This window comes from Heterodontus francisci, chromosome 9 (assembly GCF_036365525.1).
Source record: "Heterodontus francisci isolate sHetFra1 chromosome 9, sHetFra1.hap1, whole genome shotgun sequence".
NCBI classification, from domain to species: Eukaryota; Metazoa; Chordata; class Chondrichthyes; order Heterodontiformes; family Heterodontidae; genus Heterodontus; species Heterodontus francisci.
Genome location: NC_090379.1, coordinates 45,068,432 through 45,356,789, shown reverse-complemented (window position 1 = coordinate 45,356,789; position 288,358 = coordinate 45,068,432). Strand labels below are relative to the sequence as shown.

The 288,358-nt window shown below is 44.2% G+C and overlaps 1 protein-coding gene and 1 long non-coding RNA gene across 2 annotated transcripts; one reads left to right on the top strand and one right to left on the bottom strand.

Moving 5' to 3' along the window:
• The first annotated feature begins 139,153 nt into the window (after positions 1–139,153).
• LOC137373322 (protein delta homolog 1) lies at positions 139,154–274,292 on the top strand. Its single transcript, XM_068038146.1, has 9 exons — positions 139,154–139,264; positions 139,594–139,626; positions 139,797–139,944; positions 143,878–143,969; positions 251,008–251,056; positions 253,566–253,629; positions 264,550–264,569; positions 271,096–271,240; positions 273,042–274,292. The coding sequence occupies exons 1-9, from the start codon at positions 139,154–139,156 to the stop codon at positions 273,808–273,810; spliced, it is 1,431 nt and encodes a 476-aa protein (XP_067894247.1). The 3' UTR covers positions 273,811–274,292.
• LOC137373464 (uncharacterized) lies at positions 219,858–237,662 on the bottom strand. Its single transcript, XR_010975633.1, has 4 exons — positions 237,575–237,662; positions 233,617–233,822; positions 233,162–233,258; positions 219,858–220,507 (listed from the first exon to the last, which is right to left on the bottom strand). It is a non-coding gene; the product is annotated as an uncharacterized lncRNA (long non-coding RNA).
• Positions 274,293–288,358: the final 14,066 nt, after the last annotated feature.

Below are 288,358 nucleotides of genomic sequence, written 5' to 3'. Positions count from 1 at the left end.
AGCACTAATGGAAGCCCCATCACTTGATCTGACACTTGCAGAAACCAGGCTCAGATACTGGCATTGCACGTACCTTGGAGGCTAGTATAGAGTTGTGATCAGGTGAGTCAGACCAGGGGGAAAGGATGGTTTCTTTGCCAGCACACCAGAGTGTGAGGTCGCAGATGGGTTCTGCTGCAGTGGACTCAGATGAGGACCTTGATGGGGCAGCATACAAGACAGTGCTGATGGGCTTATTTATCTGGCCTGTCAGTCTTCTGTCACTGACAAGGAGCGTGGAGGAGTCAGGCTCCAAGTAGGCAGAGGGCATCGCACAGAGCCTGCACTCTTCACAGCCTATGTTCCATCTCCCTGTCGTGATGCAGACCCTGGGGCACTGCTACTGCTGCCTCCATGCCAGTTGCGGTCTTTATGTGGATAGGTCATCTACTCCTCTGCCCTCCCTGTGAAGTTGCAGCAATGCTCCCTGCCAAATCCTGGAACTCACCACAACACCTCAAAAACACTCGAGTCCTTCCAGGCACTTTGCAACAGCAAATGTTCTTAAAAATTACCTTACTGCCTTTTATGGAACACTAATGCAAGGCTGCTCTTGCAACTTAGTGCTTGCTGTTTGAAGAGTGACATGTAAGTTCATAACCTAGACCTCCATGATCCAAATCAGGTATCCTGGCAACGCATCAGCCAATTGGGGTGTGTAGTGCTCTTTCATAGGCTTCCGGCGCACGCTGGGGATGCCCGCTAGGGCATCCTTCTCAAGAGGACACGCTGCACTGGAATCAGCTGGTAGCACTACGCACCCACCAAAAGGATGCTGGAAATTATTGAATTTCTTTTCCTGGTAGCTATAAGTCGCTCATATTTCACAGCCATACGGTAAGGCGCTGAGTACACAGGCCTTATAAACAATCAGCTTGGTCCTAAGGGTCAAATGGTGTTATCCCATGCATGTTTCACGAATCAGCCAAAGGTCTACAATCTATCAAGGCTGCAAGCGAAGACAAATACAGATTGCATCCTGATCAGAGAACTCCTCTATGCTGACAATGTTGTGCTAGTCGCTCACACAGAAACTCAGCTATAAAGACTCATGGATTGTCTCTCCCATGCCTGTAACCTTTTCCTTGACTATAAGCGTTAAGATATTCGTGGTCATGGGACAAGGTGTTGCATCTCTGCCCCAGATCACCCTAAATAACACCCCACTGGAAGTGGTTTGCAAATTCTACTACTTTGGGTCCACGGTGACAGACAATCTATCCCTTGATAGGAAGAACATAGGAAGATAGGAACAGGAGTAGGCCATTCAGCCCCTCGAGCCTGTCCCGCCATTCAATGAGATCATGGCTGATCCGCGGCCTAACTCCATCTACCTGCCTTTGGCCCATATCCCTTAATATCTTTGCTTAACAAAAAGCTACCTCAGATTTAGCTTCTAGCTTCAACTGCTGTTTGTAGGAGAGAGTTCCAAACCTCTACCACCCTTTGCCTGAAGAAGTGCTTCCAAACATCTCTCCTGAACGGTCTGGCCCTAATTTTTAGACTATGCCCCCTAATTTTAAAATCTCCAACCAGTGGAAATAGTCTACTTTATCTAGCCTGTCTTTTCCTGTTAATATCTTGAAGACTTCGATCAAAACACCCCTTAACCTTCTAAATTCGAGCGAAAACAGACCTAATTTGTGTAATCTGTCATCGTAACTTAACCCCTGTAGTCCAGAAATCATTCTTGTAAACCGACGTTGCACTCCCTCCAAGGCCAGTATATCCTTCCTAAGGTGTGTTGCCCAGAACTGCTCACAGTACTCCAAGTGGGATCTAACCAGGGTTTTGTACAGCTGCAGCATAACCTCTGTGTCTTTGTACTCCAATCCTCTAGATATAAAGGCTAGCATTCCATTAGCCTTTTTGATTATTTTCTGCACTCGCTCGTGGCATTTTAAAGATCTATGCACCTGAACCCCCAAGTCTCTTTGGACATTCACTGTACTTAACCTCTTCCCATTTAAAAAGTACCCTGATGCAGAGCTCATTACTGGTTCTCTCTCATCTTTTAATCTAGTTATTTTATTGAAAGATTCTGGTAGATTCATAAGACGCATTTAATGACCAGTTAATTCCGATTTATGGGCCTTTACCATTTCATCGACATTCAAATGGAATAATTAGATACCACTGCACTTTTGGATCAACATTTTATATTTATATGTGAGTTAATTCCGAGAAAAAACATCTTGCAAAACACTTTGCATATAAATAAAGGTAGCGAATGGAATACAACAATGTACAAGGAAAGAAATGAAGAAAAATCATTTGAAATCAGATTGTGCTATGATCAATATGTGGTTATTGCTCTTTTCAGCAGCTTAAAGGATGCATTTTTTTTTGACTAGGACTCGTACTTCTTGTACTTCAGCAGCATTTATATAGCACTCATCACCTGAAGGAACTACAAGGGAGAAAGAGATAGGACAACAGGCAGGAGAAAGAATGGAAGAGCTGGGAAGTGAGAGATCAGTAGAATAGTTGAAATGTTTGGTTTTTAGGAGACCTTTAAAGGCAGGGAGCTATAAAGTTTAAACTTTTTTCAGAGAGATTTCTTGAGAGAAAGGATAAGCTAAATTTTCAAACCTCCCACCTGATAGAAATGGGGTGGTACTGTCCTGAAAATGGTAGAAAAATATCTACCACTCCCTCGCCACTGTATCTTGGCAATGTTTCCCAGGTCGTACAGCTAGACAGTTGAAGCGAGCCTTAGTCAGGTGGTAGGTCCATTTAAAATGCTTGTGGGGTCCTATGATGTACGTCGGATCCTGTTTTGCCACTTTTAGTCGTGCATGCACCGACCGGTATGAGCTGGTAGCTTGGCCGAAGAGGATTCCAAAAGTAAGTTACTCTTTTTATTGTGGAGCCCGGAGGAGTAGGAGTGCTCCTTCAGGTTCCGCAGCTCACGCAACACCTCTCACCCCAACATTGAGGACCATCTTGCAGTTTGGAAATACACATGGAATGATATAGAACAATAGACAATGCATGGTGGGAGGAGGAGGTAAGTGCGAAAAGGAAGGGGACTCAGAAATGTATTAGATAAGGAAAGTAAAAGCCAGGCAAAAGAGTGATAGGGAAGCAGGAGAGCTCAGATCTGGACCTGCTGACATTATGCACCATGAATTACAAGGAGCAATCAGTAGTTACGTTAACAGCTATATTAACTTTTTATTTGACCTTAGCACTTCTTTTAATTAAGCACTTTCAAAACAAACTCTGTAATTTATTCAGTAGTGGAGAGAATGCTGCAGGTACAAAATGTCGACAACGTTGTCATTCATTATGTATGAGTGAAAAATCCACAAAAAAATCCACCAATTTTTGTTTTGACCCAGTCATTTAAGAAGCCAACTTGTTAGGTCTGGTGGAATAAAAATCCATAGGAATTGCTTCTTAACCTCTACATAAGAATCAATATTCCAATTAAATACTTTAAGGATGCTTTCAACCTCAATCAGGTAAGTTTCACTAATATGGAACACATTACTGAAATTTTACATTCAAGCATACAAATCATTATTTTCATCATCATTGCATTATTATTTTAACAGGTTTCATAAAGCTGAGCCTTTGTGAGGCTGTCCTTCCTGTAAAGGCTACTTATCTTTGAGGATTTTTCTTGTTTGCTATTTGAAATAACATCATCCGAGGAATCATTACGGTTCACTAATAATTTAATGGGATACTGACACGAGGACTTTACTGAAGTGTTTGGAGCAACATGAATATATATTTTTCAATGTTAGCAACATTATTTGTATTTTTGATGTATGTTTGATTTGTGTTCTTTTCACTCTGAAAATTTTTTGGGGTCATCTTCAGTATCTTTGTGCTAAGGTGTGGAGAGGGTCTCTTGTTTCTGATCATTATTGTAATCCATTTCAGAACAAGGTTGGCAGTTCATGGTTCCAAAGTCAGCCTCTGAAAAGTTACTTTGGTTGGTATCCTCTCCATCAGAGAAATTATGTTCTCTGGTTTACTTGGGTGGTTATTTTCTTCATTAGACTACTACTTAGTTGCTTCTCGGTATGGCTATTCGATGGAATCTTTCCAGAAACCCTGTATGAAGAAGTATTTGTATAATACATGTTGACATTCCTACATTGCCCCATTATATTTTTTTCTGGATCATGCATATTCCTTTGATCATTGTATAGTCTGGGACCCTTACATGCTGAGTACTCATCCTGGACAAATGCAGTGAATCACTAAAGTCTACTGGAAGAGTTGCAAAGCAGTGCTGAGTGCCATCCTGATAACCATGTGCCACATCTGTGAGTTGTTGCAGTGGCCTTGCCTGAAAAAAATAGACTCCTTGTTTCCTTGCTCTTGTGAAATGCTGTACTTTCTTTCATAAATATCATCTCTCAAACCAATAAATGCAACGTGTTGGGTAGGATTCAAGGTGCTTTTGGCTTGTGTGGTCCCTTTCTTCTCAGCTGTCATGGTGCAGCTTGGATAGCTAAAGGAACTTGGTACCAAAGCACCATAATTGGGAAGGGTCTCACTTGTGAGAATTGTACTAAAGCCATCTGTTTCTGTGGAACTATCTGTAAAGCTCTGTATTTGAAAAAACGCATTTCTACTTTGTGTATCTCTAACTTGCCTTCTGCCTCTCCTTTGTTCTGCAGGGCAGTAAAGAGTTGTGTCACGATAATATATATTAGCCTTACATGGAGACCATTGATCAGGTTTGTCAGTATTCTTCAAATGACCATATATAACCTGTCTGACACTGAGACAGGAATCGGGGAGCCTGATAAACTGGTTGATTTTCTAAAACCTTAGCTCATGTGTTGAAGAAAGATGAATGACATGCAGTCCCAGGAAGACCACATCCAAATTTCTCCATGTAGACTCTGACCCTTTCTTGAATTTTTGCTGATAGTTGTGGTTAATAAACAAATGGTCAGGCAATGCCACAATGTGGTTACATAAAAATAATGAATATATTACAGACTCATCAATGGAATTTGTTGAGTTCTACTTGGCACTACAGTATATGCAAAAAAAATCAATTTTCTATCAATTTAAGGATACTTTTGAAAGTGTGCAGAGATGTGGCAAGATGGAGGAGTTTGACAGAATTTCAAAATTCCGCAGCCTGAAATATCTGAAGACTCTCATCAACAGTGAATCTTGTGAGGTTTGGCAGTGGTATGCATGAAATGGTGCAAGAGCAGCTGACTTGCACTCCTTTCTGCAGCAGCTCAGTGCTATAAAATAGCACTGCATAAGTACTCACCTTTGCTAAATGGTAGCACTCATCTCTGAGTAATAAGCCTTGCCAGCATTACCCACATCCTGGGAACAAAAGTTTTATAACTGATGGATATGACTCTGGAGTGTACTCATTGCAGTAACATCATGGAAGCTTTTTCCTCATTGCTGGCATTAGTGGAGTGTGGCAACTTTATTAGAATCTGTACAGTCACCTATCTTAAAAGTGGCGCAGGACCAATGATTGCCTCATCCTCCATAGCGGTACAGACTCCAGAGCTGGAGGCAGTAAGTGACAGATTAGGCAGAGCCCTATGTTCTGGCTTTCAAGCTCTGAGGACCAGGATCCAGGACTTACAGGATCTGATAGAAGCCATTAAACCAGCCAATCCACTGAGTGGTAGGTACAAAGATCTTGGGTCAATAGAATGACAATGACTTTGCTTGACCTGCATGATGTTCGAGTAATGCCAAGTGTCATGCCTCTGTCTCAGAGTTCTATGAAAGTAGCACATAAGAAACAAGAACAGGCTGCCCAGACTGACACTGAAGAGAGGCAGCCTGCAGCAGGTCCTTCCCATCACAAAGCTGACATGAGAGACCTCAGTTCCTTGTGCCTTTTGTACCATAGGAGCTGCCAACTTCCTCTCAGCTATACTGGTTCTCAAGTTGGACCTAGGAGAAGTACAAAAAGTAGTGGAAAAAAGCATGTTAAACCCATGGGAGTGTGGTATGAAGGAGTAGTATGATGTCTAAAATTCACAAATAAGGTTGTAATAAAAGAAAAAGCACATTTAGTTTGTGTTCAGTTATTCATGACACTTATACTGTTTTGAATTATCTAGCAGGTGCAAAGAGGTCTAATGTCAATAAGGTTCTAAGCTGTGTTCTATGTTGAAGAGTTAGCCTTGATCTGAAGATAGTAGTGGTAACAAATAGAGAGAACTAAACAGATGAAAATAATTCATTAATTGTTTGTATTCAGATTCCCCCTGTAACTGGTGCTGAAAATCCTGTGTGATGGTTTTCTTGAGGCTCTGTTCCATTATTGTCTGCTTCCAAGACATTTAGGACCACTTCCTCAGGATCTCTGCATCCAGGCCTTTCTGGATATCAAAGCTGTGCAGGGCACAGCAAGCTACCACAATGCAGGAGACACACTCAGGCACACAGTACAGTGTCCTTCCTAAGCTCTCAAGGCCTTGAAAATCTCTGTAGTTCTCTCTACAATCACTCTAGTAGAGGTATGCACCTTCTCATAATGCCCCTCAGCTTCTGTTCTTGCCACTCACAGAAGGATCATTATCCATAAAAGCATGGGCTAAGCCTTATTGCCTAAAAGCAATCTGCAAACTTCACTCTCTTCCTTGAACAGATCAGAGAGGTTAGTATTCCTGAATATGAAGGCACCTTGGCAACAGGCTATTTTATTGACTGTAGAATTCTTGGGAACTGGTCACACACTATCTGAACATTGAATGGATAGCCTTTCTATTCACGAACTTAAAAGAGTTAACTGTAAAAACTCACAGTGCTATGTGTGTGCCATCTATTGCATCCTGAACATTGTGAAACCAGCAACTTGCTAAAGCTGTATAGCTCTATCACACTGCTTCTTTGCTGTCATCCTACATTGCATGAATTCCCCAGATTCAGGAAAATCGTATTAGTAGCCTGACGAATGTATGATTAAATAGCACCCTGGGTGCTGTAACAATGGTACAACTGTGGCTGTTTGAAAGGAGCTAGTGGCATAGAAATTGAGTGCAGTGGTTACATTCACAGCCATGGACAAAACTGTTTGGCAGACGATCTTGGCTGCAGGTCTTAATGAAGAAGCTGACATAACATTCATACAATCTTTTCTGTGAACCATATTCTTCTCATGCAAAGATTATTACGGAGATCATCATAAGATCGGTGTGAGGGTGATTATCCTGTGGTCACATCCTCCTCAGATGCTGCATTCTTGCCTCCTTCCTGTCTTCTTCCACCTTTGTAAAAATGGTAAACAAAGGAATGCCCATTGAGAAACTCATGTAACTGAATCAAAACGCCCTACTTTAGATGAATTCCCCAGACCCGGGCTATCAGAAGAGAGTCCACCTTGGTACAGGTGCATTGCAAAAAGGAAAACTGCTCCAAAAAATTACTTCAAACTTCAGAAATCACCTTATAAAGCTTCTCTATGCTACAAACTAGAAGCATTTCTATCAGTATCAGCTGATAGTGGCTACAGATTTGACTAATTTATTTGGGTCTCGCTTACCCCTAGTGCTTTAGATCATATTAATTTAGTGAAATAACGAATCACCAGGCAGATCATGGAGAGTTCCCAGGCGTAACTGAAAATTATGCCTCTGCTGTTATGGGATGGAAACCTGGTGTAAACAGGCCCCATCCAAATTTGGAGGCCTCAAAATTTCATAACGTCATTTCAGCACAAAGCATGTGCTGAAAATGGTGACTAAATTTAGTGTTGCTTTGCTTTATCTTTCTGGTAAATGTGAAGCCTTGGGAATGTGTTCGTTTCTAGGTACTTACATTGTTTTCTGTTAATTTATCTATGGTTAGCTTGGCTTCTATTAGATGATTACTTAGTGATTACTTCATGGCTGAGATTTCTCTTTTCCTCTTCATGTACTTGTGCCTGTGTGAATCGAATCAAATGTTGCATAAATTGGATTAGCAAGTATTTTTGAACTTCCATATATACTTTACAAGGAGTATTTCATAATATCAAATTAAACAACAAAATAACAGTGTTTTGTAAAATAATAATGCACAGTTTCCACTGTGATGAAATATTAAGCCTTGTCAAGAGATTAATTTTCAAATGAATTTATTTAAAATTTATCCAGATTGTGTTGTATTTTTTGCAGTGAATTAAATCACTACAGCAAATTCAAATACATTTAGTTGGCATTGTGTTTATATTTAATTGGAAAACATAGCAAGCTAGGAACACTTCTGATGAGAAGTCATCAACCTGAAACGGTAACTCTGTTTCTCTCTCCACTGATGCTGCCTGACCTGCAGAGTATTTTCAGCACTTTGTTTATCTTTCAGATTTCCAGCATCTGCAATATTTTGCTTTTCTAACATTTAAAAGAATATTTCAGTTTGTGAAATGCTTAAGTAATGTTAACCTGACGAAACAATATTCAGTCTAAGCATCTAAATAGTTTTTCTGAATATGCTATTGTTAAAGTTTCCCTGAGAAATAGCTACTGCATCTCAAAAGCAAACAGATTTCAGCTTAATCCCGTCACACCTAGATAGTCTCCTCTTAATCTTGACTCTATTTTTCCCTCCCATCTGATGCTTGCTGCTACATTGAGGCCAGAGATTGAGATCAGAAATTGTCATTTGTTTCCTTTTCATTATGATGTAAAGTCCCTCTCCACCTCCATCCTTTAACAGGCTAGTCACCAAGCCCTCTGCTTCTTCCTTAAATAGTAACTCAGCTAGTCTTCATTCGGTTCTGCTTGGTTGAAAGTCTCACACTGAGCAACACTTAACTTCATACACTACATTCAGATACAAGGTGCCACCATGGGAACCCAGTTGTGTCTGATTTTTTGTAGGATATCTGAAACATTCTTTGTTCTGATTCTACTTAGACCATCTCTGGCCTGTTCCTCCATTATGTTTATGCCATTTCCTGCTGATCCTTTTGAGCTGGAGAATTTAATCAACTTCATTTCCAATTTTCATTCACCCCTCATCTTTGCATGGTCAATTGCTAATACTTTCTTGCCTGGACTTTCCACTAGTACCAAGTTTTTCACAGACACCTACAAGAAGTCTGTTGACTTGATTATAAACATCACTGTACTATGCTCTTTCCTCACAGATTGTGAGCTATGAAATAGGGAAGGAAACATGAGCAGAGGCTAGATCCATTTTTAACAAAACACAGTGAACATATTGCTGTTCTGTTTTCAACAGCAATGGGCACCTTTTAGTACTATTCCCTTCCCTTTCAATGCCATGGGGCTACCTGAGCATTTATATACCTGTTGGTCATGCACCAAAAAAGACAGCACAGCAATCTGAGCTTTAAATGTTTGAAAAGGTGTGCTTCTTTTTGCCCTGTTACATGTAAAATTTCCACCTCTTTATCCCAGCTTCTGTCATAGCCACTTTGATGACTGCATTATCCATCCAGAGCTTCTGAATTTTTTTTCTCCTGAGGTTGACAGCAACCTTTTACCATGTTTGTCCCATTTCCAATGTTTGCACTTTCATTCCCTTTTCCAGTGACAGGGCCTCTCTTTCCTTGCCTTCTGTTCTACTAACTTCAACATTCAGCAGATCACCTGCCATTTCTACCACCCAAAACATCCACTATGAAGGACAACACCTTCTCCATTTCTGTTTCTGCTTTAAAAGGGGATCATTCCTTCTTTGATATCCTTGTTCATTTTTCCATAACACTGACTTCCAGCTGCCCTTCTCTGGTACTTTCCTGAACAACCAGAACAGATACAATATTTGCTGATTCACATCTTTCCATACCAGGGCACCACATGTGATATAGTAATTCATTTGTAATCCTTTCGATCCAGTTTAATGTTCACAATATTGTCTTCTCTACAATGCAGAGGCTACTTTGCCAAACTTCTCTGTTTTGTCTGCAAGTGTGATCCTAACCTCCCTGTGAATTGCCAGTTCAAATTCCCTCTCAAATCTCACTCTAAGCTTTCCTTCTTTGACTTCATCCACTATCCCAACCAAATGCAATGTAAGCTTCAGCAGTGATATCTCAACTTTCTTCTGGCTGTTATGCGGCCCTCAGCTCTGAATCGTGATTTTACCAACTTAATATCTTAACTACCTTCCCCATTTCCTCATGTCTTAATTCCATTTTACGTTATTTAGAGGGTTTTTTGTATCTTTCCCTGGCTTAGCTATTTTCTTGCCCTTTTGATCTTAGAATGTCTTTCATTGCCTCACTGAGATGATCTTTGTACATTATCCACCTGTTTTCAAATAAACTGTTTTGCGGGCAGTTAAATCTATTAACTTCCTTTCTCTGACAGGAGTCATTAACTTTAACTTCTGCTATGCTTTTTCTCAATTTGTTCATTTGTCTTAAGGGACTGACTTATTTTCAAGTTCTAAACTAGGGTCTATACCCAAAATACTAATGTGTTTTTTTCTCTTTTCAGATGCTGATAGGCCTGCTCTATATTTCCAACGTATTCTGTTTTGAATAAAAATGGTTATTCTATGCAACAATTGCTTTCCAAATGCAATGATGCATCGGAGAATTTGTGATTCTTCATGGAGACCATTATGAATAAATATATCTGTGTTCAGTTGCTTTTCTATACAGTCTCAGTTATATTGGAGGACTTTATAAGACACCCAAATGAGTCGAGTCTAAATGCAATTTTTAACTGAAGATCCCAAGCACGTTAGCCATAGTGATGGAGATTAGCTATGTTAATACTTAAAGCCATTGTGTTTTTAATTAAGGTATAGCATTGGCAATGCAGCCTGGTGTTATGAGCTGTAATGTTTTCTTTACCAATAGAAAAAGTCCCCTGATGTCCGTGAACAACACTTAAGATATAAAGATATCTTGCCAACCATTTTTTTAAAAAGGTTTTTTTTGTGTGTTTATCAGGATGGGGATGTCATTGTTGAAATAAATATTTTTCTAATTTAGGTACTCAACATCCATCTGAGGGATTCCGAGCATAGGTACAGTATGATCAACTGTAGAATAAAATACAATTTCTACTCTGTTCAACCCAAACATTAGAAAAGCACCTCCTAATGCATTAATGTAAATTATATAGTACCATACCAGATATCCTTGCGACCTTTCCGTGATAGCTAATGTGCCAATTACAACCAGTTTTCTGCCTTGGACATAAGAACATAGGGATTGCTAAAAAAAAAAGACCAGGGTGTATCTTGTTTGCCTTATATCATCCTGTGGTCGCATGATACATTGATAATGGAGTTGTTGACTAATCCTAGCAATCAGTCTACAACTGACACAGACATGACTTGAGGAAAACCCCAGTAGTGGAGTGCTTTGGAAACCATAGGTCCAAGGTCACCTATTCCTCCCAAGCATGCTGCACTGACCACATGTCATGTCTCAAATTACTCATATACTATATCCCAAAATGTTATTTTCTTAAAGAAATTTCCACCTCTGTAATATTGACTCTGCCCCTGCCTCAGCTCATCTGCTGTTGGACCCCTCATCCATGCCATTATAACCTCTAGACCAGACTGTTCTAATGTACAACTGGCTGGCCACCAACGTTCTACCTTCTGTAAACTTGACATCATTCAAAACTCTGCTGCTGGCATCCTAACTTGCACCAGGTCCTGATCACCCAGCGCCCTTCTGCTCGCTGATCTACATTGGCTCTCAATTAAGCATCGCCTTGATTTTAAAATGATCATCCTTGTTTACAAAACCTCCATGGCCTCACCCCTCCCGATTTCTGTAATCTTATCGAGCCCCACAAGCCTCTGAGATATCTGTGCGCCTATAATTCTGGTCTCTTGAGCATCCCTGATTTTAATCGCTCCACCGTTAGTGCGGTGCCTTCAGCTGCCAAGGCCTTAAGCTCTGGAAATTTCTCCCTGAACCTCTCTGCCTCTACCTCTCTCTCCTCCTTTAAGACACTCCTTAAAATCTACCTCTTTGACCAAGCTTTTGGTCACCTGCCCGAATATCATCTTGTGTGGCTTGGTGTCAAATCTTGTTTCATAATGCTCCTGTGAAGCGCCTTGGGACTTTTTATTATGTGAAAGTCTCTATATAAGTTGTTGTTGATATCAATTTAATTTGCATTTGAATGAACAAATAATAACTACTTCCACTGTCTCCTAGGGAGCATGTTCCATAGATTGACCTCACTGAAATACTGGCCCCAATATTTGCAGGAAAGGAAGCAGGTTTGCCTGGTGGGCCCGGGCTAGAGTGGTGGTGGTCGGAGGCGGCAGGGGGAGCACTCATGCTTCTTTTGATTCGCAAGCAGTGCTGTAAAGGCACTTATGATTGATCCTGCCCTTCTTGCCTCCCTTAAGCTACTGGGTTTCCTGAGCCATAGGAAAGTGGCCCACAGACATTAAAAGTAAAACTGGTTAAAATTGAGGCATGCAGCCTCATTAAAATATTTAAATGATGGACTCGCCTCTGGAGAGAAGGTTAGTCCCCGCCCCCCCCCGCCCCCCAATGTGCCTCCATCAGTCCGTTTCGGAGGACTAAAATTCCCCCTATTATATCCGTAGATTCATTTGAATTTACTTCGCTTCATGCAGAGACTGTGCCCTCTGGTTCCACAGTTCTGGACTAGATGAAATAGCTTCTCATGATCTACTGTATCTACGTTGCACATAGTAGGAACTGGGCTGAGAGATTCCAAACTCATTTTCTACTCTTTTAGGCTTAAAGAGGGGGAGCACTAAATGTTGTTTATACTCTTTCCCAATAACGTACCAGACCCCAGCCTCAGCACTACTTACTGTTTCAGAGTAAATTCCTCCTTTTCCTATATTAATTATGCTTATGGTATCTTAGATGAAGTTGCAAATGTAATACCTGCTTCTTAGTAGGTTTGTGCTGTGCTTATACACTTAGGGAAATGAGTTTAGCTGGCAAAGTGAATAGATTTTCATCTAGCCAGTCTAGGCTTAGATTTAAATGCAGGCCCCATAGATGAAAGGGCAGTGTTCCAATGTACCATGGACTCCGCGTTAGAATTTATGTAGGATTTGAAAAATGTGGAACAAATACAAAATTAATTTGTACTATAATATATGTATGATACCAATATGAATAAACAAATGAATTTTACCATGAAAGCAGACGAGCTGAATTTCCATTTCATTTTGAAATCAGACATCGCTAATCTGCCTATAATTGTTATTACACTTGAATTAGTCAACTGATTGCCTGGATATTCCCAAAAGGAGGCAGTCATTCTTCTAACCAGATTAATAAATGAAAATGGACACTTTTTTATTGAAACTGTTCCCAGGCTCTTACACCACATGTATATGCTGTGCCATATTCAATACAAACATATTGTTGTTCAATTTTCTCAATCCATTGGTCCCTATCAATCAACCTGCAGGAGATACCTTCCATAATCAAAGTAATAGAGTTCAGCTGCATTTTAAAATCTGAAAGCACCATCAATGAGAAAAACCAGCAAACTCAGATTTGAAAAGGAAGCATGATGTGTTCTTCAAGACTAATTTTGATGCTGTACAGGCAATGTTTAACAGGGTTTATTAAGATGAGCAGCATTTGAAAAAAGAACAAAAAGCAAAAAAAAAAAACTGCATGTGATAGAAATCGGAAACAAAACGAGAAAATACTGGAAACAGTAGATGCTGTCTGACTTGCTGAGTGTTTCCAACATGCTGCATTCTAGAAATGAATATGAAAGCAGATGTCTTAAGTCCATAAAATTAATGGGCTGCATAGCCAGTAGTTACTTCAGCTAGAAAGGGTTTTTAGTTACAATTTGATCAGGTCACTTTCTCTTTCAGTTTTGTATTTAGTTTGAGATTAACTCATACGAATCATGAGAAACCAAGCACTTACAAGAATAATGATTATCACTTAGTTTGTTACCACTCAAGCAAATCCAACATTTGAAAGCTACCATTTCACACATGAATCAGCACCTGCACTCACACAAATATGAGATTGAACACAATGTGCTTCAATTTCTCAATTATGACATTTAATCTTTTGTATGGATCATGTTAAAATTACCTGTTTTTACCAGTAAGGGTTTTCAATGAAAAGAGACATCCATGAAACCATAGCAACCAGACTTTAAGAAGACACTGTCCTCATTTTTTTTTTACCAAGAGCCAGATGATGTGTATTCCAATTCAAGCTTTTCACCAATATATTTTACTTGTGCTCAATGCAAAACATTAGCTTCTGTTGGCTAGTCTGTGCTTCATATGAACTGACACTTGACCTTACACTTAAAGAATGTGAGATTGCATGAGGCAAAGAGATTGCCTAGCATTGGGATATGCACTGAAAATATTATTGCCTGCCCACTGATGAAAGCCACTGTACTGACAAACCATATAACTCAGGTATACAATTACTAAAACAGTTCATTCTTCGAAGTAACAGATGAAAATAATAGGAAAATTAATTTCTCACCAGTAACTTTTAAACCACTTTTTGATAACAATAGTGCTTCAATAAGTTATTTTAATGATGCAATGCACATCATTACACAGAATCGTTCCTTATTGCAGCGACTTGTAAATATGACAGAACTGCATGAATTAAACTAATTTGCCAGGTTCAGGCAGTCTCTGACAGGCCCAGCTGTGAATGTTTCTTCCATAGCTGTAACCATCTTTATTTCAGCCGATAGGTTCCTATATGGACAAAAGGCTTTTATGGGCTCCAACAACCCATACAGTGAAGTTGGGGAAGGGTGAAGGGGCACCCACACGCACACACCGGACACAAATACGCCAGTTGATTTCACCTCAGAATTGAGAGCCAGAGCTTTCGTCTCCACTTTCCTGGACTGTCTGAAGCGGGGTTCGAACCCTGCGCTTTCTGACGCTAAGCTGAATGTTCACTCCACTCTTTGGTAAAGAATTGTTAATTAAGATATATTTCAAAGATATAAAGGTGACTTCATGGATACTTGACTTGAGAAATTCAGCACATTCAGGACAAAGCAAAATTGCAAAATTCTTTCTAGCTGGATCCCCTGGTGGGATAGCCATTATAGCTTGAGCAATGATGTGAGGTGTACCTTGTAAAGGCCTGGAGCAATTACAAATGCAACAGTACTGTCATGCAGGCCCCCACCTGCCAAGCATGAGGCATATTAATTTCATCACATAGATGTTAAATTTCAAACTTCTTGAAGTGAAGAAAGGACTTGCTTTTAAACATTGCCAGATCTTGGATGGAAAGACATATTAACAGACAGTGTTTGGAAGGACAAAGCAGCCATTCCCTGACACATTCAACCTACAATGGACTTTTGATCACCAGACGTTGAAGGTGGGGGAGCTCGCATTCCAGGTTAACTGCTAAGATGGCCGAATAGACAAACCGACATGGTCAAACCAGCTTGTCACATGACCAACCTGCTGGGCAACGTGAGTTTTTTGAAATAAAAACAAAAAATGCTGGAAATACTCAGCAGGTCTGGCAGTATCTGTGGAGAGAGAAGCAGAGTTAACATTTCAGATCAGTGACCCTTCATCAGAACTGACAAATATTAGAAATGTAAAAGATTTTAAGCAAGTAAAGAGGGGGTGGGGCAAGAGATAACAAAAGAGAAGGTGTTGATAGGACAAGGTCACAGAGAATAACTGACCAGAAGGTCATGGAACAAAGGCAAACAGTATGTTTGTTAATGGTGTTCTGAAAGACAAAGCGTTAGTACAGGGATGGTGTGAATTGACTGTAAAATGAACAACCCTGGCTCTAAGCACAAACATTTAAAAAAAAGTTGGTAGGCACAGTAGAAACAAACTAAACAAACTAAAGGAAAATAAACAAACAAAAAAGAAAAAATAACTAAAAATAAAAAGGGGGGACTGCTTTCTCAACTGGTCGTAACAGTACATTGTCAGCCAGGTGATTTATTCCAACTAGTAGTGTTTTGAGCTTCTAAAACTTTATAGACAATATAATGTGATATCATCTGATGTAATGTTCTTGAAAACTAAAGTGAAATTTTATGGAGGCAAGAGATAAACCAGTATCTAAAAGCAATTATCAAACAGTGTTTGTGCTCTGTCTTATCAAGGCACATCGCTGAAAGCTTACTTAATTCTTCAGGGAAGTATAAGTACTCTTGATAGTATGGGGAGTTGGGACTCACTCATAGCGGACTGATTTTTCAAGAACTGAAAATAATCTCAGGTAAGCAGTTTAGAAAGATCAAAAAAGGTAACAGTGCACAGAAACTAAGGGATGTGCTGAAGGAATCATTAGAATATTTTCCATGGCATTTTCCACTAGCCAGATCCATTATTCTGAATGTTGTACTTACAGCCAGTGATAGTCAATAACAAACAGTTGTCCCGCAAAAAGTTGTTATTGTAAGTAGCTGTGCTCTTCACTCACCATCCTAAGCAGCTTATTTTCAAGATCCTGGTTAACTCTTTGCAATGCTGTATGATTGTTTTGAATTCTAAAACAAATCAATGATAGACTGTTGAAGTAATGATAATGAAAAGGCTTGCTTTATTTCTCTCTTGAATTTAATGATCTTTCCAAGGGACAGATACAGATTGTGAGGATTGACATTACAGCTTCAGCTTTGTTGGGAAGCAGTTTCGCTTTGTGTCGGTGCTGCAGTTACAGTGTTAATGCAGTCTGAATCCAGCATTAGGGCCTGGCCTGAGATAGCTGAATGAAACTTCCCAGAGGAGACCGTCTTAGTCCATTTCATTTAGGAGCTACTGGTCATGATACGTGATTTATATGTGAAGTTTAGAGTAGATGTGAAGCAGCAAATTCTTCATACTGATACAAAACTTGTGGAGTGTGAATGCACCCTGAGAAGGAACATGGAACATTGGAGATTGCTGGAAGTGATGACACCTCAAAGGAGTGCAGTCTAGACCATGGCACCAATGGTCAAGGGACTGCATTAGGACGGAACAGCAAAGAGTAGCAATGCATTTGATATACGAGATTCCATAGTTAGGGGGACAGACAGGCATTTCTAGAACTGTCATCGTGAGTCCCACATGGTGTGTTGCCTCCCTGGTGCCAGGGTAAAGGAGATCACAGAGAGGGTGCATAATATTCTGCAGGAGGAAGGGAGTGAGCCAGAAGTTGTGGTACACGTCGGTACCAATGACATAGAGAGAGCAGGTATTGACGTCCTAGGGTCAGATTTTCAGGAGCTAGGGAGGAACTTAAAAATAGGACCTCAAAGGTTGTAATCTCTGGTTTACTCCCAGTGCCATCGCTAGCGAGATTAGAAATAGGAAGATAGGGAGGATCAATGCTTGGCTTGAAGCATGGTGCAGGAGGGAGGGCTTCAGATTCTTAGGTCATGGGGACCAGTTCTGGGGCAGGAGGCACCTACTTAAAAGGAACGGATTGTACCTCAACAGGACTGGGACCAATGTCCTCATGGGGAGGTTCACTAGTGTGGTTGGGGAGTGTTTAAACTAAATTGGCAGGGGGATGGGCACCAGCATAAAGAAGTAAAAAAGATGAATATGTGCATAAAGGAGTGAGAGTGTTGGATAGTACTAGAGAATGAAGTAGTACCATATTCGATAGGAGCAGTCTAAGAAGAAGTACGAGGGATACAAAGACAGGATTACAATATGTGTATGGTAACACACAATGTGTGATGAATAAAACTGGTGAGCTACAAGCAAAAATAGCTGTGTGGGAATATGATGTAGTGGCAGTAACAGATATGTGGCTTAAACATGGTGAGGACTGGATGCTTAATCTTCAAGGAAACAAAATGTTCAGAAAAGATAGGGAAGGAAAAAGGGAGGTGGGATGGCAGTATTGATTAAGGAAGACATTCCTTAATGGAACAGTGGCGCAGTGGTTAGCACCGCAGCCTCACAGCTCCAGCGACCCGGGTTCAATTCTGGGTACTGCCTGTGTGGAGTTTGCAAGTTCTCCCTGTGTCTGCGTGGGTTTCCTCCGGGTGCTCCGGTTTCCTCCCACAGCCAAAAGACTTGCAGGTTGATAGGTAAATTGGCCATTATAAAATTGCCCCTAGTATAGGTAGGTGGTAGGGGAATATAGGAACAGGTGGGGATGTGGTAGGAATATGGGATTAGTGTAGGATTAGTATAAATGGGTGGTTAATGGTCGGCACAAACTCGGTGGGCCGAAGGGCCTGTTTCAGTGCTGTATCTCTAAAAACATTGTATAGTTGGAAAGAGAGAATGCCCTTGAGGGGGCAAAGACCAAATCCATTTGGTTAGAGTTGAGAAGCAAAAAGGGGATGATCATGCTACTGGGGGTATTCTATAATTCTATAGGCCTCCAAATAGTGAGAGAGAGAGAGATGGAGGAGAAATCTGCAGGGAAATAATAGAGATGTGCAAGAACTGTAGCATATTGGGGGACTTTAATTACCCAAATATCGATTGGGATAATGTTAGAGTAAAGGGAAAGGAGGGGGAGGAATTTCTAAAAAGGGTTCAGGAGAACTTCCTTGACCAGTATGTTCTTGGTCCAATTAAGAAGAAGGCTTTACTGGAATCTGGTGCTGTGGAATGAGGTGGACCAAGTGTCTGTGGGGGAACACTTGGGTAAGAGTTATCATTGTATCATACAGTTTAGATTAGCAATGGAGAAGAGCAAGGAACAATATAAAGTAGAACATCTAAATTGGAAGAGGGCTAACTTCAATGGGTGAGAGCGGATCTAGCTAGGGTAAAATGGAACCAAAGATTGACAGGAAAAAGTGTAACGGAGCAATGGTGATCTTTAAGCAGGAGATGTTTCAGGTACATTCCAACAAGGGCAAAAGAAAAGGGAACCAAAGCCAGTGCTCCTTGGATGATGAGGGAGATAAAGAATATGATGAAACAAAAAAAGATGGTGTATGATGCATGCCAGGTTTTTTCAAGGGAGAACCAGGCCAAATACAATAAGTTGAGAGGTGAAGAGGAAAACATGACTGATGAAGAGAGAATATGAGAATAGAATGGCAGTCACATAGAAGGGAACCCAAAAATCTTCTACAGGCATGTAAATAGTAAGTGGGTAGTAAGAGGTGGAGCGGTGCCTATTAGGGACAAAGAGGGTAATGTATGCTTAGAGGCACAGGGTCAGGCTAGGATACTTAACGAGTACTTTGTATCAGTGTTTACAAAGGAAGAGGAGGCTGACAAAATATTGGTAGAAGGAGAGATGGTGGAGGTAGTGGATGAGGTGAAAATTGATAGGCAGGAAATACTGGAAAGGCTGGCTATCTATAGAGTTGATAAGTCGCCTGGTCCATAGGAACATACAAATTAGGAGCAGTAGTAGGCCATTCGGCCCCTTGAGCCTGCTGTGCCATTTGATAAGATCATGGCTGATCTGATTGTGGTCTCAACTCTACTTTCCTGTCTACCCCCTATATTCTTTGACTCCCTTATCAGTCAAGAACCTATTTAACTCAGCCTTAAAATTATTTAATGACCCTGCCTCCACTGCTCTCTGGGAAAGAGAATTCCCCAGACTAATTACCCTCTGAGAAAAAAGTTCCTCCTCATCTCTGTCTTAAATGGGAGACTCTTAATTTTTAAACTCTGTCCCCGCGTTCTAGTCTCACCCACAGGGGAAACATCCTCTCAGCATTCACCCTGTCAAGTTTCCTTAGGATCTGACATGTTTCAATATGATCACCTCTCATTCTTCTAAACACTAATGGATACAAGCCCAACCTCCTAAGATAACCCCTTTAGTCCAGGTGGCTTGCATCCCAAATTTCTAAAGGAAGTGGGAATGGAACTAGCAGAGGGGCTTGGCATAATCTTCCAATCTTCCCTAGATATGGGGGAGGTGCCAAAGGATTGGAGAGTGGCAGCTGTGACACCCTTATTCAAGAAAGGGTGTAAGGACATTCCTAATAAGTACAGGCCGGTCAGTTTAACATTTGTGTTGGGTAAAGTTTTAGAAACAACAATCAGGGAAAAAAATCAACAAGTTGTTGAAGAGGTTTGAGTTAATTAAGGAGAGCCAGCACGGATTTGTAAAAGGCAGATTGTGCTTGACTAATCTAATTGATTTGTTGATGAAGTAACAGAAGGTTGATGAAGGAAAAGCAATGTATGTTGTCCATATGGAGTTTAAGAAAGCCTTTGGCAAAGTACCACATAAAAGGCTAAAATTGAGGCTCATGGACTATGATGATCAGTGTCAGCTTGAATAAAAAATTGGCTTAAGGACAGAAAACAGTGAATCATGGTAAATGGTTGTTTTTCAGACTAGAGGATGGTAGACACTGGTGATCCCCGAGGTCCATTGTTAGGACCACTGCTTTTTTTGATATACATAAAAGACGTGGATATTGGAATACAGAGTAAAATTTTAAAATTTGCCGATAATACCAAACTTGGAGGTATGGCATTCAGTGAAGATGATACCAATTAACTGCAGCAAAACATAGATAGGCAAGCAGAATGGGCAGACAAGTGGCAGATGGAATTTAATACAGAGAAATGTGAGATGATTCACAAATGTGAGGCAAAAGGGATAGGGAGAGGCAATATTGACTAAATGGAACAGATCTAAAGAGTGTGCAGGGATAGAGTGACCTGTGGGTCCAGGTGCATAGATCTTTAAAGGCAGCAGGACATATTGAGAGTAGTTAGCAAAGCATATGAGATCTTGAACTTCATAGATAGAGTTATTGAGTACAGAAGAAGGGAGGTTATGCTAACATTTCTAAAGCTCTGGTTCAGCAACAACTAGAGTATTGTGTCTAGTTCTGGTCATCACACTTTAGGAAGGATGTGAAGGTCCTTGAGACAGTGCAGAGGAGATTTACCAGAATGGTTCCAGGGATGAGGGATTTTAGCTACAAGGCTAGATTGGATAAGCTGTGGTTGTTCTCCTTGGAGCAAAGGAGATTGAAAGGAGATTTGATAGAGGTGTACAAGATTCTGACAGGTTTTGATAGGGTAGGTGTCATGCAGGCCCCCACCTGCCAAGAATAGGGCACAGATATTTCACCACATGGACATTAAATTTTAAAATTGTTGCTGGGAAGAAAAGAAGGCCTATTACATGGGGTTGCCAAGCCCCTGACTGGAAAGACATTTGCATAGTAACAGACAGTGCTTGGAAAGGACAAAGGGGCCACTCCCTGCTCCAATTTAATCCACAATGGAATTTTGATTACCAGACGTTGAAGCTGGAGAGGCTAGCATTCCAGGTTAACTACTAAGATGGCCGAATACACAAGCAGACGTGGTCAGACCAATTTAGCCACATGACTAACTGGCTGTAGGTTGTTTTTTATTTTGAACTTGCCACAGAGAATTTGAACTCAGAAAGCTGTTTTCTCCTGGACTGAGAACATCTCTCTCCTGTCTGCTCATCTCTTTCTCACAGAACTGAAGACACATGAACCCCAAGAGAGAAAAGTCTCCTAGAGTGAACAAGGTTTAAGAAGAATACTGGGCCCCAACGAAAAGCAAGACTACCTACAAAAGGACTACAGTGAGCGCGAAGCACAGTAACAAGAAACTCTTCCGATATTGCCTCAAACCTCTCTATTTTTTTCTTCTGTTCTTTTTTGTCTCTATTTGCATGCGCATATCGCGAATGCATGCTAGCGTGGGGCGGGCGCAGCGTGCATCCGTAGGCAGTAACCGAATTAGAATTTAAGTTTAAGTTTTAATAAATTTCACTTTTCTTCTTTAAACCTAAGAAAGCCTGTTTATGCTCATTTCTTTGCTTTATAATTGGAAAGTGGTGAACAAGGATTCACCAAGGGGGAGCTCAAAACACAGTGTGTTTAAAATTAAACCCTGTTACAATAAGACCAGGTGAAGGCTGAAAGAGACCCCTAGACACCTTTCTCTCCTGGCCGTAACAGTAGACAAAAAATAGCTATTCCCATTAGCTGATGGTACAAGAACAAGGGGACATGGATTTCAGGTTTTGGGCAAGAGATGCAAAGGGGATGTGAGGAAGAATGTTTTTACGCAGCGAGTGGTAATGACCTGGAACTCGCTGCCTACAAGGTGGTGGAGGTGGAGACAATGAATTATTTCAAAAGGAAATTGGATGGGCTCTTGAGGGAAATAAACTTACAGGGTTGTGGGGATAGAGCTGGGGAATAAGACTGATTGGATTGCTGTACAGAAAATAGGCATGGGCTTGATGGGCCAAATAGCCTCATTCTGTGCCGTTATGACTTTAAGTCTACATTTAACTTTAAGTGCTGAAGAATGTGGAATATATAAAATATACATAGCAGACTGAAATTTATAAACCCATTGAATGGCACCAGCTGCATAAAATCATGAGTATTAGGTGAATTGCTCATTTGGAGAGCCGGTGCAGACACGATGGGCCAAATGGCCTCCTTCTGCGCTGTAACAATTCTGTGATTCTGTGATATTTAGCACTGTTACAAAATGCTTCTGTTTTTGTTAAAAATATTTTTTTAAGGATTCATAGTCAAACTGAAGAAATGTTGGACCAGTTTTTTTTTCAAGATGGTCATCAAGAGAACACTGAAAGAACTGGTTTGACAACATTCACTGGTTGTCACATGACTTAAGTTAAAAATAGAACAGAAACCGTGGTAACTACAGAGAAGTGACAGGTTCAGAAGGTGGACTTTCTGTTTCCGGTTGCACTTTTGAATTGTTTTGAGTTGGGAATGAACTGTTTGAAAAGGGGTTGGAGTTTTTAAAATTTAGCCTGAAGGACAGAACCCCAGCTCAGCTCAGCCTGCAGGAGAAGAGGAGAAGAAGAAAAAAGGGAGAGAACTTCCAAGGAGAGAAGATAGTTCTCAAGGAGAAAGACCACAACCCAGCTCAGCTTTCCAGCACCTCGCTAAAAGACACTGAGAAGTCCACTGTGTCAACTCATCTCATCTCCTGTCTTTGAAGAAAAGCCTGCTAAATTAATTCTCAATGCTGCCTGAAAAGAACTGTTCTAAAAGATCCCAGTCATCTGTCTATGTGCACTTGGAGTTTAATGCGGAAAAGTGTGAGGTGATTCACTTTGGAAGGAGTAACAGGAATGCAGAGTACTGGGCTAATGGGAAGATTCTTGGTAGTGTAGATGAACAGAGAGATCTTGGTGTCCAGGTACATAAATCCCTGAAAGTTGCTACCCAGGTTAATAGGGCCATTAAGAAGGCATATGGTGTGTTAGCTTTTATTAGTAGGGGGATCGAGTTTCGGAGCCACGAGGTCATGCTGCAGCTGTACAAAACTCTGGTGAGACCTCACCTGGAGTATTGCGTGCAGTTCTGGTCACCGCATTATAGGAAGGATGTGGAAGCTTTGGAAAGGGTGCAGAGGAGATTTACTAGGATGTTGCCTGGTATGGAGGGAAGGTCTTACGAGGAAAGGCTGAGGGACTTGAGGTTGTTTTCGTTGGAGAGAAGGAGGAGGGGAGGTGACTTAATAGAGACATATAAGATAATCAGTGGGTTAGATAGGGTGGATAGTGAGAGTCTTTTTCCTCGGATGGTGATGGCAAACACAAGGGGACATAGCTTTAAGTTGAGGGGAGATAGATATAGGACAGATGTTAGAGGTAGTTTCTTTACTCAGAGAGTAGTAGGGGCGTGGAACGCCCTGCCTGCAACAGTAGTAGACTCGCCACCTTTAAGGGCATTTAAGTGGTCATTGGATAGACATATGGATGAAAATGGAATAGTGTAGGTCAGATGGTTTCACAGGTCGGCGCAACATCGAGGGCCGAAGGGCCTGTACTGCGCTGTAATGTTCTAATGTTCTAACTTGGAAGCTAGACTGTAAGCCAATTTTGGAACACAACATATCTCATCTGTTTTTCCTTCAAGAATGAGCAAGTATTCAGTCTAATATTTTTTTGTCTTTTTTTGTAACAGAGCTTGAAACAGCAATCCCTTTTATTATTCTAGTTAACTGGTGTATGTGTGTGAGTGTGAGGGGCCATGGTAAAAAGAGAACTTTTATATTTCAATCTGTGTGTTTATGCTTTGCTTCATTACTGGTTAAGACTTGTTTTATAATAAACTGATAATTTTGTTGTTTATTAAAGAAACCTGGTTGGTGTGTTTTATTCTGGGATAAAAATAGAGTCTATGATTGACCGTATCAGTAAATGAGAAAATCTAAATTTATGTTGTGACCCGTGGAGAAGTGGAACTAGAATAAATAGTGCACTCCTCACGCCTTAATCGTAACAAGCACAAATGAGCTATTTTAGCCATAGTGCAAATTATTTACTTCAGTAAGTTGTTATGACCAGGTGAGAAAGAGGTCTAGGGTAACAGGGTACTGTCTAGGGTACTGTAACAGGGTTTAATTTTAAGCACACCATGTTTTTAGCTCCCCCTTGGTGAATCCTTGTTCACCGCTTTCCAATTATAAGGCAAAGAAACCAACACACATAAGCTTTCTTAGGTTTAAAGAAGAAAGATTGAAATTTATTAAACTTAAACTTAAACTCTAATTTGGTTAACGCCTACGGATACACAACATGTCCAGGCTAGCATGCATACGTGATGCACACATGCAGAAAGGGACAGAAAGAGCAGAAGAAAAATAAAGTGGAAAAGTTTGAGGCAATCTCTAAAGAGGGTTTTTTGTTACTGTGCTTCAAGTTCGCTGTAGAGTCCTTGATTGTACGTAGATCTTGCTTTTCGTTGGGGCCCAGTATTTGTCTTAAACCTTGTTCACTGTAGGAAACTTTTCTCTCTTGGGGTTCATGTGTCTTCAGTGGGTTTTGGAGTTCCATGCGAAAGAGATGGGAGCAAACAGGAGAGGCTGTGGCGAGCCAGCCACGAGAGGTCTTTTCAATCCAGGAGCAAAACAACGTTCTGCAGCCTCTCAGTTCAAAACTGTACAATTCAGAAAAAACCTAGACTGCCAAGCAGGTTAGTTATGTGTCTAACTGGTTTGACCACGTCTGTTTGTGGATTGTATTGGAGCGGGGGATAGCTCCTTTGTTCCAAGCATTGTCTGTTAATATGCAAAAATGTCTTTCCAGCCAAGGGCCTGGCAACCCCTTGTCACAGGCTTTCTTCCCAGCAACAATTTGAAATTTAATGTCCATGTGGTGAAATTAATGTGCCTCATTCTTGGCAGGTGGGGGCCTGCATGACAAAGTGATATTACCTATTGCATAATCAAGTTTTATAACGTGAACCTTGCATTATATAGTATTTAATTATTTAATGTTCTGATTACAAAATAATATGGATCACAATGTCACGTGATGTGATCCTGCATGTCCTTTCAGGGATATTTGCAGCTGGAGCTTGCAGAAGTTATAGAATGTCTATAATTGATTCAGTACCTTATCATGTATATGCTTTCGCACAGTACAACTTATATTCTGGCCAATATAATTCATTTTCACCGGCGATATTCATTAGCTATGCAGCGAGTGCCATTTTATGATTAATTTTCTAGAAAATGCAAGTTTGCTATGTATATCCCCGACATCGACCACATTCTGACCCACTTAAACTTGCGTGCTGAGTTATTGTTTCTGTGACCAATTTCAAACAACATTTCAGGGAAGAAAACCATGACAGAATTATATTAGCACACTTATTTAAAAAATGCTGGGGCTAAGGGAAGAGAGGCATCATGCTTTGGCAGAAATCCAGCATGTGCTGTGAATAACTTTGATGAGAGGAAAGGCTGAGAAATTGAAAGTGCAATCAAGAGGAATGGGAGTTACAGGTGCATCATGAAGCCATTTGCCTTAATAGAAAGAAGTTCCACCAGTGGAAGTACAAATCACTGATATGTGCACAATACATGTATAAGTAAAACCTGCCGGTCATTTAATAGCATAAGTTGGAAAGAGTACCAAATGGGGAATCATATTTTGTAGTCACTGACATCTTTGCTAAAATTATTAGCAGAAGGTATTCTACAGTCCCAATCTCCACAGAAGAGCAAAACTGGCGTAGTTTCTCTAACCCCAAGAGTTATGTTGCATCTTATTACTCAATTCCAATTTTAAAAAGGTACTGGCTTAGAAATTTGTCCATACTGGTAGATAGCACATGGGTGCACATTCCGCACTGGAAGTGTGCCACTCTCCATATTGGTAAAGCTGGGAAAAGAGGTGTCCGGGGCCCGCACCTGAAACAAGCTTTAGGTCCCTCTGCATAAGAGGCCTAATGCCTTTTTGAGACCCCCTTTGCAAAATTGTTACCCGGCCAGCTCCATTTAGCAAATGTGGTCTACATGCGGCCTAATCTCCTTAGAAAGACCGTTGGAGACCAAAACCAAAAGGGTAAGTCCTCTTGGCTCCACTGCAGTGCCGAAGACCATTACTAACTCCAGCTTGACCCCTCCTGATCATTTCCTCTAACTCCCGAACACTCCCACCTCTCCTCATCTCTAATCACCACTCTCCCTTCTCTTCCAATCATTTCCTCAATGTTGGGTGTCACTTGGGTCTATCCAATGCAGTGCAGGAATCATTCCCTGTACCCAGTTTCTGTTGGCAGGCCAGCATGAACAAATTTCTATGCCAATGTTTACTATTGTGGTCCAAATGAAACAAAATTAATGCCAATGGAAGTTGCAAATTGGGGCCAAATTATATCAATTTAAGACTTATGACTGTCATTACCTGAAAATAAAACAGTCACAGTGACACCCAGTCAACTCCAGATCCATAACAATCCTTTCTTTAAAAAAATTGAAATGATATGCAACAAATTGTAACAAAATTAGTTAAAATTAAGTTGTGGTCATTGCTGTTTTGGGGAAGGATAACCATTTTGTTTTACTCTGAGTGGTAAAATGGCAAACCTTTCATTGGTGAATTTTACATGTATTAAAGAATAGAATTGAATATGTTTCAAAGTCTAATTAAATTATTAATTTTGTTTCTCAAACCAGTTCCTCTGAAAGTGAACCTTTGTAATTTTCCTGTCAGTTTTTCCAGTTCCTCCTGTGCTATACAGTTCTGCCTCCAGATACAGGTGGTAACAATATAACTATGATATACCTCAGAATCCAGGAACATACTTAAGATTAAATCGCACCTGCAACAATGCATATTTTGTACTGCAGCATCAGTGTTAATTCCACATTTTAATGTGTTTTTTTCTGAATCTGATGTGCTTTTCATAATTGTAAAGATCTTGACAGAAATTTGGGGGAAAACATTGGATGAGGCTCAATATTGGGCACAGGGATCGCGATGTACAATTACCTCGTGCCTGGTCCCGTTGAGGCAGGCAGCACTTGCAATGAATTCTTTTTATGTTGTCTGATGCAACATAAGCGTAACTCTGAGGTTGAGCATAGCAACATGAAAATCTTGTTTCATTGTCCTGCACTTTAGGATAAATGCTTTGACTGTGCAAACCATTTGCTTGGTGAGGCCATTAGACCTAGGGTAATGTGGTGAGGAAGTCAGTTGGTTTACGCCCCATTTGCCGCACATGCTCCTGAAATGTTTGCCCACATACTGTGGCCATTGTCAGAAATGATTTCATCAGGTGCACTGAATAGGCTGAATAAAGCACTCAATGTGTCTGTGAAGACCGACTTGAAGTGTCTTTTACTTATCTGACAATTGGAAATTTGGAGAAATACTCAGTGACTAAGATAAAGTCTTCTCCATTAATGGAAAATAGGTCAGTGGCGATTTTGGACCAAGGGACTGACGGAATCTTGTGAAGGTGTAGAAGTTCTTTGTTGTGGCTGCTGGCTCTGGCATGTCACACACATCCTCACTAACCTTTTGATGTCATTATTGATTCCTGGCCAATAAACAGTGTCTCGTGCCAGTCATCTTGTTCGCTCTTGTTCACTGGCTGTTTCTGATTGTAGTTGGTCACATTTGTGCTGACCAAAATGCAATAAATCGATTTTGAGCACATCTTCCACCTCGATGTCCATGCTGTCCACTTGTAGATCTAGTGGAATTCTTCATTCTTGCTCGAGTGTGGCAATCTGCTCAGCGTATCTGAGGTGACCGTTTTGGTTCGTAGCAGACATCGAAGTTGTACCCCTGTGCTTTCCCTAAGAGCTGCTGTAGTCGAGGTGGTGCACTTGTCAATGGTTTGTGCCAGATCAGCTCCAATGCTTTGTGGTCAGTTTCCACAGTGAACTACTTACTGAACATGTAGCTCTGGAACCTTGTGATCCCAAACACCAGAGCAAGTGTTTCATGCTCTGTGTTTGAGTAATTGGACTGTGCTGAAGATAAACATTTGTACCCGAATGCAATTGGTTTGCCATCCTGTAGGTTGTATGCCTTTTCTGTGAGGCATCGACTTCCAGGGTTGTTTTCTTCCTTGGATTGTAATACTACAGGGTACAGGTTTCTGCTCACAATGCTTGTTTGAGAAACTCAAACATATGTTGATGGTCCCCCTGCCATACAAACAGTATGTCTTTCATTAAGAGCTCTCTCAGCGATGATGCTTTGTCAGAGAAATTTGGGGACTGTATGGTGCCAAGAAGTTGAAAAATCCAAGACATCTCTGGAGGTCTTCCTTGTCTTGTGGGATAGGCATATGCCTGGAATTAAAAGCTAGTGTAATGTTGGCCATGAAACAATTGTTGTAAAAACCCATCTGGTTCACTAATGTCCTTTAGGGAAGGAAATCTGCTGTCCTTACCTGGTCTGGCCTCCATGTGACTCCAGACCCACAGCAATGTGGTTGACTCTTACATGCCCTCTGAAATGGCCTAGCAAGCCACTCAGTTGTATCTAACCACTACGAAGTCAATAAAAAAGAATGAAACCGGATGGACCACCCGGCATTGACCTAGGCACCGGGAACGACAACGGCAAACCCAAACCTATTGACCCTGCAAAGTCCTCCAGATATCTGGGGGCTTGTGCCAAAGTTCAGAGAGCTGTCCCAAGCAACAGTCTGACATAGTCATACTCACGGAATCATACCTGACAGACAATGACCCAGACTCCGCCATCACCATCCCCGGGTATGTCCTGTCCCACCGACAGGACAGACCCACCAGAGGTGGTGGCACAGTGGTATACAGTCGGGAGGGAGTTGCCCTGGGAGTCCTCAACATCGACTCCGGATCCCATGAAGTCTTATGACATCAGGTCAAACATAGACAAGGAAACCTCCTGCTGATTACCACCTACCGCCCTCCCTCAGCTGATGAATCAGTACTCCTCCATGTTGATCATCACTTGGAGGAAACACTGAAGGTGGCAAGAGCACAGAGTGCACTCTAGGTGGGGGACTTCAATGTCCATCACCAAGAGTGGCTTGGTAGTACCACTACTGACCGAGCTGGCAGAGTCCCAAAGGACAGAGCTGCTAGACTGGGTATGCGGCAGGTTCTGAAGGAACCAACAAGAGGGAAAAACATACTTGACCTCATCCTCGCCAATCTGCCTGCCGCTGATGCATCTATCCATGACAGTATTGGTAGGAGTGACCACCGCACAGTCCTTGTGGACTTTAAGTCCCGCCTTCACATTGAGGATACCATTTATCATGTTGTGTGGCACTACCACCGTGCTAAATAGGATAAATTGTGAACAGATCTAGCAATGCAAAACTGGGCATCCATGAGGTGCTGTGGGCCATCAGCAGCAGCAGAATTGTACTCAACCATAATCTGTAACCTCATGGCCCGGCATATCTCCCACTCTACCATTACCATCAAGCCAGGAGACGAGCCCTGGTTCAATGAAGAGTGCAGGAGGGCATGCCAGGAGCAGCACCAGGCATACCTCAAAATGAGGTGTCAACCTGGTGAAGATAAAACACAGGACTACCTGCGTGCTAAACTGCATAAGCAGCAATAGAGCTCAGCGATCCCATAACCAATGGATCAGATCTAAGCTCTGCAGTCCTGCCACATCCAGCCGTGAATGATGGTGGACAATTAAACAACTAACTGGAAGAGGTGGCTCCACAAATATCCCCTTCCTCAATGATAGGGGAGCCCAGCACATCAGTGCGAAAGACAAGGCTGAAGTATTTGCAACAATCTTCAGCCAGAAGTGCCGAGTTGATGATCCATCGCGGACTCCTCCTGAAGTCCCCAGCATCACAGATGCCTGACTTCAGCCAATTCGATTCACTCCACGTGATGTCAAGAAACGACTGAAGGCACTAGATACTGCATAGGCTATGGGCCCTGACAACATTCCAGCAATAGTACTGAAGACCTATGCTCCAGAACTTTCCATGCCCCTAACCAAGCTGTTCCAGTACAGCTAGAACACTGGCATTTACCCTGCAATGTGGAAAATCGCCCAGGTATGCCCTGTACACAAAAAGCAGGACGAGTCCAACCCGGCCAATTACTGCCCCATCGGCCTACTCTCAATCATCAGTAAACTGATGGAAGGTGTCATCAACAGTGCCATCAAGCGGCACTTGCTTAGCAATAACCGGCTCAGTGACGCTCAGTTTGGGTTCTGTCAGGGCCACTCAGCTCCTGACCTTGGTTCAAACATGGACAAAAGAGCTGAACTCAAGAGGTGAGGTGAGAGTAACTGCCCATGACATCAAGGCAGCATTTGACTAAGTATGGCATCAAGGAGCCCTAGCAAAACTGAAATCTATGGGAATCAGGAGGAAAACTCTCTGCTGGTTGGAGTCATACCTAGCGCAAAGGAAGATGGTTGTGGTTGTTGGAGGGCAATCATCTGAGCTCCAGGCCATCAGTGTTGGAGTTCCTCAGGGTAGTGTTCTAGGCCCAACCATCTACAGCTGCTTCATCAATGACCTTCCTTCAATCATAAGGTCAGAAGTGTGGATGTTCAGCACCATTCGCGACTCCTCAGATACTGAAGCAGTCCGTGTAGAAATGCAGTAAGACCTGGACAATATCCAGGCTCGGGCTGATGTGTGGTGCGAATGTTACTTGCCACTTAAGTGCCAGGCAATGACCATCTCCGACAAGAGGGAATCTAACCATCTCCCCTTGACATTCAATGGCATTACCATCGCTGAATCCCCCACTATCAAAATCCTCGGGGCTACCATTGACCAGAAACTGAACTGGGAATAGCCATACAAATACCGTGGCTACAAGAGCAGGTCAGAGGCTAGGAATCCTGCGGCGAGTAACTCACCTTCTGACTCCCCAAAGCCTGTCCACCATCTACAAGGCACAAGTCAGGAGTGTGATGGAATACTCTCCACTTGCCTGGATGGGTGCAGCTCCAACAACACTCAAGAAGCTCAACACCATCCAGGACAAAGCAGCCCACTTGATTGGCACCCCATCCACAAACATTCACTCCCACCACCACCAACGCATGGTGGCACAGTGTGTACCATCTACAAGATGCACTGCAGCAACGCACTAAGGCTCCTTAGACAGCACCTTCCAAACCCGCGACCTCTACCAACTAGAAGGACAAGGGCAGCAAATACATGGGAACACCACCACCTGCAAGTTCCCCTCCAAGTCACACACCATCCTGACTTGGAACTATATCGCTATTCCTTCACTGTCGCTGGGTCAGAATCCTGGCACTACCTTCCTAACAGCACTGTGGGTGTACCTACCCCACATGGACTGCAGCGGTTCAAGAAGGCGGCTCACCACCACCTTCTCAAGGGCAATTAGGGATGGGCAATAAATGCTGGCCTGGTCAGCGATGCTCACATCCCGTGAATGAACTTTTGCCTGGGTCAGGACGGATTCGGCGACCTGAATAGATTGATCCAAAGAAATTGATCTGATTCACATTCACCTGGCACTTCTTGCTGTTAAAAATGAGCCCTTCGCGACGAGCTACTGCCATCAGTGAATGAAGATTTCGATCACGCTCTTCTTTGGTTTTGCCCTTTACCGCAATCTCATCGGCAATGCATATGCAGCCAAGCCACGTTTTCTATTATCTGTCCGTATGCTGCCGAAACAGATCTTGACTCACAGATATGCCAAAGTGTAGTCTCTGGAAACAGCATCTTCCAAATAATGTTCTGAAGCTGCTGACTTGTTGATATTCCTTAGCTAGGTTGACTGACCAATATCCATGTTTAGCATCGAACTTGAAGTAGAATTTGCCTCCTGTAAACTTGGGATTCAGTTCCTCTAATGTCGGAATCTTATGGAGGCATCTCTTTAGGGAGAGGTTTAGTTGCCTTGGATCTAGACACACCCTGATTGCTCCATCCTTCTTCAGTACGCATGTGATTGAGCTGCACCAGTCTTTGTGATGATGCACACGATGGATGATGCCATTGCATTCCATGTCATCTCACTCGCGTTTACGCTTTTCCTGTATGTGCACAAATACTTTCTGGGAGGATCGATTGACGGAATTGCATCCTCTCTGAGCTGCAGTGTGACGTCTCATTTGAAATTTCCTATGACGTCGAACTGGTCCGGGTACATTTGTTGTAGGTTGTGGACCAACTGAATGCGTGTACCCTTGGTCTCTTCTACTGTTGCGAGTACCTTGGTAACCTCCTGGATGGTCACAGTGTTGAGGTCCTTACACGCTAGTAGTCCTGCCACTGCTGGTCTGCTCGAGTCTACTAGGTAGAATATTTGCGGTTTCCATGCTGACTTGCCACAGCTGCATTGCATTGTCAGTGTGCCACTGCAAGGGATGGGTGACCTGTTCTATGCAGATCACTTGGCAGTTGTCGGTTGTATCATTGAATTCCAAAGACTCCAGTACACATCCTTCAGGATTCGGACTGATGGGATAGTTGCATTAGCACCAGTGTTAATCTTGACCCTGAGTGTATGTTTGCCAGCTTTCTTTGGGCACATGATATTAATAGTGGCAAAAGCTTCCAGTCGTTTGACTTTGCAGCATGGTGTGTCAGGTTCACAATGTGGAATGCCTGTTCGTCTTCTGACTGAGAATTGCTTCTGAGTCTTGTCTCAGGTCTGTTTCACTTTGGACTTTGTGTATCGGCTTGCATTTACACAGGTCTCTGGCGCTCTCCTTGCTGCTGTTGCCCTGTTGCTGGGCCTGTCTTCTGTTTGCTTGCATCCTACTGTGACTTCTGGCTGCATCTTCGGAGGCATATTTCTTGCATAGATGGGCCCAGTGTCCTTTTGCACTACCGCCTGGCACAGGTCTCGAAATGTAGGACAATTTCACGGTGAGTGGGACCAACCACACTTATCACACAGCTTGCTTGCCCTTTTCAACCTGGTTATAGTGCTGATACTGTTGGCTCCATCTAGTGCTTGCAGGTGCTGTTGTCCAGCTACAATGGCTTTGTATTTCCTGCAATCTTCCAGCAGTGCATCAATGCTGTGACCTTTTTCCCAAAAAGGTCCTTCTGAAATGCTTCGATGGGTGTTGATACAATCACCAACTCCATTATTCGGTCCGACAGCTCAGCTTCAGAAATATTGCATTCATTGCCCTTACTACGGCATTTACTGATGAACTGATCTATTGATTCCTGTGGCTGTTGCATTCCATGTGGTGAATTCTAAAATTCACTCGTAATCAGAGCTGATCTTCTAGCACTTTGCATATCTTTGCGGGATCTTTCTGGTCCTCTTCCGATATGCTTGAGGTATTGATTCTGCGTAATCCCTCATTTCCAACTGTTACTAGAATTTTTACAGCTTGCTTTTCTGGTTCTACAGTCGCTTGGTCAGAAAAGCATAACTCTATTCTTTGTTTGAAAAGTTGGAACTCGAATAGGATATCCATGGCCTTCCAGTTCATGCTGGGAAATTTAGTATCCATCTTCCTGCTGTTCATTTGCTTAAAACTTGCTTTAAGACTTATTCTGTGAGTCTGTACTGTTTCCCCTTTATAAACAAAACTCTCTTGGCTGCTTTGATTGACAGGAGCAAGTGTCTAGTAGTACTTGTCTGTTTATCTAGCTTCCAGCACTGTAGTCTGTCTGTTTACACAGTTGTGCAATAGGCATTTCAAGGGCTTTGTTCTCTGCTGGAGTTTGTTTATACAGCCTTTCAATAGGCAATTCTTCACGCTCGAGTGGTTTTCTATTTTTTTTGAAACTTTGAGTGAATTGAAGCTTTTCACACTTGAGTGATTTAATGTTTTTTAAACTTCAGCTGAGTGAGTGAAGGTTCTGCAGCATTTGAGTAGTTTGATGGTTTCTTTTTATAGCTTTAGCTGCAGGCTGCTTGAATGGAAGATTCCCGCGCTTTTTGATGTCAGGCGCCTTCTGTAATGGCACTGCCTCGATCAGCCTGGGGAGTCTTTGAAAACAATCGATCAGTCTGAAAGGCAATTATACAAACAGCACACAAACTTTGTGCTGCCTGTTCATCTATATGATTGCAGAGTGCAGCCCAGTGTGAAATACATTGATGAGAGGCTGCCTCTTCAGCTAGCCTGCACCTATTAAAAGGGAGCTACAGGAGCTGCTTGAACAATCTCAGGAAGGCTTTGGTGGAAGGTAAAGGGTGGCAAATGGAGTAACAGGCCAGAGGGCTCCCAGGTTTTCAAATGCAGTGCTGGAGGACTTAGTGATGGAGGTCAAAGGGAGGAGAGATGTTTCTACAGGGAGCCAGGAAGCCCTCAAGGTATACCATGTGAACGGAATGACAGCAGGTGGTCAGGGAGGTGGATTCCTGGAGTCTGGCCCTGAAGACCTGGTTGCAATGTCAGAAAAAGTTTAATCCCCTCACGTGGGTGGTCAAGGTCAGTGAATGCATCTGCACATGACATCTCCTATCCACCTCACCACCAACTTCTCATGCTGCTCAATGCACCACAGCCCTGTCAGCATTTAGGACTCATGCCTAACATTCAGATACTCTACCTCAGGCTCACACACTTAACCAATGCTGCCAGCTTCACACCCACCTTTCACAGCTTCCACGTACATCCAGCTATTCAGCTATGGCAGGCACATCACCCAAAAACATTGTAACACACTCACTGACATTCTTCCCTTTTTCTTGGAGGATGAGGTCATGCATAACCGCAGGGGGCAGCAGAGAACCGGTGGGGAACAGATGTACCTGTAACTCCTGAGCCCTTTGGAGGAAGTGGTGCTCTGCATCATGAGGCTGACTGTGACAGACCGTTGCATCCGGCATCGCTGAGAACATTCAGGATGATGGTATGTTTGTTCCTTATGGCTCTTAAATTCCACTTCACCCTTATCCTGCTATCTGGCATGAAGTGCAAGCTACAGATGGCGTGACCATGGACCTCTTGCTCTCCATCCCACGCCCCTTCCCTCACCCCATCTCTCAGATATCCAAGATTTTCCACCTGGCAAGCCAGAGTAACCTCATCATGAAGGGCGAGAGCAATGCCAGACCTCTGATGAAAGAACACTGTCACTTGATCTGACGCAGCCACCAGCTCAGCTACTGGCACTGTGCGTACCTTAGTTTTGAGTTAGGATCAGCGGATGGTGAATCACCAGCGTGAATGGGTTGCAACAAGGCCAGGCGGAAACGATAGTTTGTGTGCCAGCTCACTGGAGGGCAAGGTCGCAGATGAATTCTGCTGTAGGGAACTCATATGAGGACTTCTATGATTCAGGAGAATATTAATGAACATGCACACTGAGATAAAAGCAAAATACTGCAGATGCTGGAAATCTGAAATAAAAACAAGAAATGCTGGAAATACTCAGCAGGTCTGGCAGCATCTGTGGAGAGAGAAGCAGAGTTAACATTTTAGGTCAGTGACCCTTCATCAGAACTGGCAGATATTAGAAATGTAATAGGTTTTAAGCAAGTAAAGCGGGGGTGGGGCAAGAGATAACTAAAGAGAAGGTGTTGATAGGACAAGGTCACAGAGAATAACTGACCAGAAGGTCATGGAGCAAAGGCAAACAGCATGTTAATGGTGTGGTGAAAGACAAAGTGTTAGCCCCCCTTTTTATTATTATTTTTATTTTATTTTATTTAGGTACTTTTTCTTTTTTCTTTTTCTTTTTTATTTGTTTATTTTATTTTAGTTTGTTTAGTTTCTTTCTACTCTACCTATCCACTGTTTTTTTTTCATATATATGCTTTGGGCCAGGGCTATTCATTTTTCTGGCAATTAACACCCTCTCCGCACTAACGCTTTGTCTTTCAGCACGCCATTAACATACCAATGGTTTGCTCCACGATGCTCCTGGTGGTTGCATGGCTCTCCTTGTAGGTGTGCTGACCATGTGTGGTAAGGTGGCAGAGAGGAGCCAGGTGTACAGTGGGTATCCCTTGCCACCCAGCTTCTGGTTCTTCATGGTGGGCCTAAGGTGGTTGGCACGGCTGACTGGGAGAGGATGAATGCACCGTGGCTGCTGCCAGAATAGTGGACATTTACCAACAGAATCTTCTGAGCAAGATTGCACACCAAGTACATGTTAATGGAAGGGCAGCCCTTGTGGTTGCACTACATCTCCCTGCTAACATGTGGGGCCCGCAGAGCCACATGCATGCAGTCGATTGCACCCTGCACCATTGGGAATCCAGCCAGCCTGGCAAAGTCATATGCCTGCTCCTCTTTGATAAGAGAGAAGACTATGAAGTCCCTTCTCATGTACAAGGCCTCTTTCACCACCCCCACCCCCCCACTGCAGCGATGCACAGCAAACTGTGAAATGATGCGAGTGTCATTAGCTCCCACAAGGAAGGATCTTGAGGCATAGAAACTGAGGACAATAGTCATCTTGACAGCCACTGGTAGCCCAGTCCTTGCCCTGCTGTGTGGCTGCAGGTCCAGTTGTAAAAGTAGGCAACGTTCAGTCACTACTGCCTTGGTGAAATGTAGGCATCTCAGACACTGTTCCTGGTTGAAGTGGAGGAAGGAGAAGAGCTTTCTAAAGACTCTTATTGAGAACACTCCTCCTCATTCCATTGGGCACAGCTTCCTCTCTCTGCTGCCTGTGCTCCATCTCCAAGTCATATTGCAGGCATGAGGTACTGCAGCTGTAGCCCCCATTACTGAAGCAGACTTTCTCCTGACAGGTCTTCCAATTCCTCTGACCTCCTGGTCAAATCCAACACCTTTTAGATCTAAAAGTTTTCAAAACACGTCCAATAATACTCAATGCGCTACATCCACTGACTCTACTTAAGCAAAAGAAAGTCAAAAGCACTTCATCTGTATGTTGCATGGTTATCCCTTTAAATAGTACTTGCTGAGGAGAGGGCGGGAAGGGGGGAGTTCCTCGTGTAGCTGAACCCAGGTTCAGCTGGAAGTGATTGGGACTGGCAATTAACTGTCAATCAAACGTAACTGATTGAATTACTGTGAACAGGAAGCTGAGTCATCAGTTCTTGTAGTATAATGTAATATAGGATTGTTACTGGCAGAATATGTAAATAATCTGTTAGTGTCATCACAGGAAGTGATGTAGTCATAGAGTCATAGAGTTATACAGCACAGAAACAGGTCTTTCGGTCCATCATGTCTGTGCCGGCCATCAACAGAACTTGCTTCAGATGGTTCTGAAGAAGGGTCACTGACCTGAAACATTAACTCTGCTTCTCTCTCCACAGATGCTGCCAGACCTACTGAGTATTTCCAGCGTTTCTTGTTTTTATTTCAGATTTCCAGCATCTGCAGTATTTTGCTTTTATTTGCTTCAAATGGTACTGCATATATAATACTTAAAGTCGTTATGGCATTAGAAATCACAGAGACTATCCTGCACATCACTTTTAACATTCCAAAATGTAGAAGCACGACACTTCCTTCTACTATATAGACAACCAGTAATTACTACAAGAAAAACATGCAAATAAAAGAAATGCGGCTAAATGGCATGCCATTAGCAGGAATTCTTTCAGGTTGCAGACAATGGTGCCTAATTTTAAAAGAGAGGCAATTTATTGAAATGTAAAAACTCTGCAAAAAAACTTTCACTTTTCATATCTTCAGGATTGTAAGACTTAGGCTACGCAATTTGGTTTTGTAGCACTGCTGGTGCCACCGCCACGAAAGCACAAAATGAAGAAATGTCGGCCAGAATATTTCTGGCCACTTCCAGCACAGTCTGTGCAGCTGGCCCTGACTGTACAGGCGCTAGTGCGGGCATGCGGAGACAAGTGTAGTAGACAGGTCATGGCGTTGAAGAGCCTCCAATGCCGATTTGGCATGCAATCTGCCATTTTGGACTGCGCAGGTCCTGTTACCACCCTGTAGGAACACGAGTAGGCCATTTAGCCCCCCAAGCCTGTTCCGCCATTCAATGAGATTGTGGCTGACCTATGACTGAACTCCTGCCTTTTTCCCAAATCCCTTAATACCCTTGGATAACAAAATTCCATCAAACACAGATTTAAAATTTACTATTCATCTCGCATCAATTCTTGTTTATGGAAGAGAGTCCAATTTTCTAACATCCTTTGTGTGCAGAAATGTTTCCTAATTTCACTCCTGAAAGGCCTTGCTTTAATTTTTAGACTATGCCTTCTAGTCCCAGATTCCCCAACCAGCAGAAATAGTTTCTCTCTATCTACCCTATCTGTTCCCCTGAGTATATTGAAAACTTTGATCAAATCACCCCTTGTCGATGGAGGAGAAAAACAGCAGAAGGTAAGGGTAGCCCAACAGCAATAATATAGAAATGTGGTGGCATGAGAGGGATAACATGGGATGGTATGGGAGGGAAGGCATGGCATCAGAAAGTTAGCATGGGATGGGCGGCACAGTGGCGCAGTGGTTAGCACTGCAACCTCACAGCTCCAGCGACCTGGGTTCAATTTTGGGTACTGTCTGTGTGGAGTTTGCAACTTCTCCCTGTGTCTGCGTGGGTTTCCTCCGGGTGCTCCGGTTTCCTCCCACATGCCAAAGGACTTGCAGGTTGATAGGTAAATTGGCCATTATAAATTGCCCCTAGTATAGGTAGGTGGTAGGGAAATATAGGGACAGGTGGGGATGTGGTAGGAATATGGGATTAGTGTAGGATTAGTATAAATGGGTGGTTGATGGTCAACACAGACTCAGTGGGCTGAAGGGCCTGTTTCAGTGCTGTATCTCTAAACTAAACTAAACATGGGAGTGAGGGGATGGCATTGGAAAGTTGGCATGGGATAGGAATGACACAGGAGCAGTGGCAAGGGAAGGATGGAATGGCATGGGAGGGAGGGAATAGCATGGAAGGGAGGGTGGCACGGGAGGGTTGGAATAGCATGGGATGGGGATGGCATGGGAGCGAGAATATGACAATGGAGGGTGGCATGGGAAGGATGGAATGGCATGGGAGGGGTGATGAGATGATGGAATTGGTTAAGTATACTAATTTGACCATAAATGTTTTGAAGATGTCTGCTAGTTTATATATAATTTTTGGTTTATTGTAAGTTATTGTTATTTTCCTAAACACTAACTTGTACTAAGCATTGTACAAAACTTTAAAATATTTACTGTCACGCGCTTACATAAACCACCCATATTGGAAGCAAAAAGCAGCACCTCCTTCCCCCCTACACCAAATTCTCAACTTTGCACTCTGTTCTGCAATCACTCTATACATTAGCAAATACTGCCTACTTTTGTATACCTTTTTAAGCCACATCCAAGTTATAACACTAATATGCTGATTAGTTTAATAACAGAATATCTGAGAGATTGACAGTTACAGGAACAGGAGTTTATTTACATTCATCCGATATCTACGGCTTTCACTCGACACGAGGTTCGATACAATCTCTGGTACATGACTTCCTGTGATGACACTAACAGATTATTTACATATTCTGCCCCGTAACAACCCGATATTACATTATACTACAATAACTGATGACTCAGCTTCCTGTTCACAGTAATTAGCACGTATTCAGCTCTTTCCATCTGGACAGACAATTACTTGTCAATTTATTCTCAGCTGTAAGCATATCTTTAGGGATTCTGTGCTTCATCTGTACTGAGAGGGTGGTTTCTTGTGTGGCTGGAATCATGCACCATTGATACAGCTCTCAGTGAAAAGCAACTTGGAGATAATTCTCAACATCATGCATTTATCCCAACTCTGTGAACCATTTTTAGTGCATCTTATTCCAAAATATGATAAAAGGTGATTTGAGAACATCTTTTATTTGGGAGGGAGATGAATCTTGTTCAATATTTTCATAATATCACAAGCAAATGGTGCGATGATAATACATTTTGACTTGACCTGTAAGACCTTGCTTTGTGCAAGATGGCTATCTTGTTTCACTGCACTACAGCAGTGACTACACTTTAGAAGTACTTTGTTGGCTGTATAGCACTTTGCGATGTCCTGAAGTCACGAAAGGTACTATATAAAATGCACAATCTTTCCTCCTCAACCAATATTTGTAGTAGAACAGTAAAGGGTCTGAAAATCCGCAGGGGTGGGGAAAGAGGACATATCCTGCCATAAATTTTGGGATGTATCCATCTGGGACATTTGCCACTGATGCTGTCAAAGTTTGTGGAGTCAGGGGGAGGGCAAATGGCATAGAGTGGCTTTCCGAAAAGAGGTTGTCGAGAACCCTGGGAAGAATGGTAAAGTTCTCCCAGTGGACTTTTTTTTTCTTTGGGACCATGCATTTAAATATTTTTGAAAACTCAACGTCTTTCCTCAGGGATCCTAAACAGGATCCCCGAGGAAAGACGTTGAGTTTTCAAAGATATTTTCAAAAAAAAGATCCTAAACAGGATCCCTGATGTGTGGAAACTCTCCGTGGGCCCAATCCCAATCATGACCAACCCCCTCATCTTTCATCAGCGTTGGAAGGAGCAGGTGAAGACTTCAATTCTTCCAAGGCACACAGAATCCCCTAAATAAGGCTGTGACCTGGTATATCTGATTTCTGGCCTAATGTTCCAGCAGAGCACCAGAATGGCCAGGATGTTCGACCCCTAATACATTCAATGGTACTAATGATAACGTTATGAATATAGATTACATTTTCAATTAAAAAGAAGATAATTCTGATGTAATGAAACTAAACTTTATACTGCTGTGTTTTCTTGAATCTGGAGGTATTCCTACACATTTTCACAATGTTGTTGTTATCGTACGTACATCTCCCAGAAGGAACATAATCATTCATAAAATCCTAAAGTAGTTATGAAGAATTGGATTTCACAAATTTATAATGAGCCTAGGTTAAAAAACAGGACCTCTAGGGTTGTAATCTCTGGATTACTCCCTGTGCCATGAGGCTAGAAATAGGAAGATAGTGCAGCTAAACACGTAGCTGAGCAGCTGGTGTAGAAGGGAGGGTTTCAGATATTTGGACCATTGGGCTCTCTTCAGGGACAGATGGGACCTGTACAAGAAGGACGGGTTGCATCTAAACTGGAAGGGCACTAATATCCTGGCTGCAAGGTTTGCTAGCGTCACTCGGGAGGGTTTAAACTAGTGTGGCAGGGGGGTGGGAACCAGAGCAGTAGGACTCTAGTGAAGTAAATGAGGAGGACATAGTAAATAAGGCCAGTAGGACTAAGAGGAAGAGCAGGCAGGGAGATGTTGCTGAGCACAGCGGGACTGGTGGTCTGAAGTGCATTTGTTTCAATGCAAGAAGTATGACAGGTAAGGCAAATGAACTTAGAGCTTGGATTGGTACTTGGAAATATGATGATGTTGCTATTACAGAGACTTGGTTGAGGGAAGGGCAGGATTGGCAGCTAAATGTTCCAGGCTTTAGAAGCTTCAGGCGGGATAGAGGGGGATGTAAAAGGGGTGGGGGAGTTGCATTACTAGTTAAGGAGAATATCACAGCTGTACTGCGGGAGGACACCTCAGAGAGGTCATGCAGCGAGGCAATATGGGGGGAGCTCAGGAATAGGAAGGGTGCAGTCACGATGTTGGGGGTTTACTACAGGCCTCCCAACAGCCAGCGGGAGGTAGAGGAGCAGATATGTAGACAGATTTTGGAAAGATGTAAAGGTAACAGGGTTGTAGTGATTTTAACTTCCCCAATATTGACTGGGACTCACTTAGTGCTAGGGGCTTGGATGGGGCAGAATTTGTGAGGAGCATCCAGGAGGGCTTCTTGAAACAGTATGTAGATAGTCCAACTAGGGATGGGGCCATTCTGGACCTTGTATTGGGGAATGAGCCCGGCCAGGTGGTCGAAGTTTCAGTGGGGGAGCATTTTGGGAGCAGTGACCATAATTCCATAAGTTTTAAGGTACTTGTTGATAAGGATAAGAGTAGTCCTCGGGTGAAGGTGCTAAATTGGGGGAAGGCTAATTATAACAATATTAGGCAGGAACTGAAGAATTTAGATTGTGGGCGGCTGTTTGAGTGTAAATCAACATCTGACATGTGGGAGTCTTTCAAACGTCAGCTGATTAGAATCCAGGACCAGCATGTTCCTGTGAGGAAGAAAGACAAGTTTGGCAAGTTTCGGGAAGCTTGGATAACACGGGATATTGTGAGCCATCAAAAAGGAAGCATTTGTAAGGGCTGGAAGGCTAGGAACAGATGAAGCACTTGAGGAATATAAAGCTAGTAGGAAGGAACTTAAGCAAGGAGTTAGGAGGGCTAAAAGGGGTCATGAAAAGTCATTGGCAAACAGGATTAAGGAAAATCCCACAGCTTTTTATACATATATAAAGAGCAAGAGGGTAACCAGGGAAAGGGTTGGCCCACTCAAGGACAGAGTTGGGAATCTATGCGTGGAGCCAGAGGAAATGGGTGAGGTGCTAAATGAATACTTTGCATCAGTATTCACCAAGGAGAAGGACTTGGTGGATGATGAGCCTAGGGAAGGGAGTGCAGATAGTGTCAGTCATCTCATTATCAAAAAGGAGGAGGTGTTGGGTGTCTTGCAAAGCATTAAGGTAGATAAGTCCCCAGGGCCTGATGGGATCTACCCTAGAATACTGAGGGAGGCAAGGGAAGAAATTGCTGGGGCCTTGACAGAAATCTTTGCATCCTCATTGGCTACAGGTGAGGTCCCAGAGGACTGGAGAATAGCCAATGTTGTTCCTTTGTTTAAGAAGGGTGGCAAGGATAACCCAGGAAATTATAGGCCGGTGAGCCTTACGTCAGTGGTAGGGAAATTATTAGAGAGGATTCTTCGGGACAGGATTTACTCCCATTTGGAAACAAACGAACTTATTAGCGAGAGACAGCATGGTTTTGTGAAGGGGAGGTAGTGTCTTACTAATTTGATTGAGTTTTTTGAGGAAGTGATGAAGATGATTGATGAAGGAAGGGCAGTGGATGTTGTCTATATGGACTTTAGTAAAGCCTTTGACAAGGTCCCGCATGGCAGACTGGTGCAAAAGGTGAAGTCACACGGGATCAGAGGTGAGCTGGCAAGATGGATACAGAACTGGCTCAGTCACAGAAGACAGAGGGTAACAGTGGATGGGTGTTTTTCTGAATGGAGGGATGTGACTAGTGGTGTTCCGCAGGGATCAGTGCTGGGACCTTTGCTGTTTGTAGTATACATAAATGATTTGGAGGAAAATGTAGCTGGTCTGATTAGTAAGTTTGCGGACGACACAAAGGTTGGTGGAGTTGCGGATAATGATGAGGACTGTCAGAGGATACAGCAGGATATAGATCGGTTGGAGACTTGGGCGGAGAAATGGCAGATGGAGTTTAATCCGGACAAATGTGAGGTAATGCATTTTGGAAGGTCTATTGCAGGTGGGAGGTATACAGTAAATGGCAGAACCCTTAGGAGTATTGACAGGCAGAGAGATCTGGGCGTACAAGTCCACAGGTCACTGAAAGTGGCAACGCAGATGGATAAGGTAGTCAAGAAGGCATACGGCATGCTTGCCTTCATCGGTCGGGGCATAGAGTATAAAAATTGGCAAGTCATGTTGCAGCTGTATAGAACCTTAGTTAGGCCACACTTAGAATATTGCGTGCAATTCTGGTCGCCACACTACCAGAAGGACGTGGAGGCTTTGGAGAGCGTACAGAAGAGGTTTACCAGGATGTTGCCTGGTCTGGAGGGCATTAGCTATGAGGAGAGGTTGGAAAAACTCGGATTGTTTTCACTGGAACGACGGAGGTGGAGGGGCGACATGATAGAGGTTTACAAAGTTATGAGCGGCATGGACAGAGTGGATAGTCAGAAGCTTTTTCCCAGGGTGGAAGAGTCAGTTACTAGGGGACATAGGTTTAAGGTGCGAGGGGCAAAGTTTAGAGGGGATGTGCGAGGCAAGTTTTTTACACAGAGGGTGGTGAGTGCCTGGAACTTGCTGCCAGGGGAGGTGTTGGAAGCAGATACGATAGCGACGTTTAAGAGACATCTTGACAAATATATGAATAGGAAGGGAATAGAGGGATACGGACCCCGGAAGTGCAGAAGGTGTTAGTTTCGGCAGGCATCAAGATCGGCGCAGGCTTGGAGGGCCGAATGGCCTGCTCCTGTGCTGTACTGTTCTTTGTTCTTTTGTTATATTGTTCTTTATCTGTAGTGAAATTTCTTCCATCTTACAATTGTTATTTGGTTGTAATGTGCACTCTTTTGAGTAAGTGATGCTCTCAAGAGGGATTATTGCCTTCTATAGTGTGATAGTAGCAGCAGTGACTATAATGAAGGAGTAAGATTAACCAGAGATGAGTGGAATAAAATAATCATCCCCTGAAAGCAGTAATATGCTGTAAGGGTAATATTACATAAAATGGAACTAGATGAGGCTAATGATATTTGTACTCAATCACAGAGAGTCTAGTACATCTTAAAGAAGTAAGGGAGGGTTATGTGATTGTAAATCAAAATAATTATTTTGATTCTGTATAACTTTTATAGATGATGTCACGTTTAGAATAGTTTATGCATTTTTGGGTATCGTATGCTTAAAAGACATTGATGAAAGAAGATAGTCAGAGGAGACTGACAAAGGTAGTTCTAGGTCCAAAGACCCCTTTATCTTACAAAGTTGTAACATATAGCCTAGAATGCCAATACATGCTTCAGGACAAAAAGGCAGCTGAGAGATAAATCCAACAAGTCGGAAAACACTCATGGTATGTAGGCCAGCATCCATGGTACCACTTGTTATTTGAATCTTTAATTGTTACTCAGATGGTTGTACTAGGGGTTTTGTTCTTTTTAGTCTAATGACTTAGAGGTGTCATAAAGTGCTTGAATAAGAAATTAGATAGAGATGAAACGGAAGCTTTATTAAGAAACGATAATGGTGATGTTGTAGAACAAAGAAGTTCTTTCCCATCAATCTGGGGAGTGTTGAAGTGTGATGAAGGGACCATTTTTATACCAACAACAGCAGCAACTATTTATAAAGTGCCTTTAACGTAATGAATGTCCTAAGGTTCTTCAAAGGAGCAACAACATTTGACACCGAGTCATAAGGAGATATTGAGGCAGATGACCAAAAGCTTGGTCAAAGAGATAGGTTTTAAGGAGTGTTTTAAAGGAGGAGAGAGAGGTGGAGACGTTCAGGAAGGGAATTCCAGAGCTTTAGGGCTTTGGCAGCTGAAGGCATGGTCCCCGATGGTGCAGCAATTAATATTCGGGATGCTCAAGATGTCAGAATTAGAGGAGAGCAGATATCAAGCTTGTGGGGCTGGAGTAGATTACAGAGATAGGGAGGGATTTGAAAACAAGGGCAAAAATTTTAAAATTAAGGTGTTTCTTAACCAGGAGCCAATGTAGCTGTGCAAGCACAGGGGTGATGGGCAAATGGGACTTGGTGCGAGTAAGGGCATGGGCAGAAAAGTTTTGGATGACTTCCAGTTTACAGAATATAATGAATTAATTCATTTAAATTGTTACGAGATTGCTTCTGTTTCTTTTGTAAAATATGTTTTAAGAACTTATACTTGAATTATGGACATTGATTCATCTGGAATCTTGAAGAAGCTGAACCTTGTGTTTTTTAAAAAAAGGAAGGTCGCCAGAAGGTTTGGACTGAGAGTGGAACTGTAAACAGTTACTGGAAGGCATCTGTTTTCAAATAAAAACCCAGCAGGGGTTGTTTTGGTTTGGAGAGATGTTTGAAGAGAGGTGGCAGGCTAAGATTTATTGAGATCATGAGACTGGACTTCTGGAAAAGTTTTAGTTTCATTTTGAACTGTTAAAAAAAGCCAGTTGGCGTTTGGCCTGAAACAGAAGAAGTTTGCTTATTGACCTGCCAGGAGACTACCGGCCCATCTTTCTCTTGAAAAGAAATTCTCCATCAAGAGATTCCTATTTCCTCCTGTATTTGAAGAAAGCCTGCCCGATTAAAGAACTTGCATGTCAAATATGTAGAAACAAAACCTTTATTGCTGCATTTCTGCTTGAAGCCCTGACTGAAGGCTTCTGCAGCTGCATCTCTTGGAAATCCTACCCAAAAGTGATCATCAACATCGCCTGGAAAGAACAGGAAGGAAGATCCCATTGACAGCCATCGATACCTTTGGGACACATCACCGAAACAAAGGACATCTTTCCATACCTTCTTTTCAGCCTAAGTGGTTTTTTTAATCCTTCTATTTCTTTGTAACAGCTGTAAACAAAAATCCCTTTTTTCTCCCGGTTAACCAGTTGTGTATGTGTGTGCGTGTGAGGACTAAGATAAATAAGGGGCTTTAATATTTCAATTTGTGTGTATGTTTTACTTTATTATTGGTTAAGACTTGGTTTATAATAAACTGATAATGTTGTTGTTTATTAAAGAAACCTGGTTGCTGTGCTTTATTCTGGGGGAAAAATAGAGTATATGATTGACTATTTCGCTAAGTGGGAAAATTTAAATATATGTTGTGACCTGTGGAGAAGTGGGACTGAATTAACAGTGCATTCCTCCTGTACTCTTTCACTATTGAATGATGTTGTTAACTGTTAGATGATTGAAGCCAAACAGAGTGGAGTCAATTAGTTCTTCGATGACCCTAACTTAGCTAACTGTTAACAAGTTATCAAGTGAGTGCTTTGGCAATTGACTAGAGGGAATGCACACCTAATTCCAGGCAAATAAGGGCACTGCAGTCTGTAAAATAATGGCTGGTTTGCTCTGCAGTATCTAGTTTCAATGAGGTCTAGACCTTTGCAAGAATATACATGCACCATAAAGCCTTAAGGAAAGGAGAATAAATGAAAATGCGTGGAATTAAAAGCTAGTCTAATGGTGACCATGAAACCATTGTCGATTGTTGTAAAAACCCATCTGGTTCACGAACATAGAAACATAGAAAATGGGAGCAGGAGTAGGCCATTCGGCCCTTCAAGCCTGCTCCGCCATTCATTATGATCATGGCTGATCATCCAACTCAGTAGCCTGTTCCCGCTTTCGCCCCATACCCTTTGATCCCTTTAGACCCAAGAGCTATCTCTATAGAAACATAGAAAATAGGAGCAGCAGTAATGTCCTTTAGGGAAGGAAATCTGCCATCCTTACCTGATCTGGCCTACTTGTGACTCCAGACCCATAGCAATGTGGTTGACTCTTAAAATGCCCTCTGAAATGGCCTAGCAAGCTTCTCAGTTCAAGGACAATTAGGGATGGGCAATAAATGCTGGTTTAGCCAGCAATGCCCATATTCCACAAACAAATAAAAAAAACAAAACAGAGCAGATTTGAATAAGACCGACCATGCTGGATGGCTGACTGGAGAATCAGACGCGGTAATACTGACCTACATTCTGTTAATTTTGCTTGTAAACTATGATTGATTCTGCTAATATCACATTAAAACCTTGTTTAATCCAATTGGGATTGCGGGGCCGAATCATTGACTGGGTAACCTAGGGCCGGATATTACTGACATGAAGGGACCCAGTAACAGAGTTGCCTTTGACCGTATGTGCTACATCAGACTCCCTGTAGCATAAACAAACCAGTGTGAGTATTGTCAAAGGGACTAATCCCTCTTCTGCACAGTTTTCCTGTTCATAGTTCTTTGACTCATTGGCTTGTTAGTAAATTATTAGAAGGACAAATGAAATGTAATCTTAGATTTGAAATGGTTTCAAAATATGGTTTGTAATGGTTTTGTATAAGCAGAATTTGATTAAATAGTATTGTCATTAGTCCTGATATTTTACATTGGAGTAGAAAAACATTTTTGTACAGAAAATTGCTGATCCCAAGTAGGATTTAATTTTAATTGAAGTTGATTCAAGTGGGCTTCTATAACTAGCCCAGGTGAGCTACCAATCATAATTTGATTCTCCAGATATAAAATAAATGAAGAATTCATTCCACCCAGCCATTACAACAATGAACTTGACAATCATAATGTGTCCTTGAGGGTTTGTGGGATTCAATATTTTACACTGAAAAAAATTTAAAGTGTCAATATCTTTTTTTATATATAAAACTTCATCAGGACCAGCACAGTTTCAAAATTTGCAGATTAAATAAAACTTTTAAGTATCATAAACAGTGAGGAATATAATAATAGACTTCAAGAGCACATAGACAAACTGGTGGAATGACACATGCCAAATGAAATGCAGTGCAGAAAAGTGTGGGGTGATATATTTTGGTAGGAAGAAGGAGGAGAGACAATACAAGCTAAATTGTACAATTTTAAAGGGGATGCAAGAACAGACAGACCTGGGAGTGTTTGCACACTAATCTTTTAATGTGGAAGGAGAGGTTAATAAAGTAGTTAATAAAGCATATGGGATGCTGGGCTTCATAAATAGAGGCATAGAGTACAAAAGCCAGGATGTTTTGCTAAACCTTTGTAAAACAGTAGTTCGGGCCCAGCTGCTGTATTGTGTCCAATTGTGGCACTTTAGGAAGGACATGAAGGCTTTGAAGAGGGTACAAAGAGACTTACAATGGTTCCAGGGATGAGAGATTGCAGTTATGTAGATAGGCTGGAGGAGTTGGGGTTGTTTTCCTTGGAGGGGAGAATGCTAAGGGGAGATTTGATAGAGGTATTTAAAATCATGAAGGATTTCGATATTTAGTAAATAAAGAGAAACTGTTTTCGATGAGTCAACACCGGGGGCACAGATTTAAGGTGGGTGGGTGGCAAAAGTATTGGAGACAATGTGAGGATAACATTTTTATGCAATGAGTGGTTAGTATTTGGAATGCAGTGTCTGCTAAGTGTGGTGGAAACAGATTCAATAGTAGCTGTCAAAAGGGAATTGGATAAATACTTGAAAGAGAAAAAAGTTCAGATATATGGAGTGGGACTAACTAGATTGTTCTTCATAAGACCCGGAGCAGACTCAATGGGTTAAGTGGCCTCCTTCTGTCCTGTAGTATTCTGTGAAAATATATCTTCATCGGTTTGAGCCAATCCCAAAGATCAAACACATCTTCCCCCACTTTATTTCTGATATCTTTTAATAGCCCTGCCTGCCAAAAATGTATCTATCGTGCTTTTGGAAGTTATTGCCTCACTAGGGAAGCTCAACTGTCTATTTACCTTTTCTTAAACTGAGATTGAGTTCATATTCCCTTCTCCTAGAGCTTGCGTTGACTGTGAATTAATTTCCTTTCCAGTGATTCCATTGCCATCAATTTTACGCTTCTGACAAGTTGAAAATTGCCCCACAGTTTTTACTTATACAATAGGTGTCCAATCCCATTTATCAAATTAGTTGTTCTTTCCACTCACATTCCACCCCTGAAATACAGTACTTATAGACAATACCTGAGGTGGATGTGGAACAGTACGCTGTACATACTAATTATTGCCTTCTAGCAATTGTGCTCTTTTTCTGAAGCTATACATACTCTTTGCCTTTTATTTACAACTGCTGCACATTAGGCTGATCATTTAAGGATGTGTTCTAATAAAACCACCAGTTCCCTCTCCTGTTTATTATTATTTAAACTCCCACTGTTTGTTCCACTTTTCCAGCTGCTTGACTTTGAATCTTTTTGCATTGAACATTATCAGCCCATGTTACGGCCCAATCTCCCAACCCAGTTCTCTCTATATCTCATTGAATGGTCTGTTCCCTACTATTTATAATCCTTCCAACTTTTTTATTCATTCACAGGATGATGGTGGTGAGCCCCCATAGTCCGTTGTAGTAGTTTTAATACAATTTAGTGGCTTGCTCAGCCATTTCAGAGAGCAGTTAAGAGTCAACACCATTGCTGTGGGTCCAGAGTCACATGTAGGCCAGAACGGATAAGAGCATGAGTGAATCAGATGGGTTTTGACAACACTCTGGCAGTTTCATGTTCACCAGCTTTTGATTCCTGATTTATTTAATTAACTAAATTTAAATTCCTCGACTGCCATGGTAGGATTTGAACTCGAGTCTCCAGATTATGAGCCTAGGCTGCTGAAGTGTTGGTCTAGTGACATAACCACTGTGCTACCGTACCTGGTAATTTGGAGATGTTTGCTACAATTCCTTCCTCCAAACTGTCAATATATATTAAAATTACACAGTGCCGGATTTTCTTTTCCGTTGAGGAAAAGTTCATTTAAGATAAATGTCAGACATAGGGACACAATCTTTGTCTTGCTACCACCCTGTTTCAGTCTATAGCCAGGGCTGTAATGGGACCAAACGCACATGGATGGTTGACCCACTGGCTTACCACTGATTGTCTTCCCATTCCAATTTTTGGGCAGTCCATGATTCAAGTGGTCAGAACACCTATTAGAAATCGGCAGTTGTCTCACTAATATATGCAAATCGGGGTGAAATGATGTTAAAACCGCAACGCCATTTTCATCTTTACCTGCACTGCTATTGTCAGTTTCTCAATCTGCCGACAAATTATGGGTAGTAAAAGTAACAAGCGGCCTTTTTCAGTGGTTTTATAAAGGATCCTTAATGCAGTCAGGGAAAGCTGGAAGCCTGTCTGGCATTACTTTTTACTGCCGTTTGTAAGTTTTCAACTTAAAGGCTTCAGTCTTTGGTTTCCTTGCACTAGGCACCAAAATATCTTCTCTGGCACTGTAAGTTGCTGCTCCCTTTCACCCTCAATGCTTCCACCCTGCCCCTTTAAGATGCTGCTCCAGGCCTGTCAGTATTGGCTGACCCACCAGATGTCATGGTTCCCCCACCTCCACCCACCCCCACTTAACAAACTGTCTATAAGGAGCTTAATTAGCAGATCTTCGAGTCAATCTTAATGAGGCCTCAGCACAAACAAATTATCAACTGCATCACGCGACTCTGCCCAATACACCTGAAATGAAAATTGTGCCTATTCTGTTCTTCAAGAACTAAAAATATGGTTGATCCCATGGATCATATGACTCTGCAATGACAGATTAGTGAAAAGGTAAAGCTCCTAGATTGTTAGACAATTTCCACTTACAGAGTCTACCAGAGAGGTTCTTAGACTGTTGTATTTAAACATTAATATTTATTTCATAACAACTATATACACTCCACACGAGCCTGTGTGCCTCCTTCAAAAGCCATGCTGTAACTGTTCTCAAGTCTCTCCCACATGATCTCTTACATCATCATGGTGGACGGTAAGCTTTACCGTCTCAAGATTTACTCTTTCATACCCTTACACTACAGGAAACACTCAAATTGTTTTAATCCTCTGAGATCAAAAATTTATTGACCTCAGTCTTGGATATACTCAACAATGCAGCATTCACAATCCTTGGGGGTAGATAAGTCCAAAGATTAACAACCCTCTGACTGAAGAGATTTCTCCTCAGCTCGGTTGTAAATGATACTAACCCCTTATCATGAGGCTGTTGTCACCATATTCTAAATTCCCAAGTCAGGAGAAACAACCTCTCAGTGTCTACCCTGTCAAGTCCCTTCAGAATCTGGTATGTATCTTGCTGCATACAAACGTTTCTCCTCATGTTGCCTTTAGTTCTTTTGCTAATTCTTAAATTAGTGTCCTCTGGTTCTTGACGCTTCTGCCAATAGGAACAGTTTCTTCTTATTTACTCTGTTCAGACCACTCATGATTTTGAACACCTCTAACAAACCTCCTCTCAACCTTCTCTTCTCTAAGGAGAACAGTCCCAGCTTCTCCAATCAATCCATGTGGCTGAAGACCCTCAACCCTGGAACCATTCTTGCAAATTTTTTCTGCATCCTTTTCAATGCTTTCACATTCTTCCTAAAGTGCACTGCCCAGAATTGGACACAATACTCTAGTTGAGGCCAAACCAGTATTTTATAAAGGTTCACCATAACTTCCTTGCTTTTGTACTCTATGCCTTTATAAAGCCCAGGATCCCATATGCCTTATTAACCCTTTTCTCAACCTGTCCTGCCTCTTCAGTGGGTTGTGCACATATATCCCCAGGTCCCTCTGCTTCTGCACTCCCTTTAAAATTGTATCCTTTGTTTTGTATTGCCTCTCCTCATTCTTCCTATCAAGATGTATCACTTCACACTTCTCTGCATTAAATTTTATCTGCCACATGTCCTCCCATTCCACCAGCCTGTCTGTGTCCTCTTGAACTCTATTACTATCCTACTATCCTCCTTACAGTTCACAATATGTCCAAGTTGTGTGTCATCCACAAATTTTGAAATTGTGCCCTGCACACCCCAAATTAATAATCAAATCATTAATACAAAGCGAAAAAAGCAGTGGCTCTAATGCCAACCTCTGGGGAATCCCACTATATACCTTCCTCCAGTCTGAAAAAGAAGTGTTCACCAGTACTTTCTGTTTCCTGTCGCTCACCCAACTTCCTATCCATGCTGCCACTGTCCCTTTTCTTCCATAGGTTTTGGCTTTGCTGACAAGTCTGTTATGTGACACTTTATCAAACACCTTTTTGATGTTCATGTACACCATATGAACTGCATTACCCTCATCAACCATCTCTGTTACCTCATTAAAAAAACTCAATCAATTTAGTTTATTATGATTTGCCTTTAACAAATCCACGCTGGCTTTCCTTAATTAATCCACACATGTCCAAGTGACTGCTAATTTTGGCCCAAATTATCATTTCTAAAAGCTTTCCCACCACCGAGGTTAAACTGGCTGGCCTACAGTTGCAGGGCTTATCCTTACATTCTTTTTGAACAAGGGTGTAACATTTGTAATTCTGCAGTCCTCTGACACTACAGCTGTACCTATGGGGGATTGGAAGATTATGGGCAGTCCGTCCACTATTTCCACCTTTACTTCACTCAGTATCCTCGGGTGCATCTGATCCAGTCCTGGTGATTTATTAACTTTAAGCATAACCAGCCTTTCTAATACCTACTCTTTATCAATTTTAGCCCATCCTGTGTCTCAAGTACCTCCTCTTTTATTATGACTTGGCAGCATCTTGTTCCTTAGTAAAGACAGATACAAAATAGTCATTTAGTACCTCAGCCATGCCTTCTGCCTCCATGCATAAATCCCCTTTTTGGTCTCTAATTGACCCCACTCCTCCTTTTACTACTGCTTTACTGTTCATATGCCTATAGAAGACTTTGGATTCCCTTTTATGTTAGCTGCCAGTTTCTTCTCATACTCTCTTAGCTTCTCATTTCTTTTTTAACTTCCCCTCTGAACGTTTTATATTCAGCCTAGTTCTCTTGTATTATCAACCTGCAATCTGTCATGCGCACCCTATTTCTGCTTTATCTTACTCTCTATCTCTTCTGTCATCCACTCACTTTGTCTGTCTTGCCTTTCCCCCTTGATTGTACCCGAACCATCTCTTCTTTAAAGGCAACCGTTTGTTCCATTACAGTTTTGCCTGCCAATCTTTGACTCCAATTTAATTGGGCTGGATGAGTGCAGCTCCAACAACACTCAAGAAGCTTGACACCATCCGTAACAAAGCAGCCCTCTTGATTGGCACCCCATCCACCACCTTCAACATTCAGTCCCTTCACTACCGACGCACAGTGGCAGCAGTGTGTACCATCTACAAGATGTACTGCAGCAATTCACCAAGGCTCCTTCAAGAGCACCTTCCAAATCCATGACCTCTACCACCTAGAAGGACAAGGGCAGCAAATGCAATGGGAGCACCACCACCTGCAATTTCCCCTCTAAGCCACACACCATTCTGACTTGGAACTATATTGCCGTTCCTTCACTGTCGCTGGATCAATATCCTGGAACTCCCTTCTCACAGCAGCATGGGTGTACCTACAGCACATGGCTCACCACCACCTTCTCCAGGGCAATTAGGGTTGGGCAATAAATGCTGGCCTAGCCAGTGACACCCACATCCCTTGAAAAAAATTTAAAAAAAGAATTTTGTCCTGACCCCTCGAGAACATCCTCTCTCACCAATACTATAATATTCTCCTTAATTAATACTGCCACCCTTCCTCCTTTCTTTCCTGAACACCTTCTATCCAGGAATATTTGGTATCCATTCCTGGCCTTTTATGAGCCAGGTTTCCATTATCGTCAAAACATCGTAATTCCACTTGGCTATCTGCGCCTCCTGCTCACCAACATTATTTACCACACTCTGTGTGTTCACATGCATTCACTATAAACCTAATTTAGATTTTTTTGCATTCTCTCTTACTCTGACCCCACCTAGTAACTTACTATTTCTTACTCCAGTGCCTCCTGTCTCACCAATTCTTTGTGTACCTTATTTTTCCTCTTAAATGTTACATCCTAGTCCCCATTCTCTTGCCAACTTAGTTTAAACCCTCTCCCCCAGTGCCTCTTATGTCTCTACCAAAGTGATTATATAATTTGGAATAATTTTAAAGAACTTGTTTTTGTTTCCAATGAATAAATATGTTTAGTGCTACATTTCATTAAATTAGATGCTTGTGTCTAGTAACTATGTAAGTCAGAGACAAAGGTTTCCAGGGTGATAGATGCAGTACTGGAGGCATACATGGTGGAGGTGGTAGAAGGAGAGATGCTGTGCTTCCTCGTGGGTTGGGGGCCAGGAGGCCTCAAGGATCACCCTCAGACAGAAGTAGGATCTGGAGCTGAGGACCTGCCAGCAATGCCATAAGAAATCTAATGATTTCACGCAGGTAGTCACTGTCAGTGAATGCATCTTCACATGACCACCAACCTCTCACTCTGCTCAATGTACCACGCCCCCATCAATCACCCAGCAGCAGTCTTTGGCACTTAGGACTCTTGCCTAACATCCAGATACTCCACTTCATCCTCACACATCTACCAATGCTGCCAGCCTCACACCAACCTCTGGCAGCCTCCACATACTTCCAGCCATTCAGCTATGGCATGCACATCACCCAAATGCAGTGCTACACAATCACTGACATTCTGCCCTCTCTCCTGCAGGACAAGGTGGCACACAGTAGAAGGGAGCGGAGCAGAACCCGCAGGGGTAAAGGGTGCCCGCAACTCCTGAGCCGTATGGAGGAAATGATTGTCAGCATAATGGGGCTGGCTGTGACAGAGCCTATAGCATCTGGTGTCATTTGAGGATGAGGGTGTGTTTCTGCCTTATGCCCCTTCTCAACTCCCAGCATACCCTCATCCTGTTATCTGGCATATGATAAGCTGGCTGCTGATGGTGTGACCATGGACTTCTTGCTTCACGTCCTATCCCCATACCCATCTTTCCTCACACCAATATTCTCCTTCTGAATTTGCTGCCTGGACCTGCGGAATCCAAATTAGGTATCCTGGCGTTTCATTGGGATAGTGCTCCTTCACAGCCTTCCGGCACATGGTAGGGACACCAACATGGGTGCCCTTCTCAAGAGAGTGTGCTGCATGGGCCATGCCAGATGTGGCTGGTGGCACAGCCCACCCCAGCAAAACAGTGCTAAGCCTCCACGCTACAGAGATGAAATTCTCACCCATAATAATCCTTGTTATTTAAATTTCTGAAAATCATCCACCATACATACTTATTTGCAATTCAGTTATGAATTCTGTTCAAAAATGTTTACAGCAAATAAATGATAGCATATAGCAGACTGCTCAGTTACCAGGGATCTTTGAGTTATGTTTTTCAAACCTTAGGAGACATTTGTTCACCTCTCTTAAATACTCAGACACTAAATATGATTGATGTTACCATTGAAGGACCATCTTGTAGCAAAGTTGAGGAACTTCAATACGCTCAATGTTAGTATTACTAAAGCTGATATTAAAAATAACTTTCTGCATTATGAATTGTGACTGTGGGCATCCATGATATTCTATGTTAGAAACTCCAATTGCAGGTTAGTGAAACTGGAGCTGGAGAGTCACAGTGCATGACAGTGCAGTCTGGGGACTTAATGTTAAAAACAGCAGGAAAGGAAACCCAAACTTTCCGTTATACTTTTAGCCTATCACCTTCCTTAAATATTAATGCAACAATGACATTATTCCATCAAGATATTTTCAATTAGAATTGACTGTTTTTCCCTGCTTAGGAAAAATCCACGAACGGCCCCCCGGCCGCAACTTCAAAGCGCCCGCGGGAGATGGCTCGGAGAGCATCTGCAGCGCACTGTCGGCAATGCTGCATGCCTTTATTTAAACCACTGGAAAAAAAACCCTTAGTGAATGTAATCACCTCTGTAAGTCTGCCAAAAGATGCTTCACCTCCTGAAGGACGTGGATGAACTTTCCGGACGTCGATGGTGGGCACTAGGGACCTTATTACCTGCACCCGCTTTCCCACCCCCCCCCCCCCACCTTTTCCCCCCTTCCCCTTCCCTGCTCCACCCTCTCAGCTCACCCCCCAACAACCCCATCCCAGCCCGCACCCCCCCTCGCACCATCTTCCCCCCACGCCCCCTTCCCCTGCACCCCCCCCACCCCCTTACAGCCCCCTTCCCAGCTCCCCCTCGCACCACCCCTCCCTCCACCCCTCCCCCTCGCATCCCCTCCTCCCACAGGCACCATCCTACACCTGTGTAGGGGCCCTAACAACCCCATTGCCTTGTGGGCGTCTCGGGAGAGACCAAGGCTAAGGGAGTAAACCCTAACAGATAATCCGGAGCGGAACCCCGTAGGCGGTCATGTGTCACCTTTGGCATGTTTCCGGCAGTTCCTGCAGCCATACCGGTGCCAAACGTCGTGCTCTGCACTCCTTTGGACCCCACCAGAAAGGCCGAGAGGGGGGTTTTGACGACTGGGCAACTCTCAACCTCCATAAATTCGCCCAGGCATGCGCCATGGAGAGGTCACTCCATAGTTGCCTCACAGCGACTGAAACAACACGGAAGGCAGCAGTTACGGGTTATAAGTCCAGATAAATTGGCGTAGAAACTGGGCGCCACGGGTTGCCTTTGTCGGTGGGAGAGGTCATTGCACCTCACTGGACAGCTACCGCCCGCCTCAAACCGGGCAGCCCCCGGTCAATAAGGTTCTGTCCCGCCACAGTCTACCTGCTTCAATGGGTGCTTGGAGCTCAGGGTCATTGCCCGAAAGGTGGACTGCAACACCGCACCAAACAACATGAAAAAAGGAAAGAAGGTACCAGCCCTTCGCTTTGCAAGCTGGAACGTCAGAACTATGTGTCCTGGCCTGTCGGAAGACCTTACACAAATCAACGATTCTCGGAAGACCGCCATCATTAACAACGAGCTCAGTAGACTCAATGTAGACATTGCAGCACTTCAGGAGACACGCCTCCCCGCGAGTGGATCTCTAGCAGAGCAAGACTACACCTTCTTCTGGCAGGGCAGGGATCCTGAAGAACCAAAACAGCATGGAGTGGGCTTCACCATCAGAATCTCCTTGCTCAGCATGATAGAGCCTCCCTCAAATGGCTCGGAACACATACTGTCCATCCGACTGCTCACCACCTCTGGTCCAGTACACCTACTCAGCATCTATGCTCCAACACTCTGCTCCCCTCCTGAAGCTAAAGACCAGTTCTACGAGCAACTCCATAACATCATTAGCAGCATCCCCAACACCGAACACCTATTCCTGCTGGGGGACTTCAATGCCAGGGTTGGGGCCGACCATGACTCATGGCCCTCCTGCCTTGGGCGCTATGGCGTTGGAAGGATGAATGAGAACGGGCAGAGACTGCTTGAGTTGTGTACCTATCATAACCTCTGCATCACCAACTCATTCTTTCACACTAAACCCTGTCACCAGGTTTCATGGAGGCACCCAAGATCGCGTCGTTGGCACCAGCTAGACCTCATTGTCACAAGGCAAGCCGCCTTAAACAGTGTTCAAATCACATGCAGCTTCCACAGTGCAGACTGCGACACCGACCACTCCCTGGTGTGCAGCAAGGTTAGACTCAGACCAAAAAAGTTGCATCATTCCAAGCAGAAGGGCCACCCGCGCATCAACACTAGCAGAATTTCTCATCCACAGCTGTTACAAAAATTTCTAAATTCACTTGTAACAGCCCTTCAAAACACTCCCACAGGGGATGCTGAGACCAAGTGGGCCCACATCAGAGACGCCATCTATGAGTCAGCTTTGACCACCTACGGCAAAAGTGCGAAGAGAAATGCAGACTGGTTTCAATCTCATAATGAAGAGCTGGAACCTGTCAGAGCCGCTAAGCACATTGCACTGTTGAACTACAAGAAAGCCCCCAGCGATTTAACATCCGCAGCACTTAAAGCAGCCAGAAGCACTGCACAAAGAACAGCCAGGCGCTGCGCAAACGACTACTGGCAACACCTATGCAGTCTGGCCTCAGACACCGGAAACATCAGAGGAATGTATGATGGCATGAAGAGAGCTCTTGGGCCAACCATCAAGAAGATCACCCCCCTCAAATCTAAATCAGGGGACATAATCACTGACCAACACAAACAAATGGACCGCTGGGTTGAGCACTACCTAGAACTGTACTCCAGGGAGAATGCTGTCACTGAGACTGCCCTCAATGCAGCCCAGCCTCTACTAGTCATGGATGAGCTGGACATACAGCCAACCAAATCAGAACTCAGTGATGCCATTGATTCTCTAGCCAGTGAAAAAGCCCCTGGGAAGGACAGCATTACCCCTGAAATAATCAAGAGTGCCAAGCCTGCTATACTCTCAGCACTACATGAACTGCTATGCCTGTGCTGGGACGAGGGAGCAGTACCCCAGGACATGCGCGATGCCAATATCATCACCCTCTATAAAAACAAAGGTGACCGCGGTGACTGCAACAACTACCGTGGAATCTCCCTGCTCAGCATAGTGGGGAAAGTCTTTGCTCGAGTCGCTCTGAACAGGCTCCAGAAGCTGGCCGAGCGCGTCTACCCTGAGGCACAGTGTGGCTTTCGTGCAGAGAGATCGACCGTTGACATGCTATTCTCCCTTCGTCAGATACAGGAGAAATGCCGTGAACAACAGATGCCCCTCTACATTGCTTTCATTGATCTCACCAAAGCCTTTGACCTCGTCAGCAGACGTGGTCTCTTCAGACTACTAGAAAAGATTGGATGCCCACCAAAGCTACTAAATATCATCACCTCATTCCATGACAATATGAAAGGCACAATTCAACATGGTGGCTCCACCTCAGAGCCCTTTCCTATCCTGAGTGGCGTGAAACAGGGCTGTGTTCTCGCACCCACACTTTTTGGGATTTTCTTCTCCCTGCTGCTTTCACATGCGTTCAATTCCTCTGAAGAAGGAATTTTCCTCCACACAAGATCAGGGGGCAGGTTGTTCAACCTTGCCCGTCTAAGAGCGAAGTCCAAAGTTCGGAAAGTCCTCATCAGGGAACTCCTGTTTGCTGACGATGCTGCTTTAACATCTCACACTGAAGAGTGCCTGCAGAGTCTCATCGACAGGTTTGCGGCTGCCTGCAATGAATTTGGCCTAACCATCAGCCTCAACAAAACAAACATCATGGGGCAGGATGTCAGAAATGCTCCATCCATCAATATTGGCGACCACGCTCTGGAAGTGGTTCAAGAGTTCACCTACCTAGGCTCAACTATCACCAGTAACCTGTCTCTAGATGCAGAAATCAACAAGCGCATGGGAAAGGCTTCCACTGCTACGTCCAGACTGACCAAGAGAGTGTGGGAAAATGGCGCACTGACACGGAACACAAAAGTCCGAGTGTATCAGGCCTGTGTCCTCAATACCTTGCTCTATGGCAGCGAGGCCTGAACAACGTATGTCAGCCAAGAGCGACGTCTCAATTCATTCCATCTTCGCTGCCTCCGGAGAATACTTGGCATCAGGTGGCAGGACCGTATCTCCAACACAGAAGTCCTCGAGGCGACCAACATCCCCAGCTTGTACACACTACTGAGTCAGCGGCACTTGAGATGGCTTGGCCATGTGAGCCGCATGGAAGATGGCAGGATCCCCAAAGACACATTGTACAGCGAGCTCGCCACTGGTATCAGACCCACCGGCCGTCCATGTCTCCGCTATAAAGACGTCTGCAAACGCGACACGAAATCCTGTGACATTGATCACAAGTCGTGGGAGTCAGTTGCCAGCGTTCGCCAGAGCTGGCGGGCAGCCATAAAGACGGGGCTAAAATGTGGCGCGTCGAAGAGACTTAGTAGTTGGCAGGAAAAAAGACAGAGGCGCAAGGGGAGAGCCAACTGTGCAACAGCCCCGACAAACAAATTTCTCTGCAGCACCTGTGGAAGAGCCTGTCACTCTAGAATTGGCCTTTATAGACACTCCAGGCGCTGCTTCACAAACCACTGACCACCTCCAATGCGTATCCATTGTCTCTCGAGATAAGGAGGCCCAAAAGAAAGAAAGGTTGAAACTGTTAAAATTAGTAACAGATTAACCTACTTTATTTTCTCCATTTTGGCAGCTGGAACCTACAGGAAAATTAAATTAAGAAATATTCAAGGCTTAGTTAAGATACTTTTACACTCAGAAAAGATTTGAAATGATATATGTTTCTAAAACCACAATAAATCCATCCACATCAGTAAACATTATTAATATAGTAAAATACATTGTAGAACAGAGTTTGCTCATTGGGTCTACAGCTGTAAAAGAACTGAAAAAGTCACAGCATTGAATTACAAAATAGCTTTATAGACATTAAGCATAACACACTGCCTCTAGAAATTTATACATTGCCATATATCAGGATTGAGTAAATTCGGAAAACTTTTTTGGGGCAGTGAGAAAGGAGAAAGCATGGAATGCTAAAGTTAGCACTGGGACAAATAGAAATTTTCCATCTTTTTTTCTTTTCAAACAAAAATCTTCAATCCTTTGTAATCTACTATAAATATATTTATCTGCCATTTTAAATGTTGACATGTATTATTTCAATGGAATTCCTTCAACATTCTGACAGTGGAAAGGAAAATAGGGCAGGGGTGTGTACCCGATCCACTACTGCTTGTTTTGTGCTTTTGCAAATGATGTATTTCACCTCTGAGTTAATTTTTATTCCTGGTGCAGCATGCGGACAGCCTGCTCATTTGGGTCTCATTGAAAAAGACCCAGCAACCGGCCTGCCCCCAGTGGATGGGAACAAGGTAAGTCTGGGTGCAGTGAAGGAAGTCACAATCACAGACAGGGATGCACAGCACATGCTTCAACTAGTTCTATCCTAAGATAGCAATTGGGGTCCTATGTATGTCAGAGGACCCTGCTTTGCATATTAAAAGGGGCCTACCCCCGAAATAGGCAGGTGGTTTGGCTTCCCACGTATGCCCCTATAAAATTGGTAGTGGGCATGGCATTGACGTTAATAAAGCGGTGAGTCTACTGGACCTATTTTCAGGGCATTATCAGCCCATTAACGCTGACTTTGACAAGCTAAAATTAACCCATTAGTGCAAGAATATGTAGTATCTTTGGGAATTTCTAAACTTGAATTTTAAACTTACCATGTTAATATTTCTGGGTAAAGATGAAGACCTGTATTTTAAGGAAGTTGTTCTTGAAGATGACATCAGTAGTATGGAAATCAGTGGCCTTGAGCTATCTGAGTTTGCTAAGGTTTTCTGCTCCATGTTAGTGCGGCTCTCTTGTAGAACAGTTTCTTCTGATGCACCGAACTCTCCTACAGTGTCTTCACTTTTGATGCTGTCTACGTCTATTTCTAGATCGGTTTTTCCCACACACTCTGGCTGATTATTGGTCTTTTGGACCTGCTACATATTTCGAATGAACCTTTTTGGGGTTTAGTACTCCAAATGGCCTTAGGTTCATTGGATCCAAAAGTTGGACGATGCACTCATCAGGAAGCTGGAAGGATTTCAGCTTGGTTTCTATTTTCTGGCTCTAACAAGAGCTTTGATTCACGACAATCAGGTCTGATTGTGCTGAACTTGCAACCTTGCAAAGTTGCATCTTTTTGTATGTTACTGCTTTGCTTTTGGCTCTTCCTAGATGTAAACAACATCATTCTCTATCACCTTTTTCACCTTTTTAAAACTGTATTTTAATCAATTTGTCTAAAATTTATCTTCTGATCCATCACTATTGAGATCAAAGCAGTCTTCACTTGAGCTGTGATATTTTGGATGCAAGTCCTTTTCTGATGTGGAAAACAGCCTTCCAGGGAAACATGGGAAGCAATCTCTGTCACTGCCTTCATCAGAGAATGGAGAGCAACCAATGGTTGATCTTTTCCACTGTCTGTTGCTTGTTGCTTTGAATGGCTATGAGGTAGGTCACTTTGTATCCTCGGGAGAGTATCTGAGCTTCGGAGTATTTGGAAGCAGAAACAACTGATCAGTCATCACTTGAATTGATTCTTGTTTAAAGTGGTTCCACAATAATTAATCCAGCTGTTTGAGGTGCTGAAGCTGAATGATTTGATGCCTTGGTTTTCTGGGGCATGCAAGAAAATAAAATAATAGAGAAAATTTTTGTTTTAATCTGAGACCTAAATTCAGGCTAAATGCCCGGTTCCAAAAAATAAGCAATCATTAGTAACATCAAATTACTTTTGCAGTTAGACATATGAATCAACTAAATCAATGTTTGATGCATTAAAACATGACACATTTTCGAGGACACTAAGCATTCTGTGTAGATACTTCACACTAAATTGATTAAAAAGGTCACATGATATTCTGGTGTGCCTGAAGTTGAAAGAGGATGATCGAGGTCAATTTGTAAATTTATAGTTATAGATTAAAATGCCCTACTTTGTGAGTTTTCATTGGATATGTCAGCAGGTCTCTGGGGATGTACTATACTCTTGCTTCACAGTTCAATTAAAAAGCCATTTCGAAGCCTTGTTTTTAAGAGCAGGAGACTTAATCCCATCCACCAAGATATTCTGAGAGCACAAATGAGATGAGCGATCAATTCAGAAATCTCCATGTCAGTTTTCTCTGGCAGTAATTGTGAACTGACAAGTCAAAGAATGTGTCTAGAATTATAATCAGCTATGCGCTTCATGATAAATGAGCTGAAATTGTTTCTGAAGCAGCCCCATACAGAGTACTTAATACAATGAGTGCTGAGGCTCTTCCCCCAAGCAAGGGTCCTGATTTCCACTTTGGACAAGTTTTAAGTAGTGGTGGGGTGGCGGTGGGGGAGGGGGGGGGGTGGTGGGTGGGTGTTGCGGTTGGTGCTGGGGGTGGCAAGGTGAGTTGGAAACTCAGCTGCTGCTACTGGAGTCAGGCCTGGGTTACTTTAACTCTCGGGCCTCATTTAAATCCCGCTAGCCAAATTTTCACACTTTGGGAAGCAATGAATAATTGCGTAGCCTGGAGGCTGCCCACTAATACAAGGGGTCATCTTGCAGGGGTCTCATATCCAGAAAAGAGTAGGGAATCTGCAAAGTGAGATCTAAGCTTTCCTTTTGGGAACTGGAGGAGTACTCCTGCTGCTCCTGGCCACACAAAAGAGAAAGCACTTTCCTTTTCAGTCTCCTTTGGCCGATACTCTTCTGTGCCAGGTTGGTCTGGCCAGCAACAGCAGCTTTCCCGCTTGGGCTCATGTTAAAATTGTTGTCAGGTGCCCAATGACATATTTATTGTAAAGAACGACATAGGTTAGGATCGGAATGCCTGTATCCTGCCAGGTAAGTATAGTTGTACTGTTTCTGCCAGGTTGGTAGGATTGTAGTTACCTCAAAGGTCATTGGTAGCTCTGATTTTAGATCAGCATCTAGCATATCTGAGGCCCATCCACCATACTTCCGGAGGAGTTACACTGCCAGTACACTGGGAAGAACTGAAGGCTTTTGACCCAAATGTCCAAACCATAGGTAGTTTTTAACAAAATGTTTAAATCATTATTGGCTTTAAAATCACACAATGCCATTGCAATATTTGGCCTCTTGAATTAAAAAGAGGAAATTAAATCTTACAAAAGCATCTCCAAGCTGAGCTACAACTATATTGCCAGGTTTTGGTAATTCTAATGCTCATTAAATGAAAGTCTACAATATACAAAATTAGTTTATTTTCCAGAGAAATGGAAATTTTGACATTTTGGAGCTTCTTCAATGGATAACTGGCGAAATGCAAAGTCCAGTGCTGAACTGAACCACACAGACCAGGATCATTCAAGGTGCAATCTCTGGTTTATGTTCAGTCAGCTAATCCCAGTTGGGGTGTTACAGTTTGGTACGACCTCAGTGAGGTTGTTAAAGTGAAAAAATACGAGATATGAACCCCCAGACCAATTTAACAAATTGCACAACAAGATTTCACATTTTAAGACTTTTATAATAACAGCTAAACTAAAAGAATTCCCCAATTAACTAAATAATACTTTGTAATAGCTGATACCCTAAATTACAAATAAAGGTATTTACTTACTCGGACATTTGTAAACCTCACACCAACCTTACACATTTCACAGTCCTTTTTGATGAAATCTTTTGTGGTTAAAAGTCCCAAACTCCTCCCAATTGCAATGGGTTGGATCTCCCAGGCTGTTCAAGAATCAATATTCTCTTTGCTCACTTCTCTGAGCACTTCTGACCTGGCCATCCATGAATAATCTGATTTCTGGTGATCCCATGGGCCCTTTACTCCTCCACAAGCTTCGAATCTCAAAACAAGTTCAAGTCTTCCCAGCCTTTTTTTATTCATTCGTGGGATGTGGGCGTCGCTGGCCAGGACAGCATTTATTGCCCATCCCTAATTGCCCTGGGGAAGGTGGTGGTGAGATGGCTTCTTGAACCGCTGCAGTCCATGTGGGGTAGGTACACCCACAGTGCTATTAGGAAGGGAATTCCAGGATTTTGATCCAGCCACAGTGAAGGAACGGTGATATAGTTCCAAGTCAGGATGGTGTGTGACTTGGAGGGGAACTTGCAGGTGGTGGTGTTCCCATGCAATTGCTTCCCTTGTCCTTCTAGTTGGTAGAGGTTGCGGGTTTGTAACGTGCTGTCTAAGGAGCCTTAGTGCGTTGCTGCAGTGCATCTAGTAGATGGTACACACTGCTGCCACTGTGCATCGGTGGTAGAGGGAGTGAATGTTTCTGGATGGGGTGCCAATCAAGCGGGATGCTTTGTCCTGGATTGTGTTGAACTTCTTGAGTGTTGTTGGAGCTGCACCCATCCAGGCAAGTGGAGAGTATTCCATCACACTCCTGACTTGTGCCTTGTAGATGGTGGACAGGGTTTGGGGAGTCATGAGGTGAGTTACTCGCCTCAGGACTCCTAGCCTCTGACCTGCACTTGTAGCCACAGTATTTATATATTTGCTGTATATCTTCAGAGAGTAGATGTTCTCTCTCTCTCCAGCTGCCACCGTCTTCTCTTATAGCTTGCCTTGAGGCTGCACGCTGATGCGTATTTGCCTTCAAAAAGTCTGTTAAATTTATCTGAACTCAGAAGTCAATTGCTTATTGTTCTGCTCCAAAATGCAGGGATCATAAGTCTGCGTTCACAAAGCCACTTGGGCCTTTCCCTTGTCCCCAGGTGTTAACACCTGCCTGGTTCATTTGCATTTTCCCAATTACAGACTCCTTGTTTTATGATCCAAAAGACTGGGAGGGCGAAACCCATTGTTCTTCATGTGTTAGTGGCTGTAGTCTCCGTTTTTCAGAAGACTGTCTTTGACCTGTATTCTCTGTTGTCCTGGTAACCTTTTGCAGAATGGAGGTGAGGTCACCTGACCCGCTGGATTCTATCTTGAACTTTTAAAAATCACAATTTTTAAGACATAATCATGTTACAAGCTCCAGCATTCATAACACAGTTAACCTTAGCACCTGCCACTCAGGCATAGGATGTATAAAATCAATCAGGTCCTGCTCTGACCACCTCTCCTTGATGAAAAATGCAATGTATGGATATTGGATAAGGATAGAATTGGTTTGCCTATGATTTCTGTTGGACACTCGGGGAGTTAAGCATTAATAATCGATCTTCTTTGTATTGTGGAGCAATGGACTTTCTAAAATGAACTGGTTTTGAAGTATTGTGAGAGGAATGCATAACTTAATTTTTAGATTCTAAGGCCATGAAATTGGTCTTTGTAGCATCTGGTTTCTTGGTGCTACAAGTGCTATATAGCCTCCAAAATGGTGTTGCTGAGTTGTGCGCATATTTCTGGTGCCAGCCGCTTGGATGCCATTTTGGTGACAACATTAGCATGCACGCAGAGAGCGTTTGTTGGAAGTATGCAGAATAGACAGATTGTAATGTCAATCTGCTTGTAACACTGATTTGATGCGAGAGCTGTCATTTTGGAGCTCAACACTCCAGCCAATGCCATCTCTTAAATATGTACAGCTGAAAATGTATTCATCTGCAGGACACCTATCAGTGCTACTTAATGGGATTATCTACTACTTTCAGGTAGTTTCTGATTAACTTCTACTAGCTCTTGCTGCGATTGTAGAAGTGTTTGTTTTATTCAGTTGTTTAAAGTTGCTGAAAGCTATAGGGAGTGGTGTGGCAGGTGCTGAAAGACTTGGTCCTGACTTCAATGTTTTGCATGAACTGCTTGCTCTCAAACATGGATGAAGTATTAGTCACCCCCCTTGGACAACAAAATGAGCAGAGATGGCAAAGAGCAGGACAAGCTGCTGGAAGAGGGAGGAGGAGGAGGATGGAGACAAGGGTTCTCAGCAGGAGACCATATCTGCCTGGGGTGTTCAGGGAGAAATTCTCCTAACTGAACCTTAGTGAAGTACAGTATGCCAGAAGTCTGCACTTCAATAAGGCCATCCTTGCTGAAATCTGCCACCTGCGGCAGTCACAACTGCAGCTTCAGAGCAGGGCGAGGACGCCATTGCCAGTGGCTGTGAAGGTGACCGTGACCAGGAACTTTTATACATCTGGCTCCTTCCAGGCTGAAACTAAAGATATTTGCAACATTTCTTGCAGTCAACTGTTGCCAAAGGGAGGTCACTGAGGCTCTGTATTCCAAGAGAGCGGAATACATTACATTCTTTCTTGTCAGAGAGAAGTATGCGCAGCAAGTGCGTGGATCAGTGGACATTGCAGGCTTCCCCATGGTGCAGGATGCCATTGACTGCATCTGTGTCTCTTTGTGGGCACTGTATGTCAACTCAGATGTACAGCAATCAAAAGGAATTAGATTCCTTCAATGTCCAGCTCGTGTGAGACTACGCACAGCATAGCATGCAGGTCAATGTCCAGTATACTGGCAGCAGTTATGATGCCTTCTGCAGCAGTTTGCTGTGTCATCTAAATTTTAGCAACCATGACAAAGCAGTGGGTGGCTTTTGGGCGATAATGGCCATCTTTTCACAATATGGCTCATTACTCTGGTGCACAACACTTCCATATGTGGCCAGCATGCATTTAATGAAAGTCATGCTGCCACACAAAATGTGATGGAGCAGATCATTTGAAGTACTTAAGCAATGCTTCTGCTGCCTGCACTGGTTTGGAAGAGCTCAAGAGTACTTGGCAGAGTACATTTCAAGATGTGTGGTGGCTTGCTGCATGCTGCACAACCTTGCCATCATGAGGGCACAGCCTTTCCACCAGCTATTTGGCAAGCAGCTGAGGAAGAGGAGGAGGATGGGAGTAAGAAACCAACACATCCCCTTTCTGGCCAGGCTGCCTGTGAATCAACACATATGACTGTAATACGAGTAAATGCGACCCCAATTTCCCATTCTTCAAGAATCCCACACCTTACTTTGTTACTGACCATTATCATGCCTGCTTGGCCATAATGCAAAAATAAAAACCATCAACAAAATAAACATTGCAAATGGAATTAATTCAATAATTTTAATTCCTAACAAATGCAGGTATCTAAGTATCTTGCATGATTTACAAAGTTATAAATGAGTAAGCCTTTATCAGTGCAATATTTCAATACATTTATTGCAGATGAAGCCAGTATTTACACAGCATTAAAGTATAATTTTATAGAGGTTATTTCTTTTAGCCAAAAAAGATGCCATATGAGCATCCATATGGGATATGATATCAAGCACATTACTGGGCTAATCTGATATCTCACAAGTGAGTTATATCATAAATTTTAGGCCACTTTCCTGATTCCATCTGTCCACGCCCTGGGTTGGAGTAGTGCACTTGCACTGTTCCTGTACAGGCCCAAGAGTGCCAGGATTTTCTGCTCTAGGCCATTAGCAGGCCTAGGGACATCACATCACAGGCTCACTCCCCAGCAGTGTTTAGTGCTGGCAGAAGGGTGGGAAACTTAAGTGCAGCTGCAGGCACCTTAGGCATAGCTGTTGGGCCTTTGCGATCCGCACCTACTGTCTATTTGTAGTGATCAGCCATCAAAATGTTCTGATCACCTGTAAAATTCCAGGGGGATGGAGGGGTTCAAATTAAAAATTCTTACTGACCTCTCTGTCTTTGGCTTGCTTACAGGACTCCTGTGGACTCTCCAGTAGGTGCCAATCCAGGGGCAGGCCACAGTACCATATTGTACTAGACTTTATAGAGTACCAATTTGTAGCATTGATAATCATTTCCCCTGGTGCTACCAGATTTACTGAATTAAATTTCAGAACTTGGCATGGTGGAATTTAAGCTAATGTCCTCAGTGTTGCTGGTCTGGCACCATAACCATTACACTACATTACCAATACTACAGAAATAAAGATTAATTTCAGTAGACATGAGAAGACTGAGAGGGTGTGTTATTGAAACAATGAAGATCCTTAAGCATTTCAATGTGTTAAACCCTGAAAAACAGTTTATCATCGTCCTGAGACAATAATGAGGGGGCATGGGATGAAGCTTTAGACTAGGAAAGGTGAAAAGATAAATCAGATATAAATATTTCACACAGAGGGTAGTTGGAAAGATCTCAGGGAGGCAATTGAAGTTTAATCATTAACATTTTTAAGAGGGAGTAAGATACACATTTGATGTTAGTTTATAGCATATAATTAATTTATACAGAAAGTGAGTGAGCTGCATATTGTGTTTTTAAACATTGGGGTTAAACCAGTATAAAAGAAATGTGCAGCACTGGAATAACCAATGTTTTTAACCTACAGGAAGAGTGTCTGAAAGTTTCATGACTACTTGCCTGCCACACTGATGTAACATTAACAATTTCAAAATTGGAATTTCAGCTTAGCTGCAATTTTATGAAAGATGGAAGCAAAATGCTATGAAAGATTGAAGATTTTGTCAACAACACTAAGAATTTGGAACCAGCCATAAAAATTGAACTCACTGACTTGCTTGATATTATCTTCAAAATGGCTGTCAGTGAAGCAAAGTTAATGTTCAGCATTATTTCACAGAATACATTTTATTGCACATTATACAATAGGTTCCCTGAAATTCAAAGCAAGATAAAGCAGTAACATTTAATTTATTTTGTAGACTTGAAAGCTTATGCAATAAGAATAACTCAGACTCATTTATTAAAAACAATGGTGCAATGTGGGCTATGAGGCATGGGCATTGTGATCTTTCCTTTAGTCACTTCTGTATCTTTGCTGATGTCAACTGTTTTATTGATTTACAAAAACAAATTAACGGTGTCAAGCGAAGGTATAGGTCATTTATTTTAAATGTAAGGAATATGGGAATGCATGTCCTATTCAATTACACAACTCTACAATTTTAAATAAGCTCTGCCTATCAATCCAATTCAACTCTGGATAGGTCATTTATACAATTTATGCTGTTTTTTCCCTTATAGTATAAAATTAAATTGAAAAGCAAGAGAGTGGGATGTTGCTGGTGTTGTAGATGGAAATTTACATTTTAAAATCAGTTGTAGCCTCCTGACTAGCATTCACATGATTGAACCCAGTTCCAGTGTTTTAACAAGAACAAATGCAATCTAATTTAGCTCACTGATAACACCACTCAATCTTTGAGATGAAAAAAAAATCACTAAAAGTAATCTGGTGGTGTAGCCAATGAATAGTAGAATGTGAGTTTTGGGAGACAATTCCACGCATCTCATAGTACAGGAGAACCTAATGATAGGAACAAAAACAATTTAAAATGAGAAGGGGATCTAATAACAATGCAAAGGTTGTAGCTAGCAACTTTTACAAAAAAGGATTTCATTGCCCTGAAGGAATAATGGAAGTAAAAAATGAGCAAATTATCAGTCATGAGAACCTGATATGCATGTGATAAAAATGATCCCCACTGACTTTGCTGCCTGCTCAGTGGAGCAGGTTAAAATAGTAGCAGGTTAGTTTACGGCAGCAGTGGGGCAGATAAGTGTCCTGCGTGGCTTTAACTGCCCATCAGTCCGATTTCTGCTGTGGGCATAGAGTTAAACTGATCTCCCTAGACTTTACAGCATTAATAGACATTTAGGGCTGAATTTTTATGGGCCCCCCTAGGGATAGGAAAGGAGGCGGGGAGCCCATAAAATTGTGTTAGGCAATGGACAGTCCAGCCCCCGCCTTCCAAAGCCATGTGGGGTCCCCCCCCTCCTTCTGGCCTGCTGTCAGGACCCCCGTCACCAGAATAAAATTCAGCCCGTGGTTACATTCTGGACAATAATGGAAAATAAACAGATCAGGACATAATAGATTGGATCTTGATGGAAAAATAATGGTGTGTAAATGAGGCATTCCATTATTGATGTGCAAATTGTCCAGAAAATTCAAGGGTTTAAGAGATAAGGTGTGAGAATCTCCAAAATTTGCTGGTCAGTTTACACACACAAATGGCAACACACCCTTTGCATCCCCATTATTGTTAAGAACATGCTGGATTTGCTCATTTAATTGTCCTCTGAATTCGCCACAGAAAGTTAGGACTGGAGCTTAACAATGGAAGCACATTTTTAATTATGTGATCATTGTTAATGCAATGTCAATCAACCCCTTTGGCCCAAACAGGAACAATTTAAACTGCTCAATTTCATTCCTGCAGGTCGTTAGTTGTTTTTCAAGCTTTTAAAAAAAGTCAAATTTTAATTTTTTACTTCTTTCTCTCCCTCTTAATCCAGTCTTTCATTCCCTCTCTTTATTTCTCTTTCTGTACCTGATTTGACTCTAATTCACCTTCCTATTCCATCATTCCATTGTTTATTTCTCAATCCTCAAATCTCATTGGCTAAGGATTTAAACTGCTGGCCCCATTGTTCATTTAAGGCTGAGGTGTCCCTTGTCATTTATCAGCTTGCATGTCAAGTGCAAAAAAATTTTGAGCTGAAGGGTGTGGAAAACTAACCACAAGATGTCCCGCTCCAGCAAGATCCAGCCTGTTATATTTAGGAGAAGTAGAAAAGATAAGAAAGGAGGTGGAGTAACAATATTGGTTACAGAGGAAATACATGCTGTAGAGAGGGTTGATGTAGGCAAGGAAGGGGTACAAACAGAGGGGTGGAAATTCGTTTGAACCCTTTTCAGGCCCCAAATTGGCATTGTGCAGGCAATGTACATCCCAACCGGGAGCCCCAAGGCTGACCTGAAATTGGGCCTCGACCCTCATCAGAGCATTTTGTGAGTTACCGGTGGACCCTCATCAGAGCATTTTGTGAGTTACCGGTGCTTCCACCTAGAAACAATATTGGGCCACTTGCCTTGCTGGCAACAAATGGAAATTTGTTCACACCTGCTCAGTAAAATCAGTTGCTCATCCAACTGAGGCCTGGGTCCCATTGCCTCCAGAATGCAAAGCCATTTTTAAAGGAAACAGCAACCCCATACACCTTCAATCAGTTCCTGTTGAGCTCATTGAGGAGCTCATTTACAGGCTTGTCAGCAGCAATTTGAGATTTTTAAAGGAAGGGAACATGGAGAACGTCATGTCTGGAACACAGCAGGGTGTACAAGTTGTGAACACTGCGGGGGTCATGAGGGCTATGGGCTGATTAAGACAACGCAGAGACACAAAATAAAGCTCAGCTGCTCCAAACGTGCCACAAAGTAGCCATTGCTGGAGCTGAAAGACTTGCTTTTCTCAGTGGTGAGTGGCAGAAATCCGGAGAGGGACGTGAGGCTGGCACACTTGGGCAAATAGGGTTGGCAGGGGAAGGCCTGGTGAACGCACAAAGCCCAGCTGAGGAAGTTCAGATGGGAACAGGCAGTCAGAGCAGCCAGGATGAACTGCAGCAGATGCAACCTCCTGGACAGCAGGGGGCTGCAATGGGAAGAAGGCACTACCCAAGACGTTGGGGCTACTGCCCAAGAGTCAGCTACCCGCAAATGACAGTGTGTCACCGCCATCGAAGGCTACGCCTATCCAGACAGATGGTCGAATCTTTGTGCTCTGATTGACAATGACCTGAGGCCTCATAGCCTTACCTGCAACCGTCAAGGTCTCCGTCGCCCTGAATTTCTATGCAACCAGGTTGTTCCAGGGGTCAGCTGCGGAACTAGGTCGCATTGCGCAATCGGCAGTGCATCTCGCTATAAGAGAGGTCACAGAAGCCATATTCAGGAGGGCGGGGGATTACATCCACTTTGACACAGATGGGCCAGTGCAAGCACAGAGGGCTTTGACTTTGGTGCCATCGATGGATTCTCTCAGATCCAGGGCATCATCGGTTGCACCCATGTAGCAATCAAGGCACCAATGGACCAGCCAATCAGATTCCTGAACAGAAAGGGCTACCCCTCATTGAATGCCCAGCTGGTCTGTGACTGTTATGTTTCATACCCCAAGCATGAAGAAACTAGACTCGGCTTTATTCAGGATAGCTGCCTGGATCTATCTTTGTTTTACTTTTGGAACCATGCCCTGTTAGGGTTGACTGACAGCATAGTGAGCAATCTTACAATCACAGCACAGAGCAATCAATCACTGAGCAATAAAATGTTGAACACCACTTGGAGGAAGCACTGAGGGTGACAAGGGCACAAAATGAACTCTGGGTGGGGAACTTCAATGTCCATCACCAAGAGTGGCTCGGTAGCACCACTATTGACCAAGATGGCTGAGTCCTAAAGGACATAGCTGCTAGACTGGGTCTGCGGCAGGTGGTGGGGGAACCAACATGAGGGAAAAACACACTTGACCTCGTCCTCACCAATCTGCCTGCTGCAGATGCTTCTGTCCATGACAGTATTGGTAGGAGTGACCACCACACAGTACTTGTGGAGACGAAGTCCCGCCTTCACATTGAGGATACCGTCCATCGTGTTGTGTGGCACTATCACCAAGCTAAATGGGATAGATTTTGAACAGATCTAGCAATGCAAAACTGGGCATCCATGAGGCGCTGTGGGCCATCAGCAGCAGCAGAATTGTACTCATCCACAATCTGTAACCTCATGGCCCGGCATATCCCTCACTCTACCATTACCATCAAGCCAGGAAACCAACCCTGGTTCAATGAAGAGTGCAGGAGGGCATGCCAGGAGCAGCACCAGGCATACCTCAAAACGAGGTGTCAACCTGATGAAGCTACAACCCAGGACTACTTGCATGCCAAACTGCGTAAGCAGCATGCGATAGACAGAGCTAAGCGATCCCATAACCAACGGATCAGATCTAAGCTCTGCAGTCCTGCCACATCCAGCCATGAATGGTGGTGGACAATTAAACAACTAACTGGAGGAGGTGGCTCCACAAATATCCCCATCCTCAATGATGGGTTAGCCAAGCACATCAGTGCGAAAGATAAGGCTGAAGCATTTTCAACAATCTTCAGCCAGAAGTGCCGAGTTGATGATCCATCACAGCATCACAGATGCCAGACTGCAGCCAATTCGATTCACTCTACGTGATATTAAGAAACGACTGAAGGCACTGGATACTGCAAAAGCTATGGGCCTTGACAATATTCCGGCAATAGTACTGAAGACCTGTGCTCCGGAACTTGCCGCGCTCCGAGCCAAGGCGTTCCAGTCCAGCTACAACACTGGCATCTACCCTGCAATGTGGAAAGTTACCCAGGTATGTCCTGTACACAAAAAGCAGGACAAGTCCAACCCGGCCAATTACCGTCCCATCAGCCTACTCTCAATCATCAGTAAACTGATGGAAGGTGTCATCAACAGTGCCATCAAGCGGCACTTGCTTAGCAATAACCTGCTCAGTGACGCTCAGTTTGGGTTCCGCCAGGGCCACTCAGCTCCTGACCTCATTACAGCCTTGGTTCAAACATGGACAAAAGAGCTGAACTCAAGAGGTGAGGTGAGAGTGACTGCCCTTGACATCAAGGCAGCATTTGACCGAGTATGGCATCAAGGAACCCAAGGAAAACTGAGGTCAATGGGAATCAGGGGGGAAACCCTCCGCTGGCTGGAGTCATACCTAGCGCAAAGGAAGATGGTTGTGGTTGTTGGAGGTCACTCATCTGAGCTCCAGGACATCACTGCAGGAGTTCCTCAAGGTAGTGTCCTAGGCCCAACCATCTTCAGCTGCTTCATCAATGACCTTCCTTCAATCATAAGGTCAGAAGTGGGGATGTTCGCTGATGATTGCACAATGTTCAGCACCATTCGCGACTCCTCAGATACTGAAGCAGTCCGTGTAGAAATGCAGCAAGACCTGGACAATATCCAGGCTTGGGCTGATAAGTGGCAAGTAACATTCGCGCCACACAAGTGCCAGGCAATGACCATCTCCAACAAGAGAGAATCTAACCATCTCCCCTTGACATTCAACGACATTACCATATAAATACCGTGGCTACAAGAGCAGGTCAGAGGCTAGGAATCCTGAGGCGAGTAACTCACCTCCTGACTCCCCAAAGCCTGTCCACCATCTACAAGGCACAAGTCAGGAGTGTGATGGAATACTCTCCACTTGCCTGGATGGGTGCAGCTCCAACAACACTCAAGAAGCTCGACACCATCTAGGACAAAGCAGCCCGCTTGATTGGCACACCATCTACAAACATTCACTCCCTCCACCACCGACGCACAGTGGCAGCAGTGTGTACCATCTACAAGATGCACTGCAGCAATGCACCAAGGCTCCTTAGACAGCACCTTCCAAACCCGCGACCTCTACCAACTAGAAGGACAAGGGCAGCAAATACATGGGAACACCACCACCTGCAAGTTCCCCTCCAAGTCACACACCATCCTGACTTGGATCTATATCGCCGTTCCTTCACTGTCGCTGGGCCAAAATCCTGGAACTCCCTTCCTAACAGCACTGTGGGTCTACCTACCCCAAATGGACTGCAGCGGTTCAAGAAGGCAGCTCACCATCATCTTCTCAAGGGCAATTAGGGATGGGCAATAAATGCTGGCATAGCCAGTGACACCCAAATCCCATGAATGAATAAAAAAAAAACACAACATATTTTCCCCCTTATAGACAAAGGAGCTTATTTTAAATTAAACCTGCATAAGTATCAAACAGGTATACATTGAGTCATTTCTTTGAGTCCATTTGTTCCTCTAAGTACACAAATAATCTCCGAGAAATGGAGGTCTTCTACAATCGCATTGTGATCGATGAAGACATGGTTGTGGTTCAGCGCAATCATCTTCGTGAGGTAGATGATCAACATCACGATCTATAATCAGAAAAGGAAATGTATCCTCCATGAGTAGGCGTTCCCTACTTCGTGGGATTGAGGTTTTTTCAATTTGTTGGTCACGAATTAGTTCATTAGTTAGTGTGCCAAATTTGCATGGAGAAGCCAACTGACACAATGTTGCCACATATTGTTTTTGGTTGGCATCCTTCCATCTATGAAAGATGATGGACATGCAGCAAACAATCCATTTAAGTGGGGTGTCCTCTCTTGATGCACCTTTGCTGATGGCTGTGAAGGCCAATCCTTGAGAGGCAGGTTCTACCAAAAATTCTGAATGTGAAGCTGCCAAGTGATGCTGTGAGCTGTTGTTTTTGACATTGGCGCTTGTTGCCAAGCTGCTGTAGCAATTGGTTGTTGTGGTAGTGCACACCTGTCCACAGGATGTGTCGCCATTTCCCTGTTTTGCCAGCTAGTGACTCCCAGGTGTAATAGTCAACATTTAGAGCCTTCATGTCATGCTTGCAAGCATTCGTGAAGCTGGGCTTTGGGTGCTCCAGTGGTTGTTTGGCCCCGGCTACCTCACCATATAGAAGGTCTTTGGGTCTCCATCCCGCAGACGTGTCCAGTCCACCAAAGCTGCCAACACACTTGGGATCTCTGCCTTTGACACATTTGTGATTTTGTCCTCCCAGGATATATCCATAATGCACTGCAGACAGTGAAGGTGGAAACTATTGAGCTTCTTTTCCTGGTAGTTGTAAGTCGTCCATGTTTCACAGCCATACAGCAAGGTGCTGAGAACACAGACCTCATAAACCATTAGCTTGGTCCTAAGGGTCAGTTTGTTTTATGGGCTCACCATTTCCCTGACATCTCTGGTGGAACGTGTATCATTCAAACATCATACTTTTCTTCAGGCAAAAGTATTCCTCAAGAGCACTTACCACCTTATTGAACGTTGACATATCATCCGTTAGCTGCTCGAATGTATGCTGGCCCTCTGCTCCGAGGCATTGCATTGACTTTTTGTGGATTGCTGCTACATCCATATCATCCATACCTGTAGCGAGCAAATAGGTTTCAAACCCAGAAATCCATCTGTCCTACAGAATAGGAGGATCTCCTGGTGATGACAGGAAAGGTGCAGGGGCTGGTAAATTTAAAGTATGTGCCATCTTCTTCACTAGGTGTTATGTTTTGTAACTGAAGCATGAAGAAACTAGACTCACGGGGCTGAATTTTATGGGACTATTTGAGATGGCAACGGAGGCGGGCGGGGGGGAGCAGAAAATTGGGATGGAGGATCTCGGACTGGAAAATGTCATGATGTTTCTTCCGGATTTTCTAGTCAGAGGCCGACATGGAGGGTGGGCTTCGCACATTCATGAGATGGGAGGACAATTAAGGTATTTAAGATCCCAATTGACAGCAATTTTATTCTCAGTTTTGAATTTTCTTGATGGCATATAGGAACCATGTGTCTTCAGGGCCTCGCCTGGTGAAAAGAGGTGATGAGGAGGCACAAGCTCAGTGTTGGCTTCACTGGGAAACCATCGAGTGAGGAAGTGTTGCTTGGCAGGAAGGGTGGAGGAAGGGTCATTGGTAAAGACTGTCAGGAGTTGGGGCCAAGATGCCAGCACCAGGGAAGGCACACCAGGGTGGCATGGGGGCAGTGCAAGCTCATTGAAGGTCTTGAGTAAATGGTTGGGGGAAAGGGGTGGGTGCGGGAGAAGGTCTGTTTGGCCTGAAGGCCTTGTGCTCAGAGAAATGCAACCTTGCATGAACCACATTCACCCTTGCTTTGGGGCCCCATGGAGGAGGAGGTACAGCATAGAGGGAGGGAGGTTCAGGCACGGGAAGGGCAATGCCAGCAACTTGGGGGCCCACAGGAGAGCCAGCCTCAGGCACAGGAGGCTGGAGAAGGTTGTAGAGGGACATGCCAACAACCTCCAGTGCGCAGAAGTAGCTACCCATGGCTCAGCTACCTGCAGATGACTGAGTGGTACTGTCTCCGAAGACTGCGCCTGTCCAGGGAGGCTGTTAATGATCTATGTGCCATGATGCAGGATGAGCTGAGGCCCATGGTACTTGGTGGGCACCTGATGTCAGTGGCACTGAAGGTCACCGTGGCACTAAACTTCCATGCCACCAGATCATTCCAAGGATCCACTGGAGACAAGTGGAATCTGCCAGCCTGTGGCACATCGCTGCATCAAAGAGGTCATCAATGCCATGTTCAGGAGGGCCGGTGACTATGTGTGCTTCCTCACAGAAGCAAATAGTCAATCTGAGAAGGCTATAGGATTTGGGACAATCGCAGGATTTCCCCAGGTTCAGCGGATCATTGACTATATGCATTTGACCAACAGAGCTCATATGGATCAGCCTGCGGCCTTCATTAACTGGAAGGGCTTTCACTCCCACAAGGTTCAATGTTCGCAAACGGATGTTACAGATGTGTGCATGATTCCCAGAAAGCAGCCATGATGCCTACATACTAAGGCAATCACAGGTTTTTTTAGATTTAGATTTAGATATACAGCACTGAAACAGGCCCTTCGGCCCACCGAGTCTGTGCCGACCATTAACCACCCATTTATACTAATCCTACACTAATCCCATATTCCTACCACATCCTCACCTGTCCCTATATTCCCCTACCACCTACCTATACTAGTGACAATTTATAATGGCCAATTCACCTATCAAGCTGAAAGTCTTTTGGCTGTGGGAGGAAACCGGAGCACCCGGAGGAAACCCACGCAGACACAGCGAGAACTTGCAAACTCCACACAGGCAGTACCCAGAATTGAACCCGGGTCGCTGGAGCTGTGAGGCTGCAGTGCTAACCACTGCGCCACTGTGCCGCCATGCTCCCACATGCCTTAAGGTCTGGATCCTTGGAGAACATGAGAACATGGCTACTGACATCTGTGAGGAACCCACGCAGAGGAAAAGTACAACATTTGCCACAGGTCAACCCGAGCAACCCTCAAGCAGGCCATTGGTCTGCTGAAGGTGAGATTTAGGTGCCTAGATTGATCCAGTGAAGGCCTTCAGTGTGGAGGAGACAGTTAGAAGGAAGTTTTAATCAAAGTGAGCCCTGGTGAGGGTCTCGCGTATCGTGATGGTCTGCTGTGCACTACACAACCTGACGCTACAGAGGGGCAAGGCTTTGACCAGTGAGGATGTTGTGGAGCAAGATGCCTCCTCTATGATGAGGATGTGGAAGAGGATGCTGTCCAAGCAATGAAGGGTTCCAGGCACAGCTGGAAAGGCGCCATGAGATACACGCAAGGGAAGCACGAGATGCCTTTATACATTCAATTTTCCTTTCAGCCTTACCACCTTCTGAAACCGCAACAATAAAACCTTACCTTTAAGCAGCCCTGTTGTCGTCTCCTTTCTTCTGTACTGTGGAACCCAGGTACACTTTGCACAGCGGCAAGGCTGAAGCATGGAGCACTCGGGGCTTGATCTCTCACTTCCAGCCAATTGGGAGGAAGGGTTAAAATAAATTATCAAAGGGCATCAACAACAGAAAGGAGACATGGTGAGTTAACATCATTATTCTGTGCTACAACCAATGCATAACTACCGATTTCTGTAGCATTTTCACCCGTGATCCTTTAAATGCCTCTAGGTGCTCTTCTTACATCTTTTCCAAGTGCTCCCCCTGTGTTGTCAGCTGAGGCAGAGGCAGGCTGCTGGCCTTGCTGCCCCCTGGCTTGGGATGACCTTGGCTGCCTGAGGCATGGAGGGCGCCTGCACACTGAGGGCCTCCTGCAATGCCGCAGGGATAACCTCAGTCAGCGGGAATGGTGGAGGCGCTGGCATCATTAGCAGAGGAGCTTTGGAGCAACTGTCTGCAGCAGGAGCATCCTGAGAGGAACCCCCAGATGCAGCAGGCAGCTACTTCTCCCCCCTTATAAAGCACACTTCCCTGATGACCTGAGAGCAACGTGGACCTAGTGGAAACTCCAGGTGCCTCGTCCCTGTAATATTACTTGTTCCTTTGATAGGTGAACTATTGTAAGACTTACAGGACTACAAGTAATATCCAAAGATAAGATGGATTTTTATTATAACCTAACTAGAACATATATATATATATATACAAACAGTTACTGCATGAGCACACCTACACACATCTTATCCTGTCCGGCTCCACCCAAAACTAACTGGGCATGTGTGACGTGACATCACTTCCTCTGGTGATCTTCACTTACAGCTCTTAAGGTGGTCCGCTCTTAAGGCAGTCCCTTCTTAAGGTTGTCCCACAACATCCCCCTTTTTACCAAAGATAAAAACATATACGCAATATTCAGTGATGTTGCATTATTTACAAGTTAGTAAGTTTAACATCCTAAAACGTAGATAAGGTTTGCTTATTTGTCCCGATCTTGTTATTGTGAACCTCTTCCCAGAGCTGAGCTCATCTTGACGACCACTCTGAGACTCCGGTGACTCAGAACTCTGGTTAACATCTTTTTCCACACATTGAAGTAAATAAATATGATTTGATAGCTATTATGGAGACATGGCTGCAGGATGATGAGGATTGGGTCCTGAATATTGAGAGGTATATAACATTCAAGAAGAATAGGAACCTAGGTAAAGGTGGAGAGGTAGCACTGTTAATCAAGGATGGCATCGGTGCAATAGTTAGAGATGACCTTGGTTCAGGAGATCAGGATGTAGACTCGGTTTGGGTGGAGATGAGAAATAGTAGGGGAAAGAAGTCATTAGTGGGAGTGGTCTACAGGTCCCCTAACAGTAACCACAATGTAGGACAAAGTATACAAGAAAAAATATTGGGTGCTTGTGATAAAGGGACGGCAATAATCATGGGTGATTTTAATCTACATATAAACTGGAAAAATCAGATTGGTGATAGTAGCCTGGATAACGAGTTCATAGAATGCTTTCGAGATAGTTTCTGAGAGCAGCATGTTCCGGAACCAACCAGAGAGCAGGTTATATTAGACTTGGTATTGTGTAATGTGACAGCATTAATTAATGACCGCAGAGTAAAGACACCTATAGGTAGCAGCGACCACAATACGATTGAACTATACATGAAGTTTAAGGGCAACTATATGAGCGTGAAAGCTGAGCTAGCTGAAGTGAACTGGGTTACTAGGTTAGGAGATAGATCAATAGAGAAGCAGTGGCAGTCATTTAAGGAGATATTTCAGAACACAAATAAATAAATAAGTATATTCCTACTATAAAGAAAAATTCTAAGGGGAGGTCCCACCATCCATGGTTAACAAAAGAAGTTAAGGAAAGCATCAAACTTAAGGAAAAAGCATATAATTACGCAAAGATGAGTGGCAGGTCAGATGATTGGTCAGAATAAAAAGAGCGGCAGAGAAGGACTAAAAGGTTAATCAGGAGAAAGAAATTAGATTATGAGAGGAAGCTAGTTAGAAATGTAAAAACAGATAGCAAGAGTTTCTACAGGTATTTAAAAAGGAAAAGAGTAAGTAAAGTGAGTGTTGGTCCTCTAGAGAGTGAGAATGGGGAGTTAATATTAGATAATAAGGAAGTGGCAGATGAAATTAACAAATATTTTGCTTCTTTCTTCACTATCGAGGATACAAAAAACATTCCAGTAATAGCTCTAAATCAGGAGGTGGAAGGAAGAGAGGAACTTGGTGAAATTACAATCACCAGGGAAGCTGTGCTGAGCAAACTGATGGAGCTGTGGGCTGACAAGTCCCCGAGTTCTAATGGGTTTCATCATAGGGTCTTAAAAGAGGTGGCTAATGAGGTAGTGGATGTGTTGGTGTTAATTTTTCAAAATTCGCCAGATTCTGGAAAAGTTCCATCAGACTGGAAAGATGCAAATATAACCCCTCTATTCAAGAAGGTGGGAGGAGGCAGAAAACAGGTAACTATAGGCCAGTTAGCTTGACGTCTGTCGTGGGGAAGGTGTTAGAATCGATCATTAAAGAGGCTATAGCTGGGCACTTAGAAAAACTCAAGGTAATCGGGAATAGTCAGCATGGTTTTGTGAAAAGGAAATCACATTTAACCAATTTATTGGAATTCTTTGAAGGAGTAACAAGCGCTATGAATAATGGGGAGCCTGTTGACATACGGCACTTGGATTTCTAGAGGGCATTTGACAAGGTGCACGTAAAAAGTTATTGCACAAAGTAGGAGCTCATGGTGTAGAGGGTAACATATTAGCATGGATAGAAGATTGGCTGGTAGAAAACAGAGAGTATGCATAAGTGGGTCCTTTTCTGATGGCAGGATGTAACGAGTGGAGTCCGCAGGGGTCTGTGCTGGGACCTTAACTTTTTACAATTTATATCAATGGCTTAAATGAGGGGAGCGATGGCATGGTAGCTAAATTTGCAGATGACACAAAGATAGGTAGGAAAGTATGTTGTGAAGAGGACATAGGGAGGTTGCAGACCAATATAGATAGGTTGAGTGACTGGGCAAAAATCTGGCAGATAGACTATAATGTGAGAAAATGTGAAGTTGTTAACTTTGGCAGGAAGAATAAAAAAGCAGAGTATTACTTAAACGGAGAATGACTACAGAATACTGAGGTGCAGAGGGATCTAGGTATTCTAGCGCATGAGTCACAAAAAGTTAGTGTGCAGGTACAGCAAGTAATAAAGAAAGCTAATGGAATGCCATCCATTATTATGAGAGGAATTGAAAATAAAAGTAAGGGTGTTATGCTTCAGTTATACAGGGCACTGATGAGACCACATCTTGAATACTTTGTGCAGTTTTGGTCTCCTTATTTGAGGAAGATGTAAATGCTTGGAAGCGGTTCAGAGGAGGTTTATGAGATTGATACCTGGAATGAACGGGTTGTCTTATGAGGAAAGGCTGGACAGACTGGGCTTGTTTTCACTGGAGTTTAGAAGAGTGAGGGGAGACTTGATTGAAGTTTATAAGATCCTGAATGGTCTTGACAAGGTGGATGTGGAAAGAATGTTTCCTCTTGTGGGTGAGTCCAGAACTAGGGGGCACTGTTTTAAAATTGGAGGTCGCCTTTTTAGGACAGAGATGAGGAGAAATTTTTTTCTTTCAGAGGGTTGTGCGACTTTGGAACTCTCTGTCTCAGAAGGTGGTGGAGGTGCGGTCATTGAATATTTTTTAGGTGGAGGTAGATAGATCCTTGTTAGGCAAGGGAATCAAAGGTTATCAGGGGTAGATAGGAGTGTGGATTTCAAGACACAAACAGATCAGCCATGATCTTATTGAATGGCGGAGCAGGCTAGAGGGGCCAAATGGCCGACTTCTGCTCCTAATTCGTGTGTCCGTATGTATGTTCGTATGTTCCTCTGTGATCATAGCCTCTGTACGTTCAACTTCAGACTTTTTCTTTGAACGCATCTGCAAAACCACAGGGTTGTCACATGTAGTGTTGTTGTGCAGTTCTCTTAGTTGACTTCGGTTCCATCTGAGAATCGCATCATTGGGTGTCTGCACCTTGTACGATCTGGGTTGGTGGCATATCCTCTCAACCTCTGCTGGATACCAAGTTCCCGATGCATGATTGATGACTCTGACCTTCTTTCCTACTTGCAATCAAGCTAATTCTGGTCCTGCTTGCCTGTCATATGATGCCTTCATCTTCCCTTGTTTAGAAAGCTTAGAAAAATCATGACTAGTGTTATGAAAGTGTTTTATTTTTAATATTTTTTGAGGACTCGTGTTTTAGAATTGTGGAGATGGATTCATTGGAGGCCTGAAGTGATTCCATAGATGCTGGACTTTTTTTTAAAAGGGTCACTGGAAGGACTCTGTTTAAAAACAACATTTACTGGATGTCACATGTCTTCAGCTAGGTAAACAACAGGTGCCTTCTCACTATGGGAGTTGTTTACAAGGGAAGTGACATTTCAAGATTTATGGTATTCAAGAGCTTCATTTTTAAATACTGTTTTGAGTCACTTGGGTCTGTAACCTGCTGAAAGAAACACCCAGCTCATCTTTACTCCACCTCTGAGAAACCCTGAAAAAATCCAGTGTGTAGTAGCTGTAACACCTGATGCCACATTTCTCCTGAGAAGCTTTTGGAAGACTTCCTCTCGGCATCTCCTGAACAAACTGTTTCTGAAAAGATCCCAATGAGCCATCTATAAGTACTCTGACACCAGACTGTATGTCATCTGGAACATAATATATCTTATCCTTTTTCCTAAAGAATTAACAAGAATTTTGGCAAAGCATTTTTATTTTTCCTTTAACTGATGTGTATGTGTGTTGGATATTTAGAAGGGAATATATATATTTACTGTGTCATGCAGGCCCCCACCTGCCAAGAATGAAGCACATTAATTTCACCACATGGACATTAAATTTCAAATTGTTTCTGAGAAGAAGAGGAGGCCTGTTACAAGGGGTTGCCAGGCTGGAACTACATTTTTGCATATTAACAGACAGTGTTTGTAGACAAAGGACAATTCCCTGACACACACAATACACTGAGCCAAAACATGGTCAGACCAGTTAGTCGCATAACTAATCTGCTTGGCAACCTGGGAGTTTCTGAATTGTACAGTTTGAACTGAGAGCCTGCAGAAAGCAGAATGCTCCTGGATTGAAAAGACCTCTCCTGGCTGGCTCGCCACCGCCTCTACTGTCTGCCTGCTCCCATCTCTTTCTCATGAAACTCCACTGAAGACACATGAACCCCAAGTGAGAGAAGTCTCCCACAGAAAACAAGATTTAAGAAGAATACTGGGCCCCAATGAAAAGCAAGATCTACCTACAATCAAGGACTCTACAGTGAGCTCAAAGACCCATAACAAAAACTCTTCAGATATTGCCTCAAACTTTTCCACTTTATTTCTTCTGCTCTTTTCTGTCTCTATTTGCATGTGTGTATCGCGTATGTATGTTAGTGTGGGCATATTGTGTATCCGTAGGCGTCAACTGAATTAGAGTTTAAGTTTAATAAATTTCAATCTTTCTTCTTTAAACCTAAGAAAATCTGTGTATGTGTATGTTGGTTTCTTTGCCTTATAATTACAAAGCGGTGACAAGGATTCACCAAGGGGGAGCTAAAAACACGGTGTGTTTAAAATTAAACCCTGTTACAGTAAGACCAGGAGAAGGCTGAAAGGGAACCTCTTTCTCACCTGGTTGTAACAACTGTCATATTTCAAACTGTATGTTAAAGCTTTGCATCTTTATTGACTAAGTCATGTTTTATAATAAATTAACACTTGTTATTTATTTAAAAAAACCTGGTTGGTGGATTTTATTGTGAAATTGAAAAATTGTTATGTAAGTATTTGTTTTTGTTAAATGTATTTTTTGAGGATTTATTTTTGAAAGATTGAATAAATGTTAAACTTTGGAGTTTTCAAGAGAGTCATCAAGAGTACTTGTTTGACAACAACATATACTGGTTGTCACATGACTCGAATTAAAAATAGAACAGAAACCAGAAACCTTGGTAACTGGAGAAGATGTGTGCGGAGAAGTGACAGGTCAGAAGGTGCACCTTCTGTTTCCGGTTTCACTTTTGAATTGTTTGGAATTGGGAACGAGCTGTTTAAAAGGGGTTGGAGTTTCAAAAAAATAAAACTGAAGGACAGAACCCCAGCTCAGCTCAGCCTGCTCCATCTCTTTAAACAGCTTTCAAAAGAAGAAGAGAACTTCCAAGGAGAGAAGAAAATTCTCATGGGAGGAGACCACAACCCAGCTCAGCTTTCCAGCACTTCTCTAAAAGACCTTGAGAAGTCCACTGTGTCAACTCATCTCATCTCTTGTCTTTGAAGAAAAGCCTGCTAAATGAATTCTCAATGCCTCCTGAAAAGAACTGTTCTAAAAGATCCCAGTGACCCGTCTACGTGTACTTGGAGGACAGACTGTATGCCAGTTTTGGAATACAACATATCTCATTTGCTGTTTCTTCAAGAATGAGCAAGTATACAGCCCAAGTGTTTTTTGTCTGTAACAGAGCTCTAAAATCCCATTTATTTTTCCGGTTAACCGGTGAGGTGTGAGGGGCTAAGGTGAAAAGGGAACTTTAATATTTCAATCTGTGTGTTTTTACTTTACTTCATTACTGGTTAAGACTTGTTTGATAATAAACTGATAATTTTGTTGTTTATTAAAGAAACCTGCATGGTGTGTTCTACTCTGGGATAAAAATAGAGTCTATGATTGACTGTATCAGTAATTTGGAAAAAAATGTGATATATGTTGTGACCGGTGGAGAAGTGGGACCTCCCGCCTCGTTCATAACAAAATAGAGTATATAATTGGCCATATTGACAACTGGGTACACATTTAAATATATGTTGTCACCTGTGAAGAAGTGGAACTAGAGAAAGACAGCGCACTCCTCCTGGCTCGGTCGTAACACGGGCAACATCACCAATCACTGGCAACCCCTCTGGCCTCTGGGCTAGAACAAACTGAAGCCCAAGGAGAGACTCCCAGTCATTTCACCTCTTCGTGTCAAGACTCCCAGCCTTTGTGTCGTCCTTTACATGGACTGACCCGATACACTTGACCTGGATATTTTCTACCAGCTGCGGTGCGTTACTGACTTCATATATTGTGACAATTCGTAAGTCTTGGCATACTGAAAGTCCTGTGACAGCTGGTCCAGTTAGGTCTACAATGTAAAACATTTGTGGTAGCCATTCAGAGCTCCCATAGCTGCACTGCAAGGTTATCATTCCAATTAAGTTGATTGGAAAACCATTGTCGGCAGTCAGCCTAGCTGTGGTGGGTCGTACCATAGATTCCCATTTTTTTTAAACACATGCCAGTCAGTATACGGATGGGAAGAATATTAGCACTTGCTCTGGTTTCACTTTCTGAGCTTATGCCTGCCACTCTTCTGTGGACATATAATCCCGATCATGTCAAATGCCTCAGATTGCGTTATAGTATTGACATTTTGATCCAAATTAATTACGTGAAATTCTTGCTCACTCTTCACATGCATGCATTCTTCATCCTTGTCCTCCTGGCAATCTGTCTCTCTGTTGACTTGATGTACCTGCTTGGGCTTTTGTTGTGTGTTGGCATACCTTTTGTTCCATTTGCCATCCTGTCTTGCGGACATTCTCTCTGCATGTGATCTGCCACCACTCCTGTGTGCAGTATCTGAGCTTGGCCTTCTGCACTGCCGTGCCCAATGTCCTCACATGCCACAAGCTTTGTACTTATCTCGGTTACCCGGACAACTGTGAATTGGGTGTGTCAAACCACATTTGTCATAAGACTAAGCAGACTTCTGAGCCTTGGTTACCATACCAATTGTCATAGCCACCCACAACGCTTGTAATTGTTGGCACCCAGCCATCATGGCTTCAAACTTCCTTCCATCATTGAGAAGTGCATCTATGGTGTACCCTTTTTTCTTTTCTAACAGGTCTTTTTGAAAGGCGTCTGGTGGGATAGATGTGATTACTACCTCTAAAATCCATTTTGACAATTCGATAGCTGTGAAGGCACAATATTGAGCTTCCTCTCGGCAACTTGCAACAAACTGGTCAATGGACTCATCTTGCCTTTGCCAGTAGGTCATAAGTGCAAGACTATAGACTCAGAAATTTACCTTCACCTTCAGTTGCTACTCCAGGAATGTCCATAGCTTGCTAGGATCTTGCTGATCCTCAGGTGACAATCCTGATATATTGATCCATTGCAAGCCCTCGTTGTCCGATGCGATTTTAATTTTGGTGGCTTATTTCTCTGGTTCTCTCACTTCTTGATCCAGGAAACACAGTCGAAGCAGTTTAAATTCAGACACTATGTGCAACATCTTCTAATATATAACTGGATATCTGAAAGCCATTGTCTTAATGATACAGCTTTTTATAAATATAGAACATTTTACAGGCTTTCTTTTTCAGAGGCACAGTTTTTTTTGTTTCCTTTTTAAAACAGGTTCTTTTTTTTAAGGCCTATCCTTTTTAAGCTTTCGTTGTTTACACAGCTTGTTTTTTTAAAAAACGAGAGATCAGGGCACTGTTTACACAGCTGTTCGATTTTTTTTTAAACCTCAGAAAGCTGGATGTTTTTAAACTGAGATTTTTTTTAGTGAGCTGCAACTTGCAGTACCAACAGCTGCCACAACGAGGCTTTTACTTTGTGCTGGACCTCTAGTTCACCTCTCTCCTTTTGGCTTAGGCCCTGCCCATGAAGCAAAAAAAAAACGGGGAAACTAAAACATTAATGGCTTCAACTACTGCTTTTCAAATTTTTGACCCACTGCCAGACTAGGTAAAAGCTCTGATTTCCTGGCAAATTGTGTGCTGTACTCACTGAGTTTCAACACCTCCCAGGGTCCTGTCTGTGGTACTAGCTCACTGCACTATTGTGGGATCTCCTGCCAGCTGCTCTCCAGGATCTTCACCCACTCCACGTAAACAACCTGTTCTTTGTTCTCCCTAATGTGTTCGTCTGAAAAAAATCATATGTTGCCACAAAGTAATATTTGGTGGTCTTTATAAAAAATATATCCCAAACATTGCTACCATGGAACATTACTTGTTCCTTCACTATGCAAACTATTATAAGATTCACAGGACTACAAGTAACATCCAAAGGAAATTTGGGTTTTTATTATAACCTAACTAGAACATATATATACAAACAGTTACTGCACGAGCACACCTACACACGTCTTACTCTGACCGGTTCCAAACACAACTAACTGGTCATGTGTGACATGACATCGCTTCCTCTGGTGATCTTCAATTACAGCTCTGAAGGTCATCCCTTCTTAAGGCCGTCCCACAACAATCACCCTTTCGCCTTGCCATTGCTGCATAGAGCTCATGGACAAAGTGATGATTTGCAGGTCTGTGCGCATCTCCGGCAGCCGCTGATTGGTCTACTTGATATGGTCTCCATGAGAGTCACCAATCTCTCAATGGAGGAAGCCAGATACACAATCAGCAGAGACAGTGCAGCACCCAAGGTCTAGATAGACTCCTCCATCGTCTGTGCTTGGGTACGCATAGCCTCTGGCATCTCTACCAGATGTTGCCTCACCTCTTGCTGCAGCTGCAGTATTTCCTGTATTGCTGCCACCACCAGAGGCATGTCATCAGCCTGGGAGTCAGCATGAGCCTGACCTCCCACAGTCCTCTGACTGCCATTGGCCTGGGCTGTCACAGCCTCTGTTAGCTGCTCTGGCACATCTGTGCTGTGTTCACCAGGTTGTGCGCCCAAATCTAAATGCTTGCGACTGGCCACTGATGTGAGAGTATCTATGCTGGTGGAGGGTGCGGGGGAATGATGCGACCCTCTGAGGCTGCCTCCTCCTCCTCAGAGGTAGCCAATTGTCCCCCAGTCTCTTGGGATCGTTTCTCTTCTTGGTCATCTTGATCTGCATGAGAAATCATAGACATAGATACAATTATAGCCCATTGTGACATTCCTACCACCCCAAATGTGCCCCTCCATTGATGCAATGGCGACCACATGCGCGACATGGATCTTTGCGACCAGTTACACCCTTGTGCTCCAGGATTCGCTCACTTACACTCCTGGGTTGGCAACCCTATCTCGCTATCAGCTATGGCACAGCTGCCTTATTGCCCTGCCAGTTCCATAGCCTCCTCCTCCATCGGTGTTAGGGCATGGATAAGGCATTCCGCCACTGCTCTTGGCATGCTCCTTCCTATTGTGGGCAGTCTTCTCTAGCAGACACAATGATGACCAAGGTTAGTCTTCCAGTGGATAAAAGCCCCAGACCTCTGATAATAGTCCAGCAAGCCATGATGGGGCACACATATGCCTTCTGCATACGGCCACTTTCAAAGGACTCTGCAGGGGAATGCATTTACAGAAGGGCACCTCTGATTGAGGTGCAGCCATGCCTCAGGCCCCAATGCTGACTCCAGAATCCCATTGCCCTCGCTCTTCACCAAAAGCATTCTCTCACTCTGACACCAGCTAGGCCCAAAGGGTGGAAGTGAATGGAGCACTCATCTTGGCTGACCGGATCAGGTCATTGACCCTTTTCCATCACCGGATACAGCTCCTTGGGGTGACCCCAGCGCTGCTGACCTCCTCCGCTATCACTGTCCAGGCTTGCTTGGTGGGCAGGTCTCCTCCTCCCATCCCTGGGAAAGATCACCACCCGCCTTTCTCTTGCAGCCCAGAGCAGAGTCTGGAGGAAGGCATCACTGAACCATGGGGCCACCCGGGGTCTTCCTTCTGATTTTGTGCCTGCAGACCCAAGCCGATCCTTATCATTCCAAAATGCAGGGTCTGCGTGAATGCAAGCAACAGTCAGGCAAGGGCTGTACTAATGCAAGCAGCAGTCAAGGCAGGTTCTGAATTAATGTAAGCTGCAGTCAGGCAGCGTCTGAATTAATGTAAGCTGCAGTCAGGCAGGAGCAGAATTAATGTAAGCTGCAGTCAGGCAGGGTCTGAATTAATGCAAGCAGCTGTCAGGCAGGGTTTGAATTAATGGAAGCAGAAGTCAGGCAGGGTCTGAATTAATGCAAGCTGCAGTCAGGCAGGGTCTGAACTAATGTAAGCTGCAGTCAGGCAGGGTCTGAATTAATGGAAGCTGCAGTCAGGCAGGAGCTGAATTAATGTAAGCTGCAGTCAGGCAGGAGCTGAATTAATGCAAGCAGCAGTCAGGCAGGGTCTGAACTAATGTAAGCTGCAGTCAAGCAGGGTCTGAATTAATGTAAGCTGCAGTCAGGCAGGAGCTGAATTAATGCAAGCAGCAGTCAGGCAGGAGCTGAATTAATGTAAGCTGCAGTCAGGCAGGAGCTGAATTAATGTAAGCTGCAGTCAGGCAGGGTCAGAATTAATGCAAGCAGCAGTCAGGCAGGAGCTGAATTAATGTAAGCTGCAGTCAGGCAGGAGCTGAATTAATGTAAGCTGCAGTCAGGCAGGGTCTGAATTAATGCAAGCAGCAGTCAGGCAGGGTCTGAATTAATGCAAGCAGCAGTCAGGCAGGGTCTGAATTAATGCAAGCAGCTGTCAGGCAGGGTCTGAATTAATGTAAGCTGCAGTCAGGCAGGGTCTGAATTAATGCAAGCAGCTGTCAGGCAGGGTCTGAATTAACGCAAGCTGCAGTCAGGCAGGGTCTGAATTAATGTAAGCTGCAGTCAGGCAGGGTCTGAATTAATGCAAGCTGCAGTCAGGCAGGGTCTGAACTAATGTAAGCTGCAGTCAGGCAGGGTCTGAATTAATGTAAGCTGCAGTCAGGCAGGGTCTGAATTAATGGAAGCTGCAGTCAGGCAGGAGCTGAATTAATGCAAGCTGCAGTCAGGCAGGGTCTGAATTAATGTAAGCAGCAGTCAGGCAGGAGCTGAATTAATGTAAGCTGCAGTCAGGCAGAAGCTGAATTAATGTAAGCTGCAGTCAGGCAGGGTCTGAATTAATGTAAGCTGCAGTCAGGCAGGGTCTGAATTAATGTAAGCAGCAGTCAGGCAGGAGCTGAATTAATGTAAGCTGCAGTCAGGCAGGAGCTGAATTAATGTAAGCAGCAGTCAGGCAGGGTCTGAATTAATGTCAGCTGCAGTCAGGCAGGGTCTGAATTAATGAAAGCTGCAGTCAGGCGGCAGGAGCTGAATTAATGTAAGCTGCAGTCAGGAAGGGTATGAATTAATGCAAGCAGCAGTCAGGCAGGGTCTGAATTAATGTAAGCTGCAGTCAGGCAGGTTCTGAACTAATGTAAGCTGCAGTCAGGCAGGGTCTGAATTAATGTAAGCTGCAGTCAGGCAGGAGCGGAATTAATGCAAGCAGCAGTCAGGCAGGGTCTGAATTAATGTAAGCTGCAGTCAGGCAGGGTCTGAATTAATGTAAGCAGCAGTCAGGCAGGAGCTGAATTAATGTAAGCTGCAGTCAGGCAGGAGCTGAATTAATGTAAGCAGCAGTCAGGCAGTGTCTGAATTAATGCAAGCAGCAGTCAGGCAGGAGATGAATTAATGTAAGCTGCAGTCAGGCAGGGTCTGAATTAATGTAAGCAGCAGTCAGGCAGGGTCTGAATTAATGCAAGCAGCAGTCAGGCAGGGTCTGAACTAATGTAAGCTGCAGTCAGGCAGGGTCTGAACTAATGTAAGCTGCAGTCAGGCAGGGTCTGAATTAATGTAAGCTGCAGTCAGGCATGGTCTGAATTAATGTAAGCTGCAGTCAGGCAGGAGCTGAATTAATGTAAGCTGCATTCAGGCAGGGTCTGAACTAATGTAAGCTGCAGTCAGGCAGGGTCTGAATTAATGTAAGCTGCAGTCAGGCAGGGTCTGAATTAATGGAAGCTGCAGTCAGGCAGGAGCTGAATTAATGGAAGCTGCAGTCAGGCAGGGTCTGAATTAATGTAAGCAGCAGTCAGGCAGGAGCTGAATTAATGTAAGCTGCAGTCAGGCAGAAGCTGAATTAATGTAAGCTGCAGTCAGGCAGGGTCTGAATTAATGTAAGCTGCAGTCAGGCAGGGTCTGAATTAATGTAAGCAGCAGTCAGGCAGGAGCTGAATTAATGTAAGCTGCAGTCAGGCAGGAGCTGAATTAATGTAAGCAGCAGTCAGGCAGGGTCTGAATTAATGTCAGCTGCAGTCAGGCAGGGTCTGAATTAATGAAAGCTGCAGTCAGGCGGCAGGAGCTGAATTAATGTAAGCTGCAGTCAGGAAGGGTATGAATTAATGCAAGCAGCAGTCAGGCAGGGTCTGAATTAATGTAAGCTGCAGTCAGGCAGGAGCTGAATTAATGCAAGCAGCAGTCAGGCAGGGTCTGAATTAATGTAAGCTGCAGTCAGGCAGGGTCTGAATTAATGTAAGCTGCAGTCAGGCAGGTTCTGAACTAATGTAAGCTGCAGTCAGGCAGGGTCTGAATTAATGTAAGCTGCAGTCAGGCAGGAGCGGAATTAATGCAAGCAGCAGTCAGGCAGGGTCTGAATTAATGTAAGCTGCAGTCAGGCAGGTTCTGAACTAATGTAAGCTGCAGTCAGGCAGGGTCTGAATTAATGTAAGCTGCAGTCAGGCAGGAGCGGAATTAATGCAAGCAGCAGTCAGGCAGGGTCTGAATTAATGTAAGCTGCAGTCAGGCAGGGTCTGAATTAATGTAAGCAGCAGTCAGGCAGGAGCTGAATTAATGTAAGCTGCAGTCAGGCAGGAGCTGAATTAATGTAAGCAGCAGTCAGGCAGTGTCTGAATTAATGCAAGCAGCAGTCAGGCAGGAGATGAATTAATGTAAGCTGCAGTCAGGCAGGGTCTGAATTAATGTAAGCAGCAGTCAGGCAGGGTCTGAATTAATGCAAGCAGCAGTCAGGCAGGGTCTGAATTAATGTAAGCTGCAGTCAGGCAGGAGCTGAATTAATGTAAGCTGCAGTCAGGCAGGAGCTGAATTAATGTAAGCAGCAGTCAGGCAGTGTCTGAATTAATGCAAGCAGCAGTCAGGCAGGGTCTGAATTAATGCAAGCAGCAGTCAGGCAGGGTCTGAATTAATGTAGGCAGCAGTCAGGCAGGGTCTGAATTAATGTAAGCTGCAGTCAGGCAGGAGCTGAATTAATGTAAGCTGCAGTCAGGCAGGAGCTGAATTAATGTAAGCAGCAGTCAGGCAGTGTCTGAATTAATGCAAGCAGCAGTCAGGCAGGAGCTGAATTAATGTAAGCTGCAGTCAGGCAGGGTCTGAATTAATGTAAGCAGCAGTCAGGCAGGGTCTGAATTAATGCAAGCAGCAGTCAGGCAGGGTCTGAATTAATGTCAGCTGCAGTCAGGCAGGAGCTGAATTAATGTAAGCTGCAGTCAGGCAGGAGCTGAATTAATGTAAGCAGCAGTCAGGCAGTGTCTGAATTAATGCAAGCAGCAGTCAGGCAGGGTCTGAATTAATGCAAGCAGCAGTCAGGCAGGGTCTGAATTAATGCAAGCAGCAGTCAGGCAGGGTCTGAATTAATGTAAGCTGCAGTCAGGCAGGAGCTGAATTAATGTAAGCTGCAGTCAGGCAGGAGCTGAATTAATGTAAGCTGCAGTCAGGCAGGAGCTGAATTAATGTAAGCTGCAGTCAGGCAGGGTCTGAATTAATGCAAGCTGCAGTCAGGCAGGGTCTGAATTAATGCAAGCTGCAGTCAGGCAGGGTCTGAATTAATGCAAGCTGCAGTCAGGCAGGAGCTGAATTAATGTAAGCAGCAGTCAGGCAGGAGCTGAATTAATGTAAGCTGCAGTCAGGCAGGGTCTGAATTAATGTAAGCAGCAGTCAGGCAGTGTCTGAATTAATGCAAGCTGCAGTCAGGCAGGAGCTGAATTAATGTAAGCAGCAGTCAGGCAGGAGCTGAATTAATGCAAGCTGCAGTCAGGCAGGAGCTGAATTAATGCAAGCTGCAGTCAGGCAGGGTCTGAATTAATGCAAGCAGCAGTCAGGGAGGGTCTGAATTAATGTAAGCAGCAGTCAGGCCGTGTCTGAATTAATGCAAGCTGCAGTAAGGCAGGAGCTGAATTAATGTAAGCAGCAGTCAGGCAGGAGCTGAATTAATGTAAGCTGCAGTCAGGCAGGAGCTGAATTAATGTAAGCTGCAGTCAGGCAGGGGCTGAATTAATGTAAGCTGCAGTCAGGCAGGAGCTGAATTAATGTAAGCTGCAGTCAGGCAGTGTCTGAATTAATGCAAGCAGCAGTCAGGCAGGGTCTGAATTAATGTTAGCTGCAGTCAGGCAGGGTCTGAATTAATGTAAGCAGCAGTCAGGCAGTGTCTGAATTAATGCAAGCAGCAGTCAGGCAGGGTCTGAATTAATGTAAGCAGCAGTCAGGCAGTGTCTGAATTAATGCAAGCAGCAGTCAGGCAGGGTCTGAATTAATGTAAGCTGCAGTCAGGCAGGAGCTGAATTAATGTAAGCAGCAGTCAGGCAGTGTCTGAATTAATGCAAGCAGCAGTCAGGCAGGGTCTGAATTAATGCAAGCAGCAGTCAGGCAGTGTCTGAATTAATGCAAGCAGCAGTCAGGCAGGGTCTGAATTAATGGAAGCAGCAGTCAGGCAGGAGCTGAATTAATGTAAGCTGCAGTCAGGCAGGAGCTGAATTAATGTAAGCTGCAGTCAGGCAGGGTCTGAATTAATGTAAGCAGCAGTCAGGCAGTGTCTGAATTAATGCAAGCTGCAGTCAGGCAGGAGCTGAATTAATGTAAGCAGCAGTCAGGCAGGAGCTGAATTAATGCAAGCTGCAGTCAGGCAGGAGCTGAATTAATGCAAGCTGCAGTCAGGCAGGGTCTGAATTAATGCAAGCAGCAGTCAGGGAGGGTCTGAATTAATGTAAGCAGCAGTCAGGCCGTGTCTGAATTAATGCAAGCTGCAGTAAGGCAGGAGCTGAATTAATGTAAGCAGCAGTCAGGCAGGAGCTGAATTAATGTAAGCTGCAGTCAGGCAGGAGCTGAATTAATGTAAGCTGCAGTCAGGCAGGGTCTGAATTAATGTAAGCTGCAGTCAGGCAGGAGCTGAATTAATGTAAGCTGCAGTCAGGCAGTGTCTGAATTAATGCAAGCAGCAGTCAGGCAGGGTCTGAATTAATGTAAGCTGCAGTCAGGCAGGGTCTGAATTAATGTAAGCAGCAGTCAGGCAGGGTCTGAATTAATGCAAGCAGCAGTCAGGCAGGGTCTGAATTAATGTAAGCTGCAGTCAGGCAGGAGCTGAATTAATGTAAGCTGCAGTCAGGCAGGAGCTGAATTAATGTAAGCAGCAGTCAGGCAGTGTCTGAATTAATGCAAGCAGCAGTCAGGCAGGGTCTGAATTAATGCAAGCAGCAGTCAGGCAGGGTGTGAATTAATGTAAGCTGCAGTCAGGCAGGAGCTGAATTAATGTAAGCTGCAGTCAGGCAGGAGCTGAATTAATGTAAGCAGCAGTCAGGCAGTGTCTGAATTAATGCAAGCAGCAGTCAGGCAGGAGCTGAATTAATGTAAGCTGCAGTCAGGCAGGGTCTGAATTAATGTAAGCAGCAGTCAGGCAGGGTCTGAATTAATGCAAGCAGCAGTCAGGCAGGGTCTGAATTAATGTCAGCTGCAGTCAGGCAGGAGCTGAATTAATGTAAGCTGCAGTCAGGCAGGAGCTGAATTAATGTAAGCAGCAGTCAGGCAGTGTCTGAATTAATGCAAGCAGCAGTCAGGCAGGGTCTGAATTAATGCAAGCAGCAGTCAGGCAGGGTCTGAATTAATGCAAGCAGCAGTCAGGCAGGGTCTGAATTAATGTAAGCTGCAGTCAGGCAGGAGCTGAATTAATGTAAGCTGCAGTCAGGCAGGAGCTGAATTAATGTAAGCTGCAGTCAGGCAGGGTCTGAATTAATGCAAGCTGAAGTCAGGCAGGGTCTGAATTAATGCAAGCTGCAGTCAGGCAGGGTCTGAATTAATGCAAGCTGCAGTCAGGCAGGAGCTGAATTAATGTAAGCAGCAGTCAGGCAGGAGCTGAATTAATGTAAGCTGCAGTCAGGCAGGGTCTGAATTAATGTAAGCAGCAGTCAGGCAGTGTCTGAATTAATGCAAGCTGCAGTCGCAGGAGCTGAATTAATGTAAGCAGCAGTCAGGCAGGGTCTGAATTAATGTAAGCTGCAGTCAGGCAGGAGCGGAATTAATGTAAGCTGCAGTCAGGCAGGAGCGGAATTAATGCAAGCAGCAGTCAGGCAGGGTCTGAATTAATGTAAGCTGCAGTCAGGCAGGGTCTGAATTAATGTAAGCAGCAGTCAGGCAGGAGCTGAATTAATGTAAGCTGCAGTCAGGCAGGAGCTGAATTAATGTAAGCAGCAGTCAGGCAGTGTCTGAATTAATGCAAGCAGCAGTCAGGCAGGAGATGAATTAATGTAAGCTGCAGTCAGGCAGGGTCTGAATTAATGTAAGCAGCAGTCAGGCAGGGTCTGAATTAATGCAAGCAGCAGTCAGGCAGGGTCTGAATTAATGTAAGCTGCAGTCAGGCAGGAGCTGAATTAATGTAAGCTGCAGTCAGGCAGGAGCTGAATTAATGTAAGCAGCAGTCAGGCAGTGTCTGAATTAATGCAAGCAGCAGTCAGGCAGGGTCTGAATTAATGCAAGCAGCAGTCAGGCAGGGTCTGAATTAATGTAGGCAGCAGTCAGGCAGGGTCTGAATTAATGTAAGCTGCAGTCAGGCAGGAGCTGAATTAATGTAAGCTGCAGTCAGGCAGGAGCTGAATTAATGTAAGCAGCAGTCAGGCAGTGTCTGAATTAATGCAAGCAGCAGTCAGGCAGGAGCTGAATTAATGTAAGCTGCAGTCAGGCAGGGTCTGAATTAATGTAAGCAGCAGTCAGGCAGGGTCTGAATTAATGCAAGCAGCAGTCAGGCAGGGTCTGAATTAATGTCAGCTGCAGTCAGGCAGGAGCTGAATTAATGTAAGCTGCAGTCAGGCAGGAGCTGAATTAATGTAAGCAGCAGTCAGGCAGTGTCTGAATTAATGCAAGCAGCAGTCAGGCAGGGTCTGAATTAATGCAAGCAGCAGTCAGGCAGGGTCTGAATTAATGCAAGCAGCAGTCAGGCAGGGTCTGAATTAATGTAAGCTGCAGTCAGGCAGGAGCTGAATTAATGTAAGCTGCAGTCAGGCAGGAGCTGAATTAATGTAAGCTGCAGTCAGGCAGGAGCTGAATTAATGTAAGCTGCAGTCAGGCAGGGTCTGAATTAATGCAAGCTGCAGTCAGGCAGGGTCTGAATTAATGCAAGCTGCAGTCAGGCAGGGTCTGAATTAATGCAAGCTGCAGTCAGGCAGGAGCTGAATTAATGTAAGCAGCAGTCAGGCAGGAGCTGAATTAATGTAAGCTGCAGTCAGGCAGGGTCTGAATTAATGTAAGCAGCAGTCAGGCAGTGTCTGAATTAATGCAAGCTGCAGTCAGGCAGGAGCTGAATTAATGTAAGCAGCAGTCAGGCAGGAGCTGAATTAATGCAAGCTGCAGTCAGGCAGGAGCTGAATTAATGCAAGCTGCAGTCAGGCAGGGTCTGAATTAATGCAAGCAGCAGTCAGGGAGGGTCTGAATTAATGTAAGCAGCAGTCAGGCCGTGTCTGAATTAATGCAAGCTGCAGTAAGGCAGGAGCTGAATTAATGTAAGCAGCAGTCAGGCAGGAGCTGAATTAATGTAAGCTGCAGTCAGGCAGGAGCTGAATTAATGTAAGCTGCAGTCAGGCAGGGGCTGAATTAATGTAAGCTGCAGTCAGGCAGGAGCTGAATTAATGTAAGCTGCAGTCAGGCAGTGTCTGAATTAATGCAAGCAGCAGTCAGGCAGGGTCTGAATTAATGTTAGCTGCAGTCAGGCAGGGTCTGAATTAATGTAAGCAGCAGTCAGGCAGTGTCTGAATTAATGCAAGCAGCAGTCAGGCAGGGTCTGAATTAATGTAAGCAGCAGTCAGGCAGTGTCTGAATTAATGCAAGCAGCAGTCAGGCAGGGTCTGAATTAATGTAAGCTGCAGTCAGGCAGGAGCTGAATTAATGTAAGCAGCAGTCAGGCAGTGTCTGAATTAATGCAAGCAGCAGTCAGGCAGGGTCTGAATTAATGCAAGCAGCAGTCAGGCAGTGTCTGAATTAATGCAAGCAGCAGTCAGGCAGGGTCTGAATTAATGCAAGCAGCAGTCAGGGAGGGTCTGAATTAATGTAAGCAGCAGTCAGGCCGTGTCTGAATTAATGCAAGCTGCAGTAAGGCAGGAGCTGAATTAATGTAAGCAGCAGTCAGGCAGGAGCTGAATTAATGTAAGCTGCAGTCAGGCAGGAGCTGAATTAATGTAAGCTGCAGTCAGGCAGGGTCTGAATTAATGTAAGCTGCAGTCAGGCAGGAGCTGAATTAATGTAAGCTGCAGTCAGGCAGTGTCTGAATTAATGCAAGCAGCAGTCAGGCAGGGTCTGAATTAATGTAAGCTGCAGTCAGGCAGGGTCTGAATTAATGTAAGCAGCAGTCAGGCAGGGTCTGAATTAATGCAAGCAGCAGTCAGGCAGGGTCTGAATTAATGTAAGCTGCAGTCAGGCAGGAGCTGAATTAATGTAAGCTGCAGTCAGGCAGGAGCTGAATTAATGTAAGCAGCAGTCAGGCAGTGTCTGAATTAATGCAAGCAGCAGTCAGGCAGGGTCTGAATTAATGCAAGCAGCAGTCAGGCAGGGTGTGAATTAATGTAAGCTGCAGTCAGGCAGGAGCTGAATTAATGTAAGCTGCAGTCAGGCAGGAGCTGAATTAATGTAAGCAGCAGTCAGGCAGTGTCTGAATTAATGCAAGCAGCAGTCAGGCAGGAGCTGAATTAATGTAAGCTGCAGTCAGGCAGGGTCTGAATTAATGTAAGCAGCAGTCAGGCAGGGTCTGAATTAATGCAAGCAGCAGTCAGGCAGGGTCTGAATTAATGTCAGCTGCAGTCAGGCAGGAGCTGAATTAATGTAAGCTGCAGTCAGGCAGGAGCTGAATTAATGTAAGCAGCAGTCAGGCAGTGTCTGAATTAATGCAAGCAGCAGTCAGGCAGGGTCTGAATTAATGCAAGCAGCAGTCAGGCAGGGTCTGAATTAATGCAAGCAGCAGTCAGGCAGGGTCTGAATTAATGTAAGCTGCAGTCAGGCAGGAGCTGAATTAATGTAAGCTGCAGTCAGGCAGGAGCTGAATTAATGTAAGCTGCAGTCAGGCAGGGTCTGAATTAATGCAAGCTGAAGTCAGGCAGGGTCTGAATTAATGCAAGCTGCAGTCAGGCAGGGTCTGAATTAATGCAAGCTGCAGTCAGGCAGGAGCTGAATTAATGTAAGCAGCAGTCAGGCAGGAGCTGAATTAATGTAAGCTGCAGTCAGGCAGGGTCTGAATTAATGTAAGCAGCAGTCAGGCAGTGTCTGAATTAATGCAAGCTGCAGTCGCAGGAGCTGAATTAATGTAAGCAGCAGTCAGGCAGGAGCTGAATTAATGCAAGCTGCAGTCAGGCAGGAGCTGAATTAATGCAAGCTGCAGTCAGGCAGGGTCTGAATTAATGCAAGCAGCAGTCAGGGAGGGTCTGAATTAATGTAAGCAGCAGTCAGGCCGTGTCTGAATTAATGCAAGCAGCAGTCAGGCAGGGTCTGAATTAATGTAAGCAGCAGTCAGGCAGTGTCTGCATTAATGCAAGCTGCAGTCAGGCAGGAGCTGAATTAATGTAAGCAGCAGTCAGGCAGGAGCTGAATTAATGCAAGCTGCAGTCAGGCAGGAGCTGAATTAATGCAAGCAGCAGTCAGGCAGGGTCTGAATTAATGCAAGCAGCAGTCAGGCAGGGTCTGAATTAATGGAACCTGCAGTCAGGCAGGAGCTGAATTAATGTAAGCTGCAGTCAGGCAGGAGCTGAATTCATGTAAGCAGCAGTCAGGCAGGGTCTGAATTAATGTCAGCTGCGGTCAGGCAGGAGCTGAATTAATGCAAGCAGCTGTCAGGCAGGAGCTGAAATAATGCAAGCAGCAGTCAGGCAGGGTCTGAATTAATGTAAGCTGCAGTCAGGCAGGAGCTGAATTAATGCAAGCTGCAGTCAGGCAGGAGCTGAATTAATGCAAGCAGCAGTCAGGCAGGAGCTGAATTAATGCAAGCAGCTGTCAGGCAGGAGCTGAATTAATGCAAGCAGCAGTCAGGCAGGGTCTGAATTAATGTAAGCTGCAGTCAGGCAGGAGCTGAATTAATGCAAGCTGCAGTCAGGCAGGGTCTGAATTAATGTAAGCAGCAGTCAGGCAGGAGCTGAATTAATGCAAGCAGCTGTCAGGCAGGAGCTGAATTAATGCAAGCAGCAGTCAGGCAGGGTCTGAATTAATGTAAGCTGCAGTCAGGCAGGAGCTGAATTAATGCAAGCTGCAGTCAGGCAGGAGCTGAATTAATGCAAGCAGCAGTCAGGCAGGGTCTGAATTAATGGAAGCAGCAGTCAGGCAGGGTCTGAATTAATGGAAGCAGCAGTCAGGCAGGGTCTGAATTAATGTAAGCAGCAGTCAGGCAGGAGCTGAATTAATGTAAGCAGCAGTCAGGCAGGAGCTGAATTAATGAAAGCAGCAGTCAGGCAGGGTCTGAATTAATGCAAGCAGCAGTCAGGCAGGGTCTGAATTAATGTAAGCAGCAGTCAAGCAGCGTCTGAATTAATGCAAGCAGCAGTCAGGCAGGGTCTGAATTAATGTAAGCTGCAGTCAGGCAGGGTCTGAATTAATGCAAGCAGCAGTCAGGCAGGGTCTGAATTAATGTAAACTGCATGTCAGGCAGGAGCTGAATTAATGTAGGCAGCAGTCAGGCAGGGTCTGAATTAATGTAGATGCAGTGAGGCAGGGTCTGAATGAATGTAAGCTGCAGTCAGGCAGGAGCTGAATTAATGTAAGCTGCAGTCAGGCAGGAGCTGAATTAATGTAAGCTGCAGTCAGGCAGGGTCTGAATTAATGTAAGCTGCAGTCAGGCAGGAGCTGAATTAATGTAAGCTGCAGTCAGGCAGTGTCTGAATTAATGCAAGCAGCAGTCAGGCAGGGTCTGAATTAATGTTAGCTGCAGTCAGGCAGGGTCTGAATTAATGTAAGCAGCAGTCAGGCAGTGTCTGAATTAATGCAAGCAGCAGTCAGGCAGGGTCTGAATTAATGTAAGCAGCAGTCAGGCAGTGTCTGAATTAATGCAAGCAGCAGTCAGGCAGGGTCTGAATTAATGTCAGCTGCAGTCAGGCAGTGTCTGAATTAATGCAAGCAGCAGTCAGGCAGTGTCTGAATTAATGCAAGCAGCAGTCAGGCAGGGTCTGAATTAATGGAAGCAGCAGTCAGGCAGGAGCTGAATTAATGTAAGCTGCAGTCAGGCAGGAGCTGAATTAATGTAAGCTGCAGTCAGGCAGGGTCTGAATTAATGTAAGCAGCAGTCAGGCAGTGTCTGAATTAATGCAAGCTGCAGTCAGGCAGGACCTGAATTAATGTAAGCAGCAGTCAGGCAGGAGCTGAATTAATGCAAGCTGCAGTCAGGCAGGAGCTGAATTAATGCAAGCTGCAGTCAGGCAGGGTCTGAATTAATGCAAGCAGCAGTCAGGGAGGGTCTGAATTAATGTAAGCAGCAGTCAGGCCGTGTCTGAATTAATGCAAGCTGCAGTAAGGCAGGAGCTGAATTAATGTAAGCAGCAGTCAGGCAGGAGCTGAATTAATGTAAGCTGCAGTCAGGCAGGAGCTGAATTAATGTAAGCTGCAGTCAGGCAGGGTCTGAATTAATGTAAGCTGCAGTCAGGCAGGAGCTGAATTAATGTAAGCTGCAGTCAGGCAGTGTCTGAATTAATGCAAGCAGCAGTCAGGCAGGGTCTGAATTAATGTAAGCTGCAGTCAGGCAGGAGCTGAATTAATGTAAGCAGCAGTCAGGCAGGGTCTGAATTAATGCAAGCAGCAGTCAGGCAGGGTCTGAATTAATGTAAGCTGCAGTCAGGCAGGAGCTGAATTAATGTAAGCTGCAGTCAGGCAGGAGCTGAATTAATGTAAGCAGCAGTCAGGCAGTGTCTGAATTAATGCAAGCAGCAGTCAGGCAGGGTCTGAATTAATGCAAGCAGCAGTCAGGCAGGGTCTGAATTAATGTAAGCTGCAGTCAGGCAGGAGCTGAATTAATGTAAGCTGCAGTCAGGCAGGAGCTGAATTAATGTAAGCAGCAGTCAGGCAGTGTCTGAATTAATGCAAGCAGCAGTCAGGCAGGAGCTGAATTAATGTAAGCTGCAGTCAGGCAGGGTCTGAATTAATGTAAGCAGCAGTCAGGCAGGGTCTGAATTAATGCAAGCAGCAGTCAGGCAGGGTCTGAATTAATGTCAGCTGCAGTCAGGCAGGAGCTGAATTAATGTAAGCTGCAGTCAGGCAGGAGCTGAATTAATGTAAGCAGCAGTCAGGCAGTGTCTGAATTAATGCAAGCAGCAGTCAGGCAGGGTCTGAATTAATGCAAGCAGCAGTCAGGCAGGGTCTGAATTAATGCAAGCAGCAGTCAGGCAGGGTCTGAATTAATGTAAGCTGCAGTCAGGCAGGAGCTGAATTAATGTAAGCTGCAGTCAGGCAGGAGCTGAATTAATGTAAGCTGCAGTCAGGCAGGGTCTGAATTAATGCAAGCTGCAGTCAGGCAGGGTCTGAATTAATGCAAGCTGCAGTCAGGCAGGGTCTGAATTAATGCAAGCTGCAGTCAGGCAGGAGCTGAATTAATGTAAGCAGCAGTCAGGCAGGAGCTGAATTAATGTAAGCTGCAGTCAGGCAGGGTCTGAATTAATGTAAGCAGCAGTCAGGCAGTGTCTGAATTAATGCAAGCTGCAGTCGCAGGAGCTGAATTAATGTAAGCAGCAGTCAGGCAGGAGCTGAATTAATGCAAGCTGCAGTCAGGCAGGAGCTGAATTAATGCAAGCTGCAGTCAGGCAGGGTCTGAATTAATGCAAGCAGCAGTCAGGGAGGGTCTGAATTAATGTAAGCAGCAGTCAGGCCGTGTCTGAATTAATGCAAGCTGCAGTCAGGCAGGGTCTGAATTAATGCAAGCAGCAGTCAGGGAGGGTCTGAATTAATGTAAGCAGCAGTCAGGCCGTGTCTGAATTAATGTAAGCAGCAGTCAGGCAGTGTCTGAATTAATGCAAGCTGCAGTCAGGCAGGAGCTGAATTAATGTAAGCAGCAGTCAGGCAGGAGCTGAATTAATGCAAGCTGCAGTCAGGCAGGAGCTGAATTAATGCAAGCAGCAGTCAGGCAGGGTCTGAATTAATGCAAGCAGCAGTCAGGCAGGGTCTGAATTAATGGAACCTGCAGTCAGGCAGGAGCTGAATTAATGTAAGCTGCAGTCAGGCAGGAGCTGAATTCATGTAAGCAGCAGTCAGGCAGGGTCTGAATTAATGTCAGCTGCGGTCAGGCAGGAGCTGAATTAATGCAAGCAGCTGTCAGGCAGGAGCTGAATTAATGCAAGCAGCAGTCAGGCAGGGTCTGAATTAATGTAAGCTGCAGTCAGGCAGGAGCTGAATTAATGCAAGCTGCAGTCAGGCAGGAGCTGAATTAATGCAAGCAGCAGTCAGGCAGGAGCTGAATTAATGCAAGCAGCTGTCAGGCAGGAGCTGAATTAATGCAAGCAGCAGTCAGGCAGGGTCTGAATTAATGTAAGCTGCAGTCAGGCAGGAGCTGAATTAATGCAAGCTGCAGTCAGGCAGGGTCTGAATTAATGTAAGCAGCAGTCAGGCAGGAGCTGAATTAATGCAAGCAGCTGTCAGGCAGGAGCTGAATTAATGCAAGCAGCAGTCAGGCAGGGTCTGAATTAATGTAAGCTGCAGTCAGGCAGGAGCTGAATTAATGCAAGCTGCAGTCAGGCAGGAGCTGAATTAATGCAAGCAGCAGTCAGGCAGGGTCTGAATTAATGGAAGCAGCAGTCAGGCAGGGTCTGAATTAATGGAAGCAGCAGTCAGGCAGGGTCTGAATTAATGGAAGCAGCAGTCAGGCAGGGTCTGAATTAATGTAAGCAGCAGTCAGGCAGGAGCTGAATTAATGTAAGCAGCAGTCAGGCAGGAGCTGAATTAATGAAAGCAGCAGTCAGGCAGGGTCTGAATTAATGCAAGCAGCAGTCAGGCAGGGTCTGAATTAATGTAAGCAGCAGTCAAGCAGCGTCTGAATTAATGCAAGCAGCAGTCAGGCAGGGTCTGAATTAATGTAAGCTGCAGTCAGGCAGGGTCTGAATTAATGCAAGCAGCAGTCAGGCAGGGTCTGAATTAATGTAAACTGCATGTCAGGCAGGAGCTGAATTAATGTAGGCAGCAGTCAGGCAGGGTCTGAATTAATGTAGATGCAGTGAGGCAGGGTCTGAATGAATGTAAGCTGCAGTCAGGCAGGAGCTGAATTAATGCAAGCAGCAGTCAGGCAGGAGCTGAATTAATGGAAGCTGCAGTCAGGCAGGGTCTGAATTAATGTAAGCTGCAGTCAGGCAGGAGCTGAATTAATGCAAGCTGCAGTCAGGCAGGGTCTGAATTAATGTAAGCTGCAGTCAGGCAGGAGCTGAATTAATGCAAGCTGCAGTCAGGGAGGGTCTGAATTAATGTAAGCTGCAGTCAGGCAGGTGCTGAATTAATGCAAGCAGCTGTCAGGCAGGAGCTGAATTAATGCAAGCAGCAGTCAGGCAGGAGCTGAATTAATGGAAGCAGCAGTCAGGCAGGGTCTGAATTAATGGAAGCAGCAGTCAGTCAGGGTCTGAATTAATGGAAGCAGCAGTCAGGCAGGAGCTGAATTAATGCAAGCAGCAGTCAGGCAGGGTCAGTCTTGGATCGGGTCAAGATGGGCGGGTTCGGGTCGGGTCAGGCTTGGGGCACCATCGGGGGGACTCAGGCTGGGTCGGGATCGGCTCCGCTGTGGTTCAGTTGGGTTCGGGTCGGATTCTTTTTTCCCAACCTGAGCAGGCCTCTAATGCAAGCAGCAGTCAGGCAGAGGCTAAATTAATCCAGGCTGCAGTCAGGCAGAGGCTAAATTAATCCAGGCTGCAGTCAGGCAGAGGCTAAATTAATCCAGGCTGCAGTCAGGCAGGAACTGAATTAATCCAGGCTGCAGTCAGGCAGAGGCTAAATTAATCCAGGCTGCAGTCAGGCAGAGGCTGAATTAATCCAGGCTGCAGTCAGGCAGGAACTGAATTAATCCAGGCTGCAGTCAGGCAGAGGCTAAATTAATCCAGGCTGCAGCCACGCAGAGACTAAATTAATCCAGGCTGCAGTCAGGCAGAGGCTGAATTAATCCAGGCTGCAGTCAGGCAGAGGCTAAATTAATCCAGGCTGCAGCCAGGCAGAGACTAAATTAATCCAGGCTGCAGTCAGGCAGAGACTAAATTAATCCAGGCTACAGTCAGGCAGAGGCTAAATTAATCCAGGCTACAGTCAGGCAGAGGCTGAATTAATCCAGGCTGCAGTCAGGCAGAGACTAAATTAATCCAGGCTGCAGCCAGGCAGAGAGAAAATTAATCCAGGCTACAGTCAGGCAGAGGCTAAATTAATCCAGGCTGCAGTCAGGCAGAGGCTGAATTAATCCAGGCTGCAGCCAGGCAGAGACTAAATTAATCCAGGCTACAGTCAGGCAGAGGCTAAATTAATCCAGGCTGCAGTCAGGCAGAGGCTGAATTAATCCAGGCTGCAGTCAGGCAGAGACTGAATTAATCCAGGCTGCAGCCAGGCAGAGACTAAATTAATCCAGGCTGCAGTCAGGCAGAGGCTGAATTAATCCAGGCTGCAGCCAGGCAGAGACTAAATTAATCCAGGCTGCAGTCAGGCAGAGGCTGAATTAATCCAGGCTGCAGTCAGGCAGGAACTGAATTAATCCAGGCTGCAGTCAGGCAGAGACTAAATTAATCCAGGCTGCAGCCAGGCAGAGACTAAATTAATCCAGGCTACAGTCAGGCAGAGGCTAAATTAATCCAGGCTGCAGTCAGGCAGAGGCTGAATTAATCCAGGCTGCAGTCAGGCAGAGGCTGAATTAATCCAGGCTGCAGTCAGGCAGAGACTGAATTAATCCAGGCTGCAGCCAGGCAGAGACTAAATTAATCCAGGCTGCAGTCAGGCAGAGGCTGAATTAATCCAGGCTGCAGCCAGGCAGAGACTAAATTAATCCAGGCTGCAGTCAGGCAGAGGCTGAATTAATCCAGGCTGCAGTCAGGCAGGAACTGAATTAATCCAGGCTGCAGTCAGGCAGAGACTAAATTAATCCAGGCTGCAGCCAGGCAGAGACTAAATTAATCCAGGCTACAGTCAGGCAGAGGCTAAATTAATCCAGGCTGCAGTCAGGCAGAGGCTGAATTAATCCAGGCTGCAGCCAGGCAGAGACTAAATTAATCCAGGCTACAGTCAGGCAGAGGCTAAATTAATCCAGGCTGCAGTCAGGCAGAGACTGAATTAATCCAGGCTACAGCCAGGCAGAGACTAAATTAATCCAGGCTGCAGTCAGGCAGAGGCTGAATTAATCCAGGCTGCAGCCAGGCAGAGACTAAATTAATCCAGGCTGCAGTCAGGCAGAGGCTGAATTAATCCAGGCTGCAGTCAGGCAGGAACTGAATTAATCCAGGCTGCAGTCAGGCAGAGACTGAATTAATCCAGGCTGCAGCCAGGCAGAGACTAAATTAATCCAAGCTGCAGTCAGGCAGAGTCTGAATTAATCCAGGCTGCAGTCAGGCAGAGTCTGAATTAATCCAGGCTGCAGTCAGGCAGAGGCTGAATTAATCCAGGCTGCAGTCAGGCAGAGACTGAATTAATCCAGGCTGCAGTCAGGCAGAGACTAAATTAATCCAGGCTGCAGTCAGGCAGAGGCTGAATTAATCCAGGCTGCAGTCAGGCAGAGGCTGAATTAATCCAGGCTGCAGTCAGGCAGAGGCTGAATTAATCCAGGCTGCAGTCAGGCAGAGGCTGAATTAATCCAGGCTGCAGTCAGGCAGAGAATGAATTAATCCAGGCTGCAGTCAGGCAGAGGCTAAATTAATCCAGGCTGCAGTCAGGCAGAGACTAAATTAATCCAGGCTGCAGTCAGGCAGAGGCTGAATTAATCCAGGCTGCAGTCAGGCAGAGGCTGAATTAATCCAGGCTGCAGTCAGGCAGAGACTGAATTAATCCAGGCTGCAGTCAGGCATAGGCTGAATTAATCAGGCTGCAGTCAGGCAGAGGCTGAATTAATCCAGGCTGCAGTCAGGCAGAGACTAAATTAATCCACCCTGCAGTCAGGCAGAGGCTGAATTAATCCAGGCTGCAGTCAGGCAGAGGCTGAATTAATCCAGGCTGCAGTCAGGCAGAGGCTGAATTAATCCAGGCTGCAGTCAGGCAGAGGCTGAATTAATCCAGGCTGCAGTCAGGCAGAGACTAAATTAATCCAGGCTGCAGTCAGGCAGAGGCTGTATTAATCCAGGCTGCAGTCAGGCAGAGGCTGAATTAATCCAGGCTGCAGTCAGGCAGAGACTAAATTAATCCAGGCTGCAGTCAGGCAGAGCCTGAATTAATCCAGGCTGCAGTCAGGCAGAGGCTGAATTAATCCAGGCTGCAGTCAGGCAGAGGCTAAATTAATCCAGGCTGCAGTCAGGCAGAGGCTGAATTAATCCAGGCTGCAGTCAGGCAGAGACTAAATTAATCCAGGCTGCAGTCAGGCAGAGGCTGAATTAATCCAGGCTGCAGTCAGGCAGAGGCTGAATTAATCCAGGCTGCAGTCAGGCAGAGGCTAAATTAATCCAGGCTGCAGTCAGGCAGAGGCTGAATTAATCCAGGCTGCAGTCAGGCAGAGACTAAATTAATCCAGGCTGCAGTCAGGCAGAGGCTGAATTAATCCAGGCTGCAGTCAGGCAGAGTCTGAATTAATGCAGGCAGCAGTCAGGCAGAGGCTAACTTAATCCAGGCTGCAGTCAGGCAGAGGCTGAATTAATCCAGGCTGCAGTCAGGCAGAGGCTGAATTAATCCAGGCTGCAGTCAGGCAGAGACTGAATTAATCCAGGCTGCAGGCAGGCAGAGTCTGAATTAATGCAGGCAGCAGTCAGGCAGAGGCTGAATTAATCCAGGCTGCAGTCAGGCAGAGACTGAATTAATCCAGGCTGCAGTCAGGCAGAGTCTGAATTAATCCAGGCTGCAGTCAGGCAGAGTCTGAATTAATCCAGGCTGCAGTCAGGCTGAGGCTGAATTAATCCAGGCTACAGTCAGGCAGAGGCTAACTTAATCCAGGCTGCAGTCAGGCAGAGGCTGAATTAATCCAGGCTGCAGTCAGGCAGGGGCTGAATTAATCCAGGCTGCAGTCAGGCAGGGGCTAAATTAATCCAGGCTGCAGTCAGGCAGAGGCTGAATTAATCCAAGCTGCAGTCAGGCAGAGGCTAAATTAATCCAGGCTGCAGTCAGGCAGAGGCTGAATTAATCCAGGCTACAGTCAGGCAGAGGCTAAATTAATCCAGGCTACAGTCAGGCAGATGCTGAATTAATCCAGGCTGCAGTCAGGCAGAGGCTAAATTAATCCAGGCTGCAGTCAGGCAGAGGCTAAATTAATCCAGGCTACAGTCAGGCAGATGCTGAATTAATCCATGCTGCAGTCAGGCAGAGGCTAAATTAATCCAAGCTGCAGTCAGGCAGGAAAAGAATTAATCCAGGCTGCAGTCAGGCAGGGACTGAATTAATCCAAGCTGCAGTCAGGCAGAGGCTAAATTAATCCAGGCTACAGTCAGGCAGAGGCTAAATTAATCCAGGCTACAGTCAGGCAGATGCTGAATTAATCCAGGCTGCAGTCAGGCAGAGGCTAAATTAATCCAGGCTGCAGTCAGGCAGAGGCTAAATTAATCCAGGCTACAGTCAGGCAGATGCTGAATTAATCCAAGCTGCAGTCAGGCAGAGGCTAAATTAATCCAGGCTACAGTCAGGCAGATGCTGAATTAATCCAAGATGCAGTCAGGCAGAGGCTAAATTAATCAAGGCTGCAGTCAGGCAGAGGCTGAATTAATCCAGGCTACAGTCAGGCAGAGGCTAAATTAATCCTGGCTGCAGTCAGGCAGGAACTGAATTAATCCAGGCTGCAGTCAGGCAGGGACTGAATTAATCCAAGCTGCAGTAAGGCAGAGGCTAAATTAATCCAGGCTGCAGTCAGGCAGAGGCTGAATTAATCCAGGCTACAGTCAGGCAGAGGCTAAATTAATCCAGGCTACAGTCAGGCAGAGGCTGAATTAATCCAGGCTGCAGTCAGGCAGGAACTGAATTAATCCTGGCTGCAGTCAGGCAGAGACTGAATTAATCCAGGCTGCAGCCAGGCAGAGACTAAATTAATCCAAGCTGCAGTCAGGCAGAGTCTGAATTAATCCAGGCTGCAGTCAGGCAGAGGCTGAATTAATCCAGGCTGCAGTCAGGCAGAGGCTGAATTAATCCAGGCTGCAGTCAGGCAGAGACTAAATTAATCCAGGCTGCAGTCAGGCAGAGGCTGAATTAATCCAGGCTGCAGTCAGGCAGAGGCTGAATTAATCCAGGCTGCAGTCAGGCAGAGGCTGAATTAATCCAGGCTGCAGTCAGGCAGAGGCTGAATTAATCCAGGCTGCAGTCAGGCAGAGACTGAATTAATCCAGGCTGCAGTGAGGCAGAGGCTAAATTAATCCAGGCTGCAGTCAGGCAGAGGCTGAATTAATCCAGGCTGCAGTCAGGCAGAGACTAAATTAATCCAGGCTGCAGTCAGGCAGAGGCTGAATTAATCCAGGCTGCAGTCAGGCAGAGGCTGAATTAATCCAGGCTGCAGTCAGGCAGAGACTGAATTAATCCAGGCTGCAGTCAGGCAGAGGCTGAATTAATCAGGCTGCAGTCAGGCAGAGGCTGAATTAATCCAGGCTGCAGTCAGGCAGAGACTAAATTAATCCAGGCTGCAGTCAGGCAGAGACTAAATTAATCCAGGCTGCAGTCAGGCAGAGGCTGAATTAATCCAGGCTGCAGTCAGGCAGAGGCTGAATTAATCCAGGCTGCAGTCAGGCAGAGGCTGAATTAATCCAGGCTGCAGTCAGGCAGAGGCTGAATTAATCCAGGCTGCAGTCAGGCAGAGGCTGAATTAATCCAGGCTGCAGTCAGGCAGAGACTAAATTAATCCAGGCTGCAGTCAGGCAGAGGCTGAATTAATCCAGGCTGCAGTCAGGCAGAGGCTAAATTAATCCAGGCTGCAGTCAGGCAGAGGCTAAATTAATCCAGGCTTCAGTCAGGCAGAGGCTAAATTAATCCAGGCTGCAGTCAGGCAGAGGCTGAATTAATCCAGGCTGCAGTCAGGCAGAGGCTGAATTAATCCAGGCTGCAGTCAGGCAGAGGCTAAATTAATCCAGGCTGTAGTCAGGCAGAGGCTGAATTAATCCAGGCTGCAGTCAGGCAGAGACTAAATTAATCCAGGCTGCAGTCAGGCAGAGGCTGAATTAATCCAGGCTGCAGTCAGGCAGAGACTGAATTAATCCAGGCTGCAGTCAGGCAGAGGCTGAATTAATCAGGCTGCAGTCAGGCAGAGGCTGAATTAATCCAGGCTGCAGTCAGGCAGAGACTAAATTAATCCAGGCTGCAGTCAGGCAGAGACTAAATTAATCCAGGCTGCAGTCAGGCAGAGGCTGAATTAATCCAGGCTGCAGTCAGGCAGAGGCTGAATTAATCCAGGCTGCAGTCAGGCAGAGGCTGAATTAATCCAGGCTGCAGTCAGGCAGAGGCTGAATTAATCCAGGCTGCAGTCAGGCAGAGGCTGAATTAATCCAGGCTGCAGTCAGGCAGAGACTAAATTAATCCAGGCTGCAGTCAGGCAGAGGCTGAATTAATCCAGGCTGCAGTCAGGCAGAGGCTAGATTAATCCAGGCTGCAGTCAGGCAGAGGCTAAATTAATCCAGGCTTCAGTCAGGCAGAGGCTAAATTAATCCAGGCTGCAGTCAGGCAGAGGCTGAATTAATCCAGGCTGCAGTCAGGCAGAGGCTGAATTAATCCAGGCTGCAGTCAGGCAGAGGCTAAATTAATCCAGGCTGTAGTCAGGCAGAGGCTGAATTAATCCAGGCTGCAGTCAGGCAGAGACTAAATTAATCCAGGCTGCAGTCAGGCAGAGGCTGAATTAATCCAGGCTGCAGTCAGGCAGAGTCTGAATTAATGCAGGCAGCAGTCAGGCAGAGGCTAACTTAATCCAGGCTGCAGTCAGGCAGAGGCTAAATTAATCCAGGCTGCAGTCAGGCAGAGGCTAAATTAATCCAGGCTACAGTCAGGCAGATGCTGAATTAATCCATGCTGCAGTCAGGCAGAGGCTAAATTAATCCAAGCTGCAGTCAGGCAGGAAAAGAATTAATCCAGGCTGCAGTCAGGCAGGGACTGAATTAATCCAAGCTGCAGTCAGGCAGAGGCTAAATTAATCCAGGCTACAGTCAGGCAGAGGCTAAATTAATCCAGGCTACAGTCAGGCAGATGCTGAATTAATCCAGGCTGCAGTCAGGCAGAGGCTAAATTAATCCAGGCTGCAGTCAGGCAGAGTCTGAATTAATCCAGGCAGCAGTCAGGCAGAGGCTGAATTAATCCAGGCTACAGTCAGGCAGAGGCTAACTTAATCCAGGCTGCAGTCAGGCAGAGGCTGAATTAATCCAGGCTGCAGTCAGGCAGAGGCTGAATTAATCCAGGCTGCAGTCAGGCAGAGGCTGAATTAATCAAGGCTACAGTCAGGCAGAGGCTAAATTAATCCAGGCTGCAGTCAGGCAGGAACTGAATTAATCCAAGCTGCAGTCAGGCAGAGGCTAAATTAATCCAGGCTGCAGTCAGGCAGGGACTGAATTAATCCAAGCTGCAGTCAGACAGAGGCTAAATTAATCCAGGCTACAGTCAGGCCGAGGCTAAATTAATCCAGGCTACAGTCAGGCAGATGCTGAATTAATCCAGGCTGCAGTCAGGCAGAGGCTAAATTAATCCAGGCTGCAGTCAGGCAGAGGCTAAATTAATCCAGGCTACAGTCAGGCAGATGCTGAATTAATCCAAGCTGCAGTCAGGCAGAGGCTAAATTAATCCAAGCTGCAGTCAGGCAGGAACTGAATTAATGCAGGCTGCAGTCAGGCAGGGACTGAATTAATCCAAGCTGCAGTCAGGCAGAGGCTAAATTAATCCAGGCTACAGTCAGGCAGAGGCTAAATTAATCCAGGCTACAGTCAGGCAGATGCTGAATTAATCCAGGCTGCAGTCAGGCAGAGGCTAAATTAATCCAGGCTGCAGTCAGGCAGAGGCTAAATTAATCCAGGCTACAGTCAGGCAGATGCTGAATTAATCCAAGCTGCAGTCAGGCAGAGGCTAAATTAATCCAGGCTGCAGTCAGGCAGAGGCTAAATTAATCCAGGCTACAGTCAGGCAGATGCTGAATTAATCCAAGCTGCAGTCAGGCAGAGGCTAAATTAATCCAGGCTGCAGTCAGGCAGAGGCTGAATTAATCCAGGCTACAGTCAGGCAGAGGCTAAATTAATCCAGGCTGCAGTCAGGCAGGAACTGAATTAATCCAAGCTGCAGTCAGGCAGAGGCTAAATTAATCCAGGCTGCAGTCAGGCAGAGGCTGAATTAATCCAGGCTACAGTCAGGCAGAGGCTAAATTAATCCAGGCTGCAGTCAGGCAGGAACTGAATTAATCCAGGCTGCAGTCAGGCAGGGACTGAATTAATCCAAGCTGCAGTAAGGCAGAGGCTAAATTAATCCAGGCTGCTGTCAGGCAGAGGCTGAATTAATCCAGGCTACAGTCAGGCAGAGGCTAAATTAATCCAGGCTACAGTCAGGCAGAGGCTAAATTAATCCAGGCTACAGTCAGGCAGATGCTGAATTAATCCAGGCTGCAGTCAGGCAGAGGCTAAATTAATCCAGGCTGCAGTCAGGCAGAGGCTAAATTTATCCAGGCTACAGTCAGGCAGATGCTGAATTAATCCAAGCTGCAGTCAGGCAGAGGCTAAATTAATCCAGGCTACAGTCAGGCAGATGCTGAATTAATCCAAGCTGCAGTCAGGCAGAGGCTAAATTAATCCAGGCTGCAGTCAGGCAGAGGCTGAATTAATCCAGGCTGCAGTCAGGCAGAGGCTAAATTAATCCAGGCTACAGTCAGGCAGATGCTGAAGTAATCCAAGCTGCAGTCAGGCAGAGGCTAAATTAATCCAGGCTACAGTCAGGCAGATGCTGAATTAATCTAGGCTGCAGTCAGGCAGAGGCTAATTTAATCCAGGCTGCAGTCAGGCAGAGGCTGAATTAATCCAGGCTGCAGTCAGGCAGAGGCTAAATTAATCCAGGCTGCAGTCAGGCAGAGGCTAAATTAATCCAGGCTGCAGTCAGGCAGAGGCTAAATTAATCCAGGCTACAGTCAGGCAGATGCTGAATTAATCCATGCTGCAGTCAGACAGAGGCTAAATTAATCCGAGCTGCAGTCAGGCAGGAAAAGAATTAATCCAGGCTGCAGTCAGGCAGGGACTGAATTAATCCAAGCTGCAGTCAGGCAGAGGCTAAATTAATCCAGGCTACAGTCAGGCAGAGGCTAAATTAATCCAGGCTACAGTCAGGCAGATGCTGAATTAATCCAGGCTGCAGTCAGGCAGAGGCTAAATTAATCCAGGCTGCAGTCAGGCAGAGTCTGAATTAATCCAGGCAGCAGTCAGGCAGAGGCTGAATTAATCCAGGCTACAGTCAGGCAGAGGCTAACTTAATCCAGGCTGCAGTCAGGCAGAGGCTGAATTAATCCAGGCTGCAGTCAGGCAGAGGCTGAATTAATCCAGGCTGCAGTCAGGCAGAGGCTGAATTAATCAAGGCTACAGTCAGGCAGAGGCTAAATTAATCCAGGCTGCAGTCAGGCAGGAACTGAATTAATCCAAGCTGCAGTCAGGCAGAGGCTAAATTAATCCAGGCTGCAGTCAGGCAGGGACTGAATTAATCCAAGCTGCAGTCAGACAGAGGCTAAATTAATCCAGGCTACAGTCAGGCAGAGGCTAAATTAATCCAGGCTACAGTCAGGCAGATGCTGAATTAATCCAGGCTGCAGTCAGGCAGAGGCTAAATTAATCCAGGCTGCAGTCAGGCAGAGGCTAAATTAATCCAGGCTACAGTCAGGCAGATGCTGAATTAATCCAAGCTGCAGTCAGGCAGAGGCTAAATTAATCCAAGCTGCAGTCAGGCAGGAACTGAATTAATGCAGGCTGCAGTCTGGCAGGGACTGAATTAATCCAAGCTGCAGTCAGGCAGAGGCTAAATTAATCCAGGCTACAGTCAGGCAGAGGCTAAATTAATCCAGGCTACAGTCAGGCAGATGCTGAATTAATCCAGGCTGCAGTCAGGCAGAGGCTAAATTAATCCAGGCTGCAGTCAGGCAGAGGCTAAATTAATCCAGGCTACAGTCAGGCAGATGCTGAATTAATCAAAGCTGCAGTCAGGCAGAGGCTAAATTAATCCAGGCTGCAGTCAGGCAGAGGCTAAATTAATCCAGGCTACAGTCAGGCAGATGCTGAATTAATCCAAGCTGCAGTCAGGCAGAGGCTAAATTAATCCAGGCTGCAGTCAGGCAGAGGCTGAATTAATCCAGGCTACAGTCAGGCAGAGGCTAAATTAATCCAGGCTGCAGTCAGGCAGGAACTGAATTAATCCAAGCTGCAGTCAGGCAGAGGCTAAATTAATCCAGGCTGCAGTCAGGCAGAGGCTGAATTAATCCAGGCTACAGTCAGGCAGAGGCTAAATTAATCCAGGCTGCAGTCAGGCAGGAACTGAATTAATCCAGGCTGCAGTCAGGCAGGGACTGAATTAATCCAAGCTGCAGTAAGGCAGAGGCTAAATTAATCCAGGCTGCTGTCAGGCAGAGGCTGAATTAATCCAGGCTACAGTCAGGCAGAGGCTAAATTAATCCAGGCTACAGTCAGGCAGAGGCTAAATTAATCCAGGCTACAGTCAGGCAGATGCTGAATTAATCCAGGCTGCAGTCAGGCAGAGGCTAAATTAATCCAGGCTGCAGTCAGGCAGAGGCTAAATTTATCCAGGCTACAGTCAGGCAGATGCTGAATTAATCCAAGCTGCAGTCAGGCAGAGGCTAAATTAATCCAGGCTACAGTCAGGCAGATGCTGAATTAATCCAAGCTGCAGTCAGGCAGAGGCTAAATTAATCCAGGCTGCAGTCAGGCAGAGGCTGAATTAATCCAGGCTGCAGTCAGGCAGAGGCTAAATTAATCCAGGCTACAGTCAGGCAGATGCTGAATTAATCCAAGCTGCAGTCAGGCAGAGGCTAAATTAATCCAGGCTACAGTCAGGCAGATGCTGAATTAATCTAGGCTGCAGTCAGGCAGAGGCTAAATTAATCCAGGCTGCAGTCAGGCAGAGGCTGAATTAATCCAGGCTGCAGTCAGGCAGAGGCTAAATTAATCCAGGCTGCAGTCAGGCAGAGGCTGAATTAATCCAGGCTGCAGTCAGGCAGAGGCTGAATTAATCCAGGCTGCAGTCAGGCAGAGGCTAAATTAATCCAGGCTACAGTCAGGCAGAGGCTAAATTAATCCAGGCTGCAGTCAGGCAGAGGCTGAATTAATCCAGGCTGCAGTCAGGCAGAGGCTAAATTAATCCAGGCTGCAGTCAGGCAGAGGCTAAATTAATCCAGGCTACAGTCAGGCAGATGCTGAATTAATCCAAGCTGCAGTCAGGCAGAGGCTAAATTAATCCAGGCTGCAGTCAGGCAGAGGCTAAATTAATCCAGGCTGCAGTCAGGCAGAGGCTAAATTAATCCAGGCTGCAGTCAGGCAGAGGCTTAATTAATCCAGGCTGCAGTCAGGCAGAGGCTGAATTAATCCAGGCTGCAGTCAGGCAGAGACTAAATTAATCCAGGCTGCAGTCAGGCAGAGGCTGAATTAATCCAGGCTGCAGTCAGGCAGAGGCTAAATTAATCCAGGCTGCAGTCAGGCAGAGGCTGAATTAATCCAGGCTGCAGTCAGGCAGAGGCTGAATTAATCCAGGCTGCAGTCAGGCAGAGGCTAAATTAATCCAGGCAGCAGTCAGGCAGAGGCTGAATTAATCCAGGCTGCAGTCAGGCAGAGGCTGAATTAATCCAGGCTGCAGTCAGGCAGAGGCTAAATTAATCCAGGTTGCAGTCAGGCAGATGCTGAATTAATCCAAGCTGCAGTCAGGCAGAGGCTAAATTAATCCAGGCTGCAGTCAGGCAGAGGCTAAATTAATCCAGGCTGCAGTCAGGCAGAGGCTAACTTAATCCAGGCTGCAGTCAGGCAGAGGCTGAATTAATCCAGGCTGCAGTCAGGCAGATGCTGAATTAATCCAGGCTGCAGTCAGGCAGAGGCTAAATTAATCCAGGCTGCAGTCAGGCAGAGGCTAAATTAATCCAGGCTGCAGTCATGCAGAGGCTAAATTAATCCAGGCTGCAGTCAGGCAGAGGCTAAATTAATCCAGGCTGCAGTCAGGCAGAGGCTAAATTAATCCAGGCTGCAGTCAGGCAGATGCTGAATTAATCCAGGCTGCAGTCAGGCAGAGACTAAATTAATCAGGCTGCAGTCAGGCAGATGCTGAATTAATCCAGGCTGCAGTCAGGCAGAGGCTGAATTAATCCAGGCTGCAGTCAGCCAGAGGCTAAATTAATCCAGGCTGCAGTCAGGCAGAGGCTGAATTAATCCAAGCTGCAGTCAGGCAGAGGCTAAATTAATCCAAGCTGCAGTCAGGCAGAGGCTAAATTAATCCAGGCTGCAGTCAGGCAGAGGCTAAATTAATCCAGGCTGCAGTCAGGCAGAGGCTGAATTAATCCAGGCTGCAGTCAGGCAGAGGCTAAATTAATCCAGGCTGCAGTCAGGCAGAGGCTGAATTAATCCAGGCTGCAGTCAGGCAGAGGCTGAATTAATCCAGGCTGCAGTCAGGCAGAGGCTGAATTAATCCAGGCTGCAGTCAGGCAGAGGCTGAATAAATCCAGGCTGCAGTCAGGCAGAGGCTGAATTAATCCAGGCTGCAGTCAGGCAGAGGCTAAATTAATCCAGGCTGCAGTCAGGCAGAGGCTGAATTAATCCAGGCTGCAGTCAGGCAGAGGCTAAATTAATCCAGGCTGCAGTCAGGCAGAGGCTAAATTAATCCAGGCTGCAGTCAGGCAGAGGCTAAATTAATCCAGGCTGCAGTCAGGCAGAGGCTGAATTAATCCAAGCTGCAGTCAGGCAGAGGCTAAATTAATCCAGGCTGCAGTCAGGCAGAGACTAAATTAATCCAGGCTGCAGTCAGGCAGGGGCTAAATTAATCCAGGCTGCAGTCAGGCAGAGGCTAAATTAATCCAAGCTGCAGTCAGGCAGAGGCTAAATTAATCCAGGCTGCAGTCAGGCAGAGACTAAATTAATCCAGGCTGCACTCAGGCAGAGGCTAAATTAATCCAGGCTGCACTCAGGCAGAGACTGAATTAATCCAGGCTGCAGTCAGGCAGAGGCTAAATTAATCCAGGCTGCAGTCAGGCAGATGCTGAATTAATCCAGGCTGCAGTCAGGCAGAGGCTAAATTAATCCAGGCTGCAGTCAGGCAGAGGCTGAATTAATCCAGGCTGCAGTCAGGCAGAGGCTAAATTAATCCAGGCTGCAGTCAGGCAGAGGCTAAATTAATCCAGGCTGCAGTCAGGCAGAGGCTAAATTAATCCAGGCTGCAGTCAGGCAGAGGCTAATTTAATCCAGGCTGCAGTCAGGCAGAGGCTGAATTAATCCAGGCTGCAGTCAGGCAGAGGCTAACTTAATCCAGGCTGCAGTCAGGCAGAGGCTAAATTAATCCAGGCTGCAGTCAGGCAGAGGCTAAATTAATCCAGGCTGCAGTCAGGCAGAGGCTAATTTAATCCAGGCTGCAGTCAGGCAGAGGCTGAATTAATCCAGGCTGCAGTCAGGCAGAGGCTAAATTAATCCAGGCTGCAGTCAGGCAGAGGCTGAATTAATCCAGGCTGCAGTCAGGCAGAGGCTGAATTAATCCAGGCTGCAGTCAGGCAGAGGCTAAATTAATCCAGGCTGCAGTCAGGCAGAGGCTAAATTAATCCAGGCTGTAGTCAGGCAGGAACTGAATTAATCCAGGCTGCAGTCAGGCAGAGGCTAACTTAATCCAGGCTGCAGTCAGGCAGAGGCTGAATTAATCAGGCTGCAGTCAGGCAGAGGCTGAATTAATCTAGGCTGCAGTCAGGCAGAGGCTGAATTAATCCAGGCTGCAGTCAGGCAGAGACTAAATTAATCCAGGCTGCAGTCAGGCAGAGGCTGAATTAATCCAGGCTGCAGTCAGGCAGAGACTAAATTAATCCAGGATGCAGTCAGGCAGAGGCTAACTTAATCCAGGCTGCAGTCAGGCAGAGGCTGAATTAATCCAGGCTGCAGTCAGGCAGAGGCTGAATTAATCCAGGCTGCAGTCAGGCAGAGGCTAAATTAATCCAGGCTGCAGTCAGGCAGAGGCTAAATTAATCCAGGCTGCAGTCAGGCAGAGGCTAAATTAATCCAGGCTGCAGTCAGGCAGAGGCTAACTTAATCCAGGCTGCAGTGAGGCAGAGACTGAATTAATCCAAGCTGCAGTCAGGCGGGAACTGAATTAATCCAAGCTGCAGTCAGGCAGAGGCTGAATTAATCCAGGCTGCAGTCAGGCAGAGGCTGAATTAATCCAGGCTGCAGTCAGGCAGGAACTGAATTAATCCAAGCTGCAGTCAGGCAGAGGCTGAATTAATCCAGGCTGCAGTCAGGCAGAGGCTGAATTAATCCAGGCTGCAGTCAGGCAGATGCTGAATTAATCCAGGCTGCAGTACGGCAGAGGCTGAATTAATCCAGGCTGCAGTCAGGCAGATGCTGAATTAATCCAGGCTGCAGTCAGGCAGAGGCTAAATTAATCCAGGCTGCAGTCAGGCAGAGGCTGAATTAATCCAGGCTGCAATCAGGCAGAGGCTGAATTAATCCAGGCTGCAGTCAGGCAGAGGCTAAATTAATCCAGGCTGCAGTCAGGCAGAGGCTAAATTAATCCAGGCTGCAGTCAGGCAGAGGCTAATTTAATCCAGGCTGCAGTCAGGCAGAGGCTGAATTAATCCAGGCTGCAGTCAGGCAGAGGCTAACTTAATCCAGGCTGCAGTCAGGCAGAGGCTAAATTAATCCAGGCTGCAGTCAGGCAGAGGCTAAATTAATCCAGGCTGCAGTCAGGCAGAGGCTAATTTAATCCAGGCTGCAGTCAGGCAGAGGCTGAATTAATCCAGGCTGCAGTCAGGCAGAGGCTAAATTAATCCAGGCTGCAGTCAGGCAGAGGCTGAATTAATCCAGGCTGCAGTCAGGCAGAGGCTGAATTAATCCAGGCTGCAATCAGGCAGAGGCTTAATTAATCCAGGCTGCAGTCAGGCAGAGGCTAAATTAATCCAGGCTGTAGTCAGGCAGGAACTGAATTAATCCAGGCTGCAGTCAGGCAGAGGCTAACTTAATCCAGGCTGCAGTCAGGCAGAGGCTAAATTAATCCAAGCTGCAGTCAGGCAGAGGCTAAATTAATCCAGGCTGCAGTCAGGCAGAGGCTAAATTAATCCAGGCTGCAGTCAGGCAGAGGCTGAATTAATCCAGGCTGCAGTCAGGCAGAGGCTAAATTAATCCAGGCTGCAGTCAGGCAGAGGCTAAATTAATCCAGGCTGCAGTCAGGCAGAGGCTGAATTAATCCAGGCTGCAGTCAGGCAGAGGCTGAATTAATCCAGGCTGCAGTCAGGCAGAGGCTGAATTAATCCAGGCTGCAGTCAGGCAGAGGCTGAATAAATCCAGGCTGCAGTCAGGCAGAGGCTGAATTAATCCAGGCTGCAGTCAGGCAGAGGCTAAATTAATCCAGGCTGCAGTCAGGCAGAGGCTGAATTAATCCAGGCTGCAGTCAGGCAGAGGCTAAATTAATCCAGGCTGCAGTCAGGCAGAGGCTAAATTAATCCAGGCTGCAGTCAGGCAGAGGCTGAATTAATCCAAGCTGCAGTCAGGCAGAGGCTAAATTAATCCAGGCTGCAGTCAGGCAGAGACTAAATTAATCCAGGCTGCAGTCAGGCAGGGGCTAAATTAATCCAGGCTGCAGTCAGGCAGAGGCTAAATTAATCCAAGCTGCAGTCAGGCAGAGGCTAAATTAATCCAGGCTGCAGTCAGGCAGAGACTAAATTAATCCAGGCTGCAGTCAGGCAGAGGCTAAATTAATCCAGGCTGCACTCAGGCAGAGACTGAATTAATCCAGGCTGCAGTCAGGCAGTGGCTAAATTAATCCAGGCTGCAGTCAGGCAGATGCTGAATTAATCCAGGCTGCAGTCAGGCAGAGGCTAAATTAATCCAGGCTGCAGTCAGGCAGAGGCTGAATTAATCCAGGCTGCAGTCAGGCAGAGGCTAAATTAATCCAGGCTGCAGTCAGGCAGAGGCTAAATTAATCCAGGCTGCAGTCAGGCAGAGGCTAAATTAATCCAGGCTGCAGTCAGGCAGAGGCTAATTTAATCCAGGCTGCAGTCAGGCAGAGGCTGAATTAATCCAGGCTGCAGTCAGGCAGAGGCTAACTTAATCCAGGCTGCAGTCAGGCAGAGGCTAAATTAATCCAGGCTGCAGTCAGGCAGAGGCTAAATTAATCCAGGCTGCAGTCAGGCAGAGGCTAATTTAATCCAGGCTGCAGTCAGGCAGAGGCTGAATTAATCCAGGCTGCAGTCAGGCAGAGGCTAAATTAATCCAGGCTGCAGTCAGGCAGAGGCTGAATTAATCCAGGCTGCAGTCAGGCAGAGGCTGAATTAATCCAGGCTGCAGTCAGGCAGAGGCTAAATTAATCCAGGCTGCAGTCAGGCAGAGGCTAAATTAATCCAGGCTGCAGTCAGGCAGGAACTGAATTAATCCAGGCTGCAGTCAGGCAGAGGCTAACTTAATCCAGGCTGCAGTCAGGCAGAGGCTGAATTAATCCAGGCTGCAGTCAGGCAGAGGCTGAATTAATCCAGGCTGCAGTCAGGCAGAGGCTGAATTAATCCAGGCTGCAGTCAGGCAGAGGCTGAATTAATCTAGGCTGCAGTCAGGCAGAGGCTGAATTAATCCAGGCTGCAGTCAGGCAGAGACTAAATTAATCCAGGCTGCAGTCAGGCAGAGGCTGAATTAATCCAGGCTGCAGTCAGGCAGAGACTAAATTAATCCAGGCTGCAGTCAGGCAGAGGCTAACTTAATCCAGGCTGCAGTCAGGCAGAGGCTGAATTAATCCAGGCTGCAGTCAGGCAGAGGCTGAATTAATCCAGGCTGCAGTCAGGCAGAGGCTAAATTAATCCAGGCTGCAGTCAGGCAGAGACTAAATTAATCCAGGCTGCAGTCAGGCAGAGGCTAAATTAATCCAGGCTGCAGTCAGGCAGAGGCTAACTTAATCCAGGCTGCAGTCAGGCAGAGACTGAATTAATCCAAGCTGCAGTCAGGCGGGAACTGAATTAATCCAAGCTGCAGTCAGGCAGAGGCTGAATTAATCCAGGCTGCAGTCAGGCAGAGGCTGAATTAATCCAGGCTGCAGTCAGGCAGGAACTGAATTAATCCAAGCTTCAGTCAGGCAGAGGCTGAATTAATCCAGGCTGCAGTCAGGCAGAGGCTGAATTAATCCAGGCTGCAGTCAGGCAGATGCTGAATTAATCCAGGCTGCAGTACGGCAGAGGCTGAATTAATCCAGGCTGCAGTCAGGCAGATGCTGAATTAATCCAGGCTGCAGTCAGGCAGAGGCTAAATTAATCCAGGCTGCAGTCAGGCAGAGGCTGAATTAATCCAGGCTGCAATCAGGCAGAGGCTGAATTAATCCAGGCTGCAGTCAGGCAGAGGCTAAATTAATCCAGGCTGCAGTCAGGCAGAGGCTAAATTAATCCAGGCTGCAGTCAGGCAGAGGCTAATTTAATCCAGGCTGCAGTCAGGCAGAGGCTGAATTAATCCAGGCTGCAGTCAGGCAGAGGCTAACTTAATCCAGGCTGCAGTCAGGCAGAGGCTAAATTAATCCAGGCTGCAGTCAGGCAGAGGCTAAATTAATCCAGGCTGCAGTCAGGCAGAGGCTAGTTTAATCCAGGCTGCAGTCAGGCAGAGGCTGAATTAATCCAGGCTGCAGTCAGGCAGAGGCTAAATTAATCCAGGCTGCAGTCAGGCAGAGGCTGAATTAATCCAGGCTGCAGTCAGGCAGAGGCTGAATTAATCCAGGCTGCTGTCAGGCAGAGGCTAAATTAATCCAGGCTGCAGTCAGGCAGAGGCTAAATTAATCCAGGCTGTAGTCAGGCAGGAACTGAATTAATCCAGGCTGCAGTCAGGCAGAGGCTAACTTAATCTAGGCTGCAGTCAGGCAGAGGCTGAATTAATCCAGGCTGCAGTCAGGCAGAGGCTGAATTAATCCAGGCTGCAGTCAGGCAGAGGCTGAATTAATCCAGGCTGCAGTCAGGCAGAGGCTGAATTAATCTAGGCTGCAGTCAGGCAGAGGCTGAATTAATCCAGGCTGCAGTCAGGCAGAGACTAAATTAATCCAGGCTGCAGTCAGGCAGAGGCTGAATTAATCCAGGCTGCAGTCAGGCAGAAACTAAATTAATCCAGGCTGCAGTCAGGCAGAGGCTAACTTAATCCAGGCTGCAGTCAGGCAGAGGCTGAATTAATCCAGGCTGCAGTCAGGCAGAGGCTGAATTAATCCAGGCTGCAGTCAGGCAGAGGCTAAATTAATCCAGGCTGCAGTCAGGCAGAGACTAAATTAATCCAGGCTGCAGTCAGGCAGAGGCTAAATTAATCCAGGCTGCAGTCAGGCAGAGGCTAACTTAATCCAGGCTGCAGTCAGGCAGAGACTGAATTAATCCAAGCTGCAGTCAGGCAGGAACTGAATTAATCCAAGCTGCAGTCAGGCAGAGGCTGAATTAATCCAGGCTGCAGTCAGGCAGAGGCTGAATTAATCCAGGCTGCAGTCAGGCAGGAACTGAATTAATCCAAGCTGCAGTCAGGCAGAGGCTGAATTAATCCAGGCTGCAGTCAGGCAGAGGCTGAATTAATCCAGGCTGCAGTCAGGCAGATGCTGAATTAATCCAGGCTGCAGTACGGCAGAGGCTGAATTAATCCAGGCTGCAGTCAGGCAGATGCTGAATTAATCCAGGCTGCAGTCAGGCAGAGGCTAAATTAATCCAGGCTGCAGTCAGGCAGAGGCTGAATTAATCCAGGCTGCAATCAGGCAGAGGCTGAATTAATCCAGGCTGCAGTCTGGCAGGAACTGAATTAATCCAAGCTGCAGTCAGGCAGGAACTGAATTAATCCAAGCTGCAGTCAGGCAGAGGCTGAATTAATCCAGGCTGCAGTCAGGCAGATGCTGAATTAATCCAGGCTGCAGTCAGGCAGAGGCTAAATTAATCCAGGCTGCAGTCAGGCAGAGGCTAACTTAATCCAGGCTGCAGTCAGGCAGAGGCTAAATTAATCCAGGCTGCAGTCAGGCAGAGGCTGAATTAATCCAGGCTGCAGTCAGGCAGAGGCTGAATTAATCCAGGCTGCAGTCAGGCAGATGCTGAATTAATCCAGGCTGCAGTCAGGCAGAGGCTAAATTAATCCAGGCTGCAGTCAGGCAGAGGCTAACTTAATCCAGGCTGCAGTCAGGCAGAGGCTAAGTTAATCCAGGCTGCAGTCAGGCAGAGGCTAAATTAATCCAGGCTGCAGTCAGGCAGAGGCTGAATTAATCCAGGCTGCAGTCAGGCAGAGACTAAATTAATCCAGGCTGCAGTCAGGCAGAGGCTGAATTAATCCAGGCTGCAGTCAGGCAGAGGCTAAATTAATCCAGGCTGCAGTCAGGCAGAGGCTAAATTAATCCAGGCTGCAGTCAGGCAGAGGCTAATTTAATCCAGGCTGCAGTCAGGCAGAGGCTGAATTAATCCAGGCTGCAGTCAGGCAGAGGCTAAATTAATCCAGGCTGCAGTCAGGCAGAGGCTGAATTAATCCAGGCTGCAGTCAGGCAGAGGCTGAATTAATCCAGGCTGCAGTCAGGCAGAGGCTGAATTAATCCAGGCTGCAGTCAGGCAGAGGCTAAATTAATCCAGGCTGCAGCCAGGCAGAGGCTAAATTAATCCAGGCTGTAGTCAGGCAGGAACTGAATTAATCCAAGCTGCAGTCAGGCAGAGGCTGAATTAATCCAGGCTGCAGTCAAAGAACAAAGAACAAAGAAAATTACAGCACAGGAACAGGCCCTTCGGCCCTCCAAGCCTGCGCCGATCCAGATCCTCTATCTAAACATGTCACCTATTTTCTAAGGGTCTGTATCTCTTTGCTTCCTGCCCATTCATGTATCTGTCTAGATACATCTTAAAAGACGCTATCGTGCCCGCGTCTACCACCTCCGCTGGCAATGCATTCCAGGCACCCACCACCCTCTGCGTAAAGAACTTTCCACGCATATCCCCCCTAAACTTTTCCCCTCTCACTTTGAACTCGTGACCCCTCGTAATTGAATCCCCCACTCTGGCAAAAAGCTTCTTGCTATCCACCCTGTCTAAACCTCTCATGATTTTATACACCTTAATCAGGTCCCCCCTCAACCACCGTCTTTCTAATGAAAATAATCCTAATCTACTCAACCTCTCTTCATAGCTAGCGCCCTCCATACCAGGCAACATCCTGGTGAACCTCCTCTGCACCCTCTCCAAAGCATCTACATCCTTTTGGTAATGTGGCGAGCAGAACTGCACGCAGTATTCCAAATGTGGCCGAACCAAAGTCTTATACAACTGTAACATGACCTGCCAACTCTTGTACTCAATACCCCTTCCGATGAAGGAAAGCATGCCGTATGCCTTCTTGACCACTCTATTAACCTACGTTGCCACCTTCAGGGAACAATGGACCTGAACACCCAAATCTCTCTGTACATCAATTTTCCTCAGGACTTTTCCATTCACTGTATAGTTCACTCTTGAATTGGATCTTCCAAAATGCATCACCTCGCATTTGCCCTGATTGAACTCCATCTGCCATTTCTCTGCCCAACTCTCCAATCTATCTATATTCTGCTGTATTCTCTGACAGTCCCCTTCACTATCTGCTACTCCACCAATCTTAGTGTCGTCTGCAAACTTGCTAATCAGACCACCTATACTTTCCTCCAAATCATTTATGTATATCACAAACAACAGTGGTCCCAGCACGGATCCCTGTGGAACACCACTGGTCACACGTCTCCATTTTGAGAAACTCCCTTCTACTACTACTCTGTCTCCTGTTGCCCAGCCAGTTCTTTATCCATCTAGCTAGTACACCCTGGACCCCATGCGACTTCACTTTCTCCATCAGCCTACCATGGGGAACCTTATCAAACGCCTTACTGAAGTCCATGTATATGACATCGACAGCCCTTCCCTCATCAATCAACTTTGTCACTTCCTCAAAGAATTCTATTAAGTTGGTAAGACATGACCTTCCCTGCACAAAACCATGTTGCCTATCACTGATAAGCCCATTTTCTTCCAGATGGGAATAGATCCTATCCCTCAGTATCTTCTCCAGCAGCTTCCCTACCACTGACGTCAGGCTCACCGGTCTATAATTACCTGGATTATCCCTGCTACCCTCCTTAAACAAGGGGACTACATTAGCCATTCTCCAGTCCTCCGGGACCTCACCCGTGTTTAAGGATGCTGCAAAGATATCTGTTAAGGCCCCAACTATTTCCTCTCTCGCTTCCCTCAGTAACCTGGGATAGATCCCATCTGGACCTGGGGACTTGTCCACCTTAATGCCTTTTAGAATACCCAACACTTCCTCCCTCCTTATGCCGACTTGTCCTAGAGTAATCAAACATCTATCCCTAACCTCAACATCCATCATGTCCCTCTCCTCGGTGAATACCGATGCAAAGTACTCGTTTAGAATCTCACCCATTTTCTCTGACTCCACGCATAATTTTCCTCCTTTGTTCTTGAGTGGGCCAATCCTTTCTCTAGTTACCCTCTTGCTCCTTATATATGAATAAAAGGCTTTGGGATTTTCCTTAACCCTGTTTGCTAAAGATATTGCATGACCCCTTTTCGCCCTCTTAATTCCTCGTTTCAGATTGGTCCTACATTCCCGATATTCTTCCAAAGCTTCGTCTTTCTTCAGCCGCCTGGACCTTATGTATGCTTCCTTTTTCCTCTTAGCTAGTCTCACAATTTCACCTGTCATCCATGGTTCCCTAATCTTGCCATTTCTATCCCTCATTTTCACAGGAACATGTCTCTCCTGCACGCTAATCAACCTCTCTTTAAAAGCCTCCCACATATCAAATGTGGATTTATCTTCAAACAGCTGCTCCCAATCTACATTCCCCAGCTCCTGCCGAATTTTGGTATAGTTGGCCTTCCCCCAATTTAGCACTCTTCCTTTAGGACCACTCTCGTCTTTGTCCATGAGTATTCTAAAACTTATGGAATTGTGATCACTATTCCCAAAGTAGTCCCCTACTGAAACTTCAACCACCTGGCCGGGCTCATTCCCCAACACCAGGTCCAGTATGGCCCCTTCCCGAGTTGGACTATTTACATACTGCTCTAGAAAACCCTCCTGGATGCTCCTTACAAATTCTGCTCCATCTAGACCTCTAACACTAAGTGAATCCCAGTCAATGTTGGGAAAATTAAAATCTCCTATCACCACCACCCTGTTGCTCCTACAAATTTCCATAATCTGTTTACATATTTGTACCTCTATCTCACGCTCGCTGTTGGGAGGCCTGTAGTACAGCTCCAACATTGTTACCGCACCCTTCCTATTTCTGAGTTCTGCCCATATTGCCTCACTGCTCGAGTCCTCCATAGTGCCCTCCTTCAGCACAGCTGTGATATCCTCTTTGACCAGTAATGCAACTCCTCCACCCCTTTTACCTCCCTCTCTATCCCGCCTGAATCATCGATATCCTGGGATATTTAGTTGCCAATCGTGCCCTTCCCTCAACCAAGTCTCAGTAATAGCAATAACATCATACTCCCAGGTACTAATCCAACCCCTAAATTCATCTGCCTTACCTACTACACTTCTTGCATTAAAACAAATGCACCTCAGACCACCAGTCCCTTTGCGTTCATCATCTGCTCCCTGCCTACTCTTCCCCTTAGTCACGCTGACTTCATTATCTAGTTCCTTACAGGCTTTAGTTACTACCTCCTTACTGTCCACTGACCTCCTCATTTGGTTCCCATCCCGGCTGCAGTCAGGCAGAGGCTAAATTATCCAGGCTGCAGTCAGGCGAGGCTGAATTCATCCAGGCAGCAGTCAGGCAGAGTCTGAATTAATCCAGGCTACAGTCAGGCAGAGTCTGAATTATTCCAGGCTACAGTCAGGCAGAGACTGAATTAATCCAGGCTGCAGTCAGGCAGAGTCTGAATTAATCCAGGCTGCAGTCAGGCAGAGTCTGAATTAATCCAGGCTACAGTCAGGCAGAGACTGAATTAATCCAGGCTGCAGTCAGGCAGAGTCTGAATTAATCCAGGCTGCAGTCAGGCAGGGTCTGAATTAATCCAGGCTGCAGTCAGGCAGAGGCTAAATTAATCCAGGCTGCAGTCAGGCAGAGGCTGAATTAATCCAGGCTGCAGTCAGGCAGAGTCTGAATTAATCCAGGCTGCAGTCAGGCAGAGTCTGAATTAATCCAGGCTACAGTCAGGCAGAGACTGAATTAATCCAGGCTGCAGTCAGGCAGAGTCTGAATTAATCCAGGCTGCAGTCAGGCAGAGTCTGAATTAATCCAGGCTGCAGTCAGGCAGAGTCTGAATTAATCCAGGCTACAGTCAGGCAGAGACTGAATTAATCCAGGCTGCAGTCAGGCAGAGTCTGAATTAATCCAGGCTGCAGTCAGGCAGAGGCTGAATTAATCCAGGCTGCAGTCAGGCAGAGGCTGAATTAATCCAGGCTGCAGTCAGGCAGGGACTGAATTAATCCAGGCTGCAGTCAGGCAGATGCTAAATTAATCCAGGCTGCAGTCAGGCAGAGGCTGAATTAATCCAGGCTGCAGTCAGGCAGAGACTAAATTAATCCAGGCTGCAGTCAGGCAGAGGCTAAATTAATCCAGGCTGCAGTCAGGCAGAGACTGAATTAATCCAGGCTGCAGTCAGGCAGAGGCTAAATTAATCCAGGCTGCAGTCAGGCAGAGACTGAATTAATCCAGGCTGCAGTCAAGCAGAGGCTAAATTAATCCAGGCTGCAGTCAGGCAGAGACTGAATTAATCCAGGCTGCAGTCAGGCAGAGGCTGAATTAATCCAGGCTGCAGTCAGGCAGAGGCTAAATTAATCCAGGCTGCAGTCAGGCAGAGGCTGAATTAATCCAGGCTGCAGTCAGGCAGAGGCTGAATTAATCAGGCTGCAGTCAGGCAGAGACTAAATTAATCCAGGCTGCAGTCAGGCAGAGGCTGAATTAATCAGGCTGCAGTCAGGCAGAGACTAAATTAATCCAGGCTGCAGTCAGGCAGAGGCTGAATTAATCCAGGCTGCAGTCAGGCAGAGGCTAAATTAATCCAGGCTGCAGTCAGGCAGAGGCTGAATTAATCTAGGCTGCAGTCAGGCAGAGACTAAATTAATCCAGGCTGCAGTCAGGCAGAGGCTGAATTAAGCTAGGCTGCAGTCAGGCAGAGACTAAATTAATCCAGGCTGAGTCAGGCAGAGACTAAATTAATCCAGGCTGCAGTCAGGCAGAGGCTGAATTAATCCAGGCTGCAGTCAGGCAGAGACTAAATTAATCCAGGCTGCAGTCAGGCAGAGGCTGAATTAATCCAGGCTGCAGTCAGGCAGAGGCTAAATTAATCCAGGCTGCAGTCAGGCAGAGGCTGAATTAATCTAGGCTGCAGTCAGGCAGAGGCTAAATTAATCCAGGCTGCAGTCAGGCAGAGGCTGAATTAATCCAGGCTGCAGTCAGGCAGAGGCTGAATTAATCCAGGCTGCAGTCAGGCAGAGGCTAAATTAATCCAGGCTGCAGTCAGGCAGAGGCGGAATTAATCCAGGCTGCAGTCAGGCAGAGACTAAATTAATCCAGGCTGCAGTCAGGCAGAGGCTGAATTAATCCAGGCTACAGTCAGGCAGAGACTAAATTAATCCAGGCTGCAGTCAGGCAGAGACTAAATTAATCCAGGCTGCAGTCAGGCAGAGGCTGAATTAATCTAGGCTGCAGTCAGGCAGAGACTAAATTAATCCTGGCTGCAGTCAGGCAGAGGCTGAATTAATCTAGGCTGCAGTCAGGCAGAGACTAAATTAATCCAGGCTGCAGTCAGGCAGAGGCTGAATTAATCCAGGCTGCAGTCAGGCAGAGGCTAAATTAATCCAGGCTGCAGTCAGGCAGAGGCTGAATTAATCTAGGCTGCAGTCAGGCAGAGGCTAAATTAATCCAGGCTGCAGTCAGGCAGAGGCTGAATTAATCCAGGCTGCAGTCAGGCAGAGGCTGAATTAATCCAGGCTGCAGTCAGGCAGAGGCTAAATTAATCCAGGCTGCAGTCAGGCAGAGGCGGAATTAATCTAGGCTGCAGTCAGGCAGAGGCTGAATTAATCCAGGCTGCAGTCAGGCAGAGGCTGAATTAATCCAGGCTGCAGTCAGGCAGAGACTAAATTAATCCAGGCTGCAGTCAGGCAGAGGCTGAATTAATCCAGGCTGCAGTCAGGCAGAGACTGAATTAATCCAGGCGGCAGTCAGGCAGAGTCTGAATTAATGCAGGCTGCAGTCAGGCAGAGTCTGAATTAATGCAGGCTGCAGTCAGGCAGAGTCTGAATTACAGCAGGCAGCAGTCAGGCAGGGGCTGTCAGCCTTTTAAATATGGCACTTGGAGCTTCCGTGGTGTCACCTGTCAACGCCTTTGCTGCCTCCACTTCTGCCTTCATCCTCCCACTGGACGGCCCCCAAAAGTCCCGAGCCTTAATTGGCCAGTCTCTGCTTAATGGTAATCGGCCGGCTGCTGATTGCGCCAATGGATGTCGTACCCACTTCCAGTCGATGTCGGCACCAGCAGCCTAGAAATGAAATTCAATCCATGATTTCGCTGTCTGTTTGTAGGCTTTATTCAAGATCGCTGCCCAAATCTATTTTAGTTTCACTTTTGGAACTATGCCCTCTCAGCGTTGACTGACAGCATAGTGAGCAATCTTACAAACACAGCAGACAGCAATCAATCACTGAGCAATCAAACACAACTGTGATCACAGGAAGCAAATCTTGCAGGTCTGTGCCCGGTTCCCAGACAGCTGTCATGACTTTTTTACTTTGCGAGAGTCCCAGGTGCCGCAGCTCTTCCGGCCCAAATCCAGACTCTGTGGGTGGCTGCTGGGGGTTAATGTTTATTCCCTAAGGACGTGGCTCTTGACACCCATTCGAAAACCAGACACAGATGGGGAGAGCCACCACAATCAGAGCCATCTCCTAACACGGACGTGCATTGACAGACCATGGGCCTCTTGAAGATACAGTTCTGTTGCCTTGACCAGTCAGGTGGTGCCCTCCAGTAAGAGCCAGCCAGTCTCCCGTATCATGGTCGTCTGCTGTGCCTTGCACAACGTGATACTGGAAAGAGGCCTGGAGATGGAGGAGGAGATGGAACGCCACTCCACCTCGAGGAGGACTGGCAGGAAGAGGAGAAAGGGACAGCTCCAGCAGTGGACGACACCCAGGCAGTGGAGGAAGCCCAGCCATGCTGTCCTCGACCTCAGGGTGAATTGTAGGCTGGCATGGCAGCACTGATTCAATCGTGCTTCACCTGATTGCCCCCAAGCCCTGGCAGCTGGTGACTCCACAACTCACCTTGCAGCATACAGAGCTATTTCACTGCTAAAACCCTTAACTGTGAGGTCACATTGGCAGCCATGAACATGCAGATGGAGGGTTCATCCATCTAACATTGTCCAACATCACATGACTCAGGCACATAACATTCTCAGGGCCCCACATTCCTGTCACCCACCCCACAATGCAACATCCCCCTATTGAGATGAGAGATGCACAATACACCTGTCAGCGTGATGACATAAAGAAGTTATATTGTGAGGCAAATAACAGACAGCTGTAAACAACAGCACCCAGGTGACCCATTAATGAAATTCAACGCCATGGCACCTTCCTCTCCCTAACACTTCTATGGGGTGCTCCCCCTGAGGCAGAGGATGAGGTGGAGGCAGCCTGCTCACTACTCTCTACCTCTGGCTGAGATGCCCATAGCTTCTCTCCTTCTCTTGGAGGTGCCTGTGGGGGCTCCTTCCCAGGCTACTGTGCCTGCATTATGAAAGGGGCTGCATCTGTCACAGGGCCCTGGCACACAGATGGCTCCTAAGTCGGAAAGGGTGAGGGGCTGAAGGGTGATGCCAGTGCCCCCTGAGGGGTGATCCATGGCGCCCATGGATGCTGGAAGTGGTCACCGACTGGAACGCAACTGGCATTCACTCCGGGCACCTTTGCACCATCAGCGACACTGAGCAGTCAATGCTACAGAACGTTTCACTTTTTCTGTGCATATCAGCGTGCTGCTCCTGCACCCACTCACAGTGGTGCTGCATTTGCCTGTCAAAGAGGTTGACCAATGTCTCAGTGGAGGAGCTCATGTGATCAAATCCAAGGGTCCATGATAGAGCACATGTGCTGCATGGAGTCCTCCATTGCCTGACCATGGCTCCTGAAGGCCTCAGGGCATCAATTGTGCTTTGAGAGTAAGCATACAGACACCTGAAGCTGAGATATGGCAGAGGTCAAAGTCCAACCTATCAATCCAGTTAATGTGTCTGCAGCGCAGTCCGTTGAAACTGCTACTTGGCTCAGAGTTTAAATTCTGGGGTCAATAGGCTAAAATTAAAGCAAGCGTCAGAGGCTGGAGACATGAGATAGAGATATAGGCCTCAATATTAACAAAAGGACAGGAAAGATGCAGGAGAGCCTGGTAGTGGGCCGAGAATCCAGCAAAGCCTCTTTTAAATGACTCTTCACTGACTCCTGGCCAGCAAGCGGGAATATTAATTTAGTGGCAGGAGGCTGCAGTCAAGGACCCATGGGGACTGTTGCCGACAGTCAGTGAGTGGAAGGAGAGCTTGACAGGACATTGGCAATGACAGGGGGGTTTCAGTGAGATCAGTGCGAGGGGGAGGGGTGCTGGCGAGCCCAAGGACTCCTTGAGTAGCCTTTGGGAAGCATTGCTGCTCCTCCTGAGAAGATCTTCAATACTGATCTTAGTCAGTTGCCTTCTCCCACTTGGATCTGCTGCCAGGAAGCTGACAGTGCAACACTCCCCTTGACATTCAGTTAAGTCAATGTTGCGGCACTGATGATGTTATTGGGCTGCGACTTTTGAATGTTGACTAGGCCTCCACCTGCCTTTTGAAGGAACATCATTGATGGCCTGATTTGGGGTAGTAAAAATTTAAACAAGCAGGGAGGTGGCAGGCTGGAGCCATGAAACAGAATTTTAAAATGTTAATTCCTCCCATGCACCATTCCCACTGGACTGGGGTGTGGGGGTTAAAACTAGTGCCATAGCATCAGGTTAAATCCATGTCTGTAGAATCAGACTGGGACACGAGCAGTCAATTCAGTTTAGGAAGAAAGTGCCTATTTGGTACAAGGTGCTACCAATCCATTTGAAGGAGAAGACAATCCTCAGATCAAGTGGCATATTATCGAACAATAGCATTGTTTGTATTTTTAGCAAGTTAACTTTGTTACCAAAAATTGCTTAAATGGATCATGATGTTTGAAGCTGGGGAGTAGATATATGATAATATGCAATCTGATAATTCGTGATAAACAGCAATAATATTTCTTGGCAAACTCTTTTGCTCAAATTCTCTACCCTCATCCTTATATTTGAATTAGCATGCCCAACACCTCCAATGATTATAACAATTATAACAAAAGGAAAGAGAAAACAGGGCAATCCTTGGAAATGAGTAAAATGGGTGTGTGGGAGGCATTGTCCCTGAGCTGAGAGAAGGATTTGCTGCATTTCATGTTTTATTATTAGTCTCAAATCAAAAGCATTCTCCATAGCCAGAGATATCACCTGAAGCAATACTGAAAAATCCATGAATTTTGCCTGTTGATGGTTGTTTATTGATAATGGTCATCTGATCAATATAAATTAGTCCAGGCAGAATGTTGATTCCACAAAACACTAGTGTATTGCCAGAATCACAATCAGTGGAATTAAAAAGATGTCCATTTAAAAGCCACTACAGAGAGTTTGTCTGGGTTCTTTTATATATGAGAGAAATAGATGTCTTTAGCCAAATATCTGGGAGTGGTGATTGAAGTTTGAGATTTGCTTTTTCAAAATCAGCTGGCTGTTAATTAGCTTGCTCTGAACAAGAGGGAACATAAAGGAAGCTGAGGCTCAGGAAATGGTTAGAAGCCACATCGAATAATGAGGATGAAATTAAAAAGACTTTTAGAATCCAATTACCCTACATATTCGCATTCAAATCAAAATTTGCACATCATTGTTTTCAACGCAGTCCAGCTTTCTAAAATATTTCTTTAGATTGTCTTTAACTCTCTTGTGCTGATAAATTGGAATGCTTATGAATCCACATCAAACTAATTATCTGCAGGGTTCATTGGTATTTTTTTGAACCTTGGTGTGTAAAGTCACAGTGAACTGCATACAGTTCCGAGCCAGCACAGATGACAAGAGATGTTGATTCCTTTATATCCTCTTTAGGAAAACAAAATAAGATGCTACAACCCCTTTTACCTCCATATCAAGAATACTGTCATTTTGCAGAAAACATTTGCAACAAATTTCCCAGGAAGAAAAATGGCAAAACTGCCAAATTGGCAGGACTTTATACTCTGCTGAAACCTGAAGTGGTTACCTTGTGTTTCCACAATCCAAAATGACACCAGTAGCTGTTAGCTCCACTTGAGTCCATTTGTTCCTAGACATGCCTAATAGATTTAACATCATACAGAAGCAAATCCTTGGAGGAGTCTTTCTGTGTGAACTATTCCTCCCAGTTTGCATGCACTCAAAAAATAATCACCAGGTGCACTATCCGGAACTAAATATCTTCAGTTTTACATGCTTTTCCACATGGAACCTATCATTACATGCATTTGCTTCCCTCCATGGTGATGTAAGCTATAAGGATTGTTCATGAAAATCTATTTTCCAGGGGCGGCACAGTGGCGCAGTGGTTAGCACCGCAGCCTCACAGCTCCAGGGACCCGGGTTCGATTCTGGGTACTGCCTGTGCGGAGTTTGCAAGTTCTCCCTGTGTCTGCGTGGGTTTCCTCCGGGTGCTCCGGTTTCCTCCCACATGCCAAAGACTTGCAGGTTGATAGGTTAATTGGCCATTATAAATTGCCCCTAGTATAGGTAGGTGGTAGGGAAATATATAGGGACAGGTGGGGATGTGATAGGGATATGGGATTAGTGTAGGATTAGTATAAATGGGTGGTTGATGGTCGGCACAGACTCGGTGGGCCGAAGGGCCTGTTTCAGTGCTGTATCTCTAAACTAAACTTCTACTATTTACTGTATTGGAGCCTGCACTTTGAACCAGCCTAGGGAAAGACTCAGATCCAGGTGGCCCTCAAAGGATGGAGTAGTACCATCATGTTATGTGCCACTACCATTGTGCCAAATGGGTTATATTCAGAACAGATCTAGCAGCTCAAAACTGGGCATCCATGAGGTGCTGTGGGCCATCAGCAGCAGCAGAATTGTATTTAACCACAATCTGTCACCTCATGGCCAGGTATATCCCTCACTCTACCATTGCCATCAAGTAGAGGGATCAACCTTGATTCAATGAGGAGTGCAGGAGAGCAAGCCAGGAGCAGCACCAGGCATACCTAAAAGTAAGGTGCCAACCTGTTGAAGCTACAATACAGGACTACTTGCATGCTAAACAGTGGAAGCAGCATGTGATAGAGCAAAGCGATCCTGCATCCAACGTATCAGATCTAAGCTCTCTAGTCCTGCCACATCCAGTCGTGAATGGTGGTGGACAATTAAACAACTAACAGGAGGAGGAAGCATCCTCAATGATGGGGGAGCCCGGTACATTTGTGCAAAAGACAAGACAGAAGCATTTGCAACCATTTTCAGCCAGAAGTGCCGAGTGGATGATCCATCTTGGCCTCCTCCTGAGGTCCCCGCCATCATAATGTTAGTCTTCAGCCAATCCGATTCACTAAACATGATACAAGAAACGGCTGAGTGCACTGGATTCTGCAAAGGCTATGGGCCTTGACAACATCCCAGCTGTAATACTGAAGACCTGGGGCCAGATTCTCAAATGCTGGTGAGGTCAGGACCCAGTGCGGGCGTGATTTAAAAATTGCGGCCCCAGAGGCCGTTTCTGGAACCTGACTCTGGATCCTGAAACGTTAACTCTGCTTCTCTCTCCACAGATGCTGCCAGACCTGTTGAGTATTTCCTGCATTTCTTGTTTTTATTTCAGATTTCCAGCATCCACAGTATTTTGCTTTTATTTAAGTAAGCTCCTTTAGGAGCTTGTTAGTAGGCTGGGGAGGTTGTTAATGCAATTTTTAATGGAGATTTCGGCAAACCCAAACTTTAATATAAACTGAGGGAGGGGAATATGCAGCGAGACCTGGGTGTTCTCGTACACCAGTCACTGAAGGTAAGCATGCAGGTGTAACAGGCAGTAAAAAAGGCAAATGGCATGTTGGCCTTCATAGTGAGAGGATTCGAGTACAGGAGCAGGGATGTCATGCTGCAATTGTACAGGGCCTTGATGAGGCCACACCTGGAATATTGTGTGCAGTTTTGGTCTCCTTATCTGAGGAAGGATGTTCTTGCTATAGAGGGAGTGCAACAAAGGTTTATCAGACTGATTCCTGGGATGGCGGGTCTGACATATGAGGAGAGATTGAGTCGGTTAGGATTATATTCGCTGGAGTTCAGAAGAGTGAGGGGGGATCTCATAGAAACCTATAAAATTCTAACAGGACTTGACAGGGTAGATGCAGGAAGGATGTTCCCGATAGTGGGGGAGTCCAGAACCAGGGGGTATTAGTCTAAGGATATGAGGTAAACCTTTCAGGACTGAGATGAGGAGAAATTTCTTCACCCAGAGAGTGGTGAGCCTGTGGAATTCACTACCACAGAAAGCAGTTGAGGCTAAAACATTGTATGTTTTCAAGAAGGTGTTAGATATAACTCTTGGGTCTAAAGGGATCAAAGGGCATGGGGTGAAAGCGGGAACAGGCTACTGAGTTGGATGATCAGCCATAATCATCATGAATGGAGGAGCAGGCTCGAAAGGCCTAATGGCCTACTCCTGCTCCTATTTTCTATGGTTCTATGTTTCTAATGACCTCATAGTTAAGGTGCCCCTAGGTAGCAGCGCTCATAATATGATTGAATTTTACATTCAGTTTGAGGGACAGAAGAGTGGGTCTAAGACTAGTATTTTAAACTTAAATTAGGGCAGTTATGAGGGTATGAAAGCAGAACTAGCTAAAGTGAACTGGCAAATTAGGTTAAGGGATAGGTCAATAGAGATGCAGTGACAGACATTTAAGGGGATATTTCAGAATACACAGAATAGATACATTTCAACGAGAAAGAAAAATTCCAAGGGTGGGACCCGCCATCCATGGTTAACTAAAACAGTTAAAGATAGTATCAAACTTAAAGAAAAAGCCTATAATTGCGCAAAGATGGGAGGCAGCTCAGAAGATTGGACAGAATATAAAAAACAGCAAAAATGACTAAAAGATTGATAAGGAAGGCAAAATTAGAGTATGAAAGAAAGCTGGTTAGAAATATAAAGACAGATATTAAGAGTTTCTATAGATACTTAAAAAAGAAAAGAGTTAACAAAGTGAGCGTTGGTCCTATAGAAAGTGAATCTGGGGAATTAATAATGGATAATAAGGAGATGGCAGATGAATTGAACAGATATTTTGCATCGGTCTTCACTATAGAGGATACAAGTAACATACCAGTATTAGCTGTAAGTCAGTAAATGGAAGGGAGAAAGGAACTCAAGAAAATTACAATCACCCGGGAAGTGGTACTGAATAAATTATTGGAGTTGTGGGCTGACAAGTCCCTGGGCCCTGATGGACTTCATCCTAGGGTCTTAAAAGAAGTGGCTAGTGAGATAGTTGATGCGTTAGTTTTAATTTTCCAAAATTCCCTAGATTCGGGGAAAGTTCCATTAGATTGGAAAATAGCAAATGTAACTCCTTTTTTTAAAAAGGGAGGGAGACAGAAAGCAGGAAACTACAGGCCAGTTAGCTTAACATCTGTCTTAGGGAAAATGTTAGATGCTATTATTAAAGACATTATTTAGAAACATTCAAGGTAATCAGGCAGCGTCAATGTGGATTTGTGAAAGGGAAATCATGTTTAACCAATTTATTGGAGTTCTTTGAGGGAGTTACATGTTCTGTGGACAAAGGGAAACTGGTGGCTATATTGTACTTAGATTTCCAGAAGGCAATTGATAAGGTGCCACATCAAAGCTTATTGCAGAAAATAAAAGCTCATGGTGTAGGGGGTAACATATTGGCATGGTTAGAAGATTGGCAAGTAACAGGAAACAGAGAGTAGGCATAAATGGGTAATTTTCTGGTTGGCAAGATGTAACAAGTAGTGTGCCACAGGGATCTATGCTGGGGCCTCAACGTTTTACAATTTATATAAATGACTTCGATGAAGTGACCAAGGTATGGTTGCTAAATTTGCTGATGACACAAAGATAGGTCGGAAAGTAACTTGTGAAGAGGATATAAGGGGGGCTACAAGGGATATGGATAGGTTAGGTGAGTGGGCAAAGACTTGGCAAATGGAGTATAATGTGGGAAAGTGTGAAATTGTCCAGTTTGGAAGGAAGAATAAAAAAGGAGCATATTATCTAAATAGTGAGAGATTGCAGAGTTCTGAGATGCAGAGGGATCTGGGTGTCCTGTGAATCGCAAAAGGTTAGTATGCAGGTACAGCACATAATTAGGAAAGCTAATATAATGTTATTGTTTATTGCGAGGGGAATTGAATACAAAAGTAGGGAGGTTATGCTTCAGCTATACAGGGCATTGGTGAGACCCTCATCTGGAGTACTATGTACAGTATTGGTCTCCTTATTTAAGGAAGGATGTAAGTGCATTGGAGGCTGTATAGAGAAGGTTTACTAGACTAATACCTGGAATGGGCGGGCTGTCTTATGAGGAAAGATTGGTCAGGCTAGGCTTGTATCCGCTAGAATATAGAAGAGTAAGAGGCGACTTGATTGAAACATATAAGATCCTGAGGAGTCTTGACAGGGTGGATTTGGAAAGGATGTTTCCTCTTCTGGGAGAATCTAGAACTAGGGTTCACTGTTTAAAAATAAGGGGTCACCCATTTAAGACTGAGATGAGGACAACATTTTTCTCTCAGAGGATCGTGAGTCTTTGGAATTCTCTTCCTCAAAAGGCAATGGAAGCCGAGTTTCTGAATATTTTTATGGCAGAGATAGATAGATTCTTGATAAGCAAGGGGTTGGAAGGTTACCGGGGGTAGGTGGAAATGTGGAGTAATCAGTTCAGCCATAAATTATTGAATGGCGGAGCAGGCTCGAAGGGCCGAGTGGCCTACTCCTGCTCCTAATTCATTTGTTCATCTCTGGAACATAGCATCAATGGGAATTGTGCACTCTGGAGGCAGCTTGTCTAATGAGGAAGACTATGCCCCAAGGAGGGACAGAAGGACAACTGGCCAGGGGAACCTGTAACTTGCTGGTTCAGTGCAGCCTCATAATAGGGGAGGGGAGAAGGTGGCAGAGTGGCCTGGGTGCAACCACTTGTCAGGAGACAAGCTTACCCAGCAGGCAGGGTCTACCAGCGCCCCTCCGCCCCCCCCCCCCCCCCGCGTTTGAGTTTCCTGCAACTGTCAGAATGCCAGTGCCGAAGAAGACTGCGGCTGTCACGGGAGACTGTCACGTCTCTGTATGAGATGCTGGCATTGGAGGTCGCTTCCAACTATGTGGGTGGCCATCCAATGCTGGTCGCACTGAAGCTAACAGTCGCACTAAATTTCAATGTGTCAGGCTCGTTCCAGGCTTCATCAGCAGACATGTGCGGAGTCTCCCAACCATCAGCACATCACTGCATTAAGGTGGTGACTGATGCCATATTCAGGCGTGCCAACCAGTTCATCAAGTTCAAGATGGACGCCGCCAGTCAGGCCGAGAGAGCCAGAGGCTTCAGCGCCATTGCTGGGTTCACCCATGGTCCAAGGCTTAATAGACTGCACTTATGTGGCCTTTAGAGCACCTACAGGTAAGTCTGCGGCCTTCATTAATTGCAAAGGCTTCCACTCAATGAATGTTCAAATTGTCTGTGACCACCGTAAGGGTATATTGCAGGTGTGTGCTCGTTACCCTTGGAGCAATCACAATGCATTGATTCTCTGGAACTCCCAGGTGCCAGCACTATTCAGCTCTCCTGAATGCCTGCAAGGATGGATACTTGGTGACAGGGGTTACCGCTGAAGACATGGCTGATGACACCGGTGAGGAACCCAGGGAATGAAGCAGAGGAACGGTACAATGAGAGTCATGCGACCACCAGAGTGACCATAGAATAGACAATAGGTTTTCTCAAAATGAGATTTAGGTATCTTGATCGCTCAGGTGGCACCCTCCAGTACTCGCCATCAAGCGTATCTAGAATTATTGTCATCTGCAGCACCTTACATAACCTGACGATGGAGAGGTGAGATGCCCTGGAGGATGATCAAGTTCAGCCCGAGACATGCTCAGATGAGAATAATGATACGGATGAGGAAGAGGGGCCATAGCCACCTGAATGGCAGGGAGAGGGAGCTGGAGGTCTGGGGGAGTTAAGTGCAAGGGAGACCCAGGAGGCTCTAATACTCAGGCATTTCTCCTGAATAGAGATTCATCAACCAGACGCTCACATGGCAGCCTGTGTTGAGGCATTAACAGGAGCTGGAAGTGCAGAGGCACTCACCTTCAGGGGGAAATCTCAGCTGATACGGGCCACCTTTCCATCAAACACCACACAGCCCTAAGATGTTGCTCTCAAACTATCCTTTCAATGCAGATCAACCAGCTCACATACAACATCAGCAATGACTTGTGACATATGAAAATGCCAAGTGCAAATTCACCCTCAGTCTCTTGTTTTTCCTTTGCAGCAGTTGCTCTTCCCAATGTCCTCCTTGCTGCAGGTAAGCCTCTCAGAGCCACAGAGGTTGCTGAAAGCCCTTTTAAATGGCTTTCAGTAACCTCTTCTGGCTCTCGTACCACCCCCGCCAACGCTCAACCTCCTGCCCACCCGCGCCCTTTTCATTCAGAAATATGCCACGGGGCCGCTAATTGGCTGCCTTGCGCGCAATAGCGGCGGCAGCAAGGCGTGAAGCGGGAGCGAGTTCTTCATCCGCTTCTGCCTACCCAACCTTTGAGCCGCCGACAATGGCAAAATTCCAGCCTTTGCATCTATCTTTATCAAGGAAGAAGATGCAACCCAGGCAATGTTGAAAGAGGAGGTAAGTCAGACACTAAAGGGGTTTAAAATTGATAAAGAGGAAGTATTAGATAGGCTGTCTGTACTTAAAGTGGATAAAACATCAGGACCAGATGAGATGCATCCAAGGATACTGAGGGAAGTGAGGGTGGAAATTGCAGAGGCACTGACCATAATTTTTCAGTCTTCCTTAGACTCGGGGGGTGGTGCCAGAGAACTGGAGAATTGCAAACATTACACCCTTGTTCAAAAAAGGGTGTAAAGATAAGCCCAGCAACTACAGGCCAGTCAATTTAACTTCAGTGGTGGGAAAACTTCTAGAAAAAATAATTTGAGACAAAATCAATCGTCACATGGACAATGCGAGTTAATTAAGGAAAGCCAGCATGGATTTCTTAAGGGAAAATCATGTTTAACTAACTTGCTGGAGATTTTTGAGGAGATAACAGAGAGGATGATGAGGGCAATGCTGTTGATGAGGTGTACATGGACTTTCAAAAGGCATTTGATACAATGTCACACAACAGACTTGTGAGCAAACATCTAGCTCATGGAATAAAAGGGACAGTAGCAACAGGGATATGGAATTGGCTGAGTTACAGGAAACAAAAGTAGTTGTTAATGGATATTTTCGGGCTAGAGGAAGGTTTGTTGTGGAGTTCCCCAGGAATCAGTGTTGGGACCCTTGCTTTTCCTGTTATATATTAATGACCTAGACCTTGTACAGGGCACAATTTCAAAATTTGCAGATGATATGAAACTTGGAAGCATTGTGAACTGTAAGGAGGTAAGTGTAGAACTTCAAAAGGACATAGACGTGTTGGTGGAATGAGCAGACAGATGGCAGAGAAATGTGAAGTGATTCATTTTGGTAGGAAGAACATGGAGAGACAATATAGAATAAAGGGTGCAATTCTAAAGGGGGTGCAGGAGCAGAGGGACCTAGGTGTATATGTGCATAAGTCATTTAAGGTGGCAGAACAGGTTGAGAGAGCGGTTAATAAAGCATACAGTATCCTGGGCTTTATTAATAGGGGCATAGAGTACAAGAGCAAGGAAGTTATGTTGAACTTGTATATCGTTCAGCCTCAGCTGGAATATTCCGTCCAATTCTGGGCGCCGCACTTGAGGAAAGGCGTGAGGACATTGGAGAGAGTACAGAAAAGATTCACGAGAATGGTTCCAGGAATGAGGAATTTCAGTTATGAAGATAAATTGGAGAAGTTAGGACTGTTTTCCTTGGAGAAGGGAAGGCTGAGAGGTATTCAAAATCATGAGGGATCTGGACAGAGCAGATAAAGCGAAACTGTTCCCACTTGTGAAAGGATCGAGAACAAGAGGGCACAAATTTAAAGTATTTGGTAAGAGAAGCAAAAGTGACACGAGGAAAAACATTTTCACACAGCGAGTGGTTAAGGTCTGGAATGTGCTGCTTGAGAACATGGTGGAGGCAGGTTCAACTGAAGCATTCAAAAGGGAATTAGACAGTTATATGAAAAGGAAGAATGTGCAGGGTTATGGGAAGATGGCAGGGAAATGGAACTGAGGGAGTTGCTCTTTTGGAGAGCCAGTGCGGACACGATGGGCCGAATGGCCTCCTTCTGCACTGTAACGATTTTGTGATTCTCTGAACATTAGATGTGATTCCACGATTGGACAGCACTTGCTGAACAATCCCGAGTGTGCTAAGAATTACACTAACAACCAATTGAAGATTATCAGTTGGGCTTGCAATGTGGCTCACTTACGCTTGCTAGAAGCTACATATATTTATATGCAGAGACCTGTCCTCTGCAGGCTTTGTGCCTTTTGGAATTAAACAAAAGCATAAGGACATCAGTTCCCTGGTGCATTCCCCTTGGCAACGCCTCAACCAGAGTTGACTTGCCAACCAATCAGCACCCTTTTCTCATGCAGTATAAATTGTTGCTCCCTTTGAAATTTAACATTCTTGGATCTGTCCTGATGAGTGTAAGATGAAAAGCTTTGACGGCATGTCTCTTTTTTCTAGTAGTACTCAAGTTCTGTATTACCTACTGACTATTTGTATACATGAATTATTAAAATCAACTTTTTTCAAAATTGTAAGGTGGGGATTTTAACTTCTGCTGCCTGGTGGAAACTGGGCAGTAAGGGGGCTAGAATCAAAGCAGCCCACGTACCGCATTTTTTGTGTGGCAACTATCTTAAAGATTAGCACCTGGGATACCCGCCTGATTCAGGTGGGAGCACCATGGATTTATGCCAATCGAAGACCTATTGCATAGATATGACCACAAGCCATTTTGACGGCCTACTGGGTGGCTGTTTTGCTCAGTAAAGCTATCTCTAAAGACCCAACAAAAATAGTTTGGGTTGCTACGACCCTGGGCTCCCTGCTTCCGTGTTCCTGAAATCATCCCAACCACCCACCAGCAGTCCCCCCACCCTCCCCAACCCCCTCTGACAACTTAACTTACAGTTAAATTTTACAGTCCATAAATTTCTCAATGACCTTTGGAGAGAAAGCAGTCCAATTCTATAGTTTGGCATGTTTCCCACAAGTGCAGGTAGCAAATGATGGAATACATATGACATTGAAAGCCCCATACAACAATTCCCTTAGCCTCATTTGTCAAAAACAGGATTCAGTATAGGGTAGGAACAGAGAGACCCGGATTCCAGGAATTTAAGCTGAGACATGAAAATAAGGAGCTTTTATTTGTGACTGTTCAGTTTACCTAATATTGTGTTGGCCCAAAACAGGAAAACAGGTGAATTGCCTTTGAATGCCCCTTTGAGGTGGGCAGCTCACCAGCTCCATTTACATGATTTCCAGCCATTAGAATGGACTGGGCCTCCCACTGCACATCCTGTGCTTTCTAGCAGTTGAATTCCTTCATGTAATGTATAATTGTTTTGTTTGTTGTTATCTTCTATTGCTGTCTTATGTTTTGCCAGGCATTAAGCCTGCAATTATTTCCCTTCTTTCCTCTCCATTTTCCTTGCAGAGCAATATAGTGGAGTTTGCCAAACTGTTTTTCAGTTTGTTTGTGAGGCTGAGCTTACATCTTGATATCTAAGAAAATGGCTGTGGTTTGTTAATTGCTATTTCACTTTGCCAGACTGTAGCCAGTACTGTGTTGATAAACTATTGAGTTGCAGGTAGTATTTTCTCACTGTGTTGGTAGAGAAGTTTTATAGTTTCATCATATTTTCACTCTATGTGTGTTTCGGGTTTCTTTCTGAAAACACAGGTGACATTATTTCATTAACTATGCAAAAGTCCAAGAGCAGCTCTGTAAAGTGACATATTTTTTGAGATGAGGAAATAACACTATTTTAGGCAAGTTTAATTGCAGGTTTGGATTAATAAACATGTTGGTATGGATTTATGCAAATTTATTATAGATTTGTCTTGAGAGTGAAATTTTCACTTGTGATATTATGTATGCCTGCAGCAGGTTGTCACTGCTGCAAATCACGGCGACGCGCTCTGATCTTGGCGGTCTTCAGGCGCGGATGTGTCATCGCTGAGCCCTTGCGATATTTTGTGTGGGGGCTCATTTAAATGGAGGGGCGGATCGGCCGCCCCGATGATGTCATCGGGGGGCGGCCGCTCCATCCCCGGCAACAGCGTCTGGTGCCACCGCGCAGACGTCGGCGCCATTTTTAAAGGGCTTCAGGCTCTTCAGTCTCATTTAGATTTTTAAAGGTACTGTTTCAAAGAAAACTGCAGAATACTTTTAATTTTACTATTACTCCCCTCTCCCACCTCCCCCACACTGACCAAATTCATTTACTAATTTGGCATATCCCCCTAAAATCTTTTTTGATATTCTGAACTACCCCCCTGATTTCAGCACCTTTGACCCTCAATCCCTTCCCATCATCCCCACCACCAATAACAATAGTTCTCCCTGCTTCCCCGACCTCCCCTGCCCTGAGAATTGTACTTTTCCCCCCTTCCCACCAGTGTCATGCCTCGGTTCCCCAAACGGGGTTCTGATAGCGCGGTATTTCCGGCCAGCGGCCGGAATATCGCCGTGGGACGGCCGCCCAGTCCAGGTAAGTTATTTAACATTTATTTGCATTCATTATAATATGTAAATGAAGGCTCTGCTGCCGTGTGGCGGTGGGAGGGTGTGGGGCCTCACAGAGGCCTCGCCGCCGTCGGTAAAATCTGCCGAAGACTTCCCGGCGTTGGGTGTCATGGCAGGCCTCTTCCGGAAGAACTTTCCGGGCCCCCACCATGACCCCTGACATCGGAGAGCCTGTAAAATTCAGCCCCCAGTGTTGCAAACTGGAAAAGGATATAATGCTAGTGCCCTTTTAATTAGTAAGTAAACTGAACAGTAACAAATAAAAGCTCCTTATTTTCACCTCACAGCTTAAATTCCTGAAATCTGGGTCTCTCTATTCCTACCCTATACTGAATCCTGTTTTTGAGGAGTGAGGCTGAGGGAATTGTTGTATGGGGCTTTCAATGTCATATGTATGCCATCATTTGCTACCTGCATTTGTGGAAGCACACTAAACTGTAGAATTGGACTGCTTTCTCTCCAGATTTCATTGAGAAATTTATGGACTGCGTGATTTGCCTGAATGGGCCTCAAAAATCTTTTTTATACAATGGTGAGGTCCTGCCTGAAAAGATCTAGTGGCATAAAAACTCAAGGCAGTGGTCATTTTCACTGCTGTAGTTGATGCTGCACTCCTTGTTGCAGTGAACTGCAGGGATTCAGCAAACAGCTCTCGTAATTCCCCAACAGCACACAGCCTTCTGTGGCATCGATGGCTAAAGAAATCTAAATATGACTGTCTAGGTCTTTAAACCCTAATGAATGGGTATGTATGCATTGGAAACAAGTGTCTTCTCTGATGCCACACTCTTAAGCTTTTTCCAGCCTAACAACGTCCATTTTCTCATCCTCCTCCTTTTCATGACCTGGAAGAAAGACATTCCCATTGGGAAATGCATTTCCCTAATCCAAAATGTAAAAGTATTCAGGACTCGCTTTAAACTGTTTTGTGAAGCTTCAGAGATCAAAGGTCAAAATCCTGCAATCATTTCACCAAAGATGGTCTGCCACTCAGTGATACCACTCTGCTGCTTTTATATAATGGTGTTTCTTGATGTTGAGTCAGTGGTACGAATAGAGGGAAGTGGTGGGTGTTTATCAGAAAGGTCACACTGCTTTATTTTACTCTTGTTATCCCCTCGAAACCATCTGAAAATTGATGATATTTAAAAGGAACATCCAGTCCCCTGATCTCACAGTGACTTGATTGATCCCTGCCAAAATTCGTGTGTGATTCACGTAGAGGTACATTACTTAACACTTTTCTGTTATGTCTTTCTATTATTTTTTCAAAATGCTGTAAAATCTTCTCATTATTGTCCAGCTAAGTTACTAGAATCTACTCATTATTTGAATTTAAATTTGTTACTGATTTAAAAAAAACTGTTCAGCTACTATTCCTTTATCACACCAATGGTTAGTTCCAAGGTCATGGGCTAAAGTTCTAATTTAAAAGTGAAACAGAAAGCACAGAAGCATTTCTTCAATAGTTTTTTCCTTCCAAAATGACCAAAGCATTGTTATTCGGAAAGGACAAGTTATATGCATAATTAAACTAATATAATCCTATAACTGAGAATCACTTAACCTAGGCATTCATTCAGAATTCATTTCAGCATTACAGGACCACCAAAGCACTAATGTAAATGGCAAAATTCAATCCTGCTGCATTTCCTTTATAAAGATGCAGCAGTTTCGGAGCAAAACCAACAATGCTGAAATGCCACTGCTCGGAATCTTGCATCCTAAGAGTGCTGTTTTTTCAAGGTGAACTGTCTGTAGAGTTAGAGCTCTTCTAGGAATCAGATCATTTCACACAGTAATCCCACTGAGCCATCCTAAATCGGAAGGCTTACTGCTGTGGAGAGAATGCAATAAAAGATGTAATTTTCTTCAAGCAATAAATCACAGTGATTGAAAGGCTGAAAGAAAAGGGCTGCCAGAAAGATCCAGTTATTTTATCTGTCCTTTGATTTAAAATGCAAACGTGCATCTTTGCTGCAAAAATAGACCTGTGGTGCAGATGCACATTATGTATAAAAAGTAACCTATTGTGGCCGTTTTATAGTGCTGTTGAAATCCTTACCCACAGTAGTTCTAGACTGGGCCTCCAATTCTCTTCATGTCAGCCTCTTAAGCTGCAGTCCATGTTGAGCTGGAATTTAGCATTTGCGTATGCAAGGAAGGGGCCTAATGCCTGTTTGAGGCCCAAATTGCAACATTGGTTTGTCCTGAAATATCCAGCACCAGTTGCACTCAGAAAACCAGGCCCACATGTGGGGCTGAATTTTACAGACCCCGCCCCCCAACATCGGGGTGGTGGCGGGGTGGGGCTTGAAAGTGCGTCCAGCAGAGGCTCACTACAGGCCTCGATGCCAGGAAGGCTCGGCCCAATTTTGCCGGCGGCAATAACATAATGGAAATGAATGAATAAATTACTTACCCGCTCCCAATGATCGTTCCGGAGCAATATTGGTGCCAGTGGCCGGCACTCCCGCACCTTCGGATCCCCATCGGGAAATCCGAGGGGAAACACTGGTGGGGACGGGGGAGCAGGTATGTTTATCAGTGCGGGAGCGGGGTGTAGGGGGGAAGGTGAGCAGCATCAGAGTGATTTAATTGGTGTAGGGGATGGTGGTAACGGGTAAAGATTGAAGTTGATGAACATTGCTGAGGGGGAAGGTCAGGTGCACAAGGTAATTATTATGCAGGGGAGAGGGCAAGGAATTAAATCTGGTTGCTAGGGGGTGGGAGAGGGGCAAGATCAATTAATTAAATTAAAAAAAAAACATTTTCCTTTAAATATTGAAATGTAGCTATAGGGCTTGAAGCCCTTTAAAAATGGCATCAGCGCTTACACAAAGGCAGCTGCTGCCATTGCCAGGATGGACCGCCCGCCCCCTCCACGTCATTGGGGGGGTGGGGGTGGGGGGGCGGGTGGGATTGGTCTGCTCCGGCCATTTAAATGAGCCGTCACGTTTAATATCGCGGCAGCTCCATGACATGCGGTCTGTGCGGGCAGACCACCATTGTTTCCATCTGCCGCTGATTTCGGCGGCAGGAATGTAAAATGCAGCCCGTGGTCTAACAGGTCTTAACCAACAATGTGAGATTTTAAACATATACTTAGCTGAATGTGGAGCAAGGAGGAGCATGAGTGCTCCTCATGACCCCACATTAAAAGAACAGGACCAGCTAGTGCTCTATAAGGCAGTCCTGCCCCCCTGACTAGCAACTGCTTCCCGGCTACTAATCTCCCTGACCTGGCTACCAATCTTCCCCGGTAGTCTCCTTCCTCACTTAACCTGACGGCCACTGCTGGTTTTCAGTGGCTCAATCTTCAACGACACTTTGCCAGTTGAGCTACCTCTCACTGCAGCTCACCCACTTTATGGAAATGAGACCCAAGGCCCAAGAATGGGGTGCAGAGGCGACTCTCAGCCTCATGGTACCGATAATGGAACAGCAAAATACTGCAGATGCTGGAAGTCTAAAATAAAAACTGAAAATACTGGAAATACTCAGCAGGTCAGGTAGCATCTGTGGAGAAAAGAACAGAGTTAACGTTTTCGGTCTGTGACTTTCATCAGAACCATGAAAAGTTGGAAATATAGTAGGTTTTGAGCAAGTGATGGGGGGAGGGTGGGAAGAGGAAGAAAAGGGAAGCTATGTGATAGGATGGAGGGCAGGAGAGATTAAATGACAAAAGTTTTCATGGTACAAAGCCAAAGGGATTGGTAATGAGACAAATAAAGAAACAAAAGATGTGTCTGAATGAGCTATGATTTGTTATCTCCTATCTAATCTCATGCTCCTACAAAGTGTTACCTCTAGGAGTGGAATAAGTTTGATAGCAGCCTGATGCTTCTCCATATAGATGGTCTCACAGCTACTGTCAACACTGTCTGACTTTTCATGCCCATTACCCACCTTGTCAGTTTTCTGAAGGGAATCACTTGGTTGGGAGAAGTAGCTGCCTCATTCGTGCCTCCCCTTTCTATACCCCAGCTGCTGGGCATTCCTTCCAGAGGCCCAATAATCTAAGTGGCACAAACCCTTGACCATTGACCTTAGAATGATAAAATGTTGCAGCACAGAAACAGGTCATTTGGTACTTTAAGTCTGTGTTGGTGTTCTTCTCCACATGAACAACCAAATTTAATTCCAATCTCATACTTGCTATCCATCTCTTTCACCATTACATTTTTTCAAGCAACTGCCTTACCCTCTTTTAAAAGGTTCTTCTGAAATCTGCTCCCACAATGGTTTTGTACACTCTATAATCACCCTCTGTGTAAAGGAATATTTTCTAGCCTTCGCTGTAATTTGCTTTATGATTAATTGAAGTATATTTGTTTCATTACCACCTTGCTGGAAAAAATCTATCAATATTTACTTCATTGTAATTTCCTCAGCATCAAATAGGTCTGCCCTCAACTTGTCAACACCGATCAGTTCTTTAAAAATGCTGGTGGTGTTAACTTCATAAACAGCATAAGGAATTTTAATCAAAAGGTGTCAGATGAACCTTTAACACTTTTCCTTCAGCTACTTACTATAGAATAGGGCTGCAGATTTAGGTTCCACGTCTAAAAGTTATTGGATATCTAAAATTTTTACCTGAGACACACCTGTAATTCAGTAATGCAATAGCAGCATGGATATAAATTTGGCTAAAGGATAGACAATGGGGAGTTGTGTTAAATGGCTATTTTTCAGACTGGAGGGAGGTATACAGTGGAGTTCCCCAAGATCCAGCATTAGCTCCACTACTGTTTTTGATATACATCAATGACTTGAACTTGGGGCTACAGGGTACACTTCTGAAATTTGCAAATGACACAAAACTTAGAAGTGTAGTAAACAGTGAGGAAGATCATAATGGACCTCAAGAGGATATAGATAGGCTGGTGGAATGGGCAGACACATGACAGATTAAATTTAGTGCAAAAAAGTGTGAGGTGATACATTTAGCAGGAAGAATAAGGACAGATGATACAAGCTAAATGGTATAATTTTAAAGAGGTTACAGGAACAGAAAGACTTAGGGGTGTTCACACACAAATCTTTGAAGGTGACAGGACAGGCTAACAAAGCAATTAATGATGTTTATGGAATTTTGGGCTTTATAAATAGAGGCACAGAGTACAAAAGCCAGGAAATTATGCTAAACCTATATGAAACAGGACTTTGGCCCCAGCTGGAGTATTGTGTCCAATTCTGGGCACTATACTTTAGGAAGGAAGAGATTTAGTAGGATGGTTCCAGAGATGAGTGATTACAATTACATGGATATACCGGAGAAGCTGAAGTTTAGATTAGAGATACAGCACTGAAACAGGCCCTTCGGCCCACCGAGTCGTGCCGATCATCAACCACCTATTTATACTAATCCTACACTCATCCCATATTCCTACCACATCCCCACCTGTCCCTATATTTCCCTACCACCTACCTATACTAGTGACAATTTATAATGGCCAATTTACCTATCAACCTGCAAGTCTTTTGGCTTGTGGGAGGAAACCGGAGAACCCGGAGAAAACCCACGCAGACACAGGGAGAACTTGCAAACTGCACACAGGCAGTGCCCGGAATCGAACCCGGGTCCCTGGAGCTGTGAGGCTGCGGTGCTAACCACTGCGCCACTGTGCCACCCTAAGAAGTTGTTCTTCTTAGAGCAGAGAAGGCTAAGAGAAGATTTGATTGAAGTGTTTAAAATCATGAAGGGATTAGACAGTGTACATAAAGAGAAGCTGGTTCCAATGACTGAAGGATTTATAAGCAGATAGCACAGATAAGGTGATTGGCAAAAGAATCGGAGGAAAAACATTTGTATTCAATTGGTTTGGATTTGGAATGTACTGCCTGATAGTGTGGTGAAAGCAGATTCAATAATAGCTTTCAAAAGGGAATTAGATAAAGACTTAAGGAGAAAAGAAATTGCAGGGATATGGAAAGAGTGGGGGCACTGGATTTTACATCGGGCGGATGGGAGCTGGCCACCGACGTAAAAGTCGGTGGCGAACCCACTTCCGCCCGGCCCAGGGATCTGACCCACATTTTACTGGTCCTTGGCCTTTTACTGTTCCGAGACGGGACGTCCATCCACTTGAGGGAGGAAGTTCCAGCAGCGCCACCGGGAGCAGTGAGTTTGGTTTGCCTTGCTGGTGTGATTGGTTGCGACCCAGCGAGGCAAGGGTGGTCGTGTGGAGGGAAGGGGGTGCCTCAGCTCCTAGGTGTGGTTGGGGAAGCGGGGTGGCCCTCAATCGGGCACCCTGTGCCCGTTTGTCCGGGCCCCCCCCCCAGTGCACTGAGAGGCCGCCAGGTTTCACTGGGCGGCCTTTCACGTCTCCCGGACGCTCGCTTGCCACGGGTAAAATCCCCGTGGAGGCGAGCGAAGGCCCTTAAGTAGCCTTTAAGTAGCCACTTAAGGGCCTTAATTGGCCTGGGGCGGGCAGCCTGTTTCTCGCCCCCACACCCCACCCCCCCGGCCCACGTAAAGTGGGGCGGAGGTGAGAGCAAGTCAGGAAGGCCTCCCGGAGCCTCCCGCTCAATTTTACGCCACCCCACCCCCACCATCCAGCTCGCTGGGTGGCATAAAATTCCGGTCGGGGAGTGGGACTAACTGGATTGCTCTTCAAAAGCACAGTCTTGATGGGTTGAATGGCCTCCTTCTATGCTGCACTGTTCTATGATTCTATGAAAATGTCTTAACCAAATCTTAAGATGTTTGGTATTGACTGGGAAAGCTTCATTCATTGTGTACTTTAAATTACCTGTGATGTCTGGTAATCAACACAATATCCAGCCAGCTATCAAGGTCACTATTTGGCAGAACAACATCAATAAGTCTGCATTCAAATGAGATTAGCATATTAAACTCATTTTGCCTGACAGAGATCAAAACTCAAACACAAGTTAATTGCCTTCAGCCTGTCAGAATGTAATGTGTAATGCTTTAGTTTGCTGGAACAGATGTCTGAAACCAATAGGAGCCCTATGTGCTGAGACTATCAATGCAGAATCTAAAATTATGCAACGCACTAAAAAATACTCCAGTTTAGTCACACTGCACTTTAGAAACTGTCTATTGGTTCTGATTAATTCATGTTTCTTCAAGTGGTTAGTAGTATCATCCTGTATTATATATTCTAGCAGTTTACCAACAGCAGACGTAAAACTGACTAGAGTACATGTTCCTAACTTCTTTCCTTTTTTGAAAGAGGGATCACATTTACCACTTTCCAGTCCTCTGGCACAACATTCCTTTCCACAGAATTTTGGAGAACTTATGTTACTCCTTCTCTAACTTCCCTCAGTATCCACAAATATAAACTATTAGGTGTACGTAATTTAAGTTTGGGTAAATACTTTAGTCCCATTTATTTTTGATTAATAACCTCCACAACTTATTCTACACTCAAGTCTTGTGGCTCTACAATCCAAGTATCTAACTCAACTACCATAACTGAGGCAAAGCATTTATTTAGTACTGTCACCATTCTTTCATTCTCCACGACAAGCTTGCCTCCTTTATCTCTTGGTGCCCTACCCCATCTTGACTCTCTGCTTACTATCAATGTACCTGTAGAAAGCCTTTTTATCACCCTTTGTTTATTGCTAATTTCTTTCTTTCATATTCCCTGTGCTTTTCTCATCTCTCTTTTTGGAACTTTCTTAAACTTATGCTGGCTTTTTATTATCTATCCTATCAGCATTAAATACTGTTCTAAAATGTCAGACTTAATATAATCTTCCTAGAACCTTCAATACACACCCTCATCACAAATACTTCCTCTATGCCAGTTTATTTTTGGATAATTAAAACATCTTGCAGTTATGGGGAGATTTTCTTGGCCGGCATTGTTAAATGGAGGAAAATCGAACTGGTTTATTTACAGATGTGTGCTCTGACTCACCCAAATTTTCCAATATTCATTGTACTGAGGTAATCTAATGCATCTGGCAGCAGACCCAGGAAAATCCTCCCTTATAGTGCTATTATTAATACTTATCCTCAATTTCCTTTCCACTGTTTGGCTGTCTATAATATAATCCCAGTAATGTGACAGAAAATTTGTTATCCCTCAGCTTAAGCCAAAGGGATTTTGTTTGGATCATTTTCCTACTTAATTACTTATGCTTTAGTGGGATGATATTGCTTTCATTAATGGTGCTACCCATCCTCCCTTTCTTCTTTCCTTATTCCTCCTAAAAGTTTTATACCCCTGGATATTTAAATACCAATCCTGAACCAGCTATAGCCATGTTTTAGTTACTGCTGTTATCTCTTTGGTACCTCTTTTAAAACTCTAGCACCTGAGTTTTGTTTCTTATAATTCCTTGTTAGGCAATTTCTCTTTTTTTTTGCCTTCCCTCAACTATTTTATGGATATATCAGTAAAAATAGAATGGTTGAAAGTTAGGTAGGCCCTCTGAGAAACAGAATTGTTAATTTGTGTACCATGATTAAAATAAGGCAGTTATTTTATAACTGCTTTGCATTGTTCTTTAATAAAGAGAAGAATGTTTGAGAAGAGATGAATCTTGAAGTGATTGAGAGTAAGATGAGCAATATGATGACTAAAAGGAAAATTTTAGATATGTTAGTTAAGCTAAAGAAAGACAAAGTCTCAGGCCTGAAAGGGATACATCTTAAGCTCCTGAAGGAGATGAGGGATGAAATTGCAGAGGCCCCAGAAATTATGAGCCAATTTTAACTCTATGTAAATGAATGGGCTTTCAATGGGTTAAAGTTGGGCCTGAACATTTCTGGGTTCTACTGTGTAGATATGTGCCAGAGAATGGGAGAATGGCCAATTTTTAAAAAGAGAGACAGAGATAATCCAACATGATTTTCAAAAGGAATGATCATGCTTGAGAAACCTCATAGAATTTCAGAGTGGTTGTAAGTAGGTAGTAGGATCTTACAAGGTTCAGTTCTGGAGCCACTTGTAACTTGAAGGATTAGGCCTTTTATCGCTAGAATGACACAGGTTGCATGCTGATATGATAGTGTTTAAAATTATGAAAGAATGGGACAGGTAGATAGAAGCAGTTTCTCATAGTTGAAGGGTCAAGGAGGGGCCATAATTCAAGAGTAAATGCAAGAAGTTTACATCAGAGGGCAGGAAAAACTTCTGCGCACAAAAAGTTGTGAAGATATGGAACTCACTTTAGAGTTAATGTTTGAAACAGAAACTGTCAACATTTAAGGTTGTACTGGATAGGCAGATGAATGAGAAGAACAATTGGAAACAGTGTTGGTAAATGTGATGAGAAATGTTTGCTTGCTGCTGCTGGGAAAATGTGCCTGCATGTTACTGAGTTTGAATAGGAAACAGAGGGAGGTTTAAAAGACCATGTGCCTGTTGAGCTGGGACCCAAGTTATCAAGCATACCCTATATGACCGCTACACCCGTGATTTCCAAGAGATGCCTCCTCATGGCAGCTCAAAAAGCACAAGATCACATAAAACATTATCAATTTGGTTTCTCTGAGTGTCAGCAGCCTTCTCTTTTTAAACATTACAAAATGTATGCTAATAATTTCGATCTAACTTGAGTTTCACTCATTTGTTCAGCCTACGTTTCATCAACATTTTTGAGTCGTTCAAGGTGGCACTTTGACATAGTGCTGCAATGTGTAACAGTTGTATTTGACTTTAGAAATCTTCATCTCTACCAGCCACAAGTTCAAACTGAAGCACTAGAGACATATAAGTTTTATTGTGCAAGGGATACACGGGTGTTTTCCATTCTCTGTTGTATAACTAGGACATGGTGCTTGTGACAGGCTTACCATGGGTATAAATTTAATTTGGGTTGCCGGCCTGTGGGTGATCTTACCTTGGCACTCTCTTCCTCACAGCAGAATATTTTGTCTTGTCTATTCTCAACCTCTTGGTAGACATTAGTTGCAGAACAGTGATCCCCTCTGCCTCAAAGCTTGCATAGAATCATAGAAAAGTTACGGCACAGAAAGAGGCCATTCAGCCCATCATATCCCCGCCGGCTGGAAAAACTAGTCGCCCATTCTAATCCCACCTTCCAGCACCTGGTCCATAGCCTTGCAGATTACAGCACTTTAGGTGCATGTCCAGGTACCTTTTAAATGAGTTGAGAGTTTCTGCCTCCACCACCAATCCAGGCAGTGAATTCCAGACAGCCACCACAATCTGGATGAAAAAGCTTTTCCTCATGTCCCCTCTAATTCGTCAACCAATCACCTTAAATCTGTAACCCCTGGCAATTGACCGCTCCACTAAGGGAAACAGAACCTTCCTGTCTACTCTATCCAGGCCCTTCATAATTTTGTACACCTCAATTAAGTCACCCCTCAGCCTCCTCTGTTCTAAGGAAAACAAGCCTCGCCTACCCAATCTTTCCTCATAGCTGCAATTTTCAAGCCCTGGCAACATTCTTGCAAATCTCCTCTGTACTCTCTCCAGAACAATTATGTCCTTCCAATGATGTGGTGACCAGAACTGTATGCAATACTCCAGCTGTGGCCGAACCAGTGTTTTATACAGTTTCAGCATTACATCCCTGATTTTGTATTCTATACCTTGGCCAATAAAGGAAAGCATTCCATATGCCTTCTTCACCACTCTATCTACCTGTCCTGCCAACTTCAGGGACCTGTGGACATGCACTCCAAGGTCTCTCACTTCCCCGACCCCTCTCAATATCCTCCCGTTTATTGTGTATTCCCTTGCTTTGCTTTCCCTCCCCAAATGCATTACCTCACACTTCTCGGGGTTGAATTCCATTTGCCACTTTTCTGCCCACTCAACCAAACCATTGATATCTTTCTGGAGTCTACAGCTATCCTCTTCACTATTAACTACACGGCCAATTTTTGTGTCATCAGCAAAGTTCCCAATCATGCCTCCCACATTTATGTCCAAATCATTAATATATACCACAAACAGCAAGGGACCCAATAATGAGCCAGGTGGAACACCACTGGAAACTGCCTTCCATTTGTAAAAACATCTCGTTACACTATAAATCCAAAGTCTTCTCATTGAAAGTGGCAGTGCTGGCCCCTGACCTGTGGCAAGTACCACTCAAACATGGTGGAGTAGCAGATAGTGAAGGGGAATGTCAGAGAATACAGCAGAATATAAATAGATTGGAGAGTTGGGCAGAAAAATGGCAGATGGAGTTCAATCAGGGCAAATGCGAGGTGATGCATTTTGGAAGATCCAATTCAAGAGTGAATTATACAGTAAATGGAAAAGTCCTGGGGAAAATTGATGTACAGAGAGACTTGGGTGTTCAGGTCCGTTGTTCCCTGAAGGTGGCAACGCAGGTCAATAGAGTGGTCAAGAAGGCATACGGCATGCTTTCCTTCATCGGACGGGGTATTGAGTACAAGGTTTGGCAGGTCATGTTACAGTTGTATAAGACTTTGCTTCGGCCACATTTGGAATACTGCGTGCAGTTCTGGTCGCCACATTACCAAAAGGATGTAGATGCTTTGGAGAGGGTGCAGAGGAGGTTCACCAGGATGTTGCCTGGTATGGAGGGCGCTAGCTATGAAGAGAGGTTGAGCAGATTAGGATTATTTTCATTAGAAAGACGGAGGTTGAGGGGGGACCTGATTGAGGTGTATAAAATCATGAGAGGTATAGACAGGGTGGATAGCAAGAAGCTTTTTCCCAGAGTGGGGGATTCAATTACTAGGGGTCACGAGTTCAAAGTGAGAGGGGAAGAGTTTAGGGAGGATATGCGTGGAAAGTTCTTTACGCAGAGGGTGGTGGGTGCCTGGAACGCGTTGCCAGCGGAGGTGGTAGACGCGGGCACGATAGCGTCTTTTAAGATGTATCTGGACAGATACATGAATGGGCAGGAAGCAAAGAGATACAGACCCTTAGAAAATAGGTGACATGTTTAGATAGAGGATCTGGATCGGCGCAGGCTTGGAGGGCCGAAGGGCCTGTTCCTGTGCTGTAATTTTCTTTGTTTTCTTTGTTCTTTGTATAACAAATAGTAATGGTTGAAGAACTGCTGCTGTCCTTATTCCCTGCCCATAGTCATAGTCCTCCCAGTGCTGGTGAAAAATGCCCAGGGAGCACATGCATATTCAATGAACTAATCTTGCTGAATCTGGCATGATTGGCTTCCTGGTCATTACTTCACACAAACACAGCAATTCTGGAGATATTTTCCCAGGGGTAAAGGAGTCGCCTCTGATATGGCAGCCCATGCTACTTCAACTGAAACCTAACTCATGTTGAAACTGGGATCAGTGGTACTCCAACTGTTTGACGCACCTCTAGGAAAATCTATTCCTGAACTGATGATCTAAACATGTCAGTATGATTTCTGTACTGCTAAATTTCATACTGTGCTTGCTTTTCTATGTAAGTTTATAAACATATACACTTTGGAGTTTATAGAAATGGTGTGAGAATAACCTTAATAAAAAATAAATAGGGTGTTGGAAAATTTAATTATCATTGTTACATTGTCTTTAAATTATTCTCTGCTTGTAAATAAGTTATAACTTTAATGAGATAACTTTCATAACCCATTTTACTGCAAAATAAAGCATGCGAAGATAATGTTTCATATTAAACTGATTAAAAGCACATTTGATGGTTATTATAAACATGACACAGAATCAGCGCCTGAAATAATTACAAGGCATAATAAAACACATTTGACACAGGCCAATTTTGCCATCTCTCTTGACTGGGGTATTGTTCATAAGCAGAGATAGGAGAGAAATACATCTTAAAAACTCATAAACAAATAATGAAGTTATGCTTCAGTGATCAGAACAAAATATTCTGCTGTCCATTGATGATGCCATTTTAAGACTGAATATGATAGATGAGCCTATATAAAGTCTAACCTGGAAGCTGTCCAATCTATTCACAAACTGAGACTGCAGTACTTGCAGAAATGTCATGAAAACCTTAAATGTAGATGCTGTGAATCATTGGTAGGTTCACGCCTCATGTTGACGAATCCTAATTTTAGAGTTGCCAACCCTCCAGGATTGCCCTGGAGTCTCCAGGCATTGAAGGTTAATCTCCTAAATGTTGTTGCGAGCAACCCAGGGGAATCAAAGGGGAACTAAAAACAATAATGTGTTAGGCCTACAACTGTGGTCTGAGCAGTTGAGATTGGGACTTTCTGGCTACTATTACCCAGCAAATGCCAGAATGCTCGGAGGCTATTAGATTATCCAGGTGGTCAGTAAAAAAAAATTGTAACTTTCCCATGCAGTTTGTAGCCTGTCCCCACAGACCCTGCAGTGCACAAGAATCCAGGGACCAGCCTTTGCTCCATATCGTTTCAAACAGCCATCTTCTGGGGCATTGAACAGTCACGGTCCTTGTGTAATGTGGCAGCAGGCCAAGAATCCTCCAGCATTATTGTAATAGATATATTGCTCACTGGGGAATCACGGGTAATCTGGAGGCAGTGCAATGGGAGTGAGGCCTTCTGTAATGAGTTCCATTTTAATATCAAACGATGATGACGTAATGAATTTTTCTAGTAGGAATGCATGGAAACTTTCAGCAGAGTAGATAGCTGACATGTTTTCTCAAATCCAAAACCAGACAACAAGCAGAATATGAGGCGGGGGTGCAGTATGTGGCTTCATGACTTGTATTCTGAGGGTGGACGTTCTTAAGGCGAACATAGTGGAAAGGAAATGGGGATAGAGACAAGTTGTATCAGATCTCTGACCCCACAACTTTGCCCAGGGGTTCTCTTTGTGGCTGATTCTGAGTCTTCATCCCTGCTTGGATCAGGCCCAGAGTTAGAAGGTTACTGAGGCAGGAGAGTATGTTCCTTGCCCTTTCACCTCACTTTCCTGTTTTGCTGTCAATCGATAGTTCCAAATGTTGATGGTATGGCCTGCACAGGGACCTTCCAAGGACTGGAGAATCTGTGACAGTTGTGGAAGAACCCTAAAGATCCAAGGAGACTGATTAGTTTGTTTCTCTCTGCTCTCACCCACCTTCCCACCGCCCACCCCAACACCAGCATAATTTGCAGAGAGCAGAAGCCAGAAATCCCTGATACTGGCATCAAGGAATATAGGAAGAGGAGCAAATGGAGGAGACATTGGACTTGTTAGCACCATTTTTTGAACATTACAAATGCCCTTAGAGCTCCAAAATGGTCTCTGCCATGTGCGTACAAAAGTGTGGGACGAACTGTGTCAGAAAACATAGTGATGCAGGTATTAACACAGGGGCTGTGAAAATCCACCAGAAGTATGCCGAGCAGGGAGTCATGACAGCTATTACGATCAGTGAGGTCATTAATGTGAAGATATGAGATATAAACCCCAAGACCAATTAAAAGAAATACATGACAATATATCATGTTTCAATAAGAGCACGGAGAGTGGGGAGAGAGGGGAGAGGCTTCATTTCAAAAAGAGAGCGGAGAGCAGGGAGAGGCTTCATTTCAAAAAGAGAGCGGAGAGCAGGGAGAGGCTTCATTTCAAAAAGAGAGCGGAGAGCAGGGAGAGGCTTCGTTTCAAAAAGAGTGCAAACAGCAGGGAGAGGCTTCATTTCAAAAAAAGCAAAAGAGCAGGGAGAGGCTTCATTTCAAAAAGAGAGCGGAGAGCAGGGAGAGGCTTCGTTTCAAAAAGAGTGCAAACAGCAGGGAGAGGCTTCATTTCAAAAAAAGCAAAAGAGCAGGGAGAGGCTTCATTTCAAAAAAAGCAAAAGAGCGGGGAGAGGCTTCATTTCAAAAAGAGAGCGGAGAGCAGGGAGAGGCTTCGTTTCAAAAAGAGTGCAAACAGCAGGGAGAGGCTTCATTTCAAAAAAATCAAAAGAGCGGGGAGAGGCTTCATTTCAAAAAAAGCAAAAGAGCAGGGAGAGGCTTCATTTCAAAAAAAGCAAAAGAGCGGGGAGAGGCTTCATTTCAAAAAAAGCAAAAGAGCAGGGAGAGGCTTCATTTCAAAAAAAGCAAAAGGGCAGGGAGAGGCTTCATTTCAAAAAGAGTGCGGAGAGCGGGGAGAGGCTTCATTTCAAAAAGAGCGTGGAGAACGGGGAGAGGCTTCAGTTCAAAAAGAGTGCAGAGAGCAGGGAGAGGTTTCATTTCAAAAAGAGCGTGGAGAACGGGGAGAGGCTTCAGTTCAAAAAGAGTGCAGAGAGCAGGGAGAGGTTTCATTTCAAAAAGAGCGTGGAGAACGGGGAGAGGCTTCAGTTCAAAAAGAGTGCAGAGAGCAGGGAGAGGTTTCATTTCAAAAAGAGCGTGGAGAACAGGGAGAGGCTTCAGTTCAAAAAGAGAGCGGAGAGCAGGGAGAGGCTTTGTTTCAAAAAGAGAGCGGAGAGCAGGGAGAGGCTTCGTTTCAAAAAGAGAGCGGAGAGCAGGGAGAGGCTTCGTTTCAAAAAGAGAGCGGAGAGCAGGGAGAGGCTTCGTTTCAAAAAGAGTGCAAACAGCAGGGAGAGGCTTCATTTCAAAAAAAGCAAAAGAGCAGGGAGAGGCTTCATTTCAAAAAAAGCAAAAGAGCAGGGAGAGGCTTCGTTTCAAAAAGAGAGCGGAGAGCAGGGAGAGGCTTCGTTTCAAAAAGAGCGCAAACAGCAGGGAGAGGCTTCATTTCACAAAAAGCAAAAGAGCAGGGAGAGGCTTCATTTCAAAAAAAGCAAAAGAGCAGGGAGAGGCTTCATTTCAAAAAGAGCGTGGAGAGCAGGGAGAGGCTTCACTTCAAAAAAAGCACGGAGAGCAGGGAGAGGCTTCACTTCAAAAAAGGCACGGAGAGCAGGGAGAGGCTTCACTTCAAAAAGAGCACAGAGAGCAGGGAGAGGCTTCATTTCAAAAAAAGCAAAAGAGCAGGGAGAGGCTTCATTTCAAAAAAAGCAAAAGAGCGGGGAGAGGCTTCATTTCAAAAAGAGTGCGGAGAGCAGGGAGAGGTTTCATTTCAAAAAGAGCGTGGAGAACGGGGAGAGGCTTCACTTCAAAAAGAGTGCGGAGAGCAGGGAGAGGTTTCATTTCAAAAAGAGCGTGGAGAACGGGGAGAGGCTTCAGTTCAAAAAGAGTGCGGAGAGCAGGGAGAGGCTTCATTTCAAAAAGAGTGCTGAGAGCAGGGAGAGGTTTCATTTCAAAAAGAGCGTGGAGAACGGGGAGAGGCTTCAGTTCAAAAAGAGTGCAGAGAGCAGGGAGAGGTTTCATTTCAAAAAGAGCGTGGAGAACGGGGAGAGGCTTCAGTTCAAAAAGAGTGCGGAGAGCAGGGAGAGGTTTCATTTCAAAAAGAGCGTGGAGAGCAGGGAGAGGCTTCACTTCAAAAAAAGCACGGAGAGCAGGGAGAGGTTTCACTTCAAAAAGAGCACGGAGAGCAGGGAGAGGCTTCACTTCAAAAAGAGCATGGAGAGTGGGGAGAGGCTTCATTTCAAAAAGAGCACGGAGAACGGGGAGAGGCTTCAGTTCAAAAAGAGCACGGAGAGCAGTGAGAGGCTTCACTTCAAAAAAAGCACGGAGAGCAAGGAGAGGCTTCATTTCAAAAAGAGCGCGGAGAGTGGGGAAAGGCTTCATTTTAAAAAGGAGCACGGAGAGCAGGGATAGTCTTCATTTTAGAAAGAGCGCAAAGTGCAGGGAGAGGCTATCCTATCCTCTATCCTATCCTCTATCCTATCCTCTATCCTATTCTCTGTTCAGTTTAATGGAACGAGGCCATTGAAGAAAATCAAGTGTGACGTCACAGGCAAGCAGGTAGGTCACTGGTTGCGAAAGAACTTACCTGTTTGGTGGGTATCTGTTAAGTGGTTAAAGTATATTCTAATCCTAACGTTTTAAATATTAAAGGAATTAGTGGTAAGCTTCATAAAATATATAAAGAAGGAAAATAAAACAAATAATTGAATAAAATAATTAAGTAGTTAATTAAAACACATTAAAGATGGCAGGACTGGCGATATGTCATGGCTGCTGCATGTGGGAGCTCCTGGATGCCAGTGTGATCCAGGGAAAACACCTCTGCAGTAAGTATTTGCAGCTCGAAGAGCTACAGCTCAGAGTCATTGAACTGGAAGCCGAGCTGCAGACACTGTGACACATCAGGGAGGAGGAAAGTTACCTGGACACTTTGTACCAGGAGGCGGTCACACCCCTGAGGAAAGGGTCTTCTGATTTGGTCAGTGGTCAGGGACAGGAGAATGTAGCTGCAGCTGAGGCAGGTAAGGAGACCCAGAGGGCAGAAGTGCAGGATCATCAGCCTTTGTGATTGTCCAACAGGTTTGAGATTCTTTTCGCTTGTTTGGATGAGAGTGGGGGCTGCAGGGTGGATGAACCTGACCATGGCACCATTGTACAGGAAGCTATTCAAGTGGAGGAAGAAAAAAGCAATGTAGTGGTAGTAGGGACAGTGTAGTTAGGAGGTTTGACACTGTTCTCTGCGCGAGTAAAGACAGCTGTGTTGCCTCCCCAGTGTCAGGGTTTGGGACATTTGCTCAGGGCTGGAGAGGAACTTACAGTGGGAGGGGGAGGTTCCAGTTGTTGTAGTCCATGTAGGTACTAACAACATTGGCAGGACAAGGAAACAGGTTCTGCATAGTCGGTATGAGGAACGAGGCACCAATAAGAAGCAGAACCTCAAAGGTAATAATCTCTGGATAGAACTACAAGAACCCTGAGCTAATTTTCTTGTCTGGACATGTCTTGGAAAAATCATTAAAATACAAATTATCTTTTTAGACACATCCCTGAAAAATCATTAAAATGGGAACGACCTTTTCTGCATAGTCAGTATGAGGAATTAGGCACTAAATTAAGAAGCAGAACCTGAAAGGTAATAATTTCTGGATTATTACCTGAGCCACCTGCAAATTGGCCAAGGGCAAATAAGATTAGAGAAATTAATGCGTGGCTCAAAGACTGGTGTGGTAGAAGTGGGTTCCGGTTTGTGGGGCACTGGCACCAGCACTGGGGAAAGCAGTGGTTGTACCGTTGGGACAGTCTACACCTGCACTGTGCTGGGGCTGGTGTTCTAGCGAACTGCATAACCAGGGAAGTGGAGAGCGTTTTAAGCTGAATAGTGGGGCCAAGGGATCAAATTTGGGAAGATATGGTAAATCAAGAAGTAGAGAAGTCAAGAAAGCAAGAGAGAAAGGTATTAATATGGGAAATAATAAACAGACTGTGACAGGAAGGGACAGAGCATACAAATCTAAAAGTAATTCAACAGATAAGGCTAGAGGTTACAAAAATAATAAAATAACTAAACTAAAGGCTCTGTATCTGAGTGCATATAGCATTCAAAACAAAACAGATGAACTGAGAGCACAAGTAGAAATAAATAAGTATGATCTGATAGCCGTTACAGAGACATGGCTGCAGGATGACATAGATTGGGACCTGAATATTGAGGGGTACATGACATTGGCACAGTGGCGCAGTGGTTAGCACTGCAGCCTCACAGCTCCAGGGACCCGGGTTCGATTCCGGGTACTGCCTGTGTGGAGTTTGCAAGTTCTCCCTGTGTCTGCGTGGGTTTTCTCCGGGTGCTCCGGTTTCCTCCCACAAGCCAAAAGACTTGCAGGTTGATAGGTAAATTGGCCAGTATAAATTGTCACTAGTATAGGTAGGTGGTAGGGAAATATAGGGACAGGTGGGGATGTTTGGTAGGAATGTGGGATTAGTATAAATGGGTGGTTGATGTTCGGCACAGACTCGGTGGGCCGAAGGGCCTGTTTCAGTGCTGTATCTCTAATCTAATCTAATCTAATTTAGGAAGGACAGGAAGCTAGGAAAAGGTGGAGAGGTAGCTCTGTTAATTAATGATGGCATTAGCACAATAGAAAGGGATGACCTAAGTTCTGGAAACTAGGATGTTGAAGCAGTTTGGGTAGAGATGAGAAATCATAAAGGCAAGAAGTCACTTGTGGGAGTGGTGCACAGGCCAACTAACATTAACCACACTGTAGGACGGGGTATAAAGGAAAAAATAATGGTAGATTGTCAGAAAGGTACGGTGATAATTATGGGGGATTTTAACCTACATATAGACTGGAAAAATCAGATGGGCAGAGGTAGCCTAGATGAGGAATGTTTTCAGGATAATTTCTTGGAACAGTACATTCTGGAGCCAACCAGAGAGCAGGCTATACTAGACCTGGTATTGTGCAACAAGATAGGATTAATTAATGACCTCATAGTTAAGGCGCCACTAGGTAGTAACAATTATTATACGATGGAATTTTACATTCAGTTTGGGGGAGAGAAGAGTGGGTCCAAGACTAGTATTTTAAACTAAAATAAGGGAAATTATGAGTGCATGAAAGCAGAGCTAGCTAAAGTGAACTGGCAAATCCGGTTAAGGGATATGCAGTGGCAGATATTTAAGGGGATATTTCAAAATACACAGAATAGATACATTTCAACGAGAAAGAAAAATTCCATTCGTGGTTCACTAAAACAGTTAAAGATAGTATCAAACTTAAAGAAAAAGCCTATAATTGCGCAAAGATGGGAGACAGGTCAGAAGATTGGACAGAGTATAAAAAACAGCAAAGAATGACTAAATTATTGATCAGGAAGGCAAAGTTAGAGTATGAGAGAAAGCTGGCTAGAAATATAAAGACAGATATTAAAAGTTTCTATAGATATTTGAAATTGAAAAGAGTTAACAAAGTGTACGATTGTCCTCTTGAAAGTGAGTCTGGGGAAATAATAATGGATAATAAGGAGATGGCAGATGAATTGAACAGATATTTTGCATCGGTCTTCACTATAGAGGATATATGTAACATCCCAGTATTAGCTATAAGTCAGGAAATGGAAGGGAGGGAGAACTCAAGAAAATTACAATCACTAGGGAAGTGGTACAGAACAAATTGTTGGAGCTGCGGGATGACAAGTCCCTGGGTCCTGATGGACTTCATCCTAGGGTGGTAAAAGAAGTGGCTAGTGAGATAGTTGATGCGTTAGTTTTAATTTTCCAAAATTCCCTAGATTCGAGGAAGTTTCCATTAGATTGGAAAATAGCGAATGTAATTCCTTTATTCAAAAAGGGAGGGAGACAGAAAGCAGGAAACTACAGGCCAGTTAGCTTAACATCTGTGGTAGGGAAAATGTTCAATGCTATTATTACAGATGTTCTAGCAGGGCACTTAGAAAAATTCAAGATAATCAGGCAGAGTCAACATGGTTTTTTGAAAGGGAAATCATGTTTAACCAATTTATTGGAGTTCTTTGAGGGAGTTACATGTGCTGTGGATGCAGGGGAACTGGTGATGTATTGTACTTAGATTTCCAAAAGGCATTTGATTTGATGCCACCTTAAAGGTTATTGCAGAAAATAAAAGCTCATGGTGTAGGGGGGTAACATATCGACATGGATAGAAGATTGGCCAGCTAACAGGAAACAGAGAGTAGGCATAAATGGGTCATTTTCTATTTGGCAAGATGTAACGAGTGGTGTGCTGGGGCCTCAACCTTTTACAATGTATATAAATGGCTTAGATGAAGGGAACGAAGGTATGGTTGCTAAATTTGCTGATGACACAAAGGTAGGTAGGAAAGTAAGTTGTGAAGAGGACATATGGGGGCTATAAAGTGATATAGATAGGTTACGTGACTTGGCAAAGACATGGCAAATGGAGTATCATGTGGGAAAATGTGAAATAGTCCATTTTGGCAGGAAGAATAAAAAAGAAGCATATTATGTAAATGGTAAGAGATTGCAGAGCTCTGAGATGCAGAGAGATCTGGGTGTCCTAGTGCATGAATCGCAAAAGGTTAGTATGCAGGTACAGCATGTAATTAGGAAAGCTAATAGAATGTTATCATTTATCGTGAGGGGAATTGAATACAAAAGTAGGGAGGTTATTCTGCAAAGGGATATAGATAGGTTAAGTGAGTGGGCAAAATCTTGGCAGATGGAGTTCAACATGGGAAAATGTGAGGTCCTCCACTTTGGTAGGAAGAATAAAAAGGCAGATTATTATTTAGATGGAGAAAGACTACAAAATACAGCAGTACAGATGGATCTGGGTGTTCTTGTACATGAAACACAAAAAGCACATGCAGGTGCAGCAAGTAATTAGGAAGGCAAATGGTATTTTGGCCTTTATTGCTAGGTGGTTAGAGTTTAAAAATAGGGACGTCTTGTTACAACTGTACAGGGTGTTGGTGAGGCCACACCTGGAGTAATGCATACAGTTTTGGTCTCCGTATTTAAGGAAGGATATACTAGCATTAGAGGCAGTTTAGAGAAGGTTCACTAGGCTGATTCCTGGGATGAAGGGGTAGTCTTATCAAGACTAAACAGGTTAGGCCTTTATTCATTGGAGTTTAGAAGAATGAGAGGTGATCTTATTGAAACATATAATATTTTAAGGGGGCTTGACAGGGTAGATGTTGAGAATATGTTTCCACTGGTGGGGGAATCTCGAACTAGGGGACGTAGTTACAGAATAAGGGGGCACACATGAGATGTGAAGGAATTTCTTCTCTGAGAGGGTGGTGAATCTCTGGAATTCTCTACCTCAGAGAGTTGTGGAGGCTAGGTCACTGAATGTATTTAAGGAGGAGGTAGATAGATTTTTGAAATCTTCAGGAGTCGAGGGTTATGTGGAGCAGGCCTGAAAGAGGAGTTGAGGCTTGGGACAAATCAGCCATGATCTTATTGAATGGTGGGGCAGGTTTGAGGGGCTGAATGGCCTACTCCTGCTCCTATTTCTTATGTTCTTATGTTCTTCAGCTATACAGGGCATTGGTGAGACCACATCTGGAGTATTATGTACAGTATTGGTCTCCTTATTTAAGGAAGGATGTAAATGCACGGGAGGCAGTTCATAGAAAGTTTGCTGGACTAATACCTGGAATGGGCAGGCTGTCTTACGAGGAAAGATTGGACAGGCTAGGCTTTTATCCAATGAAATTTAGAAGAGTAAGAGGCGACTTGATTGAAACATATAAGATCCTGAAGGGTCTTGATAGGGTGGATGTGGAAAAGATGTTTCCCCTTGTGGGAGAATCTAGAACTGTTTAAATATTAAACAGCTTTACTGTTTAACTGTTAAAACTGTTCACTGTTTAAAAATAAGGGATCGCCCATTTAAGACAGAGATGAGGAGAAATTGTTTTTCTCAGAGGGTCGTGAATCTTTGGAATTCTCTTCCTCAAAAGGCAGTGGAAGCAGAGTCTTTGAATATTTTTAAGGCAGAGGTAGATAGATTCTTGATAAGCAAGGGGGTGAACAATTATCAGAGGTAGGTGGAAATGTGGAGTAATCAGTTCAGCCATGAACTTATTGAATGATGGAGCAGGCTCGAGGGGTCAAGTGGCCGATTCCTGTTCCTAATTCATATGTTTGTATGTATGACTTTTATTATAAGAACTAAACTAAAAGAAATCCACATTAACTAAATGATTCTTTGTAAGCAGCTGTAACTGCAAATTTCAAAGAAAGGTATTTTCTTTACTTATTCAAACACTTGAAAACCTCATACCACACATATGTGACACAGTCCCCTTTGATGGCAAAATCTTAAAAGTCTAAAACTCCTCCCAGTTACAATGGGTTGGATCTCCCTGACCTTTTCAAAAATTAATGTCCTCTTCGCTCACTTCTCCAAGCACTTCCAACCTGGACGTCCATGAATAAGGCAATTCCTGGTGATCCTGCAGGTCTTCTACTTCTCCACAAGCTTCAAATTTCAAAATAGATTCAAGTCTTTGCAGCCTTTTACTGTATCAGGCTTCTTTCTCTCTCTTGAGGCAGCAACCACTGGTTTCTTCTCTTGCAGTCTGTCTGCCTTCAGAAAATCTGTTAAATTTATCTCGACTCAAAAGTCAATAACTTATGGTCCTGTTCCAATATGCAAAGTCCAGAAGCCTGGTTTCATAGATCCATCTGGGCTTCCCATTGTTCCCAGGTGTAAACAGCTACTTGGTTCCTTTGTGTCTTCAGAATCACTGATCCCTTGTTTTATCACCTGAAAGTCTGGGAGGGTGAAACCCACTGTTCTTCAGGTGTTACCCCTGCAGACTCATTCTTTTTCAAAAAAAAGTATTTGATCTGTCTCGTCCTTTAGCAGAGTGGATGTGAGATTGCCTGGCCTTCCAGACTCCATTTTAAACTTTAAAAATCACAATATTTTAAAACAAAATCATATTACATAGTCCAGTGTTCATAACACATCAATCAGTGTGCAACACTGATTTGACACCAGCAGCGCCATTTTGGAGCTCAACGCTCCAACCAATGCCCTCTCTTAAACTTGTGCAGCTGAACGCACGTTCTGCAGCAGGAAGGGACCCCCCCTTCCCCCACCCCACCACCAGCGCTACTTAAAGGGACCATCAATCACTTACTGGTTAGTTACTGGTTGATTTTTTTCTGGCTGTTGTTACAATTTTACAAGAGTTTGGTGCTTTCTATAGTTGTTTCAAGTTGCTAAAGCCTACAGGGAGTGGTGTGACACATACTGAAGGACATTTTGCTGATTTCAAGGCTTCTGCACAAGCCAGTTGCTTCCAGGCATGGGTGGACTAGTACACATTCCTCTTTGAATACAGAATGACTTGGAGAATCAACAGAGGTCATGTAGAGCAGGACAAACTGCTGGAAGAAGGAGGTAAAGGACAGGGAGAAGGGCTGTCAGTAGGTGGCCATATCAGCCCAGAGTGTTCAGGGAGCAACTCTCCTACCTGAACCTCAGTGAGGAACAATGTGTGAGACATCTATGTCTCAGTAAGGATGTCCTCACTGAAATCTGTCCCTGTTGCAACCACAACTGCAACCTCAGAGCAGAGCAAGGACTGCATTGCCAGTGGCGACGAACTTTTATGCATCTGGCTCCTTCCAGGCTGGAGCTGGAGATATTTGCAACATCCCAATGTTTCCTCTCCACTGTTGTATAAGGGTGCTCAGTGAGGATTTCGATACAATAACGTTTCAGTCTGTCTTGCCAGAGATAATTAAGCGGAGTGGGTTGCATGGATTGCAGGTTTCCTCATTGTGCAGGGTGTCATCGATTGCAAGCACATCATTTTGCTGGCGTTGCTTGTCAACTGTGCCCTACACCCGATCTGAAAGGGATTCCACTCCCTTAATATCCATCTGGTGTGTAACCATAGCAGAGAATCACGCAGGTCAATTCCGGGTATCCTGGCAGTAGTCATGATGCCTTCATTCTGCGGCAGTCTGCTGGGCCAGCTGCATTTCAGCCACTGTGGCAAACCAAAGGGTGGCTACTTGCCAACAAGGAATATCAGCTGACCACGTGGTTCCTGACTCCAGTGTGCAACCCACCCGCACTTGCACAGCTTGTACGCAGTAAGAGCCATGCTGCCTCATGAAATGTGATAGAGCAAACCATTGGAGTGCTGAAACAATGCTTCTTGTGACTGAGCCACTCTGGAGGAGCACCGCTGTACTCAGTAGAGTGGGTGTCAAGATTTGTTGTAGTCTGTTGCATGCTGTACATTTTCGTCATCATGAGGAGACCAGCCAACAGCTATATATGGTGAGCAGCTGAGGAACAGGAGGAAGAGGAACAGTGGAGGCAACCTAGGCAGCCCCTTTCTGGTTCGGCTGTCCATGGACTCATCCAAGTGCGGTATCAGTAACCAAAACCCCAATTCCCCATTCCCCATTCACCAGCAGTCCCACACCTTACCTTGCTTCTGTTGCTGGCCATCACAGCATTCACTTGACCACAACTCAAAAATAAAAGCCATTACAAAATAAACATTCCAAGCCAGATTTATAAATGAAATCATGCCATATTGCATACAAAGGTCAACTAATCACCCTTGTGCATTCCCTTAGTACCTGTCCCCCATGTACTTTTGCCTGTTCCAGTGCTTGTAGGCATGCTACCCAGTGTCTGTGGCATGGCTGGTAAAAGGCTCCTGAATTTCAGCGGAGGAAACTACACGTGGCCATGACCACGTGCAGTTCTGACCCTAGGAGTCAGACTACACCACCTCGGCATTGGCGGCAGAAGTCTGGGCTGGTTGGTTGGGAGACAACAGCAAGTGCACAAATGGAGTGGCAGAGGGGGCAGAATGAACACTGTCTGCTGAAAGACGACAGCAGGTTTGTGCTCCTTGGAGCCACTGCAACTCCCCCCAGGCCAGCATCTCAGCAATCCTATTCATCTATTGGAGATCAGATTGCTGGACTGCTATGGCACCCTCCAAGCCCCTTTGGACACATTAATCAGACATTGGGTGGCTGCTGCTTGTACTGCAATGGAAGCTGTGACGTCGACGATCAGATGCTGCATCATGGTTGGGTCCACATGTGTGCAACTGGAGTTGGCCACCATTGCAATGCTAGAAAGGATGGGCTCCAAATTCTGTGCAAAGCCCTGTGCCAATTTGGTGCTGCTTTTCTCTATGCTGTGACTTTGACACAGGCTTAGGCTTTCTAGCAGCCTTGTGTGCACCAAGCTGTATAAGGTTATTGAATTTCTTGTGGCACTGCATCCACGTCCTCAGGGATAGACTCCTAGCATTTATCTCCATGTCTATATTGTCTCACTGCTTTTTGACTGTTTATCTGGAGGGACTGCTTCCTCCTTACAGTGAGAGAGCATATCTCCTGCTTTCCATCTGCTTTACCAAGGCCTCCAATGCAGCATCGGAAAAACCTTAGAGACTGCTCTCTCCATCGTTGTACCATTCCTACTTCTTTCCACAGGTCGGAATCTCTTCAACCACGAATCCCAGCACCTGCTGCAGCCACACACACCTCCCTTTTCAGGGGTGCAAGCTAACTTTAAGTGCTGCTAGCCACTCACAATATTGACCCCCTGCTGATGCATCCAGTCAATCAGTAATGTGGTTATAGCTGGCTGGATGCAGAGATAATTCAAATGAGCAGGCAGCATGAAGTTGGCATGCTGCCTACATTGCAAACAACAGGCGAGGATTAATAATGCATTGCGATCCCTGCTCCTGATTTCTGGGGCTGTCCAATTTAAGCCCTCAGTATCTCTGCATCACAAGACACAGAAATAACAGGAAAGAACAGATTTCTGTCTATTTAAAATGAAGATATTGTGGTATCCATTAAACTGCCCACACAGATTGATTAAACAGATTGATTGATCTGAAACTGAACAAGTATCAGCCCTCGCCAGAGAGTGCAGGAGAGTTGTTAACTACTTTAAAGAAACTTAGTTAAGACTGATGCAGTTTCTGAGAATAATCGTCACTGAAGTAAAAATAAATGTTCACATTTACAGCTTTGATGTTTAAACAGCTGAGACAGAAATTATGTGAAATGAACCCACATTGTTAGCGCCTGTGGTGTTATTTTGTATCAAGTGTGAAAACAGTTAAATGTAGCATTAGGAAGGCAGAAGTGGTACTTTTAAAAGCTTTTTTTGAAGTAGGTAACATTATCTGATTAAAGATTGTAAGTCAACTATCCTACTTTGTCTTGCTCTGTATTACATGCCACTTGGCTTAAATATTGTCTTATTAGTCAGCCAGGCAAATAGTTTGCTACTCTCTCACAAGTGGAGACTTTGGGAATGGGAACAGCTTTTTAATATTTTATTAACTAGGAGGAATTGTATATTATTATTACACTAATATCCCAAAACCTAGCTTCAAAGCCACTGGAGGAGACTTTCAAATGCCAACCATCTGTTTCTTACCTGAAAGATCGATGACCAGCAGTTGAAAATCTGCTGACGACTTGTGCATCTGTTTGCCCATCTAAATCAATTTTCTGGCAGGTTTTTAAATGGGAGCCCAGCACTCATACTCAAAACAGGTGAGAAGCATTTTAAGTATGAAAATTGTGATCCTATAACTGTTGCAGGATCCAGATTGCAACTTTCAAAGACAAGTGGGTGAAACTTGTTCGACATAAGCTTGCCCAGGCCACACATTAATTTTTAAGACTGTTGCCAGCTCATTCCTGCTCTCTCCTGTATCTCTTTAGGTTATTTAACATGATACCATTGATATTGTGCTGTTTCTAGTTTTGATCAGTTTATTCCCAGTCTTTCAGGCTAGTATATTTTCTAGGTGACAGTCTTTTTTCCTTCTTGACTTTATTAAACTGCAATTTAGTGTGACAACTAAATAACTGGTACAAAGTGGCATAAGTTGTTCAGTTCAGAGCTCCTGACTGTAGTATTTGATGGAACTGTTACAATAGTGTTTAGATTTATTTTGACATCCCTTGACGACAACTTATCATGCAACTGCCTCCAACCAGGAAGGAGTGATAGTTCTCCATGGCTGTTATGGACATCAGCCAATGTAAAGTATAAATCAGGCACAGCATTCTGAATTGTGCCAGTTGCTTCCCCTTCCCCTCTCCAAAACGAAATTTACAACATTTTAACTGGTTTACATAACTGAACTAATCCACAAAGGGCCAGCAGAGGGCCTGAGGAGCTGACCTCACAACCTTCTGGTTGGTGTCCAGTTACTCAACCGATTGAACTGCTGGGTAGTATTAAAGTTTTATAACTTGTATTGTGATTTTTGTTTTTAAAAAGGTATTTCGTTGCACTTACATTTTAAAAGCATTTTTAAAGCCTAGCCGATCTCCTATGGCTTTGCATATGGTGGGGCTGATTTTACTTTGCTCTATCGGGGTGTTTGGAGAATGAAAATAGCAGTGCCATAAGTGCCCTGACTGTGCCTCCATTGGCTCTGCCACCATTTTGCTTGATGGAAGGATCTGAGCAGTCCAGGCATCCGCCTATATTAAGCTGCGGCACTAATTACATATTTAAAAAGGGGTCCTATCATGTAGATGGAATTCAGCTGCAATTTTGACAGGAAAAATCCGGGCAGCCACTCAGCAAAGGATCCGCTGAGAGAAATTAAATCTGACACATCCAGATTCTGTTTCTATTTTTAATCTGACATCATCACTGTTACTGTTTAAGCTGATTGACACCTAAAAGGGGTGAACTCTTGTAGTACCTGTGTTATTCAAGTTGCTTAGGGATATTATTGAGGATGTTTATTTTTCATCATTTTAGTCATATTTTTCCTTCTATTTGGTGATTATTTCTGGTGTGTTGCTCTCCTGAGTAAAGAAAGATTGAAATGAATGACTATATAAAAGGATGAATATAATAAGGAAACAATTAAAGCAGTAGCTTAAATATTTGTTTAGAATGTGTTATTTAGGATTTTTGTTTTAGAGATACAGCACTGAAACAGGCCCTTTGGCCCACTGAGTCTGTGCCGACCATCAACCACCCATTTATACTAATCCTACACTAATCCCATATTCCTATCACATCCCCACCTGTCCCTATATATTTCCCTACCACCTACCTAAACTAGGGGCAATTTATAATGGCCAATTAACCTATCAACCTGCAAGTCTTTGGCATGTGGGAGGAAACCGGAGCACCCGGAGGAAACCCACGCAGACACAGGGAGAACTTGCAAACTCCACACAAGCAGTACCCAGAATCGAACCCGGGTCCCTGGAGCTGTGAGGCTGCGGTGCTAACCACTGCGCCACTGTGCCGCCCATGGCATTTTGCCATGTTAATCCCAGATTCGGTTCCAAATATTGCTTTTTACTTTAATACTTGTTAAATAAACTTATTAATTAATGTCTATAGTGATAGGTATTTGTATGATTGTGCTGGCGCAACTTTACATTTTTGTTCTGACCAAACAAACTCTACAAACCCTTAGGCAGTGCTGATGAGCGATATCTATAGTACTGATATGTTGCAGTACAGTGTACTGCTCCATGTTCAGCCAGTAATGATTTTTATTCTGGGTTCGTGTACCTCCAGACTGACCTCCAGGCCAATCCAAACAGCTGGCTGTCATTAAACTAATGGATTCATGCAATATGATGTACACCACCAGAGTGGGTTGGGTTGTGACTGGAGATTTATACTGGTCAATCTCCGTGAGATCAGAAATATGCTGCTTAAATCAAGGTATCTCCTGACAAGTGGAAGTTATCTTGTTAAGTATTTGGCCTTTTTAAAATGTTTTCAAAGCACAGCAAACAATTATGGACACAGGATGTTACAGTTAAGGATATTAATGACTTCATAAATATTGCCGTTGATATTTAGACCTTTTGGCTGGCTGATTGAAAGAGCTATCCAATTAGTCCCACTTGAATGTTCTTGCCCCATTGCCCTACAAATTTTACCTTTTTAAATATATATCCAATTCTCTTTTGAAAGCTTACTAGACTAATACCTGGAAATGGTGGGTTGTCTTACGAGGAAAGGTTGAACAGGCTAGGCAGTTTAGAAGAATAAGAGGTGACTTGATTCAAACATAAGATCCTGAGGGGTCTTGACAGGCTGGATGTAGAAAGGATGCTTCCCCTTGTGGGAGAATCTAGAGCTAGGGGTCACTATTTAAAAATAAGGGGTGGCCCATTTAAGACAGAGATGAGGGGAAATTTTTTCTCTCAGAGGGTTGTGAGTCTTTGGAATTCTCTTCCTCAAAAGGCAGTGGAAGCAGAGTCTTTACATATTTTTAAGGCAGAGGTAGATAGATTCTTGATAAGCAAGGGGGTGAAAAATGATCGGGGGTAGGTGGGAATGTGGAGTCGAGGTTACAATCAGATCAACCATGATCTTATTGAATGGCGGAGCAGTCTCGAGGGGCTGAGTGGACTACTCCTGCTCCTAACTCATATGTTCATGTTGAATCTGCTTACACCACCCTTTCAGCTAGTGTATTCCACATCGCAACAACATGCTGCCTGAAAAAAAATTCTCATCTTCCCCCTGGTTCTTTTGACAATTATCTTAAAATTGTTAACATTTTTATGATGAATTGTTGACCCTTTGCCTTTAGATTGAATAATGTTTCAATAAAATTTCTTGGTAACAAATTCTTTCCTTCATGGTATTTGGCCTTTGTAGTATTTTTCCTGTCTTTAGTAGTATTGCGATTTCACTTTAACCTTTTTTAGTATTACAAGCAGGGGGGAGATTGTGTGGGTGACTTCCACTTTTCACCTCTCAACTGACCGTCAACAGTGTTTTAAAAAAAAATGTTTTAGTCCCTGAATGTTTTAGAGGCCAAATCAACAGATAAATGACAGTTTCTCTTGTAAAATTAAAGGAAAGATAAATTATCTATTAAACAATACCCGAAAAAGTGTTTACAACCTCACCCACTCAGTCATGCACACACACAAGAAGAGATAGAGATTACAGGATAGCATGCATTTATGTCCGATTGTTGTAAAAGAGTTCACTTTGAAACCTTCTTAGTTTTCCTGGAGGAATTTTTTAAACAGCAGTGCAGGCCTGGTGTTCCTTTTCTTGGTCCACGGAAGTATTGCTCCGACTGAGAGAATTAGCTAACAATATCCTGCCTGTCAACCCTATTGCATAGAGAGCACATTCACATTTGAGTCCTAAGAATGTAACTAAGAAAAGTGACACATACAAGGCTCAAGCACAGGATGACAGTCATCACACACATACAAGTCAAGAGAAAAAAATTGACAGTTCTGGTTCCCAACAAAGCTACACAGTTACAAGATCAGGTTGAGTCAGTAGACTGCCTGTATGTTTCAGAGAAACCTGATTAATAGACATAAGAGCCAATACATGTGTAAATATTGTTCATAACTGGCCTGTTTTATTTTGTACATAGTTTATAATTTGCAACATTTCCATTTAAGGACGGGGAATGTTGTGATATCATTCTAACTGCTTGAGTATAGTATGCATCATTACAGGAAGTGATTTCAAACAGCATATAATATAGCAGTTGGAGTAGTGTTCGTCTATATCATCACGTGTATTACAGAGCTCTCTTGTAAATCTGTTACTTTGCAATAAAGAACCCTTCATTCAACTCATTATTCAGCCTAAGATTGTTGAGTACCTTATTGCTGAGAAAGCAATAACACAACAATGACTGCACCATTTGGGGCCCGGGAAAGATTTACGTGGTGCCAGCAAGTTGTGGGTATGAAATGAGCATGCCCTATCGTTCAGTGGTTGTGAGAAACCAGGAAATTGGCCAGTCCCCATGGCCGACAGGCGAAGCCTGGTTGGAGGAGTGGGGGTTAACGTGATCACCTTCGCACAGTCTGGCAATAGGCTGAAGTATTTATGTCGGCACAGGAGGGACACTCCACTCCAGCCACTCAACATCTGGTACATCGGGACTGCGCACGGTCTGCTCTCTTGTTCTTCAAAATTACAATCAGGATTCTATTTACGTCATAGGATCCTGATTTGCAGATTACAAGTGGCCTCCCACTTGAAACAGGCGAGCTCTCTGGCTGCTCATTGAAGCACCCTACCCCAGAGGAAGTCCACCGTAAACAAGGCTGTAAATGATACCAGTTTTAGGCCATTACTGTGGCAGAGCCAATAAACCTTGGCTCTAGTAACATCTGGCTAAATGCAATTCCAGCTATGAGCAGGTAGATATTTGGATTCCAGTCATGTTTTGATGTTGCTGAAAAATAAACAGCTTGGAAAGCTCAGTAACTGCAAGAATAAAAGTGAATTTTATTCAACCATACTGCATGATTATAATTAATCACAGCTTAGAATTTATGCCTTTAAGTGTTTTAACACTTGAGAATTACACAATAGTCACCTTTTAACCGTAACTGTTGTTTCCTGGTATTGCAGCAGCAAAGCATGATTAATCAAATTTACTTGCCATAGGAAATTTGAGATATTTGGCTGAGGATCTTGTGATAAATGCTGATATGCCTCCCCATCTTTCTTCTTCATATCAGGTGGGTCATGTGTTAAAGTCGTGACTAAGGCTCCCTTCCCACTCCACCTCCTAGCAATTTCCAACTGCTGACCACATGCTTTTTAGATGCAAAATCAGTGACCCTGAGCAGGGATTATCAAAGTCAGTATAGATTTGGGATCAAACACTGGACCTTCCTGATTTGTATAACTCAGTTTCTCACTGGTTAAGCTCACTAAACCCAGAAGTGAGCCCAAACTAATGGTTTTCAAAAGGCTTACAACATAAAATATAATTTGTTTTTGTTTTCTTGATGTCCACTTTAATTCCTGGAATTCGGCACCCATAATTTGGTTCAATTTTCTGTTTTTGTAAAGAAAATTAATGTTCTACCTTATAACTGTCTGAGAAGATGTAAGGAAGAACAAAAATAGTAAGTTAATTTAGTAAGTAAATCTGGATCAGATTGACAGCACTTTACACACATTTCTGTTTTAGTGAGCCCTTAGCTCACAGAAGGAATCAACAACAACAACTTATATAGCACCTTTAATGTAATAAAAAATTTTTTCCTTTTTCTTTTTGGGACTCCTTATCTCGAGAGACAATGGATACGCGCCTGGAGGTGGTCAGTGGTTTGTGAAGCAGCGCCTGGAGTGGCTATAAAGGCCAATTCTGGAGTAACAGGCTCTTCCACAGGTGCTGCAGAGAAATTTGTTTGTTGGGGCTGTTGCACAGTTGGCTCTCCCCTTGCGCCTCTGTCTTTTTTCCTGCCAACTACTAAGTCTCTTCGACTCGCCACAATTTAGCCCTGTCTTTATGGCTGCCCGCCAGCTCTGGCGAATGCTGGCAACTGACTCCCACGACTTGTGATCAATGTCACACGATTTCATGTCGCGTTTGCAGACGTCTTTATAACGGAGACATGGACGGCCGGTGGGTCTGATACCAGTGGCGAGCTCGCTGTACAATGTGTCTTTGGGGATCCTGCCATCTTCCATGCGGCTCACATGGCCAAGCCATCTCAAGCGCCGCTGACTCAGTAGTGTGTATAAGCTGGGGATGTTGGCCGCTTCAAGGACTTCTGTGTTGGAGATATAGTCCTGCCACCTGATGCCAAGTATTCTCCGAAGGCAGCGAAGATGGAATGAATTGAGACGTCGCTCTTGGCTGGCATACGTTGCCCAGGCCTCGCTGCCGTAGAGCAAGGTACTGAGGACACAGGCCTGATACACTCGGACTTTTGTGTTCCGTGTCAGTGCGCCATTTTCCCACACTCTCTTGGCCAGTCTGAACATAGCAGTGGAAGCCTTACCCATGCGCTTGTTGATTTCTGCATCTAGAGACAGGTTACTGGTGATAGTTGAGCCTAGGTAGGTGAACTCTTGAACCACTTCCAGAGCGTGGTCGCCAATATTGATGGATGGAGCATTTCTGACATCCTGCCCCATGATGTTCGTTTTCTTGAGGCTGATGGTTAGGCCAAATTCATTGCAGGCAGATGCAAACCTGTCGATGAGACTCTGCAGGCATTCTTCAGTGTGAGATGTTAAAGCAGCATCGTCAGCAAAGAGGAGTTCTCTGATGAGGACTTTCCGTACTTTGGACTTCGCTCTTAGACGGGCAAGGTTGAACAACCTGCCCCCTGATCTTGTGTGGAGGAAAATTCCTTCTTCAGAGGATTTGAACGCATGTGAAAGCAGCAGGGAGAAGAAAATCCCAAAAAGTGTGGGTGCGAGAACACAGCCCTGTTTCACACCACTCAGGATAGGAAAGGGCTCTGATGAGGAGCCACCATGTTGAATTGTGCCTTTCATATTGTCATGGAATGAGGTGATGATACTTAGTAGCTTTGGTGGACATCCGATCTTTTCTAGTAGTCTGAAGAGACCACGTCTGCTGACGAGGTCAAAGGCTTTGGTGAGATCAATGAAAGCAATGTAGAGGGGCATCTGCTGTTCACGGCATTTCTCCTGTATCTGACGAAGGGAGAACAGCATGTCAATAGTCGATCTCTCTGCACGAAAGCCACACTGTGCCTCAGGGTAGACGCGCTCGGCCAGCTTCTGGAGCCTGTTCAGAGCGACTCGAGCAAAGACTTTCCCCACTATGCTGAGCAGGGAGATTCCACGGTAGTTGTTGCAGTCACCGCGGTCACCTTTGTTTTTATAGAGGGTGATGATGTTGGCATCGCGCATGTCCTGGGGTACTGCTCCCTCGTCCCAGCACAGGCATAGCAGTTCATGTAGTGCTGAGAGTATAGCAGGCTTGGCACTCTTGATTATTTCAGGGGTAATGCTGTCCTTCCCAGGGGCTTTTCCGCTGGCTAGGGAATCAATGGCATCACTGAGTTCCGATTTGGTTGGCTGTATGTCCAGCTCATCCATGACTGGTAGAGGCTGGGCTGCATTGAGGGCAGTCTCAGTGACAGCATTCTCCCTGGAGTACAGTTCTAGGTAGTGCTCAACCCAGCGGTCCATCTGTTTGCGTTGGTCAGTGATTATGTCCCCCGATTTAGATTTGAGGGGGGTGATCTTCTTGATGGTTGGCCCAAGAGCTCTCTTCATGCCATCATACATTCCTCTGATGTTTCCGGTGTCTGAGGCCAGCTGAATATGACTGCATAGGTGTTGCCAGTAGTCGTTTGCGCAACGCCTAGCTGTTCTTTGTGCAGTACTTCTGGCTGCTTTAAGTGCTGCGGATGTTAAATCGCTGGGGGCTTTCTTGTAGTTCAAAAGTGCAATGCGCTTAGCGGCTATGACAGGTTCCAGCTCTTCATTATGAGATTGAAACCAGTCTGCATTTCTCTTCGCACTTTTGCCGTAGGTGGTCAAAGCTGACTCATAGATGGCGTCTCTGATGTGGGCCCACTTGGTCTCAGCATCCCCTGTGGGAGTGTTTTGAAGGGCTGTTACAAGTGAATTTAGAAATTTTTGTAACAGCTGTGGGTGAGAAATTCTGCTCGTGTTGATGCGCGGGTGGCCCTTCTGCTTGGAATGATGCAACTTCTTTGGTCTGAGTCTAACCTTGCTGCACACCAGGGAGTGGTCGGTGTCGCAGTCCGCACTGTGGAAGCTGCGTGTGATTTGAACACTGTTTAAGGCGGCTCGCCTTGTGACAATGAGGTCTAGCTGGTGCCAACGACGTGATCTTGGGTGCCTCCATGAAACCTGGTGACAGGGTTTAGTGTGAAAGAACGAGTTGGTGATGCAGAGGTTATGATAGGTACACAACTCAAGCAGTCTCTGCCCGTTCTCATTCATCCTTCCAACGCCATAGCGCCCAAGGCAGGAGGGCCATGAGTCATGGTTGGCCCCAACCCTGGCATTAAAGTCCCCCAGCAGGAATAGGTGTTCGGTGTTGGGGATGCTGCTAATGATGTTATGGAGTTGTTCATAGAACTGGTCTTTAGCTTCAGGTGCGGAACAGAGTGTTGGAGCATAGATGCTGAGTAGGTGTACTGGACCAGAGGTGGTGAGCAGTCGGATGGACAGTATGCGTTCCGAGCCATTTGATTTACTTCACAGGAATATTATAAAACAAAATATGACACCAAGCCTCAAAAGGCGATATTAGGTCAGATGACCAAAATCTTTGTCAAAGAGGTAGGTTTTAAGGCGTGTTTTGAAAGAGTAAAGTGAGGTAGAGAGGTGGAGATGTGTAGGGTGGGAATTCCAGAGCTTAGGGCCTAGGCAACTGAAGGCATGGCCACCAGTAGTGGAGCAATTAAAATAGGGGATGCTCAAGAGGCCAGAATTAGATGAGCACAGATATCTCCGAGGGTTGTGGAGGAGATTACAGAGATTGGGAGAACTGAGGGTTTTGAAAACAAGGATGAGAATTTTAAAATCAAGATGTTGCTTGACCAAGAGGCAATGTATGGCAGTGAACACAGGAGTGATGGTGAACGGGACTCGGTGCAAGTTAAGACACGGGCAGCAGAGTTCTGGATGACCTCAAGTTTATGGAGGGTAGAATGTGCCAGACCAGCCAGGAGTGCATTGAAATATCAACTCTGGAGGTAACAAAGGTATGAATGAGGGTTTGAACAGCAGATGAGCTGAGACAGGAGCAAAGTTGGACATTGTTATGGAGGTGGAAATAGGCAATTTTAGTAATGGCGCAAATATATGGCTGGAATCTCATTCCAGGGTCAAATATGATGCTAAGATTGTGAACAGACTGGTTTAATCTCTGACAGTTGCCAGGGAGAGGGATGGAGTCAGTAGCTCGGGGAAGTGGTAGCGAAGAGGTAATGTCACCCGACTAGTAACCGAAAGCGCCAGGCTAATGCTCTGGGGACATGGGTTTGAATCCCACCAGATGGTGAAATTTGAATTCAAATAGTAAATCTGGAATTAAAAGCTAGTCCAATGGTGACCATGAAACCATTGTCGGTTGTTGTAAAACTCATCTGGTTCAGTAATGTCCTTAAGGGAATGAAATCTGTTGATCTTACCTGGTCTGGCCTACATGTCACTCCAGACCCAAGCAATGTGGTTGAGTCTTAAAAAGGCCTAGCAAGCCACTCAGTTGTATCAAATTGCTACAAGGTCTAAGAGAAGGAATGAAACTGGACAGACCACCTGGCATCAACCTAGAGACCAGAAACGACAATGGCAGACCCACCCCTGTCGATCCTGCAAAGTCCTCCTTACTAACACCTGGGGGCTTGTGCCAAAATTGGGAGAGCTGTCCCACAGACTAGTCAAGCAACAGCCTGACATAGTCATACTCAAGGAATCATATCTTGCAGACAATGTCCCAGACGCTACCATCACCATCCCTGGGTATGTCCTGATCCACCGGCAGGACAGACCCACAAGAAGTGGTGGCACAGTGGTATACAGTCGGGAGGGAGTTGCCCTGAGAGTCCTCAACATTGAATCCAGATCACATGAAGTCTCATACATCAGGTCAAACATGGACAAGGAAACCTCTTGCTGATTATCACCTACAGCCACCCCTCGGCTGATGAATCATTGTTTCTCCTTGTTGAACACCAATTGGAGGAAGCATTGAGGGTAGCAAGGGCACAAAATGCACTCTGGGTGGGGGACTTCAATGTCCATTCTCAAGAGTGGCTCGGTAGCACCACTACTGACTGAGCTGGTTGAGTCCTAAAGGATATAGCTGCTAGACTGGGTCTGTGTAGATGAAGTCCTGTCTTCACACTGAGGGTACCCTTCACTGTGCTAAATGGGATAGATTTCAAACAGATCTAGCAACTCAAAACTGGATATCCATGAGGTGCTGTGGGCCATCAGCAACAGCAGAAATGTAATCAACCACAATCTGTAACCTCATGCCCAGTATATCCCCCACTCTACCATTGCCATCAAGCCAGGAAACTAAACCAGGTTCAATGAGGAGTGCAGGAGGGCGCGCCTGGAGCAGCACTAGACATAACTAAAAATGAGACGTCAGCCTGGTGAAGCTACAACACAGGACTACTTGCGTGCCATACAACAGAAGCAGCATGCAAAAGACAGGGCTAAGCGATCCCACAACCAACGAATCAGATCTAAGTTCTGCAGTCCTGCCACATCCAGTCATGAATGGTGGTGGACAACTAAACAACTGACGGAAGGAGGAGGATCCACAAACATTCCCATCCTCAATGATGGGGGTGCCCAGCACATCCATGTAAAAGACAAGGCTGAAGCATTTGCATCTATCTTCAGACAGAAGTGCCGAGTGGATGATTCACCTCGGCCTCCTCCTGAGGTCCCTAGCATCTTCAGCCAATCCAATTCACTCCACGTGATATCAAGAAACGGCTGAAGGCACTGGATACTGCAAAGGCTATGGGCCCTGACAATATTCCGGCAATAATAAAGACAGAGGCGCAAGGGGAGAGCCAACTGTGCAACAGCCCCGACAAACAAATTTCTCTGCAGCACCTGTGGAAGAGCCTGTCACTCCAGAATTGGCCTTTATAGCCACTCCAGGCGCTGCTTCACAAACCACTGACCACCTCCAGGCGCGTATCCATTGTCTCTCGAGATAAGGAGGCCCAAAAGAAAGAATACTGAAGATTTGTGCTCCAGAACCAGCCACGCCCTTAGCCAAGCTGTTCGAATACAGCTACAACACTGGCATCTAACCGACAATGTGGAAAATTGCCCAGGTATGTCCTGTGCACAAAAAGCAGGACAAATCCAATCCAGCCAATTACCGCCCTATCAGTCTACTGCCGATCATCAGTAAACTGATGGAAAGGGTTGTCAATAGTGCTATCAAGCGGCAGTTGCTCAGTTTGGGTTCTGCCAGGGCCACTCAGATTTTGACCTCATTACAGCCTTGGTCAAAACATGGACAAAAGAGTTGAACTCCAGAGGTGAGGTGAGAGTGACTGCCCTTGACATCAAGGCAGCATTTGCCCGAGTATGGCATCAAAGAGCCCTCGCAAAACTGGAGTCAATGGAAATCAGGGGGAATCTCTTCACTGATTGGAGTCATACCTAGCACAAAGGAAGATGGTTGTTGGAGGTCGATCATCAGTCCCAGGAGATCACTGCAGGAGTTCCTCAGCCTGGTGTCCTAGGCCCAACCATCTTCAGGTGCTTCATCAATGACCTTCCCTCCATCAGAAGGTCAGAAGTGGGGATGTTCGCTGATGATTGCACAATGTTCAACACCATTCACAACTCCTCAGATACTGAAGCAGTCCATATCCATATGCAGCAAGACCTGGACAACATCCAGGCTTGGACTGATAAGTGGCAACTTACATTCTCGCCATACAAGTGCCAGGCAATGACCATCTCAAACAAGAAAGAATCTACCCATCTCCCCTTGATGTTCAATGGCATTACCATCACTGAATCACCCACTATTAACACCCAGGGAGTTACCAATGACCAGAAACTGAACTGGAGCAGCCATGTAAATGCTGTGACTACTAGAGTAGGTCAGAGGCTGGGAATTCTGCAACGAGTAACTCATCTCCTGTCTTCCCAGTGCCTGTCCACCATCTACAAGGTACAAGTTAGGAATGTGATGGAATACTCTCCACTTGCTTGGATGGATGCAGCTCCAACAACACTCAAGACACTTGACACCATCCAGGACAAAGCAGCCCACTTGATTGGCATCCCATCTACCACTTTCAACATTAACTCCCTCCACCACCAATGCACAGTGGCAGCAGTGTGTACCATCCACAACAGGGTTCTCCAACATATGGCCCACGGGCCGGGATCCGGCCCACCAAAGGTTTCTATCTGGCCCATGGATGTAAACTGTACCCGGGGCTGTTTTTCACCCTCCCCAAGGGTCTGTGAATGGAGATGGGAAATTCCACATTGTCAGGCCGGCTTTTGAAAATGATCGCGTCAGTTTCACAGCTGACAGATCCTGATATCGGGAATGGCAGTTTCTGAACTGAGGACAGATTCGGGATTTTCCGGCGGCCTTCTAAAAACTCCTAATCTGTCCAAAGTTCAGAAACTGCTGTTCTCAATATCAGGATCTATCAGCTGTGAAACTGACTTGACGTTTTAAAACAAAACTGATCAGCCATTTGCTGAGTGGTCCTGCTCTCTGCAACTGTCACAGAGAGAGAGAGAGAGAGAAAGGGGGGCAGAGAGAGAGGGGGAGCAGAGAGAGAGAAAGGGGAACGGGGGGGACAGAGAGAGAGGGGCAGAGAGAGAATGGGGGAAGGCAGAGAGAGAGGGAAAGGGGGACAGTGAGAGAGAGAGGGCAGAGAGAAGGGAGGACGGGGGGAGACAGAGTGGAGGAGGGGACAGAGAAGGGGGAGACAGAGAGGGGCACAGAGAGAGAGAGAGAGAGAGAGAGGGACAGAGAGGGAGAGAGAGGGGACATAGAGGGAGAGAGAGTGATCGAGATCACTCCTGACAGAATGACATCTATCCAGAATACTCCACATTGTTACAAGTGTGTGGGCAAACACTGACTACTTGTGCAAGCAAAAAATGGCAGGTATCTCACCAAATCAGGGTCCAACATAGTGACCAGAAAGTAAATCAATAAATTAGTCTTCTCATTTAAAGCTTCTTCACAAAAATACACCTTCGTTATTGTTTCGATTAATAGTAAGATAAATTTTAATGACTTTATCTTTCTGAAATTGTCTCACCTGCCTCCCATGTAAGATAAAAATTGGAATGTAGCCCCCCCACGTGAAAAGGTTGGACAACCCTAATCTACAAGATGCACTGCAGCTATTCCCAAGACTCCTTCAACAGCACCTTCCAAACCCACAACCTCTACCACCTAGAAGGATAAGGACAGCAAATATATGGGAACGCCACCACCTGCAAGTTCCCCTCAAAGCCACACACCATTCTGACTTGGAACTATATCGCCGTTTCTTTACTGTCACTGGTTCAAAATCCTGGAACTCCCTTCCTAACAGCACTGTTGGTGTACCTACACCCCAAGAACTGCAGTGGTTCAAGAAGGCAGCTCACCACCACCTTCTCAAGGGCAATTAGGGATGGGCAATAAATGCTGGCCTAGCCAGCGATGCCCATATCCTATAAATGAATAAAAAAAGAGCTAGGTCGTGGAGTTTGGAGCATGGACCAAAAATAATGGCTTCAGTCCTCGCAATATATAATTGGAGGAAATTTCTGCTCATCCAGTACCGCATGTCCGATAAGTAGTCTGATAACTTAGCAACAGCGGAAGAGTCGAAAGAAATGGTAGTAAGGTAGAGCTGAGTGTCATCAGCGTACGTATGAAAACTAACACTGTGCTTTTGGATGATGTTGCCAAGAGGCAGCATGTAGATGAGAAATAGGAGGGGCCAAGGATAGATCCTGGGGGACACCAGAGTTAACGCTGCGGGAGCAAGAATAGAAGCCATTGGAAGTGATACTCTGGCTATGATTAGATAGATAGGAATGGAATCAGGCGAGTTCAGTCCCACTCAATTGGACAACAGCGGAGAGGCGTTGGAGGAGGATGGTGTGGTCAACTATGTCAAAAGCTGCAGACAGGTCGAGAAGGACGAGGAGGGATAGTTTACCTTTGTTACATTCATATAGGATGTCATTTGTGACTTTGATAAGCGCTGTTTTGGTACTGTGGCAGGAGTGGAAAACCGATTGGAGGGATTCAAACATCTGGGAAAGATAGGAACAGATTTGGGAGGCAGCAATAAGTTCAACGACTTTGCAGAAGAAAGGGAGGTTGGAGATGTGGTGGTAGTTTGCAAGGGCGGTGAGGTCACAGGTTGTTTTTTTGAGGAGAGGGGTGATGATAGAAGATTGAAAAGAGAGAGGTACAACACCTGAAGAGAAAGAGCTGTCATGGACCAGATGAGCTCGGAGCGAGCGAGCGGAAATAGGAGAGAAACTAGAGAAAGATGTGAGTTCAGGGCTAGGGCAGGGGGAACATTACAGGAAGTTTGGCCAGGTGGGCTAGTGAAAGGAAGGGATGTGGCAGAGGCAGCTTATAGGATAGTGACCAAGGTGTCCATTGCACTTATTGCTAGAGGTGAGGTTGGAGGAGACAAAGGAAAGATGGTTTGCAGTAGAGAATAGAAGCCGAGGGTTATCTTTGCATCCCAGGATGAACCTGGAATAGTAAGCAGCTTTAGCAGATGAGAGCAGGACCCAATAGTCTTTTATGTGGTCCAGCTGGTGGATCTGGTGATGGATGGCTAAACCAGTTGTCCGCTATATCTTTTCAGGTTTGCGCCCCTTGGACTTAAGGGAGCAGAGACGAGGGCTGTACCAAGGGAATGGGCAGGGTGAGAGAGAGTAATGGTTTTATTGGAGACTAGGGCATCAAAGGCGGAAGTGAGAGTGTGGTTGAGCAAATCAGTAGCTGCAGGAATGTTGTGGTAAATGGAGAACCAAAGACCAGGCAGTTGGGATTTTGAAAGTGCAGTTATAAATGAATTAGGGGTGAGTTTTTTCCTTGGAACAGATACAGGAGGAGGTATGATTGGGGTGTGGAAGGGTGTTGTGGGTGGAGAGTGATACAAGGAATTGATCAGAGATGGCCTTATCTGTGATTGATACGATAGGACCAGCAATACCACTTGAGATAGCAAGGTCAAGTGGGTGGCCGTGAATACGCATTGGGGGGTTTACATGGAGGGAGAGACTTAGGGAGGATAAGAAGGCAGTGAACTCAGAGGAGAGAGAAAAGATGAGTTGAGATGGAAGTTGAAATCACTGAGGATGAGAAGTCATTCAGTGCAGAGGCTGAGGAAGAAAAGCAGTGAAGGTATCTTGTTGAGAAAATTTTTATCGTACTTGGGAGGGTGGTAAAGTACGAGGATTTTGAAAGAGAGGTGAGGGGGTGGAACAAGGTGAGATGCTCGAAGGAGGAGAAAGTACCAGAGGAGTAGGGGGTCAGGCCAAGATGTGATCTGATGATAAGTGCCACACCACCAGCAGGATGGTCTTGACAGAGCAAGTGGTGTAAGATATAGCCAGGTGGGGAGACTTCATTAATCCTCGAAGAGGACTGAGTAGTACCGGCTTAGTGTTTAAATATTCAGAATTAAATAAAAAAATTGTTTTCTAAAATTACTGTACCAAATATTTTAGACCGACTATCAAAACAAATTTTCTATTTGAGATATTTTCTAAATCCCCATTTGGTGGATTTATATTCTTGCACCAGAAAGCAGAGGGAAGAGCAAGATTAGTTCCTGTCACACACACAAAAATATATTTTTCCTGGGGCTTACAAAAATATCTGAAATAAAATCAGAAAATACAGGAAATACAGTGATGATTTGTCAGTGTCTCAAAATAGAAAAAGATAGGTTGACGTTTTGAATACAGATTCTTTAGTATTTATTTTGGTCTCATGTTTCATTTTTTAAATTAGCCAATTTATTCTTTTCTGATTTATGAACACAAGGCAACCAAAATGACAAAAAGAAAATGTTTAAGTTGCTGAAAAAAAATATAATCTACACAAATATCTCATGTAGCTCAAGTAAAATTGCTGCCCAGTTGGAGGCCAGTTCCAATCATGGCACAAATTAGAAATTTGGCAAATCTCATTAACACTGTTATAGCATAAATGTCCTCTTCGCAGTAAGCAAGTAATTTCCTTGAGGTCATGGTTGATATGTAAATAGAGCAGCTGTGCCAAAGCACTTTCAGTCTAAGCACAAAACAATCCAGTTCAGCAGCATGATTGATTTGCTTCTCACCCAATCCAAGTAATGGTAATAACCCCACCTGATTAGACAACCTTAACCCTCACCAAGGTCAGAACTCGATCCAGAGGTTAACAAAACAATACCTGACTGGGCAGTGAGTTGTGTTGTGCAATTGTAGGACAAATGGTGAAGAGAAAGAGAAAACCCTGGAAGGTTGGACAGTGGAGATAGTGAAAAGCTTGGGGCAGCTGCCGCAAAGGCTCAATGGGGAAAGGCCACTGTGTCAGGTCCTCCTGCCGTAGTGTTGATTGGCACACCATCCACAAGCATTCACTCCCTCCACCACCGACGCACAGTGGCAGCAGTATGTACCATCTACAAGATGCACTGCAGCAACGCACCGAGGCTCCTTAGACAGCATCTTCCAAACCCGCAACCTCTACCACCTCGAAGGACAAGAGCAGCAGATGCATGGGAACATCACCACCTGTAAGTTCCCATCCAAGTCACACACCTTCCTGACTTGGAACTATATCACCATTCCTTCATTGTCGCTGGGTCAAATTCCTGGAAATCCCTTCCTAACAGCACTGTGGGTGTACCTACCTCACATGGACTGCAGCGGTTCAAGAAGGCAGCTCACCACCACCTTCTCAAGGGCAATTAGGGATGGGCAATAAATGCCGGCATAGCCAGTGACGCCCACATCCCATGAATGAATTTTTAAAAAGTGTACCGAGGGGCTTGAACCTGCGTCAAGCCCCTCGGGCTGTGGGCACCAAAAATGTTTTTGCTATGTAATGCAGATATACATTGCATATAAAATGGAATGACAAAAGTTGTGAGGCACCTCATGTGCTGTATCAAAGGAATATGATCTCTATTGCATTTCTGAAATGCCATATTTGAACTGTTCTATAAAGTATTTTTTACAAATTTTTATGAATAAAGTATATTTTTGGGAAAAGAAAGTAGAGATAGTGAAAAGAACAAAAAAAAGCCTCATCACCAGAATTTTCAAACAAGCACCAAGACGTAGCTTGGCTGGTGATAAGAAGGGCCCTTCCTGTCACATCCTTCCTGCATGCCTGGAGACTCACCGCCTCTGCACAATGCCCTCAAGGCGGCTGCAGTGAGGAAGAGATCATCACTCACTTCCCTCTGGAATGTACCTTTGCAAAGCAGGTCTGGAAAAAGATGGAGTGGTTTCAGTTGAGGTTAATCCCAAGCAGCTCCGTAACAGAGGACTCAGTGCTCTACAGGCTCTTCCCAGGGACGTACACTGAAATAAACTGCTGCTGCTGGACCATCAACTCGGTGAAAGACACATTTTGTCTGCCCGATACATGCTGGTCTTCCAGTGCAAAGAGCTTTTGACGACCGAATGTTGCAGACTGGCACATTCCCAAGGTTCAGGACTATGTGCTGAGGGACGCATTAAAGCTTGGGGCAGCCACCACAAAGGCTCAGTGGGGAAAGGCCACTGTGTAAGGCCCTCCGGCCATAGTATTCCGAGGGGCTGGAACCTGTGTAAAACCCCTCAGGCTGCATGTGCCAGAGAATGTTCGACATGAAATATAAATGTACATTGTAAATATAACCTGTAATGACAAGTGCTGTGAGGCACCTCATGAACTGTATTGAAAAAAACTGATTTGTATCGCACTTTATATAATGTCAAATTTGAACTGTTGTGTAATGTATTTTTACAAATTTTAAAAATATTTTTGGGAAAAAATAATAGTGAAACGAAGAAAAAAACCTGTGAGATGGCAAGGATCAAAAGTAGGTCTGAAATAGCAGAAATTTCATGAGTAGCTAATATGGTGATAGCAAGAAAATCAAAATCTAAGCAAAGATTGGGGGGGTGGGGTGTAATCTTGTCTTTGTGTGGTAGAGCGAAATGGGTGCGAATGGCAGCCTGTTTTATATCACTCCTGATTTTTATTTCCATTGCTGCTGATTAACTATCACACAGTCAAAATTACCTCCAGTGAGAAAGGGTGAAACAAGCAGGCATGAAAATGGGATAATGGAATTGAAACTGAGAGAAATCAGACCTATGGCATTTCAGATCGGAATAAAACAGCCCTTCACTTGGTGCTACTGTTGGCCTGAACCCATACTTCATAGAAATGTAAAGCAGCAAACTTTCATGGGAGCCTGGGAAGGAAACAATATGTAAATTGTCTTTGGCTATTGCTTCTCAGGATAAGGGCGGAACTCACCAGGATATACAGCATAGATGTACAACAAATTGCTTTTTCTGATAGAATTGAACAGTTAAAATCTCTCAATTTGCACACTCTAGGGCTAGATTACATGAGGCAGATGTGTACCCTATGGCTCAAAATTTGCTATTTTGAATTTAGTATTCTTAATGCTACTTTGGCCTAGTGCTGTACCATTTTAAATAAAAACAAGAAATGCTGGAAATACTCAGCAGGTCTGGCAGCATCTGTGGAGAGAGAAGCAGAGTTAATGTTTCAGGTCAGTGACCTTTCATCAGAACTGTTCTGATGAAGCCTCACTGACCTGAAACATTAACTCTGCTTCTCTCTCCACAGATGCTGCCAGACCTGCTGAGGATTTCCAGCACTTCTTGTTTTTATTTCAGATTTCCAGCACCCGCAGTATTTTGCTTTTACCATTTTAAATATTCTGCTAGGTAGAGATTTGTGGCATTTCTTCTCATATCTGTATTTGATTTGGATACCCTGACAATACAAGATCATTGCAACCATCAAAATGTATATCAGACATAAACTAAAGCTCTGCTCAGTCAAAACAATTGCCTCACATTCTACATGCATTGTAAATACTAGTGGGTTTGATTTCCACTGTATTTAGAGTACTTATAAATCTCATTGTTGGCAGAAGTTCCAAAGGGAATTTGTACCTTTGTTATTGAAAATGTTTGTGTGTCTTTCACAATACAGTTCACACTGAAACCTGTTAATTGAGCAGTTTCCAGTTAGATTGAAGCTAACAATGTAGCTTGAACAGATTGAAGAAGATAGCGATGATGAGTCATAGTCAAGAAAATGCAGGAAAGGTAGGCCTAGAAGTTAGATCGTGGCCCAGTTACACATGCAATCCAGGGGCAGCACATGCTGCATGCTCCCAAGTGGGCTGGTGGCAGGACTACAGAAAAGTGATCTTCTGGACTCATTTCATAAATACCCCTGAGCTGCAGACACCAGTCGTGACCCCTGAGGCAGCTCGCAGGTCCCAGAAGGCACCAAGATTGGCTGGCTTGGACACTGGTTGTGTTCATAAACAGAGTCTAGAGCGAGGGGTTGGGGTGGAAGTAAGTTGATTGGGAGGGGGCAAGCAATGTCTGGCAGCAGTTCACAGATTTAATGTGGAGCTGGGAGGAGTAAGATGCTCTTCCTGGTTCCACAATAAGGTAAGCAAAAAATAAAACTGAACTTTACAGTTGGCTGCCAATCGCCTGAGAATATTGACTGCAGCAAGCATGGCATAAACAAATTTTGTAAAGGGGCCCTTAACCAGGTATTAGGCTCCCTATGGGCCTAACACCAGTTTCAGGCATATGTCCTGGTCACCTATGGAGGAACTTTTATCAATAAAAGGTAACACACTTCCAATCTGGAATGAACTGTGCAGTCCGGCCATCATAATGGACCTTTACACACTTGTTTTACTCGTGTAAAATGGGTCCAGTGCGATCTAATTTCCAAACGTTTGCCTTTAGTGATCTGCAGTCAAGATTGGGCACAGGTTCAATGAAGAATCTGCACCTTCATTAAGCCTTATTGTTGAAATTGTTGCTTGTATGTCATTCTCAAACACTGTTTACACTGAATGTTGTTGATTGAATCACATACAATATACATTCAAACCGAGATCCTTATAATCAGTGACTTACACTGTGGAGCTGAAACGGGATTTAGGAATAAGCCCTTGATCTTTAAAGCATAGTAACTTAAAATAGAATAAGGTTTAGCACTAATGTTAGCTACAATAGATCACTCTGTAAATGTGTGTACTATTTAGTGTAACAATGCATCCAATCTCGACATCCAAAATGACTAAGGTCTGATAAACTGTTTAATAGACCTGTTTAGCAGCTAAAGTTTTAGTCAAAGTGTATCATGGTATTATTTCGCTACCTTTCAAAGACACGGAGGATCTTTTGCAATCATGTGATATATTTAGTAAATGAAATAAACTGAAGAGTTCTCTATTTGATGCCTGCACGTGGTACAAATTTACCTGGATATCTGGGTATGTGGAACAGGGAGCTAGGACTCACCTAATACAGCAGTCTGAAACACAGAAGTCAACCAAAAAGGAAAAAAAAACAAACAGAACAACCCCATTTGACATGAGTCAGACATCTCAGAAATTCCACTAGCTTCAACATGCCATCTGAAAGACAATAGCTCCAACAGTGCAGCACTTCCTCAGTGCTGCATTGGACTGGTCAGTCTAACTTTTTGTTCCCAAGTCTTTGGAGTGGAACTTGAACGCATAAAACTTTTAACTCAGAGGTAAGAGGGCCTACATACTTCGACAGTCCCAGGTGCCACAGCTTTTCAGGCCCCCCGCTCGCCTTCAGGGATGGATTCTCAGGGACAAGGGCTACCCATTGAAGACATGGCTACTGACATCCGTGAGGAACCCTCACACTGCAGTGGAGGAGAGGTGCAAGAATTGCCACGGCTCCACCTGGTCAACCATCAAGCAGGCCACTGGGCTGCTGAGGATGAGATTCTGGTACCTAGATCGACCCGGTGCAGCCCTGCAGTTTACCCCACGAGGGTCTCACGTACCACGATTCAAGGCTCACTTGAATCTCCCTGCTGACCAGGGAAGTGGCAAAATACCTGCAGGAAATGTTTTTGGCAGTTTCAGACCAGTTGAACGTTGAAGGCGGCTGGCTGGTCCATTTGCTGAAGGGTGGCAGACCTGAAACATTAACTCTGTTTCTCTCTCCATAGATGCTGACAGACCTGCTGAGTATTTCCGGCACTTTCTGTTTTCATTGCCTGGTCCATTGGAGCTGATGGCCACATGCGTGCAATCTATCACACCTTGTACCTGGGAGAATCCAGTGATGGCCCTGAATCTGATGGCTCTCTCGGCCTGACTGTCAGGGTCGGTCCGGTATCGCACATAATCACTGGCCCCCTTGAACAGGGCATTTGTCACCTCCTTGATGCAGTGTTGGGCTGCTCCCTGGGAGGCCCCACACATGGATCCCTGGAAAAATCCAGACACGTATAAGTTGAGTGCCACTGACATAGGGTGAACGTCGAATCCCATAGGTCACAACTCATCTTGCAGCATGGCACATAAGTTGGTAACATCCTTCCTGGAGAGCTGCAGTTTTCACTGACACTGCTGCTCGGGCACTTGGAGACAGCTGAGTTGAGTCCGGTACACTCTCTGGCACAGGTGGGCCCCTCTTGGCATGGGCAGCTGCTGTTGCGCTTGTCATGGAGTTTCATGGGCAGGCGTAGGTGCCTCCTGGCCCTCCCTCCATTAGAGGTGCTGCATCACGCCACGAGGGTCCACAAACAAAGGGTGTATAAGAACCATGCCAGATGATCAGTAGGACTTCAGAGAGCTGTCGATGTAAAGAGAAACTTGCCTTGGTTTCTTTGCCTTTGCTACTCCCCTCAGATGATGTACTAATGGCCCCTAGTGCCTAGCCTTGCTGAGGGTTAGCCCAGCACCCAGTAGTATGGCCATCTGACCCTATCGCCCAGTAGTTTGGCCATTGGAGCCTTTCACCCGAGCCTAAGCCTACCTGGCACTGCCACCTGAGACCAAACCCACCCGTGCAGATCGCACAGTCCTGCAGGCTGTCAATGGCCTCCACTCACTCCCTCTTCCCCTATCCAATACTCATCACGGCTGCCTTCCTGTCGCAAGCACTGAGGCCTCACCTCGGTGCTGACACCTTTCAATGGCTGGGGATCCAAAAGCATGTGAGGCCTGCCGCTGTTCACTTAATTTCAAGCCCCCCATTGAATCACGATTAATTACATGCTAATGTATTACAATGATCTGTTCAACAATTCAAATGGCAGTCCCATCGCGTTGGGGCAGCTATGTCACTTTGGAGCTTTCCCACTGCTGACTAAATCCGGAACCAATATCATGATGCGGATTTCCAGGAGGGCACCTCCTTTGCTATTTTCTGGTTGCCGTGCCTCCCTTCCCACTCCAAATGGCCTCACTAAATTCCACCCAATGGACTGGATTTAGTTCTCCCCCTGACGTCGAGCGTCATGGCGGGGGATGGGGGGGGGGCTGGAAAATGCCTCCAGCAGAGGCCTGTCATGCGCCTCAACGCTGGAAAGACCCAACCTGATATTTCTGCCAGCAGCAAAGCCTTGTGGCAGCCCCCGCCCCGGCCCCCCGATCGCTCGGCGACTGGAGCCAAATCTGCATATTTAAAAAAATGTAAATAATAAATGGCTTACTCGCTCCCGCCGTCCATTCCGGGGCGATCATCGTGCAGCTGGCTGGCACTCCCCTGCCTTCGGATCCCTGTCCAGGGAAACGAGGTGCCACACTGGTGGGGAGGGGGGAGTAGGTAGGTTTTGCAGTGTGGGTGGATGGGAGCAGGGTCAAACTCATCTCATTGTTGTAGTGGATGGTGGGAAGGGTTAGAGTTTAAAGTTTGTGTACTTGGGGGGAGGGGGTGGAGGTCAGATGGGCAGGGGAAGTGTTTTGGGGGGAGAGGGCAAGTAATGCATTGTATGGTTATTGGCGGAGGGGGTGGGAGAGGGGCAAATTAAATGTTTTGCAAATTTTTTGTAACCTATTTCTTTAAATATTGAAATTAAATGGAAGGGCTTTAAAAATGGTGTCAGTGCCTGTGCAAAGGCAGCTGATGCCATTGCTGGGGATGGACAGGCTTTCCCCTCCACATGATTTGGGGTGTGGGGAGCAGGCCACCCTGGCCATTCAAATGAGTCGCCGCATGGAAGATTGCGGGGACTCTGCGACATGTGGCTGGTGCGGACGGGCTGCCATTTTCTTCGCCCGCCATTGACCTCGGCGGCGGGCACAGAAGATTCAGACCAATGCGTGCTTTGCACCTTGTTCCTCCTGCAGGTCCAAGCCTTGCTGTTATGCAGAGTGCAATACACCATGACCATTCTGGTGACCCTAGCTGGTGCATGCTGAAGGGTGCCTCCAGATCTGTCTAGGCACCTGAATCACATCTTCAGCATGCCGATGGCTTGTTTGATCGCACATCTGGTGGTCATATGACATTCATTGTAGTGCTGTTGGGCTTCATTGGTTGGATTTCTGACAGGTTCATCAGCCAAATTTGGAATGGGTGTCCCTTGTTTCAAGCAGCCACCCCTTTAGTGTGCTTGCATGTCCAAAGATGTCAGGGGGCCTGGGCTGCCACAGGATGAAAGTGTCATGGCATGCTACAATTGTACAGCGCATTGGTGAGACCACACCTAGAGTACTGTACACAGTTTTGATCTCCTTATTTAAGGAGGGATATACTTGCACTGGAAGCAGTTCCGAGAAGGTTCACTAGGCTGGTTCCTGGGATGAAGGGGTTGTCTTTTGAGATAAGGTTCAGCGGGTGAAGTGAAATGTGAAGTGATTCAATTTGGCAGGAGGAACATGGAGAGACAATATAAAATAAAGGGTGCAATTCTCAAGGGGGTGCAGGAGCAGAGGGACCTAGGTGTATATATGCATAAGTCATTGAAGGTGGCAGGACAAGTTGAGAGAGCAGTTAATAAAGCATACAGTATCCTGGGCTTTATTAATGGGGCATAGAGTACAAGAGCAAGGTAGTTATGTTGAACTTGTCTAAGACACTAGTTCAGCCTCAGCTGGAATATTGCGTCCAGTTCTGGGTGCTGTACTTGAGGAAAGACCTCAGGGCATTGGAGAGAGTACAGAAAAGATTCACAAGAATGGTTCCAGGGATGAGTAATTTCAGTTATGAAGATAGATTGGAGAAATTAGGACTGTTTTCCTTGCAGAAGAGAAGGCAGAGAGGTGATTTGATTGAGGTATTCAAAATCATGAAGGGTCTGGACAGGGTAGATAGAGAGAAACTGTTCCCACTTGTGAAAGGATCGAGAACGAGAGGGCACAGATTTCAAGTATTTGGTAAGAGAAGCAAAAGTGACATGAGGATAAACTTTTTCATGCAGCGAGTGGTTAAGGTCTGGAATGCGCTGCCTGAGAATGTGGTGGAGGTAGGTTCAATTGAAGCATTCAAAAGGGAATTAGACAGTTATATGAAAAGGAAGAATGTGCAGGGTTATGGGGAGAAGGCAGGGGAATGGAACTGAGGGAGTTGCTCTTTTAGCGAGCCAGTGCAGACATGATGTGCTGAATGATCTCCTTCTGCGCTGTAACACTTCTAAGATTCTGTGATCCTGTGAGGTTGGGCCTTTACTCATTGGAGTTTAGAAGAATGAGAAGTGATCTTGTTGAAACATATAAGATTCTGAGGGGGCTTGACAGGGTAGATGCTGAGAGGATATTTCCCCTCGTGGCAGAATCTAGAACTAGGGGCCGCAGTTTCAAAATAAGGGGTCTCCCTTTTACGATGGAGTTGAGGAGGAATTTCTTCTCTCTGAGGGTTGCTAATCTTTGGAATTATCTTCCCCACAGAGCAGTGGAGGTTGGGTTATTGAACATATTCAAGGCTAAGTTAGACAGATTTTTGGTCTGCAAGTGAGTCAAGGGTTATGGGGCAGGTTGGAAAGTGAAGTTAAGGCCAGAGTCAGATCAACTATGATCTTATTAAATGGCAGAGCAGGCTCGAGGGACCAAATAGCCTACTCCTGCTCTTATTTCTTATGTTCTCACCAGGAATCTGTTGCACACCTGCAGAAATATCTTTTTGTGGCTGTACATCAACTGCACACTAATAGAGTGGAAGCCATTGTAGTTGACAAATACTCCTGGTTAATCTGGGGGTGGGTGGATTGCCATGTGTGCAGTCGATGATGCCCGACACCTGTGGGAAGCCAGCCAGAACCACAAACCCAAGTGCCTGCTCAATTTGACTGGTGCTATTGCAGGCGAAGGTCACATAATTGCTGGCCAGGGCAAACAGCTCATCAGTCACCTGCCTAATGCATTTGTGTGCAGCCGACTGGGAGATCCTGTATATGCCTACGGCAGAGCCTTCAAAGGATCTGGAAGCAAAAAAGCTGAGAGCGGTGGTTGCTTTGTCTGCCACCAAGGAGTTTCATCTTGGAAATCATGAGGGTAAGAAAGCTAGCATAAAGGCACTTTACCTGAATGCTCGTAGCATTCGTAACAAGGTTGATGAGTTAACGGCACAAATCATCGCGAATAAATATGATTTGGTAGCCATTACGGAGACATGGTTACAGGTTAGTCATGACTGGGAGTTAAATATCCAGGGGTACCAGACTATTCGGAAGGACAGACAGGAAGGTAAGGGAGGTGGTGTAGCTCTGATATTCAAGGACGACATCAGGGCGGTGCTGAGAGATGATATAGGTTCTATGGAGAATGAGGTTGAATCCATTTGGGTGGAAATTAGAAACTCTAAGAAGAAAAAGTCATTGATAGGCGTAGTCTATAGGCCACCAAATAATAACATCACATTGGGGCGGGCAATAAACAAAGAAATAACTAATGCCTGTAAAAATGGTATGGCAATTATCATGGGGGATTTTAATCTACATGTAGATTGGTCGAACCAGCCCAGTCAGGGTAGCCTTGAGGAGGAGCTCGTTGAGTGTATCCGTGATAGTTTTCTTGAACAGTATGTAATGGAACCGACGAGGGAGCAAGCTATCCTAGATCTAGTCCTGTGTAATGAGACAGGAATAATTAATGACCTCATAGTTAGGGATCCTCTTGGAAGGAGTGATCACAGTATGGTTGAATTTAGAATACAGATGGAGAGTGTGAAGATAAAATCCAATACCAGGGTCCAGCGCTTGAACAAGGGGGACTACAATAGAATGAGGGAGGACTTGGCTAAAGTAGACTGGAAACAAAGATTTTATGGTGGGACAGTTGACGAGCAGTGGAGGACTTTCAAAGCAATTTTTCAAAGTGCTCAGCAAAAGTATATACCAGTGAAAAGGAAGGACTGGAAGAAAAGGGGTAATCTGCCATGGGTGTCTAAGGAAATAAGGGAGGCTATCAAATTGAAAGAGAAGGCATACAAAGTGGCCAAAATCAGCATGAAACTAGAAGATTGGGAAAACTTTAAAGGTCAACAGAAAGCCACAAAAAGAGCTATAAAGAAAAGTAAGATAGAACATGAGAAAACACTAGCACAGAATATAAAGACGGATAGCAAAAGTTTCTATAAATATATAAAACGAATAAGAGTGGCTAAAGTAAACGTTGGTCCTTTAGAGGATGAGAAGGGGAATTTAGTTATGGGATATGATGAAATGGCCAAGTCATTGAACAGGTATTTTGTATCGGTCTTCACAGTGGAGGACATTAATAACATGCCAGTAATTGACAAAATTTTCCTCCACACAACATCAGGGGGCAGGTTGTTCAACCTTGCCCGTCTAAGAGCGAAGTCCAAAGTACGGAAAGTCCTCATCAGAGAACTCCTCCTTGCTGACGATGCTGCTTTAACATCTCACACTGAAGAATGCCTGCAGAGTCTCATCGACAGGTTTGCGTCTGCCTGCAATGAATTTGGCCTAACCATCAGCCTCAAGAAAACGAACATCATGGGGCAGGATGTCAGAAATGCTCCATCCATCAATATTGGCGACCACGCTCTGGAAGTGGTTCAAGAGTTCACCTACCTAGGCTCAACTATCACCAGTAACCTGTCTCTAGATGCAGAAATCAACAAGCGCATGGGTAAGGCTTCCACTGCTATGTCCAGACTGGCCAAGAGAGTGTGGGAAAATGGCGCACTGACACGGAACACAAAAGTCCGAGTGTATCAGGCCTGTGTCCTCAGTACCTTGCTCTACGGCAGCGAGGCCTGGACAACGTATGCCAGCCAAGAGCGACGTCTCAATTCATTCCATCTTCGCTGCCTTCGGAGAATACTTGGCATCAGGTGGCAGGACTATATCTCCAACACAGAAGTCCTTGAAGCGGCCAACACCCCCAGCTTATACACACTACTGAGTCAGCGGCGCTTGAGATGGCTTGGCCATGTGAGCCGCATGGAAGATGGCAGGATCCCCAAAGACACATTGTACAGCGAGCTCGCCACTGGTATCAGACCCACCGGCCGTCCATGTCTCCGTTATAAAGACGTCTGCAAACGCGACATGAAATCGTGTGACATTGATCACAAGTCGTGGGAGTCAGTTGCCAGCATTCGCCAGAGCTGGCGGGCAGCCATAAAGACAGGGCTAAATTGTGGCGAGTCGAAGAGACTTAGTAGTTGGCAGGAAAAAAGACAGAGGCGCAAGGGGAGAGCCAACTGTGCAACAGCCCCAACAAACAAATTTCTCTGCAGCACCTGTGGAAGAGCCTGTCACTCCAGAATTGGCCTTTATAGCCACTCCAGGCGCTGCTTCACAAACCACTGACCACCTCCAGGCGCATATCCATTGTCTCTCGAGATAAGGAGGCCCAAAAGAAGAATTGACAAAGAGACGAACGTAGGTGAGGACCTGGAAACAATCATTATTACGGAAGAGGTAGTGTTGGGCAAGCTAATGGAGCTAAGGATTGATAAGTCTCCTGGCCCTGATGGAATGCATCCCAGGGTACTAAAAGAGATGGCGGGAGAAATAGCAGGTGCACTAGCGGTAATTTTCCAAAATTCGCTGGACTCTGGGGTAGTCCCAGCAGATTGGAAAACAGCAGATGTGACGCCACTGTTTAAAAAGGGAGGTAGACAAAAGATGGGGAATTATAGACCGGTTAGCTTAACCTCTGTAGTGGGGAAGATGCTTGAGTCTATTATCAAGGGCGGCACAGTGGCGCAGTGGTTAGCACCGCAGCCTCACAGCTCCAGGGACCCGGGTTCGATTCTGGGTACTGCCTGTGCGGAGTTTGCAAGTTCTCCCTGTGTCTGCGTGGGTTTCCTCCGGGTGCTCCGGTTTCCTCCCACATGCCGAAGACTTGCAGGTTGATAGGTAAATTGGCCATTATAAATTGCCCCTAGTATAGGTAGGTGGTAGGGAAATATATAGGGACAGTTGGGGATGTGATAGGAATATGGGATTAGTGTAGGATTAGTATAAATGGGTGGTTGATGGTCGGCACAGACTCGGTGGGCCGAAGGGCCTGTTTCAGTGCTGTATCTCTAAACTAAACTAAACAAATAGCAGGGCATCTCGATAGAAATTGTCCCGTTGGGCAGACGCAGCATGGGTTCATGAAGGGCAGGTCATGCTTGACAAATCTTTTGGAATTCTATGATGACATTACGAGCAAGGTAGACAATGGGGACCCAGTGGATGTGGTGTACCTAGATTTCCAAAAGGCCTTCGACAAGGTGCCGCACAAGAGGCTGCTGCATAAGATAAGGATGCATGGCGTTAGGGGTAAAGTATTAGCATGGATAGAGGATTGGTTGACTAACAGGAAGCAGAGAGTGGGGATAAATGAGTGCTATTCTGGTTGGCAATCAGTCACTAGTGGTGTGCCTCAGGGATCGGTGTTGGGACCGCAATTATTTACAATTTATATAGATGATTTGGAGTTGGGGACCACGTGTAGGGTGTCAAAGTTTGCAAATGACACTAAGATGAGTGGCACAGCAAAGTGTGCAGATGACTGTGAAACTTTGCAGAGGAACATAGATACATTGAGTGAGTGGGCAAAGGTCTGGCAGATGGAATACAATGTTAATAAATGTGAAGTCATTCATTTCGGTAGGAGTAACAGTAAAAAAGATTATTACTTGAATGATAAAAAGTTGCAGCATGCTGCTATGCAGAGGGACCTGGGTGTCCTTGTGCATGAATCGCAGAAGGTTGGTCTGCAGGTACAGCAAGTAATTAGGAAGGCAAATGGAATTTTGTCCTTCATTGCTAAAGGGATTGAGTTTAAAAGCAGAGAGGTTATGTTGCAGCTGTATAAGGTACTGGTGAGGCCGCACCTGGAGTACTGTGTGCAGTTTTGGTCTCCTTACTTCAGAAAGGATATACTGGCACTGGAGAGGGTGCAGAGGAGGTTCACTAGGTTGATTCCGGAGTTGAGGGGGTTGGCTTATGAGGAGAGACTGAGTAGATTGGGATTATATTCATTGGAGTTCAGAAGAATGAGGGGGGATCTTATAGAAACATATAAAATCATGAAGGGAATAGATAAGTTACAAGTAGAGAGGATGTTTCCACTGGCAGGTGAAGCTAGGACAAGAGGGCATAGCATCAAGATTAGAGGGAGCAGATTTAGGACTGAATTAAGAAGGAACTTCTTCACCCAGAGGGTTGTTAATCTATGGAATTCCTTGCCCAGTGAAGTAGTTGTCGCTTCTTCAGTAAACGTTTTTAAAGCTAAGGTAGATATCTTTTTGAACAATAAAGGAATTAAGGGATACGGTGAGAGCGCGGGTAAGTGGATCTGAGTCCACGAAAAGATCAGCCATGATCTTATTGAATGGCGGAGCAGGCTCGAGGGGCCGGACGGCCTACTCCTGCTCCTAGTTCTTATGATCCTAGTTCTTATGATCTTCCAGGAGGCTGTGGATGTTTGCCCCCACGTGACACAATAACTTGAACCTCCTGAGGCATTGCTGTTCCGACATGTCGAGAAAGCTTAGCCTCTGCCCGTACACTCTGTGTCGCAGGTAGTGCCTCATGCGAGCTGCATCACTCTGCTCTCTGCTGTCCAGCAGCAGGACACTCAATAGCAGGCTACTGGTCACATTGCTCCTCATCTGAGGTCCAATCCAGGCAACCAAGGCAGCACCCATCCTGATGTGTTTCAGGAAACCTTCAAGGTGTATGAAGGTGAGGTAAGATGAGATTGACTGCCCTTGACATCAAGACAACATTTGACCAAGCCTGGTATCAAGGCACCACAACAAAATAGAAGTCAGTGGGAATCAGGGGTAAATTCTCCACTGTGGATTCATACCTAGCACAAAACTGGTTGGTTGTGGTTATTGGAGGCCAATCATCTAAACCCCAGACATCGTGGCAGGAGGTCCTCAAGGTAGTGTCCTAGGCCTAATCATCTTGAGCTATGACCTTTCCTCCATAATAAAGTCAGAAGTAAGGATGTTTGCTGATGATTGCACAATGTTCAGTACCATATGCAACTCCTCAGATACTGAAGAAGTCCGTGCCCGCTTACAGCAAGACTTAGACAACATTCAGACTTGGGCTGATAAGTGGTAAGTAACATTCACACCACATGAATGCCAGGCAATGACCATCTCCAACAAGAAAGATTCTAACTGTCTGCCCTTGATGTTCAAAGGCATTACTATCGCTGAATCCCCCACCATCACCTTCTGGGGGTTACCATCGACCAGAAAATTAATTGGACCAGCCCTATAAATACCGTGGCTGCAGAGCAGGTCAGAGGCTGGGAATTCTGCAGCGAGTAACTCACCTCCTGACTCGCCAATGCCTGTCTGCTATGTGCAAGGCACAAGTCAGGAATGTGATGGAATACTCTCCACTTGCCTGGACGAGTGCAGCTCCAACAATATTCATGAAGTCTGACACAATCCAGGACAAAGCAGCGCGCTTGATCAGCAGCCCATTCACTACCTTAAACATTCACTCCCTCCACTACTTGCACACAGTGGCAGCAGTGTGTACCATCTACAAGATGCACTGCAGTAATTGGCCAAGGCTCCTTTGACAGCACCTTTCAAACCTGTGAAATCTACCACCTAGAAGGTCAAGTGCAGCAAACACATGGAGCACCACCACCTGTATGTTTCCCTCCAAGTCTCACACTATCCTGACTTGGAACTATATCGCCGTTCCTTCAGTTTCGCTGAGTCAAAATCCTGGAACCCCCTTTCTAATAGCACTGTGGGTGCACCTGCACCACATGGACTGCAACAGTTCCAGAAGGTGGGTCACCACCACCTTCTCGAGGCCAATTAAGGATGGGCAATAAATGCTGGCCATGCCAGTGATGTTCACATCCCATGAATAAAAATAATGCGCTGTCACTTGATGAGCACACCATCACCAACAACAGAGGAATTAAGAAATCAAGCAGTTGGTGCTGACTTTCTGGCAAGCGTACATTTTTGCAGGTTTTACCCCCTCCATCTGCAGCCAAACCCAAACCCATGCGCTCCTCCAGGTTACAATTCACTCATTTATGTCAGATCCTGCTGATGTCATCAGGACATTTTAACTCAGGCCTGAGTTTCTCCCCAGGCCAATCCAGGACAGAAGAAGATCAACCCCAAAAAGTCTGAAAAGTGTAAGTGTTTTTCTTTCCTTTGTGAGGCCAGTTGTTGTGCTCTTTTATCACTAATTCCTACCAGTGCTGGTGGCATGTTTAATGAGGCCTGGGATTTAGAGTAGCCTGGGCCTAATTTCTGCAGCAGTGCGGTGGGTTTTCAACGCACCTCATCACCAACCTTCCAAAAACCCACTCAAAGTTAAAATTGTTTGTCCTGTTGGCTTTTTTTGTGGACCTGGAGATTTGGAAATGGCTATTCTTAGCACTGTTTGTCTCAACCGGAGTTTCAGGCAGGTCTTTCGGGAGGAATGTACTATCGATTTCTTTATTTTTTACAATTGCTTCTAAAAGCTTCTCAAAGAGATGGAAAAACTGGCAGGCTTTTCAAAGAGATGCAACAAGCTGAGCTGGGGAATTTGTCCTTCAAGTTGATTCTTAAAACTCCAACTGACTGATTCAAGCCTCCTGACTCCTATAAATCTGGATCTGTCACTTCTCTGTAAACATTTTCTCCAAGGCAAAAAGCCCCTGCTATGTATTTATCTGAAGACAGGTAACTTCCAGTGCTTGTTCTTTGCAAACAAGTCCAAAAGACCTTACGATGACCTTTTAAAAAAAACACACAAATTCCAGCATCTATGGAATCCGTTTTACAGTTTTAAAACACATGTGTTTTAATCTAATCTAATCTAATCTAATCTGGGCGGCACAGTGGCGCAGTGGTTAGCACCGCAGCCTCACAGCTCCAGGGACCCGGGTTCGATTCCGGGTACTGCCTGTGTGGAGTTTGCAAGTTCTCCCTGTGTCTGCGTGGGTTTTCTCCGGGTGCTCCGGTTTCCTCCCACAAGCCAAAAAAGACTTGCAGGTTGATAGGTAAATTGGCCATTATAAATTGTCACTAGTATAGGTAGGTGGTAGGGAAATATAGGGACAGGTGGGGATGTTTGGTAGGAATATGGGATTAGTGTAGGATTAGTATAAATGGGTGGTTGATGTTCGGCACAGACTCGGTGGGCCGAAGGGCCTGTTTCAGTGCTGTATCTCTAATCTAATCTAATGTCCTCAAAATGTAACAACAGATGGAAGTACTTTCACAGCAACAGCTTGAGAAATATTCAATTAACTGAGTGCAATGTAAACCTTTTATGTGGCCCTTAGACTCCCTGCCACACACACAGCCAATCCAAACCCACCCATCTTTGGGGGTTAAAATTATTTTGATGTAATTCCAGAAGGAGAAAAAGTTGGTTTTCTCCACAATGTTGAATCTCCCATGCATTGCTCATGAGTAGTCAGGAGCACTGTCATGAAGATATTCTGTGAATCCAAATCTCTCCCTTTAAGGCCTCAGCTCAAATAATCCCTGTGGGACTCCAGCTGCTTGATCTCAAGGATTTACAAATAGAACCCAGTAAATTGTTTGTAAAATTGAGACTCCACAATCCAGATGAAATGCCTAATATTCTTTTTTTTAATGATTTTCTGCTCTGCAATGAAGTGTGGTGTGTGATAGATGTGCGTAGATGTGATTTACATATATTAACATTGTAATGGTCATTTGGTAACTAAAGAACAGTAAGAATTCATTTCATCCTGAATAATTTCAGAGCTATTGGTGCGTATCATGCTGTGTTTGGGTAGCTGTCTGGCAATTTTAATCAATAAAGCAATTTCCTAAGATATCGATGTTAACATTACGTGATGAAAATAATTAATATAATAAACAGCGTGAGTAGACTATGACTAACATCAATTGTTGCTAACAAAAAATTCAGCAATTTACTGTTCCTTACTAGCTTTCAGTTAGAGGCAAGATTAATAAACTTTCTTTTCAGCCTAATTAACGTTGTTGAATATAATTTTCTTAATCAACAAAATTGTTGTTTGTCATATATATTAAGACTTGGATGTGAATGTAAGGGGCATGATTAGTAAGTTTGCAGATGACACCAAAATTAGTGGTATAGTGGACAGTGAAGAATGTTGTCTAAGGTTTACAACAGGATATAGATAAACTGGGAAAGTGGGCAAGGGATTGGCAAATGGAATTTAACGCAGACAAGTGCGAAGTGATGCATTTTGGGAAGTTAAACCAGGGCAGGACATATACAGTGAATAACAGGGCCCTGGGGAGTGTTGTTGAGGAGAGAGACCTTGGGGTGCAAGTACATAGTTCCCTGAAAGTGGCAACACTGGTAGACAGGGTGGTGAAGAAGGCGCATGGCATGCTTGCCTTCATCGGCCGAGGCATTGAGTACAAGAGTTGGGACGTCATGTTACAGTTGTACATAACAATGGTCGGCGACATTTGGAGTACTGTGTGCAGTTCTGGTTGCCGCAGTACAGGAAAGATGTGATTAAGCTAGAGAGGGTGCAGAAAAGATTCACAAGGATGTTGCCTGGTTTGGAGGGCTTGAGTTATAAGGAGAGATTGGATAGGCTGGGTCTGTTTTCCATGGAGCGAAGGAGGCTAAGAGGAGACATGATAGAGGTATATAAAATTATGAGAGGCATAGATAGGGTAGATAGCCAGAGTCTGTTTCCCATGGTAGGGGTGACTAAAACTAGGGGGCATAGATTTAAGGTGAGCGGGAGGAGGTTTAAAGGGGATCAAAGGGGTAAATTTTTCACACAAAGAATAGTGGGTATCTGGAATGATCTGCCTGAGGAGGTGGTGGAGGTAGGAACGGTAGCAACATTTAAGAGGCATCTGGACAGGTACTTGAATGAGTAAGGCATAGGGGGATATGGAATTAATGCAGGCAGGTGGGATTAGTATAGATAGGCATTATGGTCGGCATGGACGCGGTGGGCCAAAGAGCCTGTTTCTATGCTGTACGACTCTATGACTCTATAACAAAATAATAAATTAACAATTCAATCTCAAACTTGACTTATTTCTTTCAATTCTCCCTTCCTTTCCTGAAAGTGCTGATTCTTCTTGAGGCCCAGTTAGAATCTTTGCGGGTAAATTTGATAGCAATTGAAAATGGGCTCAGGGCTCACAATACGTGCTGCTACATGCTGCTTGCTGTTTTATTTTTAAATGATTTCAGCATCCAGCCAGTGCTAATGATACCATTGGTTGACTGGATGCTTCAGCAGAGGGCCAATATTGTGAGTAGCTAGCACCACTTAAAGCGAGCCTGCAGTGCACCCTCATACCTATTCTCCTTCTCACATCCACCTCCCCCCATCCCACATCCTCTTATGATTTACAAGCTGCAGATTTTGTAAGCATGCACCTCTTACTTTCACCCCTTCCTGTCATCACAATCTTATCCTTGTGCCTTTCTCTTTTCAGATACCCAAGAAGTGAATCCTGGTCAGGCACTGGAGAAACCACAAGTAGACTGTGATGATGAAGACACACCAGCATTCGATTTCACACTCGCAGCCACCAGTTCAGATACTGACAATGTGCGTAATTTAGAGGATAACATAGAGGCGGAATCTGCACAGGGTGAGACACCAGGCACGAGTGACTGGCAGCCAGGGCAAGGGGCAAGGATAGCACAACTGCTGACTTGCCAGAGGGCGAAGTCGCACATGTGTTCTGCTGCAGAGGACACAAATGAGCACTTTGATGGGGCAGGCTACAGAAGAACACTGATGAGTATTTGCAACAAAATGCTTGGTGCATTGAGAAGCCAGCCAGAAAACCTGCATTCAGTGTCAATGAGTATGGAGGAATCTGGCACCAACTTGGCGCAGGACATTTCCCAAAGCTTGGAGCCCATCCTTTCCAGCATGGAAATGGTGGCCAACTCATTTTGCACACTCGTGCACCTAACCATGATGCAGCACCCGATGACTGATGTCTCAGCTTCCATTGCAGCACAAGCAGCTTCCACCAGAAATCTCAGTGCTGCAGTGGAAGCTCAGACTAAAGTCATGCAAGCTCAGACTGCTGCCTTTGTGACTCTGGATTACAGTGTGCAAAAGGACTTGCAGGGTGTCACAGCAGACCAGCAACCTGTCCTCCAGTAACTTAGTATGACTGCTGAAGCACTGCCCTGGAGCAGTGGCAGAGACTCCATGGAGCATGAATCTGCTGTCCTCTCTCAGGAAGACAGTATTTACACTCCCATCCCTGCTATTCTACCAGTACCCTTGCTGTTGCCTGTCATCACGCCAACCCAGGTTGCAGCCGCTCATGCTGAGATGGTGCAGTCTGCTGCCCAGCTTTGAGTATATTAAAATATCTTTAATTGGGATAGAAATCAAATCCAATTAAAATCAGCTCTTCAAGGCATAAAGCTCAATTTCCCAGCTGTTGTTTGTGAGATACAAATGCTCAATACAACTGAAGATTAATAATTAAAAACTTAACAGATAAACCAGTAAAGAATTTAAATTATATTACTGATTATTATTGCAAGGCAATCCAGGATTTAAGACATATTTAAAATAAATTTGGCAGCATTTATATTCTGTATGGTGGCAGCTGCCAACAAGATCTCAGTTCATGAGGAGAGTGGTTTGTCCTTAATGTAGCATTTTCTCAGTATCTTATGTCCGTTTTCACTTTTCAAGTTTGTTTTTTTTCTTTTTATGTAGTCGGTTAGCTATCAAATGAATAACATACAAAATGATTTTGAATTATTTTCCCATTACTGCAGGTGAAATTCCCTTTTCATTTTTGAATACGTCAGCTAATATAAGAATAACTTACATTTAATCACCACCTTTAATGTAGAAAAATGTCCCAATACGCTCCGTAATCATACACTCTACTCTTCATCCCGGAATAAAATACACCAACCAGGTTTCTTTAATAAACAACAAGTTACCTGTTTATTATCAAAACAAGACTTATCTAGTAATGAAGCCAAGCATTAACACACAGATAGAAATATGAAAGTTCCCTTTTTAAATAAGCCCCTCACACACTCATGCTCACTCAGAAAAAACACAGAAATTCGCTCTGCAGACGTATGTTACAAAAAAACACTTTGGCCAAATACTTGATAATTCTTGAAGAACAAAAGATACAGAAAGCTCTCAATTGTCCCTTTTTTGTCTGGTGTCCCAATTCCACGTAGACAGCTGTCACTGGGATCTTCCTAGAACAGTTCTTTTTAGGCAACGTTGAGGATCAGTTTGGCAGGCCTTTCAGGAGAAATGCGGCAACAGTTTCAGTCTGTTTCTTACACTTGCTTCTCAAGGTTCTGTTGAAAGATCACTGACCTGAAACGTTAACTCTGCTTCTCTCTCCACAGGTGCTGCCAGACAGACCTGCTGAGTATTTCCAGCATTTCTTGTTTTTATTTCAGATTTCCAGCATCTGCAGTATTTTGCTTTTATTATAACGTTGAGGATCAGTTTGGCAGGCCTTTCAGGAGAAATGCAGCAACAGTTCCAGTCTGTTTCTTACACTTGCCTCTCAGAGCTTCTTAAAGGGCTTGAAAAACTGGCAGTCCTTTTTAAAGAGATGGAACAAGCTGAGTTGGGGTTTGCTGCCTTGGCAAGTTTTCTCCAATTTTTTTTAACCCTGTCTAAACCCCAACTCTGTCCAAAGCAAAACCAAAAACAATCTCTCCAAAAGTGAAACTCCAAACAGTAGGTCAAAAACCCCCTGACCCTCATAAATCTTGACTTGTCACTTCTCTGTAAACATCTCCCCTTAGTCCAAGGTTTCTGTTGTTTATTTATCTTAAATCACATGATTTCGTGCAAAAGGTTGTTTTCAACAACATCTCAAGTGTCCCCTTGATGAACTTTAAGAAAAGAGTCCAGTAACTACAAAATCTTCAGCCTCCAAAAAATGAATCCATTTCCACAATTTAAACATAAGTTCTCAAAAACTTAACAAAAAATGGAAGCACTGTCATAACAGGCTATCTTAATGGAGAATGGAAAGCATGATAGAATTTCATCAGGACCACTCTTCTTCTTCTTCTTTGGCCTCCTTATCTCGAGAGACAATGGATAAGCGCCTGGAGGTGGTCAGTGGTTTGTGAAGCAGCGCCTGGAGTGGCTATAAAGGCCAATTCTAGAGTGACAGGCTCTTCCACAGGTGCTGCAGAGAAATTTGTTTGTCGGGGCTGTTACACAGTTGGCTCTCCCCTTGCGCCTCTGTCTTTTTTCCTGCCAACTACTAAGTCTCTTCGACTCGCCACACTTTAGCCCCGTCTTTATGGCTGCCCGCCAGCTCTGGCGAACGCTGGCAACTGACTCCCACGACTTGTGATCAATGTCACAGGATTTCATGTCGCGTTTGCAGACGTCTTTAAAGCGGAGACATAGACGGCCGGTGGGTCTGATACCAGTGGCGAGCTCACTGTACAATGTGTCTTTGGGGATCCTGCCATCTTCCATGCGGCTCACATGGCCAAGCCATCTCAAGCGCCGCTGACTCAGTAGTGTGTACAAGCTGGGGATGTTGGCCGCCTCGAAGACTTCTGTGTTGGAGATACGGTCCTGCCACCTGATGCCAAGTATTCTCCGAAGGCAGCGAAGATGGAATGAATTGAGACGTCGCTCTTGGCTGGCATACGTTGTCCAGGCCTCACTGCCATAGAGCAAGGTACTGAGGACACAGGCCTGATACACTCGGACTTTTGTGTTCCGTGTCAGTGCGCCATTTTCCCACACTCTCTTGGCCAGTCTGGACATAGCAGTGGAAGCCTTTCCCATGCGCTTGTTGATTTCTGCATCTAGAGACAGGTTACTGGTGATAGTTGAGCCTAGGTAGGTGAACTCTTGAACCACTTCCAGAGCGTGGTCGCCAATATTGATGGCTGGAGCATTTCTGACCTCCTGCCCCATGATGTTCATTTTCTTGAGGCTAATGGTTAGGCCAAATCATTGCAGGCAGCCGCAAACCTGTCGATGAGACTCTGCAGGCACTCTTCAGTGTGAGATGTTAAAGCAGCATCGTCAGCAAAGAGGAGTTCCCTGATGAGGACTTTCTGTACTTTGGACTTCGCTCTTAGAGGGGCAAGGTTGAACAACCTGCCCCCTGCTCTTGTGTGGAGGAAAATTCCTTCTTCAGAGGACTTGAACGCATGTGAAAGCAGCAGTGAGAAGAAAATCCCAAAAAGTGTGGGTGCAAGAACACAGCCCTGTTTCACGCCACTCAGGATAGGAAAGGGCTCTGATGAGGAGCCACCATGTTGAATTGTGCCTTTCATATTGTCATGGAATGAGGTGATGATACTTCGTAGCTTTGGTGGGCATCCAATCTTTTCTAGTAGTCTGAAGAGACCACGTCTGCTGACGAGGTCAAAGGCTTTGGTGAGATCAATGAAAGCAATGTCGAGGGGCATCTGTTGTTCACGGCATTTCTCCTGTATCTGACAAAGGGAGAACAGCATGTCAACGGTCGATCTCTCTGCACGAAAGCCACACTATGCCTCACTGTGCCTGGAAGTTCCCAAAATAGGTGTAGGAAAGCAAGCAGGTGCTAAGTTGAAGACTAGAAGAGTTAATCTTTTTAACTTTCTTTCTGAGATCAGGAGAAGCCTCTCCCTGCAGCTTACCTTGTTGATAGGTACCACCTGAATTTCCACTCCCACCCACCGGCCATCTGCCGCTTCCTGACTGTTTCATATTGGCAGCAGGCTGGCAGCATATAAATGAGTCTCAGGACTTAAAATTGCTCAGGCCACATATTTTCAAGTTTGGCGCTCACCTCATTGCCCCGTCTGTCCAAGTTTCTGCTCCTCGTTAAAATTGGAGATATTGGCCAATTTTTAAAAAATTATCAATTACTTTCATTCTTGGAATATGGGGGTCACTTCAAGGTTGGCATATATTGCCCATCCTTAATTGCCCTGCAGAAGGTGGCGATGGATCTTCTTCTTGAATTACTGCAGCTTGAGTAGTGAAAAAGCTCCCAGAATGATGGTAGGTAGGGAGTTACAAGTTTTTGACTCAGCGATGATGGATATTGTGTAGGTCATAGAGACATAGAGTTATACAGCACTGAAACAAGCCCTTCAGCCCACCATGTCCGCACCGGCCGTCAAGCCTATCTATTCTAATCCCATTTTCCAGCACTTGGCCCGTAGCCTTGTATGCTGTGGCATTTCAAGTGCTCATCTAGATACTTCTTAAATGTTGTGAGGGTTCCTGCCTCTACCACCCCTTCAGGCAGTGTGTTCCAGATTCCAACCATCCTCATATCCCCTCTAAACCTCCTGCCCCTTACCTTAAATCTATGCTCCCTGGTTATTGACACCTCTGCTAAGGGAAGAAGTTTCTTCCTATCTACCTACATACGGGTATGCGTTGCTTCATTATCTGAAGAATTGTGAATGGAGCTGACCATTGTGTAATCATCAGTGAATAGCCCCACATCTGACCTTAAGATGGAGAGAAGACATTGATGAAGTGGTTGAAGATAGTTCCTTGTTTATAACATTTCAAATCAGCCTTTAAAGTTATGTATCTTATGTTTATTATTTGCAATCATTAAGAATATTACAGATTTTTTTTTAAGTGTTGGCTTCTTTCATCCTCCTAAATTAACATTTTCCCCACATTGATGTAAGAGATATAAATATCAACAGAATACAAGGATTCATGTTCCGAAGAAGGGTCACTGACCCGAAACGTTAACTCTGCTTCTCTTTCCACAGATGCTGCCAGACCTGCTGAGTGGTTCCAGCATTTCTTGTTTTTATTTCAGATTTCCAGCATCTGCAGTATTTTGCTTTTATATTAGAATACAAGGATTGTTTGCCCAACTATGAACTCTAACTAAGAACTTCTACATTCAGATTTACTGCAAGTAGGAAGTATTATCTTTGTAGGATAGTTGAGGGGCTCTAACAAAACGAACATTTAAAATAAATTGGATTATATTCAGAACATGAATTAATAGGGCCAAACAAAATTATAATCCTTGGGAGGGAGAAGAACTCTTAATGGCATGGTGGTTGAATGGCCACGCAGTGTAGTACCATAGAGACTAGGCAATTTCCAGTTTTAAGTAAAAGCATTCTTGGAATGTGGGGAATGCTGGCAAAGTTGGCATTTATTGACCATCCCCTATTGCTCTGAGAATATGGTGGTGGGCCTTGATCTTGCACCACACCAATTCACCACTGATGCAGATTTTAAAAAAACTGATTTCAAATTCTCTCAATCTACCATAGTGGAGATTTCAATTTACATTCGCTCAATTACTCAGTCCAGGCTTCTGGATGACTAGTCTGGTAATGTAATCACTACACTACCAATAGTCACTTCACTGAAAACACAACATCCTTTTTTCTAAAGGTATTTGTATTATGGAAAAAATTGTGAGGGAACCATACAACTTTAGCACACTACCAGCAAAATTGAAGTGACTCAAAGGGACCAATTAAAAAACAAATATTCTTGCGGTTCCTCAGCACATGAATTTGTATTTTATAGTTATTATGATTCATATTCATCATTTTTGACTTTTAAGCCAGAGAGATTTATCTGTGGCTATTTCTGCAAAGCAAAAACTTCTTTACATCCTAAGGCTGTGCTGCCGTTCATATTAAAGATCATTAACATACTCAATCCCTTAGCATCAATTTACTGGCTATGTCAATCCCTTTGGAATCTGAATATTCATTATGTCTGACAGACTCCTACCATTGCTTGTTTCAAGCAATACTTCTTCAAGCCAGTCTCTTGCTATCAAGCCACTAAATATTAATTAAGTGAGGTCATTGGATATGAACGTGATTTCCACAGTCCCTGCCATCAGGGAAGATATGGGGGCATAGGAGGGAGGTGGTCATTTTCAACTTCACCATCTGAGTAATAACCTGCTAGAGTGGATCACCCATCTTTTATGCAACCTGCCTTATTTTTGTTTCATTGATCGAATGCAGGTAGCACTGAAAGGCTCACAGAAGAACCCCCACTATTTTATGAACACAATAAGCTTTCAGTCCATTAATATGCAGCTAATGTGCAATGTCAATCACCTTATCCTGCAACTCAATACCCAATACCAGAAAGCTAGCAGAACACATTAATAGAAATCAAATCGTAGAAAATTTACAACACAGGAGGCCATCCAGCCCTTGTGTCTGTGCCAGTTGACGAACAGCTACCCAGCCAATTCCACGTTCCTGCACGAGGTCTGTAGACCTGCAGGTCAAGCTCTTCAAGTAGACATCCAAGTGATTTTTAAATGTGATGAGAGTTTCTGCCTCTACCGCCCTTTCAAACAGTGAGTTCCAGGTCCCGACCACCCACTGGTGAAAAAAATATTTCCTCATCTTCCCTCTAAGCCTCTTACCAATTGCTTTAAATCTATGACCCATGGTTTTTGACCCCTTTGCTAAGGTAAACAGGTCGTCCCTATTTACTCTCTCTCGGTCCCTCATAATTTTATACATCTCAATTAAGTCACCCATCAGCCTCCTGTTCCAAAGAAAACAACCCCAGCCTATAAAATCTTTTCTCATAAATAAAATTTTCCAGTCCTGACAGCATCTTCATAAACCTCCTCTGCACCCTCTCCATTACAATTGCATCTTACCTGTAATGTAGTGACCAGAACTGTACACAGTACTCAAGCTGTAGTCTAAATAGCGTTGTATAAGTTCGAGCATAATCTCCCTGCTCCTATATTCTATGCCTCAGCTAATAAAGGAAAGTGTGCCTTATGCCTTCTTAACCAACTTATCGTCCTGTCCTGCTGCCTTTAAGGAACTGCGCACATATACTCCAAGGCACCTTTGTTCTTCCACATTACTTTGTATCCTCCCATTTACTGTGTATTCCCTCACGTTGTTGCACATCCCGAAATGCATTACCTCAGACTTCTCTGAATTGCATTCAATTTCCAGTTTTCTGCCCAACTAACCAGGCCATTTATTTCTTCCTGCAGTCTAAAACTTTCCTTCTCACTGTCAACCACACGACCAATTTTTGTATCATCTGTAAACCTTTTTTTTAGAACATTAGAACATTAGAACATTACAGCGCAGTACAGGCCCTTCGGCCCTCGATGTTGCGCCGACCATCTGACCTACACTATTCCATTTTCATCCATATGTCTATCCAATGACCACTTAAATGCCCTTAAAGTTGGCGAGTCTACTACTGTTGCAGGCAGGGCGTTCCACGCCCCTACTACTCTCTGCGTAAAGAAACTACCTCTGACATCTGTCCTATATCTTTCACCCCTCAACTTAAAGCTATGTCCCCTCGTGTTTGCCATCATCATCCGAGGAAAAAGACTCTCACTATCCACCCTATCTAACCCTCTGATTATCTTGTATGTCTCTATTAAGTCACCTCTCCTCCTCCTTCTCTCTAATGAAAACAACCCCAAGTCCCTCAGCCTTTCCTCGTAAGACCTTCCTTCCATACCAGGTAACATCCTAGTAAATCTCCTCTGCACCCTTTCCAAAGCTTCCACATCCTTCCTATAATGCGGTGACCAGAACTGCACGCAATACTCAAGGTGCGGCCTCACCAGAGTTTTGTACAGCTGCATCATGACCTCGTGGCTCCGAAACTCGATCCCCCTACTAATAAAAGCTAACACACCATATGCCTTCTTAACAGCCCTATTAACCTGGGTAGCAACTTTCAGGGATTTATGTACCTGGACACCAAGATCTCTCTGCTCATCTACACTACCAAGAATCTTCCCATTAGCCCAGTACTCTGCATTGCTGTTACTCCTTCCAAAGTGAATCACCTCACACTTCTCCGCATTAAACTCCATTTGCCATCTCTCAGCCCAGCTCTGCAGCCTATCTATGTCCCTCTGTACCCTACAACACCCTTCGACACTATCCACAACTCCACCGACCTTCGTGTCATCCGCAAATTTACTAACCCACCCTTCTACACCCTCATCCAGGTCATTTATCAAAATGACAAACAGCAGTGGCCCCAAAACAGATCCTTGCGGTACACCACTAGTAACTAAACTCCAGGATGAACATTTGCCATCAACCACCACCCTCTGTCTTCTTTCAGCTAGCCAATTTCTGATCCAAAGCTCCAAATCACCTTCAACCCCATACTTCCGTATTTTCTGTAATTGCCTACCGTGGGGAACCTTATCAAACGCCTTACTGAAATCCATATACACCACATCCACGGCTTTACCCTCATCCACCTGTTTGGTCACCTTCTCGAAAAACTCAATAAGGTTTGTGAGGCATGACCTACCTTTCACAAAACCGTGCTGACTATCGCAAATGAACTTATTCTTTTCAAGATGATTATAAATCCTATCTCTTATAACCCTTTCCAACATTTTACCCACAACCGAAGTAAGGCTCACAGGTCTATAATTACCAGGGCTGTCTCTACTCCCCTTCTTGAACAAGGGGACAACATTTGCTATCCTCCAGTCCTCCGGCACTACTCCTGTCGACAATGACGACATAAAGATCAACAACAACGGCTCTGCAATCTCCTCCCTGGCTTCCCAGAGAATCCTAGGATAAATCCCATCTGGCCCAGGGGACTTATCTATTTTCACTCTTTCCAAAATTGCTAACACCTCCTCCTTGTGAATCTCAATCCCATCTAGCCTAGTCGGCTGTATCTCAGTAATCTCCTCGGCAACATTTTCTTTCTCTACTGTAAATACTGACGAAAAATATTCATTTAACGCTTCCCCTATCTCCTCTGATTCCGCACACAACTTCCCACTACTATCCTTGATTGGCCCTGTTCTAACTCTTATCATTCTTTTATTCCTGATATACCTATAGAAAGCCTTAGGGTTTTCTTTGATCCTATCCGCCAATGACTTCTCGTGTCCTCTCCTTGCTCTTCTTAGCCCTCCCTTTAGATCCTTCCTGGCTAGCTTGTAACTCTCAAGCGCCCTAACTGAGCCTTCACGTCTCATCCTAACATAAGCCGCCCTCTTCCTCTTGACAAGCGCTTCAACTTCTTGAGTAAACCCATCCTCTTTATCATGCCCCCTACATTTGAGTCTAAATCAATAGTATAAACTATAAAAGGCAATGGACCAAGTACTGAGCCCTGCAGAACCCCACTTGTAACAGCCTAGCAGTCGCAAAAACATGTGTGGGACCATGTCAAAAGCTTTGCTAAAATCCATTGCCCTCATCAACCCTACTTGTCACCTCCTCTAAAAATTTAATCAAGTTAGTCAGTCATGACCTTCCCTTAATAAATCCATGCTGGCTTTCCTTGATTATTCTATGCTTTTCTAAATGAAGGTTTGTACTGTCCTGCATTATTGATTCCAATGATTTGCCCACAACCGAAGTTAAGCTTCCTATAATTACACAGATTATTCTTTCCTCCCTTTTTTTTACAATGTTGATAGTCCTCCAATCCTTTGGCACCACTCTTGTAGCCAGGGAGGATTGAAATATGATGATCAGAGCCTCCGCAATTTCCTCCCTTGCTGCTTTTAACAACCTGGGATATCGTTCATCTGGGCCTGGCGATTTATTTACTTTCAAAGACGTCAAACTCTTTAATACTTTTTTTCTTACAATGTTTGTTCCATCCAATATTTTACACTCTTCCTCCTTAACTACAACACCATCATTGGCCTTCTCTTTTGTGAAGACAGCCACAAAGTATTCATTAAGAACCTCACCCACATCCTTCGCCTCTACACATAGGTTATCTTTTTGTCACTAATAGGCCCTACTCTTTCCTTCGTTATCCTCTTGCTCTTTATGTACTTATAGAACATGTTTGGATTTACCTTGATTTTACTGGCCAGTATTTTTTCACACCCTCACTTTGTTTTCCTAATTTCCCTTTTAATTTGGTGTCCAGGTACATAAATCCCTGAAAGTTGCTACCCAGGTTAATAGGGCTGTTAAGAAGGCACATGGTGTGTTAGCTTTTATTAGTAGGGGGATCGAGTTTCGGAGCCACGAGGTCTTGCTGCAGCTGTACAAAACTCTGGTGCGGCCGCACCTGGAGTATTGCGTGCAGTTCTGGTCACCGCATTATAGGAAGGATGTGGAAGCTTTGGAAAGGGTGCAGAGGAGATTTACTAGGATGTTGCCTGGTATGGAGGGAAGGTCTTACGAGGAAAGGCTGAGGGACTTGAGGTTGTCTTCGTTAGAGAGAAGGAGGAGGAGAGGTGACTTAATAGAGACATATAAGATAATCAGAGGGTTAGATAGGGTGGATAGTGAGAGTCTTTTTCCTCGGATGGTGATGGCAAACACGAGGGGACATAGCTTTAAGTTGAGGGGTGATAGATATAGGACAGATGTCAGAAGTAGTTTCTTTACTCAGAGAGTAGTAGGGGCGTGGAACGCCCTGCCTGCAACAGTAGTAGACTCGCCAACTTTAAGGGCATTTAAGTGGTCATTGGATAGACATATGGATGAAAATGTAATAGTTTAGGTCAGATGGTTTCACAGGTCAGCGCAACATCGAGGGCCGAAGGGCGTGTACTGCGCTGTAATGTTCTATGTTCTATGTTCTATTATATCTTTGACCTTTTCTATAACTAAGCTAAATTGAACTGAATTATGATCACCACCACAAAAAGTGCCCTCCCACTGATACTCCTTCCACCTGCCCAGCTTTATGCCCTAAAACTGAATCCAGAAATGTCCCCCACTTTTGTTCGGCTTGCCACATACTGGCGAAAAAATTCTCCTGAATGCAATTTAGGAATTCTGTGTCCTCTGTTCCTTTTTACACTGACTGTATCGCAGTTTTATTTTTTTATTCGTTCATGGGATGTGGGCATCATTGGTTAGGACTGCATTTATTGCCTATCCCTAATTGCCCTTGAGAAGGTGGTGGTGAGCTGCCTTCTTGAACCACTACAGTCCATGTGGGGTAGGTGCACCCACAGTGCTGTTAGGAAGGGAGTTCCGGGCTTTTGACCTAGCAACAGTGAAGGAACGGCGATATAGTTCCAAGTCAGGATGGTGTGTGACCTGGAGGGGAACTTGCAGGTGGTGATGTTCCCATGCATCTGCTGTCCTTGTCCGTCTAGGTTGTAGAGGTCGTGGGTTTGGAAGGTGCTGTCTAAGGAGCCTTGGTGCGTTGCTGCAGTGCATCTTGTAGATGGCACACACTGCTGCCACTGTGCGTCGGTGGTGAAGGGAGTGAATGTTGAAGATGGTGGATGGGGTGCCAAACAAGCGGGCTGCTTTGTCCTGAATGATGTCGAGCTTCTTGAGTGTTGTCGGAGCTGCACCCATCCAGGCAAGCGGAGAGTATTCCACCATACTCCTGACTTCTGCCTTGTAGATGGTGGACAGGCTTTGGGAGCCAGGAGGTGAGTTACGCGCCGCAGGATTCCTAACGTTTGACCTGCTCTTGTAGTCACAGTATTTATATGGCTACTCCAGTTCAGTTTCTGGTTAATGGAAACCCACAGGATGTTGATAGTGGGGGATACAGCGATCGCAATGCCATTGAATGTCAAGGGGAGATGGTTAAATTCTCTCTTGGTTTGAGATGGTCATTGCCTGGCACTTGTGTGGTGCAAGTGCTACTTGCCACTTATCAGCCCAAGCCTGGATATTGTCCAGGTCTTGCTGCATTTCTACACAGATTGCTTCAGTATCTGAGGAGACGCGAATGGTGCTGAACATTGTGCAATCATCAGCGAACATCCCCACTTCTGACCTTATGATTGAAGGAAGGTCATTGATGAAGCAGCTGATGTTAGTTGGGCCTAGGACACTACCCTAAGGAACTCCTGCAGTGATGTCCTGGAGCTGAGAAGATTGACCTCCCACAACAACAACCATCTTCCTTTGCGCTAGGTATGACTCCAACCAGTGGAGAGTTTTCCCCGATTCCCATTGACTCCAGTTTTGCTGGGGCTCCTTGATGCTGCACTCAGTCAAATGTTGCCTTGATGTCAAGGGCAGTCACTCTCACCTCACCTCTTGAGTTCAGCTCTTTTGTCCATGCTTGAACCAAGGCTGTTATGAGGTCAAAAGCTGAGTGGCCCTGGCAGAACCCAAACTGAGCGTAACTGAGCATGTTATTGCTAAGCAAGTACCACTTGATAGCACTGTCAATGGATGACACCTTCCATCACAGTTGTGGGGGTGAGGGGGGGGAAGAAGGGGTCAACTCTGCAATTTCAGTGTAATTGATGGGGATGGGCCAAACATTTATTTTAAGTGGAGTTTGGGGGGGGTGTGGGGGGGCGGGGGAACAGGAGCAACTCTACATTCTCTGAGCAAGGCTGTCAGCCCTTTAAAAATGGCGCCAGTGCCTGCACAGAGACAGCTGATGCCATTCAAGGCATCGCTGAGGCTGCCCCCATTTTGTGATTTTTGGGAGAGGCAGCCACCCTACATATTTAAATGAGCCACCCCGCTCAATATCGTGCCGGTGTGGCAACTTGCAGTGCGTGTGTGTAGGCCGTCATTTGCTTGCCCGCCGCCGAAAATAAAATCCCTCAACCAACATCACTAAAACAGATTACCTGTTCATTAATCTCATTGCTATTTGTAGGACCTTGCTCGGCAGTATTTTATGCTCGCCCCATGGTGGGTTTAGAGGTGGGGAGGGCATTTACAGGCAGGATGGTGGTGGGACCCTGCCACCTTCCAGCCTCCACCCCAATTACATCCGTGGCAGGATGGCCTGTGGGCAGCCTTGCCACCCTGCTGCCAATTGAGGCCCTGAAGGGGAAATTAATGCCCAGTTAAGGGTCTCTTCCCACTGCCACATGGGGAGCACATCATGCAAACCCATGTGGGGTTGCTTGTGGTCTACGAGAGGGTGGGGGTTCCTCATTCAAAGGCATTTAGTGCCTGATTGAGGGACCTGACATTGGGAAGGGGGGGCCCACTGAGAGCCACACCTCTGTCCTTGCTGCTGATCCCCCTACACCCTCCTCCCCCACAAAACCTCTGGCCTGGATTGCAGTGCGATCCTGGGCCTCCATTGGGTGTTGTTCCGGCAGCAGCCACCGCTTCCCTGATAGCGCTGCACAACAAAAGAGCTGCCGGCCTGTGATTGGCCAGCTGCTCTCAGCAGGCCAGACTTCCTGCCTCTGCAGTCCTGATCCTGGGGACTGATGACCTCTCAACTGCCTGATTGGCACTTAATACCAGCGGGACTTCCCAGAGGACGCAACGCGGGACTCTCGCTGGCTCTCCAGCCAGCAGCCATGACCTCCATCACCTGCATAAAATTCCCCCCATTCTGTGCAATTTGGCTGCCATGTTGCAATAGATTTCAAAAGTACTTCATTTGCTGTGAAGTGCTTTGAGATGTACGGAGATTGTGAAAGGTGCTATATAAATTCCAATTCTTTTTATTTCTTCTGTTGGATACCAAAGGGCTAACAGATAAGGTCAGAACTGTCAATTAAGATCCCAGTTAACATCTTGAAAGTGAAGTATAGATGTATAGATAAGTACACAAAAGGTTTAGTTTCATATCAGAGCTAATGACTCACAGATTTCTTTAAATTGTATAATTTGTGTTGACATGTAATTTGCATAAATCTTCTACTCAGTGTATTTTTGTTCTTAATTCAAGAAAAGGGAGAATCTAAAATTTAGAATGCATTGCACAAAATAGACCAACACCAGCTGATCGAACTGAGTAGAAATGCAAAATTTGTTTGAAAGTCAGTCCTTTGGAATGCACATTTTAAAACAGTGTAAGAACTTACATATAAAACATTCATGTACTGTCTTCAGCGAGAGCAAGGTTGAGAAATAGATCTCAAAGAAATAGTTCCTCTAGGATGCATTTTCACACTGCTTACCAACTGTGTTCACTGGGCTATAAATGCTGGGAAAAATCCAATTTACAGCAAAACAGCATGAATAAAACAATCTCTCAACATGATTGTGAGTTTTGCTGTTTGCTGACCAAAATAATGCCACTGATTCATAGCTATTTTATTTTAAACATCGATTAATATTTAATTAATAAATGATATGCTGCATTTTTTGTTTTCTTCTGCTTTCATTTCCAATACAATTAAATAATTTGTAACACATTTTAGATGTCTTATAATCCAGGTACAAATTCACGATATTTATATATGTGTTACTTAATAGTGACAAATAGTTATGAATGGGAATTAGTAAACAAGTTCAGAGTCCTTTAAACATTTCACAAATTATAAATACATTTAAATGTTTAGGCATCCTCTTTGGGTCCAAATTTGAATAAATTTGACTTTTCCACGAAATAGAACAACCATCTCATGCTATTAGCGGGCTGAATGTAAATTTCGATAAACCTGTGCCCTTCAGTATGCAATCAGTTAGGTTTCAGCCATGGCCATGGTAGCCCTCTTTCCTTGGGGGCTGAAAGGCTTTGGCTTTAAGACCTACTCCTGAAACTTGAGCACAATATCGAAGCTGCCACTTGAGTGGAGTACTGACGACCTGCTGTACTGTCAGAGGTGCTGTCTTTCAGATGAGACATGAAACCATGTTCTCTCAGGTAAAAATAAAAGATCCCATGGCAATATTTGAAGAAGAGCTGGTGGAGTCTTTCAGGTGTCCTGGTCATTTTCTTCAAGGAATCGAAATTCTTCTCACCTCTTCATTTGTTTTTGTAATGTGGATCTTAAAAATGTATGCTCTCTGGAAAAGAAAAACAAAACGTGCATTTGGATTGATTGTAAGATATGCCAAATGTTTGACAGTCCATTTTTCATCCTGTCCAATTTTACTTTCCATTTCAGTCAAGGGTATAAAATGGATCATAAATAAAACCAAATACTGCAGATGCTGGAAATCTGAAATAAAAACAAGAAATGCTGGAAATACTCAGCAGGTCTGGTAGCATCTGTGGAGAGAGAAGCAGAGTTAACGTTTCAGGTCAGTGACCCTTCTTCAGAACTGGCTCAATCCTGCCAGTTTCCTGCCAAGCAGAGTAGGTTCCGAAGAAGGGTCACTGACCCGAAACGTTAACTCTGCTTCTCTTTCCACAGATGCTGCCAGACCTGCTGAGTGAATCCAGCATTTCTTGTTTTTGTTTTAGGTTAAAACTATCCTCTTTTTAACTACAAATGTTGTTGCTTAATGCACCAAAACATCGAGCTCTGTTGGGGAAATGACACAATGTCCTTCAAATGAAACAGAATAAATTAAGTTTCTAAAAGCTTAGGGTGATGATATCAAAAGCAGGCTTGCATTGTTTGAAATGCAAATGATGGTGTATGTGGAAATGATTTGATATTTTTAGCGTTTAAGACATGAATTTAAAAAGACAAAAGAGATGTATCAATAACCAGTTGCTAGGCAATGTTGCTCTCTTAACCATGGTAACAACTTTCTATACAAGGTCTTCAGCACAGAGACTCCCATGACAATTAACCTCCATGGTTTTCTGAATATAACTTTTTATTCTGTATCATATACTGCAGATGAGACATAAATTTCCAGTTCTATTTTACTGTAATATACAATTTATACAAGGAGCTATTTTCACATTCTGAAGAATGACTTTTAAAGAGATCTATTTTTTATAGGGTTATTGGTATATTTATAAAGATTTATGCACTTAACTACTGTTTAAGCCATGGCAGATACTACATGCCTAGCATGTTAATAGTACCAATCTCCACATGACAAATCAAACTTATAAGTCTTAAATTATCTCTATTTTTCTCTAAAAGGAAACAACAACTTACATTTATATAGCACCTTCAACATAGAAAAATATTGTAAGGCACGTCACAGGAGTGTCATAAGATAAAAATTGACACCAAGCCAAAGAAGGAGATAGTTGGATCGGTGTTTTAAAAGCTTGACCAAAGGTGTAAGCATCTTAAAGCAGGAGAGAAAGGTGGAGAGGCAGAGAGGTTTCGTGAGGGAAATCCAGAGCTTAAGGCCTAGACAGGGCAAAGGTAGTGGAGTATGCAGAAGAAGCCAGAGTTGGAGGGTTATAAGGCTGCAGGAGGTTGCAGAGATAGGGAGGGACAAGGTCATGGAAGAATGAACATGAGGATGAGAATTTTAAAATTGAGCTGTTGGTGCACCAGGAGCCAATGTAGATCAGCGACCTGATGCAACTTAGTATACGAGCAGCAGAGCTTTAAATGAGCTCTAATTTATGAAGTAAACTGAAGTTAATAGAAAACTGTTATCAAAGCTATAATATAAAATGTATTTATAACTTAGAAACTATGGTACACATATTGCTTACAGTCACAGGACTAGGAATTTTTGACCAGCCTTGGAACAGTAATAGGATACAGTTTTGGAGCTGCGAGTTCTAAATTACAGAGACTCACCAATGTTTAGTGAAAGAATCCACGTTTCCATGCCTAAATTACATAAATAAGTCAATGAGAAATAAAACAACCTTAGCTTTGTCGTGTATATGAGTGGCATAAGATGAAATCCTTATGATTGATGTTTTAAGGCTTATAGTCCATTATTTAACACACAACAAAATCAAAGCCTTGTTGAAATTAATTTTCCTGCAGTTAATAGTTGATCAGGATTTCATGGCACATGTACAGTATATGTTATGTATAATATATATATATATATACATATATATTGGTGGCCTGTCAGAGGTCCAGTGAAATCATACATTTTCAATCACACTTCAGACATTTTTTGTTGTTATTTCTGGAACATTAACAGTGCTTGACAATTTTTACACTGGTATAACATCAATTTTTCTGTTTTATTTATCTGAATACTGACAGACAAAATATTAGTTTGAACTCAGCTGACAGTTTTTGTCAGTTTGAAGCTGGAAGAGGTAAGAAAATGAATGCCTTAAATAGCTTCAAAGCTTAATGAAATCTTTCCAACATATCCAGTTTCATCTGTCATTGCAGACATCACATTAAGATATCATGGCAGCAATTTTAAACTGATATTTAATACCCACACTGATTTTCCTCTGCTATTAACATTTCTACAGTACTCCAAATGCTTCTTTCCCTTACATAGCATTGCAAATTTCAAGGATTATTTTCTCTGTTGTCCTATGGGAGATATGATTGATAGTAGTAATGGTAAATGCATTCTGCAATCAAAGAAATAGTCAGGTGCTTTTGTAACAGAGCTGAACACTGACGGAGGAGCCCAGCCAGTTGAAAAAGGAGCAGCAGTGAAGGAGAATCCCCAGTTAGCGAGGAGCACTGAGGGAGGAGCCCAGTAGGTTTAAAAAGGGAGGAGTTGTCTAGCAAAATCACCAGAGGATTCTTGGAATTCTGAAAGAGTGATGTCAACAATGGCGCCACAGTGAGTACACAGGTGAGCTCTGGGGGTGAGCAGATTGGGTGATTAATCAGGAAGTAATTTCTTTCTTTAACAAGTTCAGAGAGCCTGGAGGTAAGGAAAGTTTACCTGAAGGAGTTTGGGGGCGAAGCAACAAAGCAGAGTGAGCGCAGTGCGACCATAAGAGAGCAAGGTAAAAGTAACTAAAAGTGACATCAGCACAAGGGAAGGTTCTGATTGGTGAGTAGCTGATGAGTTCTTTTATATAAGTCTTAAATAAGTCTTTAGTTTATTTCTGCTAAGTTCAATTAATCTAATAAATAGACACATTGCAGGGCACCTCAGTGCCGTGGAGTGCACATTCTGTTCCATGAGTGAACTCCAGGACGTTTCTCATGTCCTGGACAACTACATGTGCAGCAAGTGTTGTCAGCTGCAACAGCTTGAGCTCCAGGTTTTGGAATTTGAGCACCAGCTGGCATCACTGCTGTGCATCAGCAAGGCAGAGAGCTACACGATGTTGTGGTAATAACGGAGACCTGGCTCAAAAAAGGGTAGGACTGGATACTAAATATTCCTGGATACAAGGTGTTCAGGACAGATGGGGAAGGAAAGAAAGGAGGAGGGGTGGCAGCAGTGATTAAGGAGAATATTACGGTGCTTGGGAAAGAGGATGTCCTAGAGGAGACGATTCTATTTGGTTAGAGTTAAGAAACAATAGAGGTACCATTACACTACTGGGTGTATTCTATAGACCTCCAACTAGTGGGAAAGATATAGAGGAGTAAATTTGCAGGGAAAATACAGAGAGGTGTAAAAACTATAGGGTAGTGATAATGGGGCACTTTAATTATCCTAATAAACTTAAATAGTAATAGTGTATAGAATAGAATCATGGAATGTTTACAGCACAGGAAGAGGCCACTTGGCCCATCCTATCTGCGCGGCTGAAAAATGAGCTACCCAGTCTAATCCTATCTTCCAGCATTTGGTCACTAGCCCTGCAGGTTACAGCACTTGAGGTGCATATCCAGACATCTTTTAAATGAGTTGAGGGTTTCTGCCTCTACTATCTTTTCAGGCAGTCAGTTCCAGACTCCAACAGCCTCTGGATGAAAACATTTTTCCTCATCTCCCCTCTAATCTTTCTACCAATCACTTTAAATCTATGTGCCCTAATCACTGTCTTCTCTGTTAAGGTAAATAGGTCCTTCATATCCACTCTATCCAGGCCCCTCACAATTTTGTACATTTCAATCAAATCTCCCCTCAGCCTTCTCTGTTCCAAGGAGAACAACCTCAGCCCATTCAATCATTCCTCATTGCTGCATTTTTCCAGTCCTGGCAACATCCTCGTAAATCTCCTCTGTACTCTCTCTAGTGCGATTACATTCTTTCTGTAATGAGGTGTCCAGAACTGCACACAGTACTCAAGTTGTGGCCTAACTAATGATTTATACAGTTCCAGCATAATCTCCCTGCTCTTATATTCTATACTTGACTAATATAGCAAAGGATTCCATATGCCTTCATAACCACCTTATTGATCTGTCCTGCTATCTTCAAGGATCTGTGGACATTCACTTCAATGTCCCTCACTTCCTCTACATCTTTCAGTATTCTCCCATTAATTGTGTATTCCTTTGCCTTGCTTGACCTCCCCAAACGCATCACCTCTCACTTCTTCAGGTTGAATTCCATTTGCTGCTTTTCTGCCCATCTGACCAATCGATATTTTCCTGTAACCCACAGCTATCCTCCTCGCTATCTATCACATGGCCAATTTTTGTGTCATCTGCAAACTTCTTCATCATGCCCTCTACATTTATGTCCAAATCATTAATATATACCACTAAAATCAAGGGACCTAGTACTGAGCCCTGCGAAATGCCACTGGAAACAGCCTTCCAGTTGCAAAACACCTGTCAACAATTACCCTTTGTTTCCTGCCGCTGAGTCAATTTTGTATCCAGCTTGCTACATTTCCCTGGCTCCCAGGGGCTTTTATTTTTTTAACCTGTCTGCTATGTTGGACGTTATCAAAAGCCTTGCGAAAATCCATGTAGACCATATCAACTACACTACCCTCATCTATCCTCTTTGTTATTTCTTCAAAAAATTCAATGACATTAGTCAGACAAGAGCTTCCTTTAAGAAGGGGCATATAGAAGAAAGAGTTTTTGAAGTGTGTTCCCAGCCCAGTAAAGAAGGAGGCATTGTTGGAGAGGAATGAGGTGGGTCAAGTGGATGAAGTGTCAGTAGGGCAACATTTAGGGAACAGTGATCACATCATAAGGTTTAACTTAGTTATTGAAAAGGACAAGAAGCAATCTAGAATAAAATTACTTAATTAGAGGAGGCCAATTTATTGGGGTGAAAACAGATCTGGCCCAGATAAATTAGAATCAAAGGCAAAACTGTAATGGAGGAGATGGTCCAGTACAGTCAAGGTACATTTCCATGCGGGGGAAGGTAGGACAAGCAAAGCCAGAGTTCCCTGGATGACAAAAGAGATAGATAAGATGAAGCAGAAAAAGGGTGCGTATTATAGATGTCTGTTTGATAATGCATGTGAGAACCAGGGTGAATATAGAAAGCTCAGAGGGGAAGTGAAAAATTAAATAAGAGAGGTAAAGAGAGAATATGAGAAAAAAGGGCGGCACAGTGGCGCAGTGGTTAGCACCGCAGCCTCACAGCTCCAGGGACCTGGGTTCGATTCCAGGTACTGCCTGTGTGGAGTTTGCAAGTTCTCCCTGTGTCTGCGTGGGTTTTCTCCGGGTGCTCCGGTTTCCTCCCACAAGCCAAAAGACTTGCAGGTTGATAGGTAAATTGGCCATTATAAATTGTCACTAGTGTAGGTAGGTGGTAGGGAAATATAGGGACAGGTGGGGATGTTTGGGTAGGAATATGGGATTAGTGTAGGATTAGTATAAATGGGTGGTTGATGTTCGGCACAGACTCGGTGGGCCGAAGGGCCTGTTTCAGTGCTGTATCTCTAATCTAACTGGCAGCTAACATAAAAAAAATCTAAAAGTCTTCTTTAGGCACATAAATAGCAAAAAAGGTCAGAAGAACAGAGGAGGGACCAAAAAGAGGACCTACAGATGGAGGCAGAGGATATTGCTGAGGTATTGATTGAGTACTTTGCATTTGTCTTTACCAAGGAAGACAATGCTGCCAAAATCATAGTGAAAGTGGACATAGTTGAGACACTGGATAGGCTAAAAATTGACAAAGAAGAGTTATTACAATAGCAGGTTGTACTTAAAGCTGATAAATCAACATCCTGGGGGTTACCATTGACCAGAAACTGAACTGGAGCAGCAACATAAATACTGTGGCTACAAGAGCATGTCAGAGGCTGGGAATTCTGCAGCGAGTAACCCACCTCCTGACTCCCCAAAGCCTGTTCACCATCTACAAGGCACAAGTCAGGAGTGTGATGGAATACTCTCCACTTGACTGGATGAGTGTGGCTCCAACAACACTCAGGAAGCTCAATACCATTCAGGACAAAGCAGCCCGCTTGATTTGCACCACCTTCAACATTCACTCCCTTCACCACCAACGCACATTGGCAGCAGTGTGCACGATATACTGGATGCACTGCAGCAATTCATCACGCCTCCTTCGACAGCACCTTCCAACCCGCAACCTCTTCCACCTAGAAAGACAAGGAGCAGATGCGTGGGGACACCACCATCTGCAAGTTCCTCTCCAAGCTACACACCATTGTGACTTGGAAATATATCGCCATTCCTTTATTGTCACTGGATCAAAATCCTGGAACTCCCTCCCTAAGAGCGGTGTACCAACACCAGATGGACTGCAGCGATTCAAGAAGGCAGCTCACCACCAACTTCTCAAGGCTAATTAGGGATGGACAACAAATGCTGGCCTTGCTAGCAATGTCGACATCCCATGAAATGAATAAAACAATATCACCAGGACTGGTTGGGATGCATCCGTCAATACTGAGGAAAGTAAGGGAGCAAATTGTGGAGGTACTGGCCATAATCTTCCAATCCTTCTTCGATACAGGGCTGCTGCCAGAGAACTGAAGGATTGCAAAAGAATTGCAAATAATTCTTCAAAAAAGTGTATAAGGTTAAACCTCGCAACTACATGCCAATTAGTTTGATCTCGGTGGTGGGAAAGCTTTTAAAAATGACAAGTGTGGATTAATTAAGGAAAGCCAGCATGGATTTGTTAAAGGCAAATCGTATTTAACTAACTTGATCAAGTGTTTTGATGAGGTAACAGAAATGGTTGATGTGGTGTACATAGACATCCAAAAGGTGTTCAATAAAGTGCCACATAATAGGCTTGCCAGCAAAGTTGAAGCCCATGGAATAAAAGAGACAGTGGCAGCATAGATATGAAGTTGGCTGAGTGACAGAAACAGAAAGTTGTGGTGAACAGTTGTTTTTCAGACTGTAGGAAGGTATATAGTGGGGTTTCCCAGGGATCAGTAGTATGAACACTGCTCTTCTTAATATATATTAATGACCTAGGCTTGGGTGTACAGGGTACAATTTCAAAATTTTCTGATGTCATAAAACTTGGAAGTATTGTGAACTATAAGGACGATAGTGATAGAGTTCAAGAGGACATAGACAGACTGGTGGTATGGTTGGACATGTGGCAGATGAAATTTCATGCAGAGAAGTGCTAAGCGATACATTTTGGGAAGAAGAATGAGGAGAGGCAATAAAAAATAAAGTGTGCAATTCTAAAGGGGTGCAGGAACGGAGAGACCTGGCGGTATATGTACACAAATCATTGAAGATGGTAGGACAGGTTGAAAGAGTGGTTAAGCTGGATACAAGATCCTGGGCTTAGGCAATTGAGGCATATAGTACAAAAGTAAGGAAGTTGTCATGAATCTTTACAAAATACTGATTCTACCTCAACTGCAGTATTGTGTACCATTCTGGGCACCACACTTTAGGAAGGATGTGAAGGCTTTAGAGAGGGTGCAAAAAAGATTTATAAGAATGGTTCCAAGGACGAGGAACTTCATTTACGTGAATAGACTGGAGAAGCTGGGTTTGTTTTCTTTAGAAAGGAGGTAGAGAGGAGATTTGATAGAAGTATTCAAAATCATACTGGATCTAGAATAGAGTAGATAGAGAGAAACTGCTTCCATTGGTGGAAGGGTCATGAAGAGGATACAGATATAAGGTGAATGGCAAAAGAATCAATGGCAACATGAGGAAAATCTTTTTTTACGCACCTTGTGGTTAAGATCTGCAATGCACTGTCCGAGAGAGTGGTGGAGACAGATTCAATTGCGGCTTTCAAAAGGCAATTGGATTAGCACCTGAAGAGAAACAATTTGCAGGGCTACAAGGAAATGGTGGGGAAGTGGGACTAACTGTGTTGCTCTTGCAGACAGCCAGCATGGGCACAATGGGGCAAATGGCTTCCTTCTGTGCTGTAACCATTCTATGTTTCTATAATTCTAACCAAGGGTCCCAAATGCTGTGTTGCCTCTAAGTGCCAGGTTAGAATATCACAGAGTGAGGTAAAAGATCTTAGAGAGGGCAGGGAAACTATCCAGAAGTTATGGTTCATGTCAGTACCAATGACAGACTGAAAAACAGTACTAAGATCCTGTAGCAATTAGGAAACAGATTAAAGAACAGGAAGCCCAAGGCTGTAATCTCAGGGTTGCTCCTTGTGTCACATGCTAGTCAGTATAGGATGTGTAATATAATGGAGTAAATTGCAAGGCTGGAGGGATGGTGTAGAAGGAATTGGACAGCTAGGTTCAAGCTAATGGATGTGGCAGTGGTGTAAAATTATCAAGTATTATTAACATTTCAAAAACAAAAGAAATGGTCAAATCAGACATATTTAATAGAGCTCTTTAAGAAAATATAGTATATGTTTTATATGTCGATTTTCAAAAGAAGTTTCATAAAATAACGCACAGGAAACTAGTTCATCAAATTAGGAACACAGATTATTAAAGAAAATGTAAGTTCAGAAAAAGAACACTTGCTTTTTTCATTAAAACAAAGAAGGCTAGGGGGGGACATCTGATTGAGTTGTTCAAAACAATGACAAATTTTGATAAGTTAAATGGATAAAAAAAATCCACCAGTGAGTCGGTAAATAGAGGGCATATTTTAAGGTCACAGATAAAAGAATGAAGGGAGAGTCTGCAAAATTTAAAACGCACAAAGGATTTCCAGGACATGGAATGCCATACCAGGAACAGTGTGGAAGCAGACTCTATAATACCTGTCAAAAGGAAGTAAAAAGAAAACAAATTAAAATTTTCAGTGGTGTGAAATTCTATACCATGAATTTTCCTGATCTTTTATCCCAGGATTTAGCCAGCTCCCCAGGTGCAAAAGTCAGAAAAAAAGGGGCTGACCCAGATCACAGGGTTTTGGTCCTTTTGACTTTGCCCTGGGATTTCTAGGGCTTCATTTAAGGCAGAGCTTTGCCTCTATCTGCAGGAGGTGTAGGCCATTCTGAAGCATGTACATGAGACAGAGAGGTGACATTCCTAGCCTCACACTTCATTCCTCAATACCAACATCAGCTGAGTGCACCAGTGTAGGGGACATCTGAAGATCACATTGCTATGGTCTGCCTTTAGACTTCCATCAATTGAAGGGTCCATAGGGATCTCAGCACCAAGCTGAAGAAGGCAAGGCAGGTTTGCATAAATGGAAAAGCCACCATCTTCTGGCTCCGTCGACAACAAAAAGTTCCAATGCTGAAGGTGCATCCTTAGGCCTCTGTGGTCTCCTGCTGCGCTTTATTTTCCCCTCTGCTAGCACTATGCCCTGCCAGAGGTAGGCCTGCACTGGTGATGCCCAGGGTAAGAAACCTTGGTGAACCTGGGGTCAAAAGGGGGGTGGGGTGGTGGAGGGTGGTGGGGGTGGGGGGGGGGTAGAAGCTACCATTTCAACAATGGAGATGCTCATTATTAGGTTTTAAAGTGACATTTTTACCTCCAGTTACAAATTCATGTCTACTGTACATAGATTCTCATGTTCAATGGCGTCTGTTGCTTCCCTAAATGGTCTGAATGTCTTCTTTTCTGAAAGTTAACACATTCTGCCTATATCTACTTGTACAGTTGGGAGACCTGGGAATGTAACAGTGAAACTCCTTTGTAAAGTGCACTGGATCTCAGTGCCTAATATGTGTGCTCTTTTTCATTCTCTCTAAGGGAAACCAAGTTAACACCCAGATGAGGGTAACTTTGGTACAACTCATAAGCTGCTTTATTCTACAGCAAGGTGGAAAGTACAGAGCAATAGGTATAATCAGAGTTGTTTAGTTCAATCAATGCAACTTATACTTGCATGATACAGCCCACAATAGAACCTCTCTCCTTGCAATCTTCTGTTTTTTTCAAACTTCACAGAGCAATTTGCTGCCTGATTCATTGGTGTTTGTGTTCTGATTTCTGAAAACCTCTCTCACAGACCAATGGGGATCAAAAGGTTTCCAATCCAGGATGCAATGTGCCAAATACTATTTGGCCTTGGGGGGGGAGGGGGGGGGGGGGGGGGTGGGAGGTTGGTGGGGGGGGTGTGGGGGTGGTGAAGAACATCCCAATTCACATATTAATCATCTTTCATCTGACTTTATATACATAATCCAGCAAAGAGCTCTCCAGAGAAAGAAATCCATTCAAAGCATGCTATAACTCAAAGCACATTTTAATATAATATATAATATACTTTTGATAATTCTTAGCCACCCAATCCTGAAATGTAAAATGTAATGTGGCTGTCAGATTTTAAGATTATATGGGGCATTTTAGAAATATACGAACTGTACTTAGAAGAAAATATAAGGGTTAATATTGTGAGTAGAATGTGGTGGTGGGAATCCTCAGCTGCTGCCACTGCATACTTAGAATATTACCCCATCGCATATTAAGAGGGAAAAGTACTTCCCATTTGGTTATCATGACTTGTAGCACATACACAAGCATTAATTGTGCCCTCATATTTTATATTTTACTATTAAAGCCTCATAATGCTGCATGATATGGACACTATATTAAAACATTTAAAAAGCAAAATACTGCAAATGCTGGAAAGCTGAAATAAAAACAGAAAATGCTGGAAATACTCAGCAGGTGAGGCAGCAACTGTGGAGAGAGAAACAGAGTTAATGTTTTAGGTCGATGACCTTTCATCACTATTAGGATATTATCTCTGTCTAAATACTAATATAACCCAGGAGTTAGTCTGACTAGATTTCATTGTGTGCTAGAAATTACATTCCAAGACATTTTCACTTTAAGAATAATTTCCCAGTTTGAAAATTAATGCTGCAGTATGGATGGTTCAATACTATTTCATTTAGATTTTTCACCCTTTCTAGCCTTCAGCTTCTGGCATTGTAACTTACTGTCAATCACTTTTATATGATAGAATGTTATATTAGTGGTTTAGCCTTAACAGTAGTCACCATGTAGAAATGCATAGAGAAAGCTCAAGTTTGCTTTAATTTGCAAATACTGGGAGGGGCTTGGACTATATTGGCTGCAATTCTGTAGCTGCATTGTATAAAATGACACATAGTATATGCAATACCGTTTTCTTGATGTTTTACTACTTTAAAAGCACTATATAAATGGACATTATTATTATTATTGATTGGTAGGTGATGAACATTTGGACCTGATAAGGTTTTCTAACTTTGAAAAAGAGGTACAGTTTGTTAGTGTCAGCCATGGCACTCTTACCTCTAAATCAGAAGCTGTGTGTTCAAGTACCACTCCAGTACTTGAGCACAAATATCAAGGCTGGCACTGTCCCAGGTGCTACCTTTTAGATGAGTTGTTAAACTGAGACCCCATCTATTAGGTGGATGTGAAAGAATCTATGGCACTATTTTTCCTTAAAGCGTTGCCGTTTGTGGGAGCTTATTACGCACAAATTAGCTACAGCTTTTCCTATTTTACAACAGCGACTACACTTCAAAAGTACTTCAATGGCTGTAAAGCAGTTTGGGATGTCCTGTGCTTGGAAATATGCAAGTCTTTTTTTGTTTGTATTTTCCCTCAGTTTTCTCTCCTCCCTTCCTGAAGGTACTGAGTCAAAAGCCCCATGATACATTATTGAAGAGATATTTCTTCATATGCAAGCCTTCACAGGAGTGGGCAAAATGTTCTCTCATGGTAGGGCATAAAAATGAAGCCAGATACTATGCTCACTAAACTTCCATGCATGTGTAGTTTCCAGGGCTCTCTGGATCAGGTATGGGAATACTGACTGATTTTTCCACTTCGTATCAGGTTTAGTCTCCCCAGTAGTGAAAAATGTTAACCTGATATATGTGTGTAATCTCACCAAATGTCCTGAATTAAAACTCAATCTCCACATTGGCATTTTAGTAACAGAATGAAGGTGTGTTCCAATTGCTCTTTTACAAGCAAACAAATGGCTTAGTTACTCAGGGGTGAAGTTGAAAAGAGTTATACTTTGTGTAATGTATGCAGTTATAAAGATTTTTATTTTCAAGATGCTCTGCTCCAACATGGCTTTTAAAATGCTAAAATAGGCGTACGATATCATAATTTGAATCCAGAGCCGCATCACTTATTGCAACCTGCATTTTGAAATTAAAAACAGTGGTGAGAATGTTTAAGAAAGTGTATTAAGGAACATTGATTATATTTTCCAGGCTGTCTAAAGACATTGTGCATACTGTCTGTTGAATTCTTTACTGCAGTGTGTAACAGGATATATTATTGTGAATAATTTAATTTTTGGTTAATAAGCACGCTATTCATTATGAATATTTTATAAAACAAGCACTATTCATTGCAGCAAAATATAAAAGGACACTTAAATGAAGAATGATGCAGGACTACAACTGGATTTCAGATACAATAAATCATCCATTGCTGTATAGGAATTCACTACCGCTAACTTGACCTTGAAGCTTTCTGTTTCCATTCATCACTGCCATTTCATTAGACCATTTCATTGCATTGCTTTACAAAACCATAAAAAAGCACATCACTTAGTCATGAGTCATGCATTGATTTAGCATATAAAAATAATACAGTACCTTGCATTATATTTTCTGTTTCTTGTAGCAGGAGCAGAATGTAGTTAGCCAGTAATCATGTGTAGAGATGTTTCCAGTTGTGGATGCTTTGTCAAACCTGAAGGTTCCATAACCAGCATGTTAACTCTTTTCTCCAAAGAGGCTGCCTGATTTGCTCAGTGTTTCCAGCATCTTCTGTTTTGTTTCAGATCTCCAACATCTGCAGTTTTTATTATAAAAACAGAAAGTGCTGGAAATATTCAGCAGTTTTCTTGCCTTTTATTTAACCAATAATTATGTTTTCTGTCAGCTCTTAAAGTAACCTTTTTTCAAATGTATTTCAATATTTAATTTTGCTCAATATTCCTGCTCATGAAATTATCACAGAGAATGCTGAATTTAGAATTACTTCCATCAAGATATGTTTTCAGGCTGATTGGAAAGTGTCAGTTTGGCTCAGTTAGTAGCATTCTTACCTCTGAATCTGAAAGTTGTGGGTTTAAGCCCACAGGCCTTGAGTATGGGCTGATGCCTTGTTCAGTGCAGTACTGAGTGGGTGCTGTACTGTTCGACGTGGTGCTTTTTTTGAAGTAACATCAAATTAAGACCTGACATAATGGGTCTTTGCTCCTTTTTCCTTTGCATATCGCCTGGGAAATGAGTCATAGATGAGTCCCAGATCCTGGAGAGAAAAATGAGACCATCAAGTTTTAAAATAAAATAATCACATTTTAAAACATATAACAAATGCTATATATGTAAACAATAATATTACTTGAAAGTTTTTTTTTCTAATTTAGTTACCTAACAGAGCACTGTAAGGACTTATTTTACAAAGACCTTTCTCATGAAATCACAAAGGCTACTGTTTATTTTTTAGACTAAATACCTGTTATCATGTGTTCAGGCAATGGAAGAGAAAAAATTGAAATCTTTAATAATTTCCACATTTTTGTTCTCAAAAAGTACAACAGAATATCACTCGTACTGCGAGGCAAAAAATTGGAGGTGGCTTTGCTCACATCATTTGAAGTTTGGAAATTATCTGAATGATAGGATGTTAGGGATAATGTGGTTAAGAAGGAGAAAGCTTGGCTGGTCCTGCTCTTGTCTGCCAAATTGGAATCATCCTGGAATGCAATGATAACCCCCAGCTTCTTTTCTGTGCTGCAAAGCGTCTGCTTAAACCCCTCTGCCCTGTTTCCTCTGCCTTCACCTTCAACAAGTGCAAGGAACTCATGGAGTTCTTTGTCACTAAGATTAAGACCATCCATTTTAGAGCCTCTGCCCCTTCCCCCCCTTACCCTAGTCCACTAGGTCAAACTACTTATACGTTCCCCCTGCCCTAGCCCTGAACTCACATCTTTCAAGAGTTTCTCTCCTATCTCCCCTCATGCCCCCTCTAAGCCCACCTCCTGCTCCCTCGACTCTATTCCTATTGACTATCCAACTTCCCCTTGTGACCTCCATGTTAGCTCATATTGTTAATGGTTCCCTCTCCTCAGTTATAGTCCCCATCTCCTTCAAATCTGCTGTAGTCACCCCTCTCCTCAAAAGAAACCATTGATCCCTTTGTTCTTGCAAACTACCACCCCGTCTCCAACCTCCCTTTCATTTCCAAAGTCGTTGTACATGCCATCCCCTCCTAAGTCCATACCCATCTTTCCCAGAATTCCATGTTTGAATCTCTCCTGCCATAGTACCAAAACAGCTCTTATCACAAATGTCTGCAGCCTTTGACAGGGTTGACCACACTATCCTCCTTTGATGCCTCTTTACTGTCATCCAGCTGGGTGAGACTGCACTCACTTGGTTCCATCCTTATCTATCCAGCCATAATCAGTGAATCACCTGCAATGGCTTCTCTTGCCATCCCTGCCCCGTTACCTCTGGAGAATCTATCATTGATCACCTCCTATTTCTCATCTACATGCTGCCCCTCAGCGACATTATCTGAAAACAGCTTCAGTTTCCAATGTATGCAGACATCACCCAGCTTTACCTTATGACCACCTTTCTCAACGCCTGCACTGTCTTTAAATTATCTTGTTGGACATCCAGTACTGGATGTGCAGAAATTTCCTCCAACTAAATAGTGGGAAGACAGAATCTATCGTCTTTGGTCCCTGCCACAAACCTTGTTCCCTAGTCACCAAGTCCACCCCTCTCCCTGGCACTGTGACACTGAACCAAAACTCACAACCGTGGTATTGTATTTGACCCTGAGATGAGCTTCCAACTACACATCCACGCCATCACTAAGACCGCCTATTACTACCTTTGTAGCATTGCCTGACTCTGCCCCGTCTCAACTCATTTTGTTATATTTCATGGGATGTGGGTGTCACTGGCAAGGCAAGCATTTTTTACCCATCCCTAATTGCCCCTGAGAAGGAGGTGGTGAACCACTGTAGTCCATATGGTGTAGGTACACCCACAGTGCTGCTTGGAAGGGTGTCCCAGGATTTTGACGCAGTGGTGACCCAGCGGTAATGAAGGAATGGCAATATATTTCCAAGTCAGGATGGTGTGTGTCTTGGAGGGGAGCTTGCAGGTTGTGATGTTCCCATGTACATTCTGCCCTTGTTCTTCTAGGTGGTAGAGGTCACGTGTTTAGAAGGTGCTGTGAAAGGCTTGATGGAAGCTCGAAGGAGCTTTGACAAGTTGCTTCAGTGCACCAAGTAGATGATACACACTGCAGTCACAGTGGAGGGAGTGAATATTTAAGGTGCTGGATGGGGTACCAATCAAGTGAGCTGCTGTATCTTGGATAGTGTTGAGCTTCTTGAGTGTTGTTGGAGCTGAACACATCCAGGCAAGTGGAGAGTATTCCATCACACATCTGTCTTATGCCTAATAGATGATGAAAGGCTTTGAGGAATCAAGAGTTGAGTAACTCACCACAGGATACCCAGCCTCTGCCCTGCTCTTGTAACCAGTTTTTATGTGGCTGGTCCTGTTAAGTTTCTGGTCAATGGTGAATCCCATCAGGATGTTGATGGAGGGGGATTCAGTGATGGTAATGCTGTTAAATGTCAAGGGGAGGTGGTTAGATTCTCTCTTGCTGGAAATGGTCATTGCCTGGTACATGTGTGGTGCAAATGTTATTTGCAGTTTATCAGCCCAAGTCTGAATATTGTCCAGGTCTTGCTGCATGCTGGCATGGACTGCTTCGTTATCTGAGGAGTTATGAATGGAACTGGATGCTGTACAATCATCAGCGAACATCCCACTTTTGACATTATGAGTAGTAAATGGCCCACTTAAAACATCTACATTTAAAACAGGCATTAGTCGTTTGCATTAATGTCAATTTCAAAGTTGCCAGTTATAGCATCTTAAGTGCCTTGCTTATTTTGGACAGAAACAGATGTACCACCTGTGATACTATATGAGCAAAGTACACATGAAAACCTGATGCATGCTTTTATAAATATATATTTACAAAAATAATTTGTCAGGCACAGTACAATTTGGCTTTGAAACAATTAATTGGGAGAAGCTGAACGAAACACCAAAAACTGAAGGACAAACCTGGCAGGGTATTATCTCAAGGAGAAATTCTTGCAGAACTCATGTAATCTGCTGCCAGTGTCCAGAGCTTTCTGTTCAAACTTCAACTAGGAATGAAGTGAATGAGTAAAGAATGCAATGGGATAGATTCAACATACATGACATAATTGAATGGCACTGGTGGGGCTGTGGATACGTTGCAGGTGAGTGAAAGAGAGAAGCAGGGTCGTGTTGACCAGCTGTGTGGTGTTGGGTGTCAGTAACAAATCCCAAGGCTGCCAGCACAGGGTCACTAACACTATCCACAGACTGTGTAAGTGTTATGTCAGCCGGGAAAGTTGCATTTGCACGAACACACCTGCTATAAGCAATGGGAGCAGCACCCAGATTTTAAAATGAAGCCAGAGTTCATCTGGGTAATTACAGATCCATTAGCACAAACCTCATGGATTCTTTGAGAAGGTAATAGATGTTGCTAGGATTTCAGTCATGGTTCTCAAGCAAGGCATGCTATACAAAACAGCTGTGCAAGAGATAAACGTAGGACCTTCAAATCCATTGTACCGCATACAAATCCTGTACAGCATAAATATTAATGTACTAAAATACAAAAATATCTTAGCAAGCTTGATCAGCAGGTAGAGTAATGGCAGATGCAGCTTAATACAGGGAAATGGAAGGTTATAAGATTTGGCAGAGAGAATTTTGATTTGAATTATATGCTAAATGGGAATGTATTTGAGGTATTGGGGCAGCAGAGAGAACTTGGAGATTCCCTGGACAGGTCATTAAAACCAGAACAACATTCCCAGGCTGTTATAGCATGCAGAATACCTTTCAGGAGAGCAATGGACCTAAGGGAAGAACACGAAGTGAGGAGCACATAAATGGAGCCCGAGGATCGTGGCCTAGAGCACTTACCTTCCAGGAGACGAGTGGACCTGCAGGAAGAACCTGGAGCGAGGAGCAGATAAATATAGCCTGAGGATTGTGGCCTAGAGCAGTTACTTTCTGGGAGAGCAGCAGAGAGGAGTCCAGGAACACTGGAGTTTGAAAACAAAGTAAACAGTGACATCACAGGAAAGCTGCAAGGTGATTGGTTGATGAGTGATTGCTGTTAGGGATGAACTCTAAATAGCTGAGTCAGTATACAACTGTTAGGGTGTGTGTTTAAATAGCTTAATAATTAGGAACAAGTGAGCAGCTAGGTTTCTTTGAGTAAGGTTTATTTTATCTTGTGAACTGTTTTGATTTTTTGTAGAATTTATCAGTAGTAGTAAGGTTTTATTAATAAGTCTAAGCTGTTGTATTGGTAAGGTTTTTTTTTGCAGTAGCAAAGGGTCAACAAATAAAGGAAAGGCAGGGTTGCTTCAACCTCAAGAGTGCACCTCCTGTGGTATGTGGGAGCTCCAGGATGCTTCCCATATCCTGGAGAACCATTTGTGCAGAAGTGTCATCAATTGAAGCAGTTTGAGCTCCGGGTTTTGGAACTTTAGTGGCAGCTGGCAACACTGCGGTGCATTCATGAGGATGAGAGCTATGTGGATAGCACGTTTATAGATGTTGTCACCCCACAGCTTAAGAGTATGCAGGGGGAGAGGGAATGGGTGACCACCAGACAGTCAAAAAGAATCAGGCAAGTAGTGCAGGAGACCCCTGAGTGCATCTCACTCTCCAACAGGTATTCAGTTCTGAATGTTGAAGAAAGTGATGCTTCACCTGGGGAGTCCAGCCAGAGCCAAATCCATGGCACCATGGGTGGCTCAGCTGCACAGGGAAGACTGGAAGAGCCATAGTGATATGGTGATTCAATAGTCAGGGGAACTGACAGGTGTTTCTGTGGCTACAGACATGCATCCGGGATGGTGTGTTGCCTCCCTAGTTCCAGGGTCAAGGATGTCACTGAGCGGCTGCAGAGAATCCTGAAGGGGGAGGTGAACAGCCAGCAGTCGTGGTCCACATCGGAACCAACGACATAGGTGGAAAGAGGGAAGTGGTCCTGCAGTTAGAATCTAGGGAGCTAGGTAAGAAATTGGCAAGCAGGACCTCAAAAGTAGTAATCTCTGGATTACTCCCAGTGCCACGCGCAAGTGAGTATAGAAATAGAAGGATAAGACAGCTAAACACGTGGCTGGAAAGATGGTGCAGGAGTGAGGGTGTCAGATTCCTGGGACATTAGGAATGGCTCTGGGGGAGATGGGACCTGTACAGGCCAGACAGGTTGCGTCTGAACAGAGCCGGGACTGAGTTCCTTGCGGGACGTTTTTGCTAATGCTGTTGGGGAGGTTCTGATGAAGGCTCACTGACCTGAAATGTTAACTCTGCTTCTCTCTCCACAGATGCTGCTAGACCTGCTGAGTATTCCCAGCAATTCTTGTTTTTATTTCAGATTTCCAGCACCTGCAGTATTTTGCTTTTATTTTAGGGTTTAAATTAGTTTGGCAAGGGGATGGGGACCTGAGGGTAGACTCAGCTGGGACAAAATCAGAAATTAAAATGGAATGCGGAAAATTAATGGATGAGTCTGGAAGACAGAGGAAACGAGGGTTAGAAAATTTAAAAAAAGAGTTTGGCAGTGCTCAAGGGTATCTATTTCAATGCAAGGAGTATAGCAAATAAAGCAGATGAGCTGAGGGCACAGATAGATATGTGGCAGTATGATATCAAAGCTATTACAGAAACATGGCTTAAGCAGGGACAGGAATGGCAGCTCAACGTTCCTGGTTACAGGATTTTCAGACGTGATAGGGAGGGGGATAAAAAGGAGGGGGAGTGGCAATTTTGGTCAAGGAAACCATTACAGCTGTGAGGAAGGATGATATGTTGGAAGGTTCATCAAATGAGGCCGCATGGATTGAGATAAGGAACAAAAAAGGGGCAATCACACTGCTGGGAGTGTACTATAGACCCCCCCAAACAGTCAGAGGGAGATAGTAGAGTAGATATGTAGGCAAATCTTTGAAAAGTGCAAGAACAATAGGGCAATAATAGTAGGGGATTTTAATTACCCCAATATTAACTGGGATAGTTTAAGTATGAAAGGAATTGAGGGAGCAGAATTCTTGAGGTCTATTCAGGAGAACATCTTGCCCAGTATGTAGCAAGTCCAACAAGAGAGGGTGCAGTTTTGGACTTAGTTTCAGGAAATGATGATGGGCACATGGAAGGAGTGGCAGTGGGAGAGCATTTTGGTGGTCGTGATCATAATTCAGTCAGTTTTAACATAATTATGGAAAAGGACAGAGATAGAACAGGAGTTAGAGTTTTCAATTGGGATAAGGCCAGTTTTACTAAACTGAGGAGTGATTTAGTGAAAGTGAACTGGAAACAGCTACTTGAAGGTAAATCAGTGTCAGAACAGTGGGAGGCATTCAAAGGGGAGATTCAAGGGGTTCAGGGTAAACATGTTCCCACAAGGAAAAAGGGTGAGGTAGCCAAATCTGGAGCCCCATTGATGTCATGGAGCCTATAGGGTAAGATAAGACAGAAAAGGAAAGCTTATGTCTGACACCGAGAACTCAATACTACAGAAAGCCGAGAGGAATATAGAAAGTGGAGGGGTGAAATCAAAAAGGAAATTAGAAAGCAAAGAGAGGGCATGAAAGAATATTGGCAAGCAAAATCAAGGTGAATCCAAAACTGTTTTATCAATACATTACGAGTAAGAGGATAACTAAGGGGAGAGAGTAGGGCCCATAAAAGACCAAAAAGGTAACCTATGTGTATGAGCAGAATGTATTAGTATGGTTCTTAATGAATACTTTGCGTTTGTCTTCACAAAAGAGGATGATGATGCAGATATCGTAGTTAAGGAGGAAGAGTGTGAAGTATTGGATGTGATAAACATAGGGAGAGAGGAAGTATTAATGGGATTAGCATCCTTGAAAGTAGCTAAACCACCAGGGCCAGAGAAAATGTATCCTAGGCTGTTAAAAGAAACAAGAGAGGAAATAACAGAGGGTCTGATCATCACTTTCCAGTCCTCACTGGATACAGGTGTGGTGCTGGAGGATTGGAGAATTGCTAACGTTGTACCTCTGTTTAAAAAAGAGCGAAGGATAGACCGAATAATTACAGGTCAGTCAGTCTAACCCCAGTAATGGGCAAATTATTGGAATCTATTCTGAGAGACATCATAACCTGTCACTTAGAAAGGCATAGGTTAATCAAGGATAGTCAGCATAGATTTGTTCAGGGAAGATCTTATTTGACCAACTTGATCGAATTTTGTGAAGATGTAACAAGGAATATAGATGAGGGTAGTGCAGTTGATGTGGTCTACATGGATTTTAGCAAGGATTTTGACAAGATCTCACATGGCAGACTGGTTAAAAAATTTAAATCCCATGGGATCCAGGGAAATGCAGCAACGTGGATACAAAATTGGCTTATTGGCAGAAAACAAAGGGTAATTGTTGATGGGTGTTTTTGCGACTGGAGGGCTGTTGCCAGTGGCATTTCACAGGGTCCCCGGCTTTTTGTGGCATATATTAACAATTTCGACGTAAATGATGGAGGCATGATCAAGAAGTTAGCAGACGACCACAAAGATTGGCCATGTGGTAGATAGCGAGGAGGATAGCTGTAGGCTGTAGGAAGATATTGATGGTCTGGTCAGATGGGCAGAAAAGTGGTAAATGGAATACAACCTGGAGAAGTGTGAGATGATGCATTTGGGGAGGTCAAACAAGGCAAAGGAATACATGATTAATGGGAAAATACTGAGAAGTGTAGAGGAAGTAAGGGACCTTGGAGTGAATGCCCACACATCCCTGAAGGTAGCAGGACAGGTCGATAAGGTGGTTAAGAAGGCATATGGAATCCTTTCCTTTATTAGCCGATGTATAGAATATAACAGCAGGGAGGTTATGCTGGAACTGTATCACTCATTGGTTAGGCCATAACCTGAGTACTGTGTGCAGTTCTGGTCACCTCATTACAGAAAGGATGTAATTGCACTAGAGAGGGTACAGAGGACATTTATGAGGATGTTGCCAGGACTGGAAAAATGCAGCTATGAGGAAAGATTGGATAGGCTGGGGTTGTTCTCCTTGGAACAGAGAAGGCTGAGGGGAGATCTGATTGAAATGTACAAAATTGTGAGGAGCCTGGATAGAGTGGAGTGAAGGGTTTATTCACCTTAGCAGAGAGGTCAGTGATGAGGGGGCATAGGTTTAATGTGATTGGTAGAAAAATTAGAGGGGAGATGAGGAAAAACTTTTTCACCCAGAGGGTGATGGTCTGGAATTCACTGCCTGAAAGGGTAGTTGAGGCAGAAACCCTCAACTCATTCAAAAGGAGTCTGGATATGCACCTCAAGTGCCGTAAGCTGCAGGGCTATGGACCAATTGCTGGAAAGTGGGATTAGAATAGGTGGATTGTTTTTTGGCTGGCACAGACACGATGGGCCAAGTGGCCTCTTTCTGTGCCTTAAATGTTCTATGATTCTAATAGGAAAGGGTATAACATATAAATTTAGAGAGAGAATTGTAAACCCATATTTGGCCCTGGTGAGACCACATCTGGGGTATTGCATGTTGTTTTGATCTCCCTATTTCAAAAACATCCAGTTATTGAAGTGGGTACAAAGGAGAGTGGGGTGTTTGATCCCTGAACTTAAAGAAAGAAATGACATATGAGGAAGGACTATCATAGGTTATTTTTCTCTTCAAATGAGATTGAGAAGGGATGTTATATGAATGTTTAAAATTATGAAAGGTTTCGAAAAATTGGATCCAAGAAAGCTCTTCTGCCATGTACAGAATTTAAGCAGAGGGGATCATATTTACAAATTACAAACAGCAAAAGAAAATAGAAGATGCGGGAGGAACTTTTCTACTTAAAGGGTGATATATATATATATGGAAGAGATTAGACAGTGGTGGTGAAACTAAAAACTTTAATGAATTTCAGGAAGGAACTAGACGGAGTTTGGTTAACAGCTTGCATTTATAGAGTGCCTTTAACTTAAGAAAAGATCTAAAGGCGCTTCACAGAATCGTTAATTGACCCTGAGAAGAACAGACTGATTCGCGGTACAGCGAGATTCATTAAATTACTGTGGCGCCTCTGGTTATTCTCGGACTGAAGATATCATCAACTCAATTGATAAGAAACAAAGAGGCAAATAAAAGGAGGAGAACTGATGGCTGCCCACCCAGCCAGAGATATGATTAAACACGGTGAAGGCTGAGTTTTGAGTCTGTGCCTTAATGCTGTGTCCTCCAGTAATGGGAAACGAGGACGATGTCCGTGCTGTCGATGGCTGTGTCTGTAGCCATAAGTATCAGCAGGATGATGGAACACACACTGTTCGAAATCCTATTGCTGCTGCACAGTCTTTGCCATTTCAGATTTATTGAATATCCTATTTAAAACAGAATGTTCAAACCTTAGAAATATTAGTGTATCAACAAACCGCAAGACATTTATCATTTGAGAAAACAATGTGCCTGTATAGTATTGTGAATCAGCTCAAACACACAATTCACTACTATGGATTTTTACAGTGTAAATACACTTTTACTTTCCAACCGTGTTGAGCTGAGAGAGACTTGGTTATATCAGAATCGTTTACTTCTGTGTACTCCGGGCTTGTTATAATCATCCTTTTGGAAAATATCGCTTGAAAAAGAGGAATGATTGATTTTAAGACTGTTATAATGTAGTTATTTGCTTGGGAGGGGTTGAAATAAGAGAGGAATTGCTGTCTATGTGTGTTTCCACGTGTTCATGGACCTCCGTTCTCAATAAGTCTTGAGTATCTTGTGTATAAGTAAAGTGTGGGGAGGTCCAACAGAGCCCCCAACATCCTGTTAACCGACTGGAGTATGCTCCATGTGCTCAAACCTAAATGATAACACGACGTCCTCTGGGTCTCGCGGCGTTCCCTCTGGACTCCCAACTACAATTAAGATTGCAATGAAGTGCACTAACCTGAACGCTTGAAGCATTGGGAAAACAATGTTTAGGTTTTCCCCAATATCATATAAATAACAGAGAGGTTAGCGAGCAAGTTGGAACCATAAAAGAAAATGAACTAGTTGGAATGTTAAAGCCTGTTTTCCACGAGTGTTCGCTAATATGAATAACATTACCTTGTTAATTTTTTGTACTATATATATCTTAAAAGATTTTGAAGTCAGTGTGGTAAAAGCATTGGATGTTGGCAAGAAATAAGACCAGCAAACCTTTTGGGTCAGACAACATAATATCAAGGATAGTGAAAGATGAGGGATGCAATTTGTGAAGTATTTGATATTGCATTAAGAATACATTTATATAGCACCTTTCATGACCTCAGGATGTCCCACAGCGCTTTATGAATGAATTAACAATGAAGTACATTCACTGTTGTAATGTATGAAATGCAGCCGCCAATTTGCATCCAGCAAGCTCCAACAAACAGCAATGTGATAATGACCGGATAAGCTGTATTATTTTTTAGTAATTATGATTGAGGGATAAATATTGGCCAGGATAACTCTGCTGCTCTTTTTTGAAATAATGCCATTAGAGCTTTTCTGTCTACCTCAGAGGGCAGATGGGGTTTTGGTTTACTCTCCCATCTGAAAAACAGCACCTCCAATAGTACTTCATTGGAGTGTTAACCTAAATTTTTTGTGCTCAAATCTCTTGGAGTGGGACTTCTGATTCAGCAAGGAAAAGTGCTACCAACTGAGGCATGGTTAACACTACTGAAAGAATCACTGCAGTTTGGTGAGGTCCTACAGACCTAGAAGCAATCAAAAGCAGTATCTATATTTAAAAAGAATAACAAATGTGACTAATGCAACTACAGGATCTTTAACAGGGAAACATGGGAAACTGTTGAAAAGCATGGGCTGGAGGAATACATATACAGCAATAACTTAAACAGCAAACACAGAATTAGAAGGGAAAGGTCCTGCCTGTCAAATCTTCTTGATTTATTTGAGGACATCAAGGAAAAAGTAGAATAGCTTACTTTGATATTTAAAAAGCTTTCAGTGAAGTTGCATATGAAAGTTTTCTAATTAAACTAAAATCCAGGGTACAACATTGGACTTGATAAGTAGTTTTTCTTTAACTCGCACTACATGGAATGGTAGACTGAGGAGAGGGACTGAGTGGAAATCTGCAAGGGTCAGCATTTGCACCTCTTTTCCTCTTAAATTGCTCAAAAGACCTGAATTCTAAGAGTAAATCTTAGTTTGTGAAATTTGTTGATGATCCCTAAGTGAGAGGAGTAAAGATAGAGGATGCAGCTAAATACTTGCTGCAGAATTTATATTAGTTATAAAATTAGGCAGTCAACTGGAAAATCCAATTTAACAATAAGGAATGTAAAGTAGTGCACATTAGTTGAAAAAAATGTACTAGTAAACATGCAATGAATTAGCACAGGGAGGTTCAAAAAAGGGAACTCAGAGGAATAGTAGAGTCCTCACTTGCAATGCCTAGATATTGTCGCAAAGCAATTAAAATAATGGGATACTGGGATATATAGTTAGAACAATAAAGTGCAAAGTTAAGTTGAGATTTTAAACTGCGTTCACATTTGTGTCAATTTTGGTCACTATGCCACGAAAACATGTACAAGTACACAGAAGAGGAAAACGGGCACGTTAAAAATTAAGGGGCAGGAGGTTTAGAGGGGATTTGAGGAAATTTTTTTTCACCCAGAGGGTGGTTGGAATCTGGAACGCGCTGTCTGAAGAGGTGGTAGAGGCAGGAACATTTAAGAAGTATTTAGACGAGCATACAAGGCTCCGGGCCAAGTGCTGGAAAACGGGATTAGAATAGTTAGATGCTTGATGGCCAGCTAAGACATGATGGGCCGAAGGGCCTGTTTCTGTTCTGTATAACTCTAAACGAATAATCCCGAAAGGGGAAGAACAAAGAGCAAAGAGGAATGATTAGATAAGGTCAAATTTTCTAGACTTCAAAGTTGGTTGGGCCAGAGTAATCTGATCAAGATATAGAGAATGATATAAATAAGGTAAATCCAGCAGGTGAGCAAAATCAATCTAGATTAAATAAATAGAAAGTAAATTTAAATGCTATATTTGGAAGAAGTTAGTTACTGCAGGAATATCTGCCAAAAGGGGAATAGGAATAACAGCATTGAACCCATCAAAATATAGTTGAATGCAATGATGGGAACGTTTGAGTACATAAGCAACCATCTGCTCCTTTCCCTTTCTTATGTAGTTACTTTCTAAAGTCCATGAAATATTTTAGTTCAATAAGGGTCGATAACCACAGAACTCAGATTCAGACAACTGGCAAAAAGACAGAAGGGAGATGAGGAGACAAAAACAAGAAATGCTGGAATCACTCAGCAGGTCTGGCAGCATCTGTGGAAAGAGAAGCAGAGTTAACGTTTCGGGTCAGTGACCCTGAGATGAGGAGAAATGTTTTGCATGGGGAGTTGTTATGATCTGGAATGCGCTGGCTGAAAGGTTGGTGGAAGCAGTCAGTAACTTTCAAAAGGGAATTGGATATATACTCGAAACATTTGCAAGGCTATGAGGAAAGAACAGTACAGTGGGATAATTGGAAAGTTCGTTCAAAGAGCTGATACGGGCTGAATGGCCTCCTTCTATGCTGTAAGATTCTCTGTGCTATATAAACGAATAAGCTTGGAGGGGCTATCATTCATTACCAGAAGGAGGACGGATTTCTTCTACGAAGCTCCCTTTAAGAAACTGGATTGTGCTTTGTGTTGGAGTGGACGGATGCGTCCTTCACCTTCACTCCAGGTTGGACAGCTATCTCCTCAACATTTGATCCGTGTTCCTGCACTCGGGTGTGACATGGTGGTTGGGATGGAAAACACCATCAGTCGAGCGAAGCAAACTCAGCCATCTATGACAACAGCTATTCGAAGTTAAATCACATCAGCCTGACCGACAGCCAGGAGGAACTGCTTAACCGTGAAGGATAGAAAGCTTCAGGTAAACCGAAAGTTGGTGTCAAAAGTCTCCTCCTTCCCCCAACCCAGATTTAGCGAAAAAAGGAGGATCATGAATGGCTAACTGTCCCAGCATCCACCAATATAGTAAAAGGTAAAAATGATTAGTTCTGGTCCACCGCATCTAGAGAATAAAGAGTCTCACTTTCCTATCTCATTGCCAGTCCAACATCATTGTGGCCACGGACCTGTAAACCTCAACTTTACCTTTAAGGGTGAATTGTGACGGAAATGTGTGATTGCAACCCGTTGATCCTCATGGAAATACATAACTTTACCATCACAAGGAGACGGATGAAAGTAGTCACGCAGTGTGAGATGTCGAACGCTGGGGCTGCTAATTCATTTCGTTCTGAATTGTAAATCTCTCTTAACTACTGTTTAGGTTGTTAGAAGAGTGTAAGCTCTCAGCATGAAAACAACAATGGATCACCACTCTGCTCCTTCGGTGTTCGCCTGCTGCATTCTGACCCTCATTGCTGGCGGTTTTGCTCAAGGTAAATTGAGATTTATTTTACGCATATCCTGTGGAAAGGATGTAGTGTGGAGGCCGGCGTCAGATTATTGCCAGTACATAAATAGCTACAAGGACAGTTTCATTGACCGCTCTATTGATCATGTTCAGATAGATTTGCTTTCTGTTGTGACAAAGATGCTTACGAGGGACCACCGATACTGCGGACAATACTGTAATGATGAGACTGGATTTCTGTGTTTGGGTGTTAGTTTAATGATCAGTTTAATGAGCAACTTTTAGGGATGAATTGATTTGCACAGGTTAAAACAAAATTAAATAAAAACTCGATCTGGTTAAGATCAAACACTGGATGTAAAGTTCATCACGATGCAGTCAGACCTTATCTTGTGCCTGGATTTGTTTAGATCTCCGACTGAACAATATCAGTCATAGACGTTTCTTTTAGAAAGGGTCGTTTAATAAGCCCAGTAAAACAGGACTAATATTCGATAAAACGTGCAGTGCACTTCTTAAATCAGATCGTTCAGACCTGTTAGGATAGGGAGCACATCAAGATTGTGATAAGTAACACTTTAAAGGATTTCATCATTGGTGAGACCCATTATTCAAACAGTACGTTACTAAAACAAATTAATCATCGGAAACATAACAAAACTAAAAGATGTTGAACGTATCCACTATTTGTGCATATATCCTACCTGTATATATTCATTCCCAGTGGAGACAAATCCAGTGAAACGAGCATTATTTTAAGAATTGTAATCCACCCAGCGCTCCGTATGGCTTTTTAAACAGTGGAAGACCTCGACACAATGAGTTTCCAATAACCCACTGTCCCTCAGATTTTGCCGAATACACATCTACTGACAATCCCGTCCCCCTGTAGAAAAATAGGAACATGACTTTGCTGTAGTAAATGTGAGGATAATGCTAATCCGCAGTAGAAACCGTTTATAAACAACTCTCTTTATAAAATGGGGGAGAAGGTGGACAGTATATTTAATGATGGTGAGATGCTGCACAGTCCCATTCTGTAGAGACAATAACCTGCCCCCTTGTGTCCCCGCAAGTGAATGTGGTGTCGCCTTGTTGCAGTTATACCATCCCCATGATATAAATTCGATATATCATGTGCCACTTCATTGTCACCATTAAAACTTTTCAAATGTTCACCCTGTCGTTTGATTTTGTACCTTGTCCATCTGTTTATGGTCATTACCTTTTCTTAAGCAGTCTGATGGCAGAGACTTCGAGGCCGACATTCATACTTGCAACAAAAAACGATAATGCATGTTTTCATCCATTTTAAAGTAATATTAATACATTCTGTGCTGGAATGACATTGCTCTTTTTGGCTACATCACAAGACATTTGCAATAATGTTTTTTTTTACATTTCTGAAAGGAGCTACATCAGTATCAGCGTCCTAGAATCCAGTTGTGATTTTTACAACTGTAAAGGGAAATGGTTCAGTAGCAATGGGTAAAAGCGATATTTAGCAGCCAGGCTGTATATGTGGTTGTATACAGCTTTCTGAGTACACTACGGTGGAGGCAGCAGACACTCACCATGCAGACACAAAAGCAAAATACTGAAGATACTGGAAATCTGAAATAAAAACGGAGAATGCTGAACAGACTCAGCAAGTCTGGCAGCATCTGTGGAGAAAGCGAAACAGAGTTAATGTTTCAGGTCGATAACCTTTAGTTAGAGCTGTAAAAAGTTAGAAATACACCTGGTTTTAAGCAAGAAGTGGGGAAAAGGGAAAGGGGAAAAGGACAAAAGGAAAAGTCTGTGATAGGGTCGAAGGCAGGAGAGATTTGTTATGGGCAGATGGGAAATGGGGTGGCTGGTTTCCACTTGTCACCTCCCAATTTACTGCAGATAGTGCTTTTGTTAAACTAGTGTTTCAGCCCCTGTGCTTTGTTTGCCAAATAAACAGATAGTGACAGATTTTCTCAAAGGTTTGAAACAAGTGATTAAATATTTATTGAACAACAATCACCCAAAGTGATTGCAACACCACCCACCCACACACACACATTGGTTGGGATTTTACAGAGCTCCCAATGTCAGGCTCCGTGGCATAAAAGCCTGCTACCCGACCCGAACCCGACGGGGCCCGACGACATGTGTCGGATTTGGGTCGGGTCGGGTTGCAATTCCGGGTTCGGCATTCGGGCTCAGATCGGGCCGGGTCGGACAGGCTCTATCACAGTTAAGTGGCTCCAATGTTAATTTCATTTTTTCACAAGAAAGGTGGTTTTGTTACAGTTATTTTAAGCTTGTGCAGATCAGCAACAAAGTGAAAAACGGAAGGTAAGTTAACTGATGGTCAGGTCAGGGCGCAGGAAAAAGTGAAAGGACTTGGGTTTGGGTCGGATGTGGTTCTGTTGGGCTCGGATCGGGTTTTTATTTTGCAGACCCGAGCAGGCCTTTACCATGGCGGGGGGTAGGGGGAGGGGTGGCGGGGAGCTGGAAGATCGTTCTGGCAGTGGCCCACCACTGGGCAACAGGACTCTGTTTACCATATGTAAATTAATTAAATGAATACATTTAAATAAACTTAGCTGCAATCTTACGGTCGGACTGCGGTCTTTTGAGCAGTGGCTGGCACTCACGCGCCTTCACTTTCCCATCTGGGGAAAGCAGGTGCTGCAGTGGTGGGAAGGGGGGAGCTTAAGATTTTTAGTGTGTGGGGGGGGGGGGGGGGGGGTGGAAACGGGGTCAAATTTACATCATTAGTGTAGGGATGTTGGGAAGGGGTAACCTGTGCACTTTGTTCAGTTTGGGGGTGGGAGGGGGGGGCATGTTTGAAAGATAAGTGTTTTTTTGGGGGGAAGGGCAAATACTTATATTTATTGTTATTGGGGGGTGGAAAAGGGGTGGCAGATTTATGATCAGTACAGTGGGGGGGGGGCTATAACTTAAAAAATTTTAATTAATTGGCTGCCCTTTAAAAATGTCACCACACCTGCGCACAGGCAGCTGATGCCATTGCCAGTGTCTGAGAGACCGCCCCCTCCACATGATTGGGGGGTGTGCCAACCGGGTTATTAACATAGGCTGCCACTGGTGGCCCGCACATGCGGGCTGCCATTATTTTTGCCTGCCGCCGAGAGCAGTAGCGGGTGCTTAAAATCCAGCCCATTCACTCCCACATGCAAACTCAAAAAAAGATAGATAGAAGATAAAGGGTAAAAGGCATTAAGAGTTCAAGGTTTAAAAGTCTGCTGTTTTCATGAAAAACCTGTGGGATCCTCTTAAAAGGTAAGTTTTTAAAGTTGCAGGCATGTTTGCTGGTTGTCTTGCATTTGCTGGGATATTGAAGTCTTCCAGCAGTCAACACTTCAGTTTGAAGACAATACTGGCATTTCTTAGTTCACTTTTCACAAGTGGAGGAGTTGTTCCTAAGTCACTGTCTTATTTCTCTGATGCAGTTGGTTGCAAACTCATCTCAGCAGGATTCAACTGTCTTAGCTAGAGTTGATCTCTATCTCTCTCTCTCTCTCTCTCTCTCTCTCTCTCAGCCTTGTGCTGGAATTGAAGATGACTTTCAATGTTCTCACTGTGGCTGGAGATTTCTGGCTGATGTCTTGATGTCCTGATATTCTCTTTGTTCTCCTTTGTTCTCCTTTGTTCTCAAAAAGTGTTACCTTTAGAGGTAAACTCATTAAATGTTAGTCTCACCCATGTGACTTTAGGTTTCAGTTCCTGAAGGGCTATACAATAGCTTCTAATGGCAGTTTAGTTTGAAAGATGAGGTATTTTCACACTTTATTAGAGTGATTGGAGTGTGAGAGACAGGGCATCTGCAAGTGCCTTTGTTTTAGCTCATTCATGTCTGATGAGCTGTCTACAATTTCAATGCAGATGGGACTAACAAGTTTTCGTTCTAACAGACATGAATGTGTATTTCAGTGCAGGAGAAGGTGGCTGTCATGTGACTTTGTCCTCCAACTTGATGAAGGCAAGTGTTCCCATCTTTTAAATTTTTCTTTATATATAACTCTCCAGTTTACTTTAGTACTTCTATCGCAGCACTTCCCATGAACATGACAGATTATATAATAAAAAGGATGATAGTGCAAAGCAGAAGGAGATGGTAATGGGACAAGTAAAGAAACAAAAGATGGGTCTAAAGGAGGCGTAAATGGGGAAAGCAGAATCATCACCAACAGCTGCAGACCGAGAAAATGGGAGCAGATGTTATGATCTGAAACTGTTGAACTCATTGTTGAGTCTGAAAGTCTGTAAAGTGCCTAAATGAAAGATGAGGTACTGTTCCTTGAACTTACGTTGAGCTTCATTGGAACAGTGTAGGAGACCGAGAACTAAGCGGTCAGAATGGGGGAGGGGCGGTGGTGGGGGTGGGAGTTAAATGGTGGAAACTCAGAGTCACTTTTGCGGACAGAACAGAGGTGCTCCACAAAGCAGTCACCCAATCTGTGCTTGGTTTCCCCAAAGTAGAGGAGACCATATTCTGAGCAGCTGAAAGAAGTACAAGTAGATCATTATTTAAACTGGATGGAGTGTTTGGAGCAATGGACAGTGAGAAGGGAGAAGGCAAAAAGGCAGGTGCTGCCTCTCCTGTGCTTGCATGGGAAGGTGTCATGAAAAGGGGAGTGGTTGTTGGGGTTGATTGAGGAGTGGACCAGGGTGTCATGCAGGGAACGGTTCCTTAAGAATGCTGAAATGGGAAGGGAAGATGCGTTTGGTGATGGCATCACGCTGGAGTTGGCAGAATGGTGGAGGCTGATCCATTGAATGTGGAGGCTGGTGGGGTGGAGGTGAGGACAAAGAGAACCTATTGTGGTTCTAGGAGGGAGGGGAAGGGTTGAGAACAGAAGTGTGGGAAATGGCTTGGACACTGTCAAGGACCACAGTGGTGAAAAATCCTCAGTTCAGAAAAAAGAAGACATATCAGAAGCACCGATATGGAAGGATGTATCATCAGAACGGATGCTGCAGAGAAACTGGGAGAACGGAATAGACTCATCATACTTATATGGCTCAAAGAATGATTGCACATAGGGATTAATGTTGCCTTCCTTACCAGGACCTGGAGGAGATATTGAGGAGGTGTTGAGGGGGGGGGGGGGGGGGGGGGGTGGAGGGGGTGGGGGGAATGCAGGACTAGACAAACACAATGATGAGGAATGAGTATTAACAAAAGTAGGAGCAGAAGATGTAATCTGCACATGACATAAATTCTGCTTGTCAAAGATATTGGGCAGGATTTTCCTTCCGGTAGGAGGGAAACAGATGTTGGGACTGTTTCTGGATCCCGAACCCCCGGAGAGAAACAGTCACCACCCAATATTCTTGGGGGAACCCCCTTAATTGGCTTGGAGATGGGTTTGGCAGCCAATTAGCGGCCACAGGGGTGGGAAGGGAGGTGGGACTGTGCAAATGTGGGCTTGATTTAAGCAGACAACAGCAGCCATTACTGTGTCTGCCATTTCATTGCTTTACCTGGAGTTGGAAAGATGTCTCAGAAGAGGCAGAGGCCTGGAACCCGGGGCAGGGCAGCCCCTCGATTCAAGAATGTGCAACTGGAGGTCCTCCTTGAGGCCATGAGGGAGAGGAGGAAGGTCCTTTTCCTGGAGGGTGGCAGGGGGAGGACACCCACCCAGACTAAACTGGCCTGGAGTGAGCTGGCTGACACTGTCAGCAAATGGAGTGTGATGCTCAGAAGTTGGATCCAATGTAGATATAAATTCAATGAACCTATTCACTCTGGCAAGGTGAGTGCAACTCCAAATCCTTAAGACAGGCCTTTGGGTATTCACCCTCCAGCAGACACACCAGCTGCAGAGCCTCAGGGCGCATGCTACTCCTGAGCATGGGAGGAGTGTGTGCCCAGGACACTTACTGACCCCTCAGAATGGCTCAGAGCCAGAGTGCTACTGAGGACCTGCCAGCAGTGAAACATGCAGCCTCTAATGGATAGGAGCAACAGGCACTGGCCATAGAAGACAGTTAAATTGACTTCTTTAAACTTTTCATTGGTGTTTTTACTTCTGTTCTTGAAGAATATGAATGCTCAGAGGAGTACTAAACACAGATGATTAATTGACATTCCACAACTTATTATTCATATTTACTTTTCTTTCAAATTCAGAAGAAGAACATCAGACCCCTAGTGCCTGACAATCCCATTATTAATTCAGTCCATTCTTTGAATTAAGCTCTGTAGATTTAAATGTGAAATTGACCTGAAATTAAAACAAAATGTAACTGGTTGGGTAATCAATTCAACCATACCTTCGAGATACAAATAGCATACTAGGAATAATTAAACTTTTACTATCTATGATATTAAATGTTCATTGTAGACAGTAATGGTAACATAATGGAGTCAAATAGTCCACTGGAAATTGCAGAGGTGATAGTCATAAATGTTTGCTAGGGATGGTAACTCAGCTCATTACTTGGGCATTCATTTACTAATTTATATTTTTCTTCTGTACCTGTAGGGACTGAATGTAAACGTGGCTGTTACTTATTAAATGGATTTTGTGAGACCACTGGTGAATGCAGGTACAAACTCAACTACACATTCAAGTAGGGAAATATTACCTAAGTTCCAGTTTTGTAAAAAAAGAGAAATAAACTAATTCTTTTATAATTACAAACTACTGCTATTTTGTAAAGTGTCCAGTACTGAACTTATGAGATTTTATCATAGAATCATAAAATGGTTACAGTACAAGGAGGCTATTTGGCTGTCAAGTCCATACCAGCTGTCTGCAAGAGCAGTTTAGCTAATCCCAATCCCTGGCCCTTTCCCATTTTTTTTCTTTAGGGGCTTACCCAATTTCCTTTTGAAAGCCATGATTGAATCTGCCTCCACCACTCTCTCAGCCACTGCATTCCAGATCATAATCACTTGCTGTATAAAGAATTTTTTCCTTGTGTTATCTTTGGTTCTTTTGCCAATCACTTTAAATCTGTGTCCTTTTGTTCTTGATCCTTCTGCCAATGGGGACAATTTCTCTTTATCTACTCTGTCTAGACCCCTCATGATTTTGAACACCATTATCAAATCTCCTCTCAGCATTCCTGTCTAGGGAGAACAACCAAAGCTTCTCCAAGCTATCCATGCAACTGATGTCCCTTATCCCTGGAACCATTCTTGTAAATCTTTTCTGCACCCTCTCTAAAGCCTTTTCAAAGTGTGGTTCCCAAAACTGGAAGCAATACTCCAGCTGAGGCTGAACCAGTGTTTTATAAAGGTTCATCATAACTTTCTTGCTTTTGTATTTTATGCCTCAATTTATAAAGCACAGGATCCCGCATGCCTTTTTAACCTGCCCTGCCACCTTCGACAATTTGTGCACATATATCTCCAGGTCTCTCTGTTCCTGCATTCTCTTTAGTTTATATTGCCTCTCCTCGTTCTCTCCACCAAAAGATATCACTTTGCACTTCTCTGCATTACATTGCATCTGCCACGTCTGTCCATTTCACCAGCCTGTCTATGTCCTCACCATCCTTCTCACATTTCACTATACTTCCAAGTTTGTGTCATCTACTAATTTCAAAAATGTGCCCTGCACACACGAGTCTGAACCATTCATACAGATGAAGAGCAGTGGTCCTAGTACTGACCCCTGGGGAACCCCACTATATACCTTCCGTCCAAAAATAGTACAATACACCACTACTGTCTGTTTCCTGTCACTGAGCCAACTTTATATCCATGCTGCCACTGTCTCTTCTATTCCATTATACTGTACATATCATGATGGTTCCATTCTTATCTTTCTAATCGTAACTAGAGAATTGCCATCAATGGCTTCTCTTCCCATTTCCTCACAGTTCCCTTTGGGGTCCCCCAAGGATCTCTCCTTGGACCCCTCCTATTTCTCATCTACATACTGGCCCTCAGTGACATCATCTGAAAACATGTTACTTTCCAAATACATGCTTATGACACCCAGCTCCGCCTCACCACCACCTCTCTCAACCCTTCCACTGACTCTAAATTGTCAGATTGCTTATCTGACATCCAGTAGTGGATGAGCAGAAATGTAACGATTGGGAAGACTAAAAAGCCATTGTCTTTGGCCCCCACACAAACTCTGCTCCCTCGCCACTGATTCCATCAATCTCCCTGGCAATTGTCCAAGGCTGAACCAGACTGTTCACAACCTTGGTATCATATTTGGCCCAAGATCAGCTTTCAACCACATATATCCATTACCATTACTGAATCGCCCACCATCAACATCCTGGAGGTTACCATTGACCAGAAACTTAACTGGACCAGCAATGAAAATACTGTGGCTACAAGAGCAGGTCAGACATTGGGAATTCTGTAATGAGTAACTCACCTCCTGACTCCCCTAAGCTTGTCCACCATCTGCAAGGCACAAGTCAGGAGTGTGATGGAATACTCTCCACTTGCCTGGATGAGTGCATCTCCAACAACACTCAAGAAGCTCAACACCATCCTGGACAAAGCAGCCCCCTTGATTAGCACCTCATCCACCACCTTCAACATTCGCTGCCTCCACCACTGGTGCACAGTGGCAGCAGCGTGTGCCATCTACAAGATGCACGACAGTAACTCTCCAAGGTGCCTTAGACAGCACCTTCCAAACCTGTGATCTCTGCCATCTAGAAGGACAAAGGTAGCAGACACATGGGAACACCACCACCTGCAAGTTCCCCTCCAAGCCACACACCATCCTGACTTGGAACTGTATCGCCATTCCTTCACTGTCGCTAGGTCAAAATCCTGTAACTCCTTTCCTAACAGCACTGTGGGTATACCTACACTAAATAGACTACAGCAGTTCAAGAAGGCAGCTCACCACCACCTTCTCCAAGGGCAGTTAAGGATGGGTAACAAATTCTGGCCTTGCCAGTGATGTTCACATTCCATGAAAGAATTTTAAAAATCTGCACGTAACTGAGGCGGCCTATTTCCACCTCCATAACATCGCCCATCTGCACCCCACCTCAGTTCTTCTGATGCTGAAACCCTTATCCAAGCTTTTGTTATCTTCAGACCAGACTGTTCTGATGCACTCCTGCTCAGTCTCCCACATTCTACCCTCAATAAACTTGTGAGCATCCAAAACTCTGCTGACCATGTCCTAACTCGTACCAAATGCTACTCACCCATTACTCCTGTGCTCACTGACCGACACTGACTCCCGTCGTTAAATAACACCTAGATTTTAAAATACTCTGATGAAAGGTCACTGACCTGAAACATTAACTCTGCTTCTTTCTCCACAGATGCTGCCAGACCTGCTTAGTAATTCCAGCATTTCTTATTTTTATTTCAGATTTCCAGCATCTGCAGTATTTTGCTTTTATTTTAAAATGCTCATCCTTGTTTTCAAATCCCTACATGGCCTGGCCTCTTCCTATCTCTGTAATCTACTCCAGCCCTACCGCCCTCTGAGATATCTGCACTCCTCTAATTCCGGCCTCTTGAGCATCCCTGATTTTAATTGCTCCACCATTGGTGGCCTTGCCTCCAGTTGCCGAGGCCCTAAGCTTTGGAATACCCTCCCTACGCCTCTCCACCTCTTCACCTTGCTTTCTTCCTTTAAGACACTCCTTAAAACCTATCTCTTTGACCAAGCTTTTGGTCATCTGCCTTAATATCTCCCCTCTGTGGCTCGGTGTCACAGGTTGTTTTTTGATGAAGCGCCTTGGGACATTTTATTATGTTGAAGGTGCTATATAAATATAAGCTGTTATTGTTCTGTCAAAATTAAAATTATACTCAAACTGTTTTACATCAGTGTTGTTTATAAAGCTATCCAAATGTACAAGATGTACCTTGTGCATTTATGAATGTTTCATTTATTCACAGAGTGGATCTGAGTTAGGCGAACAGATGCAAAAAGAAAATAGCGATTTTAATAAAGCAACTCTGATGTATTTGGTTGCCAAATGGTTACCTCCATCTGTTTTCAATCTGTTTTGGAGATGGCTTACTTTGATTTGATTCTTATTGCAGATGTATATAGTTTATATTTGAATGTAACCCATCACAAGGGAGAGGGGAGTCGGGTGGACAAGAAATATCTGACGAAAGTATTATTTATTCAAGGGGTAGATCTGACTTAGGATAATGAATGTAAATAGAACATATTGATTTTAACTATTTGAAACGATGACTGTGAGACAGTTGTTCTTTTGAAACAGCTGTTTTCCACCTGAAACATTAGCATACACCCCAGGGTCACCAGTTATGAAATTTGTTTTCCTTTTCTTATCCAGAGAAACAATGACAACAAAAGACTCCATAACCAGCAGCATATGAATAAACTAGGGCATACATGGGGCAGTGTTTATTACTCAGCAACATAAAATGTAATTCTATGAAAATGATGTATTGCTGTACATCTGGCCACTTGGGGCCCTCGGCCTCCAACCTCATAGTTTCCCAACCCCGTACAGCCCACTTCTACCTACTTCCCAACATCCACAATCAAGACTGCCCTGGTAAACCCATTGTTTCAGCCTGTTCCTGCCACACTAAACATATTTCTTCCTATCTTGACTCTAGCTTTACTCTCCTTGTCCAGTCTCTTCCCTCCTACATCTGTGACTCTTCCAATGCCCTATGCTACTTCAACAGTATGCAGTTTTCTGGCCCTCACCATCTCCTATTCACCATGGACGTCCAATCCCTCTATACTTCCATCCCCCACTAGGATGGTCCAAGAACTCTCCGCTTCTTTCTAAAACAGAAGCCCAACCAGTCTCCATTCACCACCACCCTCTTCCACCTGGCTGAACCTGTTCTCACATTGAACAACTTCTCCTTCAACTCTGCTCACTTCCTCCAAATTTAATGTTTTGCTATAGGTACCTGCGTGTGTCCTGGCTATGCTTGCCTTTTTGTGAGTATGTGGAACATTCCTTGTTCCAGTCCTACTCAGGCTCCATCCCTCACCTCTTCTTCCAGTACATTGATGACTGTATCAGTGCCGCTTCCTGCTCTCGCCCTGAACTAGAAAACTTCATTGACTTTGTTTCCAATTTCCACCCTTCTCTCACCTTCACATTGTCCACTCTGACTCTTCCCTTCCCTTCCTCAAATTCTCTGTTTCCATTTCTGGGGATAGGCTATCGACCAATATTCACTTTTAAGCCCATGGATTCCCACGGCTATCTGGACTACACTTCTGCATACCCCACGTCCTTCAAGGACTCAATTCCAGTTTCTCCATCTCAGTTGCATCTGTTCAGATGATGCAACTTTCCATACTAGTGCTTCAGATATGTCTTCCTTTTTCTTCAACTGAGGATTCCTCATCACTGTGGTTGACAGGGCTCTCAACCATGTTCAATCTATTTCACACACTTCTGCTCTTCCTCTTCTTCCCAGAGCCATGATAGGGTTTCCTTTATCCTCACCTTCCACCCCAACGGCCTCCATATTCAATGAGCATCCTCCACCATTTCCACCACCTCCAGTGTGATGTCACCACCAAACACATCTTCCCCTCCTCTCTCCTTTCAGCATTCTGAAGGGACTGTTCACTCCGTGACAACTCAGTTCACTCCTCAGTCATCCCCTTCACCTCCTCGCTTTCCTACGGCACCTTTCCATGCAAGCGCAGGAGATGCAACACCTGCCCGTTTACCTCCTCCCTTCCCATCGGCCACAGCCCCAAACACTCCTGTCCCCTTTCACTTGCTCAAAACCTATTACAGTACAAACCTTTGTCAGTTCAGAGAACCACAGAATAGTTACAGCACAGAAAGAGGCCATTGAGCCTGTTGTGTCTGCGCTGGCTCTCCGAAAGATCAATTTATCTAGTGCCACTCCCAACCTTCTCCTCGTAGCCCTGCACATTCTTCCTTTTCAGGTAACAATCCAAATCTCTCTTGAACCTGCCTCCACCACACTCTCATGCAATGTTTTCCAGATCCTAACCACTTGCTGCGTGAAAAAGGTTTTCCTCATGTCGCCATTGCTTGTTTTGACAATTACCTTACATCTGTGCCCTCTTGTTCTCAATCCTTCCACAAGTAGGAACAGATTTCCCTATCGACTCTGTCCAGATCCCACATGATTTAGAACACCTATATCAAATCTCCTATAAGACCAGGTGAGAGGGGTCTAGGGGTTCCCTCTTAGCCTTAGCCTGGTTTAACTGTAGCAGGGTTTAAATTTTTAAAAAACACCATGTTTTAGCTCCCCCTTAGGGAATCCTTGTTCACCGCTTTCCAATTGTAAGGCAAAGAAATCAATTCAGATAGGTTTTCTTAGATTGAAACAAGAAAGGTAGAAGTTTAATAATCTTAAACTTTAATCCGGTTAACGATTACGAATATGCGACGCCACCTTGCTAGCATGCATACGCGATAACCACACACGCAGATAGAGACAGAAAAAGTAGAAGGAACAAAGGGGGAAAAAGTTTGAGGCAATATCTGGTATTTACAGTCCTTTAAGTTCAATGTGGAGTTTTTAGTTGCCGGTCCGTCCTGCTGTTCGTTGGGGCCCAGTTCACGCTTCAACTTGTTTCGATGTTGGAATCTTTTCTCTCTTGAGGGTTACGTATCTTCCGTGGGTCCGGTAGCTTAGGAGAAAGTGAGAGAGAGCGAGAGAGGGGGCTTCCTTGTTCCAGCTTCCAGTTTAAAACAGCCTTCTGTTTCTTTCTCTGTGGCACAATTCAAAAAAACCCAGATTGCCCAGCAGGTTAGTCATGTGACTAGTACATTATTTGGAACAGTCTCCTGTGAGGTTTGTGGATTGTATTACCTTAGCAGTCTCTGGAATGCACTTCCTTACATCTTCAATGTCTGGTGATCAAAATCCATTTGGGTTAATTGGAGCAGGGAATAATCCTTTGTCTCCTCAAGCTGCAAACTTAGTATGCAAATGTCCTTCCAGCCCAGTGTCTGGTGATCTTCAAACAAGTAATTGCTTCACTCCAGCAACATTTTAAAATCAATGTTCATATGACAAAATTAATATGCCTCATTCTTGGCAGGTGGGGCTCTGCATGACACCTCATGATTTTGAACACCTACATCAAATCTCTTCTCTATCTTCTCTTTATGGAAAACAGTCCTAACTTCTCCAATCTATCCATGTAATTGAAGTTCTTCATCCCTGGAACCATTCTTGTGAATCTTTTTTGCCTTCACATCTTTCCTAAAGTGTGGCGTCCAGAACTGCACACAATACTCCAGTTGAGGCCGAATCAGTGTTCTGTACAAGTTTAGTATAACTTCCTTGCTTTTGTACTCTATGCCCCTATTATTGAAGCCTAGGATGCTGTGTGCTCTATTAACAGTTCTGATAAAAGGTTATCAACCCAAAACATTAACTCTGTTTTTCTCTGCACAGATGCTGCCAGACCTGCTGAGTATTTTCAGCATTTTCTTTTTTTGTTTCAGATTTCCAGAATCTTAAGTATTTTGCTTTTGTATTGAGTGGTTTCCCACTCTGATGTTCTAACTTGTATCAAACAGTGTGGTAAACTGGTGGGTATTAAGTTCAGTCATACTGAGATTGACACCAAGGATTTGAGCTCTTTGCTCCCAGAATATTAAGAATGTTTCCAGGTTATGTAGCCAATTTGGAGCACATGTTACTCTCCAATTTTATATTATTCAAGAAAGCCCAGAGGTAAATTTTTGTGTAGGTTTCTCCCACTCGTCATTTTTCTGGAGTTTCCAAGGTTCTCCCACTAAACATACAGCTCATGAGTGGAAGAACCCCTGCGGAAATTCATCTCCCCCTCCCATGAGTTGAGACGTCATTCCTTCTTTTGATCTTTGATAAAATGAGGCTTCTATATTTCTTTTGGAAACTTCTTAAACACATTCCTGCAGTCATCTTCAAGAAACTTGACCAAACAATATCCTGTTTTGTAACCGTAGGTGACTCACATCAGGTTTCAATTCCTCTAATTTTCCATCTCTCAGAGAGTGTTTAGTCCTCAGTTGTTTATTTCATCATTGCGTTTCCCAGTTTAAATGCATGTTGAATTGGATGCAAAGAAGCACCCATTAACATAGCATTAGAAGATTAGGAAAAATAGGATGTCAAAATATCAGCTTTAAAGGTGGGGAGAAAAGCTGCAATGTGGAGTTTAGAGAAAGAGAGTCAACACTTGTCTATTGAAGGAGTGATGCTGCTCATTGGGCCGCACCTCAGCATGATTTAGTACCTTCAATGGAGAAGACAACATATTTTTTTCAAAAATGAGGCATAGAGCATAGATATAAGAAGTGATTACAGAGATGCTATAGGAAAGTATCTGCTGTGTACCACCAATGATACCTTCGTCTGTTGGTCAGGTTCAAACATTCAACCATTCTTTTTTACGATGATGAGGCCAGCAAGTCCATGGCAGGTAACTCTACCTTCTTTAGTGCGTGCTGGGACTCCCAATGCAATCTCTTTACATTGTGTCATGGTTGGCTTGTTAATTTTGTATTGCCTGAGAACAAGTACTGTCACTGAGTTGAACTATGTCTGGATCCAGATCATTTGAAAAGCAAGCCAGTACAATCTACATCGTCATGGACTCTGCTGAAGCCCTTTAGTCTCCTGAACAAACATTTTGCATAAATATGCCCTGATCTCCAAAGGTAAACAAGCAAATCCTAGAATAGATATCCATTTATATTTATACTTCTCAAATCAGGCTGCTGCCCTCATTGATAGCATTTCCCTTTCCCCAGTTTCAGTAGAACAGGAACAATTGTATTCAGTGCAGTATTTGATCATTTCACTCCATACTTACTTTTTCCCATCCAGATAGTTCTTTTGAAGAAGTTAACCAACAAGCATCAACTGCTTTCACTGAAAGTCTGTTTCAAATATCCACTACTCTGTGGGAGGCAGAGCAATGTTGCTTGAGGATTTCTAACTTCTTTAATTCCAGGTTCACTGTCTAAGCCAAATAGCCTACTTAAACTCTGTCAGCAATGCCTGTCAATATTTGCAGGACCTGGATTGTGTCTTCTTTCAGTCTTCTGTCTCAATAACTTGAGCACCTCAAATCCCTACTAAGCTTGAGTCCCAGAATTATTGTTATCACTCATTTCTGAATCATCACTCGTGCCTCAATGTTGCATTGAAAATAGGATGGTAAAGATTACATATAATGCTAGATATAGCCTCACCTCTAATTATGCACAGTTAGACTAACTTATTAAAATGTCTAGTCAAATTACTTTGAGATGAATTGTTGTAATTGATAAATAGGAATGTTATCATTAATCTGGTTGTTTTATTTTGGAATTCCTGATGATGCTTTCATTTAGTGCAGAAGGGGGTGGGAAGGACAGTGGGGACAAGCTCCACTCTTGAGTATTGACTCCCCTTATTTGGATGAGTACACCATTCAACAGCAATAATACTTCCTGCCAAACCAGCCACGGTGAATAGCTATTTATATAAACTCTTACCTTATACCCTACTTGCCACTTCAATGTGTTTTTCCCCTTTCTTTTGGAAATCTGACAATTTGGATGTCCGTTCACACTGACAACAGTTCAGCATCTACTGGGAAAAAATCTAAAATGTCAGGGCTCTAGGGGAAGAAAAAGAACATCCAAACTCAAAATATTTCCTGAAATGAGATACGTTAGCATTTTCTAGATGAGAGGAATATTTTGTATTTAAAAGCACTCCTCCCATACTTTCGTCTTTCAATGATTCACATCGTCTGCTGGAGTGAACAATAAATAAATGAACATCGTAATTTTGACTTTAAAACCAGAATGCTTGTCACTTAATAATTTTAAATTATTGACCAACTAAATGTAATTTTTTTCACCTATATTTATAAAGCTGCATTGGCATCTGCAGCTTTCTGGTAGCCTATTAATGTGCAAATGTTTAAATTATTTCTCTTAAATACTGTTCTCTAATATTTTAGTGAGGATACCAGCATATCTTTTAACCACATAATGCCTCAATTAAAGCAGTAGAATTTCAGACAAATGTGCTAATCTTCCCATGTGTTAGTATTCCATGGATAAATTTGGGCTGATAGCCAGGAAATTCCTCAGAGCTGCTCCTGTTCCATCAGTGTTATTTAAGCAGAAGTAGGGCGGAAATCCCGGCTGGAATTTTACGTCAGGGCGGAGACCCCGCCCACTGGCCGAAAAGTCAGGGACGAGCCCATCTCCGCCAGGTCTGGAAGCCATGCAGTGATTTTACATGGCCAAGGTCCTGAATTGGCCTCGGGCGGGATTTCCACCCCTCTCAGGCAGCAAGCCCCACCTCCAAGAGCTGCTAGCTAATCAGTGGGCCGGCAGCTCTCAGTCCCAGCAGCGCCACCTGGAGCAATGGCCACTGCTGGGACTGCACCCAAGCGAGAGGAGCAGCAATGGACGAGGCCCTGGAATTAAGATAAGTGCGTGGGGCCTCACCGGGGATAATCGGCTGGGCCTCGGTAAGGCACGGGAGTCGGCGGAGGGAGGTGGGGGAATGTACTCCAGTGCGGGCGGCTTGTGCCATGGGGGTGGCTTGTGCTGTGGGGGAGGCCCTCCATGGGGCATTGGGTGCTCGATCAGGAGGGCCCCCCCCAGCCCACAAAGATGCCGCCAGCTTTTAGTGAGTAGCCTCCTGAGGTGCTGTGGCACCCGCCCGCCGCAAGAGGCCCTTAGCTGGCAATTAATTGACTACTTAAGGATCTTAATTGGCCTGGGGTGGGCGGGCCGTTTGTCACTTCCCCCTTGTAAAATTGCAGCGGGGGTGGGAAGGCAATAGGAATGGCACCCCCTGCCTCCCGCTCAGTTTTATGCCCCCACCCTGCCTCCAGCCCGCTCCTGTGGGCAGGGGAGGGTTGTAAAATTTCAGCCTCCATATTTTACATTCTTATATTTTCAGTAATGTATGTTTAGCTTTCGATTCCTTTTCTAAATGTCTGTTTTTCTATTTTAATATTACTTGTTTTTATGTTTCAATTATTTATTTTTATTTCCCTTATTTTCCAAATATGGATTTTAAAGCATTTTGCTTTCTCCTCTGCTGGCAGCTTCACACAACTATCTGTAAAATTATAAGGTGCTTCATGATTGTGGAAGAATAATTTAATTACAGTGCTGCTGTAGATTTATTTATAATACTTATCCACACCTCACTACTGCATTAAGTCATTGAATGCATTTTGATGTGGAGTTTTCCAGGCAGTTGTTAATTAGCCTCATTTAATTAAACTGCAATAAGTAGAAAACAAAGGCAAAAGAAACTTGAACAGAGTAAAAATGGAAATAGGAATAGAAAATGAAAAATTAAAGTTAAGGCAGGTAATAAATATTAAAGACACTATTTTGAAAGATGAAGTGATATTTCTGTGGAGTTATCAAAAGTCATGAATTCAATTCAGTCCCTTCTAATAATTGCTGCTTGTGTCAATAAATTGTACCAAAGGATGAAGGTTACAAACCTGGTTCATAGCTGGGTACCATTAACCATACTTTGCTAGGAACCTGATGGCTGTTTCTCTGTTGCAGGTGTAAGTCTGGCTGGCAGGGTGAGCGATGTGATAAGTGCATTCCTTTTCCTGGCTGTTTACATGGGACCTGCACCAAACCTTGGGAATGTATTTGTGACAAGGGTTGGGAAGGCAGCCTCTGCGACACAGGTCTGTTCATTCATGCAGTGCCCTGCAAATGCAAAAGAAAAACTGTAAAATGCAGCCCATAAGTTAAAAACAATTGGCAAGTATCCAGAATTATATTTCAGCCTGATCAACAATTTGGGATCTGAAAACTTATCAGTAAATTTATCTTCAGGGGAATTTTTAATTTTGAGGACTGAGACTTATCTAGAAATAGCCACATGACCTTTTAACAAAATTGATTTGATATTAGCTCTATTTTCTATACACTAGTATCTTTGTTCCATATTGTTAACATTTTATAGAAACTTGAAAATTAGAGACAGATGTGCCTGTGTATCCCTGCGATTTGGGATGGAGTCAAAGGCCTGTTAATGTGGTGGATGGAAGTATTGTCATACAAGCATTTGTCCCCTTAAAAGATTCTGTGGCTCTTTTGGCCCAAGAGGTTTAAGTACAGCCAAGGTCTATAATTTCTGTGTCATTCCTTTTCTTTCCTCAATAAAGGTGTAATATTTTCCATCCTCCAGTCGTTTGGGACAAATCATGTTGTAAACGATTTGGGCGGCACAGTGGTGCAGTGGTTAGCACCGCAGCCTCACAGCTCCAGGGACCCAGGTTTGATTCTGGGTACTGCCTGTGCGGAGTTTGCAAGTTCTCCCTGTGACCGTGTGGGTTTTCGCCGGGTGCTCCGGTTTCCTCCCACAGCCAAAGCACTTGCAGGTGATAGGTAAATTGGCTGTTGTAAATTGCCCCTAGTGTAGGTAGGTGGTCAGGAATATGGGATTACTGTAGGGTTAGTATAAATGGGTGGTTGTTGGTCGGCACAGACTCGGTGGGCCGAAAGGCCTGTTTCAGTGCTGTATCTCTAAATAAAATAAAACATTGTGGCTAGTGCCTCCACTATATCCTCCCTCAGCTTCTGAAATTTATACCAGCTGGATCTGTTGACTTTTCTGCTTTCAGTCTCATTCAATTGTTTAGTTTCCTTTTTGCATGCTGTTTATTATCCTGAAACATTTCTATTTGATTCCATAAATGCATCCACAGCCTTCTTTTAGGAGTTCACAGTATTATCTAAAGTCGCACAAACATCACAGTAATACATATACATATTTATTAATAGGTAGAAAATCTGTTCTCATCTTTTCATAGTACCTGGAGAATCTTAGACAGGATACTAGCAAATGATTAAATGCTATTTGTACACATTTCAACAATGTAACAATGCCATAGAAATTATGAGACTTAAAGTCTTCTAGGCAGTTTTTGGAACAGTTCTATTATTTGTTTTATTAATTTCTGTATTCCAACCTCCATGAGATTAAAAGGGGAACTGTGCTTCAGTTGTGCAAAAACTTGGTTTTAGGGATCATAACTCAGGAAGGCTACACTGTTTTTGGAGGGATGTCATTGCAGATTCACCAGAATAATACCAGGGGAGGACAAGTTGCAAACACTTGAATTCCCTTTAGTATAGAAGATCGACGGGTGATCTGATCAAAGTGTTGAAAAAATTAAAATGATTTGATAGGGTGCAAATGGAGAAACTATTTCCTTCAGGGAATCAAGAACAAATCATAAAATTAGAGCCAGGCCATTTGGGAGCAAAATCAGAAAGCACGTTTTCACACAAAGCGGAGTGGAAATCTGGAACTCTCTCCCCAAAATGCTGTGGATGTTGAGTTATTGGAGATTTCAAGACTGAGATTGAGATTCTTTTCTTAGGTGAGAGTGTTAAGGCCTATGGAGCCTACTCCTGTTCCTATGTTCCTATTTGATGGAGGAAAAATTGTAGCTGTCTGTATTAAATGAAAACAGCGAATGCTGGAAATACTCAGCAGGTCAGGCAGCATCTGTGGAGAGAGTTAACGTTTCGGGTTGATGAGCTTTCATCACAACTGCGAAAAGTTAGAGGTGTGACAAGTTGTATTTGCTTAAAACCTCTCCCTATACAAGCTGCCTGACCTGCTGAGTATTTCCAGCATTCTCTGTTCTTATTTCAGATTTCTAATATCTACAGTATTTTGCTTTTGTATTAGCTATTTGGCATGGTTACAGGAGTCCTGGGAATATCAGCATTGTTAATATGTGATTGACAGCTGTGAATCAACATAATGAAGGTATTCAAGTATTGCTGAAAATAGAGACATGTTATTGAAGCTTTTAAATTTTTGCTCATTCTGAGTACCATACTATTAATCTTGTTTGACATGCAGACAGAATCCAGGATCCAGAGCAGACTGATGCACAACAGGACTCAACCAGTAATGATTCTTTTCAGCTTTCCTGTCTCCTGAGTGACAGCATTTCTGTTTGCGCCACACTTTTGTGCATCATTACTAATGACAGCCGAGATTAGGGAGAGTTTCCCTGGTGCGAGGCGAGAACTGAAATACTAGGGGTAATTTTAACATTGGGCAATTTTGTAAAACAGCTGATATTGAATCAGCCATGTCTCTCAATTTTCATTTCCATTGAAATCAATGGAAAAAGACTTGCTGCTTCCAGGAAGATTCGGGAAAGAACAGAACAAGGAAGCCAGGCAAAGGAGGCCATATATGTTAGCCCAGCACTTTCAATAAAGAAATGTTCACTTAGCTAAAAAGTCCATTCCATACTGTCTGTTTTCCCTCCCACACCCTCACAAAGTCCATCACTGTTAAAGACTTCTGTCAAATTCCTTCATAAACAGAAGTCTACATATCTGCTACAATCATCTAAACCCCAACAAAATGAAAGCATGCACAGAAATGAACTCAGAACTTTGCAGTGGAAGCTTAGTGCACTTGCCCCGTGCTTCCTGACCAGTTCATACGTAAAATGGCAACTGTGGTTCCATCATTTAAAAAAAATATATACTTTATTCATAAGATTTGTAAAGGTACATTACACATTGGTTCAAATTTGACATTACATTAAGTGCAATACAGATCAGTTTCTTTCAATAAAATACATGAGGTGCCTCACTCCACTTGCCATTACAGGTTTTATTCACAATGTACATTTGCGTTTCATGCCAGGCATTCTCTGATGCACACAGCCTGAGAGATTTTACACGGGTTCCAGCCCCTCAGTTCACTATGGTGGGAGCGCTTTACACAGTGTCCTTTCCCCATTGAGCCATTGCAATGGCTGCCCCAAGCTTTAGTGTGTCCCTCAGCACATAGTCTTGGACCTTGGAATGTACCAATCTGCAACACTGAGTCAATAACAGCTCTTTGCACTGCAAGACCAGCAAGTTTCAGACAGACCAAAGTGCATCTTTCACTGAATTGATGGTCCTCCAGCAGCAGTTGATGTTTATCTCCCGTAGTGCGTCCCTGGGAACAGCCCATAGAGCATTGAGTCCTGTGTTACAGAGCTGTTCAGGATGAACTTTGACAAAAACCACTCCATATCTTTCCAGGCCTGCTTTGCAAAGGCACATTCCAGAAGGAAGTGGGTGATGGTCTCTTCCCAAATGCAGCTGCCTCAGGGGCAGTGTGCAAATGGCACTGAGGCTCTGGGCATGCCGGAAGGATCTACCGGAGGAACCTTCTCACCACCAGCCAAGCTACATCTTGGTTCTTGTTTGAAAGTTCTGCAATGAAGCATTCTGCCAAATGAGTTTGACAGTCTGTTCAGGGAACCATCCGCCAAAATCTATCATCTCCTTTTCCCACAGGACCTTGAGGATGTTACGTGTGGACCAATGCCTGATCAAAGGTGTTTATCTGAACAAACTTTTCTACGGGGAGCAGGTGGTGTGGCACCATCTAACTGAATGGCGTGTTCTGCATCACCATGGCCAGACCTATTCTTTGCAACATATAGAACCTCAGCACGTAGTGACACTTGGTGTTTGCGTATGGGGGTTCTATGCACTGCTTGATGCAGCCACACACAAAGGCGACCATCAGGATGAGGGAGATGTTGGGTACGGTTTTTCCCCTTTTATCTAGAGGTTTGAACATCGTGGCCCTGAGGTCCATTTTCGATCTCCAGCTAGAATGGAAGATGGCTCTGTTGACTGTCATGGCGCAGGAACGGGGCTATGGGCCAGACCTGTGCCACGTACAGTAACACCAAGAGCACCTCGCACCTGATGACCAGGTTCTTACCCACAATGGAGAGGGACAGCCACTCCCTGATGCCCAGTTTCTGTTTCGCCATGGCTATTCACTCCTTTCAGTTTTTAGTGCACGCCCCAGCCCCTCAGAACCATATCCCCAGCACCTTCAGGTAATCTGACCTGATGGTGAAGGGGACAAAGGATTAGCCAGCCCAGTTCCCAAAGAACATCACCTCAGTCTTGCCACAATTTACTTTGGCTCCCGAGGCCAGTTAAAACTGGTCACAGATGCTCATCAGTCCGCAAACTGACAGCAGATCTGAGTAAAAGATGGTGGCGTTGTATAGGGAGGCTTTGACCTGAGTGCCTCTGCTGCCTGGTATTGTCACCCCTCCTATGCCACATCCTTTCTAATAGACTCAGCAAAAGGTTGGAACCTACTTACATCATAGGATCCTGATTTCCATATTAAAAGGGGCCTATTGCCTGAATTGGACCCTCAGATATAGGTTCCTTTTGAAACGATGCCAGTCATTGGCCCCATTTTGAGAACATTACCATCCATTAATGCCTGACGAATGGAGCCAAATTCAACCTCTGTGAGTGGTAGAGGGTTTAAATTGGCAACAGAGCTTTGACTTACCTTGACCACACTTGCGAGGTCATTGAACTGCTTCTTGCACTGTATGGCAGTTTTTGGGATGGTGCAAGTTGCACTGACTGCCTCTGCCACCCCCCTAGGAAACCTGCACCACCTACAGATGGAGCTTACTGCCCTCATTCTCAACAGTGTGCCTCTTCTGGCCCTCACTTATGCTTCCAACACCTCCAGTGATGTACTTGAGAAACAGGGTGCTCGTCTAGCTGCTGATCTTACCCCGACCCCCTCACCCCAAACCTCCTGCTGTTGCTCAAGAAGTGATGGCTGGCTGCAGCCTGTATTTCCCTCCTACCCAGTGGTGGTAAGTCTATCAGAAGTGGTATTACCTTTCCAAACCCACTCTGCATGGCAAATGTGCCCTGGGAAGAAACTGCAAAGGTTTAGCGATGGATTCAGATGGGTGGGTACAATTCCTGTTCAGCTGCTAACCCACCACCAGGATAAGAATTCAGCCCACTAGCTTCAAAAAATCTATGATTGCTTTCACGGCCAATTCTTGCTATTGGATTGATTTATTTACAAACTTCAAGTTAGACAGTAATAACATACTATTATGATTGCCATGGAGACCAGCAACAAATGAAAAGAATCGAATCCACTGACTGACCTCAATTTAGGAAACCAAAAATCAAACGGACAAGATTTCATTTTTATAAATTTTACTTTAACACTCAAACCAAAACCAACATAAATTAAACATGAACTAATGGCTAAATCACAGTCGATATATGTCTTAAAGGTTACACATTAACCATCAGATGCAACAAGGATAAATCTCACAAGTCCTCTGACAATCCTTTCAGCAAAATGGCACCAGACAGTTCCAAAGTCCTTCAGGTTACAAGTAGCTCTCCAGAGCCCATCTTCCCAAGATGCAAACGCTCACCTCCACTCTCTGCAATCCGAACCTCACCGATACCGACTCCAACAAACCTGCACACCCTTCTGGAACTTGCATGGTTTTGCTTACAACAGTCCTGGTGGTGTAGCTTCACTGATCCCGCCTTTTGTAACTCTTTAAGCCACTGGAAACAACACTGGCAATTTTTATTTTCCAAAAGGTAGCTTCCAGAAAACAGGGTCAGTTCAGCAGCTGTCGGAAACTTTTAAAACAACACCCAGCTTTTCAGCTTTTGCAGTCTCTTTAACAACCACTCTCCCCAAGTCTTCTTGTGAAACACACACAGCCTTTTTTGCTGGTTTAACACTTCGGTAGAGGTTTCTTTACCTCCCAGTCACATGTCCTTGGCAAAAAAAACTGTTTTTCCTCAGTCACAGGACTGTTTGATTGTCTAAGCTGGGTTTGGCTTCCAATCTGGAAACATCCCAGCCTCAAATCAGGGACCATCTCAAAAACACAAACACAAGCTGTACAGCATCACACATACTGATTAAAAATGTAATGCATTCTTTCTAAAAAGATGAAATTCCCTTCAGTACTAGGATGATCTATGATTCCAAGGGCATTCTGAGGGAGGTATGGGAAGCCTCTGTTTTAGAACTCTGCTGTGCCCGATTGTATCTGCGTATAATCTTGTGCATATTGAGTGATTGATACGGCAGGTGCCTTTAACACAATGCATTAGTAAATTTTCAGTTATCTTTCACGTAAAATCATTTGAATTAACAATCTTTAAAAAATGAACACTTACTTTGTTAATGTATCAATATTCATGCAGCAGAATGGTTTCTCTGTTTTAATTAGCTGTCTTTTTTTATTACAGCCTCCCACAACTGCATACCTGCACAGCCCTGTGCTAATAATTCTACATGTATAGAGAGTGAAGATGGTGGTTACATATGTATCTGTGGACAGGAGTTTATAGGAAGCCACTGTCAACTCAGGAAAGGGTCCTGCTACATCAATGGGTAAAGGATGCATGCAACATGCTGTTAAAAACTAAACAATAGGCTTTTAGGCAGCATTCAACAGATTCAATTATAGATATTTGAAGTGAACTATATTCCACTCATCTGACTTCATCCATCCAGAATGATCCAAAGGTCCCCTACTGCAACATCCACATGATTCATAAATAATTGCAGCATTTTTGCTTCCATCTCAATCCATTCCATGCGTTAATCGTTCTGTGTATGAAGAAAAATTTCCTGATATCATTCTTAAATTTACCTTTTACTAATTTAAAAGTGTGACCACTTCAACTTGCTCATTTGATTTCCATCCTGTTCATAAGCTTAAGAGAGACCCGAGCCCCAAAATACTCAATTTAGATATTCCTGCATTCTTGCCTACACTAACTATGTCAGCAGGAGATAAAGTGCATTGTGCTGTGCCAAAATCAATTTAAATTCTTTATTACAGTGAGGAATAAATTCACACCTGCAAAAATTTTATCTTTAACTGGGCTTCACTGAACAGCAAGTGGTTTAAAAATCACTTTGCCACGTCTGTACACAGAACAGTATTCAATAACATGACAAATTGGAACAGAGAAGGAGGCTTTTCAGCCCTTGTGCTGGGGCTAGCTTTTCAACCATGTTATCTAATTCCATTTACTTTCGTTTCTTCATATCCTTTCAAATTACATCCAGTTTGCCCTTAAACGTTGTTACAGCCTGTCCCTCAAAAGTCACTTGAAGTAAGGCTTTTCGGCTATGTAGCACAACAGGTTTTGCAGCCAGAATCAACCTCTCCTTTAAGAGTTGATAGCTGCCTTTAAGTAGCATTATGGCCTCCCGATATTGGGTCTTCCAAAGGGCATACAGCCAATGAACAGCACTGGTAGCACTGGCTGCATGTGTGAATAATCATCTGGCACCACAGTTATTGCACGTTGTCTGCAATACTCTCAACTGGCACAGGTAATCCATGCAATGCCCCCTTTTCTCGTGCACATTTCCAAGTGCTCCCAAATTTCTAGGCCCATATTTATCAAGCCATTGAGTTATGCAGATCTGCCTCACAATTGCAAATAATGTGCAATCACATTGCTGCCCTTAAACAGCCTGCTTATGCAATTGGGTTTATGGCCATTGTTTCACAAGTTGCAATTTATGTGTATATATTTTTGGTCTAATTATTTTGTGAATATTTGTCATTTGCCATGAATGATTTGCACTGAGGAGTGTACCGTGAGCACTTTTTGTGACAACAGAGTTTTATTGTGTATGGGAGCAGTGAGTTTTGAAGTCCATTGAAACCCATAGTTGATTGGAAAAAAATGGTACAACTTTGAGTTGAGCTTGTTGTAACAGGCTGAGAGGTTGCAGCATCACCTCTGGAGAAAGCAAGAACAGCAGACTCTCTCGTAATGTTAGAGCAGATTTTCCTGATCCTGTGTCTGTAGCAATTGGATTATGTAGATGCCCTTAATACTGGGAAACAAGGCATAGAGAAATGCATGACCATAAAAAAGCTAGAGTGATTTAGTTTTTTAAACTTATATAAATTAATGAACAAAAAAAATGAGTCTCAGTTAGTGGCATGCACGCTTCCCCAGCCAACTTCCTGCAATCAAATTGCCCAGGAACAGTAATAGCAAAATCTCTGCCAAATTTTACGGTAACAATGCCCATTTTTCAAGGAAGCAAGAGTAGCAGATATTACCGTTATCAATCATTCCAAACGGACTGCTGTCACAGTTTGAAAGATATTGATACATTATAGATAGATCAATTCAATATCTGTTATTTATCTATTTGATTGCAGGTCACTTTGTCAGAATGGAGGAAGTTGCTTTGATGATAATGGGTTTGCGGTTAAGGCTTACTGCCTATGCTTGCCTGGTTTTACTGGAGAATTCTGTCAAATAAGCATCAATAACTGCAACCCAAACCCTTGTGCCAACAATGGAACCTGCACAGATCTGGTTTCTGACTTCAGCTGTTTTTGTCTTGGTGGGTTCACTGGCAAATCCTGTGAGTATTCAGTCACATCTTGCCTTAGTCATCCATGTCAAAATGGAGGCACTTGCCATGATCATCCTGGGGGAGGCTTTGATTGCACGTGCTTGCCTGAATATGGAGGGGAAACCTGTCAAAATCAGACATTTGAGAGTTTTAATCGTGATGCAAAGGAAAATGTATCTAAGCATGCAGGAACCAGTTGGGTCAGACGTGGCAAGCCTTTTCATCCACTGCTGCAAGCCTCTCATAAATCAACACACCAACAAGGTAATGGGATGCTCAAGATCACAGTCAAAGAAACCATTCACAAATCCAACCCACTGCTCAATAGTAGTCAGGTGATCTGCTTTACTGTGCTTGGATTAGTGACATGTCTTGTGATCCTGGGGACCACAGGGATTATCTTCTTCTCCAAGTGTGAAATGTGGCTGGCAAATGCTAAATATCGGCATCTCCTCTGGAAACAGAGAAAACATCTTCTCCAAGATGAAAACGAAGACCTTTCAGTCAAAATTATATTTCCAAGTGTGAATAAATTGACAAACTATGGAAAAAACTATACATCTATCTGAAGATTTTTTTGTAAATCAAATATGCCAATATTGTATTGCATTATTTAAGGATGATTACAATTGTTACAGCATAATCTAGCATTTTGTTAATAACTTTGTGCTGTATTGTTTGAATATTTCTGATATTTGTCATGAATACATGTGTTTCTAAACATGTGAAGTGCTAGTCCAAGGTTTTGAACAAGAAAGGGACCTATATGGCATGATAGTGTTTTTAAATTCCCTTGGTTTTATAAGCTGCAGAATGGTGATAGCAATGAATTAAATTCTCTTTTAATTGAGTACAAGCTGCTGGAACACAACTGAATCCTTTTGAAATCTGAATTCATAATTTATATAGTCTGCTGCAGTAGATTTAGCTACATATGTTAAAAACATTCAAGTGCTTAAGATGCTCATCTATTTATATAACTTGTCATTTTACTTTAATGACAGTCTAGCAGTATTGTGACAGATTTCATTTTGCATCATAATTACATACAAGAATTCATTTAAGTGCCATTGACCAAATAAATGCTTATCTTTGTCAGACAATGTACTGAAATGCAGTGGCATTGAATAAATAGCGTTATGTAGTCAGTGATGTCTATTTGCAAGGTTAATTGTTCATTTAGTATGCTACTCAGCAAGTCTTCAGTGAGAATGGTGTCAAAAGGCGAAATCCCTATTTCTGAATTCATAGATTCAAATCCTACCCAAGCATGTGAGATAAGTTAATCCACAAAAATAGCTGCAAAATGTGACAAGTGAAATCCGAAAGAAAGAACTTGCATTTATATAGTGCTATCCATCAGGATGTCCCAGTCAAAGAATTACTGTTGTAATGTAAGGGAACACACAGCTAATTTCCACAGATCAGGGGCCTACAAATAGTAATGAGATAAATGATCGGGTTATTTTTAGTGTTTGTGAAGTTGGTTGAGGGATAAATATTGGCCAGGACACCACAGTAACTCCTTTGCTGTTCTTCAAAATAGTGCAATGAGATTTTTACATTCACTTGACAGGACAAATGAAGTCTTAGTTGACAGTCTCATTCATAAGATGGCAGCATGGAAATTCAATCGCACCTGAAAACGGGACACACCGGCGGGGTATGTACTGTAATTGGGTGTTCATGAAATCTCAAGCATATTTAATGTGCTAGGTCCCTTATTAAATGATTCAGATGTGTGGCAACCATACCTGCACTGTTCATTGGCTGCACACCTGTGTTGGGTGGTGGGGGTGGGGCGGTGGGGGGGAGGGCGTAAAACCAGATGTCTTTGACACCACTTAAAGGCAACATCTCCGTCCCCAGTGGGAAGAGGTTACAGAGGAGATCAATGCAATGCCAGAATAAGTTCAGTGACCTCACCAGAGTTGTCACAGAAAAGTATTACACACTACACTTCCTACTTCTCATACTCACACTCACCATGATTGCAACGCTCAATGCCCACACCTCACATCTTACACACTGCATACCAACAATTCTACCATGAAAACCACTTTCTCTAAGCACATCACAACACTGTCAGTGATATGCTCCCTTCTTTGCTGCAGGAGAAGATAGTGAACAACCTACTTTCTCACGGTAGCAAACGACTGGCCATCACGGGGAGGGGGAGAGTCCTGGCTGTGGTGAAGGGCAACTCAACATCAATACCATTGATGTCAGCTGTTGCAATCTGAAAGGCACCCTTGGCATAAAAGTAAGGGCCGTGGTGATCTTGACAGCTACAGGCAGTGCTGTCCATAGCCTGGTGAGATGCTTGAGCTTTGGCTGTTGAGGGTGACATAGCTCAGTGGCAACCTCCTGGGTGAAGTGAAGGCACCTCAGACATTGCTCCTGAGTATCATTAATGTCAGAGAAGCGTTCCTTGAATAATTCTGTGGATATGGCCTGTTGAGTGCCCTCTTTCTCTTCCTTCTTCCAGAGCAGCTGCACCTGCTCTGCGGTGTCTTCCTTGTTGCCCCAGCTTGTCCTCCAAGCCCTACCAGAGCATCACCTATAGTTGCAGCTAAACTATCTACAAGACAGCCGTAAAAAGTGCAACATCTGCAAACTCTTGCTCTGCTTAGGCAACTGAACTCTCCAGAGTGACAGAACATATCAAAAAAGTGCCAGAGCTTAATCAGCAGCCAGAAAAGAGAATCCGTACTACATGATCCCTTGAAGTATCGCTGGTGATGGGGCGTTCCCACCTGTTGACGCCATGTTATGCTGTGCAAGTGTAAGATCTCACATTGTAGATCAGCTATTGTAAATCTCTGGAAGAAACACATGGTACTACCTTCTGGATTGCTGCTGTAAACTGAAGCTTTGTTTTTGACATCCTCTAGTGGCACACTGCACATGCTACATTAAGCATGTATGGTGGCCTCAAATGAACAATACACTACATATCAAATGAACAGTAACTGAACAATACACTACATGCAAGTTCACCACTTGGTGAGTGAAGCGCTGGGACATTCAGAAATTGATAACAGGGCCTACAAGAGGTACAGGACACTAATTTAAATAAAATATTCTGCTCTTTAAATAATCAGGACGTACACTCCTTCACCAACATGGTGGGTGGCGGACTTCTGGCAAGAAATAAGAAATAAGTCCTGTCTGCCATGCTGGGACTTCAGTAGGCCGGTTAATGCCTGAAAAGTGGGTGTTGTGCAGCTGGGTTACTAGACCCTCATTTTTCCTTTTACTTTCTCTAGTAAGTTGTATTCAGTGATCTAGATTGCATAATTTTGAGGAATGAGTAAACTGTAATTTACAAATATTAGACATGTTTTTCATGCTTTAACTTTTAAGTTTTTTAACAGTTCTTCTGAAGTGATCAGTAACTATTCCTACAAAAGGTGAGTGAGCCACCTTCTGTTGTAAAATGAATTTAGGATAACATTGCTAATATTTATTGCATAATATTTATTTATAATAATTACTATTTGAACTTATTGGTCTTGGTTTGATTCTCTAAAAGATGCTGGTGTTCAGTTAGATGCTGCCTTTGAACATCAAGGTCTATGAGTTGGCTGACATCTAGTGGCAAAGTTAAGCAAATATATTTGCACTAGTGCTGTTGACTTGGCTTTCGACCATTGATTTTCAAACTGTCCTGTATGACAGATGCCTTGCAAATCGACAACCAACTGAGGGACACCGAGCAAATGCAGTCACACTCCTGGAGACCCCCTGCTACTCAAACAAAACCAGGCGGGGTAAATTCAACAGGGGTGGTAGTGAATCAAGTACCAGTTACACATTTGGCTGAATTTTGAATTTTATGGGCCTCGAGATGGGTTAGGAGGCAGGTGGCCCATAGAATTGCGATGGAAGGTGGGGGGCGGAGGGCCCGTGCCTTCCTGTCACTCCGCAATTTTGTTGGGAAAGGGATAGGCTGAAGACGGCCTTCTGCCCAGAGGCCACTGGAGGCTCCACAGAGGCCTAGTAACAGCCACTTAAGGCCCTTGTCATCCCGCTGCTGGTATTAAGCCAGTGGACGGGGTGAGGTGGTGGGGGGGTCTCCACCATGAGGGGAGGTTGCCCAGTAAATCGAGGTGACCTCCCTGCTGGATTGAGGGGGGCCCTCCTCCATGGGCAATCCGTGACCCACAAAGGGCCCCTGTCAGCAATCAAACCATCTCCCTGGACCCCCTCTCCCTGTACTAAACAGCCACTCTCCTTGCCCCCTGCTCAGTGGGGCCTGCCGGCCTGGCAGCTGCAGTATTGGTATTGGCCACCACGCCTAGTGCTGCCGCCGATACTACTGAGTTGCCGACCCTCTGATTGGCCAGCAGCTTGTGGAGGTGGGATCCTGATCTTTACAGGGATGTGGATTGCGATGCCAGGCTGTTAGTTGGTCTGGCGCCGTACAATCGTGCTGGGGGTGAGGGCTCCAAATGGCCAAGGCAGTGTTCCCTCTCACCTGTTTGGCCCGGTGCCAGGAGGCCCAATTCAGCCCATCCTGTCTGATTTGTCTTTCCACTGAAACCAATTAGCGCCTACTTGGTTTGCTCCCCCATCGAAATTGCTTTTCATCCCCACAGAATCATGGTGGTTCAAACTGTAAGAATATTGAAATGTTTTTATGTAATCTTTGTTTCTAACAAAGACAAAACCATCATGGAGACAGATTTGATTTAAATCACGTTCTCAAAAAGTCTGTCTCTCCCCCTTAATGATGCTCATAACATTAACGAAGGATTAATCTCCGAACCAAGGTCTTATTATTGCAATTTAGATAGCCAGGCAGTGAAGGATAGAACTGGAGCCTAGTCCTGATATTCTTTCAAGCAGTTATTTAGAGAGACACACATAACATATCATGCACCTCCAAATCAACAACCACAGTTTCAGTTTGCTCCTATATATATGAGCACAGGTGAATCCTCAATTAATGCCAACCACCTGAATACAATTGAATGTCCAATTAATATACAATTTACCCATTGTACTATATAAATGATCAAACTAAGTGGAAAAATATTGGCCGCAAAATCTGGCTGCCCGCTTCTGAAGATGGAGGAACTCAAAATAGCGCACAGCAGTACCAGCTGCATCCAGCAGGGCCTATGCAATGCCCCATGATGGAAAAGGTGTGAGTGTGAGTGTGCCATGCATATGCCAGGAGCATTGACATTGGGCAGGTCATGACGTCAAACAGCCTCTCCGGAGCACACAGGTCCAGTGAGTGCCCTATCCTAACCATTCACTGCTGGACAGACATTCAGCTATATGAGGGTTCCCCCCCACCACTAGTGCTCTTTAAAGTGCCAGCCATCCAACTTGCAGGTGAGGTGCTTTTAACTTACTGTTGCTCTGCCAAAGTTTGTGGTGTATTTTTGGTGGAGTTCTGGTGACTTACTGGATTTGGAAGTGAGTGTTGCTGTATTCTGACAGGGAGGGGAGAGAAGTTTTGTGATCTGCCTACAGAAAGGTTGCAACAGTTATGAGGCTGTATTTGCAGACCCTCTGACTTTGCAACACAATGGGGAAATGGAGCTGAGGTGGCAGAGTGGGCAAGCTCTATGCGGAGGGAGGAGGGAGGAGGTGGAGTGCTCTTCACAGAGGGCCAGAATCACCAAGTGTTTTCAGGAAGCAATTCTCTTAGCTCCACCTCAGCCAATAGTCATGCTGGAGGTGCCTGAGATTCACCAAGGACATGGCCACCTCCTTCAACAGGACCTGCAGCTCCACAGCAGGACGAGGATGGTGCTGCCAGTGAATGTTAAGCTCCCTGTTACTCTCAACTTCTACACAACTGGATCCTTCCAAGGAGGAGCGGGTGACATTGCAAACATAACCCAGTTTGCGTACATCACTGCATCTGGGAGGTGATAGAGGCCCTGTATGTGAAGAAAGGAGAATTCATTATTTTCTCTCCAGAAGCAGAATGATCCAGCTCGTGGCTTTGCCAAGGTAATGTGATAGTCAGTGGTGCAGGGAGCCATCGAAAACGCTCATATGGTTCTGTGGGCCCCACGTTTAAACAGGACGAGGTCCACTCCATTAATATGTGTTTCGTGTGTGACCATGCCCAGAACAATATAGAGTCATAGAATTATTACTACACGGAAGGAGGACATTCAGCCCATCGAGTCCATGCTGGCTCTCGGAAAAGTAATCCAGTCAGTTTCATTCCCCCTCTATATCCCTGTAGACCTGCAAGTTTATTTCCTTCAGTTACCCATCCAATTTCCTTTTGAAATCATTGATCGTCTCCAGTTCCACCACCTTCTTAGGCAGCGAGTTCCAGGTCATTACCACTCGCTGCATAAAGAAGTTCTTCCTTACATCCCTCCCACATCTCTTGCCCAAAACCTTCAATCTGTGTCCCCTAGTTCTTGTACCATCAGCAAATGGGAATAACTTTTCTTTGTCTACCCTATCCAATCTGTCAGAATTTTGTACACCTCTATCAAATCTCCTCTCAATCTCCTTTGCTCCAAGTTGAACAACCCCAGCTTCTCCAACCTAACCTTGTAGCTAAAATCGCTCATCCCTGGAACCATTCTAGTAAATCTCCTCTGCACCCTCTCAAGGACCCTCACATCCTTCCTAAAGTGTAGTGATTAGAACTGGATGCAATACTGTAGTTGTGGCCTAACCAGAGCTTTATAAAGGCTCAGCATAACCTCAAGAATGCAAGAACACAAGAACCAGGAGCAGGAGTAGACCATATGGCCCATCGAGCCTGCACCTCCATTCAATACAATCATGGCTGATCTTGGGCTTCAATTACATTTTCCTGCCCGCTCCCCATATCCCTTGATTCCCTGAGAGACCAAAAATCTATCTATCCCAGCCTTAAATGTATTCAATGATGGAGCATCCACAACCCTCTGGGGTAGAGAATTCCAAAGACTCACAACCCTTTGAGTGTAGTAATTTCTCCTCATCTCAGTCCTGAATGATTGACTCCTTATCCTGAGACTGTGTCCCCGTGTTCTAGATTCCCTGACCAGTGGGAGCAATCATAGAATCATAGAAAGTTTAAGGCACAGAAAGAGGCCACTTGGACCATCATGTCTGTGCCGGCCAAAAAACGATCCACCTATTCTAATCCCACCTTCCAGCATTTGGTCCGTAGCCCTGCAGCTTACGGCACTTGAGGTGCATATCCAGACTCCTTTTGAATAAGTTGAGGGTCTCTGCCTCAACTACCCTTTCCGGCAGTGAGTTCCAAACCATCATCACCCTCTGGGTGAAAACATTTTTCCTAATCTCTCTAATTTTTCTACCTGAATGGCCTGTTTCTGTGCTGTGCTGTTCTTTGTTCTTTGTACCCGACCCGAACCCAACGGGACCCAACGACATGTGTTGGGTTCAGGTTGGGTCGGGTCAGGTTGCACTTCCGGGTCCGGCATTCGGGCTCGGGTTGGGTCGGGCCAGATCAGACATGCTCTCTCACAACCTCAGGTAAGTGACTCTCATGTTAATTTACTTTTTGGACTTGAAGGTGGTTTTGTTACAGTTATTTTAAGCTTGTGCAGGTAAGGAACAAAGTAAAAAATGGAAGGTAGGTTAACTGATGGTCTTTCCACAGATGCTGCCAGACCTGCTGAGTGAATCCAGCATTTCTTGTTTTTGTTTCAGGTTTCCAGCATCCGCAGTATTTTGCTTTTATAACTGATGGTCGGGTTGGGGTGGGGCGTGGGAAAAAATGGAAGGACTCCGGCCGGGTCGGGCTGAGGGTCAGATGGGGTTCTTTTGGGCTCGGGTCGGGTCTCATTTGCAGACCGGAGCAGTCCTTTACTCTAGGACACAATCCTCGGGCTCTATTTATCAGCTCCTCACTCCGTGTTCCTCCCACTGGTCTGTTCCTCTCTGCTGCTCTCCTGGAAGGTAAGTGCTCTAGCCCGCGATCCTCGGGCTCAATTTATCCACTCCTTGCTCCGTGTTCTTCCTGCAGGTCCGCTCCTCTCCGCTGCTCGCCCGGAAGGTAACCTCTCAGCTTCTACCTATCAAGCCCTTTCGGGAGCTTATATATCTCAATTAGATTGCCTCTCATTCTTCTAAACTCCAGAGAATATAGGCCCAATTTACTCAGCCTCTCATCATAGGACAACCCCCTCATCCCAAGGACCAATTTAGTAAATCTTCGCTGCACCGCCTCCAGTGCAAGTATATCCTTTCTTAAATATGGAGACCAAAACTGCACACAGTATTCCAGGTGCGGTCTCATCAAAGTCCTGTACAATTTTAGTAAGACTTCTTTATTCCTGTACTCCAATCCCCTTTCAATAAAGGCCAACATGCCATTTGCCTTCCTAATAGCCTGCTGCACCTGCATGTTAACTTTGTGTGTTCTTTGTACGAGTACCCCCAAGTCTCTCTGAACATCAACACTTACCAGTTTCACACCTTTAAAAAAATATTCTGCTTTTCTATTTTCATGACCTAAGTGAACAACTTCACACTTTCCTACATTATACTCCATTTGCCATCTTGTTGCCCACTCACTTAACCTGTTATATCTCTTTGCAGCCTCTCTATGTCCTCCCTGCAGCTTAACTTTCCACTGAGCTTTGTATCACAGCAAACTTAGATACATTACTCTCTGTCTCTTCATCCAAGTCATTATTATGGAGTGTAAATAGCTGAGGCCCCAGCACTGATCCTTGCACTTATGCCCACCCTCTGCTTCCTGTCTGTTAACCAATCCTCTATCCATGGTAATATATTACCCCCAACACTATAAGCCCTTATCTTGCCTATTAATCTTTTATGTGGCACCTTATCGAATCCCTTTTGGAAATCAAGGGTATACTACATCTACTGGTTCCTCTTTATCTACCCTTCTAGTTACATCCTCAAAAAATTCTAATAGATTTGTCAAACAGGATTTCCCCTTCGTAAAACCATGCTGACTTGTTCTAATCATACTATGTTTTTCTAAGTGCAGTGTTAAGACTTCTTTAATAATAGTTCCAGCATCTTCCCAATGATGGATGTTAGGCTAACTGGCCTGTAGTGCCCTGTTTTCTCTCTACCTCCTTTCTTGAAAAGTGGTGTAACATTTGGCAACTTCCAATCTGATGGGGCCATTCCTGAATCTAAGGATTTCTGGATAATCATAGCTAGCGTATCCACTATCTCTGCAGCTATCTCTTTTAGAACCCTAGGGTGTAGGCCATCTGGTCCTGGGGATTTGTTAGATTTTAGTCCCTTAAGTTTGTTCCTCCCTTGTTTTGTACTCAATATCTCTATTTATGAAGGCCAAGATCTCATATGCTTTTCTAACTTTTTTCTTAATATGCCCTGCCACCTTCAAAGATCAATGCACATGAATTCCCAGGTCCCTCTGTCCCTGCACACTTTTTAGAACTGCGCCATTAAGTCTATATTTCCTGTCCCTATCCCTTCTGCCAAAATGCATCACCTCAAACTTCTCTGTATTAAATTCCATCTACCACATGTCTGCCCATTCTCACTGTCTGCCAAATATGGAATCATTGGAAAATTTTGAAATTTTACTCTGTATTCCAATATCCAAGTCATTTATATACATCAAAAAAGCAATGGTCATCACACTGACCCTTGGGAACCACCACTGTCTACCATCCTCCGGTCTGAAAAACAACTATTTCCCACAACTCACTGTTTTCTGTCCTTGAGACAATATTCCCCAGATTCAGAGAAGGTTCCGCTATACTTTATTCAAAAAGGGAGGGAGACAGAAAGTAGGAAACTACAGGCCAGTTAGCTTAACATCTGTCTTAGGGAAAATGTTAGAAGCAATTATTAAAGACGTTATAGCACGGCATTTAGAAAAATTGAAGGTAATCAGGCAGAGTCAACATGGTTTTGTTAAAGGGACATCATGTTTAACCAATTTATTGGAGTTTTTTGAGGGAGTTACATGTTCTGTGGATAAAGGGGAACTGGTGGATGTATTGTACTTAGATTTCCAGAAGGCATTTGATAAGGTGCCACATCAAAGATTATTGCAAAAAATAAAAGCTCATGGTGTAGGGGGTAAAATATTAGCATGGATAGAAGATTGGTTAGCTAACAGGAAATGGAGAGTAGGCATAAATGGGTCATTTTCTGGTTGGCAAGATGTAACAAGTGGTATGCCACAGGGATCAATGGTGTTGCCTCAACTTTTTACAATTTATATAAATGACTTAGATGAAGGGACCGATGGTATGGTTGCTAAATTTGCTGATGACACAAAGATAGGTAGGAAAGTAGTTTCTGAAGAAGACATAAGGAGGTTACAAAGGGATATAGATAGGTTAAGTGAGTGGGCAAAAATCTGGCAGATGGAGTCTAATGTGGGAAAATGCGAAGTTGTCCGTTTTGGCAGGAAGAATAACAAAAAAGCATATTATCTAAATGGTGAGAGATTGCGGAGCTCTGAGATGCAGAGGGACCTGGGTGTCCTTTTGCATGAATCGCAAAAGGTTAGTATGGAGGTTCTGCATGTAATTAGGAAAGCTAACAGAATGTTATCATTTATTGCGAGGGAATTGAATACAAAAGTAGGGAGGTTATGCTTCAGCTGTACAGGGTATTGGTGAGACCACATCTGGAGTACTGTGTACAGTATTGGTCTCCTTATTTAAAGAAGGATGTGAATGCGTTGGAAGCAGTTCGAAGAAGGTTTATTCGACTGATACCTGGAATGGGCAGGCTATCATATGAGGAAAGATTGGACAGGCTAGGCGTGTATCTGCTGGAATTTAGAAGAGTTAGAGGCAACTTGATTGAAACATATCAGATCCTGATGGGTCTTGACAGGATGGATGTGAAAAGGATGTTCCCCCTTGTGGGAGAATCTAGAAACAGGGGTCACTGTTTAAAAATAAAGATTGCCTATTTAAGACAGAGATGAGAATTTGTTTTCTCTCAGAGAGTCGTGAGTCTTTGGAATTCTCTTCCTCAAAAGACAGTGGAAGTAGAGTCTTTGAATATTTTTAAGGCAGAGGTAGATAGATTCTTGATAAGCAAGGGGTGGAAGGTTATCGGGGGTAGGTGGTAATGTGGAGAAATCAGTTCAGCCGTGAACTTATTGAATGGTGGATCAGGCTTGAGGGGCCAAGTGGCCTACTCCTGCTTCTAACTCATATGTTCATATGTTCGTAAGTGACGACTTCTCTCCAACTGATTGGCTTAACAATACTGTCGCACACCTTTTGACACCAAACTCAAAATCCAAAGAATGAATGTGTAAAGCCTTCCTTTATCAAGGTGGGATGAGGATGAATGACACCAGGACTCCATTGTCTAACAATGGCCTCACCATCAGACACCATTTATGAGGGCATTGGGAAGAGAAACTATGGTCACATGACATAAACTCAGGGCAGAATTTTACCAGCTCCTCGACGCTGTGGGCCACGGCGGGTGGGCCTGTAAAATTCTTCAGGGAGAGGTCCGTCTCAACACCGAGATGGGCCCACCGCATATTACCGGTGGCGGGGCAACCTTGGTGCAGCGCCCCCCCCACCCCCGCCACCAAGCAGCGGGGCCTTCATCTAAATATTTAGATGAGCAGTAATTAAACGCAAATGAACTTACCTACCATCGCCGGCCGTCCCATGCCGATTTTACTGCTGTCGATCGCAACATACGGAGTTCTGAGGCGAGACACTGGTGGGGAGGGGGAGGAGTAAAATTATCAAGGCGGGGGAGGGGAAGCGTGAAAAACCCTTTTCATTGGGTGTGGGGATGGTGGGAATGGGTTTAGGGTCAAAGGGAATAAAGTTCGGGGGTGGGGGGGAAGGTCGTTAATGCTACCTAATGTTTTTAGGGGGGGATAGGCCAAAAAAATGATTGTATGTGCATACGCAGGTGTGGACAAAGCTTTATTTAAATTATTAAAGAATCGTTCCATCTAGTCATTTAAGTGACCTCTAAGAGCTGGAAGCCCTTTAAAAATGGCACCGACGCCTGCACGGTGGTGCCGGATGCCATTGCCAGGGCTGCTCTGCCCCCTCTATTTAAACAGCCTCCGCACGTAATATTGTGGGGGCCCAGCGGCCGCTCTTCCATGTCGGAAGGCTGCTGTTTTCACAGCGCACCATCGTGGAGCAGAGCGCACTGATAAAACTCAGACCTAGGTTTCTGATAAGAGTTTTAATAAAGGTATATTCTGGGCAGACAAAGGAGATCCATCTAAGCCATCGAAGAAAAGGGACCCTACCTAAGATTACCAGCTTTAAACTAGACGTAGGCAGTGACTGGAGTTTGGCCTTGAACTCCCTTCCCGAGAAATCGTACCAGGTCATCACCATTGACCTTTGGCTGGGATATAACAAGAACTGTCTACAACAGCGTATCTGTCTTTCTGAAGTTCCCAAGACTTTCTTCAGTGAGCAAAGGTCAAAGATTACAGGCCTGCACCATTTCAAGTCTTCATCCTGGGGAAAAGCAAGTTTACAGAGGACTCTTAAAATCAGACCTTATGCATGTTATCTTTATAACCCTTATCTTTTCTTGAGTGTGTATGTATCTGTATGAGTGTGAGAGTGGGTGTTGTTGCGTATATTTCGGCTATTGTATAATAAACATTTATCTTTCTTTTAAATTTACGAGAAAACCTGTAATCTGTTCTTGACCATCAAAGCACTCACGGTTTAAAAAACACCTTTTTAAAAAAAATGCTGTCTTTGGTCAGTTGAGAGGTGAAACAGGGGGAACCATCCCTATCATCTCTCACCTGTCCATAACAGTATCCTTAAATATTCAGCACCCAGTCCTCATCATTTTTAAACCATGTTTGCATTATTGCCACAACATTACGTTCCCATATTGCTATTTGTGCTTGTAGCATATTGACTTTATTTACCACACTTTGTGCATCTACATGTATGCATTCTAAATCTTCTTTGTCTGCTCCTATCTAATATGGTATGACTTCCTTCTCTAGTACTATCCAACAGTCTTACTTTATGCACTTTATTCCTCTTTTCTACTTCTAAACCCTCCCCAACTACACTAGTAAACCTCATTGTGAGGATATTGGTCCCAGTCATATTGAGATGCAACCTGTCCCTTTTGAATAAGTGCCTCCTGCCTCAGAATTGTTCCCAATGCCTCAAGAATCTTAAGCCCTCCCTCCTGCACCATGTCTTAAGCCATGCATTGATCCTCCCTGTCTTCCTATTACTACTGTCGCTAGTGTGTAGCATTGAGAATAATCCAGAGATTACTACCTTCGAGGTCCTGATTTTTAACTTCCTAGCTCCTGAAAATCTGGCTGTAGGACCTCAATACCTGCCCTCTCTATGTCGCTGGTACCAACGTGTACACAATCTCTATCTCATTCCCTTTCCCATGCAGAATATTCTGCACCCTCTCGGTGATGTGCTTTACCCCGGCACCAGGGAGGCCACACATGTGGAACTCATAATGACAGTTACAGAAATGCCTGTCTGTCCCCCAAATATGGAATTTCTTATAGCAACTGCATTTCTACTCTTTGCAGTTCCCTCCTGTGCAGTCCCTTGTCGATTGGTGCCATGATCTGGCCTGCACTCCTTCAAGGTTTCGTCACTCCCAGCAGGTTCCAATGCAGAATACCACTTTGAGAGTAGTACACACCCTGAAACCTCCTGCTGCACCTCCTTCTGCTTGTAATATTACTTGTTCTTTTGATATGTGAACTATTGTAAGACTCAAAAGACCACAAGTAATATCCAAAGAAAATGTGGGTTTTTATTATAACTTAACTGGTACATATATGTACTCCAGGGAGAATGTTGTCACTGAGACTGCCCTCAATGCAGCCCAGCCTCTACCAGTCATGGATGAGCTGGACATACAGCCAACAAAAATGGAACTCAGTGATGCCATTGATTCTCCAGCCAGTGGAAAAGCTCCTGGGAAGGACAGCATTACCCCTGAAATAATCAAGACTGCCAAGCCTGCTATACTCTCAGCACTACATGAACTGCAATGCCTGTGCTGGGACGAGGGAGCAGTATCTCAGGCCATGCGCGATGCCAATATCATCACCCTCTATAAAAACAAAGGTGACCGCGGTGACTGCAACAACTACCGTGGAATCTCCCTGCTCAGTATAGTGGGGAAAGTCTTTGCTCGAGTCGCTCTAAACAGGCTCCAGAAGCTGGCCGAGAGCGTCTACCCTGAGGCACAGTGTGGCTTTCGTGCAGAGAGATCGACCGTTGACATGCTGTTCTCCCTTCGTCAGATACAGGAGAAATGCCGTGAACAACAGATGCCCCTCTACATTGCTATCATTGATCTCACCAAAGCCTTTGACCTCGTCAGCAGACGTGGTCTCTTCAGACTACTAGAAAAGATTGGATGTCCACCAAAGCTACTAAGTATCATCACCTCATTCCATGACAATATGAAAGGCACAATTCAACATGGTGGTTCCTCATCAGACCCCTTTCCTGTCCTGAGTGGCGTGAAACAGGGCTGTGTTCTCGCACCCACACTTTTTGGGATTTTCTTCTCCCTGCTGCTTTCACATGCGTTCAAGTCCTCTGAAGAAGAAATTTTCCTCCACACAAGATCAGGGGGCAGGTTGTTCAAACTTGCCCGTCTAAGAGCGAAGTCCAAAGTACAGAAAGTCCTCATCAGGGAACTCCTCTTTGCTGACGATGCTGCATTAACATCTCACACTGAAGAGTGCCTGCAGAGTCTCATCGACAGGTTTGCGGCTGCCTGCAATGAATTTGGCCTAACCATCAGCCTCAAGAAAATGAACATCATGGGGCAGGAGGTCAGAAATGCATCAATATTGGCGACCACGCTCTGGAAGTGGTTCAAGGGTTCACCTACCTAGGCTGAACTATCACCAGTAACCTGTCTCTCGATGCAGAAATCAACAAGCGCATGGGAAAGGCTTCCACTGCTATGTCCAGACTGGCCAGGAGAGTGTGGGAAAATGGCGCACTGACACGGAACACAAAAGTCCGAGTGTATCAAGCCTGTGTCCTCAGTACCTTGCTCTATGGCAGCGAGGCCTGGACAACGTATGTCAGCCAAGAGCGACGTTTCAATTCATTCCATCTTCACTGCCTCCGGAGAATACTTGGCATCAGGTGGCAGGACCGTATCTCCAACACAGAAGTCCTCGAGGTG

Excerpts from the sequence above, each read along its gene's own strand:
- LOC137373322 (XM_068038146.1), top strand. The coding sequence starts at position 139,154 with ATGCCCTGGAGGATGATCAAGTTCAGCCCGAGACATGCTCAGATGAGA. Across the intron at positions 139,265-139,593 it reads GCAGGGAGAGGGAGCTGGAG|CAGTTGCTCTTCCCAATGTC; the intron begins GTCTGGGGGAGT and ends TTTCCTTTGCAG. Across the intron at positions 139,945-143,877 it reads AGGCAATGTTGAAAGAGGAG|TGTCATGCCTCGGTTCCCCA; the intron begins GTAAGTCAGACA and ends CCTTCCCACCAG.